Source organism: Ochotona princeps, chromosome 27 (genome assembly GCF_030435755.1).
Source record: "Ochotona princeps isolate mOchPri1 chromosome 27, mOchPri1.hap1, whole genome shotgun sequence".
Taxonomy (NCBI): domain Eukaryota; kingdom Metazoa; phylum Chordata; class Mammalia; order Lagomorpha; family Ochotonidae; genus Ochotona; species Ochotona princeps.
Window position 1 is genome coordinate 22,796,025 of NC_080858.1, and position 250,632 is coordinate 23,046,656.

The following is a 250,632-nucleotide window of genomic DNA, read 5'->3' on the forward strand; positions in this document are numbered from 1 at the left end:
AGGGCCGGGTGTTTGTGATGAGATGTCTCTGTGGGATGCTGCTAACCTGTGCTATCCCACGTCAGATTGGAAATCTGGTTCTGCTGCCAGTTTCAGATTCCTGCCAAAGGGTACCCTGGGGTGCAGCAAGTGGCGGCTCAAGGAGTTGCGTGCCTGCTATCCCTGCGAGAGACCTGGCCTGAGTTTAGGTTTCTGGCTCAGCTACAGCTTGCGTGGGCATTAACAGAGTGAGTGAGCACACAAGACACTTCTGTCTCTATCAGTGGTTTTTTAAGAGTTATTTTTGCTTTTATTGGAAAGGCAGAAGAGAGGAGGAGAGACAGAGAAAAGATCTTCTATTTGCTGATTCATTCCCCAAGCAGCCACAATGACCAGAACTGCGCCAATCCGAAGCCAGGAGCCTCGAGCCTCTTCTGGATCTCCCATGCAGGTGCAGGGTCCCAAGGCTTTGGGCCATCCTTGACTGCTTTCCCAAGGCACAAGCAGGGAGCTGGATGGGAAGTGGGGCTGCCAGAACACAAACTGGAGCCCATATGGGTTCCCAGTGCATATAAGGCGAGGACTTTAGCCACTAGGCTACCATGCTGGGGCCTATCAGTGTTTTAAATAAAACACTTTTTTAAAAAAAGTAAAACAAGTTGGAGCTGGAGTAGTGGCATAGTTGAGAAAGCTGCCATTCGCAATGACAGCATCCCACATGGACACTGGTTCGAGTTCCAACTGCTCCACTTCTGACCCAACTCTCTGCTAATGTATGTGCCTGGGGAAAGCAGCAGAGGCTGGACCGAAGGCTTGGGCTTCTGCACCAACACGGGAGACCCAGATGGAACTTCTGGCTCCTGGTTTCTCTCTCTCTCTCCTTTTCTCACTCTCTACCTCTTTCAGAGTCCAAAGTGCTAACTATTACATAATAGAACCTCTTTGTTGTTTTTCAAATAACAAAATTATCTATTTGGGCCCGGCATGGTGGACTAGCAGCTACAATCCTCCCCTTGCACATGCCGGGATCCCATATGGGTGCTGGTTCCAATCTCAATGGTCTTGCTTGTGGCCTGGGTAAACAGTCTAGGATGACCCAAAGCCATGGGAGACCTGGAGGAGGCTCCTGTCTGCTGGCCCCAGATTGGCTCAGCTCCAGCCAGGCGGCTTGGGGAGTGAACCATCGGACAGAAGATCTTCCTCTCTGTCTCTCCTCCTCTCTGTACATCTGACTTCCTAACAAAAATAAAAACAAGCCTTCAAAAAAACCATTTCAAAAAATAAAAACCAAAGAAAGAGAAAAAAATTCCAGCTGTGACCCATTGGTTGATTACACCACCCATTGCTGGGTGGGATACTACAGGGCTCTCTCCCTGAGTCTCACGGGAAAAGGAAAGAAAGGAGTGATGGTTTTGCGACATGCCTCAAGCAGGGTGGAGTGCTTTAGTCAGGCTGAGGGAGCCAGAAAGTTTGGGCGCTGTCCAGAAGCATCGCAGTCACTCTGCGGTGCTGAGATGACGTCCCACTCTGCGTTTTAGTTTCCCGTAAGGATCTCTGGGCGTTTCTGAGCAAGACGAGCAACATCTGGAGGCAGGTGCAAAAGCAGCAGATGGGCACGGAGGAGGTCTTGTGGGGAAGGGTTCTCATTAGTGCGGATGAAAGTCCAGAAGGTTTTACTGTGTTTCCTAACGTGGTAACACAGCTCTCGCTCTAGGACCGGCTCGTTAACCGCGCTCTCCCGCGTCAGCCCAGCTCAACCCAGCTCAGCCCAGCTCCAGGGATGTACCTACCTCCTCGCTGACCGTTAGCCCCTAGCGGCGTCCAGTCTGTAGTGAAAGAAGCAGAAAAGCGATGTGAGGCATTCCAGCTCCATACCTCAGGACCTTTGAGTGAGGCCAACTAGAAAACAGCAGAAGGGTTGCGTTTTATCTGCGCGTTTCATTCCTAGAGAGCTCAGCTCGGAACTGCTCAGTTCTTCGGCGGGAACAGAAGCAGTCAAGGAACACACGTTCTGAAGGATGAAGACCCTGACTCAGGATATGCCTCTGTTCCCCAGCAAGCAATGGGCTGCTGCTCCACAGGCGGGTCCAGTAGCCTTGTTAGTGGGTTTAGTCCTGCTAACCCACAGGCTAGGCTGCTGAACCAGGCACAAGAATTAGTCTCAGCCTGTACTCTGACGGAGAAATCATCAGGTACAGTCATGTTCGAGTCCAGGGCTCCACTGCTGGGGCCAATATTCACACTAGATTCTATGAATTCTGTGAAGATCGTTTCTCTGTGGCGTGTCCAGAGGTCATCTATTTCTAGCATGCGTGTGAATACAGCGGTGTGCCATGGCTCCTCCCGCTCCACTCCTTGCTCCCTTCTGCTTCCTAGCACATCCCTACACACGCACGCACGCACAGCTGAGGAGCTTGGTATCCAAGGGAGAAAAGAACCAAAGGAGGGACTCACCAGAGCGGATGATGAGAGCGGCGACCAGCAGGAGCACCTTAGGTCCCGAGAGCAGCATGTCTACCGGGGACAGAGGAAGAGCAGAGAGTGGACACCAGAGGACAGCATCCTCACCTCCAGCCTGAGGGTCCCTCGTCTTTCTTTTTCGGGAACGTTCTGAGTTTCCCCTTGTAACTCAAATGCTCTCTCTTTTTCAGCTTTCTCTCGAAGTTTACTGCTTCCCCAAATCTAGTCTTAGTCACTTATTCTCAGTCTTATTATTCCACCCTACCAAGCCAGAGGGAATGAGCCACCCTCAGCCTGGACCGCTTGCCACCCCCCCCAATGTGTCATCTTCCTACCTTGCTATGTCCAGGTCTCAATTATGTTATCTTGATGTCTTCGCTTATTTAAACTGCGCACACAACACAGTAAGAGGTGTGGGTGAAAGGGTTCATCCTGTTCAATTCTAAGTTCACTGACATTCCCGGAGGCCCTCTACAGTTCTTCAGTGCATACACACACACACACACACACACACACGCATGCATGTACATATAATCCTTCTGTCTGATCAATTTTCTGTAATCCAGTAACTCACTGCGATGCTCTGCTTTTTCAGCTCCTCTGTTCAACGTGTCTCTCCTTCTTGCCCTGTTCCACGCTGGCTGGAGAGTAAGCGGAATTAAGCCACTCCCTGGGATGGACTTTGGATTCAGCCTCCTTCGAAACAATGAGATGAGAAAAAGCAAGAGAGAGAGAGAGAGAGCCAGGCGGGAAGTGTAGAATGCAGTGTTCCACTAAGGCTGGAGTGAGCAGGGAGGTGGGGCTTTGCACCACTCACACCCTCATTCCAGAGGTTATGACCACACTGCTGAGAGATGGCGCTGCTCCCTAGAAGGGTTGGCCCAAGTTCACGGATGTCGTCCCACCATCAGCCTATTTTCTCCCTTCTCAGTTTGCCTCTAGACATTTTTTTTTCTCTTGCCTTGGGTTTGCTCTTAACTAAATAGCCTTGTCTCATGCATGCAGTATTTTGCAATAGGTTGCCAGCCTTTCCCCTCTGCCATTCAGACGACGTTTGAATCACTTTCAGTTCCCATTCCCACCTTCTTCCTTTGCAACTATTGATTTCAACACCGACAAATTTCTTTGTCTCTCCACATTTATTTTTCTTCTTTGCCTCTCCTTCGACCTGCACATTTAGATTCTTTTTTTTTCTTCTTCTTCTTCTTCCTGGAATATTGTACTTATTCAAGCAAACACAGACAACAAATAAGTTTTGTCCAAGAGAAAGGCTGGCTGTTTTTGAATTATGAAATGTTGATGTAATCAAAGCTCTCCAAATCCTTTTCAAAGGCAGGGGAGCTCCACGAGAGGAGCTGTCAGCCTTATTTTGTGTCTGTCTTTGTTCAAGTTCATGCTTGGAAACTTTGTTTCTGAAACGTTAGGGACAAAATGTCATCAGAAACCCAAAGAAAATTCAGAGGCAAGTTCATTGCCTTACTTTCTATTAGTACTCTTAGACCATATCATAATGTAGTATATGATTTTTATCTAATTTTGTAGATGACATCATTGATATTTTGAAGAGGTTGTACTGAATTTGTAGATTGCTTTAGGTAGTATAAACATGTTAATGATGTTGGATCATGTAATATGTAAACAGCAATTTCTCTGGTCCAGGAATTTTAGACTTTGTGTTTGTTGTAATTCACAGAGACTCTTGTCATTAGACCACTAAAACATCCTCACTTTGGAGGCAGTGAAATTGAATTACAGTGGCCGGCTCTGTGGCATAGCAAGCAACATCCTGTAAGGGTCTCATTCCAGCCCTGGCTGCTCCATTTCCACTCCAGCTCCCTGTTCGTGGCCTCTTAAAGCAGCGGAGGATGGCCCAAGTGCTTGAGTCCTTGCACTCATATGAGAAACAAGCCAGAAGCCCCTGGCTCCTGGCTTCAAACCTGACCCAGCTTTGGCTGTTGCAACCATTTGGGGAGTGAACTAACAGATGGAAGATCTCTGTCTCCTAAAATTCTTTCAAGTAAATAAATAATAATGAAGAAGTTAGCCTTTTTTTAAGTTGAATTGCACCTGCTGCTGTTGTGGCAGCCTGACCTTCCTGATGCCATCTGCTTCCCTTATTATCCCCAGTTAATAAAGCTTTCTTATGAGCAACTAAAACAAACAAAACAACAAGGTGAACTAAAGAAATCCAAGACTGAGCAATGGCTAACTTTCTACACAATAAGTGTGTACCGTTAGGTCCTTTAGTCTACATTAGATCGAGGGGATTGAATTAGAGAACAGTATGGGTAGACAGAGAGCAGATAATATTAATAAATTATGGGCCTGGCTTAATGACTCAGAGGCTAAATCCTCACCTTGTAACTGCCAGAATCCTACATGGGCTCCAGTTCGTGTCCTGGCTGCTCTACTTCCCATCCATCTCCCAGCTGGTGACCTGGGAAAGCAGTAGAGGACAGCCTAAAGCTTTGGAACCCTGCACCTGTGTGGGAGATCCAGAAGTGGCTCCTGGCTTCAGATCAGCTTAGCTCTTGCCATTGTGGTCATTTAGGGAGTGAACCAGTTGATGAAAGATACCTGTGTGTGTGTGTGTGTGTGTGTGTGTGTGTGTGTGTGTCTTCTTTTCTCTGTAAATCTGCCTTTCCAATGAAAATAAAAATAAAATTTAAAAAAAGTATACACTAGAAGAAATAAAATGTTAATGAGGATGGGATTGGGATTTTGGAACAGGATGGAGTGGGGTGTATGGTTTAAGCTGCTGCTTGGGACAACCACATGCCAGAGGGCATGCTAAGATCATGTCCCATCTCCACCTTTCCTAATGCACCTGGAAGGCCAAGGATTCTGACCCAAGTACTTGCCATACACATGGGACATCCTACGGAGTCCTGGGCCTCTGGCTTTGGCTTGACACAACACTGGTAATGTGGGAACTGGAGGAATAAACCAGCAGATGGAAGATTCCTCTCTTTCTCCTCTGCCTTCCAAATATATTAATGCAGCTCTAAAAAAAAGAAAAGAAAAAGAAAGAGAGAAGGAAGGGAAGAAAAGGAAAGAAAGAAAGAAAGAAAGAAAGAAAGAAAGAAAGAAAGAAAGAAAGAAAGAAAGAAAGAAAGAAAGAAAAATGTCAGAAGGAAAGGGCCTAATTAAGAGCAAGTGACAGCAAGGGATGAAGTCAAACCAAAGCAAATGGCATCCACAGAGGCACCTCTGGGGGCACTGAGATGGCTCAGTCTCTAAGGCACTCAGCTCTCAGCTCTCAGAACAAAAGCGAGAAGCAGAGCCAGCTCCTCCTTAGCCCAGAACTTGCCCTTGTCCTATCTTCTCCTTAGTGAGGGGGTAGAGGCTAGAAAACAGATGTGACTGGTATGGGCAGAGGCAGGGAGAGGCGGGGGGTGGGGGCTGGAGCAGAAGGCAGATGCAAAGCAGAGCTATGGCAGGAGAGGGAACAGAGAGCCTGGAGCAACACTCATGTTTTCCATGAAGCCCAGACAGATGGAGAGACTGAACTCGGGCCAGTCATTTGGCAGGGTCAGCGATGACCTCAACGTGCTGGCCTAGTTTGAGATGATAGCTTAGCAAAGCCTCCCCAGGCGGTAGGAGGTGGCACTCTCTTGGGGCCGCAGGAGGGAGCCTGAAGCTGGGGTAGTGAAAATAGGAACAAAATGTTCGGGGCAAGGTGGAAGGGAGAGAGTCAAGGATGGATGAAGTGCGGCAGAAGAGCAGTGACAATCACAGGGCGGTAAGCTTAGTGGATTGTCAAGGAGGCGACTTCAGATATCTGCATTGTATAGAGACTGCCTAGTCCCGGCCTTGCAGGTGCGTCCACCTCTCCTACTAGACCCACGGCTTCTACTGCAAATACCACCAGATCATGGGTCAGGCCAAGGCGCACCCGAGCAAGATGCTTCGCTGCATGGTTATTGGACAGGAAGTACTGGAGTTACACTACAGGTCATGCATCCAACATTATCCAATCCAGATGTCAGTAGGGACAGAACAAAGTTCTTGGCTGGTGAACATGAGAACCGAGGCGGGCAGTCCAGACCAGGCTAGGATATGATACTCATCGACACACATGTGGGTCAGGTCTAGGGGTGGGCCAGGCTGGGCCAGTTTTCAACATCCACTGGCAGGTGTGAAAATCAGCAGAGGGTGCAAGGACAAGACAGGATGCGATGGAACACCAGCCAGTTTATATTAGGACCAGGACTGGGGGATGGCTGGACTGGACTAGGCTATAGCAGCCACCAGCATGAGCTAGGATTGGGCCAGGCCTGGTGGAACCAGGCTGTAGCACCTACCAGCAAATGCAAAATTGAGACAGGCCATGCCAGACTGGGCAGCAACATTTACCAGCATACACAAGACCCCAGGCTGGGAGTAAGTCTGTTGAAGGAGTTGTGGAAGGAAAGGGAGGAGCCCTGTTGGGCCCCTGTTCTCACGGCGGCGGACATGAGAGCTGAGACTGGCAGTAGTTCAGCTGGGTAGGGCTGCATGCAAGGTGGGTTTGGGGGACAGGCAGGCTAAGTCAGGCCATTGCATCCACTGGCTTATGCAAGTGCCAGGATAAGTGCCAACTGGCCAAGCCTTGCCTGCAGCATCTGCTGGCAAGTGCCAGGACAGGGTGCAAGTCATGTCAAACTGGACTACAACGTCGCCTGGAAACTGCAAGAACCAGAGCCAGAAGTAGTCCTAGCAGGGAAATTGTGGGCACGCCTCTGCTGGGTCATAGTTCTGATTGGTGCATGAGAGCCAGGGCAGAGGGTAGACCAGGCTGGACAAGGTGGCAGCAACTGTTGGCACCTGTGGACTGGGTTGTGGGGTGGGATTGGCAGAGCTAAGCTGCAACACCCATAGGTTCACTGTCCCGCAGCGATGGACTTGGTGCACGGAGCCGATAATAACACGTGTGGACCCTGACTAATGGTCAAAGCCGAAGTTTATTAGTGTCATCAGACTTTATACACTGAGGGTCATATAGGATAAGGGAGCAGGTATTGAGCTTATCAACAAAACCCTTCAACTGTTTCTATGCTTTTGTTTGGAACTCCTTTTGTCTTGTATATTCCACCAAGAGTTCTCATACACATGCTGTCCATTTAACTGTTCTTATACAAATGATATCCAATCAGGTATACAAAATGTTAGTTATTTTAAAAAAGTTGAGAGTTCTAGTTCATACGATATTACAATATTATTACGCGCAGCTAATTCCCACAACCTGGTTCTTTACCGTGAGCTGAAACACACCATTACGCGCAACTAATTCCCACAACCTGGTTCTTTACCGTGAGCTGAAACACACCAGACGCAAGGAGGTATCTTAGGAGGTTTATTCCAACGGAGCAGGAACAGAGTGGAGGGGAAGGGGAAGGGGAGGAGGGAAGGGAGGGCGGAGGAAGACGGGAGAGCAAAGAAGAGCAAGAGAGAGGAGAGAGAGACAGAGACAGAGACCAGAGATGGAGGGATAAGAGAGAGAGCCGCACCTGGGGGGGGGGGGGCTTTTTGTCGGCCAGGTGTAGGGGGTGGGGATTGGGAGGGATTGAGGGTAGGCCCCCAGGGGATTGGCGCCTGCAGGTGAATGCCTAGAGATGATTGGCGAGTGGGCGGAGTTGGGGAGGGGGCTGGAAGATTGGGAGGTGGGATTCAGGTGGAATGCCAGGTTACATCCAATTGGTGGATAGCTAGGCCAGCGCGAACTTCATGAGCTGTGAGGAAGAAGGAATGGCGCACCGGGTCCAGGGAAGGATATTGGAATAACTCCTTACACAAAAGCTAGCCATTCGGTTGTTCTCATGCAAATATTATCCAATCAACTGTAATCCTGTGCTCGCTGACCTTCTAGGGTCAAATGTCCTACACATAGGTGTATAGGAGATCCTGATTGGGATGTGGCATGGGCCAGACTAGTTCATTGCACATACTGGCACACGCAGGAACTGGGACTGGGAGCAGGCTGGGTGGGGTTTATTGGGGATCGCCCAAACTAGGCTGTATTTTCCACTGGTGTGCACAAGGGCCAGATCTGTGACAGGCTGGGTTGAGCTGGGCTGCCACACCCATCGGTTTGCACAAGATGTAGGGCTGAGGATGGAGCTGACCAGGCTACTACACTCACCAGTGTGTGCCTAGGCTGATACGGGTGACAGACTGAAGCAGACCATGTACTAGCTGGCACATCAAGAGTCAGGTCTGGGGTCACCCCACGTGAGGTTTCTTGGGGAACTCTCCAACTGGGCCACTGGACTCAAACTCCGGCCTTAGGTTACAGGGAGAATCATAGAATTAGTGGTCCGATCTTGGAAGGCGTGTATCAGGCCTGGGCCTCCTCCACTGCTAATCCCGGTGCAGTGGACATGTCCAAGTGCATACGGGGGACGAGACAGCCGGTTCATTTAGGGCTGCAGAGGATGTCAAGTGCCATTTCAGAAAACAGAAAGCAGGAGGGGTTGGACAACTCTCCCGGCTGAGCTTTGGCAGCAAGTGTGTGGGTGAGTGGACGCACTAGTGTAGACTGTCTGCTAATGGACCTTGGAAGGATTTTCTCAGCCTTGGAGCAATAAAACCAGCAGCATCTCAGAGCTATTAAAACCGCTCAGCAGGGCCTGGCATTGTGAGAGGAGTTAGACTGGGTAGTAGGCAGTTAGGGTTTTCTGGGTCCCCAAGTCATTTTTTTCTCAAATATAAAGGGGTATTTTCCCCACTATGTCTTGGATTCACCAGAACGCGTCTCTCCCAAGACAAATGCATATCTTATCAGGAGTGCTTCCCAGGAGACAAGGGTGACATTAACATATCTATTCCCCACCTGAAGCCTCCGCCCAATTCTGTCTCCAGCCATTGCCAAGGGGGAGGGCTTCAGACTGGCCTCTTTATCATTAGAAAGGGACCAAGGAAGTTGGCCAGTGACACCTTTCTGGCCTTTTGTCCCAGGGCCGGTACCGTACCATGGAAACCAGGAATTTTCTTTGTTTATGGAGAAACATCCTTGAGGGGAGTCTTTAAAAGATACTTTCCCCACCATTAATACGGGTTTTTCTCTCTTAGCTTTTCCTCCTGCCACTATGGCAGGGGACTAGGGTTTTTCTCTCCTGCTTTTCTTCCTGCCACTATGGCAGAGGATCTCAAGGCCCCCTCCCATCACTAGGATGGGAGTCTACTTTCTCAACTTTTTCTAATAAATCTTACTTTAAAACTAAACTGTGTCAGCATGATAATTCTTCTTTCCTGCGAGACAAGAATTGAGGTTGCTACAGTATTCAGGGTTCAAAAACCCTACAACAGCATGGTAGCCTAGCAGCTAACGTCCTCACCTTGAACGCGCCAGGATCCCATATGGGCTCCCCAAGCGGCTGCAATGGCCAGAGCTGAGCAGATCCAAAACCAGGAACCAGGAGCTTCCTCTGGGTCTCCCATGTGGGTGCAGGGTCCCAAGGCTTTACGCTGTTCTCTATTGCTTTCTCAGGCCACAAGCAGGATTAAAATCAGTGCCCATATGGAATCCTGGCGCATGCAAGGCGTGGACTTTAGCCAGGCCCAAGGTTGGTTTATTCCTGACAGCTGTGGTGGGCCCTTCCTGCTAGCACAGGTTCCCACGTGTTGTCCAGCCCAGACGTGCCTCCCACGCGTGATCCAGACAGCCTCTGCTCTCTTACACTGTCCATTTACCACTTCGCTGCAGGCAAGTTGAGTCCACACAGTGGTGAGAGTGCGCAGAGACCATCCAGGCTGTGAGCCCACTGCGTGCCAAGGTGCTCCCTGTACCGGGAGGGCACTGTCCCACCCAGGCTGGGCCCCAGGTACTGAGCATATTTGTTCCTTGGTGTAGGCAGGACCTAGGGGAAGCATCTCCAACTGACCCAGGCAAATTTTCTGTGGCAGGTGGGTGAAAGTGAACAGAACAGGGAGGCAGGGATGTGTGAGCTACCAAGATGGCTTTATTCATTTATCTATTGGCCTGTAAAGAATGCGTCCATCAGCCAAAGCCTCTGGGCAAATACACAGAAATGTTACTATGTTCAATCCAACCAAATGAAACCCAAGGGCTGGACACCAACAAAAGCCTCCCATAAATAGGAAGGGAGGAGGGTTGTGTGAGACCGGGCGAGAGGCGAAACAGCCGTGAATGCAGGAATGAGGTAGTAAGGGCCAAACACAAGAGACGGCCTTGGAAGCCAGCAGACGCCAGTCCGCAGAAACATGGCCCAGGACAAGCCCCAGCCTGTGAAAGCCCAGCCAAAGCTGCCTTGTCCTCCAAGGAACCCTTCCTGATCCTGGCTGTCTTTGAAGAGTTCATCATTCCCTCTCTGGAGCTGCCACTCTGTTTATTTTTGTAATTATGTCATCAGCTTCATTTAAGCTCTTTTGCATATCTTGAATCTGATTTGGCTGAGGAAGTTCCTTGGTGGCAAGAGGCTCAGTCTGAACTCTTCTCTGGCAGACAGCAGGGATGGCAAGCGCTTCGCTCCAAAGCTGGCTCAACTGGATTAAGTTGACACGGAAACTTCGAACGCTGGAGTAACAGTCCACATCTGACATGAAGTTCAAAAACTTGATCTGATGCGAAGAGGAGAAGGACAATGTTTAAAAGGAGTGCTTAGTTTGACACTAGAAAGAGAATTCAGCAAACGGAGCAAGGAACCAGCACAGTGAAGTAAAAGGAGAGAATTAGAGAAAAGGAAGCGGACTCCTCCCCCACTAAAAAAAATGTAGAGAAATTGTGTAATAGCTTTTCTCGAAGCAATGGAATTTTGGCACAAAAGTTGTAAAATCATTGCATGCAAAAACATACATAATTTCGGAGCTGGAGCTGTAGGGCACAGGGTTAAGTCACTGCTTGCAACATGAACTTTCCCAGTTGGAGCCAGGCTAGTCTGCTTCTGACCTGAACTCTAAGAAGGCAGCAAAGATGCTTCAAGTCCCTGGGGCTCTGTCACTCACGTGGGAGATACAGGAGGAGCTCCTGGCTCCTGGCTCTGACCTGACCCAGCCCTAGCTGTGTCACCTTTTGGGGATTGAAGGAGAAAAGATCTCGCTGACTCTTTTGCCTCAGCTCTGACTCTTACATGAATAAATAATTTTTTGTTGTTCTTTAAAGATTTAATTATTTTTTTAAAAACATTTATTCATTTTATTACAGCCAGATATACACAGAGGAGGAGAGACAGAGAGGAAGATCTTCCGTCTGATGATTCACTCCCCAAGTGAGCCACAACGGCCGGTGCTGTGCCTATCCGAAGCCAGGAACCTGGAACCTCTTCCAGGTCTCCCACACAGGTGCAGGGTCCCAACGCCTTGGGCCGTCCTCCACTGCTTTCCCAGGCCACAAGCAGGGAGCTGGATGGGAAGTGGAGCTGCCGGGATTAGAACCAGCGCCTATATGGGATCCTGGGGCTTTCAAGGCGAGGACTTTAGCCGCTAGGCCACTGGGCCGGGCCCTTTCCACTGTACTTTTAATTTGCTCCACTTTATTCTTAATTTTTATCAGCTTTCATTTGATTCATTTCCTATATGACATGTTCCTTAAATTTCTTGAACTCTTGTTCAAGAAATTATGTGCTTCTCGTTGCTGAAAAAAAGCTTTGAAACAAGTGTTTTGAATTCTGTATTCCCCATTTTCTCTATGTATTCCTCAGTTAATTCTAAGGTTGGCATAGGGTTTTGCTCCTTTGCAGGGGAGTCTTCAGTAATATTCATTGTGCCTCTGTCTCTGCTTTTGCTCTTGGTTATTGTACTTCTGGTTAGCAGAGTTTTCTCCTAGGAGCTGGTTTCTTTTTTTTTTTTTTTAAGATTTATTTATTTTATTACAAAGTCAGATATACAGAGAGGAGGAGAGACAGAGAGGAAGATCTTCCGTCCAATGATTCACTCCCCAAGTGAGCCGCAACGGCCAGTGCGTGCCGATCCGAAGCCGGGAACCAGGAACCTCTTCCGGGTCTCCCACGCGGGTGCAGGGTCCCAAAGCATTGGGCTGTCCTTGACTGCTTTCCCAGGCCACAAGCAGGGAGCTGGATGGGAAGTGGAGCTGCCGGGATTAGAACTGGTGTCCATATGGTATCCCAGGGCATTCAAGGGGAGGACTTTAGCCGCTAGGCCACGCCACCGAGCCCATAGGAGCTGGTTTCTAAGCTGTATCACCTAGAGGTCTACAATTTGATTTTACTTATTGCAATTTGTATACGGCTCTTGGTTTGCAATCACTGGTGCCACCTCAGCGAGTTCCATCTCTGGGTTCTTATGTTAAACTTGCAGCATGGTCTCTGTAGCCCCAGCTCCCATGCTGAGGCTGCACCGCTGTCTGTACAACCTTTCTCCTACTTCCTGTTGCTGCAGTTCCCAGAATTAGGGAGACACCAGGTGACCTATATAACCAGATTGTTGGTGGTGCTGATCTTGCCTGATCCCATTGGCTGTTAGGTCTGTCTGTACAACCTTTCTCCCACTTTCTGTTGCTGCAGTTCCCAGGATTAGGGAGACACCAGGTGACCTATATAACTAGATTGTTGGTGGTGCTGATCTTGCCAGATCCTGTTGGCTGTTAGGTCTGAGAGCTATGCGGACCTATTTTGATCCGTACAATGCCAAAGTTGGTATTATTTTCCCTGTGGGATCAGTGTAATGCACTGAACTCGGCGAGTTCTTGCCGAGCTCAGCACATGAGCAGCTCACTGTTGTCCCTGAAGACCTAAAACTTTTGCCACACTGTACAAAATATCACCTGATGAGCCACTACTAGAGTTCTTGATTTGCTGGCCGTCCCAGGTCTTAGGACTACTCAGACCTATCTTGGGTGGAGCCTATAGGATGTCATGTTATTGTAGTTCACTGAGCCAGAAATGAGTTCACTCCTAGTTCAGTGCATGCCCAGTACTGTCCATAGTCCTTGCCTTCTTAAGCAAAATGGTGCCTGATTTGGTTCTAGGGGGTGGACTGGGTTGCGAAATCCACCCTGTTCCCGTACCACCCATCTGGGACCTTCCACTCTGTCTCTGCTCCTGGTCAAATCAAACAGACCAGCAGGATGGGCAGTTCTTTGTCTGGGTTCACCTCCTGAGCTCCCAGTGAATGCCCCTTCCCACCTGGTTGCTGGTGGAGTTCCTGGTGCCAGTGCAGTTCAGATGGCCACTCACTGAATGCTGCTGGGATATTGATTACTGCACCACCACACCATTGTGTCCGCTTGCTTTCCTGTGTCTGTCAGTCTCCAGGTGCCCCTCTGCTGTTGTCCTGTCCTCTTTGCTGGAATATGCCCTTTCTGCTTCACACTGGCTAATGTTTCTCCGTCTATTTAAATGTGTCCTTACTCTATTCTGCCATCTTGATTCTCTCTGAAATGAGTGCATTTAATAGAAAGCAGAGAGGGACCAGCACGATGATTCAGTGGCTAAATCCTTGTCTTGCAAGTGCTGGAATTCCATATGGGTGCCAATTCATGTCCCGGTTGCTCCACGTCCCATCCAGCTCCCTGCTTGTGGTCTGGGAAAGCAGTCAAGGACGGCCCAAGGCCTTGGGACCCTCCATCCATGTGGGAGACTCGGAAAAGGCTCCTGGCTCCTAATACTGGATCAACTCAGCTCTAGCTGTTGCAACCTTTTGGGGAGTTAACCAGCAGACAAAAGATCTCTCTGTGTGTCTCTTCCTTTCCAGTAAAAACAAACAAATCTTAAGAGACAAACAAACAAACAAGAGCAGGTAGGCATCATGGCAGCAGTAGTCTGAGCCATGGCTTGCAACATCTCATCCTATATCCAAGTGCCTCAAGTTCCAGTTGCTCTGCTTACCAGCTGAAGTGCCCGGGAGGCGGCAGCTGATGAGTCATGCACTCGAGTCACACATGCACGTAGGAGACCCTTGTAACACCTCATCCCATATCCAAGTGCCTGAGTCCCAGCTGCTCTGCTTATGAGTTGAAGTGCCCGGGAGGCAGCAGCTGATGAGTCATGCACTGGAGTCACTGCCATACACGTAGGAAACCCAGAAGGAGTTCGTGGCTCCTGGTTATGGCCTGGTCCAACCCCAGCTGCTGTACTCAGTGGGAAAATGAACCAGTGGATGGAAGCTCTGTCCCTTTCTTTCCTTTTCTCTGTCACTCTGTTCTGCTAACAACAACACTACTACTACTTCTAAAGCTAGATTTGGGTAAAAACAAAAATAGTAATGATAATAAAGCTAGAGCTTATTAAGGCTGCTCAGTGAGTTAAGCTTACAACATTGACCTCAGAGAGCTAGCTCAAGTTTGGCCGTTCAGCTCCCTGCCAAATCACCTGGCAAGGCAGCTGAATCTGGCCCAAGTACCCGAATCTCTGCCACCACGTGGAGACCAAATGGATCCATCTTGGCTCTGGACTTTGGCTGCATCCAGCCCTGGTTGTCACAGCATTTGGGGAGTGAACAGTAGACAGAAGCTTATTCTCTCTCTCTGTCTTACTCTCTTTCCCTCCCTCCCGCCACCAGGTCCACTGGAGCTTCCAGCAACATGGCCATGCTTTGAGAAAGAAAGCTGACAAAAAGCAAAGGGAGAAGCTGCTGATCTCTCAAGGCTTAGACCATGCTTCATGGCTCAAAAGAAGCCTCACCTCATCTCCAGTGCGGAGGGAGACTGGTTCCAGCTCTCCACAGAAGCAGTGACAATGTGCAGTCCTCCTGCGTCCACCACAGTGGCTCCTACCTTAACACTTTTTCACAGATGGGAGTTGTGTGCCAAACAAGGAACACTTGTATTTTCCCCTTTTTTCCCTGAAACCTCACTCACCTCTTTTCACATTTCCCTGACAAGCTGTCTCACAAGGCCCTCTTTGTGGCTCAGCAGGGCAGGTTTCAGTCCCATTGCCCTCAGCTCCTGCCTTTCAAAACGCGTCCACAATCTCGCATTTCCTGCTTTTCTTTCAGTACCTGCCCATGGTCTTTTACATTTCTCTTTTTCTGCTTATTTTTAAACATGATGGGAGGTTGGGCCCAGCACAATGGCCTAGCGGCTAAAGTCCTCGCCTTGAATATATTGGATCCTATATGGGTGTCGGTTCTGATCCCGGCTGCTCCACTTCCCATCCAGCTCCCTGCTTGTGGCCTGGGAATGCAGTGGAGGATGGCCCAAAGCCTTGGGACCCTGCACCCATTGGGTGACCTGGAGGAAGGTCCTGGCTCCTGGCTTTGGATCAGCTCAACTCTGGCTTTTGCCGCCCCTTGGGTTGGATTGGACTGCAACATCCACCAGTCACTTGAAGGCTGGGGTTGGGCCAGGTTGGGCTAGGCTGTAGTACCTGCCGGCGAGAGCTGGGACTGGAGGAGGACTGGGCAGAGATAGGCTGTAGTACCTCCTGGTGAATGCCGAGACTGGGGACAAACCATCTCAGACTGGGCCACAGCACCTGCTGGCGCTCACAAGACCCAGGAATGGGAGTGGGCAGGTTGGGGGACTTCAGTGACTCCCTCGCTGGATTGCTGCTTCCACTGGTGAGCGTGAGGACTGGGGTGCTGGGCTAGACTGTTGTACCCACTGGCATACACAGGAGCCAGAATGGGTGTGGTGGGCCAGCTAGTGAGATATACAGAGAGGAGGAGAGGCAAAGAGGAAGATCTTCCATCCACTGATTCACTCCCCAAGTGGTTGCAATGGCTGGAACTGCACCTATCCAAAGCCAGGAGCCAGGAGCCTCTTCTGGATCTCCCATGCAGGTGCAGTGCCCCAAGGCTTTGGACCTATGCTCGACTGCTTTCCTAGGCCACAAGCAGGGAGGGATTGAGGGCAGGCCCCAGGGAATTGGTGCCTGCAGGTGAAGGCCTAGTGATGATTGGTGAGTGGGTGGGGTTGGGGGATTGGGGTGGGATTCTCAGGTGAAATGCCGGGTTACATCTGACTGGTGGATGGCCAGACCAGCGCGAATTTCGTGAGCTGTGAGGAAGAGGAAATGGCACTGGGTCCAGGGTGGGATATTTGAATAACTCCTTACACATGGGATCCTGGTGCGATCAAGGCAAGGATTTTAGCTGCTAGGCCACTGCGCCGGGCCCATGATGTTATATTTCAAAAGGTAACTTCACTAGGAACCAGGGACCCTAACTTCCTCTTAGCCTGTCTGACTCCTCACACTCTTACTCAGCTTGGGTGTGTTTTAAATTTATGATTTATTTATTTGAAAGACGAAGGGACAGAAAGTGAGAGACCTGCCACCTGCTGGTTGATTCCACAAATGGCTGTAACAGGAGCCAGGAGCCGTCCCTTCCATCCGGGGCTCTCGTGGCAGGGCCAACAGCACTTTGACCATCTTCTGCTGCTTTGCCATGTATGTTATCAGGGAGCTGGACTGGAAGCAGAGCAGTTGGGGCTTGCATCGCTATTTTGCTGTGAAATGCTGGAACTGTAAGGCAAAGGTGTAACCAGTTGTGTCACAATGCCAGGATTTTCTCTTTTCTTTCTCTTCCTTCTTCCCTCTTTCTCTTTATTTATTGGGGATGCTGTGGCATAGCAAGTAAACCCACTGCTTACAGTGCCAGCGTCCCATGTGGGCACTGGTTCAAGTCACTGATGTTTGTTACAAATTTCCGTCACAAACCCAATACGCCAACCTGAGCAAGTCACACAGGAAGACTTTGTTCCAGAGGGAGAGGCAGCCAGCGTGAGGGGCCAGAGAGAGAGAGAGAGAGAGAAGATGGCATCCGAAGGGAGAGAAGACAGAGGAAGAGAGAGAGGTCTCCTGCCATAGTGACAAGAGTGGTTCCAAGGGAGGAACAGAGAGAGAACCCAGAGGGCACACATGTGGGAGTGTGTCCTTATGGTCTGGGGGTGGGTATTGGGAACAGGGGGCCACGAGCAATTGGTGAATGCAGCGCTCAGGTATGGTGCCATGAGGTCAAAGTGGATTGGTGAGAACAGGGTTACGAAGTTATAGCAGATGTCCAGAGAGCGAAATTTGAACATAAAAGGGTGTGAACTTTAAGAAAACCCATAGTAGGGGAAGCAGATTTTTTAAATGGCACCGAATCTAAGCTGGCGATGTTCAAGTCCCTCCTCTGCTCTCCTGACCCAGCCGCCTGCTAACGTGCCCACGAAAGCAGCTCAGGTTCTCGGGCCCCTGCCGCCCGTGTGGGAGACCCAGATGAAGCTCCTGTTCCCTGGAGCCTCCAGGATGCCAGTCAGTGCCCAGATGGGATCGCAAGCAGTTTAACTGATTACAGGATCGCATCGGCCCAAGTGTGCAGTCCTGTAAAACGCAAGCATCAAGACATACTTCATGAAAGTGGTGCAAATGGAAGATGTGTTTGTTCTTTGACCTAATTCCTGGCACACAGCTCCTAAGATACTTGGAATTTTCCGAGCGGCGGGAATTCCTTTTGTTGTTCAGAACAAGCCCTGGGTCTTGAATAGCATCACGAGGGTAGTCTCTGCTGTTGAAAGGCTTTAGGGCGTGGCCTGACAACAGCCTCAGGTGAGGCTTCTTACCTGAAACACCTGCCTCAGTCAACTCCAAGCTCCACCCTCTGACGTGCGGAGGGGGGCTGGAGAGAAAGTCCTATAAAGATCCTCCCAAGGCAACCTGGGGAGTTTGAGGACCGGCGAAGTGCATGCAGGTTCTAGGAAGGTTACTGTGGAGTCCTGCCCTGTTCCTCCAGCATCCAGCATCCAGCATCCAGCATCCAGCATCCCTCCTCCGCCTGAACCTAGTGAGTACCATGTTCCACGGACATCTGTGAGCCTGCCAGGCTAGCCGGGAGGAGGCTTGTAGGAACCTCCAGGTCACAGATAACCAGTTGGGAGCACCAGAAGGCCTGGCCTTTCAGTTAGTATCTGAAGTGGGGGGCCGGTCTTTGTGCAGCTTTTAACTTGTGGGATCCAACCTTAAGAATGTTAATATTAGGATCGGCCAGTAGCCTAGCCACTGAAGTCCTCGCCTTGCACACACCAGGATCCCATATAGGTGCTGGTTTGTGTCCCGGCTGCTCCGCTTCCCATCCAGCTCCCTGCTTGTGGCCTGGGAAAGCAGTGGAGGACGGCCCAAAGCCTTGGGACCCTGCACCCATGTGGGAGACCTGGAAGAGATTGTGGGCTCCTTACTTCGGATTGGCTCAGCTCTGGCCATCGTGGCCGCTTGAGGAGTGAGTCAGCGGACAAAAAAACCTTCCTCTCTGTCTCTCCTGTTTGTGTATCTGATTTTCCAATGAAAGGCTAACGTCCTTGTCTTGTACTTGCTGGGATCCCATATGGGCACCGGTTCTAATCCCGTAGGTCCCGCTTCTCATCCAGCTCTCTGCTTGTGGCCTGGGAAAGCAGTTGAGGATGGCCCAAAGCCGGAAGAAGCTCCTGGCTTCTGATTTCGGCCGTTGCAGCTGCCTGAGGAGTGAATGAGCGGATGGAAAATCCTCCTCTCTGTGTCTCCTTTTCTCTGTATATCTGACTTTTCAATTTTAAAAAAGTCTTTTTAGAGAAGAGTGCCAACACTAAATGGTGGGGCACCAATCGATGGCAGAGCGAGTCAGTTTTAGTGAGAAATCGCCTATTTGACGTCTGGAGTGCTTTGTGTGACGGGTGGGTGTTTGGTTTTAGGATAATCGAATCACACTGGCGCATCTGAGCCCCACTACCTCTGGTTCCGATCCACCTTGCTGCTCCTGGGCCTCTAGGAAGCAAACAATTGGTGGCCTAGGTGCTTGGGAGAGCCGGGTGTCCCTGATGCCTACGTGGGTGGCCTGGATTGAACGTTGGGCTTTTAGCTCCTGTGTCTGGCTGCTGCCGGCATTTGAGAGAGTGAATCACAGTGACAGTGATCTCGCTGTTTGTCAATCCCTACCTTTCGAATAAAGTGAAAGTTCAGTAAGTAAAAATTGAACGAAGTGTTCTGTGAAAGCAGCGCACTTTTCTTTGAAGAGGCCGTAGTTCCCAAAACTAGACACCAGAGGGCAGCAAATTCCTCCTCCAGATCGATCTTGCTTTTGTCTTCTGCTCATTTTTGGTCTTAAGTTGACAGTTTCATGTAGTTTGTCCAGACCTGTGTCGTCACGTTTCCTGCCCAGGGCCAGGTGTGTCATTAAGTACTAGTAGTTTTCAAAGACGCATCTGTCCACGTTCCTTTCACTCCCAGGAGTGACGAACTTAATGGGAAAGAAACGCGTGACTCATTCTGCGTCCCAGACAGCTGTGGAAATGAGTTGTGTAACTTGGGTTTCGCCACTGACAGGGGCAGCTGAGGATGGCGGGCAGGGAGCTCCCAGGTTGGAGTAAAGTTGGCTGTCACGAACAGCATCTCGGGCGTGCTGGGCGTGTGAAGGCCCGTCATCACCAACTTGTGCCCTGGAGGATTCCGGGAAGGTGGAAAACAAATGTTACATCTGAAATCCATTCCCCCCTCCCTTTTTAGATTGACACATTGTAACGCTGTTGTATGTTCACAGCAAGGGGGAAAATGGGGACAGAGGCACCCTCCCTCAGTAGCTAAGTCCTCGCTCAAGTGGCTCATTTGACTGAAGTGTTTGGCTCGTAGGTCAAGGAGGTCAAGCCTGCACCTTGGAGGCCCGCATCCTGTATCCCATTTGGAGACAGATCCTCCATCCACTGGTTCACTCCTCAAATGGCTGCCATGGCCAGAGCTGAGCTGAATCGGAGTTTAGAGCCTCTCTGGGTCTCCCACGCGGGTGCAGGGAGCTGGATGGGAAGTGGGGCTGCCGGGATTAGAATCGGTGTCCATATGGGATCCCAGCGGTGCTATCAAGGTGACGGCTTCAGTCGCTAGGCCACTGCACTGGGCCCCAATGATTTTTTTTAAGTTGTATTTATTATTCAAAGAGTTGCAGAGACATCTTCCATGCACTGGTTCATTCCTTAAATGGCCACAAATGCCCAAGGGTGGACCAGACTGAAGCCAGAGCTTCTTTTGATCTCCCACGCGGGTGCAGGAGCCCAAGGAGTTGGTCCGCTTTCTGTTTTCTGACACATTAGCTTGGGAGCTGGGTTGGAAGACAAGCCACCAGGACTGGAACCAGTGTCTGTATGAAGTGCTCCCACTACAGGCAGAGTCTTGACTTGCTGCACAGCAGCGCCAGGGCCTGCATTAAGAAACGTAACATTATATAGCACGACAGGTGCATATTGGCACGCACACAGCCATGTAGTAGTGGTCCACCCTGAGGTGATTTAGGGAGGACTTCACTGAGGAACTGCCAAGAAATCAAATTTCAGTTACAAAACGGTAGCGCCTGCAGTGTGGATTGTAGTGGAGGACTTTGAACTCCGGGGAATTATAAGTGTAGAGAGGACAAGATTCCACACTTCATGGCCACCTCAAGAGAGACTTGCTCCTGTGCGCCCTGAGAGCCGGCTCTTCAGACTTACAGTAGTAATTCTCAAACCTGATGTATCACAAATCCCCTGTAGACATGATTTCCAGATCTATATAGGAGGGTTGTAAGTTTAATGTGAATTTCAGAGAAACCAAAACATCTTTTTTAAAGAATGATTTTGGGGTCCGGCAAGGTGGCCTAGTGGCTAAAGTCCTCGCCGCCTTGAACGTGCCAGGATGCCATATGGGCACCAGTTCATATCCCGGCAGCTCCATTTCCCATCGAGCTCCCTGCTTGTGGCCTGGGAAAGCAGTTTAGGATGGCCCAAAGCCTTGGGACCCTGCACCCGCGTGGGAGACCCAGAAGAAGCTCTGGGCTCCTGGCTTCGGATTGGCACAGCTCTGGCCATTGCAGCCGCTTGGGGAGTGAATCATTGGATGGAAGATCTTCCTCTGTCTCCTCCTCTCTGTATATCCGACTTTGCAATTAAAATAATTTTTTTTAATTATTTTGTTTCCAATACTGCTATTTGGGACACGTCATCTGCTTAGCTGAAATCCCGAGGCATTTTCCCACCTAGCTGTAGTAAACAAGGTCTGCTCAGCTGCTGGCGATGATGAGTTAGTTCACGTTTTTATCAGCAGGTTCTTCACTCAGCACTGATCCTCCCACTAACTTTTTCTAAGAATCTTATACTCTTTCTGGGGTCCCTTCTGGAACAAAAAACTCAAGAGAACTATTCTAAGTAATCCTTCACCCTTTTAACCCTCTTTTTCCTTTTCCTTTTACAGCTCTGGCTCCCTTTTCTCTGTTCTTCTGAAGAATGTGCTGCTGCTATTTCCCAGTTGCCTCCCACACACACGCACAAAATAATACATTTCTGCTGGAGCTATTTCTCTTCCTTTCTTCTGTTTTCCTCTTTTGTCTCTTCCTCCTTGCCTTCCACTGACAAAAGAAATATCTGCCGAAGCCAAGTCAGGGTCCTGAGGAGACTGGCTCTCCACGTTGTGTTCCAGAAGCAGTCCTTTCTAGCGAGAACAAATTCCCAGTCAGAGCTTCTAGAAGGCATGATCGCTTTGCTTGAGGATCTGACTGGGAAAGTGATGGATGATCCTGCAGACTTGGAGAGGTGCAGGGGAAGGGAGGGGTCATTGCCAGGCAGCAGGAGGGGAGGAAGTGTCTGGCAGAGCAGCCAGTCAGGAGGAGCTTCTGAAAGGGGTGGGCGATCCGTCACCTGCAGAAGGTGCCTTTGTGAGCCGCCTGCGGCAGCGGCCACGTGCGCGCACAATGTATGTGAACCTATGTGTTGCTCGTTTCAAAATCGTGGGTCTGTGTGACCTGCTGACTACTAGCAAAGGGGGGTGGGCTGTCGAAAAGGTTTTGCAGTCAGAGGGCTTGTTTGCGGTCCTGTGGTATGTGCGACTGACTTTGTGCCAAAGGCGCTGGTCTCATTCCAGCTCTGAAAGTTTCGTGGGGCCTCTTGCACACTCAACACAGACACAACAAAGTCAGAATTTAAAAGGAACTATGCGCCGAAGCAACATCAGATGGAAACAAAGAGAAACTGTTGCAATGACAGAGAAGGGACAGAAGCAAATGAGACAACAGGAGAAAACAACAGAAATTCCTTTCTTAGGAGATTGCAGAGGAGGAAAGCGAGACAAAACAACACATTCTTTCAGATAGGGGTTCTGGTCCGCCCTCATCCTCCCGTGCCTCTAGTCGCCCCTGTTTCTGGGCTTGGTTTCCCTTGAAATACACATTTGCAGGCATATATTGGTTCTATCCGGGGATATTTAAATGTTTACCATATTATCGGATGATTTAAAGAAAAACAATCATGTTGTTGTAGGGAGGCAACTGGGCAAAATGGAAAGACTTGGCAGTTTTATTCCTTGCATTAATCGGACAGGATTAGAGAATTACTTTTTCGTTTACAATGTGTGAAGCGCATGAAGTATTTAAAACCAGAGATGTTGAAATACATCCCATTGGTTTTGCTTTATTAGCGAAATAAAGTTCTACGCCTTGAATGAGATATTTAGCGAGACCATGAGCTTTTCGGCTAGGTAAACACACAGACCACTTAATATCTAACTGGGCTGTGAGCTGGGGCTGGAGGATCCTGGCTGAGAGAAACCTGCTTTTGCTTTGTTGCCAAAACACTAGCTACTATATTTTTAAATTCAAATTAAGGCCATTCTGATGTCTTTTCTCCCAGCTTTCCACTGGCTTCTGTTTTAAAACCAAGGTAATCAGGATTTCTATTTCTGAGACTCCTTTTGTTTCATTTAAGCTGCCTTGTCCTTTTTGTTTTTTCTGTCCATATTTGGTTTTTGAATCTGCCTCTCGTTTGTTATTTCTTGCTTCCCATTGCGTGTGCCCGGATGCAATGAAGTCTTCTTCATTTCCCCCTCACCCTTCTCCCTTACATCAGAACTTGCTCCCCTGGGCCCAGCACCATGTCCTAGCAGCTAAAGTCCTCGCCTTGAAAGCACCGGGATCCCATATAGGCGCCAGTTCTAATCCCGGCAGCTCCACTTCCCTTCCTGCTCCCTGCTTGTGCCCTGGGAAAGCAGTCGAGGACGGCCCAATGCTTTGGGACACTGCACCTGCGTGGGAGACCTGGAAGAGGTTCCAGGTTCCCGGCTTCGGATCGGCGCGCATCGGCCCGTTGCGGCTCACTTGGGGAGTGAATCATCGGACGGAAGATCTTCCTCTCTGTCTCTCCTCCTCTGTGTATATCTGGCTGTAATAAAATGAATAAATCTTTAAAAAAAAAAAAAAAAGAACTTGCTCCCCTTGTTTAGCTGGTGTCTCCAGTCCAAGGGATCTAGAGGTGTTGCCAAGGCAGGGAGCTGTGGGCAGCAGTGTGCAGGGGCTGGAGGGAGCTGGGCTTCCACTGTTCGCGCCGTCAGCCTACAAAAGGGGGCCTCAAAATTGCCTCTCTGAATTCTGCCTCTCCCATCTGCGTGCCCGCCCAGCATTCTCCGCCACCTCCCCCACCCTCTTTTCCGGGGGGATATTACCAGCTGTGCCCCTTCAGGACACTGACCTACTTTGGGTCTTGCTGACTTCTTCCCGGAACTTTACAGGTTTTCAGCTAAAACCAATAAGGCAGAAACTTTCCCAAAACCTCAGTCTTCCATTAACAGTCTTCCACAAGATAGGAGTTTTTCATACTTGATTTGAGCTGAACCATGATAATGAATAGCTTGTATGGCTTTGGCAAACCCATGGATGAGTTACAAAGATTTATATTGTATTAATCGTCATTATCTGTATTTGAAGCATCATGCATGTATTGATCTTTTTTGTTGAATCTTACAGGTGATGCTTGGTTAAGAGGGTCCTTTTTTAAAGACTTATTTCATTGGTATTGGAAACATAGATTTACAGAGAAAGGAGAGACAGGAAGATCCTTTAGCTGCTGGTTCACTCCCCAAATGGCTTCAGCAGCCAGAGCTGGAGCTGAGCCAAAGCCAGGAGCCAGGAGCCTCTTCCGGGACTCCCATGTGGGTGCAGGGTCCCAAGGCTTTGGGCTGTCCTCCACTGCTTTCCCAGGCCACAAGCAGGGAGCTGGATGGGAAGTGGGGCTGCCGGGATATGAACTGGCGTCCGTGTGGGATCCTGGCACGTTCAAGGCGAGGACTTTAGACTCAAGGCCACCGTGCTGGGTCCGAGAATTTTTTTTTCCATTTTTAAAAAATATTTAATTTTTAATATTGTTTGTATAGTTGAAGGTCCTAGCCGAGATCCTAGCCCATGTCCAGTCCTTATGTGAACTGGTCATTGCTTCAATTCAACCCTGCCTGGTCTGCATCCTGTCCTGGCTCTCACTCATACGAGTGCGTGCTGTGGACTAACCCCCCTATCATCCCCTCAGACCTCCCTCACATATATACAAGTGGTTGCTGCAGTCCAGCCTGACCTAGCCTGCTCCCAGTCCTGGCTCTTGTTACCAGCAGGAGCTGGGGCCTAGTTCACCAAGTTCCCCTGCCAGGTTCACTCTCAGCAATGGATCTCACATGTGCATGCGGTGTTGCTTGCTCGACTGACATGGTCAGCCGCTAGTCCTGGCACTCACCAGTAGGTACTGCAGCCTAGCTTGACTGGCCTGCATTCACTGGCTCTCACTGATGGCTATTACAGCTCAGCCCAGTGTGACCCACTCCCATGCCTGGCTCTCATGTGCACCAGATGCTGTGACCTGCCCATGCCTGTCATACACCCAATCCGGCTTTCATGATCACCAGTGGGTGCTGTAGCCTTGCCCAGCTTGGTCTGCCCACAGCCGCACCTCTTGTAATCACTGATGGGAGTTGCAGCCCAGTAGGAGAGTCGAGTTCCCAGAGTTCCTCTACCAGGTTTGTTCCCAGCACTGAGTCTTACACATGTTGGCAGGTGCTTCAACCCAGCCTGGCCTGGCCCACCCACAGTCCCAGCTCTTAATGGCAGGTGTTGCAGCCAAGATCAGCTGGGCTCAGTCCACACCCTTGCTCTCCTGGGTGCCAGTGGGTGCTGAGGTCTGGCCCAATCTGGCATGTCCCCAGACCCAGTCCGCACAAACGACACGTGCTGCAGCTTTGACTGGCCTGGCCTACCCACCCCCAGCCCTGGCTCTTGTGCTCCTCAGTGGGAGCTGTGGCCTAGTAGGGGAGTTCCCCAAGCTCCCCTACCAGGACTGCTCCCAGCCCTAGTTCACATGTGTGCGAGTGCAGCTGCCCTGTTTGGCATGATCTGCCCTCAGAACCAGGTTTTGCATGTGCCAACAGATGCAGAGCCTGGCAGCCTAGCCTCCTCCCAGCCCCAGTTCCTGTGAGTGTCATGTGGGTTCCTGTCAGATGAGTTCTGTGGTCCAGCCTGACTTGGCCCATCATCACCCCAGCTCTCCATAAACCGGAGGATGCTGCAGTCCCACAGAGGTGAGCCCATAATTCCCTTATAGAATCTGCCTCCAGATCCAATTCTCTGTTCTGGTAGGTGCTGTGGTCCAGCCTGACATGGCCCACCCCATGCCCCAACACTCTGTAGCCTATCCCAGCCAGGCATGACCCCAGCCCCAGCTTTTGTGTGTGCCAGCAGGCAGTGAGTGACACCATTGATCCCAGGCCCAGATCTCCCACATGGGCGGTTCCTGGCGTGACCCAGGCATATCTTCTGTTTATCCCCTCTAACCCACTCAGTCTCAGCTCTTGTCTACCAGAACTCATTTCTTCTGTGTCAAACATGCCCTTAGCGGCTCCTGCCCTAGTCAGTCCCCCGACCCATTTCCCCAGGCAGTCTGCAGCTGCTCTACCTGCAGACTTGGGTGGCCCAGCCCGGAGTTCCCTGCCTTCCCCAGTTTCCCACATATCTTTCTCTTTTCTTGCTGGCACATTGGTATAGTTAACACGAATTTAGCATTAACCAGATCTAGAATGCTTTTGTCCCAGCAGTGGCTACAGCTGAGGGTGGAGACAGGATATTAGAAGTACTCTAGAACAAAGTGATAAACAGCATGTAACTTGATACTTGGCTTCAAATTAAGTCTCTGTTATTAGCTAGCTGTGTGACCTGGTGCAAAGTGCTTAACCTGTCTGTGCTTTAGCTTGGTTGCATGAAAAGGGTTGTTAAGAAAAATTAATTGGCTTATGATGTAAAATCCCTTGGAGCATTCCATTAAAAAAACAAAAGTAACGAAAGAGCAAGACATTGACAGATCTGTCCTCCTCTGGTTGACTCTCCCAGTGCCTGCAGCAGCTGGGGCCGGGCCAAGTCCAAGCCAGGAGCCAGGAGCTCCGTGTGCTTGCGTCATTGCTGGCTGCCTCCCAGGGTGCAGGCTGGCAGGAGGCTGTGTGGAAAGTAGAGGCACCTGTCATATCCTAGGCACCTGGGTATATGAGACATAGGGCATCCCAAGTGGCAAGTTAACACAGCACCTGCCCCTAACATACTTTAGATTTTTTTTTTTTACGAGTCTGGTGACAGAAATAAGCCAATGTGCCAGTCCCAAGACTGATACACTCTTAGAGTAATCCCCTGGACAGGGCATCAAAGGACCAGGAAATGCATCTGATGATTTAATCAGGCTGTCTCAATTTCCTCTTTTCTTCAGAGGGTTCTAATATTTGCTCAACCTTACAAGGTTGCTTGATGAGTACTAAGGGTTTAAAAAATATTTTACAAGTGATTATTATTTCTGTTTCTTGAACACAATCTCAAACTTTCTGGTGTCTTAAGAATCACTTAGTGTGCTTATTTAAACCTCGGGTGGATTTTAGAAACCTCGACTGGCTCTAGAAATGCAGCCACAGAGGTTTATTCCGAAGGTCAAAAATGGGAACTATGGAATCTGCATTTTTAAAAACATTTTGAGTCTTTTTTTAGGCCTTGTGGTTTTAAAAAATTTATTTAAGAAGCAGAGAGATTCCATCCACTGGGTGACTCCACAAGAGCTAAGAGCTGCAGCAGGCTGTATCCAGGAATCTCCCACTTGGGTGGCAGGGACCTAAGTAGTTTAACCAATTCCTGCTGCTCCACCCCACCCCAGGACGCACATTAATGAGCAGCTGGAGTTGGGAGCAGAGTCCCGGACTCGGAGACCCTGGCAGCACGGTGTGGAATGTGGGTGTCCCAACCAGCTTGACTGCTAGGTCAAATACCTGCCCCAGGAAGGACTCTGCATTTTAAACAAGCTTCTTGGGTGATTCCAAGGCCTTAGAGAAAAAGAATCTGGCAACCAGATACCAGGAGAAAAAGCTACCTCATTCCTCTTTCAAAGACTTTTCTTTCAGCCCTTTCCTCCTCCAAGTCAGCCGGTTCCTGGCCTTTCGCAGCCAAGACTCTCCCTTTGTGTCTGGCATCAGCAATGCTGGCGCAGATGGAGGCACTCTGTTGAATGTGCAGAAATGGAGTGGAGGAAAAGGGAGGAGGGGTGGGGGTGGAGAAAGGCTAGATCGGTGTTTAGCTATTCTAACTGCGAAGACCGTTGTTGTCGGGCTGGTTCTAGCCGGCTGGCTCCGGGAGAGGAAGCAGTGGGGAGATAGATTTACTGCAGCTGCTGTTACTGCTTCTTATTTGCTCATGAAGGTTCTGCTATCCTACGTCCACCTTTTCTCTAGCCACACAAGTTTAGCTGTGATCTCATTAGGTGTTCCGTAAAGAACAGTTTTAGACACTGACAACTAGCCTACATTCCAAGATGAATTCCTGTTTACAATTCTCCTTACTGCTTGGAAAGATTGTAGCTTGGGTGAAATCACAGCTTGTTTCCCTGTCCTGAAACTAACAAGGGAAAAATTTGCAACAGATGGTGTCTACCAGGCACTTAAAGATTTTCGCTTGCAATCTACAAAGAATTTACTTTTGCTCTGTGTGTGACTTCTGTTCTGGTGGAAGTAGACACACACCTTTGCACTGTACCATCAGAAAAATGGGTGAGTTGGACCTAGGGCAGTTTGTATTTTCATTCAACGCTTGCTTTTCTCCTAGTATCTCAACATTCAACAAGAACTTTGAAAAAGTCTTTATCATGCAAATTTAACTGTCATATTCTAACTAGCTAATCTGACTAATTGGCTAAGCAAGATGTGCATTTCAACACAGTCAAATGCACTTAATTTTAACTTCTGTTTAAGTCTGCTTACTGGGGCCAGTGTTGGCACAGTGGATTAAACCACCACTCGAAATTCTTAGGTCCCATGGCGGAGTGAATGGGTTTGCCGCCTGTCTCTGCTTCCTACCTAGGTTCCCACTACACCTGGGTGGCAGAAGAGGACAGTGCAAGCACGCGGATTCTTTATTCTTTTTTTAAGATTTGTTTATTTTTATTGGAAAGGCAGATTGACAGAGTGAAGGAGAGACAAGAAAAGATCCTCTACCCGCTGTTTCACTTCCCAAATCACTACTATGACCACAGTTGAGCTACTGGGAAGCCAGGAGCTGGCTAGGCTACTGCGCTGGGCCCATAAAAACAGGTTTTAAAATTAATTTATAAGACTGCAGAGATGCTAGGTTAGTTATGTTTTCCCAGAGGATTCGGTTGGCCTTTGTATCTCCTAAGGAACATGACCTCAGGGGCTGATACTTGTGACAGGCTAACAATAGAAAAAGGTGACAGTAAGGCTATGTCTTTTGAAACATTTCTGGGACATGCGGGTAACCTGACCTTTGCCATAACCTTGGATTCTTGGAAAGTCCTGAGAGGGGAGAGTGCTTATTACAACATGGTATCTCATTGCAAGATGGGATCTTGCCTTTTCTTTTCAGCTCAGGCAGTAAGCCGGTTGGTCCAAATTGTTTCCTGTCAATAGAATTGGAAGGCCTTGTTTGCCTGGTTCCACTGTTCCCTATCATGTGGAATGCGACTGATTGGATAAAGTGCATGATACTTAAACTGGGTATCTGCTCCAAGCCACTACAATTGATTGGATCCTTTGTATCACACATGGCTGTAAGCTTGGTTGGTTGAATCATTGACATCGTGTGTGAGGACTCTCAGTTGACTGGATGATCATTGCTGAAGGATTCCTCAACACAACTGATCAGGGCTGCTCGCCTCTTCCACAAGAGGTGGAATGGGACAGTCCACCTGTCCGCCGGCTGGTGAACAGACTCTGGAGCTTCTGAGAGTCCTGGCTCATTTCTGGTTTAGATTTATTCAATTCCTAACAATACTGTGGCAGTAGTGGGTAACACCCCCTACATGTGTTACCCACTAGTGCACTCTGGGAAAAGCAGTGCAGGAGGACCCAAGTACTTGGGCTTTTGCACTCACAAGGGAAACATTGAAGAATCCGGACTAGTTCAGTCCCAGCCGTTTTGGCCCTTTGGGGAGTGAACCAGCAGATGGAGGGTCTCTGTACCTCTCCTTTTTTTAACTTTGCCTTTCAAGTAAATAAAACTGATTTAAAAAAAGAACTCACTGATTTAACGTGAGTAGAATATGATTAGGCTAAGACAATTCTTCAGATACTGAACACATGGGGCTACATGTTAGGGCTTGAATATGACTTTGCTCCCCAAAGTCAAGCAGATTGTTTCAAGTGTCAACCCTCAGGAATGGGTTGCTGGATTAAGGAGGGAGAACTGAGTTGGGGAATCAGTAGGGAGTCTTTAGGTCATGGGGCTTGCCCTTTGAAGGAAATGTTTGAGAGTGCCTTGGTTATATAAGCCAAGTGTGCTGCCTGCTCTAGAATAATAACCTTACCACATGACCCTCCCTCCTCAACTGTTCCTCCATCTGATGCCAGATGAATGCAGCTGCCTGCTCTTGGAGTGTGAACCTTCAGATTTCAGCTGAACGAGGCCTTCTCCCTTTATGACATTCCTCAAAAATAGTATTGGAAAACTGGCTGAAGCTAGCTAATACACTATACAAAAATATATGAATCTAAACATGTTAATCATGAAGACTCAAAGATTTTTTTTTTTTCGGTGATTGTCTGTTTGCTCTTTTGGCTGTATCTCATATGTTTTGATGTTTCTATGTCAGTTTGTTTGCTTCCAAATAATCTCTATTCTCTAGTAGAATTCATCAAGTGCTCATGAAGTATATGAGGGCATCACATTTCCCAAAAGACTTCTGTGTTTCCTTTTAGTTAAGCATGTGTTGCATACTCAGTGGCACATTATTTTAGCAGGGTGCTACAACTTGTTGTTGATGTTGTTGTTGTTATTGTGATCGATGTGGCTGTTATGAAATGATGTCAATCTGAAAAACAGTAATATTATCTCAACCCCAAACAGCCTGTATCTCATGCAATAAGAGATTGTGAAGTAACCAACTATATGAGGCAGATTGCTTATGATCTACATCAAAGAATTGTAAAACCTAATGTACTTGTAAGGCCCCATGATACTTGGAAATGGGGAGGGAGAGCAGAGAAATCTTACATCACCCTAGAAGGTGTGAGGAAGACGGGAAATATAACCTAACAGGATCATAACTGGTAACTCATAGACAACAGACTCGAATTAGCAATAGACAATAGCAAAACTACAAAGGCAAATGGGGGAATCAGGAGTAATCCTAACAACCTCTTAACAGGAGGTCATGCGCATAGAGCAGGGAGGGGTCCCCAGAGTGGAGCAGGCAGACAGAAGGAGGCTTTTATCCCAACCCTGAAGACTCCTAGATCCTCACCAAGGACTATCAGTATGAGCACCAAGGACTACACCCCTACTGCCCAGGAGACCACAGGGAAATGGAGTGCCTTCAGAGACCAAGAACTCTGAGGTCACCCACCCCCATTTGGATCTACTACATGGGATGGAAGAAGCCCAAATCCAGCCTTGCAGGATCCAAGGTCATTGGAACAACAACCAGGATCCTTGGGCGGTCCGCAGAAACAGAACAGTAAACTTCCTTCAGGACTAGGGAGAGGAGCTTTCTCTGGTCCTTGTCTGCTTCCAATTTTGGGTCCCCACCCCTTCTCCTAATAACCATTAGGAGCGCTCCAGAAACCCCTCAAAACAAACAAACAAACAAACAAAACTAGAATAGATAGAGAACAACAAGGAAAACTTAGAAACAGACAGGAAACGGTCAGCAGGGATGCACTTATAACTCACTGGATGGGACACAAAGATTAGTTACTCCTCACTGGGGTATGGAAGATTTCTCTACACACCCCTCCTAAACATGCTCACCTAAACAGTTGACATATATCCTGTTAGAATTATAGAGTTAGACCACCTGAAAAACAGCCAGGTTCAGCGAAAACATGCTTCAATGCTATAAACTGCTAAAGACTAAAATTGAAATAGGCATGAGACTGCTGAATAGCAATCTATAGCCATTTCAAAGTGTATAGAACACGGTTGAATATAAACCAAAATTGAAATGTCTATGAAGAAGTCACAGGTTGTGGCTGAGAACCTGCATTTTCCTAGTAACATATTAGTTAATCAATACCATGTCAATTAACGTCACAATGTTGTAAATGGTTGGAAATATTATGTTGGGGCTTTTAATTGATCAGGATGATACTCTGCCGGCTTTACCTTCAGACCAGAGATGGTCTCACCAACAAACCATTGAACTTACCAGGACAATAAGATGCTGGACTTTATGCTTGGTAAATACCTCCAATGAAAGAATGTCAACTGAATTTGAATTATGGAAATGCAACAAGGTGGAGTAATCCGCCGTGGGCGGAGGCTGTGGGGAGGGGCGGGGGGGAATCCCAGTGCATAAAAAATGTATCACATAATGCAATGTAACTAATTTAAAAAAAAAATGAAATGCAATAAAAATATGTTTAAAAAAAGGGTTTCAAGTTCCGTTTATCACAAAATGTTTCTTTTCAATCTTATTCATATTTCCTAAGCAATGAAGTTCAATGACTAAGTAATATAGAAATGATTTAAAAAGCTTATGGGATGGTGGTCTTGTATTCAAGAGGTTCTTAGAATCAGTGCCTCGCAGACTTGGGGGGGGAGAGTGGTTTTAACAGACTCATTTGCACCTTATGATGACTCAATGAAATGAGTAGCTACTCTTGTTCTCACTTTTACAGCTGCGCCGATAAAGATGTCTACAGGTTAGGTTATTGTGGATGATGTAGTGTGGAACCAGAAACCCGACGCAAGCAGTCTGGCTTGAGGAGCTGTCACCCTAGCTTATGTGACATCTCTGAAAGAGGTCAGAAAAAACAAAAGAACTCAGACTCATTGGCACTAGTTAGACAATAGACTGGGAGAGGAGTACTGAGAGCAGGCCACTGCAGCATTGGAGTCCAAGAAGATAAAAGGATCAGGATACTACTGAATCGCAAATCTGGACATTTTTGAACTTACTTAAAATTGGGGCCCAGGGCAATGCCTCAGTGATTAAATCCTCGCCTTGCAAGTGCTTGTCCCAGCTGCTCCACTTCCCTTCCAGCTCCATGCTGTGGCTTGGGAAAGCAGTCAAGGACGGCCACCTGTCCACCCGCATAGGAGACCCGAGGAGGCTCCTGGCTCTTTGCTTCAGATGGGCGCATCTTTGGCCATTGTGGCCACTTGGGAATGAATCGGTAGATGGAAGATGTTTCTCTCATTCTCTCTGTAAATCTGATCTGCCTTTCCAATAAAAATAAATACTTTTTTTTTTAAAGATTTATTCATTTTATTACAGCCAGATATACACAGAGGAGGAGAGACAGAGAGGAAGATCTTCCATCCTATGATTCACTCCCCAAGTGAGCCACAACGGCTGGTGCTGTGCCCATCTGAAGCCGGGAACCTGGAACCTCTTCCGGGTCTCCCACGCGGGTGCAGGGTCCCAATGCATTGGGCAGTCCTCGACTGCTTTCCCAGGCCACAAGCAGGGAGGTGGATGGGAAGTAGAGCTGCCGGGATTAGAACTGGCGCCCATGTGGGATCCCGGCGCGTTCAAGACGAGGACTTTAGCCGCTAGGCCATGCCGCCGGGCCCAATGAATCTTTTAAAAAACGGAAGATATTTGGAATGAATATTGTGTAAAGCCATGTGGTCACCCACTGCCTTTGGTTTAATTTGCAATATGGTGATGTAGCTGAATATACTCTGATTCTTGTCTCCCTTGGACTATATTTTTATTGGAAAGGCAGATTTATAGAGAGAAGGACAGAGAAAGATCTTCCATCCACCGGTTCAGTTCCAAAATGGCCTCAATAGCCAGAGCTGAACCAATCTGAAACCAGGAGTCAGGAGCTTCTTCTGGGTCTCCCACGCGGGTGCAGGGTCCCAAGGCTTGGGCTGTGCTCCTCTGCTTTCCTAGGCCACTAGCAGGGAGCTGGATGGGAAGTGGAGCAGTTCGACATGAACCAGTGTCCTTGTCTTACGACGGACAGAGTATTCAAACCACCCACTCTGAGAACAGCATGTTTTGGGTGTTCCCAGGAAAGGAGAAGTTGGAGCCTCCAGAGACGGCCCCATCTGTGGAGGTGGGTCTGATCTGAAGCTACCAACCATCCTCGCCTCCACTGATAGCCTGGCTCCAGTTCAGTGGCCCAGGATGAGGTCCTGGTCACTCAACCAGTCATGCCACCTCCATTTCATACACCTGCTCACAACCTAAGATGGTTTGCCATTCTGCTAGGTGATTTTCCAACTCTGTTCCCCTGGGTATTTTGATGGCCATTTTCCTCATCTTCGCGCGATTCTGCACCGGCTGGCCTACAGGGTCTAAGGGCTTCAAGAAGGGTGTCTTTCTTTTCCTGGGAGCTGTCTTCCCCCCGAAAAAGCTCCCGAAGCCTCCTGCTTGTCGAGTGGGGTTCGAGGCCTCTCTCCCATCCCGGGCAGGTTCCTGCCAGATGTGGCAGCCTTCAACCCCTGTCCACCGCGGGGCGGACGCTTCCGGTGGACGTTGTAACCGAACTTCTCCCTCAGCTCCTGCCCTTGTCCTCCCACCGTCGCGGGTCATCCCATGCGGTTTTCCAGCGGGAGGCAGAGCTGATGGGGTCACCGTTCCTGTCCTTAAAAAGCCTGCTTTATAAAGCCTAGAGAATTGATGGTGTGTGGCTTGAAATCCGTCTCCAATCCAAAGCCAAGGCTTTGTGTTTCCTCGTTACAGGGGCTGAGGTTAGCAGCATTAAGGCTCTTTGTCTTACTCCATCTTCCCCCCTCCATCCCCCACACGTCCCTTCCGCTCCCAAATCTCTGCCTCCTGGGGAGGAGAGATCTCGGCGAAGGTTCTAGGCGGTGGCCCTCTGGAAGGCCTAGAGACGCGCCGCGCCCGGGGAGGCTCGCAGGCTCGCGTCAGGGTTACAAAGTGCGGAGAGGCGCCTGGTGGTGGAGCCCGCGGAGGGAATGTGAGGCGGCGGGGAGCGTACAGCCGCAGGGTCTCCTCGCGTGGGTTTCTAGAATGGAGCAAACCTCGCCGCCGCCCCCCTCCCCGTATCCCAGTCTCCTGTGAAGACGGTTTGGCGGCGGGGGTGGGGGCTGGTGGGCAAGCGCGTCCTCGGGGGCGCCTGGCGCTCCCTCTTCGCCTCGCGCGCCCCACATCGCCTCTGCGGCCGCGGGAGAGGCCGGCGACGACCATGGCTGCGAGGGCGGGTCTGGAGGCAGGTGTCAGATCCGCTCGGCGGGGTTCGGCGGGGTTCGGCGGAGTTCGGCGAGGCCGGTTCCCCCCCCCCCCGAGGGCGGGGCCGGGGCGCGCGGCTCCCTCAGCGCTCGGAGTGAGTGCGGGGCGGCCTTCGGCGTCGTCGGGCGGTGTGTGTGTGTGTATGTGTGTGTGAGAGAGAGAGAGAGAGAGTGTGTGTGTCTGTGTGAGTGAGAGCGCGAGTGCGCGAGCGCGGGGTCGCGCGTGCGCGCGCTCGCGCGGCAGGCGAGTGAGGGAACGAGGAGCGGCCGGGTGGGAGCGTGTGTGTGTGTGTGCGTGTGTGTGTGAGCGAGTGTGTGAGTGCGTGCGTGTGTGTGTGTGTGTGTGTGTGTGGTGTGTGGTGTGGACGAGGAGGGGGTGAGCGGCGGCGGCGGAGGAGGGGAAAGCAGGCCGACCGCGAGGCAAGTGGGCGATTTTGCGAAGGGCGGCCGAGCGGGCCCGGGGAGCCGCGGTGGGCTGCGGAGAAAGGAGAGGCGGCTGCCGGCATCCCGACCCCCTCCCCCTCCGCTCCTTCCCCGCCTGCCAGCCGGCCCCGCGGGCCCGCGCTCCTTTTTTCCCTGCCTCCCCGAGGCCCCAGCCGGGCTCAGCCGGCCGAGAGCGAGGGAGGAGCCGCCCGCCCGAGCCAGGTACGCGGGGACCGGTCGGCTTTTCTCTCCTTCCCCCGGAGTGGGAGGGAAGGGGCGGAGACGCGCCCCCCGGGAGCGGGCGAGTTAGGCCCAATGGATCCCGCTGCCACTTGGGGGGCTCGGCCAGGCGGCCCGGGCCTGGGGGGTCCCGGGGCTTGTGATGCTGGTGGAGGAGGCCGGCGGGGGGGCGAGGCAGAAGCTAGGCTTGTTGGCCGATTGGGGGGTCGGCGGGGAGGACGGGGTGGCAGGGAGGCGCGACCTGGGCGTGTGGCAGGACCTTGGGTGCCGGGCTGGTATTGGGAAGGCGCCGCCGACTCCACTGTCCTTGCTCCCTTGCCTCAGCACGCCGCCTGTGAGCGAGGGAAGGAAGGAAAGACGGACAATGTGGCGCTCGACCCGCACTCAGCACGTTTTAAAACTCTATTTCTCTCTGTTAAGTGGAGGGGGAGTAGCGTGACAGTCGTCCCCCCCTCCCTTGACAGCCCTCTGAAGAACAAGGGACGACCCCATGATTGCTTATCGTGTTTGATATTCTAAGCAGATGACCATGATCTAAATACTCCTGGGGGGGGGGGGGGCGGGAGTGGAGGGGGTGTGTGGAAGACAAACCCAGACCACATCATGATGACCAGAGCCCTGCCTCCGTCGTGGCTGCGTGGTCGCAGGCGTGCATGGCCACTCTGAGATGCGGCGGGCGTTCATTCGGTGCTGGCAGGAACTTCATGTAAATGCTTCCGATGGGATGCTATTTTCCCGTTAATTACCAATGCCTTCTCGCAGCTGTCTTTGTCCAGTTGGGTTAAATTTTGAATCTGTGGCAAGTATTGAGTGCCTCAATATGGAAGTTTCTTTGATATGTATGAATGTTTTTAATGATTAACTCTAGCCATGAAAATCTACGTCATTTCTATACATATCATTTTTTTCTTTCACAATATTGAATACCTTAAAGGTCACTTTTTTTAAAGATTTATTTATTCTTATTACAAAGTCAGATATACAGAGAGGAGGAGAGACAGAGAGGAAGATCCTCCGTCCGATGTTTCACTCCCCAAGTGAGCCGCAACGGCCGGTGCTGTGCCGATCCGAAGCCGGGAACCTGGAACCTCTTCCAGGTCTCCCATGCCAGAGCAGGGTCCCAAAGCTTTGGGCCGTCCTAGACTGCTTTTCCAGGCCACAAGCAGGGAGCTGGATGGGAAGTGGAGCTGCCGGGACTAGAACCGGTGTCCACATGGGATCCCAGTGCTTTCAAGGCGAGGACCCTAGCCCCTAGGCCATGCCGCCGGGCCCAAAGGTCACTTTTAAAAATTATTTCCTAAGCAGTTTGTGAGCACTTTGTAAAGATACTCAGGAAATAAGACACTGGCATTTTATTAAGGGAGGTGGAACATTGATACCTTACCTTTTAATATGTAAAGTTCTAGTCTTAAAAGCAAATTTCGGGTAGTTTGTGTCACCTGGTTAGTCAATCAGCATTACATTATTTTCTTCCACCATAGTAGTGCTTGGTGCCTTTCATCTTTCATGTCACTGAATTGGCAGCAAGGCTGCTGATTTTCATGGGAGGGTTGCTTTAATTTTTATTATTTTATTGGAAAGTCATATTTACAGGAGAAGGAGAGAGAAGGATCTTCCATTCGCTGGTTCACTCCTCCAGTGGTGGCAGTGGCCAGAGCTGTGCTGATCCGAAGCAAGCAGCCAGGAGCTTCTTCAGGGTCTCTCATGCAGGTTCAAGGTCCCAAGGCTTTGGGCCGTCCTTGACTGCTTTTAAGTCCTTGCCTTGCATGCGCCAGGCTGCTTTATTTTTGATCTTTCTGTCTCCCCTTTTTCTGTCTTTTACCCTTACCAGTACTGGAGTCTGCGAGTCTGGGAGGGGGGCAGCCAGCCTGTGATTCTAAGAGCCAAAAAGGGGAACAGCAAATTCAGTCACATGCCAGACTCTGCTCAATTAAGAGCCCCTTTTCTTTTCCTGCCTTTCCCCCTGCAGGGCCTAAGGAGCTGAGAATGTAACCGTTAGCTCACTGGCTACCAGCTAAAATTCCACTTTTCCAATTTTTTACAGGGGATAGTTTGTCCTAAGTTTCCTTGGAATCCTTGTTGAGTGCATTCACATAAGTGGTAGCATCTGGTTGTTTAATAGGGCCCTTTTTTCTTTCTCCTTCTTATGTGGTTCCTTTTTCCTCTCTAATGGGAAATAACCAGCAAAATCTCTTGATCTTCTATACTCTCTCGGCCATACTGTGAAGAAATAACCAGTGAACATGAACCAGGCCTCAGAGAGTAGCTTGGGATACATGGACAAATATGACTTTTAAAAAGCTCCCTAAATTTCCCACCTACATGCTGTGTACTGGCCTGGGATGAGGTGCTAATATATATCACTCAATTTAGTTCTCACTCCTTGATTTGCTGAAAGACCAATGGCCTGTGAACTTGTAGGGGCTGAGGGAGGAAGATAGAGCAGAGCAGGGTTTCCCAGACCTGGGCAGCAGGAAGGAGAAGCAACAGTTGAGGGAGAAAGAACTTCCACATTGTGCATAGCATGTGTAAAATGAGAGGAAACTAGGCTTAAGTAAGGAGAATGAGTTTTATTGTAAGTTGCTTGCTAATCACTACTGACCTGTAGTTTTAAGGAAGGTTGTGTAGAGAGATTAGGTATAGATGTTGGGAAATTGTCTTTTTTTAAAGATTGTTAAATAATATAGTACCTCAGAAAAGATGTGCATATGATACATTGTGGATTCATGCACGTTGGGTGTCTGCAGCAAAGGACTAATTTTCTGGCTCCAAAGTAACCAATGCCGTGGTGTTATTTTTACTGTTTTAGTGTGGGCTTTTTTTGTTGTTGTTGTTGTTTCCTCCGAATTGGGTTTGAGGACACAGCCACAGAGCTAGCCAGCTCTGCGCCCTTGGTGACTTACCGGATGCATGAATCCGATCTGTTTATCTTTAATGAAATTATTGTTTTCTTTTTCTCCCCTTGTAACTTTAGCAGTTAACAAAGCTAATTATTTCTGGATCATTTGTCTGATGATGATGGAAGGTAGCATTACACTTGCTTCTTAAAGAGAAACTGATTTGCATATTATGGGGCTATATGTTTTGCCTGGTATTTAATATTGAGAATTGTGTTTTGTATGTTTCTTTGTAATTCAGGTTCACGCACATTGCGTACTGGACCTCCCACTGTTGTCATGGGGCTGGCAGTCTGAGCTCCTCCAACTTAATGCTGTTTAACCAGACAGTCATTTCTCCAGACAGTGTCTGGGCACATCCACTAGATTCTGATGAAATGTGACAAAATTGTGAATTACTGAGTTCTCCAAACAGAACTCTGTAGATATTTGTCATTTATAAACTGATTACATTTTACTGCCTCTCCCAGCACACAAGAAGACATGGTAGTACATCAACTTTGACCAGAAATGTCAAGGCTGCTGTGCCCCATGTTCAGATTCTCATTTTCTTTCTTTCTCTTCGCTTGGTGATGCTGGCTTCATGTTCCTGTAAGTTTAAAAATAAGAGAACATGGACTTTCCTTGTTAAGATCAGGCTACTTTTCTACTCTGCTTTCCCATTTTGGGCAACATGCCAATTTTTGACACTTTTTCAGAAAAATTCGTCTTGAAAATTTATGCAGGTTTGCCCAAAGAGCAGTGTTAGAATTCTCTGAATGTCTTGGGGTTTTGAGATGTTAACCTACTCCCTTGACTTGTGATAAAGTTACCAATACCGTTAAGGCTGTGAGCTTGAGGAAATCAATGGCTTTTTCTAACTCCTTTTACAAAGTAGAGTAGTCTGGAAAATAAGTTTGGGCAGAAGGCCTGACATGTGAAATGTGAGGAACTTTAGGCTGTACTATGCTTTTGTATCTCAGGAGGAACTCTTCTTTTTTGTTTGTTCCAAATTTTGTACTGTGCTCACAGATAACTTTGAAATAAGTTTCCTCTGTTAAGTGAAATGATTATAGAACATTTTATTTGGATTCCAGAGAAACTTCTTAAATTTAGTAGGTTTATATATTACAGGTTATTTGGAGAGAATTTTGGTAACTAAATTACAGGTAATTTAGGTAAAAGATACACTTTTTCTTATTCTCTAGTTGGAAGTGTGTGAAAATTTTGTAGTTAGTGCAGTTTTCTTTTTGCTATAGTAAAAAAACTTTTCCATCTTAACCATTTGTTAACTAGACAGGTCAATGGTAATAGTACTTTCATAGTCTTGTGTTCAATTATCATCTGTTTCATCATCTATTTCTAGAACTCTTATAAAAGTAAGATTCTATGACTGTAATTATTAGGATACAGTTCAGTGACCTATGACGGAAAGGATCTCCAAATATCAGTAGTGAGAAGGATAGTCATTCCTTTGGAAAGAAGAGTTAGGTACTTAGTGTGTTTAGGGCAGACAGTTAGGTAGGCCATGGTTCCACACAGTTGGGAATTCAAGTTTTTTGTAACCCATGGCTGTGCTTTTTCAAGGGTTGGGCTGTGTTCTCATAGTCCAGATGGTAGCTACAGCTACAGTGATAACACTCATATTCCGGGTAACAGCATGTTAAAGGGCCAAGGAAGAAGTGTAACTCTTTAAGTGTGGTTTCTGAAAGCCACGTCACAGTACTTGTCAGTCAGATCTCTTTGGAATACTCTTAGCTGCTTGCTGTGATTAGCTCATGGTCCAGTATCTTACTGCTAAGGAAGGTTTAGAAGACGGATCTTGGGAGGCCTGGCAATCTCCAGCATAGAGTGTGGAAAGTCTCTGCCACTTTGCGACTTTGGGTATATTAGCTAACTGTCGCATCTACAGCAGCTTTACTGCCACATGAGAATAACTCAGGGATGGGTGGGAGGGTTAAGTGTAAAAATCAGTTGAGTAGTGTGTTTCATATTATCACAGAGAATTTGAATTTGTTTTCTTGATTCAGCTTGCCTGTGGTGATACCTTTTAGTAGGAAGAGTACAGAGATCAGAAATCTTCTCATTTCTGGCTCATAGTATTTTGGGCAGGTCTTTAGAATGGGAAATAACACACGCCTCTCCACATAACTGTTCTTTGTAAATTGAATGACAAAACTGTAAGAGGAGAGGACTAGTGATTGTCGCGTTCCTGTCACTGTTAAAGTAGTCCATGGTTAACACCCTCCTGTTCTGAACATTCTGTCTTCCTTCAAATACATGAAAGAAAAATTTCGTTTTAAAAACCCAGAACATCTAAACTGAGAATTGTAAGTGACAATAATGTTATATAAGCGTTACCTGAGTTTCTGAGGAACTTGTGTTGGAATCTATTTATTGGTAAACTACCTTTGTAGGTGTTGGGATTGCTGGACCATAATGCCCAATCATTTAGGTGTTTCTGGGACTGATATTTTTGTTACCAGGAGCCAGGAGCTTCTTCAGGTCTCCCACGCAGGTGCAGGGTCCCAAAGCTTTGGGCCATCCTCTGCTGCCTTCCCAGGCCACAAGCAGGGAGCTGGATGGGAAGTGGAGCAGCCGGGACATGAACTGGTGCCCAAATGGGATGCTGGTGCTTGAAGGGAGAAGATTTGCCTGTGGAGCCACAGTGCTGGTTCCAGTGTTAGTATACCTTTAATAAGATTGCCAGAAGTCCTATCCCAGCCTTTATCCTTGTCAGTGCCTTTGTCCCTCTACCACTTATTCTCCTTCTTTCTGATTTTCTAATGATAATTCAGATCTACTAATAATGACTTTTGGGTAAAGAAACATAAAATTTCATGCATATTTCAAATTGTTTTTGTTTTGTGGTTGTAATGAATTGGCAACAAATGAGTCTTTGGCCAAAACCTAAAATGTCAAATATTAAATTTTATTTCTTGGTGAATAAACACATTGTATGGTATGGAGGGATACTATTGGAATTAGAAAGCCAGATGAAATCCAGGTTGTGTGTCTCAATATGAAGGTATTCTTATTAGTTCGTTCCCCAAATGCCTGAAGTCTCAATGACTAGACTAGGCAGCAGCCTGATCTCCATCAAGGCCCCACGTGGGTGGTGGCAACCCAAGCACTGGACACATTAACAGGAAACTGGGTTGAAAACAGGAGCCACAACTTGAATTGGCATTGTGATACAGGGCACAGTAACATAAGTACATGCTTAAGCCGTGGTGCTACCATGCCTGTTCCCTGGTAATACCTGAGGTTGAAATAGGATGATTAGGGCCCGGCCCAGTGGCCTAGCGGCTAAAGTCCTCGCCTTGAAAGCCCCAGGATCCCATATGGGCACCAGTTCTAATCCCGGCAGCTCCACTTCCCATCCAGCTCCTTGCTTGTGGCCTGGGAAGGCAGTTGAGGACGGCCCAATGCATTGGGACCCTGCACCTGCGTGGGAGACCCGGAAGAGGTTCCAGGTTCCCGGCTTCGGATCGGCATAGCACCGGCCCGTTGCGGCTCACTTGGGGAGTGAATCATTGGACGGAAGATCTTCCTCTCTGTCTCTCCTCCTCTCTGTATATCTGGCTGTAATAAAATGAATACATCTTTTAAAAAAAAAATAGGATGATTACAGTTCTGGATTTTCCTGTAAAAGATAAATTGTTTTTGTAGTGAATAGGATGATTTACATGACCATTTACATGAAATTATAAACTTCAGAGTCCAGAGTGCTAACCATTACACCATGGAACCCTCCCTGTAATGAAATTATAAACTTCAAAAGATGGGATCCATGGAGGAAGCTCCTGGCTACTGCTTTGGCCTGCCTCAGCCCTGGGCCTTGGAGCTGCTTGGGGAAGTGAGCTAGCAGATGGAAAATATCCATCTGTCCCTGTCTCTGTAACTCCTTCCAGCAAATAAATAGATCTGAGAAACCTTAGAAAAGAAAAAAAAACATTGAATTACTGTAATGTCTGGAATGTGTATTATAAATCATTGTATTTTTGATAAGCCATTGTTTGCCCTTGTGGTATGTTTTACCTGTTGCTATTTTGTTCTTTCTTCATACTCTGCTTACCCATGCTTCTTTTTTTTTTTTTTAAGATTTATTTACTTTATTACAAAGATATACAGAGAGGAGAAACAGAGAGGAAGATCTTGCGTCCGATGATTCACTCCCCAAGCGGCTGCAATAGCCAGAGCTGTGCTTATCCGAAGCCGGAAACCTGGAACCTCTTCCGGGTCTCCCACGCGGGTGCAGGGTCCCAAAGCTTTGGGCCGTCCTCAACTGCCTTCCCAGGCTACAAGCAGGGAGCTGGATGGGAAGTGGAGCTGCCGGGATTAGAACCGGCGCCCATATGAGATCCCGGGGCGTTCAAGGCGAGGACTTTAGCTGCTAGGCCACGCCGCCGGGCCCGGCCCGTGCTTAAATAATATGTCTGTCCTTGATGGTTTCTATCAGTGGACAGTGAGGGGTCCGTTCTGTGGTATAGTGGGTAAAGCTTCTGCCTGTGGCACTGGCATGGCATGTGGGTGCTGGTTTGAGTCTTGGCTGCTCCATGCTGGTATACCTGGGAAAACAGCAGAGAATGGCCCAAGTGGTGGGCTCCTGCACCCATATGGGATACCTGGAAGAAACTCTGGCCATTGTGGCCATTTAGGGAGTGAACCAGTAGATGGAGGATGGCCCTATGTCCCTCCCTCTCTCTGTAACTGTGCCTTTCAAATAAATAACTTAAAAAAATAGTGGACAATAAGAAATACATAAAGATTTTATACTTTCTGAGCACTTAATTCAGGCATTTATTATCAAACATTTTTATTAATAAAACTCATTACAAATATTCTTTCTCACCAATTCCTTGACCTTTCCTTTATCCTTCCCCTCCATCTCTTCTATGATAATGTAGACACAAGGAGGAAGAAGAAATTCAGCCCTCGAGCATAGTGTCAGTTTATTTAGTCTTCCTTTTAGTGTTGTTTACATAGTTGAGAAGGATGCATGCCCATATGAGCCTCTGGTTAGGGTGGGCAGGATCAGGTATGGAGGAAGGTAGGTGGGCCACATGTTTGTCTTTCTGTTTTTCCTTCTTTGTCCACAGGGGAGGAGGGGGAGAGGACCACTGCTTTCTGTCAGACTGTGTCAGCACCCGGGGATGGGAGATGGTCCTTTGATGACACTTAGAGATTGCAATGTGGGGGAAGAGTATTCTGAGCATGTTACTTGAGTGGTTTTGCTGGCCATGAGACCTTGTCGGTTTCATTGCTCCAGGGTCTAGAAAATCTTTCCAAGGGCTATTGGCTGACTAAGTCAATCTCAGTGCATCCACAGATCCAGACACTTGCTGCGAAACTTGGCCAGGAGAGTTGTCCAACCTGTTCTGCTTTTCATCCTCTGATATGGCAGTTAGCGTCCCCTGCTGGCCTAGATGAGCTGGCCGCCATGTCTTTTGTGTGCAGCTGGACGAGCTATCCACTACACAGGCATCAACAACTGAGGAGGCTCAATCTCCAGGGTTGGACTACACATCCTGTGCTTTCCCCGTGGCTAGGGTCTGAGTCCAGCGTTCTGTTCAGGAAGTCTTTCAAGATGCCTCCTCTGGTGTAACCTCAGATTTGACTCTTAAGTGCTCCAGCTTGTGTAGTGTCAGGTGTGGTGTGCACACGTACTGGTGCAGCTGCCTGGTCAGTTCTGCCTCAGGCCCATACCTCATGGAAACTGAGGTTGAATGGCCTAGTCCAACCAGCCTGCCACAGATCCAATAGTCAGCTATACCAGCAGGTGCCATGACCTAGCTGGGGTGACCTCCAATAACTCCCAGCTCCAGTTTTAACATGTGCCAGCCTCTGCTGATGTCTAGCCTGGCCCAGCCTGGCCCAGCCCACATCCTTTCCAGTTCTTGCATAAACCCATGGGTACTGCAGCTTAGTTCAGCCTGACCTGCCTGTCTGTACCTGGCTTGCATATGTCAACAAGTACTGCAGCCCACCTGGCTTAGCCTGCTCCCAGTCCTCATCAGCACCCTTATTAGCAGATATGCCTAGCAGGGAGTTTCCCAAGTTCCCCTACCAGGCCTGCACCCAGCCCTAGATACCAGATGTCAGATGGGGCAGCAACCCTTCCTAACACAGTCTACCCTCAGTCCTGGTCCTTGCATGCACCGGTGGGTGCTACAGCTTGGCCTCACCTGGCCTTCTCCCAACCCCTGCCCCCAGCCCCAGGAAGGTCAGTTGGGTTCCTGTCAGATGAGGTCTATGGTCTAACCTGGCTAGGCCCATCACTGCCCCAGATCCCCATGTAAACTGGAAGGTGCTGCATACTCACAGTGGTCCTACAGAATCTGCCCTCAGATCTAGTTCTTTTGTGTTCTAATGGGTGTCACAGCTCTGTTTTTATAATGGTAATTCAGGTGCAAGGTGCGGTAACCCCCCCCCCCCATTCTGCCCTTGTTTCCCACCACTGAGATGGGCTGCACGGAATGACAGCTCTCAACATAGAAGCTCTTCAAGCGTGGCTTCACCTGTTAGACAGTCAGCCTCTGGAAGGTGGAAGCATTGGTCCAATTCCATTTCCACAGGTGCAGGTATCCTTCCAAAAGATGCTGAGCATTTATGTCTTAGTTTCCTGTCAGAACTACAAGATTATAGGGAAATGTAGAAAATGAGAGGTGGGTGTTCGGTATGATGGTTAATACTTTACCGCTTCAGATAGCCAGGAGCCCGTATCAGAGCGCCTACGGGGCGAGTCCTGGCTCCACCTCCAGTTCCAGCTTGTGCACCCTGGGAGAGGTCACGTGCTTGGGATCGCTGTCCTCCCTGAGGGAGACCCGGCTGAGTTCCTGACTCCTTGCCTGGCTTTGGCCATTGCGGGCTTTTGGGGAATCAACAGCTTATCTACCCATCTTTCTGTTTGTGTCCGTTTTTCAAGTAAGTAATAAGGGAGATGAGATGGTAATGAGGTCTGAACGAGCAGTTGCTGATTGCAGACTGGTGTGAAGACATGCAGTTGCCCTGAATGTCTGTAATGCAGCGGTGTGTGAACATGAGTCACTGTGCCCTGCCTGCCATTGTCTGACTGGATCAATGAAAGCTGCGATCCTATGAGTGTACCTTACCTAGTGTCCAGGAAAGCACTGCGGTGGACACAGTGTGCTACTGTGGATGCCAGAAATAAGATCCCTCAGAATCAGTCCAGGGTCAGGAAGTTATTTTTGCTATGAAGAAGCAAGTTGAAAGGATTTGCTACAGCTGTCAGACGTTGACAGCAAAGCTTGAGATGTTGATCATGCATACCTTATGTGAAGAGCATCTGGAGTGTAGGAGGCAGTATATAGGATCCTCTCTTTCTTGTCTAGGACTGACCTGGGGGACCACAAGCCTTGGGGCGCGGTGCACCATGGACATCTGCTACTTTGTGACAGTCCAGGGTTAATTTTTCCCTGTACAAAGTAGTTACGACTCATGCACCTGCTGCTTCCAGCCCATGGCTGACTGGAGAGCAGACTGTGTGCTGGACTCCCACATTGTCCCTCAACACTGTGGTTTGTTTGAAGCCTTTTTGTCATTTGTTATTGCAGTTGTGCCTGGCTCAAAAGTTAGACCTAATTCTGTGAACTCAACCTGCATGGATGTGTCTGGAGGGGATGTTGAAAAACAATAAATATGAACTGGATATCTTTTTTTTTTTTTAAAGATTTATTCATTTTATTACAGCCAGATATACACAGAGGAGGAGAGACAGAGAGGAAGATCTTCCGTCTGATGATTCACTCCCTAAGTGAGCCACAACGGGCCAATGCGCGCCGATCCGAAGCCGGGAACCTGGAACCTCTTCCACAAGCAGGGAGCTGGATGGGAAGTGGAGCTGCCGGGATTAGAACTGGCGCCCATATGGGATTCCGGGGCTTTCAAGACGAGGACTTTAGCCACTAGGCCACGCCGCCGGGCCCGAACTAGATATCTTAAAGAATGACCTGAGAGCCAACATTGGCTCAGTGGGTTACAAGCATGATGCCAGCTTTCTGTATGAGTCCTGGTTCCTCCACTTCTCAAGCAGCTCCCTACCAATGTGCCTGAGAAAAGTAGTGGAAGATGGCCCAGGGCCCATGAACCCATGAGGAAGACCTGAATCGAGTTGTAGGTTCCTGACTTTGCCCTAGTACTTGTGACTATATGAGGAGTGAACCAGTGGATAGAATGTAACTCTCTACCTCTGTCTTTGTAACTCTGCCCTTCAAATAGATCTTAAAAGTAATCCTAAGCTATTCTGGGGGCAGGACTTCCCTGGAACCAGTCTCCTGTAGATATTGAGGAATGACTATATTTGAAATTTGTTTTGTTAAAAGAGGTTGTCTTTGCTAGCTTATGCCCAGACTTGTGGCATTTTTAGTTTCTGTCAGGAAGAATTTTTTTTTAAGATTTATTTATTTTTATTGCAAAGTCAGATATACAGAGAGGAGGAAAGACAGAGAGGATCTTCTGACCGATGATTCACTTCCCAATTGACCGCAATAGCTGTTGCTGCGCCAATCCAAAGCCAGGAGCTAGGTCTGCCACGCGGGTGCAGGGTCCCAAGGCTTTGGGCCGTCCTCGACTGCTTTCCCAGGCCACAAGCAAGAACTGCCAGGATTAGAGCCACCGCCCATAAGGGATCCCGGCACATTTTAGGTGAGGACTTTAGCTGCTAGGCCATGGCACCAGGCCCAGCTCAGGAAGAATTTTTATGTAAGAATTTTTAGGGTCAGCGCAGTGGCTCAGTTGGTTAGTCTGCATGCAAGCACCAGCATCCCATATGGGTGCCGGTTCATGTCCTCGCTGTTCCACTTCCCATCCAGCTTCCTACAGGGCCTGAGAAAGCAATAGAGGGTAGTCTAAGGCCTTGGGATCCTGTATTTGTGTAGGAGGCTTGGAAGAGTATTCCTGGCTCCTGGCTTCAGATGGCTCAACCCTGGCCATAATAGCCAGTGGATGGATCTCTTTCTCTTTTTCTCTGTAAATCAGCTTTTCTAATATGGAATTAATTTTTTTCTGGTTTGTTTTTGTTTCAGAGACAGAGTAAGCGTTCCCACCTACTGAGTCACTACTCGAATAAACACAGTAGTCTCTGGCTAGGACAGTGCTAGGAACCTCAAGCCAGGTCTCCTGACATGCGTGGTGTGAACTCCTGAGCCTGTCCTGGGGAAAGACAACTTTGGTCTGTTGTCTTGCTTACAAAGCTCAGAGAAAATTACACTCTGAGAAAAGTTTTCTTTGCATTCTAATATACTGCATTTCAGAAAAATGATAGACCCTAATCAACTAAGTAAGATCATTAAAAAAAATAAATAAAAAATAAAAAAAGAAAGTGAATAGGTTAAGAAGGAAAATAAAATGATAGAAAGAATAAAAATTTAAAGCTCTTGTTCTCCAGTTACTTATCACACACATCTTGTTTACTACACATCTAATTAGTTATTAATGTATAAATGTTTAGTAATACAGATGCTACTATATATTTTTTTACTTAACCGTTAACAAAAAGTCAATATAAAAACACACAATATATGTTTAATTGTGATTTCTAGTGAAGGAAAAACATGGGACTGTGTTGTTTGTTACTAGAATTTCATCTATTTTATATCAAGAAGGAATTGCATTGCATTTTGAGGGAAGGGATAAAACAAAGTAGGTAATCACATGAAAACATATTTGTAGATAGTGTTTATTCTAGGGGATGATATTGAAAGTTTCTGAAGAGGGCCCGGCCCAGTGGCGTGGCCTAGCGGCTAAAGTCCTTGCCTTGAAAGCCCCAGGATCCCATATGGGCGCCGGTTCTAATCCCGGCAGCTCTACTTCCCATCCAGCTCCCTGCTTGTGGCCTGGGAAAGCAGTCGAGGCCGGCCTGATGCATTGGGACCCTGCACCCGTGTGGGAGACCTGGAAGAGGTTCCAGGTTCCCGGCATCGGATCGGCACGCACCGGCCTGTTGCGGCTCACTTGGGGAGTGAATCATCGGACGGAAGATCTTCCTCTCTGTCTCTCCTCCTCTCTCTATATATCTGACTTTGTAATAAAAATAAATCTTCCGAAGAAGGTTCTGAAGGTGAAGAGCCATGCTGGAGTGGGAGGAAGGGGGTGCAGTGTCTGTACCCTTATCTTTACCTGTCGTGTGTAGTATGTAATCACAGCAGTGCGAAAGATTTGTCCTATGTGCATTTTCTCTTTCATCTCCACAGTTTACATTCAAGAGAAAACAGTCAAGGCAGGGGGAACAGATAGAGCAACATGTGTAGCTCCGTGGCCGCCAAGCTGTGGTTTTTGACAGATCGCCGCATCAGGGAAGATTATCCCCAAAAGGAGATTCTCCGAGCACTGAAGGCTAAATGCTGTGAGGAGGAGCTGGACTTCAGGGCTGTGGTGATGGATGAGCTGGTGCTGACAATCGAACAAGGAAATCTGGGTGAGTCTGTACTTAGTGAGCTTTTTGATTTTTACTTAGAATCTACATGTTTTAGAATTAATGTTTTATTTAAAATCTTTTTAAGCTAAAAGATGTATTTAAATTTGAGAGAGAGAGAGAGAGAGAGAGATCTATGATCTGCTGGTTCGCTCTAGATACCTGCAACAGACCAGGTTGGGCTGGGGCAAAGCTAGGAGCCAGGAACTTCACCTGGGTCTCCTGTTGTTGTTGGCAGGAACCAAAACAACTTGGGTCATCTTCCACTGCTTTGTCAGTTTTAAAAAGTTCTGGTTGTGAGCCCAGCATGATGGCTCAAGTAGCCAACCCTTCTCTTGCAAGCACCGAGATCCACTCTGGGCACTGGCTTGTGTTCCAGTTCCACTTCCCTTGCAGCTCCCTGCTTGTGGCCTGAGGAAGCAGGGGACGGCCCAAAGCCTTCCTGCGCTGTCGGAGCCTGCAGGTTGCCTCTCGTGCGGTTGGAGGTCCCGAGGCTGCAGCCAGCCACAGCCGTTGCACACATGCTGCGGCTGTTTTCTGTGGTGTGAGGATTTGCTTTCTCGTGGGGGAAGAGGCCAGGAGGCATGATTTTTCCTGTTACCGGTTGAGATCATTGGTGAGGATTTCTGAGGAACTTGTTTATAGAAACTGGAAGTTTTCAAACAGTGGTTGCCCTGGTATTTTTCATTTGGGTGGTTTGTGGAGTTCTGAGTAATTAGGGCAGTTAAGGGATTCTGGCAGCAGGTGCCCCTACAGAGGAAAGGACAGTTGTTCCCATCTGAAGGTTAGGTCGACTGTGTAGGTTTGTCTGAACGAAACACTGGCCGCTGTGTTATTCCTGCTGAGCCAGAAAAGTGCTGTCTGACATCATTCTAGAAGGATCGCATCTAGAAAAGACCTTGCTATTGATTGTCTTAGTTTGGTCCCACTGTTCAGGGTTCCATACCATCACAGCAGGGATTTGGATTTCAAAAAATGCTGTGTCCTGCCCAGTACTTTTTCTTACAATAAGTAAATCAACAATAACAGGATGAATAACAAGGCTCAACATTTATGTGTATCACGGCATGCACATGGCGCAGTGGCTGGGACTTTGTCAGGCTGAGAGCCAGAGGCTTGCTCACAGTTCCCCGTGTGGGTGCAGGGATTCAAGCACCTGGGCCCCTCTGCTGCGCTCTCGAGTGCATGGGAAGGGAACTGGGTCAGACATAGAGCAGGGATGCTCAGGGATGCAGCAGGCAGCTGATCTGTGCTTCTCTCAAGAGATAGCTGGTTTTGGAGAGTAGAGAAATTTATAATAATTAATGTGGACATTTACCTGCTGATCGTTCAAGTCATATTAGGAAGATTACATGCTGAATTACGTGGAAATATTTCTCCTTGTTTTTTGTGCATCAAGTATTTTAAGATGGGACTTTGGGACATGTGAGCAGAGACATAAAGAAGCAAGTTCCTGTTGTGTAGCTAATAAGATACCAGGCCTTTAGCCTGCCCGCCCTACCAGAGCACTGACATTTGTAACATTTAAGCAGATGTGCTTTAGCTAAGACATCACATACCTGTTCATTGGGTATATCTTACTCCCTTTGCCAAATTCTGGGATATAATTGGTTATCTGGACCTCAGATATGTATTTTTTAAGAAGTGTTTTAAATATGACTGCAGCAGAGCAGCCCTGCTGTGCTCGTCTGCTCGCTTCTTGTTTAGCACAGTTCCAGCGTCGCCGTTGGCCAGTGCTGCATGGTCAGTGTTTAGGCTCCGGTTAGCGATGATGAGCCGGGGCAGGATTCCTTCTGCTTCACTGAGCAAGCATCTGCCACGAGAGTGTGGTTCCTTTGCTTTCTCAAAAGAACACCCTTTAAAGATAAGAATTTTCTTTGAACCTGGAATTTTCTATAAATTTTTATAAATTTGATGTTAGATAGGACTTTGAAACAGCAGATTGCCGAGAGTTTAATGATGCTAACTACAGAATGATATTTTAGTAGAAAACGTAATGTATCTCAGTAGGAAGCTTCTAAGCAAATATGAGAATCTTTTGCATATATACATATATGTAAGATTTATTTTTATTGGACAGTCAGTTATATAGAGAGGAAGATCTTCTGTCTGTTGATTCGCTCCCCAAGTAGCCACAGCGACTAGAGCTGAGCTGATCTGAACTAGAAGCAGGAGCCTCCTCCAGGTCTCCCACACGGGTGCGGGGTCCCCAGGCTTTGGGCCGTCCTTGACTGCTTTCTCAGGCCACAAGGTAGATGGGAAACGGGGCTGCCAGCCTTAGAACTGGTGCCCATTTGGGATCCTGGCATGTTTAAGGCGAGGACTTTAACCACCAGGCTACCGCACCAGGCTCTAAAAACATGTTTCTAAAGATTTGAGTGTTTTACTGTTCAGAATTTTCATCAGTGGTTTTGTGTGGCAAATACAGTTTTAAAATAAACAAAACAAAATAAAACAAAAAATCAGTGTGTTCATTTGAAAGGTACAGAGAAGGACTGTGCTGGATTCCTCTCGAGATGACAATAGCTGCGGCTGGGCCAGGCTGAAGCCACTTGAGGCATCATTTACATGAACCTAGAATGGGAAGCGGAGCCAGGATTCAGCTAGGCACTCTGACAGTGAGTGTGGGTGTCAGGTGTGGCTTCACCGCCGCGTTACACATTGCCCACAGATGTAATTCAAGTGGTGATGAATTTGGTAACTTGGCCAGATAAATAATGGGTCTCAAGAGAGTCCTGAACACGCCCTTAACAACTTGTTTGTGTGAAGAATTTAGGTGAAAGTAGACAGCTCAGAAATCGTGAATATCTCGGTCTCCTTTTTCCAGTTAAAGTTAACAGTGTGGTAAAGTTCAAGCTAGAATTCTAACTAGCTGTGATCAGCTTGTGATAGCAAATGGAAGAGTGAAGAACTGAATATTAAAAAGTAGATTTTGAAATACCGACACCAGTTTTCTTGAGAGAATACACAGGAATTTGATGTGGTGTCTTGGTTTCTCTCTCCCCATCCAATGTTAAGCAAATAGGAAAGCATGAACCAAGTTAGGATCTGTGGGAATGAATGACCACAATTTTTTCGTATTTTTTTTCTGTTGATGTGTGCAATTTGTGTACATATACACAAAGCTTTTGAACGGGTTAGCTCTTTTCAATAAACAGTTGCTGTCTGTGTCCCAGCAGGAGGAGACTGATGTGTATCCTCCGTGTCACTAGCACATCCAGGAAAACTTTAGTGCCATTTGATGGGTGCTCGGCAATCTGACCTTTAGTGTAGATTTCAAAATCCTTTCCAGTAATTTTTTCTCAAATTGACTTTGCAAAGATTTGTTCATTGCATTGTAATATTTACTTCGTCTTTTAAGTCTAGAGCAGTCTTCATGATTACATGGTTGATCAGAAGGATTGAGGTTTAGGGAAAATTGGGTGAATTCATTACTTCCAAATTTGCTATTTGTTGTCATTCCTGGGGGAAGGGGAGAGACAAAGACATAATGCTTCAGGGCTTGGCGGCGTGGCCTAGTGGCTAAGGTCCTCGCCTTGATCCCATATGGCTGCTGGTTCTAATCCCGGCAGCTCCACTTCCTCTCTATCTCTCCTCCTCTCAGTATATCTTTGTAATGAAAGTAAAATAAATCTTTAAAAAAAAAAAAAAAGGCATAATGCTTCACGGTCTGGATTTATTTACTGTTTTTTTTTTTTTAATATCACATGTAGTTTTTTATGAATGTACACGATTGTTGTATCCAGGTTACACATTCTGGGCAACAAAATTGCTTGGCAGGGCTAGGGAGCATGAAGTGTGTGCCACTGTCAGTGATTGGCTTTTATTTAATGTTAATTTACTTAGTATTTGGAAGAGTAATGGATTGGCTTTTATCGACTGGTTCACTTCCTGAATGACCGCAAAAGCCAGACCATTCTCTGTATCCTTGCCTCAAGACCGCGTTCCAGCCAAGTCAGGTTAGAAAGTACAAGGTTGCAGAAATCTGCCGTCTTTGTCTCAAAATGTTCCTAACAGGAAAGTGGGTAATATTGTAAGGAGACTATCTGCAGGTGACAGGACCCATCTGTATGATGACCACACGCCAGGAGACTATTTCTGCTTCCAGCATTGTGTGTGGTATCTTATTGATGTATCGGGGTTTTTCTGCTGGCAGAGACTACATGGGAAATGTTTCAGCCCCTATTATACGGAGGAAGGATTAAGAGATGGAATTGGTGCAGACTAGTAACAGGTGATAAGCAGTACATACCTCCACTTCTCAGGATATCGATCCTTTGGCTGACATGGGCAACCTTGGAGTCTCTATTCACCCCGATACTGTTGATACTGGGCTCGGAGAGTTGTCCAATTTGTTCTGCTTTCCGTCTGCCATGCTGCCAGATGTCCTCTGCAGGCCCCAGTGGACTGCCATATTCTCCATGTGCATCTGAGTATACTGTCCACTGCTCCATCTGAGCCACTGAGGAGGTCCAGCTCTGACACACGTGTTCCACAGTCAGACCATGGAAGCTGCAAGTCTCTGAATTTAAGCTTGTTAACTGGCTATGTGGCGTTTTACATATCTGACACCTTATCTTACTAAACCATATCTTATACCTTACATCAGTAAATGTGACAGTTGATGCACATACTGTTTTTGTTAGTTTTGCCCTGTAACTTCTGCTAGCTGACATTTGAAGTTTCCTTTCTCTTAACTAAACACATCATAACCTCTTGAGGCTTGTGTCCTAACTTTGCTGTTCATGCTACTCCACTGATCTCTCCTGTTGCAGAATTACTACCATGTCTGAAAGCTAATACCTAAGAAGTGAGTTTATATCATGTCTTTACCTACTAGAATAAAATCTTGAGCATAAAGACCTTATTTCTGTGATTTTATAATATACTCAAAACATTAGAAAAGTCTGGCAGTAATTTTAATCAATGAGTGGGAGAATTTTCATCCGCAAGGGATTGAGCTTTAGTATGGCTTTTCATTCAGTCCACCTGAGAAAATTAAAACTGTACGTTTAATGACAAAAAGATGTCTGTGATACAATTTTAAATAATGAGATAAAGTTATCAAGTATCAGATTCCAGTTTTATATCTGTTGCCTATTTTTCTGTTACTGCAATGACAGTGTAAAGTGCATTCTAATAATAATACCTAAAAAAGCTCAAGAAAATTCTTTTGTTATACTAAATCTGTTAGACACTAGTTGAATTCAAAATAAATGTTTAAAAGTTATAAATATTTTTAAAAAATTTTGTTACAGAAATGTGTGTCCTAACTGAAAAAAAATGCTGCAGATGGAGAATTGCATGGAGCACAGAGTTAAACTTGTCACTCAGTCACACTCAGAGCAAGCTGCCTAAATAACTTATCCTTCCAGCTATTTTTTTTACCCATGTGTAAACATAAAGTTATTCTCAGATTTGTCCTTAAAAAATAAGACCAACATTATATGTGGGTTTTTTTTCGTTCTTGAACATGTTTTAATAACATTATTTATGATGAGCATGTAGTAATTTTATGGTATTGGAATGAATTATGACTTGCTTGACTAGCTAATGCAAGATTGTTTAGCCTAACCTAGTATTGACGAAATAATATTTTTAAAGTTGTGATCTGAGGTTTGGTGTAGGTAATTTCACATTTGCTTGTAACCGTTTTGACATCATTCCTGTACATTTCAGGTCTGCGGATCAGTGGAGAACTAATCTCTGCCTACCCACAGGTGGTGGTAGTGAGAGTACCAACCCCTTGGGTGCAAAGCGATAGCGACATCACTGTCTTGCGCCATCTAGAGAAGATGGGGTGCCGACTCGTGAACCGACCTCAAGCCATCCTAAACTGTGTGAATAAATTCTGGACATTTCAGGAGTTGGCTGGCCATGGGGTTCCACTGCCAGATACGTTCTCTTACGGTGAGCTCACTAGTAATGATATATTTATAGCCTAAGTGTCAAAATTACTGATTGTTTTGACAGTTATGCTAGATTAATAGTGTAACTTTCTAGAAATTGCCTCTCAAAAGAGGTAGCATTTTTTTTTAAGATTTAATTATTTTTATTGGAGAATTAGATTTACAAAGCAGACAGAGATCTTCTATCCACTGTTTTACTCCGCAAGTGGCCACAATGGTAAGAGTTGAGCCAATTCAAAGCAAGGAGTTTCTTCTGGATCTCCCACAGGGGCGCAAGGCCTTCCTCACCTCCTTCCTCAGGCCATAAGCCGGGAGCTAGATGGGAAGCAGAGCAGTGAGGACACAAACCGGCACCCACATGGGATTCCAGCAGATGGAAGGTGAAGATGTAACCACTAGGCCATCGCACCTGGCCCACAAGTAGCTTTTAGATTTAGCAAACTGGGCAGCAGAATTGTTGTTAGCCATGTCTGAATACTGATATATGTTATGGGGTGGACCAGATAATAAATATTTTAGACTTTATAAGCCATGAGTTCTGTGGTAACCCTCAGTAGTGTAAGGTGCTACGAATATTTATTTGATTATGTATGAGTAACAAACAAGTCACAAACAGGCATAGGTTATGGGACCACACTTTGAGTGGTACTGTTATACTGCTTAATATATTTCTGTCCATCTGTGCCTGGTTTGAAATACATCAGGATTACGGTAAATCATTACAGCATTTTCCATAAGAACATTTCTTCAATTAAACCGTCACTACAATACCTATAGATATTTTCATGTGGCTTTTTTTTTTTTTTATAAAGTCAGATATACAGAAAGGAGAGACAGAGAGGAAGATCTTCCGTCTGATGATTCACTCCCCAAGTGAGCCACAACGGGCCGATGCACACTGATCCGAAGCCGGGAACCAGGAACCTCTTCTGGGTCTCCCACGCGGGTGCAGTGTCCCAATGCATTGGGCCGTCCTCAACTGCTTTCCCAGGCCACAAGCAGGGAGCTGGATGGGAAGTGGAGCTGCCAGGATTAGAACCAGTGCCCATATGGGGTCCCGGGGCTTTCAAGGCGAGGACTTTAGCCGCTAGGCCACGCCACCGGGCCCAAAAGAAATTTTTGTCTTCTTGCTAATAGTTTATAGAGTCCGCACTCTGCGTGCTCCCAAGCCTGTAAGGCTTTTGAACATTCAGTTGTTCACATTTGGTAACTGCATGAGAAGAGGCAGAATAAGTGAAATGTTTGATTATTCTGTCTTTCCAGTGTATACCACAGTTCTACAATTAAGATTTAATGAGAATGGACCAGGAATAAAAAGTCAGATTGGCAAATATGACGTTTTTAATAGTATTGATGTTTGAAAGTTTTATAAGACTGCTGTCTTAAGTTCTTCCAATTTCAAATTTCTTGTATTATAAATACTAAAAAGGCGTGCTGATTTTTACAGGTGCAGACCACTTTATTATTATAAAAACAGTAAGAAGTAAGATTTCACCTGAGGATGCTGAATGCCTTAGTATAGAAAGAACTCTGATGAATAATGGGACTAAGAAAAATTAATGTGTGAGTTTGGTAATGAAGAGGTGTTTGTGTGTGCACATTTTAGCATCTGTCCAAACTTAGAAATATTTTAAGCAACTAATTCTTCACTCTGTTAATGCTGTTAGGGAATTGGATGTTCAGTCTTAAAGCATCTGAAGTGTTTTAAATTCTAATTTCAGTTTGTTATTAAAGAAAAATGAAAATTAGCCATTTCTACCTCCTTTCTACTATCTTTAGTGTAGGTTAAATTGATCACAATGCTATTATTAAATATCTTTTGCCCAAACCAGGTGGTCATGAAAATTTTGCTAAGATGATTGACGATGCAGAGGTACTGGAGTTTCCAATGGTGGTGAAGAATACACGGGGTCATAGAGGTGTGTATGGGTTATTACTGCTATGGTGTGTAAGTCTGAAATTATTCTCACACAGTAGTAATGATGATTTTGCAATAGGGCTTTGGACGAATAGTTAGAGGGAGATTTGTAGGTATGATATCTCAAGATTATCTACTACTGTGAGTTGTTCAGTTTGGCTCGAAGCTCCTGGCACAGTGGTTACTCTGGAGATTTTAACACATACTTGAATGTCTTCACTCATTAACTTCAGTCATCTACCTCTCAGTTTATGTAGTCTGAGACTTAAATGTTGGGAAACTAATTGAGGAGATTGTTAATCTGGTGTGTTTATCCATTACCTCACTAATTGTTTTTTGAAGATTTGTTTATTTGTTTGAAAGGCAGAGTGGCAGAGAGAACAGCTGTTGGTTCACTTCCCAAATGCCTGCGACAGCCAGGACTGGGCCAGGGTGAAACCAGGAGCCTAGGACCCCGTGCTTGCTTCCACTGGCATGGCGGGAACCAAGCACTTCCCTCCCCAAGCACCTTAGCAGGCAACTGGGTTGGAAAAAAATGGACTCCCATCTCAGACACTGAAACAGTGTCTCAACAGCACCACCCTTACTTCATTAATTATTACAGCTAAATTTCATTGGTTAAGGAAATATAAGAATAAAGTGTAAATGTAATTGATTTGAAAAAAGCATATTGGAACCCAAAAAAGGAACAGCTAGCAGGGTGTAACTTCCCACAGTTGGTGACTGTACATTTATTTTATATATATAGATATATATAATTCTTTCTTAATCACAGGCAAAGCAGTATTCTTGGCCCGAGATAAACATCATCTGGCTGATCTGAGCCATCTTATTCGCCATGAAGCTCCATACCTGTTCCAGAAGTATGTTAAAGAATCTCATGGGCGAGATGTCCGTGTCATTGTTGTGGGAGGCCGTGTAGTTGGCACCATGTTACGTTGTTCAACAGATGGGAGAATGCAAAGCAACTGTTCACTAGGTAAGAACAATGCTTATCTAGTGAGTATTGAAATGTAACTTGATCATTTTACTTAAATTAGAAGACATCTTTCACCTATAAATATGATTTATAAATTCACTACCATTGCAGTATTTGTTTGTGCTGTTCTCATGGAATTGGATTTGACTGAATCATAAATTTGTTTTCGCCTGTTACTCGGTTCACAGAAGTAAGAAACGTCCAACCTGACATTAATGTGGTTGGATTCATTTGCTGCTATTTTGGATTTGCTTAAATATATATTCTCTGAGATGTCTTATCATTAAAGTTCATTAGAACATAACTTTCTTTTAGCTCCATGGAGTAAAGCTATGAGCTTTGATTTTCACATACAGTTCACCATTTTTTGAAATAAAAAAAAGCATGGATGTGGGGGAAGGGGCATAAAGCATCACAAGACCAACACCTTCGGAGCCTTAAGAGAATCCCAAGTCTGTGATGGGAGCCACAAGCAGGGAGCTGGATGGGAAGTGGGGCTGCCGGGATTAGAACCAGTGCCCATATAGGATCCTGGTGCGTTCAAGGCTAGGACTTCAGCTGCTAGGCCACGCTGCTGGACCCATCTCTTTTTTTTTTTTTAAAAAAAAAGATTTATTTATTTTTATTACACCAGATATACAGAGAGGAGGAGAGACAGAGAGGAAGATCTTCCGTCTGATGATTCACTCCCCAAGTAAGCTGCAACGGGCCGGTGCGTGCCGATCCGAAGCCGGGAACCAGGAACCTCTTCCGGGTCTCCCACGCGGGTGCAGGGTCCCAAGGCTTTGGGCCTTCCTCGACTGCTTTCCCAGGCCACAAGCAGGGAGCTGGATGGGAAGTGGAGCTGCCGGGATTAGAACCAGCGCCTATATGGGATCCTGGGGCTTTCAAGGTGAGGACTTTAGCCGCTAGGCCATGGTGCCAGGCCCAATCTGTCTTCTCTTAACTATCCCTGCTGTCTCCTAAGATGCTTACATCCTTGCTGTCTTCCCACAGCAGGGACTTGAGAAGTCCTGTAGTTATTTACCAGTTCTTCTGGTTTTGCTTTTCCTCGTTTTACTTACCTACACTCTGAAAATAGTAAGTAGAAAATTGCAAAAGTAGAAATTCATCAATTTTAATTTACACTCCATAGAATAGTGTGTTGAAATAACATGCTATTCTCTGCAGTCTTCCATCAGGCCCAGGAAATGAATTGTTTCTTTGTCCATCATGTCTGTACTGTATACATTGCCCACTTGTGAAGGTGTCGATTATCAGATACATGTGTTATCACAGTGCTTTTTAAAAATTTCTCATTTTAGTATTGCTTACAGAGTTAGGAGGGATGCACGCCCGTATGGGGCTACAACTAGGGTGGGGGGTTTCGAGGTAAGGTGGAAGGTTGTTTGTCTGATGGTGGTAGGGAGTTGGGGGAAGGGACTGATCCTTGCTATCACCACATCACACCTGGTAATGGGGGACAGGCATTTGACACCATAGAGAGGCCGATACAGTGAGCAGTCTTACAAGGATGGTAGTTGAGTGGTTTTGATAGTTCTGAGACATTGTCGGCCTGGTTGCACCGGGGTGAAGTATTGGCTGGCCAAGTCCACTTAAGTGTACATCCACAGACCCACACTGTTGCTGCAAAGCTTGGCCAGGACAAGTGTCCAAATTGTTCTGTTTCCCAGCCTCTGTTGGGGCAGGTGACATCCCCTTCTGGCCAGCCGGTTCTGTAGCATTGCCCAGCCCAGCCCACCACAGGCCTGGTCCTCTTGCACACCAGCAGGTGCCACAGCCTAGTCAGAGCGTCCCCCCAGTGTCCCTACCAGGCCTGTCCCCAGCCCTGTTTCCATCCCTCCCCTTCTGTGCTGTCATGTGCAGCAGCATAGCCCAACCCATCCTGCATCCCGTCTAGCTCTTGTGCACATCCCTATGTGCTGCAGCTTAGCTCTACCCACACATATACCGATGGGTGCTGTGGCCTTGAGCAGTGTGACTCACCCCCAGCCCTGGCTGTTGTGCTCACCAGCAGGAGTTGCATCCTAGCAGGGGAGTGCCCACGGTTCTCTTCCGAGCCTTGGATCTTGTGTTTGCCATGGGGTGCTGCAATCTAGCCTGACACGATGTGCATCCAATCCTGGCACTTGACTTGCCAGTGGTGCCGCTCTTTCTGGGTTGGGCCTTCCTCCACTGCTTTCCCAGGCCATAGGCAGGGAGGTGGATTAGAAGTAGAGCCGCTGGAATGTGAACTGGTACTCACATGGGATGCCACAGCTATAGGTGGAGGCTTAGCCCACTCTGTCATGGCACTGGCCTCTGTTAACTTTTTTTTTTTTTTTAAGATTTATTCATTTTATTGGAAAGGCAGATTTAGAAAGAGGAGAGATGGAGAGAAAGATCTCCTATCCACTGGTTGAGTCCCCAAGTGGCCGCAATGGCCGGAGCTGAGCCTATCCCAAGCAGGGAGCTTCTTCTGGATCTCTCATGTGGGAATAGGGCCCTAAGGCTTTGGGCCATCCTCCACTGCTTAGCCCAGCCTGGCTCTCCTAACCCAGCTCACATGCAGACGAATGGGTATTATAGTCCTGTATAGTAGGTTCTGTATCTCCTTCACTCTGTATATCTGCCTTTCCAATAAAATAAGTTAAAATTTACTGTGTAGCAAGCACTATGCTGAGTCTTTGTGAATAAAGTGTGTGCAGACACACCCTGCTTTGGCATCCCTCCATTTTGCATGTCTCCAGTCTGTTTGTAGTAATTGCTGTTTTGAGTGTTGTTCCCTTATGTCTCTGTATACACACTTAGGCCCACCATGGGTGTGTTTGTAATGAACACATATTTTTTTCATGCCATTATTCCCTAAACATTTTAGTGTAACAAGTACTTAGATTGCATTTCTGTTATATTAGGCATTGTAAGTCATCTACAACTGACAAAATATGCAAATGCTGTTGGGTTTCATAGAGGAAACTTAGAGGAGCCGCAGATTTTGGTGCCTGTTGTAAGGTCCTGGAAATCCATTCCTCGCTGAATACTGCTTTCCCGCATTACTTCAAGTAAAATAGACTCAAGGGAAAGTTTGATGTCACTCTCAGAAAAATACAAAATAACATTGAAAAAGTACTAAGGTTTCAAATCTTTGAAAATCTGGGTAGGTAAAGGCTTTCTAATGCTGGAGGTCTAGATTTGAAGGTCCTAAATGCCTCTAGACTGGCACACCTTTATATTACTGATTTAGGTAAATGAGTTAGTCACCATTTTTTTTTTCTTCAAAAGTTGATCATCTCAGTAACTTGCTTTTCTTGTTTTTCTTCCAGGCGGCGTGGGGGTGATGTGCTCACTGAGTGAACAAGGGAAACAGCTAGCCATCCAGGTGTCTAACATCCTGGGGATGGATGTGTGTGGCATTGACCTGTTGATGAAGGATGACGGCTCCTTCTGTGTCTGCGAGGCCAATGCAAATGTAGGTTTCATCGCCTTTGATAAGGCTTGTAATCTAGATGTAGCTGGTATCATAGCGGACTATGCCGCCTCCCTTCTGCCCTCTGGCCGGCTCACCCGGCGTATGTCCCTGCTCTCCGTGGTATCCACAGCCAGTGAGACTAGTGAGCCGGAGCTGGGTCCCCCAGCCAGCACTGCTGTCGACAACATGAGCGCAAGTTCCAGCTCTGTCGACAGTGACCCCGAAAGCACCGAGCGCGAGCTGCTCACCAAGCTCCCAGGGGGCCTGTTCAACATGAACCAGCTGCTAGCCAATGAAATCAAACTCCTGGTGGAGTGACTCCACTGGGAAATCATTAACCAACAAAACCCCTGTAAAACTTCTTTTCATTTTCTTTTTTCCCTTTTTTTCCCCTCTTTTTTTCAGTTTTCTATTTTAACCAACTTGCAATGCTGTTCATGGAGTATGTTCAGGAAGATAGAGTTGGAGAGAAGAATAGGTGGGGGAGACCTCTGCTAGTAAGATGTTACGTTCATTTAAAGAGGGAGATAGAAAAATGTCAGGCTCATAGTTATCCTTTTAAATTATTTTTTAAAAAAATGTGCTCTCAGGCCATGAGAAATGTAAATTTGGTCATGGTCCCTTTTGTTTTTGAACAAAAATAGTTTTGATACCAATAATTTCATGTTGTATTGCAAGACTTGTAATGAATAGGAAAATATCTACTAAATTACATAGCTTTTATTTATATTCAAATCTGAAAATTCTACCATTTCCCCATTAACTAGCAGCATTCATTTATAGTTATTTATGAAATCTCAAGGGGCTCTTTCATTGGGATTTCTTATTTTTACTTATGTCTTTTGTTAATTTCTTTAATTGGAGTGGGGGCAAAATGAATAACTCAATAAAGGCTTTTTAATGACACAATTGGCATGTTTGCATGATGAAGGGGAAATGAACAGTATTGCAATGTCTGGTATATGAAGTAACATTTACTCAATGTAGATAAAGTTATTACTAGTTTAAAATGTGTGCATTGGCTTGTATTAGTGTTTTAGTCTTTTTTGAAAGATATATGCTCTGTTAATGTTGCATTTTAAAGTTCATGCTAGTCTAACATTCCTTGCTCTCTGCCTGCATCTTTAACAATGGCCAAAGTGAAGAAAATGCTACCTTTTTTGTTAACAAGACAGTGATTGAGACATGTACATCTAGAGCCTTTTATTTTTTCCTTTTTTCTTTTGGTGTTGGACATTCTGGGAATAAGGAAAAACATTTTTTGGTGGCAAATCAAGGACCTCTAAGTTGTTAAGTATAAAGTTGAAGTGATTTCTAATGCCAGCGTTACTTATTTGCCTCTCCACATTTTATGAAGGAGCATATATGTACGTGTGTGCATGCATGCATGTGTATGTTTTGCTTTTTGTTTACACCAACCAATCAAAAGGGATAGATTCTAGAAGATGGGGCATGGTAGAGAAGGAGTTTTTGACGTTAAAAACAGCCGAGTTGTTTTCATCACTTAGATTCACTAGGACGGAGCTGCTCCCCTAAGGACAAGGACAGTAGGCGCTGCGTAGGCTTCTGTGTATGTGTATGTTTGTTTCGTTTTTGTTTTTGTTTTCTTTGTAGACCGTTCGGTGTGTGGTTTATTCAAGGCTCCATGGTTTTCTTTAATGCTTCTGGCTATGCATTTTTTTTCTTACATATAGAATTTGGGGGTGGCCTGGGCTCTATGTTCGTGTTTGGGGACTTAGCAGTATTGAGCCTCTTATAGCCCTACTCTTAAGCCTGCAATACTGTCCACTCTTGATATTTCTTAATTTATGAAAGCCCTCACACTCCCTAAAATATGAGCCTTTAAAACATGGGAGAATTATCCCAATCATGGGTTTGAAAGGTTTGTTAAAACATGGGAGAATTATCCCAATCACGGGTTTGAAAGGTCTGTTAAGAAATGGAAATGCTGCAGAGCTCAACGTAATTCCTTAAACAGCAAGTTCCATCTGCCTACAAATCCTCTGAAGCTTCCCCGCCCTGTCCTGCCTCTCCAGTGCTCTGTTCCTTCAGACGGACTTGTAACGTAATCTCTCGGACATGATAGCGACACCTCGAGGCAATAATAAAAGCTCAGTAGTAACCAGCTCGACAGAGGTTTTGATCATGCTTACCTGTACAGTTTCTTCCCCATTTCAAAAAGGAATGTAATAAAATTTGCTTTCCATAGAATTAAATAATATTAAAATCAAGTGAAAGGTTGGTTGTGAAAATAGCATAGTACCTCTAATCTGTGCACTATCTCATTTCCCCTCAGAAGAAAGACACACAAGAGTTTTTAACTTATCTTAGAATATTCTAATTCATCTGAAAGAATTTGACTTTCGCACTCACTGGGAGACTCACCCAAGTACCTCTGACTCCTTAGCAGAAAGAAATTCTTGGTACTTCTCTTGCTGAATGAGCACTTTGGAGGGTGCACACTCTTGGGTATAGAGAAAGAAACAAGGAAGGGGTGGGGGGAAACAATTAAATCACAATTCATGTTTGTGAAGAGATTGTCTGGTTGTCAAATGTATTATTATATACAATCCTGAGTAGTTGGAGCTCTCATGTATATAGGTAAATGCTTTTAAAAACACAAATATAACATCCTCTTGATGAAAAATTCAAGGTTTGTGTTGGTGGAGAAAGGAATCAGGAAAAATGTAGTTAGCCTTTTTAAAACATTCTATTAGATTGACAGTATATTAAATGAAATAATCTGAGGTTATAGTTTTTATTCACCTTCTATCTTTAGTGCATTTATAGTACGTTAAGCCTATCTTTATCAGCCTATTTCTGGATTGTACACTCACATGTTAGAATGAAAAGGGCAGGAATGATCATCCTACACTTTCAATTTGAAATATGGATACCTTCTTGAATTTCCTCAGAAATTAAGGTAAAGAATAAGAACAAAAATCATTCTGTAAGAACCCAGAGAAACAGCAGCAGCTAAATTTATTTTCATAATTGTTTAGTAGCATTTATGTAGTCTTCATTGTTGTGAGAGGTGAAAATGTATTTATCAAATATGTATGATCATCATGCCAAATTCTGAATTGTAAACATTTTATATACTGTTAAAATTGTAATTTAAACTGTATTTTAAAAATAATTATTTCTGCTACTGTTTTCATGTCACCCATGTTGAACACTGGACTTTAGTATATACCTATACAGACATAAGTATGGACTATTCCATTTTACATTTTTAATAGTTTTTTCTCTTTTTTTGGTGCCTATAATCAAATGATTGGTCATTTCTGCTGGCTTTTCTCCAATGAACTTTACAGTCTTTCTGTTTATGCTATCAATAAGAAAACTACCCTTGAACATTAGGAAAATCCCACGAGAGAACTTGCTTCGTCAAGCACTTTGTCAGACTTGGAGAAGGTATCGAAGGCATTGAAAGAAATCATTGACTTTCAAAATGATCTCTTCTTTTTCAAAGAGGAAAACAATGGAAAAACGTTCTTCATTCAGTGAATCTGCAGTTTGGGTGGGGGGGCTTAGAGACATTGTGAAATCAAATCTTATGTGATATTTTTCTCCTGGCTCGCTTTTTTTGAGAAGGTTTATGGGCTATTTGGCTGGTGAGACACGATCCCCTCCTAAGAAAATGTAGGTGCTCAGACAGGTAACCGCTGCTGCTACTGTTTTTATGTTTGTTTGTTTGATTTCATTTAAATTTTGTTTTTGTTGTGTCAGGGCTTTTTAAAAATGTAATATATTGCAGGATTTATGACCAGGTTCACTGCTTGCTTGCTTTCTTTTTCTTTTCTTTTCTTTTTTTTTTTTTTCTCCTTAAAACAAACAGAACAAGGATTCATTTAAAAAATACATTTAGGCTCCTTGGAAACTTGGATTTTGGAATGTTTCAGTAGTGGACAGAAATCTGCTGTTGGAATCTTCTAGTCCTCCAGGTTTAATTTGAAATGTTTTCAGGTTTTTTGTTTTGTTTTGTTTTGTTTTCGAGTTTTGTGTGATATTTTATTTCCTTTACACCAGTGTCTTTTTGCCATGCTGTTTTGGGGTGGCTACCTAACTCTAGTGAAAATTCTTTCTACATTAACGAAAGTTTGGCCTTTAAAAAAAATTCCATAATGTTTTGCATTTTTAAGATTGTTTTATAGAAATATTCTAACTGCTTGCACTGTTACTGTTCTTTGCCAGCCTTTTCAGGAGCCAAAAAACCAAAATACAAACAAACAAAAAAATGCCCAGAGAAAAAGCTTTCCTTCTTCCCCCTTCCTGATGATGAGTGAGAAGTATTGAGAACTTTCGGGGTCAGTGCCCTTCTAAACCCCCCTTCCCCCAATAACGCAGCTGTAGAACGTGTGGTAAATGCAGCGGTTCGGATTCAGGCACAGCCCCAGCCTGCTTGCAGGTAATTTGACTCTCTCTCCATCACAAGGCTTCCTTTTTAAAAATGTTCCTTTATGTCCTCTAAAGGCAACCATGGGCTTGTCACAACTCGCTTAAAAACAAGACGCCTGTGTTTATCTAGGAAATGATTCCAGAGGAGAGCTTGGGTGGGGAGCTAGCATGTGAATTGGTTGGGATGGATACAGAACTGGCTGTGGGGATTTCGTTTAGCCAATTAGGTAACCTCCGTTCTCTGCATATATGTGTATAATTAAGTATTGTAGAGTGTGACTTTTTTGGCTTTGTTTTTATTTTGGGTTTGTTTGTTTCTTCCATTGTGCTACTCTGGCTTAAGCTTTTTCAGGGGTTGGTGTTCCGAATACACAGTGAGCTCACAGTATAAAGACATCAATTAGGAGTTGACAGGTATGGAAATCTAGAGTTTGAACAGGTAAAATTAGGCTCTAGGTTATATATTTGGTAAAAACTCATAGCATTCAGTGACTCTCAGCGCTTCTCTTTCTGTGACATCACTGTGAAAGAGAGGGAATGAGGATACAGGTAGTCATGCAGGAGCAAACACTAGCAGAAATGTGATCAAATCTTTAGAAGCTGTAGGTTTGGGTAGACGTGGGAACCTCTCTGAAGCACAGTGTGGGTAAGCAGATTGATGAGGGTTGTCAGCGAAGCTGGTGGCAGGAATGTGAGTGTAACGTGTCCATTTCAGTAAGCCTTATAGCTAAGAAACTATCCCCTCGCCTTATCCCAGTCCACTCCCCTTCCCCCATTCTGCCTAAATACTAACTTGCAGTAAATACTGCTTCAGTGAAAGTAGCCAGAGCTTTCCCTAGATTTTTGTTTATGTGCAGAATTTCACATTATGCCAAACAAGATGTAAATTTAACAAATCACTAGCTAGTGAATAGGGAATCCTGACTTGCAGTGCTATTGCTACAGCTGAAAGATGCATACAAGTCATTAACCTGTCTACTAAACCGGAGTTCCAGCTGCACTCCTGAAGGAATTTAAATATACCCCCAAAAAAGGTCCTTCAGCAGAGCCTTGTTCTCTTGCTGGTAAGAATGCCGTCCTAAGATTATTGACGGTCTGTGATCACACAGGGCGTGGAGAGTTACCTCCTATTCTGTGGCCCTCCTTGAATAAAACTGACTGTTAAGAACAACCTTACTTTAGATTTTATCATATTCAAATGTATTAGGTGAGCCTTATTTAGCATTTATACCTGGCTGCTGCTGCTGTGGGGTTTTGGAACATGAGGGGTGGGGTGAACTGTTGTTGTTTTAGGTTTCAGTCAGACAGACCTCCCTGTGCCCCAGTTCCCAGAAGCACCTCAGGCCTCTAGGAGCATCCGTGGGAACGGCGCAGTCCTGACATCGCCAGCTCTCCTGCTCAGGCTCACCCCATATCCAGAGGTCAAAGGGTGGGGTTTGAGATGGGGGAAGGAATGAGAGGCAGAAACCCTGTCGTTGCAGTGCCAGTGTTGGCCAGCTGTGGGCACCTATTGCTTTATTTCCTGATTTTTTTCCCCCAAGTTGTCAAAACTATGCCTATTGGTGTTTTGGAATGAGGATAGTGGGAGGGTGGGATGGAAACAGGTCCCAGCTGTTGTGATTCCTCCATGACTGGCTGCTGTTCCAAAGGAACCAATTCCCAGTTCTGCCACAACTGCTGCTACATTTTTATTCTGTCTCTCCCTCCACCTGCTCTGTATCTCCTCTGTATAACTTGGAGGAAATGGGTGTTTGTGGGCAGTCCTTTTTAAAGAACGTAAGGAATTTAACACACTTCTGCCAACAACATAACACCCAGTGCTTCTATGGGCATACAAATGCTACCCTATTTTAAATGTAGGTGGGCGTGTGTGTTCGTGTTAAATGTGTTCAGAGCCATTGGGCACAAAGCAGTCGAGAACACTGAAAACCCAAGCAGGTAAATCACTTCACACCCTTAGTTTCTAGAATGACTTTAGAAAACTCTTTTGACATCTTTAGTAATTTTTTGGGTAGTCTCTGAGACTGGAATTTGTTAGTAGTTCTGGACTACCTAAATTAAACTTTTAGGCTTTGTATGTATGCTTTAATTACAGGGTTAGGCGAAGACAGAAGTTAGAACAGAACGTGGGTCCTTGAGATGGCAACTTCTAAATGTCTAATGCTTTCCACTTTTTTTAATTTTCCCGCTTAGCATGAAGAAAAGTCATACATTGTTTTTCTGTGACTGGGATTTTTGTTTTTAATTTTTGGCAGGGAAGTTAGGGAAGATATCAAAGAGTATGATACACATACGAAGATGTGAAATGTTAAATGAAATCCTACTGTTTAATCTGAATAGTAAGCAAGAACTTTTTCTATATACCCTTCTGCTGCAGCAGAGAAATAAACGGGTAGGGGGCAGCAGAGAAAAGAATTCTTCACCATGATGCCTGCTGACAGTCTGCGCAGGAGGAGACCGCGTGACACACCGAGTGAAGGAGGGGGGAAGACAATGGAAGCCAGACTCAGGGTTCGGGATGTTCTACCCTCTGCGGTAAGTTACTGATCACAGTGTTGTAGATGCTATTGATTCTTCACTGTGCTGTGTGTTCGTACATGCATGTGGGTCTCTGCATTAAATTGAACCTGACCTAATGGATTGTCTGTTTCTACTTTGAAAATCAATGGTAATATGTAAAATGAGGGTTTTCTCCTTAGTGTGTTAGTATTTGTTACCTTTAATGGTGGGAAAAATTATTCTGACAACCAGTGTTGTTTTAATCTAAAAGACCGTCCGCCTTCTTAGTGGACACACTGAAAGGACAGCCACCAAATATAATTTGAGGACATTTCAGAACGAGATCTTAACTCATTGTCCCTTTTAGATCTACTTTTATTTCCCAGCCACTCTTTATTTTTTAAAGATTTATTTTATGTTTATTGGAAAGTCAGATGTCCAGCGAGGGGAAGAGACAGAAAGATCTTACGTCCCGATGATTCACTCCCCAAGTGACCGCAACAGCTGTTGCTGCGCCGATCCGAACCCAGGAGCCAGGAACTTCCTCCAGGTCTCCCATGTAGGTGCAGGGTCCCAAGGGTTTGGACTGTCCTCAACTGCTTTCTCAGGCCACAATCAGGGAGCTGGATGGGAAGTGGAGCTGCCAGGATTAAAACTGGTGCCCATATGGGATCCTGGCACATTCAAGGTGAGGACTTTAGCTGCTAGACCACGCGGCTGCTAGCTCTTGTAGTGGAGGATTAGCTGGTAAGCCGTTGCTCAGGCCCTCAGTTTTCAGTCATTATATTAAATGTCTTCATATTCACAAGATAGCTTTAGTTGAGGCCATCAGGGAGAAAGGGGTAAATGAAAATGATTTTGGTCGTCTAGCCAATTTGTAGTATTTTGTGGTCATGTTAGTTGATTTTCTTTATTTTTTTTTCCTCATTGTGTTTCTTGAGGAGATTTGGATCTGTGATTTAAGGGAGCTCTATTTATTTTTCTTTTGTAGGGAAGTGACCTATAATCCTTTGGCTTGCTTCATTAACTGGATGGATGAAGATTTGATTTCTTCCAGTGGTGAATAGAAATGAACAGTGCAAGAAAGCTATAAACTGTTTGCTTCTATTTGTTTTCTAAAATAAAAACACCATGAAGTGGAGATGAAGTCAGTAGTGTGGAGGGTGACTTGTTTTTTCTGGTGCCCATTTCTTCTCACCCGGTCTGCATGACTGCGATGCGTTCCACATGTCTAACTGGAGGTCTGGTTTCACATATGTCATTCTTTTGATGGACATTTACTCCTCACCTTTTTTATTTTGGCACACTGAGACCTTCTGAAACAGTTACTCCTTGGCATTTAGAAAGTCACTCAAGAACGTATTTGATGTTTTAGGTGGATCTCTCTCTGTCCCGCCATGCTGCACTTTTTGAGTCGCTGAAGACACGCAAGCTTTATGCGAGAAGTTTCTCTCCTGACACGGCCCTAGCACAAGCTCCTCACAGCCTTCCACGTTTAATAGTGAAAATAGAGACCATGTCTGCTCTAGTGAGTATATTTGCTGTGGTAGGAGAATTAATGTACAGACGCTGTATTAAAACAAGAGTGGTGCTTTTGGTGTTCCAGAAGGTGGAAGGTGGAAGGTAATTGAATGATACTCAAATGAAAGTTAATCTAACCAGAAAATAAATAAATAATAAAATAAAGTCTATCTAAAAAATAAGTAAAAATATAAAAAAAAGAGTCACCCTTCACACTAACGTAGGACTGTTGTGACCAGAAAGTACTAATACACCAAATCATTCGTTAAAATGTTTATTTAGTAAATGGTGACTGCAATACTACAAGTTTAAAAAATGGGCTTCGGTGAATGTTCCACTTTTTGTGGTGTCCCTCTAGTTAGGTACCAGTTGCACAGGAAGGAACTCTTAAAGGCTTCATGAAGCAAACCTTACAGGAAGGAGCCCGTTGTTAATACACCATGATCTTTTGAACTTAAATGGTGTAGTGGCGCGGATCAGGGCCTGGCACATGTCCTTAAAGGGGTAGAATCGAAAGGAAGGTGACTGAAAACTTCCCCTGCTTGCATGCTGGTTATGGTTTTGTGTTGGTTAAACATACGTGCTGATGTCATGAACCCTGTAGAAGGCCGACACCAAGACACAGATGTACTAGACATGTTGTAAAGGACAGATACCAGGGCAGCATGCAGGAAGAACCGCAGGCCCCGAGGCCACCAAGGGTGAGGCAAGGTGCGCCGATCCGAAGCTGGGAACCTGGAACCTCTTCCAGGTCTCCCACGCGGGTGCAGGGTCCCAAGGCTTTGTGCCGTCCTCGACTGCTTTCCCAGGCCGCAAGGAGGGAGCTGGATGGGAAGTGGAGTTGCCGGGATTAGAACTCGCACCCATATGGGATCCTGGCGCTTTCAAGGCGAGGACTTTAGCCACTAGGCCATGCCGCCGGGCCCCCAAATTGCCATTTTTTAAAGGTTAAGGAAGTAGGGGGCAGGAGGCCATCTTCCGGCAGTTCTTGAAGGTCCCCCGTGACTCTCTCCTCTCCTTCCTTTGCTCATCCAATAGGTAGACCCTAGGGTATGTGCCCTCATGTACCCTCACTTGATACCCTCACAAACAGTGCAAGATAGAGATGTACTGTTCTAATCCAGAGGCTAGAACTGAGGCTCAGAATAGTGAAGTTGCTTCTTTATTGTTCCTTGTTTGCTGGTTGGTTGAGCTGGGGCCTGAATACAGGCGTGTCCCTAATGCACCCTCTTCTGCCTACTGGTTGGGGGAGAGGAAAGGAAGAGGAGGGCTAGGTACCACAGGAGCCTGCCGCCGGTTAGTTTTCCTGCCCCCATTCCCATGAGGCTTTGCAGAAACCCCTTCCCAGAGGACATGTCGAGATGTGCAGGGTGCCTGTGTGTGGGGAGCCTTTGCAGCAACACAGTTTTTCTATCTCTGCCCAGATGCAGTGTGCAGAAAGTTGTCTACTTTCGTAAGTACTTAAGTTCCACTTTCTTTCCATCAGTTTAGTTTCCCCCAACACCATGGTTTTGGTCACCATCCCCTCCCTCCAGCATACATTCTGCTGAGCAGAAAGCCGGCTGTGAAAAGCAGCATGAGCTCACCCAGAACAATGCAGGCTAGCTGGACAGCCCTAGTTCTCTGCCTTCTATAGTCGGGGAGAGCAGTAATACCGCATACCCGACCTTTGCGTAACAACTAGCAGGCCCATGTTAATACTCTGGATATAACTGGAGAAATCAGTTCTTCATAATAATGCACTTGTTTGGATTCAAATGTGGTAGATGACACATGGCAGTGGGTCCAGATTCATTGATGGAGAGTTACACAGTGTGGTCTCTTCTCACTTAGTAAGTCATATATCACAGTCCTGATGATTGAATTGCCATTTCTTAGGAGAAATGAAAGAGGAATCCAGGTGCTAGATGGCAGAGTGGGATTCAGTGGTGGCAGTGGGTAGGGAAAGGCAGAAGGCATTATGGGTTAGCACAAAGATGAAGGGTTCCCCAGGGTAACTGGGATTCTGAAGTCTGCAGTACAGGATGGTGGGGCTGTGACTCAAGCCCACTCAAACAGAGACAGCAGTGTGATGTCACTGCTGCCAATGCCATGCTGCTTTCTGCAGCATCCATAGAATCGGGATGTATGAGGGCAGACCAGACTGGGCCATTCTGTTGCCCGCATGCCACGCCCCTCCATACACACACACCTGCTGTCTGCAAGGATCCACACTCAGGGTGGGTGAGAAGCTGACACCGTGCCTGCAGAGGGAGAACTTGGATTGTTTGCATGAAGAGCTCTCGGGGAGGACACAAGGATGTTTTCTGGAGTGCATGTGCAGCAGCACCCAGCACTCTATGGTCCCAGAGGGGGCAAGATGGTACGGAAGGTAGGGTCTCAGGAAGAGGTAGGGATGCATAGCTCTTAGGTGAGGGAAGACCAAAGGATGGGCTGCGAGCCATGCAGCAGGTGACATTGGCCACAACGAAGTCCTGCTCTGCTGCTCCTGCTCCTCTGGGCCCTGTGCCAGTCCCAGCCCCGCTGGTCAGTGTGGCTGGGTATGGTTCCGCATTGCAGCTTCATCAATGCCCACTGCTGCCACATGGGCCCAAGCCCAGCTGGGCTTGTCTCCTACACAGGTCTCTGCCACACGGAGGCTCCTGGAACTCTGCAGATGCTGGATTTTAGCATGGAGTGGATTCAAAATGGCAGAGGTCTCAGAGAAAGCCACTTGGTGAGCTCCGTCTCCCTGCCAGGCAGATGCATGCTCCTTGGCCTCTTTTTAAAAGCTGGATAGGACCCCATTCCTGGACTGCTTGTCTTGCATGCTGACAGCTTCTCTCTTCCTGGTTCCTAACCCTCATCACTCTGAAAGAAGACAAGAGAAAGAGTAGAAAATAGGGCTTTGCATCAGAAATGTCTACACCTGTATCTTGGCTTTGCTCTTTGCTGGCCATGTGACCTGGGCCAGTTCAGGCACATGGAGGTAGTTCTAGTTCTTCGTTCCAACTCCTTCTTCCTTCAAATACCCTTTCATTCAAATTTTCTATCAAAGTAAGGGTATTGTTTCAAATATTTTCCCATAAACTTGCTCATGCCAAGGTAAAACAGATACTATCACATTGGTAAGCTCTGCATGAGCTGTTTACTGTCAAATGTTACCATTTTCGTTGAATTTGTATAAAACCAAATTTAGGGCCTGGTGCTGTGGACTAGTGGCTAAAGTCCTCGCCTTGAATGCGCTGGGATCTATATGGGCGCCAATTCTAATCCCGGCAGCACTGCTTCCCATCCAGCTCCCTGCTTGTGGCCTGGGAAAGCAGTCAAGGATGGCCCAAAGCCTTGGGACCCTGTACCCATGTGGGAGACCTGGAAGAAGATCTAGGTTCCTGGCTTCAGATTAGCACAACTCCGGCTGTTGTGGTCACTTGGGGAGTGAATCATCGGACGAAGGATCTGCCTGTCTCTTCTCTTTTCTGTATATATGTGACTTTGCAACAGCAATAAATAAATCTTTTAAAACAATTTAAACTTGGGCTTTTTCAGTAGAATTAATAGTGATTACTATATGTTTAAAATCAACTTTACATGAATAGTTCTCTTAATTCTGAGTCCTTAATTAGAAAATAAAATCATGGGCTCGGCAACGTGGCCTAGTGGCTAAGGTCCTTGCCTTGATCCCATATAGCCGCTGGTTCTAATCCCGGCAGCTCCACTTCCTCTCCATCTCTCCTCCTCTCAGTATATCTGACTTTGTAATAAAAATAAAATAAATCTTAAAAAAAAAAGAAAAGAAAAGAAAAGAAAATCATGTTACTAAATGTTTTTGTTAGAGGAGCAGTGATATTACATTCTATGCCCAGGTAAGTGCCATGCACAGTTAATAAATATCAAAGATGAAATACAAGCCAGATGATAAAATCTTACCTATTTAAAGTATGTTCAGTTATTTCCAGTGAAAAATTCTATAATTCTCAGCAGGTACAAGGATAAGGCTGACTTTACTGTTACTATTATTGCTGAATTTTGTGATTTTTGACTGCACACATGAACTCAGGCTAAGGGTGTCTTTGAAAATATGCTTTCTGGGCCTGGCGGCGTGGCCTAGCGGCTAAAGTCCTCACCTTGAAAGCCCCGGATCCCATATGGGTGCCGGTTCTAATCCCAGCAGCTCCACTTCCCATCTAGCTCCCTGCTTGTGGCCTGGGAAAGCAGTCGAGGACGGCCCAATGCATTGGGACCCTGCACCTGCGTGGGAGACCCGGAAGAGGTTCCAGGTTCCCGGCTTCGGATCGGCGTGCATCGGCCCGTTGCGGCTCACTTGGGGAGTGAATCATCGGATGGAGGATCTTCCTCTCTGTCTCTCCTCCTCTGTGTATATCTGGCTATAATAAAATGAATAAAAAAAATTGAAAATATGCTTTCGCAGGCACCTGGCTGTTTGGACTGGACAAGGGCAACCTGTCGGCATCCGTAACACATCATGTCCTCTTGTGATCAGAATGGTTGATGGGAAAAGCAAGATTTTCCAAGATGCTCCTTGGAAATATGTTTTATTGGATGTTGACTATTCCAAAGTCCATGTTTGAATATGTGGTGTCCGTGCCATTTCCCTTCTGTACTCTGACATGCATGGCTTACATCTCGGTGGGCTCTATGCGCAGTGCATGGCATCAGAACCCTGGGAGTGAGGAGTGGGCACTGTGGCACAGCAGGTTAGGCCACAACTGAGGTGTCTGCGTTTCCCATCACAGTGTGGGTTCCAGTCCCAGCTACTCTGCTTCCAAACCAGCTCCCTGCTCACACGACCGAGCAGCTGTGGAGAGTGGCTTAAGTGCTTGTTTTTGCCACTTCCCAAATGGCTGCAATGGTTAGAGCTAGCCCAATATGAAGCCAGGAGCCAGGAGCTTCCTCTGGGTATCCCATGTGGATGCAGGGTCCAAGCACCTGGGTCATCCTCTGCTGTTTTCCCAGGTATATCAACAGGAAACTGGGTCAGAAGTGGGGCAGCTGGGACTCAAACCAGCATCCATATTGAGATAAATGCTGGGCAGGTGGAGGCTTAGCTTAGCTACACCACACCACTTGTGCCCAACCTCGTGTTATTCTATGGTGAACATTAAATAAGATCCAGTGAGCTCCATGTGTGGATATCTGTTTTCGTGTTCTCTCAGTAATAATGCTGCCTGTGACCAAAGCACACTGTTCCCCTATAAGCAGTCTTCTACTGCCAACTCATAAGGCTGTCAGCACATGAATATTACTTAGCCACATCTACATATCTCAATGGAATCTCAACTCCTGCATGATCAACCAGTCAAGAAAAATCACACCAAATACCAAGCACAGGAAACTGGAATATGTGTTGGGTGATGCATTGTCTGGGCACTTGCCATTCTTAATTGATCAATACTTATATTTCCACAGGGGGCTGTCAGGACACTCACACTCAGCCTCAGGGGACACACCCCGGAACTGCTGACTGAGTCTATTTTCAGGTGGAAAAACTGCCTGAGGTATTGAACAGATTATTCAAGAACCATGTGTTAAATACCCTCTAGATCAGCCGAGACGTGGTGAGAATTGATGATCACACCAGTGAGGTGGTGGGGGTGGTGTCAGCGTTATGACTTGAGGATGCTGTGAGCAGCACAGCCTTACTCTGGCAGAGCTCACACAGGCTCTTGATCAGTAGTCCCCTCTTTCCTGAAGCCACAAAGTGTGGGAAACACCTGCTGTGTTCCAAAAAGAAGCCATCATTTGGGCGCAAGTGTTCTATATTAGACTCCCCTATCAGGTTGGAATCCTGCTTCTGCTGCAGTCCTGTCTCCTAATACAAATCCTGGGAGGCCTCCAGTGATGAGTCAGATAGATGGTTGGGGTCCTGCCGTCCACACGGGAGACCTGGGTTGAGCCTGTGGGCAGCTGGAGGGGTGGTGTTTGCTTCAGTGGATGGGGTGTTGTCTCTGGCACGCAGGTTCTCCCTCCCTCCCCCTCTCTGCCTGTGTTCCTGTCAGGGAGTGACTCTCCACACTAACTCACCTTCAGGCCTCCCCTCCTTCGGACTTGTGCGTAGTTCCTCCTGATTCACGTTGGTCATCCTCTAGGCTCTGCAGCTTTAGGTACGAGGCCAGACTGTTCGCTTTAGAAACGAAATACTTCCTTTCCAGTCCCCAAATGATTTTTAGAAGATATTGATCAACCACTTCCTTTTCCGAGGCAATAGTGGCCAATTTCAGTACAAGGTCAGACCTGTACCATGGCAGTCTCAGGTGACACCTGACATTTATGCAAAGCCTCTGGGAGGGGTTTCTGTATCCACATGGCCAAACCAATGAGGGGGTCTTCAAAAAGGACATGGGAATGTATCTTATGAAGAAACTGCATGGATTTCAAGTCATTTCTGCACAAAATAAACATCTAGTTTACCCTTGCATAAAGTTGCATGCGCACACACACACACACGAACTAGATATTTCAGTTTTTGCCAGCTGAGAATATCCTACAGTTTTCTGAGTTCCTGTTAAAAGAAAGGCACTGGGGGCCCAGCGGCGTGGCCTAGCGGCTAAGGTCCTCACCTTGAAAGCCCCGGGATCCCATATGGGTGCCAGTTCTAATCCCGGCAGCTCCACTTCCCATCCAGCTCCCTGCTTGTGGCCTGGGAAAGCAGTCCAGGACGGCCCAAGGACACTGGGACCCTGCACCTGCGTGGGAGACCTGGAAGAGGTTCCAGGTTCCCGGCATCGGTTCGGCGCGCATCGGCCCGTTGCGGCTCACTTAGGGAGTGAATCATCGGATTGAAGATCTTCCTCTCTGTCTCACCTCCTCTGTGTATATTTGACTGTAATAAAATGAATAAATCTTTAAAAAAAAAAAAAAAAGAAAGGCACAGGGCCCGGTGGCATGGCCTAGCGGCTAAAGTCCTAGCCTTGAATGCCCCGGGATCCCATATGGGTGCCGGTTCTAATCCCGGCAGCTCCACTTCCCATCCAGCTCCCTGCTTGTGGCCTGGGAAAGCAGTCCAGGACGGCCCAATGCATTGGGACCCTGCACCCACGTGGGAGACCCGGAGGAGGTTTCAGGTTCCTGGCTTCGTATTAGCGCGCATCGGCCTGTTGCGGCTCACTTGGGGAGTGAATCATCGGACGGAAGATCTTCCTCTCTGTCTTTCCTCCTCTGTATATATCTGGCTGTAATAAAAAAATGAATAAATCTTAAAAAAAAAAAAAGGCACCATTTTCCTTAATTAGGATTTAAGATGTCACCTGTGTGTCCACCCCCTGTGCTGCCAACACAGCATGATTCACTCTTTGCACTGGCCTTAATTACTTTGATAACGTTTCTTTAAATTCCTATCCAGTGATGCATCAGAGCGAGTAACTAAAAGATTTATCATTAATTTTCTGAGTACATGTTTGAAATGTTTATGAATTTTACTTAAAGGCAGAATAGCAGAAATGAAAAGATATGGCTCAATTCCCAAATGTCCACAACAGCCAAGACTGAGCAGGGCTGAAGTCAGGTGCCTGGAACCCCAGCCAAGTCTCCCACAGGCAGCAGGGCCCCAGGCATGGGCCATCATGTACTCCTTCCTAGAATGCATTAGCAGGAAGCTAGATGGGAAGTAGAAGAGCCAAAACTTAAAGTGGTAGGTATCCCAAGGGGTGATTTAACTTACTTTGCCACAATAAGTGATGTATTATTTCATTTTTCTCTTCTAAGATTCTAAGATTAAGTGGGTGTTTGGCCTAGTGTTTCAGGAATCTGAGTCACTTTCTCATTTCAAGGTGAAAAATTAAAATGTGGATCGTGAGAGTGGTCAAAAGCAAAGGGTGTAATGAGTAACCAATATGGTAAAAGTAAATGCGAGTTCTTAACCACCTTCTGTGACCACCTCATTGACATTTCAATTTTAGTTTATACACAACATATAACATACCTAACATAACATGTTATACATAACATCATGTCATCTTAAATTAAGGCAAACATGTATTTAATTAATTCCATAATGATGTAAATTTTTGCTGATGGTATGTTGGAGCTTTTAATTGATTGGGATGATACTCTGCTGGCTCTGTCTTCAGACCAGAGAGGGTATACCTAAGAAGCCGTTGAACTTGACTGGACAATAAGATGCTGGACTCTATGTTTGGTATATGCTTGCAACGGGGGAATCTCAACTGAACTTGAACTGTGGTTATGCAACAAGGTGGAGGAATCCACCATGGTGGGAGGGTTTGGGGAGGGGTGGGGAGAATCCAAGTGCCTATGAAACTGTGTCACATAATACAATGTAATTAATGAATTAAAAATAATAAATAAATTTTAAAAAAAGCAAAGGCTGTATCTAAGACTTTATGGAGAACCAGAGAACTGAGAAAGTGGGACTCCTGCTACCCTGGAGTCCCCCCAGGCAAGGGATCCCTGTGGGTCTGGTATTGGGTGCTCACAGAGGGCACATCAATAGATCACTTTTCTATAGTTCCCATTAATCATGGGGCTTTGTTTCTGTCTCATAGTAGTCGTGGTTACTGGGTGTTAACAAACATTCCCTTGCAGACCACTGTGAGGGATGTGACAGTTGAGCAATATCACAGACCTGGCCATTTATGGCCGGTGATGGCTGCCTCACCAGGTGCTCAGCGCTGGGGCATCCAGCTTTGCAGTGTGTCCTGGGCTGGTGTTGGCGAGAGGGGGACTTTTTTTTTAATGTTTTAAATGATGTTTACATAGTTGATCAGGGTGGGGAAGATCGAGGGTTAAGGAAAAGTGGGTGTGATCATTGTTTCCAAATTTTCTATTTCTTCTTCCTGTATCTGGGAGGAAGGGGAAGATAAAGTGAAAGTCACACCCAGCCTTCCATCCGACCCAGCACCCAGGGTTGGGGAACAGCCACCCAATATTGACCCCGGGTCCCAATATGATGCATGCTCTAAGGGTTCTGCCCAGGTAGTTTCAATAGTTCTGAGATGTTGTCAATCTCCCTGATCCAAGGATGAGGGAACCCTTTCAGTGCCCTGTTTGTGTCCTGGCTACTCCATTTCTGTTCCAGCTTCCTGCTAATGCCTTCAGAAAGCAGTGGGGGAAGACCCAAGTACTTGTATCCTATTCTGTTTTGGGAGACCTGGAGGAAACTCCTGGTTCTTGGCTTTAGGTCAGCTCAGTTCCTGCCATTGCAGCCATTTGGAGAGTAAACCAGTGGATAAGAGGGTCTTTGTCTCTCTTCTCTCTGCCTTTCAAATAAAAATAAGTCAAAACAAAACCACATGTATGAAAACAATTTCCCATGCATTCTTCCCAGATGATTTTTATGTCCATTACTGAGGAAATGGGTGATTCTGGGCTCACAGCTCCGCCCTGTGTGTGGAAGGCAGTTCTGGCCAGTGCGGAACTCTAGACCCCACCGCCCGACCTCCCCTAGCCCTGTGGTGCTTCACGAGGCAGGCAGAGAGGTTCACTGTATCGGTGCCAGGCTGGGGCAGAGGGAGAACAGGCCACTGCTGGCCATACCAGTTTTTTAAAATTATTTTTTAATATTCTTACTTAGTTGATTAAGATACAAAGGGTCAGGGGTACAGGGTGAAAGTGGGTAATACCATTGTTTCCACACTAATATTATTTTTTTCCTGTGTCTGGGGTCAGGGGAGAAACAAAGGGAAAAGCCCCACTCAGCCTTCCACCCACCCCAGATCCCCAACGTGAGGCGCGCTCCGAGGGTCCTGCTCAAGCGGATTTGATAGTTCAACAGTTCTGGATTGCTGCCAATCTCACCGTTCCAATTGCAATGAAACCTATTCAGAATCCACTGGCTGACATAGTCTTTTCATGGTTGGGATTCTGAGATCAGCATTTCAGTTGAAGGGATCTCCAAAGAAACTTCATCTGAGATGTTCCCAGATCTGATTCTTGCATGAGTTTGCTAGTACAGGGTCCAACACTGTCTGTTGCACCAAACAGCTTATGCACATGCTGGTCGTTGCTATTGCTGGGTCAGTTCTGTTTCCAGCCCTGTCTTCCTTGTGAACCAACAGGTGTTGTAGTCCAGCCCGATCCTACCCACTTTATACTCGGTCTTCACACAAACCAGTGGGAGCTGAAGCCTAGTTGGGGCGACTCCTCATAACCCCCACCAAACCTGCCCCCATGCTTGCCAATGTGTACTGCAGGCTCGTCCAGTATGTCGCACATCCCATTTAGCTCTTGTACATGTCAATGGGCATTGAAGCCTAGTTCAACCCAACCAACCTACTATTCAGCCCACACACTTACTAGCAGGTGCCTTTCTGTCTAGCCATGCCTGCCCCTGTCCTGGTTTTTGTGCTGTCCAGTGGGAGTGGTAACTGTGAGGCAGGTGCCCACTATATCCCTACTAGGCCACTCCCACGCCCAGATTATGTACTCTCCAGGTGGTTCTGGCATTTGACTTTTCAGAGTTAGCTCCCAGTGCCAGCCTCTGCCAGCTGATGCTGCGGCTAAGCCCAACCAACCCTCACCCACTCTAATTTTTGCTTGCTCCAGTCAGGACAGTCAGCCCACTGCTGGCCATGACATTTTTTTTTTTTTTAAGATTTATTTATTTTATTACAAAGCCAGATATACACAGAGGAGGAGAGACAGAGAGGAAGATCTTCCATCCGATGTTTCACTCCCCAAGTGAGCCGCAACGGGCCGATGCGCGCCGATCCGAAGCCAGGAACCAGGAACCTCTTCCAGGTCTCCCACACGGGTGCAGGGTCCCAATGCATTGGGCCGTCCTCAACTGCTTTCCCAGGCCACAAGCAGGGAGCTGGATGGGAAGTGGAGCTGCTGGGATTAGAACCGGCGCCCATATGGGATCCCGGGGCTTTCAAGGCGAGGACTTTAGCCGCTAGGCCATGCCACCGGGCCCGACCATGACATTTTGATCAGAATTCAGTTGCTTATCTGCAAAGGGAGGCTCAACTACAGCGTCCTTGTGTGCCTCAGGGAAAGATGCAGGGTTTGGTTAGCACTTAGCATTGTGTCAGTCAGAGACAGGGTGATCCTGCACTCAGCATCCTATGCTGGGACCCTGCCCACTGTTCACTGAAAATGTATTGACAAATTAGTGGCATATCTGATAAACAAAATGCAGAGTAGGTCAAGACCATGTCCGAGATGATATTCAGCAGTTTATTCCCTAACCTATAGTAAGTTGAAATTTTATGAATAAAGTTCTGTTGACTGGATTTATGGAGCGTTGTGGAACAAAGCTGCCAAATGCGAAGTCCATTGGAAATGCGTTCTTTGGGAAGGCAATCAGCAGCAGTAACAAGGAGAAGAGTAATGTCAGACGAGACACACGTGTGACTGTATTCCATCTGAGAATAGGCACATCCACTGATGTGTCTTAATACAGTGTCACGCAAAGTGCACAGCTTGAAGAAGCAGGAATATGTAGAAAAGAAGTCAAATGTTAATACATCTAATAAAATGAAGAAATTATAAATCTGTTTCTATTTAAAATAAAATTCAAAGAGGCAGAAAATCTACTGCCCCAAACACCTGCAGTGAGACATCCTTTTGCCCTTTATCAGATTCCTAAGTGCAGCTGGAGTTTGGCACCAATGTCGACACCACTCAGAACACCTGTAACCCATATCGGAATGCCTGAGTCCGAGGAGCCAGGGCCACTTCCGAGGACCGTGGGAGGCAGCTGCCCATATTTTACTTAAAACGCTATTGTCTTGAAGCTTATTGTGTTAACACTATTGCAGCCAGTGTTAAAAATACACGACGACCTGCCAATGGGAAAGAAGTCCAAAATGCATCCCTAACAAAATCGTGAGGGAGGAGGGCTTTTTGTTCACCCACGCAAGCTCCTCTGAGTCCCTGTGCCCTGCAGGACCGTGGACGCCTGCGGACGAGCGCAGAGCCCGTGGACGACTCAGGTGAGACGCCCCACTCCTCATCCGAGACGGCTAACAACGGAGTTCCAGGACGCGCAAAGGCCCGAGACCCACGAGCGTATCTCGCACCTGCTTCACCTTCCCGAGCCCAGGGCGTGGCTGCCGTCCTCGGTGCGGCAGGTGAGCAGCCGCAGGTGCGCACCGCGCGGCTCCGCTCGACCAATGGGAGGGCCCGCCGCGCGGCGGGGCGGAGTCTCCGGGCGAGCCTGCTGGGAGTCGGGCGGTTTGCTGGGCGGTTTGCTGAGCGCTTGGCTGGGCACCGCGCGTCCCGGGTGGCCTCTCCACGCTGAAAGCTGGCCTGAGGCGCCCGGCTCGGGCAGGGCTGGCTGCGGCAGGAGGAGTGGGAGCCGAACTGCCCGAACCCCGCTCTCGAGCCGCGCTCCCCTTCCACGGGCATGCAGGCAACGGCTCCCGGAGACCGATCACTGCGGAGTAGCCCGCCAAGCGCTCTGCCGAGGCCGGAGGACGGCGGGCGATCCTGCGGCGACGGCTCAGCGATCGGCGAGGGAGGCTACAACTTCAGGCGCGTGGCGATCCGGAGGAAGTCGAACCCCGCCTATCTGCTGCCCGGGACCCCTCGGCCATGGAGCAGACCCTCACCACACCTGGGACGCCCCGTGACGGCTATCTTCCCGGCCTTGGCGCCCGGAGACGCCACTGGTAAGTGCCTGGGTGGGGGAAGGGCTGGGCGGGCGCGCGCGGCAGGTGCGGGGAGGAAGACGGCCGGACCCCTCACCTGTTTGGTCCTTCAAGGCGCTCGCTGTTGAGGTCACGTTGCAGGGAATTCCGGAAGTTGAGGTGGAACTTTGTTTCTGTTTGGAATGAACAAAACCGAAGTTACAGCTTGCCTTCATTTCTGCTTTTCTGGCCGCGAGTGTGGTAACTGGTCCCGCAGCTTTGCTCTTGGCTGTGACCTTGGGGTCCGGACGTCCCGGATCCCCCGGCTCCTGGAGGAAAAGGAGCTGTCTCACGGAAGACGGGCCCCTGCGGTCGGGAAGCAGAGCTAGGAGCGCAGCGGTGGGGCGCATCAGCTTGATTCGCAGACGGGCGTCTCAGCGCCGGGAGAAACCGCGGGGCTGAACTCCCCAGGGCTCCATGTTATCCTCCCTCCGGAAACACTTTTGTTTGTCCCGAGCGAAATTTCTGAAACGCCAGGGATTTTTGTTTGATTTGATTTGCAAAGTTGTACTTTGTTGGAGTCACCGCCCACTTCTCTGGAATGGCCGGAGATTTTGGGTAGAGAAACTGGCTTTTGAGGTTCGTCCCTCGGGGAGGGCCCAGCTATGGCTTATCTTTTTGTTCAGCCAAGCTTTGGTGGTGATTTCAATAGGATCAGTGTTGGAGCTTTTAGCCGTTCCCTTTGGCTCTGGGCTACAGCTGTGGCGGGGACAGAAGCGCGGTGTGTTATGGGCGAGGAATCTCTGGTGTGAGGAGAGAACTGAATTACTGCGATTCATTTTCCTCCCCTGCGCAATGCGGGCGCCCGCGGGTGAAGTTACTCTGAAATCTTCCGGTCTTAGGTGTGATGCATTTGAAAATGAGTACAAGAGTCGTTTCTCCTTGTGAAGCAAGATTGATGGTTTGTGGTATGATATATTTTTTTAAGATTCTTACAAATTATTTTTAACTTATTTAAGCTGTACAGTTCTTTCCTCATCAGCTGTTTTCAAATTTAAGGTCCCAGTTTCGCAGTTTCTTAGCTTGTCTTTGTACTGAAGATTTTGCTTCATTTCCAACCTTTGACTGAGGGCAGGACTGACATACGCTCTTTAGGAACGTGGGTGAGTGCACGTGCTGGAATAATTTCTGCCGGACAGCTGTGCCTACAGAAGGCGTTTCCTTTCTCTCTCTCTCTCTCTCTCTCTCTCTCTCTCTTTTTAAGAAACAGAATTTAACCTCACTTTTGTGGATGTGCTACATTGTCTCAATATGTTGCATTGCCTGGAGCTCAAGATCTGGGCTGAGAAGTAATTACTAATTGACTAATTGGCTTTTCCAAGCATCTGCCTGTGGCCGCTGTAGAATGGTCTAGTGGTCTTGTCAAACACCCATGTGAGATGCCGCCTGAGCGGCGCTGGTGCAGGCTGCAGCACTCAGATGACCCAGTGCAGAGGCACTGCCGGGCAGTCATTGCTCAGCTCCACTCAAATGTGACTTTCCCTCTTCCAAGGAACAAAAGCTGAGAGGTCAAGAACTTGGCAGGGGATGCGGGGCAGCGGCATTGTGCTGTGTTCTGTGGTTATGAAACCCACTATTTTTAGAGTTCTGTGCTTTGGGACCAAAAATAATGAACATAGAGTCTGCAGGCTGCACCCTCTGTGCACACCTAAATGCAAAGCCCCTCCTGAGACCGCGGAAGGGCTTGAGATGCAGCGTGCCAACCCTGGTTCCTGGGCCCTGCCTGTGCAGGCGGGTGTGTCTCTGGTTTTAAGACAATTTTATTGGCAGATCTCAGCCTCTTTGCCTTTCCTGACATCTACTGCCTCATTTCCTGGTTGCTCACGGTAGCCAGGGCCTAAGCCAGGGGACGGGAATTCCATCCTACCCTTGCACATGCGTGGCAGGAACCCAGACACTGGCGCCTTTGCCCGCTCATCCTCCAGGTGCACATTAGCGGGAAGCTGGGATCAAGCACAGCTGGAACCTGAACCCAGGCACTCGGGTATGAGACGAGCATCCCAAGGGCACGTTAACCATTGCACCTAGCAGCTGCCCCAGACCAAGTCTTAATTTCTGAGTTTTTCAGTACAATGAAGTCAACTCCTTGGTAAAACTCTTAGGAAAACTCAGTAAAAATTATATAGGTGGTACAGAAGAAACGTGCTAGGCAATAATAAGGAGGTGTTAGGTCTCTCTGCGGCCCGGAAAAGTCTGGCCCTAGCGCAGGTGTGTAGGAAGTACGCAACAAACACATACATCGAGTTGATGCTCTCCTGTGAGGCTTGTTTAGGCTATTCTGTGCTGAATGCATTTTCTTTTTTGACAAGAGCAATTGATTTGAAAGGCAAGTTAACATGGAGGAATGGGAATTATCTTGTAGCCACTGGCTCACTTTAAGTGGCTTCAATCGCCAGGGCTGGACCAGGCTGAAGCCAGGAATTTCATCCTTGTCTTCCGTGTGAGTGCAGAGGCCGCAGTGCTTGGGCCACCTTGTGCTGCTTTTCCAGGCACATGAGCAGGGCGCCAGCTGGGCAAGTGGGGCAGCGGGGAATCGAGATACAGGGTGCTGGTATTGAAGGCAGCAGCTTCATATGCAGTACCACAATTGCTGTTCCGTGAAGGAATACATTCTCTGGTGTAAAAATGCACACAGACACATGCAGATTGATTTCACCAGAGCCAGACATCATGGTTCTTGTCGTGGCTGACGAACTTGGGGCAGAGACCTTGCTGAAGTGGACTGGAATCACTGAGCGGTGATTGGTTAGTGGGTCTGAAGGCAGTGTTCGCTCGCCTCGTAGCCCCGCAGAGATGGGGGTTAAGAGGCACCCACTGGTCCCCGGGCGTGGAGGGCAGTGTGCCCCAGAGATCACTTGGGCCCGTTTTTTCCATCATGGACAGTTTCTATTCCAGAGAGCAAGAACAAGCGGTGAAGAGACTTTGTGGCCCATTCTCCCATTCAACCTGAGGCTGTTCCTGTGACTTCCAGGCCTGCATGTGCCATACCCCCCCCCCCCCAATGGCCTCCCAGGGCTCTGTGGCCCCGGGCCAAGCAGTGACAGGGTGACGCGTTGCTGTGTGTCAGGGCTGATGGTATTTGTAATATGGGTGCATGTGGTCGCTATGTGTGTTGATTGATTTCTGTCTTGTCAGGCTTCTCACACTCACACATTCTTTAGAATGACAGCCAGGCAAGCCCAGAGAGAATTCCCGTTTGGGGGGTCACTGTCCACATGCTGGCAGCAGCAGGGACCAGGCCCAGCTCCGGTCCTGCACATGCCTCATCGGGGAGGGAATCCGGGCCCTCTGGCTTGCCCAGCGCCTGCCCTCTGGTTGATGCTTAACCACACTTGCTGCACCTGCCTGCCACGGCCCTTTAGACTTTGCTGCAGTGCCTGGAGCCCACCCTGTCCACCCCCAGTGGGCCGCAGTTCATCGGCACTCCTGCTCTCTGGGCTTTGTGTTGCTTTCCTGGGACAACAACCCGCAGCTTCCTCTGCCTGTGCCCCTTAACGCTTCTGCTTCTTCCCCTTCCTAGACTGGAAGTCCTGGTATCCCAGACTGCCTCCCCTCTTCCCTGCCCTTCCTTCTGGCCAGGCTGGCTGGCCACCCCTGGGGGGAGCCCGGTGGTCGCTGCCTTGCCTGCTGAGATCGGTGCCTCCTAGTGCTTCCCTGACCTCCATCCACCTCCGACCTCCGACTCTTTAGCTCCCTCTGCTCTGCCTACTTCTCTCTTCTTCCCTTCCCCCCCTTCCTTCCCTGCCTCCCCATCTTGGTTCCCCTTGGTTTCCTGCCTGCCTTGAGGACTCATCCAGCCTTCAGCAGGCTCCAGGCTCCTGGTTGGCTTAGGGAACCTAGCCATAGCCGTGTGTTTGCATAAGGGGCCTCTAGGCTGTCCCGCTGTGCGTTCTCCACCTGTGCTGTTTGAAGCCTGCTTCCCTCAGCACTGGCCTGGAATGCATACTGTATCTCCTCCCCTCCCATGGTTTGGCATCACATCCCTCCCATTCCAATACCTCTCATGGCTCCCAGCTCCCCATTACTGATTTTATTTTGGATGCTCTATATCCCCAAACATTGACCTTAGCATTGGTTCAGTCTTGACCAGTAACTTCTTAGGGCTGCACCTTCGAAATTCATGTAGATATTTCACATGCAGTTTGGAAGGCAGAATTAACAGGGAGCGTGAGAGAGAGCTTCCATCTGCTGGGTCAGTTCCCAGATGGTACTGACAGCCAGGGCTGGGCCTGGCAGGAGCAAGGAGCTCTATCCAAGTCTTCCACATACCTACCAGTGTCTACACTTTTGGGCCATCTTTTTCTGTCACAGGCTCATCAGCAGGGGAACTGGGTTGGAAATGGAGCAATGGAGACTTGAAGTGCACTTGTAAGGAATAGTGGCTTGACCCATCATGCAACACGGCCAGCCCCAAAAGTTCTGTAACCTTCCTTGACCAGTTAAAGCTGGTCTGGTCAGATGTGGCTCACACTGGAGGAACTGTGGGTGTGTTGTCAGGGAGCTGAGGAGGGAGTGTTGAGTGGTGCTCACACCTCACTCCAGTCCCGGCCTGCAGAAGGCATCCCTGGGCTGGGGGGAAGGGAGCTGTCACAGAGCTGTGTTGGGAAGGCGAGTTCTGCTTGGAGGGGCGCAGAGTCAGGCCTGCATCATGCAGCCACGGTGTCTAAGTGTCTAACACTTGTGAGAAAGCTGCAACTTTAAAAATATCTGATTAAACCTGTTGTTAAAGTGCAATATGCAGGAACTTGCAGAAGAACGAGGAAGCATAACAGATTTTTTCCTCTGCATGGGGGAGTCGGGTCAAAAGGTCAGGTGGTCTGCCATCAGTGTGTGGTATGGCAGGGTGTGTAAGGTGCAGCTGGCAATCCCGCATCCCATGTTGGAGAATCCAGGTTTAAGTCCCTGCTCTCACTTCTGACCCTGCTTCCCGCTGCTGCATACCTCTGGGAAGTGGCATGTGATACCTGGGGAACTTGGGTCCCTGTCCCCGCTGTGGGAAGCCCAGGTTGTTCCTGTATCTTAGCTTTGACTGGGCCTAGCCCCTGCTGCTCTGGGCACTTGTAGGCATGAATCACTGGATGGCAGACCTTTGTCTCACTGTCTATCTCTGCCTTTCAAAGAACAGAAAGTGAGTGAAAGTCAGTTATGTGTTGTTGGGAACCCAAAGATGAATGAACCCCGTGCTTGGCCTTCAGGAATTCCTGGGCCAGGAGGAGAAGTTGAATGTGTAATCATTGAAAAAAAAAGCATTGTTTTGTGTAAAGAGGAAGGCACAATTTGTGCTGGGCCCAGTCCTGAGGAAACCTGGGCGTGTGACTTGAGCCTTCAAGGTCATCCCAGCCTGTGCCTGCTGGTCGGAGCAGTGTCCTGCTGACGCGTTCAGGAAATCCATGCCAGGCTGGACAACAATCTCCCTCCAATTTCTGTTCTTGAGCCCTGCTCCAAGTCCTTCCGCAGTGTCTCTGGGCTCTCCAAGGCAGAGCTCACCGCTTACATGTTTCAAAACTGTGTGTGTTTCAAAGGCATGGAGCCAGTGTTCTCCCGCCCACTGCCTCACTCCCCGGTAGCTGGGCTCTCAGTTTGGGTCTCCCCAGTCGATGACGGGGACTCGGGAGCTTAAACTATACCCTGCTGTTTCTCAGGGTCATTGCAGGAAGCGAAGGTGGAACTGGAACTAGGCGTAGGGATAAGTGATGCTGGCCTCTTAAGCAGTGGCATAGCCCACTGTGCCCTGATGTCTCTGCAATTGGGATGATTCTTGAAGCTGATGATAAGCCGTCACCTGCAGCACAGTATCGCCCTTGGGTGCTGGTCCAGTCCCAACTCCCAGCTGCTGTGTTTCTGATCCAGCTCCCTAGTCTGATGCTTGAGAAAACAGCAAAAGAAGGTGGCTGAGTACTTGTGTCCCTTGCCACCCCCATCTGGCCCTTGGATGGAGTTCGAGGCTCCTGGCTTCAGCCCAGGTCAGCCCTGGCTGCTGGCAGCCATTTGGGGAGTGAACCAGAAGATCGCTCCTCCTGCCCCACCCTCATCTCTGCCTTATAAGTGGCCACCTGCCCGTGATCACGTCTGGAGTATGTTGTTGAATGGGCTAAAAGCTTGCTTGTCCCCTTTCTCGAGATCCTGCACACACCATGTGGAAAGGGCCTTTCCTTGTCGCGTGTTGCTGCTTTGAAGTCATTGTAGCAGCGACTGTCACTCATTGGGCACTCACCGTGTTGGACCCTGGAGGTTCCCAGGGCTGGACGTATGTGACGCTGGTGTTTTATCTAAAGTTGATACAGCAGAACAACCTGTGTTTACAGCTCACGAGCTCTCTCCAACATGACAGGATGCTCAGGAAAGATTCTGGGGGTGGAAACCAGAAAGGGGCCCAGTGCCCGGGCCTCCCCCACCTGAGCCTTCTGTTTGGTTCCGGCTGCTGGGCCGACTGCTTGGAGCCATCCGGCCTGGGCAGGGTGGTAGTTTACCAAGTGCACTCTGGAGTTAGGTGAGTATTGTGTGTCTCCAGGAATCCTGTTAATTTCAGGTGTCCTGCGAGGACCAGATGACTTTGCGTTTTCCGTTTTGTCTGATCCAGCACCCTGGGTGTACAAATGTGTGATTGTGTGTGCGTGCGGGTCCTTCTGGTGTGTGTGGACAAAGGTTGATGCGGCACTCTTAGAGTAATGACACTTGGGGGAGAACACGCCCAGCAGGCATCTGTCCCAGGGGAAGTTGGCTGCAACCGGAGACTGAGCAGGGTGCTGATGAGAGGCCTCACTGGAAAGTCGGTCACTGCCTCTGAAAGCGATGAAAAGGGAAGGGAAGAGGAGGGACCGCAGGGAGCCCCGGGGACACTACCAGTGCTGCCAGGGCTTGTTCCGGCCCAGTGGGGCACAATGTCCCAGATCCGGAACTGTGAGACCGGCTGCTCAGAGCTTGTAAGGACCCTGACCTGGCCCTGTTGCAGTGGGCTGCTGTCCTGTGAGGCCATGGGAGGCTCTGCCGGGCTGGGCTGGTGGAGGTGGTGCTGCTGCTCTGCCTCCATCACGTGCGTTATTAGAGATCTTAAGTGAGCAGTTGAGATCCCATCTGCTGAATCATGTGCTCCCTGAACGCTCCTAGGCTTGGAGTGGAGCCAAGAACCCAGACGAGGAGTCCCATGTGGGTGATGTGAGCCCAGTTCCCTGCTGCTCCCTGGAGGGGACTTAGAACCAGGACCCTCTTCCACTGTGGGCGGCCTCACCCAGGGCCTGCCCCTGCAATTTGTGTCCACGGTTGCGTGCGGGTGTCGGGAAGCCCGTTGCCATCTGCCTGACTCACTCATGCTGTCATCACCGTCACCTCACTTCTGTGTCGGACACTTGTCCATTTCTGGTGTCTCCTGGGTCCGGGTGCAGTCTAGACCTTGTCATCTGGGAGGGAACTTGGCCATTCTCACTCGTGATCACCAGCCAGAGACATCGCCTTCCGGCCACTCCCTGCAAATATGTTACAGTGCCTCCCTCGCAGATTAGCTGGTGAATGGGCTGTGGGAAGAGTTTGCCTCTCTTCCCGAGAGGGATCTCCGGGTAGATGAAGAACACAACTTGCTTGTTTATTTTTTTCCCTTTGGTTTCTTTTTTTTTTTTTCCGTCCTCTTGTTGAGATGTAAAATTTCAGGTACTTTAAGTTTTTAACAAGTACTTATTGTATTCATCTGTGAGTCTACTTACATGTTGTTCTGATCTTTTCCAGCCAACATATTTATTTTTTAGGATTCTTAATTTTTACCTTATTTGCAAGGCAGAATTAGAGAGAGAGACAAGGTTTTTGCATGTGCTGGTCAATCTCTGACTGGCCACAAAAGCCATGGCTGAGCCAGGCCAAAGCCCGGAGCGTCTTCAGGTCTCTCACATGGGTGCAGGGACCCAAGGGTTTGGACCATCCTCCACTGCATTCCCAGACCATAACCAGGGAGCTGGATCAGAAGTGGAGCAGCTGGGACTTGAACCTGCATTCAGATAGGATGCTGGTGCTGAAGACAGCAGGTTCACATGCTGGCCCCGAGCCACTGGATTTGAAATTCAGCCCTGCTCCTGGATGCCTCTCCTTAGTCTATTTCTCCACAGTACTTCCCCAAATGCAGTATGATACACAGGGTGTTCAAAGTAGGGTTCGTGGGTAGCATGCGATGTCTTTTAGTTCCATCTTTTCCATGGTTTCTTGGAAATACCCTGTGTTTGTCTTACGTTCTGTTCTCTGCCCACCCCAGCATACACACTGACCCCTGTGGGAGCGTGCCTTCGGTTTCTCTGTTCCAAAGGCTGGCTTCATTGAGTCCTGTTGCAGAAACTGCCCAGCCCCCTGCACCAGCTGCTTTGACGTGACACTGGGTGTTAGGGGCAGGCGCTGCCCCTCAAAGCACCATTAGCTAAAGCCACTGTGAACTGCTATTTTGATAGGGAGCCATGTAGAAATAGCCAAAAAGCAGCTCACTGAAGGGTAAGGAGATGACAGTGTGGTATTCCCAGGGCGGGGGCCCAGGGGCTTGGGATTAGTTTTTTAAATTTGGGAATATTTGAGTGTAACGTATGGGGATGAGATCCAAGAGTAAACACAGATTCGTCATACTCATGTGCATGTGTTTTGAATATTTATTCCTTTGAAAGGGAAGGAGGGAGGGGGGAAGGATGGCGCTCTTCTGCCTGCTGTGGGAGTCCTCCAGTGCCTACAGCAGCTGGAGCTCCACAAGGCTGAAACCAGAGACTCTGAACTCCACTGTCTCCCACCTCAATGGCAGGGACCTAAGCCCTGGGGCCGCCATCCCTGCCTCCCAGGCAGCTGAAAGCTGGATTAGAAGCATGTGGGAGCCGGGACTGGAACCAGAACTCCAGTGTGAAATGTGGGTTCCAACGGGGACAGCAGTGCCCGCCCCCTATGTGGTGTGTGGGAGTAAATTGTGAAGGTGAAACATAAGTCTTGTGACTGGAACGTTCCCCGTGCGCTGTCACGTCACACGCAGAGCGCTTTGGATTTCGGGTCATTGCGGCTTCTCTGAAGGATGCTCAGCCTTCCATCTGACTTGCTGCTGCGGTGACTCAGTGTGCCGTCCTAACCAGACAGGGAACCCTTATGGCATGCCGGGGCTTCACCTGCTCACTCACTGCTCTTGGCTCAGACACCTTGAAGAGTCCCTGGCTTGTCAAGTGTGTTAAACTCTAGCCGAGTAGGTGGGATCCTGTGAGGTACTGTGTTTTTTTGTAAGGATTAACTGAAGAGGCTGAGAGAGAAATCAAGAGATTTTTTTTTTTTTTTTGCCAGAGTTTGCTCCCCAGATGGGACAGTGGCCAGGACTGGGCCAGGGGGAAGCCTGGAGGCAGAAACAGTGAGGTCTGGGCTGCAGGTGGCAGGAAGCCAACTGCTTGAGTCATCCCTGTTGTTTCCCAAGGCCTGCACTAGCAGGAACTGGAATCATGAATTCCAGCCCGGAAGTGGACCTGGGCACTCTACCACAGCAAGCAGGCACCTCGACTTAGGCTGGCAGCCCACCCTTGGATGCCGCGTTCTAACAGCACGTATTTAATGCCAACGCAGTGCGCCAACACCAAGTTTACACAGAAGTATTAGGACTTGTTCTGTTTTTCTTTTGTTACCTGAATTCTTTGTTTCTCCAAAAGAGGATGCCTTTCAGGAAATTTCCTGGGTCCATTTGAGAGATGATGCTACTTGTAATTGCCTTAAGTATACTAGAATGACACAGCACTTTTAACTTGTAGCTGGTGAAGCTCGCCAGCAGTTAATTGTTCTTTGGACCTGAGGTGACATCTTTAAGTTTTCTCCCATGGCTTGGGGGTGCAATATGATACAAGCAAAGCGCCCTTGGTCGGGCTCGGCTCTCTGAGCCCACATTGAAGCCGGACTCTGGGCACGGTGGTATGGGCCTTTCACCTACTTCTCTCAGTCCCTCCCACCCCCATGTCTCCCCATCAGGGTGCTTTTCTGGAACTTTGTCGGCCCTTGCACTGGGGGCTTCTAACCTGTGGAAAAGTGGATTATCTGTAACTGAAAACAAGGAAAAGGGGAAGAAGGAAGCTCAGATGAACCATGATGTTTGAAATTTAGCAGCTTTTCCCAGCTAGGGTCTTGCTAGGTTCTTTGCCGTTTCCAGAAGGCTGCCTTTCATGTACTTGAAAATGATTTTAAATTTGTAGCCAACTTTATTCCTTAACTCCTGAGAAACAGTGTGGCCTTTTCAAAGAATGAGCTGTTCATTTCTCTTTCATCCTTGGCAGGTCATTTTCTCCCTGTGCTTGCTGACTGGCGCATCTGGGTGCACTCTGTACCCCCTCCTCCCCACCGCCCCGTGTCATTAATTTAATGACCTTCTCTGTGCTCTGTGCCAGCAAAACAGGAAGCTGCTTCAGGCTTCATAGATATGCCTAACACAACTCATGGCCACGGTCTCTGGTGTTTTTGGCTGAGTGTTGTGGGTGAGCTGTTCAGGGATGGGAAACCTTTTCTCTTCCAAGGGTACTTGGATAGCTGTAGCATCATTGTGGGCTGTTTAGAATTGCAGGTTATGTGAGGGCAGGCTGTGGCCGGAGCCTGGAGCCCAGAGCACTTACTGCGTGAGCTTGTAGAATTGCAGGTTAAACATTAGCCTGCCGCAGGGTGATGGAATTTCAAGACTTCCTGCAGCTGCACTGGCAGGGCGAGGCCGATGGCTTTGTGGGCTGGTAAGACCAGTGGGCTGGCTGTTCTTCATCACTACAAGTGATCAAGACTTCTTATTTTTTTTCAAATGATGGAGACAGTACATACTTACTGCACATAGCATGATGTTTTAAAGTATGTATTTGTATAATGGCTCATTACAGATAATTCATTGTGCGTCCCCTCACATACTTCATTTTTTCCCTGAAGGTTTGTTTATTGTTTAAAAGGCAGGAGTTACAGAGACAAATCCTCCATCCACTGGTCACACATCCAGGGCTGGGCTAGGCAGAAGCTGGGGGCTTCATCCGGCTTTTTCACAGGTGCTTCTGCTAGGAGATGGATTGGAAATAGAGCAGATGGGATTCGAACTGGCGTCCTCATGGGATGCTCACGCTGCAGGCAGTGGCTTAACCAGCCATACTGTTCTGGCCCCACTTCCCATTTTTTTGTGATGAGACTATGTAAATTATACTCATTTAGTGATTTACAAAATATGTCACCATGTTGGAACGCAGATCGCTCACACTTCATCCTTTGTAACTGGAGTTTCGTGTGCTTTGGCACACATCTGAACGTCCCGCCTGCCTCAGCCCAGGCACCCGCCACCCTGCTGCATGAGTTCGTGGTTCCTATGGAGGAAGCTGACCTTGTGGTGTTTGTCTGTGCCTGGTTTATTTCATTTTGCGTATTGCCTTTCAGATTCATCCATATTGTGACAAATAGCACGATTTCCTTTTTTTCCCCCTTAAGACTGGGTGTTTATTCCTCTGTGAGCAGACCACAGTTTGCTGTTCCATTCTTCGGGATACCCAGCTTGATTCCACATCTTAGCCAGTGGAATGATGTTGCAGCGAAAGTGGGAGCGAGGCACACACACAAGCTTTGCGGGAGACATGCGCGCTCCACAGCTTCTCCTTGAATTTCAGGAAAAGGTTTGCCCAAATCAGCAGATGTTTCCATTTAGTTTGGCATATTGATTTCAGTTCCTTTGGCCGTGCAGGCCAGTAGTGGAATCGCTGGATTTGCAGTAGTGTTTGTCACAGTGATTCCATCCGTACCGACAGTGAGCAGGGCTCTCCTCCACACCCTTGCCAGCACGTGGCGTTTGTGCTGTAGCCGCTGTGGTTTAATTTGCATTGTTCTGATGATTCATGAAATGCACCGTTTCTTCATATGTAACTTTTGGTTAGTTCTGAGGTTGATCTTGGTCTTCTGTCCGTCTTTCAGCCACATTATTTTTCTTGCTAGTTGGTAGTATGGATTCCTTCAAGTATTTTTCGGTCTCCTTCACACACCTGACCGAGCGTATGCTGCACCGTAGGTGGGAACAGGGCTCCGGATGATCAGATCTCCGCTTGTGTAAATGTCTCTCTTGGCTTCTGGCTCCGTGGTTTGTGGTTCACACCAACAGACAGCCGCAGTCTTCCTCTGAGATCTTAGTGAAATCAGAGGAATGCAGCTAGAAAAGGAACCTTGAGACTCAGCTGGAAAGCGATTGGTAAACAAAGGGGTTCCTACAACAACACATGTGCAGGGCATCGGAGCTGCCCATCAGAGCACCAGGTCATGGGCTGTGCTGCAGGCACTTCTTTGCACCTGACAGTTTAGAAGCTGCCTCTCTCCCCGCTCTGTGCAGGTGCGTTCCCGTTTCTGATCTTTCCATCACAGGACTTTCTTGCTAAGTGACCCCTGGATTTGGGTAATCATAGAGCATTTACGTGAATTCAAGAGTTCAAAGGAGAATTTGAGTTTAATTTTGTGAAATTGGTAAAGATTTATTTATTTTTACTGCAAAGTCAGATATATATAGAGGAAAATCTTCCCGATGATTCACTCCCCAAGTGATGGCAACAGCCAGAGCTGCTCCGATCCGAAGCCAGGAGCCAGGAGCCAGGAGCCGGGAACTTCCTCCAGGTCTCCCATGTGGGTGCAGGTTCTCAAGGCTTTGGGCCGTCCTCCACTGCTTTGCCAGGCCACAAGCAGGGAGCTGGATGGGAAGTGGAGCTGCCAGGATTAGAACCAGCGCTCATATGGGATCCCAGCATGTTCAAGGCGAGGACTTTAGCTGCTAGACCACTACTCTGGGCCCGAGTTTAAACTTTTGAGAGACAAAGGTGAAGGTGATCAAGGGAGGTGGGGGGAGAAACAGAGGCCCTCTCCGTGGGTCACCGCCCAGATGCACCTGTGGCTGGGCTGGACCAGGCAGAACGGGGAGCTGGATTCCTCCAGGTCTCTGCTGAGTGGCAGGGCTGACACTGGCAGCCACTAAGGTGCACCTCACCGGGAAGCTGGACTCAGGGATGACACTCTTATCATTCAAAATAAATGTGGGTGTCTGACCTGGTGGTTCAACTCCTCGGCCAAATGCCTGCCCCGAGAGCGGTGGAGTGTGGATTGAGCATGTTGGAGAAAACATGTTCCAATTCTCTGGCAAGGATTTAACCACATCTACTAGAAAAGGCATAGGTGTCCAGCTGTGTGAGAGCCCCTCTGTCAGGTGCTCTAAAATCATGATGCACAGTTTGACTATTGCTTTCCAAAGTGGCTGTCACTCTCCTCCTGTTCCATGGGATGCTACTCCAAGGCTCTCCCCTGCCTCGCTTGCTTAGGATGCGCTAGCCCGTGGTGTCAGTGCACATCCATCGGCCTGGGTACCACATGCAAGGTCTTAGAAAACAGGCACCAAACAGGGAGGCGATGGGGTGCGAACTCACAACCAGAGTGGATTTATTCAAGGGAAATAGTCACAGAGGTGGTCAGCTCCGGCATGGCTAGGGAGCAAGCATGTGGCAGGGGACGGAGTGTAGTTCTGAGCCAAGTGGACAGAACCTAAGGCAGGTGAGAGGCGAGGCGGGGCTGAGCTCACTGTTGACAGGCGTGGAACACAGTAGGTGGGGTACGGAACCTTCTGGGACGTGGACTTGAGCTGATTTCTGGGGTGTAGGGGCAGGAGACTGGGTGTGCTCTGAGGTGGGGAAGTTGTGATCACTGTGGGACTGAAGTGGTTGAGGCTTGTGTTGCTGCTCCGAGAAGGGGCTTGACTGGAGTTAGTCGATAGCGGTGTCTTCCCTGTCGTGTGCGTGGTCACGCTGTGGGGTTCAGTGTTTGTTCAGATGCTTAGCGTCTTTCCAGGAGCAGCGTCAGTCACCTTGGCACCGAAGGCCTTCTCCAGCACGGAGGTGGACGCTGCTTCAGTCATCTCAGCTCCTCACTACTTCAGAGAACACTTTAGAACTCTGTGTCACTTCACCCAGAAGGCAGGAAAAATAAAGCCATCATGCTGTCAGAAGCCAACCTAGGATAACAAGGGAAACTCATTTGAAGTTTATGACTTTTATGTTAGGAGATTTGTATTTTTTTATTTGAAAGGCAAGGTGACGTTGCTTTAGAACTGTCCCATCTGCTCCCGGACACCTGTCACTGGTCAGAGGTCCTCTGGCACAGGCGCACTGACCCAGCAGGCAGCCAGGGAGAAGGGAGCAAGATGGCCTTGCCTGCTTGTTTGGCGGGTGCTTGGCGTAATGACGCCACTAGAGGGCAGCACGGTATAGCGCAAGGTGTCTGGTTCGCCTTGCCTTCCCTCTGCTTGTTTGGCGGGTGCTTGGCGTAATGACGCCACTAGAGGGCAGCACGGTATAGCGCAAGGTGTCTGGCTCGCCTTGCCTTCCCTCTCTGCTTGTTTGGCGGGTGCTTGGTGTAATGACGCCACTAGAGGGCAGCACGGTATAGCGCAAGGTGTCTGGCTCGCAAAGAAGCAAACTGTAATCTTCAGTTTACTGTGAGAAACTTTTGGATCCATGGATTGTCCCATCCCTGGGAAGGAACAGAATGGCAACGGTAGAATGTTCTGGAGCAGGATATCTGTGATGGTGGTGTCCACTCTGAGTTACCGTTTTTGCCCTAATGGTGTGTTATGTGTTTCAATATACCTTCAATAAAGTCTTAGCAGATGTTGTAGCTCCTAAAGCTGTTAGAGCGATGTAACCTTGTTGGGATCTGTGCAGTGTGCCAGCTGTCCTGTGGTAGGTGTGTGCTTTGGCGCTGTGGTAGGAATGTTGCCGTGTGGCTGTTGCCACCCCCATGGTATCAGTGCATCCTGCAAATGCGTTGAGGGGAGCGTGGCTGCACGGCCATCCTGCTCCTGTGTTGAAAGCATCTGCATCATTGCCGGCTGGTGGCTCCCGTCAGTGCTTTGTGGGGAAGGGATAGCGGTGCCTGGTGTTCCTGGAGTGGCCAGTTCTAGGAGGAGTGTGTGAATGACTTCTTCGGTTCCAGACACTCCCGAGTCAGGCGAGCACACGGTAGGGTTGAGTGCTAAGGCTTCTGTCGATTCATTTGGCTCGCTCCTGGTTGTGACTTTTTTTTTCCTGACTAGTCTGGCTGCAGTGGGTCTGGGAGGCGTGGCTGCAGTGGGTCTGGGAGGCGTGGCTGCAGTGGGTCGGGGAGGCGTGGCTGCAGTGGGTCTGGGAGGCGTGGCTCGCCCAGGAGGCAGATCCCGGAAGCCTGCCTGGGGACCCCTCTCTAAAGGAAGGAGCTGCTGTGCGCTGCTGTCCTCAGCCTGCAACAGTTGGCTTCTCTCTCTTTGCCATCGGCCAGGCCTGAGCTGGGACCATTTAGGTGCTGAGCTTAGCTGGGTGCCCACAGCAGACGGGGTATTTTGTTGGCAGGGAAATGATGTTTCCATTCCCCGTGTGGCAGCCCTGGGCTGCCAGAGCTTGTTCTGGGTTTGCCTTTTCTGGCAGGTGTCACATGCAGTGATGCCTGCAGCAGTGTTGACCCCACGGCCCGGTTGCAGGACTAACTACTGTGTGCTGCAGGACTAAATACTCCCAGCTCTGCTTTGTTGCGGGCAGTAGCAGAACATAGATAGGAATTGTAGGTTGGCGAGGCCGCTGTGTGAGGGGATGGCAAGCCGGCAGGTCAGCCAGCAGCTGGCGAGGTGCAGCGGGCAGGGTGGATCCGAGGCCAACTCGGCACGTGGGGGCCTCTGCCTCCTCGGTGCTCCCAGGAACTTGGTCTGCATGCCGGGCCATTCTCTCCAGGGCTGGCTTGGCTCTCCCATCCTGGCCTTCTGGAGCCTTCTGTGTGCTTGTCTTGTGTTCTCCCATTGAAAACTCCGCATAGATTTTGTCCAAATAAGTAGCCACACATTTCTAAGAATAGCCAGCAGCAGGAGGCAATTTCTAAGTTCAGAGATGCTTGGGATCCGACCCTAAGCTGCCTGTCCCCAAAGTTGTTGCAGGAAAGTGGGACCCCGTGACAGCAGAGGAGGACCTGCCACCATACTTGCCAGGTTTAGGGTCCAGGTGTGAAGTTGGCATCACGGAGTGTCAGTATTAGCCCCGCTTGTGGGCTTGGAGAACCTGAGCCTTCGAGCAGCCAGCAAGGTGAGGGCAGCTCCACTCCCTGCATGGCCTCTGCCTCCGGCGCCGGCTCTGTCACTCTCCGTCCCCTTGAAAGACAGCAGACCCAAATATGGAAGGGCCAGCTGAGCATCCATCACAGGGCAGGTGTTGAGTAAGCATGAATTTCCCTTTTTCTAATTCTTCCTCTCCATGAAGCATGTAAATCAAACGCAAGAGATAGAGGGGGGTTGGACAGTGATGTGAAGTTTGAAGGAAGGAACACATTGGGGTGAGAGTTGGGGAACCCTGTGTCTCCTTGGGGGCCACTCATAGGGAGTGCTGGTGGCAGGAGAGACCTTGTCATAGGGGTTGTGAAGAGTGGTGTTGAAAGGTATATTTAAAACAACAACAAAAAATCATCTTGTGGTGTTTAAAGAAGCTAGCCTTCCGGGAGCTCAGGTTTGGGTGAGCTGGGAGGGCGAGTTGTGTCACACTAGGTGTAGTTAGGCCGCCCTGGGCGTCCCCATGGGGCACCGCGCCCGTGTACTGGGCTATGAGCAACCCCTTCGATATCTGCCCCCCAGTGCTGTGTAGCACAGTGTGGTCCTGAGTCATCCACAGGTGACATGAATCCCATGGAAGGGGGCTTCCCTCCCTCATGCCCACCCGTGTTCTTGGCTGCCTTGGACCTGTGGGTCATCCTGCCACTAGGGGGCAGGAGAGAGGCAGGAATTCCAGGGTGGTTAACAATGGCGGGGTATGGCCAGTGGCACCTGCGGCACCAGGAATCGGTTGTGGCCCATGAAGGCCACCCAGAAGGAAATTGTTTCTTGGGCTGTGTCATCCCAGAGTTGTGAGTCCTGAGAGCTTAGCGATGGAAGTGTGGCCATGCTCTGCCCTCACTGTTGGACAGGTGCGTCTCCCCCAGGCTCTCACCACTGGCTGCTGCCTGGCCTTGTCCTCTCCGTTCCAGGTGGGCACCAGCTACACTGTTGCTTTAGATGTGAGCTGTTTATGGGGGAATGGAACATTCAGAGAGTGGAGATGTCTTAGCCTTCACTCTGCGATCACCCCTAGGCTAGTCTGCGTAGCTGAAACCAGGCTGTGCTGCCCTACAAACGCTGCAGGCCGTCCTTGCCGTCGGTGCAAAGTGTGAAGGCACACCCAGTCATCGCGCTGGACTGAAGGCCAGAGCTTCCGCCTGTGCCTGGCGTGCGCTCCCACGCCGTTCCTGGAACCAGGAAATGCTTTTCTCTCTGCACCTGCCGCTTCCCCACGGCACTTCTGCCTGTGTCCCTCCCCTTGACAGTGTCCTAGTTAGTGGTCTGCGTTTGCTGGGGACCAAATGAGGACGTCGGAGGGGAAGGGTCCTCCCCGTGACCAGGCTTCTCAGCGTCTTTCTTCTGTTCACCACAGCAGTGGGCCTTTGCCACGCTGTGTTGCCATGGAAACCGACTGGAGTTTTTTCCACTGATTTTCCAGCACAGTAGTAGAATTGTGGCTTGTGGATTTTTTCATCATGGCCTGGTACAGCGGTGTGTGTGTGTGTGTATGTGTGAGAGAGAGAGAGAGAGAGAGAGGACTGTGGTTTGTGTAGGGATATGTGTGTGGAGATTTACTGTAAGGAGTTGGCTCACATGACTGGGGGGCTGGCAAAGCCAGTACGCAGGGTGGTCCTGCCAGCTCAAACCCAGGGGTCTCGATGGTGAAATTAAACAGAAAAGGTGCAGAGGTGGTTAGGAAGAGGCTGCGTGTCCTGGAGGCCGTTCCCTGGCTCTGTCCAAGCCTTCAAGTGCTGGCCGAGACCTGCCCGGGTTCGAGAGGCCAGCCCGCCCCACTGCAAGTTCCTTCAAAGTTGACATGAGAAATGAAGCGTGGCAGCCTGTGTGGCCTGTGCTGCAGGCAGCAGGCAAGCTATGAGGGTGCCAGCCAGAACCCCCCACAGAGCGCACACTGCACAGAGAGGGTTGTCAGGAGTCCTGGTGGGCAGCTGCTGAAGGGTTGTGACGCCTTCCTGAGCACGAGGGATTTCGGGCCAGGGTGAGGCGGGAGAGAGGGGTGGAGCTCGGTGTCACCCCGAGATTGTGTGGGTTGCCACCTGCCAGGGTGACAATCGTTGCTGTTCCTATCCTCTGGGCCTGCGCCGCAGCCCGTATGCTGGGGACTCCTCTCTGCTAGGCCCGTAGGCTTCAGGGAGATGCTGTCTGCTGCCTTCAGCGTCTGGGCCTTAGTTCCAGCGTGTTCGCTCCTCCTCCTTCCATCCTGTGCTGACTTCAGACAGGGTTATAACCCATCGGCTGAAGGCCTGAGCCACAGGACACCCATAGCTCAAGTTCCCGTGCAGGTGGACTTGGGACTCATCCAGTCGGTGGAGGGGCAGTGAGGGTGAGGGCTCCTAAACACTTGGCGTGAATGAATCTTGATACATTGTTCTCTTTTTATTGCTTACTGCCTGTGAGTATTACCCAAGTTGGTGTTTCTTGCTGTATGAAAAATGTTACATATAATGCTGTGCTTCCTGTCATGCTTTCTTAAAGTCATGTTTCTCTACTTGAGACTGCCTGTGTGTGTGTACATACCTGTATGCGGTTTTACTCCCCACTTGCCCTCCAAGACCAGGGATGAGCCAGGACAAAAAGCAGGAGCAGTAGCGCAATCCTGGTCTTCCACCCGGTGGCGGTGGCCCAGTGCTGCTGCCTGCCAAGGTGCGCGTTGGGATCCAGAGCTGGAACTGAACATCAGACCCAGGCCCTCTGATGGGGAGGTGGGTGTCTTACCCACGAGGCCCAGCACCTGCTGCTCGTACGCAGAATGCGGAGCTGCTCCTTGAGGGACTGTGGAGGGAAACGGGCTTCCTACGAAATGCCATCGGTGCCTCTTCCAAGAACGTAGGTTTTCATTGTTCCACGGCGCAAGCCTTTGTGTTTGTCTAACTTGCACAAAGAGGTGGTGTTCTCTTTCTCAGTGATCTCGAATGGCAAGATGTTCATTCAGTAAAAATAGATGCCTGGGAGGGAAGGCTCATCTGGAGCTTCCAATGCTGTTCTGAAAATGGCGCAGGGCCGCTGGGGGGTGGGGAGGCCGTGCACTGGGCTGGGGACAGGTTCAGGTGGCTGTGTTCTGTGCTCAGGTAGGCACCAGCACCTGTCCCTGAGTGCTTCCATGGAGGCTGCGTGCTTGCCTGTAGGGGCGGGTATCACGTGGGAGGCGAAATTCTCACATGGTGTCTGCAGAACCCACCAGGTGGTTTTCTAGGCGTGTGCAATCGGTTACTTTCAACTGGTTCACTGCCCCCCAAATGGCTGCAATGGCCAGAGCTGAGCCAATCCAAAGCCAGGAGCTTTCTCCGGGTCTCCCACATGGCTGCAGGGTCCCAAACACTTGGGTCGACCTCTGCAGCTTACCCAGGCCACAAGCAGGGAGCTGGATGAGTAGTGGAGCTTTCAGGATTTGAACTGGTGCCCACATAGGGTGCTGGTACCGTAGATGGAAACCTAGTGTGCGCCCTGCTGCTTCCTTTTTAATAGGTGTACGGTTTGGTACTCTTGTTTGAGAAGTTTTTTTTTTAGACTATTTGCTATTTTAACCCATTGATCTTAATGCGTACGTGTATATGCATGTATTTGAAGAGGAGATCAGTGTAGAGAGGAGAGGGAGGGCGGGAGCTTCCATCCCCCAAAGCCCCCAACAGCCAGAGGTGAGCCAGGCCAGAGGCAGGAGCTCCATCTGTGTCTCCCAGATGGATAGCAGGTGCCCAAATGCTTCAGCTGCCATTCATGGCCTCCCAAGTGTATTTGTGGGAAGCGGGGGTGGGAGAGGAGGCCACACTCATGCCAGGTACTCCAGCATGGTGCCAGCCCAGCTGCACACACCTGCCCTGGGGTTGCTACCTTCAGCATACACACACTTGTCATTGCACACACACCCGTTAAGAGTGCCATGTGTCAAGATGACCTTTTCTCAGACTGTGCTGTTCTCTGGTCCCGTGAGGGTGTGGCTGTGGATTCACCTGCTGTCCAGATGCAGGAAGCTTGCCTGCTCTCTGGGTGCCATCTGGACTGTCCCCAGGACAGAGCCACCATGAGCAACTGGCTTGTGGGAGGGCCCCTGGAGTCCAGAGGGTCCACAGGAGCTGGCCCAGCGTGGGCCGACCGAGTCACCGTCAGGGACCTTGCTGTTGGCGTTAAGGACACTCAGGTGACGTCGGTGTATCCCTGCCTGTGGAGGTGCCTTGTCCCGTCCCTGTCCCGTCCCTGTCCGACCCAGGCCCTGACCTTTTCCACTCTGAGCAGTGTGTGTTCTGCAGCCAGGCCAGCGGCCGGCTGATGGCGTGCTGCTCCCAACCTGGCCTGTGTTGTCGCCCTGTGGATGGGACTCCTGTGGAAACTTCCAAGGGAGCTGTGCTTGCCAGGCTGAAAGTGACATTGAAATGAACAAGCGTCATTGGAATCATCCTGGATTTGCAAATCTGGAGCTTGATGGGCGTAACACCTTATGGCTTTCCCCGTGGCTCTCTTTGGGGACTGGTGACATTGGATGTGTAGTGCCGTAAGGTGTCTCTGCGTGGCCTCCAGGTCAGTACCCAGGCATCTCGGACACTCGGCTGTGTCTTGTGCACGATTTCTGTCCGCAGGGCTTTCTGGCCTGGTTCTGGGGTTCTCTGCGCATGCTGCAGCCTCGCTGCCAAGTCATGAACCAGGAATGGTGAGGCCCTGGTATGGCAGTGTGGGCTTCTGCGGACGTCCCAGCTGAGTGTGACACACACAAATTATGGAACTTTGTGTCTGAAACTCCCACCAGAGCCCTGTAGTTCATGCTGTGCGGCTGTGCCTGGCTAGCAGCCACTTGGGACACTCGCCTGGTGTGTGAGTCCACTGGGTGCCCTTTCTGCTGCCCACGTCACTGCTTCTGTTGCTGGCTTCCTCAGACTTGCCAGTTACTCTTAGGTGCTCATTTCTGCAGCCTCAAACAGCAGTTCTCTCTAGTTTTTTTTTTCCTGCTTTAACTAACGGTTGCCTCAAGACTCGTCCACCTTTATCTACCACATGGCTGCAGAGTCGGCTCTTACTCGGGGTTTTTTGGTAACGCCTGAATCCCCACTTCTGGGTCCCTGTGAGTTTAGGATCCTTGTCGCCAGCTGGCCAGTCACCCCCACCCTTGGCAGCTTCCGACCCGGTGTTTGCTCTTGATTGGACAGTTTGGACAGCGTTTGGTGAGGCAGAGTGGTCTGTGGCCCTGTGTGCCATCAGCTCGGGTCTTCACTACTGGAGATGTGACTGGCCTGGGGACTCAGTGGGGCCTTGATGGTCTCCCACGTGTGCCTCTGTGCAGCCTGGGGCTGCTTGGACCTTATTTAGTTATTTAAAAAATTTATGTATTACTTCAATGGCAGAGTTAGAGGAAGGGAGGTATAGGGAGACCTGCTCTTTGACTCCAAATGGCAGTGAGAAGGGCTGGGCCAGGCCAAAGCCAGGATCCTCTTCCAGGTCTCCCACATGCGTGCAGGGCCCCAAGGACTTGGGCCATCTCTGCTGCTTTGCCAGGCCAGCAGCAAGGAGCTGCATTGGAAGTGGAACAGCCTGGAGCTGAAGTGGTGTTCTTGTGGGCTGCTGGTGCCCTAGGGGCTGGATTTACTCACTAGGCCACATTGCTGGCCTCTGTTTGGACCCTGTCGCAAGCCAACTGCGCTTCACAAGTGGGAAGCAGAAGTTATCAGGTGGCGGACTTGCATACTGAGCTCAAAGTTGGCATTGCTGCTCTGGTTGGTTGGCCAAAGCAGTCATAGGCCCAACACAGAGTCAAGGAAGTGAAGAAAGGGAACTTGCTTATCAGTGGGCACATTGACAAAGAGGCGTTGATGTGCTGCCATCTGCTGGCTTCCTTTGGACAGTGCTGAAAAGATGTTTGAGTTAAGGTTGTGTGTTGTTGGCGCTGGTGTTGCGCTGCATTTCCTGCGTCCCCTGTGGAAGTGCTGGTTCCAGACTACTCCGCTCCCTACGAACGCACCTGGGAAGCCAGCTGATGATGGCTGAAGTACGTGAGCTCTTGACATCCATGTGGGAGATCAGGATAGAGTGCCAGACTTCTGGCTCTGGCCTGGGCCAGCTCCAGCCATTGTTGCTATTTGGGGAGTGAACCAGGGGAGGGTTCTTTCTCAGTCTCTCTTTTAAATTAATTTTATGTGCAAAGCAGATTTACAGAGAAAAAGAGAGATCTGCTGTCCACTGGTTCACTCCCCCAAATGGCCAGGAACCTCTTCCAGGTCTCCCACGCAGTGCAGGGTCCCAAGGCTTTGGGCCTCCTCCACTGCTTTCTCAGGCCACAAGCAGGGAGCTGGATGGGAAGTGGAGCTGCCGGGATACAAACTGGTGCCCATATCTACTGGTACTGCAAAGCAGATCAACCTGTTCAGCTTTCCTGTTGGCCCTGTTGGTACCTGTCTCACTGTCACTCTGCCTTGCAAATAACAGATTGATCGTAAAGAAGGTTGAATTGTTCAGAAGTGATTGCTCACTGCTTAAAAGAAGTTTTGAGATCTGGAAAGAGTTTAAAAGAGATAAGAAAACTTTTGAAAACTTTTAGAAATTTTAGCTGATATTTTTGCCGATAAACCAAAGTCAGTTTGGGAGGGAATTGCATATTAAAATCCCTCATCTGTGGAACAATACTCATTTGTGGTTGTCAAGATTTGTATGTGTCAGCAAAGTGCAAATGAATGCATTTCTTTGTCTTAGCGGATCTTAACACTATTTCTAGAAGGAATGTCTTGTGTACCATGGCATGGGGAGGAATTGTGCTGTTCATCTACTGCCCACTAAGCACTGCTGGCCAGGTACAGGTGGTGGCAGGTAGAGGGCTACGTTGTGGGCGCGGTGGCACCAGCAGCCGCCTGTGCGATGAAGGATGCCCTGCGTTCTGGCCGAGGAGGGCCTTCTGGTGCAGCTGTTTCCAGACTGGCACCCGGAGGAACAGGTGGCAACAGACGTTAGGTCTGCTTTTGCTCCTTCACCCACATCATCTGGTAGGTTTTCCCCTTAAGTGACTTCCTGCATTTGTTTCAGTTAGTAAAAATTTTCCCTGTCCAATGTGGAGTTCTGCCTTTTTTTTTTTTTAAATCATCATTGTTGTTTTTCAACAATAGTGATTTAATAGAGTTTATACCCATCTTGTAATTTCAAAATACACAGAATTTGACCTTCAGTTCCTCCTTGTTTATTGTGCGTTTGATTTAATGCTATTGGCTGAGTGGGCATTTTTTGATAGAACCCATGTGTTAAATATTGCAATAACCTGAAACTTTCTGAAGTTTAATTTATAACGATGTTGGTGTGGCATCAATTTCTTTTGTGTGTGGTTGCTTTTATTTAATATGAGGGTCAGAGAGATACGCACAGAGTGCGCCCACCTGCCAGGTCACTCCCAAAATGCACACAGTAGTCAGGGCATGATTGAGACTGGGCTGGAGCCAAAACAAGGAACTCAGTCCATCTGCCATGTGGGCTGCCAAGACCCGGGTAAGTCAGCTCCTATTGCTGCCTGCTGTGGCGTGTGTAGGCAGGAAGGCGGGATGTGCAGCGGAGTGAAGACGTGCACCCAGCTCCCAGGTACGCAAGGTCAGCATTGCAGGTGGCCTTTTTTGTTTTTGTTTTAAAGATTTGCTTATTTATGTGGAAGGCACGGTGAGGGAGGCTCCTCTGTCTCACTGCCCATGTGGCCACACAAGCAGGGCTTGGACAGGGGCCCACAGGAGCAGCGAGCTGGATCAGGACTTGAACGATGTCCTGTTATGGGATGCTGGCATTACAGGTGGCAGCATCGCCCACTTTGCGCCAACATGGACCCCGCCAGGCAGCTTCCTAACTGTCAGGTCAAGCCCTGCCCCTCACCGCTTGAGTTTAGCTCCCAGCCCTGACTAGTTGCTGGGTGTAACTGATGGTTGCCTGTCTCTGTGTGTTCTTGGTTGGTCTTTGTGTTTTTCTTTTCCCTTCCGCCTGTACAGCCTGCTGAGTCTGGGGGAGCGATGGGTGTGTGCGGAACCTGATGACACTTCTGTCTAGGGGACCCCTTGTCCCCCCTGCAGTGCTCTCTGTCCATCCTGGTGTCGAACCTGGTGCTGTGTCTTTACCAACAGTTTCCCAACAATTCTTGATTGTTTAAAAACAAAAAAGTCCTCCTGCATCACCACAAATTGCAACTCCATTTTTTGGGAGATACACCCAGTGCGTGAAGTAGTTTGATAGGCCCAGTCAGGGAAGAAATGGCCAGCTGTTGGCTCCTTGGGCCCCAGTCTGCTTGCTCACATGGGGTTCCGAAGGCTTTGCTGGTAAACCTGGGATGGTTGGCATCTCTGCGTGTTTGGTGCCCTCTGCCAGGGCAGCTAACCTGCAGTCATTGTCAGGATTTTGCTTCTGGCCTTGGAGGGTCGACTGTGCCCTCCCTATTTTAATATATCCTTCCTGGGTTCCTGAATTGTGCAGAAATTCCACTGGGACCAGCCTTGTGGCATTCGGGCGCAGTCTGCTGGACCCCAATACCAGCCTTGTGGCATTAGGATGCAGTCTGCTGGATCCCAATACCAGCCTTGTGGCATTAGGGCACAGTCTGCTGCTGGGGACCCCGCTGGACTTGCGTGCTCCTGGCGTCACTCTGTCCCAGTTGCTGCTATTATAGCCATTTGGGGAGTGGACCAGAAGGTGCAAGTATTTCTGTCTCTGTCTCTATTTCCTATCCTCTTCCCTCCTTCCCTTTGTTCTGTTCCAACTCTGCATTTCAAATGAAATCAACGCATAATTTTTTAAAAGTTATCCTTGGTTTCCCTTGGGCAGGTACATAATTTCTTGATTACCTTCAAGGTAGTTTCACAGAATTTTCATTTCTGGGTGAATGATTCTAATCCCCTGAAGAGTTCCTTGTTCGTCTTATGATCCCCTAGAGCTTTAGTACATTGTGCAAATAGTTGCATACATTCATTATTCAACAGAATTATTTTTTCCTGGTGTCTTGTTTCTGTACAGACCTAAGCAGCAAAATTCATTAAAAAAAAATTATGTGCTAGCTCTAACTCTTTCAAAATTAACATTCCTGGAATAAGGTGAATGTTGCAAGGGATCTTTGAAACTTTTTTCTCTTCCGGGGATTAGTTTGCACTCAGATCACACCTGCTATTGCACGAGGTGGATCCATGGAGGGTTCCGTACGGTCCAGACAGAGCACAGGGTGACCTGCCAGTGGGGAAGGTTGTGCGCTGGCCTGCCTCCTGCTGTGTGCCCTGCATCCCATGGGATGACAAAATTCCCTGTTAGAACCAGAGAATTTCTTTATAATTTCCGTAAAGCCCATCTTTCAGTGTAATTTATGTACACCAATATGTGCATTTCTTGATTTTTTTGTTATTGAGGTGATTTTTAAATTTTGGTAGCACTTAAACATCTTTCTGATTCCTAATGAATGCTTCCTTTTGGGGGTATATTTATGCTTTGTGCTTTTTACTCTGTTGTGAGTGTTTATGTATTTTCATCTACTTGAAAAGGCAGGGAAAAAGAAGTATGTAACTCTCATCCTTCAGTTGACGCCACAGATGCTGACACCAGACAGGGCTGAGCTGTAGCCAGGAGCCCAAACTGCATCGGATCTGCCGGGCAGCTGGCAAAGGCCCAGGCGTGCTTTTCTTTTTTAAGATACATTTGTTTGAAAGAGGGAGAGAGGGGAGACACAGAGAAATATCTTGTACCTGCTGGTTCCAGATGGTGGCAACAGCCAGGGTTAGGCCAGTGTGGCAATGGTCCAAAGACTTGGCCGTCTTGTTCTGCTCTCTCAAGTCATTAGTAGGGTGCTGAACTTGAAGTAGAATAGCTAGGACTCCAACAGGTGCCCACATTGGATGCTGACATCACAGCTGGTGGCTTTACTCACTATACCACAGCGCTGGCCCCTTCATATTGCTTTTTTTTTTCCCTCAGCCTTTACAGAGATTGACTTATGTATTTGAAAGGAAAGAGAGAGAGAGGTCTTCCATCCACTGGTTCATTCCCAACGGCTGCTATGGCCAGAGCTGGGCCAGGTTGAAGCCAAGAACTACCTTTTTCCAAATCTGCCCTGTGTGTGCAAGAGCCCAAGCACTAGGGCCCACCTCTGCTTTCCTAGGCCTTCAGCAGGAAGCTGGATCAGAAGTGGAACTGAAGGACTTCAACTAGTACTCATATGGGATGCTGACACTGCAGGCAGTGGTTTGACTGCACTCAGCCACAGCACTGAGCCTTAGTTTATATTTTTGAAAGAGTATTGGGAGAAAAATCTCTCTTACACTTGCTCTCTTTTTAAATTTTATTTTTATTGGAAAGGCAGATTTATAGAGAGGGAGAGACAGAAAGATCTGGTCACTGATTACTCCTCCAGTGGCTTCAATAGATGGAACTGAGCCAATCTGAAGCCAGGGGCCAGGAGCTCCTCCAGGTCTCCCACACGGGTGCAGGGTCCCAAGGCTTTGGGCCGTCTTCTACTGTTTTCCCAGGACACAAGTGGAGAGCAAGATTGGAAGTGAAGTAGCCAGGACACAGGCGCCTGCAGGCAGAGATGAGCCAGTGAGCTGTCATGCCAGCCTCCCTCTCTGCTTTGTATTTAAGGCTGAAGCAGTCAGGATCATCAAGACTGATATTGGAAGAGGGACAGACAAGCAAAGCAGGAGGAGAGAATGTAGAATTCTCTCGTGTGTAAGAAGGATGACCGCAAAGTGAACTGCAAACCACAGCTTAAGATAGAGCATGTCTTTAATGTAAAGCATAAAGACTGTCTAGAAAAAAGACCTTTGGGCCCGGCACACTAGCCTAGTGGCCAAATCCTCACCTTGCATATGCTGGAATCCCACATGGGCACCGGTTTGTGTCCCGGCTGCTCCACTTCCCATTCAGCTCTCTGCTTGTGGCCTGGGAAGGCAACTGGGGATGGCCCCAAAGCCTTGGGACTCCACACCCGCGTGGGAGACTTGGACGAAGCTTCTGGCTCCTGGCTGTGGGGCTCAGCTCTGGCCATTGTGGTCACCTGGGGAGTGAACCTTTGGATGGAAGATCTTTCTGTAAACTTGACTTTCCAATAAAAATAAATACATCTTTCATGAAAAAAAAAAAAGACCTTAAGGATGTATGATTTGGAAAAAAAAAAGTTCAGCAATCACACCAAGAGCACATAAGAGACATACGTATTTACGTAATTCCATCAAAATATAAAACTCAGATTGACAAAGAATTCTATCTAGAATGCATAAATAAATGTCAAAATTCACCAGTAAGATAAAAACGAACAATTAGAAAATAAACAAGAGAAAGATACATTTCACCCTAAAGGGTATAGGTAAGCACTTACTACTGGATAACAATTGTGCTTTCTAGAGGAACGGGATGCCCGAGAAACACACTGCTCGTATGGGAGTGGTCGTTCTGGTTTTACCGGGATTATAAGCAATCAGATGTTCTTCAAAACATGAATGACTAAATCCGATAACCATGGTGTGTCTACAAAATGAGATCCTTCACCATAGGTGGAGGAATACCAAGAGATGAGTGGCCCTCAAGGTCACCATGCTGGCAGAAGAAGCAGGCTGACACACTGGTGTGGCAGCACAGCCACTAGGCTGTCGCATGTGGCACCGGAGTCCCTGTGGACGCCGGCTTGGATCTTGGCTGCTCCACTTCAGATCCAGTTCCCAGCTAATGGGCTCAGGAAAGCAGTGGAAGATGGCCAGGCACTTGAGCCCCTGCGCCCACATGGGAGACCCAGATGAGGCTCCTGGCTTCAGCGTGGGTTCTGGCTGTTGTGGCAGCCAGCAGGGAGTGGATCAGCAGATGGAAGGTTTCTCTGTCTCTCCTCATCTCTGGAACTCTCTCCTGTAGACAAACCTCACGAAGCCAGTGGTGTTTGGGATTCCTCTTGTAGGTCCTTCTGTAAATGCGAAAGCGATAGGGGCTGGAAATGAGTAATTGGCAAGGCATTGGTATGACTGCAGGGTTCATACGAGGGAGTGGCTTGATGGTAATGGTGTTGGCACAAATCTGTACATGCAGTAAAGCAGTGTGAACGCCCGGTACCATGGCCAGGGCCCCGGCTGTGATATTGTCTACAGCAAAAGCTGTGCTGTCAGAGGAGCCTCGTTAGGTGTGCTCCGGACTTCTCTACTCGTTGCAACTTCCTGTGAATCTGTAATTATTGCAACATAAAAAGTTGAAACAGAAACACCCAGACCCTTTCTGGTCACTTGCTTCAAATTGCTTTTTCTCTGTTTTTTAAAGATTTATTTTTATTGAAAGGCAGGTGTACAGAGAGGATCTTCTGTCCACCACTCCCCAAATGGCCACAGTGGCTAGAGTTGAGCCCATCTGAGATCCAGGAGCCTCCTCGGGGGATCCCATGTGGTAAAGAGAAGCCGTCCTTCACTGCCTTCCTGGGCTACAAGCAGGGATCCGGGTTGGGAAGTACAGCAGTTGGCACATGAACCCATGCCCATATGGAATGCCAGTGCTGGCACAAGATTAGCCTGTTGAACCACTGTGCCAGTCCTTCTAGTTTCTTATAAAATTCAGGTACAGGGTTGAGCCTTTGGCACAAGAATGTGGGTGCTGTATGGGGTGCTCACACTGTGTATGCAAGTGACTGAATTTGGGTCCCAGTTGAGCTCCTGGTTGTAGCTGCCTGCTGACCCTGGGAGGCACAGAGCATGGCTCAGTACTTGGCTCCTGCCCTCCCCCTGGGAGAGGTAGGTTGAGTTTTTGCCTCTTAGCTTTGGTCTGGCCCTGTCTGCGTTGCCGTGGGCATTTGGGGAGTGAACTAGTGGAAGGGGCATCTCTCTTTGTCTAAGTAAATAAAAGAAATTTTTGGAAACTTACTTGAATGAGCTAAAATAAAATAAACATTTAGTTCCCCAGCCACGCATGCTAGCCTGATCCAAGTGGTCCCAAGGGGGCTTTGTGGCCTGGACAGGGCCCGGTTGTTTCCGTCACATGGCCAGTCCAGCCGGGCAGCCTGGCAGTCATCACATGTGTGGGTTGGTGCTTATTTCCCAGCAAAGGGTTCCACATTTGTGCGTCAAACAATCATAGTCTAAGCCAGAAGGAACAGACTTAATGTACGTTTATACGTATTATGACTTTCTTGGTAGGTTGCTCACACACGTTAGTAAGAAAAGGACATGGAACTTTAGCCTCAGGTTTGCTGTGGAAGTGGCTTTCTCTGATTGCCAAGGCACCTGCAGTGTTTTCCAGGACTCCAGGGTGGTGGGCGCGGGAGGTAGGGGGGTCGAGGCCCTGGGTGGAGGGGTGCCGGCAGCCGGCAGCAGAGGCGTTGCGGGCACCCACCTGCTCCTGTTCCGTGTCACCAGCTTAGCAGTGGTCGCTCACCATTGCACATCACAGAGGAAGCGTGGGCTGGGAGTCAGGCCTGCAACCAGTTCTATTTCTGGTACAAAGTGACCTTGAGGAAGTAGCAAATTTACTCTTCTTGTTCTTTCTCACAGTCAGCCAGCAAATTCAGATAGGAGCAGCTGTTGCTGGGTGGACTCCAGGCTTGCAGGACATGGTATTCTAGAATGTTCCTGCTATCCCAGGCTTGTATGTGAGACAGTGCTCTAGCGGCCAGAGTGCAGTATTTGGGGGAATCTCATTACGAAAGTGACCACATGAAGTAGCAAGAGGAAGTTTGTCAGGCCTTAGCAGCCTGAGGTCCTGCTGTACCCTCAGACGCTGGGCTGGAAGTGACCAGCCAGTGCGGCCCCAGCTTCACCATTTGCATAGTGTTGGATTCACAGTGTGGGCATCATAACCCCGCACCTGCAAACCCTGACTGTTTAAGCAAGGTGTGGATTCTAGCGCAGCTGGTGATATGGAGCTTTGCTAACTCTCTTTATGAGGGTTTTTGTTCAGCCAGATGATGTGTTGGGGGTGGGGAGGGAAATGGCAAATTTTCATTTCACCACAGAGGTGAAAATCATGGTTCCTGAAGACATTCTGAAATTTAAAGTGCATTCAGCTAAATTAGCTAAAGCAGGTAGATCTGTTCCAATGAAATCTAGCCAGCCAAGATAGAAACAGTGGGTTTAGAAAAACAGCACTCGTTGATGAGGTAAAATGAAAAATAAAAGGTTTTTTTTTTGTTTTTATTTGAAAGAGTGACTGAGAGAGGCAGAGAGAAAGAGGCCTTCCGTCCATTGGTTCACTGGCTGGAGTTGGGCCCGGCTGAAGGCAGGAGCCAGGTACTGCAGCCTAGGGTCATGTGAGTGGCACGAGCCAAGCCCTGGGGCCACACTTGCTACTTGCCCAGGTACACTGGGGAGCTGGGTCTGAAGTAGAACAGCCAGGAGTTGAATGTGTGTGCCTGCATGGGGTGCTGGCATCGCTGGCGGGAGTTGAATGTGTGTGCCTGCATGGGGTGCTGGCATCGCTGGCGGGAGTTGAATGTGTGTGCCTGCATGGGGTGCTGGCATCGCTGGCGGGAGTTGAATGTGTGTGCCTGCATGGGGTGCTGGCATCGCTGGCGGGAGTTGAATGTGTGTGCCTGCATGGGGTGCTGGCATCGCTGGCAGCAGCTTGGCCTGCCATACCACAGCGCTGCAGCCCCTACTGATACTTTTTCTCTTTTGAAAAGATTTGTTGTTGTTGTTGTTAGAAAGGCAGATTTGCATAGGAAAGGGAAGATAGAGACAAAGCACTTTCATCCACTGGTTCAATCCCCAAGTGGCCAGTTGAGCTAATCTGTAAGCCAAGAGCTTCTGGGTTTCCCCACAGGTGCAGAGTTCCAAGGACTTGGGCCATCTGTTGCTTTCCAAAGTCATAAGCAGGGAGCTAAATGGGAAGTGGAGTAGCCGGGCACAAGCTGATGCCCGTATAGGATGCCAGCACTTGAAAGTGGAGAATGAGCCTGCTGAGCCACTGTGCCGGCCCCACTGCTACCTTCCTGTAGCTACATTCATAGAATACCGGCCAGCGTGAAAGGTTAGTGGATTGTAAAGGTGCATTAGCACGGGCTCGGCGGCGTGGCCTAGCGGCTAAAGTCCTCGCCTTGAACGCCCCGGGATCCCATATGGGCGCCGGTTCTAATCCCGGAAGCTCCACTTCCCATCCACCTCCCTGCTTGTGGCCTGGGAAAGCAGTCGAGGACGGCCCAAAGCTTTGGGACCCTGCACCCTCGTGGGAGACCCGGAAGAGGTTCCTGGTTCCTGGCATCGGATCGGTGCGTATCGGCCCATTGCGGCTCACTTGGGGAGTGAAACATCAGATGGAAGATCTTCCTCTCTGTCTCTCCTCCTCTCTGTATATCCGGCTTTCCAATAATAATAAAATCTTAAAAAAAAAAAAAGGTGCATTAGCACCTATGTATAATTTGGTCCTACAACTGGAAGACATTGCACCCATGTTTTTTTTTTTTTTTTAAAGATTTATTTTTATTACAAAGTCAGATATACTGAGAGGAGGAGAGATAAAGAGGAAGTGGAGCTGCTGGGATTAGAACCAGCAGCCATATGGGATCAACGCGAGGACCTTAGCCACTAGGCCATGCTGCCGAGCCCGCACCCATGTTTTCTTTCTGTTTGCCTCTCAAGTGCTCCAACGTTGAAGTCCAGAGCGAGATCCTGCAGGCCTCTGTGGCTCCCTTCGCCCCAGGGCGCACAGCAGCAGGGCGGGGTCGTTCCAGTTTCAGCCCCAGCTCCTGGTGTGCAGTCAGTTTGACGTTTCCTCTACATCAGAGAGAGAACCAAAAACGTTGACTCCCGCCTCCGAGCTCACTGCTGGGCACTCAGCTCCCTGCGGTTCCTGCACAGACTCCTCCCTGGCTGGGCACGGTTGCCCCCAGTGCTCAGCTAAGCTGGGCGAGGGCCTCGATTGGTGCGTGTGGACAGCATCAGCTGTCAGCCTGTGTACTTGGCATCTCACTACTGAACCTTGCTCAGAGATCAGCTTCATAATGTTCCCGGCCAGGAAGCACTTGTTTCAGACAGGGAACTAGAGCTCAAAGTCACGACCCTCGAAAGTGTTCCACTGGCTGGTGGTTTAGAGGAGCAGTGTGAGGGGGCTCTCCCTACTGGAGTCCCTGGTTCGAGACCTTCCTCTCCTGCTTCCAATCCAGCTCCCTGCTGATGCTCCTGGGAAGCACAAATGCTGGCCAGATGGGAGAATCCGGTTGGGGCTTCCGGGCTTGGACCTGGCCTGTGCCTGGCGGAAGTGGGCTGTTGGACTGTGAACCAGCAGGTGGAAGCGCTCTGTCTCTGTCTTTCTAACTTTCAAACCAACCAGTCAGGATTTCTTTTTTCTTTTTTTCTCTCATGTGTTCTTGTTAGGGGGGCGGCCATTGGATCTGTTCAGTTTATCACATCCCCTTGGTGTGATAACCTGCTCTATTCCTGGCTCCAGTTCCCCACTAATGCAGACCCTGCGAGGCAGTGTTGATGATTCAGGCAGTTGGGGAGGGTCACCCTGAGAGTATGGAGACAAACCTACCTTAACTCTCTTGACCTCCACCTCCTTACCCGGCTAATGTGTAGAGGTCCAGATTTCAAGACTCTGCTGTGAGTGTGACTTTCCCCACACAGTTCCTCCTACACTCCCACTGCTTGGTTCGTATGCCACATTAGAATTTTTTTTAATTGTACAGGTGTATCTACAGAGAGAAGGGATGATTGCCATCCACTGGTTCACTCCCCAAGTGGCCCCCGTGGCTGGAGCTGAGCCAATCTGAAGCCTGTAGCTTCTTCTGGATCTCCCATGCAAGGGTCACAAGCTTTGGGCCATCCTCTACTACTTTCCCAGGCCACAAGCAGGGAGCTGAATGGGAAGCGGAGCAGCCGGGACATAAACTGACACCCATATGTGATTTTGGCGCTTGCAAGGTGAGGGTTTAGCCACTGAGCCATCACTCCTGGCCCCACATTACAAGTTTATTTTGCTGTACTTCATGCCATTTCCTCAGGAGACTGAAAATAGTTTTAGTTTTGAGTTTATTATTCTTCCCAAAACAGAGAATTTGAAGAAGTGATATCTGAGTGTTGAACCAAGTGTCAAAGCGTCATATGCGAAGGGGAATTAGAGCCTGGTGCTTGTGAACGCCGAGTCTTCATGGTGATCGACGCTGAGGTGCTTGGGAAAATTTGTCATGTGATCTGTTCACAGAATGCTCCGTGACCAGCAAGGCCCGCCGTTTGCCTGCTGGTACATTTCTTCCTTTGAAGTTCTGTGTTCTGATGAACATGATAGGCCGGGCTGCTGTAGCACCTGCTGCCTGTTCCTGGCAAGGATGTGGATGGTCCGTTCCTTCTTGATGGAGACCTGATGGGCGGTTTTACTGTCACTGCTTTCTGGAGCTTTCCAAATGACAGGAGGTCCTAAGATCCTTCGAGACCTGTTTCTCAGGGCTGGTTTGCTACACCTCTGAGTATTGTAAGTGCCACTTGATCGTGTTGCTGCTGTGTCTGTACCGTTCCACCCACAGCACTCTTGAGCCCTCTCATTCTGTGTTGAAATCTCTTCGTGGCATGTTGAAAGGCGTCGCTTGCGTAGCCTTTGGAGGTCTCATCACGGCTGAAGCGGGAGTTGGGAAACAGTTCTGCAGTTCCCACTAGTTCGTGCTTGGCCATGTTGGGCACTAGTTGTGCAGACAGCTGGACTCTGGGTGCAGGATGCCCGTAGACACGCCTGCACGGCCCTGGGCCCCATTCCCCACTCTGGAAGTGGGAGATCAACTCAGCAGAAAGGGGCGAAGGCACAGCCTGGCTCTGTGCTGCAGGAGCCTCTTATGGGGAGCTGTGAGTATGGCTTTTCTTCCCTTACTCTTTCTGATGTACCTCGGAGGAATTCATTTGGATTTGTTGAGTGTAGAGAGGATGCCAGGGGATGAAGTGGCTGTTTACTCCTTTGCTGTTCAGTGATGGTGCTCGTTGGCACCAGCTGTTATGGAGAGTGTTGCAGGCTGCGGGAGTGTGTCGTGGCAGGTGAAGTCAACGCGTCTTCGCAGGCAGTTCCTGCTGGCCTCTTACCCAAGTTGTTTCTACCATAGTTGGTTTCTTCCTGTTAGTAGTGGCGGTGACCCCACAGTTTGTAGCATACAAGCTCTGTACCTTCGCTTTCACAGGAATTATCTGTGCCTCGGATATTCTTTGGAAGATCAGTTAGTCGGAAATCATCTTTTCTCTACTTCTAAAACAGCAGCAAGGCACCTCGGGAATGCACCAGTTTAGAAATTGCCGAAGTGACATATCGGTGAGTGTGATCTCTGGCTCCGACACGCAGTTGGCTTGACCGAGTCCCTGTCTTGGGGCTGTCGTGGTCTCCCAGTATTCTCTACCTGCAGAAGCGCTTGGGCTGAATGTGCTTGTTGGATTAAACATTTTTAGACAGGTGCCTTTGGTGGTTAAGAAAGAGACAGTGCCCGGGCGTGAGCTGCTGCCGGCATCCGCCCTGCTTGGCCTCCGTGTAGCTTCTGTTCTGTCAGACGAGCCCTGTTGTCCGGAGGTTTGTTCCACGCTCTTCCCATGTGCCCATTGCTTAAGTTGAATGATTTCAGGATTTCAGGTTACCCGATTTTCTTAGCAGGTGTTTGTTTTTTGTTGTTTTGTTTTGTTTTGTTTTGTTTTCTTGGAAACACAGACACACAGAGAGGAGAGGCAGAGAGGAAGATCCTCCATCCGATAATTCACTCCCCATGTGGTCGCAATGGCTGGAGCTGAGCCAGTCCAAAGCCAGGAGCCAGGAGCTCTTCTGGATCCCCCATGCGGGCGCAGGGTCCCAAGGCTTTGGGCCGTCCTCGACTGCTTTCCCAGATCACAGGCAGGGAGCTGGATGGGAAGCAGGGCCGCCGGGATTAGAACTGGCGCCCATATGGGATCCTGGCACGCCCAAGGCGAGGACTTTAACCACTATGCTATCGCACTGGGCCCAGGTGTTCATTTTTTATTGTTATTTGACACTCTCGTGTGTCCACTAATGTTAGTTCTTTAAAAGCTTTAAGATTTTGGTTTATAACCCATGTGTGAGAAAAGCACCATTTTTGAGAGTTATCTTGTACAATGTGCCTTGGGGTAAAATCCCACTGTACTCATACCTCTTTTGTTACTGTTTTTTTTTTTTAAATGCTCTTTTAAAAAGTCATTAATTTGCTTATTTGAAAGGCAGAGTGGCAGACAGGGAGAGCTATTGATTTGCTTTGCTGGGTTACTTCCAAAAGCCAGTAGTAGCAGCCAGGAGCTCCCTCCAGGTCTCCCACATGGGTAGCAAGGACCCACACTCCGGGACCATCTGCCACTGCTTTCCTGGGCGCGTGAACAGGCAGCTGGGTTGGAACTGGTACTCGGACATGGGACCCAAGCATCACAAGCTGTGACCCTAGGGTTTTTTGTTTTTTTTTTTTTTTAAGGTTTATCTATTTTACTTGAAGGTCAGAGTTAGCGAGAGGGAGAGAGAGACAGAGGTCTTCTATCCTTTGGTTCACTCTACAAATGGCTACAATGGCAGAGCTGGGCCAGTCCGAGTCCACCCACAAACTTCCTCGAGGTCTCCCACGTGGGTGAGGAGCCCCAAGCACTTGGGCCATTGTTTGCTGCCTTCCCAGGCCATGGGCTGGGAGCTGGATCAGAAGTAGAGCAGCCAGGGACTCAAGCCAGTACCCATATGGGGTACCATCACAGCAGCCCATGGCAGCCCCAGACCTTAGCTTTTTAAGGCCATCTGTTGAAACAATTGTTTTAATAGGCATGTTGTGAACATTGATTGAAATGGAAGGATCTCTTGTCATTCGTGTCTGGCACAGTCTCTGATTTCCTCATTGACACACAGTGGGACTTCACAGAGAGCTGGGCCATTGAGGAAGACCAGAGGACAGAGCAGGCCCTTCTGCCCCAGTCTCCCTGGATCCCTGCATCTAGTGAAGCACTAGCACACGAGGCTGGCCCGTTCTCCTGGGTTTGACAGGGTTGGAAATGGCCTGTGCTCCTCCCAGGGATTGCGCCCCAGGGCTGAGAGAAGGCTTGCTGTTCTTTCTGGCCGGTGTCACAGCTGCGCACCAGGGCCTCGCTGAATGAATGCTGTGGAGTGAGGCACTTTGTGCGGCTCCTACGCTCCTGAGTGCTTCTCGGGTGTAAAACCTGCCACTTGGGCACGGATTGAGATCCCACAGAAATAAGCAGGGCGTGTGATGATGGTAGCAAAGTGTGTGCATCAGCAGCCGTCCAGTGACTTCGGAGGGGAGTTGAGCAGGGAGTTGTGTTTATTTGATGTCAGCATCTCAGAGGAATGTATGTTTTTCTTTTCTGTCCCTCAGCCTCATGACTAGCTTAGTAAGGCTGTAGCCTGGTTTTTGCATAGTAATGAATGCAGTCTTCCTGGATACGGGCTATGCTTAGAGATTGTAAAAATTTCCCCTTGTTAATTGTGATTTGAAAATGCAGGATCTGGTTCCTGTGAAATCCCAGATATTTGCATTTTGCAAACATTTTAAGAAGTTAAAGCAGGGTTTATTGTGGGAGCTGTGTGTTCTGTTCTCTGGTGACAGGTAAAGTGTTTATTTGGCCCGCTGAAAGTCACCCAAGAACCACCTGATACCTGCAGTGTTTCAGCTTGTTCCTGGTTGGTTGCCCTTTTCCTTTCTCTTGTCTCCCAGGCGCCTCAGCCTATCCCTGGGCACGCATACCGTGCGTGGCTGTGTGAAGGACAACTCTGTGACTGAGTGTGGTGGATACTGTCCAGCAATTCATACACTGCTGGTCTGCCTCCTGCCCACCGGTCGCTCCCCCTGGCGTTAGAGCTGCTTTGCATACAGATATTGCATTGTGCCTGACGTGCATTGCATATGCAGTATACGTTGCAGCTGCATTGCAGTGCCAGGATGTGTTCCTGTGCTGTGTCATGGGTGACTCAGTTGGCAACTCTTCTCGGAAGGCGTGTGATCAACAGTTCTAAGTTCCCCAGGAGGTCTCCTGGAATGGAGGGGCTGTTTCTGCTTCCTCTGTCCTTTCATAGCAGAAGCGCTGCAGACAGGGCAGGCAGAATGCTATTTGGGGGAAGAGAGCTTTTATGTGACAGTAAATAGAAAAGGAGTTGATCTTTGAGCCTGTATGATACTTGCTATCTTGGGAATTCCCCCCTCACCCCCGCTTTTTTTTAAAGATTTATTTTTATTTTTATTGGAAAGTCGGATGTACAGAGAGGAAGATCTTCAGTCCATTGATTGATTCCCCAAGTAGCTGCAATGGCCAGAGCTGAGCCAGTCAGAAACCAGGAGCCTGGAGCTTCTTCCGGGTCTCCCACGTGGGTGCAGGGTCCTAAGGCTTTGGGCCACCCTTGACTGCCTTACCAGGCCACAAGCAGGGAGCTGAATGGGAAGTGGGGCTACCGGGATTAGAACTGCTGGTCATATGAGATCCCGGCACACATGCAAGGTGAGGACTTTAGCTGCTAGGCTTCTGCTGCAGGCCCCAGAATCCCATTCTTAGTCTCTGTGCAGTTGCTGTTGGTGCTTTTGTGCCACGTGTATGAACATGCGTTTTTCTATCCTGAGAGCGCTTTTGTGAAGTGACCTGGGGCAGGCATTTGGCCTTCGGATCCAGGTACCTGCATCTTACGGTAGAGTGCCTGGGTTTGGTTCCTGCTTCCAGCCTCTGATGGCAGGCTCCTACTGATGTAGACCCTGGAATGCAAAAGGCGATAGCCCACGCAGTACTGCCATCCTCGTGCAATATGTAGGTTCAAGTCCCAGCTCCTGGGTCTGGCCCCAGCCATTATGCCTGGGAAATCTGAACTTGGTTATTTCCAAAGTGTAAGTCATCCCAAACAGGGACCAAGCTTACTGTTTAGTCTCGTCTCGCCTAGTGTAGTGCTCTGATGAGTTGCAGGAACAAAACAGTGTATCAGTCCTGGGAAGGTTTGTGTCTGAGTCAGGTTCTTTCCGTGTCTGTTGCGGGATTGCGATGACCGATGAGTGTCCTCCCTGTGCGCTGGGAACAAGCATCACAGTGGTCATACGCGTAAAACAGGTCTTCCCCGACACAGACTGTGAGAGGCAGTGACAGAAACAGAGAGCTCCGTCTGTTGGCCCACTGCCCACATGCCAGGTCACAGTTGGAAAGTCCTGTGGAGTGCAGGGACTCACCTACCTGCCCCGTCAGGGCCGTGCTGGCTGCAAGCTGGAGCCAGTGTGGACAGCCCGGGGCATCCCTACCAGTGTCCCAGCGGCGGCACCAAGCACCTGCCACTGCTTCTGTCCCACACCTGCCCAAGGCTGTTTGTATAAAGTTCCTCACAGCGAGGGCCCCCTCGCTTGTTTCATTGATTCTTCTCACTAGTTAATTTGATATTTTAAGAAAGGCTTATTCATTTGAAAGGCCGAATTACAAAGAATGAAGAATTGTCCATCTGCTGCTTCACTCCCCAAATGGCTGCAGCAGCCAGGATGGGACAGGCCAAAGCCAGGAGCTGGGAACTCCTTCTGGATCTGCCTTGGGGGTGGCACGAGCCTCAGCCCTTGGGCCATCTTTACTGGTTGGCATTAGCAAGGAGCTGCCTCAGAAGCAGAGCAGCTGGGATTTGAACTGGCGCCCTGACCCAGGAGCTGATGTTACACACAGCAGTTTAAGGTGCTATGTCCTGAGACCACCCAGCCAGTGCTGTGCACTTTAAAGACAAAAACCAAATTATAGTGTCCCCATTACATGTTTTTTTTTTTTTAAAGATTTATTCATTTTATTACAGCCAGATATACACAGAGGAGGAGAGACAGAGAGGAAGATCTTCCGTCCGATGATTCATTCCCCAAGTGAGCCGCAACGGGCCGATGCACGCTGATCCGAAGCTGGGAACCAGGAACGTCTTCTGGGTCTCCCACGCGGGTGCAGTGTCCCAATGCATTGGGCCGTCCTCAACTGCTTTCCCAGGCCACAAGCAGGGAGGTGGATGGGAAGTGGAGCTGCCGGGATTAGAACCGGCGCCCATATGGGATCCCGGGGCTTTGAAGGCGAGGACTTTAGCTGCTAGGCCACGCCGCCGGGCCCCAGGCTTTACATGTTAAAGTGCGTCTTCCATCCGGGCTCAAATCACGCAAGAGCTTCCAAGGAGTACTAAGTTGCCCACTGGAAACAGATCTTTGGTGGTTGAGCCTGGCGACTCCGTAAATGGAGGTTTTAGCACTTGCTGTTGACCTGAGGATGGTATGGAAAGTTACAGATGCTGAGGACCCCGTGACTGGAAGTTTGCGAACTTCTGGTTCCACCTATCCTCCTGGATTGGATCTGGAACTAAGGAAAAGAGCCAGAGGGAGCCAGGGCAGGAGAGCTGGGCTACCAGAGGGCAGCTGGCATGGTGGCAGTGGCCACAGCCACAGTGGGTATCATCGCCGGGCTGTGCCCAGGTGTTTGAAGAAGATAAAGCACTGGGCTGTTCCACGTTCAGCACCCTTTATCTGGAAAACCTTTGTGGGTGGTGTTGGTTCTTTGTCAGATACCCTCCCAGTGCACAGGGGTCACCTTTAATGGGCTCAGGGCCGTGTAGCTTGTGGCCCTGCTGTGGTGACCGTGTGTGGACCCATGGGCCTGGTGCTCGGGGACACAGCTCCCTGCTTCCCTTGCTTCAGTCGGCTGGGTTTTTTCCTCCTCTCTGAATCATGTCCATGGAATCAGTTTTGTAAAAACTGTGCCACATTCTTTAGGCTTTATTTCCCCTTGCGAGTTAATGGCTCCAAGAACACAGTGGAGTGAACATTGAACACTATGCGTGTGAGGAGTAAATGTTATTAGAGAATTATAATCTGTAACATAAAGGATTGTGGAAAACAGGAAAACATCACCAGCATATCCTGCTTGTAGCTGCTCCTAAAATTCTGAAGGGCAGGTAAGCCTGGGCTTTTGTTCTTTCCTTTTTTAAAGCAGTATTTGTGTGAGAAGCAGCGAGAACATGCCAGAGCGCCTTCCCATCCGCTTGTTGCTCTGCAGACACCCAGGCCGAGGTTGGGTGCAGGGCCACCCGGGCACCGGAGCTCAGTCCTGGTGGGGTGGGGCTTGAACTGCCTTAGCAGGGATCTGGGGGTTCATCCCAAGTACTTTGCCTCCAGGTTAAACAGCCACCCCTTTTCCGGATTTCATCACCCATCTGTATTTTCCTAGTGAGTATTCACTTCTTTTGCTTTTTCCTCCTGTGTTTGGAAATGGGTCTAGTAAAGTGATTGAAATCCGATCTTTGTTCTTAGAGTGGGTTCTCTGCCAAGCCCAAGACCTTTTGCAAAGAGATGGCTGTCTGCTCTGCATCCGTTGCCAGAATACCCGAGTTCTAGCTGACTTCTCTGCTTCCTGCTAACGTGCATCCTGGAAGGGAGCAAATGTGAGCTCAAGATACAGGATCTTGGCCACTCACGTGGCAGACCCAGCTGAGTTCCAGGCTCCTGGCTTCAGTGCAGTCCAGCCCTGGCTGTTGTTGGCATTTGGGGAGTGAACCAACGGATGAGAATGAATCATCTTTCTCATTCCATTCCACCCAACTTTCAGGTAAAATGAAAAAGAGTGCGTCCTGGTTTCCATACCCAAAGTCTGCAGGTGACAGCCACAACCTTATACTCCCTGCATTGTTTAAATAAGGCAATCGGAAGGGTTTATTCTGGGGTCAGGCATGTACTAGGCACTCCTAAGCAGTATGTTTATTAACTTCACCCTGTCTACACATGAACTTTTTTTGAAAGAGTGATGCAGAGCAATGTTACTGTACTTCCCAAATGCCCGTAGCAGCCGGGACCGGCCAGGATAACGCCAGGAACTTGAACCGATCTCTAACATGGGCAGTAGGAATCCAGGTACTTGGGCCATTGCCCACTGTCTTCCCAGGCGTGTTAGCAGGGAGCTGGCCGGCCAGTAGAGCACCTGGGACTCTCACCCAGCACCCAGTGGGCATTCCCACTGGCAGTTTATCTGGCTGTGCCACAACTCAGCCCCTGTGACCATAACTTAGCAACTGTCGGGTGCTTGGTCAGGTGGCATACATAGTTATTGGCGTAGCCATGCACCGGATAGCCCATGTTGTGATTTCCTGTGAATTCTCACAGGGTAGGATGCTGTGCAGCGTGTCCTTTTGTCCCACAGATGCATCCGCATGAAGAGCCTTCCCCAAGTTCACGGGGAATGTGTACTATGGAAACAACTCTGCGTGGATCTTGCAATATTTGCTCTGAAATGCACAGCCTGCCTGTGTGTTCATGCGTGCCCTGTTCGCAGTGACAAGACTGGGGCCTCAGGGCACAAATTGGCATGTCTTCATGTACTTTTCCTTGGTTTCTGTCCGTAAGAGTCCATTCTGCCCAGAGTAGTTCACAGGTTTCTTGATATTTCTTGGTGTTCTTTGTTTTCCATTCCCATTGTTACTACACCCATTTTTTTGAAGATCCATTTATTTTTATTATAAAGTCATATACACAGAGAGGAGGAGAGACAGAGAGGAAGATCTTCCGTCCGATGATTTACTCCCCAAGTGAGCTGCAACAGCCGGTGCTGTGCCAATCCGGAGCCAGGAGCTTCTTCCGAGTCTCCCACGCGGGTGCAGGGTCCCAAGGATTTGGGTCGTCCTCGACTGTCTTCCCAGGCCACAAGCAGGGAGCTGGACGGGAAGTGGAGCTGCCGGGATTAGAACCGGCGCCCATATGGAATCCTGGCGCGTCAAGGCGAGACTTTAGCTGCTAGGCCATCACGCCAGGTCCTACTACACCCATTCTTTTGATAGTTCTTTTGTAGAGAAGTCAGATATTTGCTTGCTTCTCTATGCTTGTTGTACCATAAATAATATCCCATTTGATTCTGCGATTGTTTCTTGTAGGGTTCAGATCGTTTGCGAGGCACGATTTCGTATTTTCTCTTTCAATATTTGCGTTCCCTCTGGTTCCTGCTGCCAATGGCTCGGGTTGGAGGCTGGGGTGGTCGTAGAGTCAGCAGGCAGCACCTGGACTCTAGTCCCAAAACCGAGCTGTTGTTTTCCTTGCAGGCTCGTGTGCTGTGTTGCCCTTCCTGGATTTACAGGCGTTGATTTCTGATGGGCATTTTTGCCTGTAGCCCGTGTGTTTTAGAATTGTGGTTTACCTCTGCAAGGTGTTCCGTCTTGGTCGCCTTCCGAAGATGAATTCTCTTCTTCCCTGCTGAGCCCCCAGGAGGGTGAGGGCGGCCAGCAGGACCTATTCTCCTGCTGAGTCAGCACTTCACTCCTAGGCCCCTAGCACCTCGCCCAACAGATTTGTCGAGCTCAAAACTGAGCAAAGCTGAGGCGCTCGACAATCATGTTATGTGCAGCAGTCCGCCCTCCCTAATTCAGCAGACGCTAGAAATGCCTTGGTATGCGCTTCCCCCACAGTGGTTAATTTAAAAAATCATTGCTTTTTGAGTACTTTATTTTCAAACTCAGGTTTGTGTAAAAAAGGGGGAAAAGAGGGAACAGACGTGTAAATACTTGTTTAGGAATCTTTGCAAACAAAATCAGTTTTCAGTGGGCTGCAAATCATTGGTGTGGCTGAGATTTCTAGAATGTCTTATCTTGACTTTCCAAGTTAACTTTCCAATTTTTTTTCCCCTTCCTGTTTGTCCAGTTGAGCCTCTTATGACCTTTGTCCTATCTGACGCGTTAGGACTCGATGCCACCAGAGTAAATCTGTGGAAAGCTTTTTGCTGGCCTGCCTTGCCTTGTTTTAAGTAGCCAAGCACCTGCTAAACAAGCCCTGCACATGTGAGTGGCTATATATGTTCTTTCCTCCAGGATTTGCCAGGCTGGAGTACAAAGAGAGCGATTGTTACCCAATAAGCAGTAGTCACACACTCCTACCAATCGCCTTAGGAGGGCCGGTTGCCATGGAGTCCGCCATCTGTTCACTCCCTGCCTCCGGGATGTGATTAGGCTGGCTGGGCTGGTGACTGGGCGGTGGTGGGAGCCGATGTGTGATGGACTGGGCTGGCAGGGGGCTTCGAGGGACTCACTGGAAGAACAAGTGAGGGGGTTTCGCTTCCGCTGCTCCTGACTGCTGGCTGCGAGGAGTACCTTCCGCTTTGAAAGGTAGGTGCCCCGGCTGCTAATGCCCCGGCTCCTTACTACGTTTGGCATGGACGTGAGCGCCATGTGGTACCGGGAATGGCTGCTGGAGGCTCTTCAGGCAGAACCCGGCAGCATTACACGCTTGCCTGGGCTGGATTTCAGGCAGCCGGGTAAAGCTCATGCCATTACCTGCTGCCGTGGGAAAATGCAAGCATTCTTCCTTACCCTTTAAAAATGCTCCTGCCTGGGAGATTAGGTTAGGACCTCCTCCCACTAGGGGTCCTTCCCCCCCCCCGCCCCCCCAAAAAAAGACAGTGGCTTTTAAAGATTTCTGACCAAATTGCACCGATATTCTTTCTGACAACCACCCGGGCCATGACCTACTCCGCGTCCGAGCTCACTCTTTGCAGCGCGTCCTGGGTCAGGGACGTCTGTAGGTTATGGTTTTGTTAACGATTGTTTGGACCCACATGACCGAGCCCAGCAAGGTGATCTTTCTGCAAGGCTTCGGCCCAAGTTTAAAGGGCCTGAACATGTGGAGACAATGTGACGTTAGTCTCCAAGGGCAGGCTGCAGGCTCGGGGACGCAGGAGAGGGACACGGCTCGGAAGGTCAGCTTCTGTTGCAAGGGCTGCCTTTGTGTTTCTTCTATTTCGGCAGCTCCTTAAAATGTTTGCTGCACATTGTGAGCATCCGGGAGAGATTTTCGTCCTAACAAATGGATGACTGACATTTTTCTGGGTGGCTAAGAGGTTGGTAACTCAAACAAGGGACTCCTCTGTCTTTTGTAAAGCGGCATTGTGTCCCCTTCCCCAAAACTCTGCCCTGAAATAGAACAGGGAGAGACAGAAGGAGCGCTGTCCGCATGCTGGGACTTGTGTGCTGCAAGTTTTTCTGGCATTTCAACCACAGCACCCAGCTCCCAGGGACTAGCCAGGTCCTCCATTTTTATGTGAGCCAGGGAGGGCAGCGAGGAGAGGCTTGGCTCGGGCTGTTCTGTTGCCTCTGCCCGTGCCTTCTGCCGCTGTCCTGGTCTTTGTCGGGGTCGGTGGCTACCCTGAGAGCCAGCTAAGGTCATTGGTTTGATTTTCCCTTGTTAATGACTGGGTAAAATTAGATCACCTCACCTTGGTAGAAGACTTCATGCTCCCCATTCAGGTTTTTGGGCCTGAGTCGTGGCTTCTCAGATAAATTGTCCTTACTTTAAAAGGCCTACTGCCTTTTGCAGTCACTGGTCTATGTGTGCTATTATTTAAGTGGTTTTTAAAAATTTTTCCTTAATAGCCACTATCAGATTAGGCACCTGTCAGCTCTCAAAGCACCTTCTATTCAGTAATAATATACATCTTACTGCCGAAAATTTTCTTAGTATCTTCTGTAGAGATTGCCAGACTGATCTTACATTACCAGGTTAAAATTTTTGTCTGCAATAATCAGTCATTTGTAAGCAATAGGAGGTTTGGGCAGAGATGATTTAAAAGCATCGTGCACATGGAGGGCATTCCTGTAGCTTTAATTACTGTGTAGCTTAGCAACCTGAAGAAGCCTCCGAGAGCCTGGGTGGGATCTGTGTGGCATGTGATGCCTAGGAAGTGGTGAGCAGCCAGGGAGCTGGGCTGGCCAGCCGGCTGTGAACACCCCCCGGTCTCTGTTGCTGCTGAAATGCTTGCTATTTTTACTAGAGTGGAAGCTAGAAGGTCGTGTTTTGTGAGTGTGTTTGATGTTCAAATGTACCCCAGCCTTTTGCACGCATTGGTAGGCACTCGGCCACTTGTTTTTACTTGAAAGTATGTTTATCCACACATTCCTCGGCTGAGGAATGGGTAATGAATATAACCACCAGGTCTTCAGGACTAGGTCAGGAAGCTGTGTCTGTTAGTCACTTGCAAGGAAAGGTTGCCCTTTCCTGAAATAGTGAAGAGAGGGCACCAGGAGCAGCCTCCAGGAGTCCTGTGCAGACAGCCGGGGCCCCTGATTTCAGAGGTGAGAAGTCGCCTCTACCTTGTGAGTGCACAGCTCCCTGTGGAAATGAGCTTACAGCACCTGGCTTGGAGGGGCTAGTTGAGCAGTTCTCACTGGCCCCACGTCAGGGAGTGGGTGCTGGCTCGAATTCCGTGGCTGAGAGCTGCCTCCAACTTCTCCAACTCTTGCTGTAGATTGTATTTTTATGTGAAATAGAGAACGAGAGAGGGGCTATCTTCCGTCTACTAGTTCAGTTCCCCAGATTTCCATTACAACCAGGGCTGGGCCAGGCTGAAGCCAGGAGCCATTGAAGTCTCCCATGTGAGTGGCAGGTCCCCAGACAGCTGGGGCATCACCCGCAGCACCCGCAGCCTCCCAGGCAAGTCAGCGGGAAATGGGAATTGGAGCGGGAGCTGGGACTTGACCCAGGCCCTGCACCGTGGAATATGGGCGTCCCAAGCGACATCTTCAACTGCCCCAAGCTCGCCTCAGCTTTACAACTCTTGTCAATCATGAGAAATCTTGAGATTTTACTGAACGGTGAGTTTGTGTTCATGTAATGTGTATCTAGCCTTGTTCCAAGGCATTTCTTAAAGTATTACATAGATGACAAACTTGAAATGGTGGTTGACATTCTGATTGAGCCCTTAATGGGCTGAGTAGATGGCACATCAGCCTATACCAGCTTTTGGAGTGCTTCCTGACTTAAGTTACATTCAGGGCAGGAGGCCAGAGAGCTAACCCACAGTGATCAATTTCTTGAATTTCTTCTTTCTTTTTTTTTTTTTTTTTAAAGATTTATTCATTTTATTACAGCCAGATATACACAGAGGAGGAGAGACAGAGAGGAAGATCTTCCGTCCAATGATTCACTCCCCAAGTGAGCCGCAATGGGCTGATGCGCGCCTATCCAAAGCCGGGAACCTGGAACCTCTTCCAGGTCTCCCGTGCGGGTGCAGGGTCCCAAAGCATTGGGCCGTCCTCGACTGCTTTCCCAGGCCACAAGCAGGGAGGTGGATGGGAAGTGGAGCTGCTGGGATTAGAACCGGCACCCATATGGGATCCCGGGGCGTTCAAGGCGAGGCCTTTAGCTGCTAGGCCACGCCGCCGGGCCCACAATTTCTTGAATTTCTGCACACAACGTTTGCCCAAGTCCTAAATTGAGGTACTCTGTTTCTTTGCTTTTGAGTACAGATTTCTAACGCTGTTTTTGAAGCTGAACTATCTGGGGCTTTGGTAGTCTGCTTGGTCTTGTGCTGTCTGATTCACTGGAATAGCAGGGTTTGCGGAGCCCGCAGCAGCTGTTCACATGGCCTTGGCATTGTGTCTGTTGGCAGTTCTCATGACTTTGAAGGCTAGAGGTAGGTGGTTGGTGTAGTAATATGGCATCCCATATTGGAGTTCCCCCGCTTGGAGTTCCAGGTCTACTTCCCATCCAGTTTCCTGCTAATCACGTGCACCCTGGGAGAACTCTGGCTATTGTGGACAGGTAGTAGCGAAGTGTAGTAGCAAGAGAAGTGTTCCCTCTGACTTTCAAACAAATGAACAAATTGTTGGGCCCGGCGGCGTGGCCTAGCGGCTAAAGTCCTCACCTTGAAAGCCCCGGGATCCCATATGGGCGCCGGTTCTAATCCCGGCAGCTCCACTTCCCATCCAGCTCCCTGCTTGTGGCCTGGGAAAGCAGTTGAGGATGGCCCAAAGCTTTGGGACCCTGCACCCATATGGGAGACCTGGAAGAGGTTCCTGGTTCCTGGCTTCGGATCGGCGCACATCGGCCTGGCATCGGTTCGGCGCGCATCGGCCTGTTGCGGCTCACTTGGGGAGTGAAACATCGGATGGAAGATCTTCCTCTCTGTCTCTCCTCCTCTCTGTATATCTGGCTGTAATAAAATGAATAAATCTTTAAAAAAAAAATGAACAGATTGCTTAAAAAAAAGGGGGGAGAGGTACTGAAAATGGGTCTCTTCTGCCCTTTGCCACAGTCTGCTGTGAAATGGCAGGAATGAGGTGCCAGCCACACCAGCTGCGTTTGCACTGCTGCCGTCGATGGAACAGCACAGCTTGGGAAGCCGGGAAGCAGGCCTGAACGGAGTGTGAGCTGGCGCAAGCCCTGTGCGTGCCGCTGGGTTACTCACCCTGGAGGAGCCTGTGTCGGGAGCGTGCCGTGGGCATGGGTCCCAGCAGCTGTCCTGCGCTGTCCTGGCTGGTTTCGCTTGCTACTCCTGGGTGTCTGGGGAATAAAAGGCAAACTTGCCATCAGTTGGCAATAAAGGGGATTTGAACAGTCCGTGGATGGCATTCTGAGCTGTCTCACTCTGTGGCCAGGGTTCGAACCCCACGAAGAGCTTGCCGGAGTCGCCCGTGAGTGTCGAGCAAGACCTTATTCTTAGAAAAGTTCCCTATGTTACTGGCAACATTCACCCTGTGGTATGTGGTTCTTTTGTAACAATGATTTTTGAATAACTGACTTCTCCTGCCTGTAATTGTCCCTTCCTTCCTTTTACTTCCTCCTTGTCTGCCTAAATCCCACTTTCTGCTTTGTTTAATTCATTTGCTGCGACAGGGGGTGTTCTCTCAGGCAGGAGAGATTGTTGCTATTTTTAGCTCCTCTTGGATGTTGTACTTGAGTATTTTCCCCTGGTGTAAGGATCCCCATCCAAGCATGCTCCTGCAGGCTGACGGCGTCTTTCCTTGTGGTGAAGAAGCTGAGGCCTTCTAGAACCAGTTGCTTGCCAAGCCCAGGTGGATGCAGAGCCAGCGGCCAAGGACAGCCGGCCCCGTGAATGGTGCCCGCGTGGGCAGGGCAGCTTGGGTGTCTCTGCAGACCCACCACGTGCTTAGAGTTTGCACAGGTCTGAAAGAATCGAAATTCCGAAGTGACAAGAATGAGGTTCAGCACCCCTGAACCTGACTTTGCTGCTGAGGCAGCAGCGGAACCAGCAGGATGCTTGTACGCCCCGTGCCTCGCGGCTGTGTCCACGGGGGCAGTGTTGAGTGGGGAGGGAGGGGCCTGCAGGACTGTGTCTTCCCTACAGGGCTCACACTGGTCACCTGCACATGCGCCCCTCTCGGGGCCAGCAGCTAGACTGCTGCTGCCCAGCTTCCTTCCGCTCTCCTCTGCTCCCTGTAGCTGGGACTCCCTGCTCAGCCTCTGCGCAGTGGGTTTCCCTCTAGTTGCATAGCTGTCACCTGCGTTAATCCTTTGGGGATTTACTGAACATTAGCTCCGCACTGTCACACATGCCAAAAGGAAAGGAAGCACTTGGATGAAGTAAGAAAGCAGTGAGTAGATGGTATAGCTTCCCGTCGTATCAGCTATGTGAAGATGCTGCGTTGTGGGTATGCTCAGGTTGCGTTTGAGGGCAACGGGCCTGAGCTTGGCCGGTGGGGAGATGCCTGTGGGCTCAGGCACTAATGATGGGGAGCTGGCCAGGCCTATGGGTACCACTCTTGCTTCACACAGGTGGAAATGGAGGAAAGCCCATCTCGGGGTCGTATGATCATGATATGATCATGCCATGGGCACTGCTTCCAGCACCTCCCATCTTTAGCGGCTTGACAGGAAAGATGGAGCACTTCTCATAGGCAGGGCTTGAGGGGTGAGCCTGGGAGGACTTGGCAGGATGGGTCCGAGACCTCAGCAGCCCTGGGTTGGGGCATGTCTGGGCACTTGGTCCCCCTGGGTGTTGAGGCCAGACCCTTAACCCCTCTATGCCTTAGTTTCCCCATTTGTTCTAGCTAGAGGAATGTTACAGAAGTTCAAGTCCCAAAAGGTTGTAGGTAGCCCCAAAGCCTGGGGAGGTCACAGTCCTCCCTAAGGGGTCTCGGAGATGAATGTTCGCTGCTCTTGTTGCTGAAAACCTGACTGCTCACCTTCAATTATTCAGCAAATTCTTTTTAAAACATTTATTTGAAAGATAGAGTTACAGAGAGAGGAGGGGAGACAGAAATCTTCCATCCACAGGTTTGCTTCCTGCATGGCTACAGCATCCAGGGCTGGGCCAGGTGAAAACCAAGAGCCAGGAGATTGTTCCAGGTCTCCGATGTGGGTGCAGGGGCCCAAACACTTGGGCTACCTTCTATTGGTTTCCTAGGCACATAAGAGGGAGCTGAATGGGAAATGGAGCAGCTGGGAATTGAACTGGTGCTCACGTGGGAAACTTGTTCCAGTTAGGGGTTGAACCGGATATGTCACCATGCTGGTCCCAGTAGATGCTTTCTTAAGTGTGTCAGTTTATTTGAGCAGCAGAGCAAGAGCTCTCCCATCTGCTCTTTAGTTCCCCAAATGATCAGAACGGGGACCAAAGCCAGGAGCTGGAACCTGAGTCCAGCCCTCCTAGGTGGGCCGGAGGAACCAAGCTGTGTGAGCCATTCCCACTGCCTTCTGGGTTCCCCAGTGGCCGGAAGTCAGTCAGGATATTTATCCAGGCACCCTTGTGGGATGTGCTGGCCTGATAGCTAAGACAAATGGCTTCCCCAGGAATCACCTTCCCAGGTTCCCTGTGCCCTTGCTGAACTCTGGCTGAAGAAGTGACAGCAAGCTGCTTACCTGGGCTCAGCCGGTGTGAGTGATGACATAGTGGAGATAGGAGGCTATCCCGTGTGCGATCAGCTGGACTGGGGAGTGCGGGTCTGCCTTGTAACAGCAGGGAGGCGTGGTGGGCCTGGGTATGCTGTAACCAAGGGCCGGATTTGAGCTGGGGCCGGCCCAAGAATGGAGACATCACCTCATGCAAGTGTTGGGTGTACCCCAGAAAGAGCGTGGGAGTAGTCTTCAGTTCAGGGACGGGCAACATTGGAGGGAACAGGGGCTGGGCAGTTGGAGCCCACCTTCCTGCCCTTGCTCCTCCTCGGTGGCAGGCAGACCCTGTCTCCCGTCATCACAGGCACCGCGCGTTTCAGCCGGCCATACCATAAGCATCAAGCTTGTGGAGGTGGAGTTCAGGTCAAGACAGGAAAGGTCTGAGCTTGAGTGCCGGGGCTCAGAGCCCGAGTCTCACACGTAGTGGTTCTGTAGTGCTGCATGGGTTATTGCTGCCTCAGTGTGTGTGAGGTCAAGTGGTGACCGACTTGCCTTGAGGGACCGCACTGCACACACCATGGGTGTAACAGCAGCTCGCACCTGGAGAGTGGGCTAGCCCGGGCGCCCTAGGGGGTTGGGGTAGGTTGGTAGTATCCAACTGTCTGCTTCCCTCTGCAGGGCTTGGGCCCTGGCACGTGCAGCGTCTGTGTGTGTGTGTGTGTGTGTGTGTGTGTGTACACATGTGTGCACACAGCTGTTGGCTTTGTTGACAGAGTGCATGTTCAGCAAATTTTAAGTGCAGCTGTTGTAATTGCAACATACATCAACTTGATAGGATTTTTTTGTACATAAGACACTGCAAAGCATGCTCCTTATCTAATCTCTCATAAACACTCGAGGGGAGATTTTTCCTCATTCAACAGATAAAACTGTTGCTAGGAGATGTTATTTGTAGGTTCACTATTAAGTGAAAGACTAGGGTAAAAAGTCGGCTATGATCTGACTTCCGTCCTCTATGCTGAGCTTTATGTTCCATGGTCTGTCTTCAGAAAGCGATTTGTGCTGCTTTCACTTTGTGAGATTTTATTTGAAAGGCAGAATTATGGGGGTAAGGGAGTGGGGGATAGCAGGAAGGGGAGGGGAAAGGTGAAGGAAAAGAGAGACAGTGCCCATCTGCTAACTCACTCCCCAAGTGGCTCTAAGGGTGGCAGTTGTGCCAGGGTGAAGCCAGAAGCCAGGGCCTCCGGTCGGGTCTCCCACAGGAGTGACAGAACATTGTCTGCTGCCTCCCAGGCGCCTCAGCAGGAGCTGCACTGGAGGTGCATGTGTGGGATGCAAGTGTCCCAACCCACTGTGCCACATGGCTCACCCCCTGCTTCAGCATTTAATCTAAGCAAAGAGTAACAAAGTTTAACTATTGTAGCAGCAGGGTCTGAGGGGCAGAGATGACTCAATGTCTTCAAAAAGCCCTCAGGTGGTGAGTAATCGGCAGAGAACACACACAGTTCAAAAAGACACACGGTGACTAGTACGTGAGACGGTTTTTAAATAGAAATACTCAAGTATTTTTACTTTACAACTGGAACTTTCTAAATGCTTACATTGTGAGTTAGTGCGTTTGCTTATTTCAGGTGACAGAGCAAATTAAACCTTCTGGAGAATGATTTGGTTGAATAATCTTTAGAAGATTTACTTATTGAAATCAGAGTTGCACAGAGAGGGAGTCTGAGGGAGACAAGAGACAGAGAAAAGAGAGAGAGATCAATCTTGCATCCACTGGTTCACTCCCCAGATGTCCACAATGAGCAGTCCTGAACCGTACCAAAGTCAGCATTCAGAGATTGATCCTGGTCCCCCATGATATGGCAGGAGCCCAAATTCCTGGCCATCCTCTGCTGCTTTCCTAAGCTATGAGCAGGGAGCTGGATCAGAAGTGGAGCATCTGGGACAAATTGAGATGCCAGCATTGCAGGAGGCAGCCTTATGCGTTCTGCCACACACTGGCCCGGTTGAATAGGACTCAGCAAGTTACAAGGGGTGAGATCTCCCTGTACCTTTAGAGCAGAAGAATGTACAGGGATGGAAACCACACTAGAGTTTCCTGGGGAGCATTGAAGTCCCCCACGCCTCCCCAGAGGCTGGCATCAGCACCGCCGCCCAGTATCTCTGAGCACGTCATCTCGTCCTCACTGTGTTGCTGGTCTGTCCTTGCCCTTCATGCCAACCTTTTCCACGTCTTGCTGTGGATGAGAGTGGGAGCACCCTCTTGTCAGGTTCCACCGCGCCCTGGTGCCAGGCCCCGTGGAATGAAATGTGCAGCTGTGTTTCAGTGACCAGTGTCTCAGAGCGAGGCAGCGGGGGTCTGCGCTTTGGTCAGGGATCACCCTTGGTCCTGGTGGCCGTGGCCATGGCACACATGTATTCGCAGCTTTCAGGAGGTTCCCATCCTTCTCTGAGTGCTGCCATGCTTTTGTGCGAGTGTATGTTGGCAACAGCTGTTGGTAAACATGTCTTCCCATCGTGCAAGACAGAGCTCATGGTGAAATGCCGAGTGTAAGAGCTCACCCCGGGTGTTCATGGGAGACGAGACTGAACAGTGCTGCACTTCACGGAACTTCCCGAAGCCTCGCTGTGTGCTGCCTTGTTCACATTCTTTATAACCTGTAAACACAGCAGAATTACTGAAGGGCTGAAAGGAGTTCTCTAAAATGTTGAGATCACTTTGGTGTTTGTTTTTCGTGTTCATTTAAAAATGATCAGACACAGTGACCAGCAGGAACTGTATACTCACAGAAAGTTAGGCTGTTATAAAATGCTCAGAAAAGCCATAGAATGATTCAGCAGGGAAAATAAATGTGTCTTAAGTAGTGATCAGTACAGGCTAACAGGTATGTGCGACATAAATAGCTTGGAGAGAACTCAAGAAGGACCTTCCTAATGCTGAGACTACTTCAGGTGCAGCGTGGTCTGCTCAAGAATTGTTTTCCTGTTGATATTGAAACAAATGAGAAAAACAGCAGTAAGAGATTGTAAGACATACTTCAGAGAAAAGTCACCTGTCACGTGTGTGGAGCTAACCGAATTTCTTTTCCTACTCGAGTTCTGCTGGGTAGGGACTAGAGTGTGCGTGGGAGGTCCTCGTCACGTGCCAAGAATGGTGGCTGTTGAAGTGGGTGTCAGGGTTTGCATGAGAGAGCGCAGCCTTATTGCTTGACTGGTAGAAGTGTTTCCCTGATTCCCTCTAGTTTAAATACCCCGGTCCCAAGTTGGCCCCCTCCCCAATCCCATCCCCTGCGCCGTGCACAGACTGTCATGTTTCAAACAGAACAAAAGTGTTTGCTTTCTAATTTTGGAAAGCTGTATTTGTTTGAAAATCGTGGAGAGAGAGATGGGTGGAGATCTGATCTGGTTTGCTCCCCACAGGCCTGTTTGTCCAGGAGCCTGGAATTCAGCCCAGGGCTCCCCCTGTAGCGGCAGGGACCCCACCGCTTCAGTCAGCACTGCTGCTGCTTCCCAGAGTGCCATTGGCAGGAAGCAGGGGTCGGGGGCGGAGCTGGGACTCCAACCCAGTCTCCTCCTCGGGAGATTGTGACCATGCCAAGCTGTGGCCTGACCACTGCCCACCCCTAGGATGAAGTGTATGTTGGTAGAATGAAAGTCTTTCATTGTAAACCCCAGGGAGATTATTAGGTAGTTTGTGTATGCAAATGATAACATTGAAATTTATTTTTCTAATAAAATGCCACTGGTTCATGAAAATACCAAACAAATTCATTATTCAAGTAAAATAAGTGCACAGCTGAGTGCTTTAAGATGGCAATTTAATGCGGTCAAGACAACTGCAATGTAGCAGTGGAAATGCTGGTGCCTCATTGATAGCAGGTCTCTGACAGTGAGTGCAGAGAGGCCCTGCCAGGTCTCTGGTTTTGATGAGGACCCAGCCAGCTCCAAGCTCCAGCGCTAAGCTTCTTCATGGACACATTCCAGTCAGCAGCTCCCGTGTGCCTTCCGCACGTGTGGGGCTGACCCGGCCTGGGAGGAACGCGTGCGGTCACAGCTGTCGGGGGGTCCTACCTTCTCCCCGTTCTGAGCACCATGACCTTCCCCTTCCCCTGAGTGGTGAAGGTGACACGGGAAAGGCGGGGTGCGGGGTTCTGATGACAGGTGTTCAGCCTGAGGTCGCGCTGGAGATTGCTGCCGGAGCGTGTGTGCTGACAGCACACGCCCCTCATGCCGGCTGCCGTCTGCTCCCACCGTCGGCATAGGCCGTCACCCCGGCAGACGCATCACTACCCGGCGGAACCCACGTCGCAATGAACACCTTGTTTTTTTTTTCTTTTTCATTTGAAAGGCAGGGAATGAGAGAGACTGGGAGAGCACTTTATTCATGGACTCATTCCCAAAAGCCTGCAGATCCCAGGGCTGGTTGTGGCCAAAGCCAGGAGCCTGGAGCCCCATCTGGGTGAGTGTTCATGCCGTCTTTGCTTTCTCAGACACACTAGCAGGAATTGCAGGTGGAGCAGCTGGGACTGGAGCCAGTGCTACCCTGTGGGGTTGCTAGCCTTGCAGGCGGCAGCTTAGTGCACAGTGCCACACCATCACCCCTTCCACACTGTGTTGGTTCCTGGGAGGAATTCTGAGAGAGGAGCAGAAGAGGGCAGCACCACCTCTCAGCTCTTTTGTGTACTTGGTGCTTTAGGCACAGCTGGTCCGCTGGCCGAGATTCCGTTACCCCAGGTGGTGGAATTCCGGCAGTCCTTGGTCAGAACTCACGGTTGACATCATAGGTTATGTAATGGCACTTAAATGAGCTGTCAGACTGAAAGTCCTAAATCGTAGGTTTTTTGTTTTGTTTTACCAAAACACACAAGCTCCCTGTATGCCAATCTTTCCGTGTCAGGTACTTAGCAGATTCTTACCTGGCAAATCAGCTTGAAAAAATCAGCACAATGTTTGTCTTTGGAATAAAGGTGACATTTGAATGAGTTAATAAGTAGCCGCAGTTGGGAGTTTGGAGCAAAGTGCTGCAGACAGAGGAATTTTGAAAGGATTATTTGAAAATGATTCCAGTAATACTATGTGGATTCTTTTCCTCTACTAAAGCTGATGCGAGTCTTTCATTTTTAGAGAAATTTTAAAAATTTTATATAAAGGGGACAAATCTGTCTTTCATGTAATATAGTTTTTTTTTTTAAAGATTTATTTTTATTGCAAAGTCAGATATACAGAGAGGAGGAGAGACAGTGAGAAAGATCTTCCGTGCGATGATTCACTCCCCAAGTGAGCACAATGGCCGATGCTATGCTGATCCGAAGCCGGGAGCCAGGAACTTCTTCCAGATCTCCCACGCGGGTGCAGAGTCCCAAGGCTTTGGGCCATCCTCGACTGCTTTCCCAGGCCGCAAGCAGGGAGCTGGATGGGAAGCTGGGCCGCCAGGATTAGAACCGCTAGGCCATATGGGGTCCCGGGGCGTTCAAGGCGAGGACTTTAGCCGCTAGGCCACACCACCGGGCCCGTATAATATAGTTTCAACAGCATAATATTTCCCTCTGTCCCCACCCTCCCTCCTCCTTCCTTATTTAATTTTGTACAATGACATACTTTGTTTTGCTTTACAATCGTAAGTTTAACGTTCTGCTAAATAAAGGATTCAGCAAGCAGTAAGAAGGAAAGCCGCTGCTGTTCTCTTACAGCTGAGTAATAGGAAATGTGTGTGTATACCCCATCCTATCCATTCATCAGATGGTGGACGTCTTGGTGGCTTGCCCTGTTGGGAGGTGGGCTGCTGTAAACAGAGTTACAGATAACTCTTTGTATACTGACTTTATTTTCTTTCAGTAAATTTCCAGGAATGGAAGGGCTGGGTCCTACAGTGGGCTTTATTGTATGATAGGGAATTTTAAAATCTCATTTCACCATGTATATTCAAATACAGATCTTTTTTTTTTCTTAGAAGATTAGGCTTTTTAAGAGATTTATTTATTTTAATTGGAAAGGCAGATTTACAGAAAGAGGAAGAAGGACCTTCCATCCTCTGATTCACTCCCCAAATGGCCTCAATGGCCAGAACCAAAGCTGATCTGAAGACTGGAACCTGGAACTTCTTCCCAGTCTCCCATGTGGGTACAGGGTCCCAAGGCTTTGGACTATCTTCTGCTTTCCCAGGCACATTGACAAGGAGTTGGATGGGAAATGGAGTGTCCAGGGTTAAGAGTAGTGCCCATATGGGATGTAGGCACTTGCAAGTAGAGGATTAACTAGTTAAGCCATTGTGCTGGTCCCTCTAATACAGATATTTTAAACTATGTTTTGGGGCCTAGTGTGGTAGCCTAGTGGCTAAAGTCCTTGTCTTGCACACACTGGGATCCCATATGGTCGCCTGTTCTAATCCCAGCAGCTCCACTTCCCATCCAGCTTCCTGCCTGTGGCCTAGGAAAGCAATCGAGGATGTCCCAAAACCTTGGGACCCTGCGTCCATGTGGGAGACCTGGTGGAAGAAGCTCCTGGCTCCTGGCTTCAGGTCGGCTCAGCTCTGGCCGTGGCGACCGTCTAGGGAGTGAACCAGCAAAGATCTTTCTCTCTGTCTCTCCTCCTCTCTATATCTGTCTTTCCAAGAAAAATAATTTTCAAAAATAAATAAAATCCCCTATAAAAATCTTTTTAAAACCATGTTTTAAAATCTTTGTAATACTCCTAATAGGTTTTAGACCATTTTCTCAGCAAATTGGGGGGAAGTGTCACTCTCCAAGAGGCGCAAGGCTCATGGAATATCCTTTATATGGTGGGTGGATGGGATTAAAAAGTGTGCTGGCTGACTGTTCGGGTTTGGCCCTTGCACCTTGTATATGTTTTTGCAGCATCCCACTTGTGTGTCAGGGTTTAGCAGGTGCAGCCTGCAGCGAGCTTCGTCCCCTCAGCATGATGAGTGCTTGTCATTTAGGACACTCCTGGAGCCATGGGTGTCAATGCACCAATGCAGGCCACCTTCTCAAACTACAGTACTGCGAACTAGGCCACCACGATGTTACAGAAATGAAGAGGCGGATTGGGTCATGTTGATGGCTCAGACGGGGCTGTGCCTGTACCTTGTCTTGGTGTCAGCAGTATCTGGGGCTGAGTCAAACACAGGTCACGGGTGTGTGTCCACGTGTGGGGGAACACACCCCATCTCCACACAGAGCAGGCTGTGCCCGCAGGCTTTGGAGCTTACTGTCACTGAGAGCCTCCCTCCCCCACTCCACCTACAGCAGTGAAGGGCCTCGTCAATCGCATTGTTAGCTCACCTGCTCTCCCCTGAGTGCCTTGAGAAGGCACCATTTAGTGAGGATGTGTCGAGTCTAAAGCAGTGTGCATAGGGCTGCTACCAGTGAGGGGGGCTCTACTGGCCTCCAGGCATAACGTCATGCGCTCACATACTGACAGGATCCTATTTGGAGACCTTGTAACAGGAACGGGGCAATCTGGGGATGGGTTTACAGAGCGGGCATCTGGCACAATGGTTAATTTCCTGCCCACATCACTATGTGGTTTGAGTCCACATTTCTCTGCTTTCCTTAGAGCTTCCTGCACATGTGTCCCCTGGGAAGTGGCATCCCTGCCACCAGTGTGAGCAATGCAGGTGGAGCTCTAGCCTTCTGCCTTCTCTGGCGCTGGCTGGCTGGCTGGCTGGCTGGGGCTTGTGGGCATCTCTCTCCGTCTCTCTGTCTCTGTCTCTGAACCTTTCAAGTAAAATAGAGCTAACGAGTTCATTAATTTAATAAGAAAAGGTTTCAAATGTTCTTTTGACATTTAATGTGAAATTTGAAAATCTTTTTTTTTCTTGTTTGCCTTGAGCTTTTTATGACTTAAATGTTAAATGTGTTTGCCTGTGCTGCGCAGAGGATGAGGACTAGCAGTATTCCGTGCACAGGGAGCTTTTGACCGGTACTTTTGTCTTAAATTCCACCAGGGATTAGTTCACAGAGTAAAGTGTCTTCAATTGTGCAATGTATTTTATAATCCTTAGCATAGTACTGAAAACTGGTTCCTTTTACTGGTTGACAATACAGATTGCCAGGGTGAGACTCCGGAATTTTCAAGCATGTAAAGGTATCATTGATGTGGCACCCCCTCGTCAGTTCCAACCCAGGTGATGGCGCAGGGCTGCTTGCCTCTGCCTCCTTGGTTGCCTCTATCTTTAACCTTACTTCTTAACACAGAGTCCGTAAACGTTATCTAAAAGGCCACTGAAATCTAGATCTGCTTATCTATGTATCATCCTTGGGGATTTTCTGCATTATTGTAATGGTCTTTGGAGAGGGCATCAGGTTATGTGGGTGTGGAAGAAATAAGTAGAGGCGATAATTTACAAGTATGGGATGGTGTTGATTTTATATAGGTGAGTTCTCTTTCCACATTCTGACCTTGGCCTTGAAGAGTACCTGGCCAACACCAGAGTCCTAGGCATTTTCCCTTCCCCAGTGCACTGTGACCTAGGGAGTCAAGGCTGGGGGATGGAAGACAGAAGTTAGGGGCGATTAAATGGAGAAACCAGTGCCTTCCCGCTTTCCCTGCTCCGTAGCAAGTCACTGGCCGTTCTTTCCCCTTTGTGTGACCCGGCCAGCCCTGGTTTTATTTCCCTAAGGTCTCAGAGGAGCCTTTTCTGGAAGCTATGTGGTTATTTTGAAGATGGAAAAAATAATTGTTGGGTTCCTGTGGAACTTTATGAAAAGGAAACATTTTTCTTGCCTGCCTTCTTGGTCGGGTGATTGCTAGAGGGACTGTGGTTTGGAAACACTCTTTGAAGGGTGCAGGGCTAGGGATGAGGCTGGGGAGGTGGTGGGGGTGGCAGAACGTGCAGGCCTTGTCCAAGTGGTTGTTGTTCTGGGGGCTAGCATAGCCACAGGGGCTGGAGGCTGCCGGCCACTACCGAGAACCATAGGCGGGTTTGCCGGTGGGCTGTAGGGCCCTCCCGGCAGCCTCTGCGCGGCCTGGGCTTCCGTGCAGCTGCTGCCCAGCAGATTGCTGTTTATCCCTCAAGATTAAGGGTATCAGGGCTTGTGTTGTGGCACTGCAAGTTAAGCTGACACCTGCAACGCTGACATCCTAATATGGGAGCTCAAGTTCCAGTCCTGGCTACACTATTGGAATCCAGCTCCCTTCTGATGCATCTAGGAAAACAGTGAGAGATGGCCAGAGTACTTGGGTAGCTGCCGTCCCTGTGGGGATCTAAACGGAGTTCCAGGCTCCAGGTTGTCACCAGGAGCTCTTTCTAAGTTTCCCTGGTGGTACATGGAACAGTTGGGACTTGAACCAGCACCCATGTGGGATGCCAGCGTCTCAGATGGTGGCCCAGTCCACTATACAACATTGCCAGTCCCGCTTCCTTTTAGAGTTTTTCTTTTTAAGGAATGATAATATTTGTAAACATACACATTGTTGTTCAGGAATGTATGATTCACTTACATATTTTTGAAGCTTATTTGAGACACAGAGTCAATATATAGAGAGATACCCTGCCTAGCGGTTCAGATTCCTGCATCAGCCTGTACTGGGCCCAGCTGGAGCCGAGATCCAGAATTTTATCCAGGGGCCGAGTTCCCAGGACACAAGCCATCAGCAGGTGCCTCCGGGTGCACATTGGCAGGAAGCAGAGAGTGACAGGGATGGGTTCCCAGGCACAGCAGCATGAGGTCTGGGCAACCCCACGGATGGCCTAACTGTGAAACCAAAACCACTGTGTAGGACATAGAAATTGAAATGCTGAGTTGCTGGGTTTTGCTTTAGTGAAATAGGTACAGGCGAGTTCGAGGATGTATGTGTGTGTGTCACCCGAAGATTGTCCCACGAGTGACACAAATCCTCCCCGGCGTGGGGGAGCTTAGCAGCCCCCTTGAAATCCGCTGTGTTGGTTCTGCCCTCAGGCCTGCTCGACAGAGGTGGCTGCCCTCTGCAGATCTGGTCATCTTCCCTTGAGTGGAATGTACCACCTATGGCTTCCCAGCAGGCAACAGCAGGCTCTGGAATGTTCTTAACTGTCTGTAACTGGAACCATGCTGTTCTGTGTGACCCTTGTTATACCTTGCTTTTTGTGAAATGGGCTGTGTGGACGTGTGGTTGTGTGTGTGTTTAACTTTTGCATAGTGCATACTAGATCTTAGGAAGGTATTCCAACCTTGCTAAGGTGTTCTTGGCATTCTCATATTAAGTTGGCGCAGATCTTTAAGTCATCCAGAGGTGACCATGTGTTGTATTGGTTGATAAGGAGCCCCGCCCGCGACCCCCCACACTGCTGCAGCTTCCTCCCTGACACAGTCTGGCTGGTGGTGGTGATGGCTCAGATGTGCAGATGTTTGATGGCCAGCTAAGAGACCCAGATGGAGTCCTCAGCTTCGGCTCTGGCCTGGTCTTGGCCTGGCCCAGTGCTGGTGCTCAAGTCACTTGAGGACTGAACCAGTGGGTGGAAGATTCTCTATTCCTCTCTCTCAGTCTTTCAATGAAGATGAATATTCAAGCAATTTAAAAACCTGGTAAAACAATAGCAAAGAAGAGGGAGGGAGGGAAGGGGTAAGGGGGAGAGGGAGGGAGGGAAGGGGTAAGGGGGAGAGAGGGAGAGAGTGTGTGTGTGTGAAAGAGAGTGAGTGCGAGAGGGAGAACTCAGGAGGTAAAGTTTTCAGCCAATTGTCATGTTTTAACTTTGTGCCTTGGAGTCAGCAAGTCCACGTCGAGTAAGCTCTCCAAGAAACATTTGTGCAGGTGGAGAAAATGGAGGTGAAATGCAAGGGCCGAGCAGCTAGTGTTGACTGTGACTTGTCAGTGACAGTGCTGTGTTTACATAGTGACAGACATGGGCAGATGCGTGGGAGGATGGCCACAGAGGCCCTGGGCCAGGGCCCCCAGCAAGTGGCAGGAGCTAGCCCACAGCCCCTGTGTGGGCTCCCAGGCACGCTGACAAGGGGTCCAGGCATGTCAGCGCGTTGACCCCTGCACCAAATGCCCACCCCCACAAATGGTTTGCAGTAAAAGAATAGTGGCTCAGGAGTTACGGCTCGGTTTGAACATCTGCACAAAAGCTGTTGACTAGAAAAAAATGTTCTGGCCACAGGATATGCCTGGCGTTGGTTCAGGAATTTCATTAAGGCTCACAGGCAGGCAGAATGGAGATGCTGCATCCATTGGGGTTGTTTTGTTTTCATGTTTGAAGCTCATGAGGGAGTTGTTCGAACACCACAGTGTTACTTGATTTCTAAAGATTGTTATTAGAACACTAATAAGTGCGAAATTGATTTCCAGTGCAGATGAGGGTCACTCTGTGGGTGGGGGGGAACCCTGGAGACCCAAGGCTTTTCTTGGCAATTGGTGACTCGGAGTTCCTTATTCAAGGACATTTTTGGGGCCCGGCGGCGTGGCCTAGTGGCTAAACTCCTCGCCTTGAACGCCCCGGGATCCCATATGGGCGCCGGTTCTAATCCCGGCAGCTCCACTTCCCATCCAGCTCCCTGCTTGTGGCCTGGGAAAGCAGTCAAGGACGGCCCAATGCATTGGGACCCTGCACCCGCATGGGAGACCCGGAAGAGGTTCCAGGTTCCCAGCTTCGGTTCGGCGCGCACCGGCCATTGCGGCTCACTTGGGGAGTGAATCATTGGACGGAAGATCTTCCTCTCTGTCTCTCCTCCTCTCTATATATCTCACTTTGTAATAAAAATAAATCTTTAAAAAAAAAAATTCAAGGACATTTTTGCAGAAATAAGATCTCTACAAAGTAGAGGAGAGACGGAGAAATAGAGTGGCAGCTTCAAGTCCTGAGGCCCTGGCATTTTCTGAATAGCTGTGGCTATTCAGTTGGATTTTAGGTAATTTCCAGGATTGATATCTGTAACAAAAAAAATCTTTAAAGACTTAATTTGTTTTCATATTATTACAAAGGCAGAAAAACACAGCATGGTTTTTCATCTTTTCTCCAACTGCCCACAGCAGCCAGGGCTGGAGCAGCTTGGAGCTGGGAGCCTAGAACACAAGCCAGGCCCCCTGCTCTGGTGGTAGGGGCTCACGTCTGCACTGCCACCTGCTCCTCTCCCAGGATGCTGCCGCAGAAGCAGAGGAGCTGTACTGTAACCTGCAACTCCACAGTGGGATGCAGGCACCTGAAGGTGTGTGCCAAACGCCACCCTGCCTCATGACGACTATCTGAAATGAACGGAGCTATCTAAATACACTTATTCCAAAGGTCCTTCCCAATAGGCTCTCACAAATTCACTATTCACTTGTAAGCCTTTATTTTTTCAAGACTTTTTTTTTTTAATGTGAAAGGCAGGTTTATAGAAAGAAGAGCCAGAGAAAAATCTTCCATCTGCTGAGCCAATCCAAAGCCAGGAGTAGGGAGTGTCCTCCAGATCTCCCACGCGGGTGCAGCGTCCCAAGGCTTTGGGCCGTCCTCATCTGCTTTCTCAGGCCACAAGCAGGGAGCTGGATGGGAAGTGGAGTAGCTAGGACATAAACCAGCACCCATGTGGGTTGTTGGCACTTGAAGGTAGAGGATTAGCCTGTTGAGCCATAGTGCTCATGCCCACAAATAGGCTTTTATGGAGAATTATCTAGGCCATATGGAAAATTTGTCAAAAAAAAAAAAAAAAAAAATAGATGCAGGCAACTAGTGATTTTTCTCCGCTGTTGAAGTTCAGAAAAGCGATGGCTGCATGACAAATCCTTTACCTTTGAGTTTAGAGCATCCAGGACAGACCATCAGTCTTCTAACTTCTTGCTATTTTTTTTTTAAGATCTATTTTTATCTTCACTACAAAGTCAGATATACAGAGAGGAAGATCTTCCATCCGATGATTCACTCCCCAAGTGAGCTGCAATGGCCGGTGCTGTGCCGATCTGAAGCCAGGGGCCAGGAGCTCCTCCAGGTCTCCCACACGGGTGCAGGGTCCCAAGGCCTTGAGCCGTCCTCGACTGCTTTGCCAGGCCACAAGCAGGGAGGCGGACAGGAAGTGGAGCTGCCGGGATTAGAACCGGCGCCCATATGGGATCCCGGGGCGTTCAAGGCGAGGAGTTTAGCCACTAGGCCACGCCGCTGCGCCCTAACTTCTTGCTATTTTTAAAGAACAGACTGCCTGGGCCTGTCTTGTGGCTGTGATACAGTGGTTAAAATCGCCCCCTGCAATGCTTGCGTTCTGTGTGCACACCAGTGTGAGACATGGCCGCTCCACTTGCCATCCAGCTCCCTGCTGATGTGCCTGGGGAGACCGCGGAGCATGGCCCACATCCTTGGACCACCGATGTGGGAGACCTGGGTGAAGCTCCCGCCCCAGCCACTGCAGTCACTGGAGCCAAGTTAGGAGCAAGCCAGGGAGTGGATGAGTCTTTTTCTCTTTGTAACTCTGCCTTTCAAACGCAAAAAATAAGCTTTTTTTTTTTTAAAGAAAGAACTGGCACCATTCTCTTAAAGGATGGAGCCTTAAAAGAACCAACCAACCAAGAGATTTTATGTGCTCAGTAATTTTTAGAAAATTAGGGAGTAACTTATCTGGCGTAAGAATGTGATAAAATGGGGCCCGGCGGCATGGCCTAGCGGCTAAAGTCCTCGCCTTGAACGCCCCGGGATCCCATATGGGCGCCGGTTCTAATCCCGGCAGCTCCACTTCCCATCCACCTCCCTGCTTGTGGCCTGGGAAAGCAGTTGAGGACGGCGCAAAGCTTTGGGACCCTGCACCTGCATGGGAGACCCGGAAGAGGTTCCAGGTTCCCGGCATCGGTTCGGCGCACGCCGGCCCGTTGCGGCTCACTTGGGGAGTGAATCATCAGACAGAAGATCTTCCTCTCTGTCTCTCCTCCTCTCTGTATATCCGGCTTTCCAATAATAATAAAATCTTTAAAAAAAAATGTGATAAAATTCTGAGAGTTGATGGATGCTTATGGTCATGTGACCAGTGGCACGAGGAAGATCTGTTACAATCACCTTGGCTTCCGAAATTCAGTCGAGCACTCGGTGGTCCCTGGCCTGAGGATCTCACACCTCGAGCCCTGGCAGCCCCGGTCCTGCTTCCCTTTATGGGGCTACCTGTTGTAGAACGTTGTATAGACTCTCACGTGAACATGGATTTGGGGTTAGCTTCTTTCTGCTGCTGTGGTGTTCTAGTTCATTTGCTACTTTATTATGATCTATTTTATTTATTTGGAAGTCAGAGAGCTGGCAGTGGGGAGAAGCTGGGAGGAGAGGGATTTTCCTCTGCTGGTTCACTCCCGCCAAGGCCTCAGCTGCCAGGGCTGGGTCAGGCAGGAGTCAGGATGTCATCCAGGTCTCCTACCTAAGTGGTAGGAGCTGAAGCGCCTGAGCCACCGTCTGCTTGCTTGCAAGGCACTTTAACAAGAGGCTCCATCGGTGTGAAGTGGCTGTGAGCTGATATGGGATAGTGGCTTAACACACCGTGCCACACCAGCCCCATTGTTTGTTATTGCTGAGGGAAGGGCCACAATGTGGGTATAGATGCTTGTTAGCTGATCCACTAACTAAAGAAGCAATGCATGTTTCTGGGTCAGGGTAATTTCCAAGTATATTTTGTTGGCCAGGCAGTTGTATGAATGCACATATTTGTGGCTCTTGGTATGGGCCTTGGAATCAAGACTGTGCCTCTAAGTGGTACAAGTACGCGGCCAGCCATGTCAGACACTGCAAGCCTGAAGGGTCTAGGAAGAGTCCATGGAAATGTGTGTCATGCCAAAGCAACACATGCATTTCAAAGCACTTCTGCACCAAACAAACTTCTCTTGGAATTCCATTTTCTGCGGTCCCTGTGTACGGGGCAGCCTAGCAGTTACTTCCAGTTTCGTGGTAGATGCTGCCACAGCAGAGAGCTGATTATGCACGTTGGGACAGCTGAGATGGAGCTGTAACGTTAGGTCTGATTTATTAAAGTGTATACAGAGAGAGCGAGAGAATACACAAGTACACTCCCCGCAGATGCCCATGGTGGTCAGCGCTGGCATGGGCCAGTCAGCGCTGGCATGGGCTGGGCCAGACAGGCCGAAACTGGGGGGACAGAAGGCTGGAGCTCAATCTAGGCCTCCCTTGTTGATGGCAGGAGCCCAGCCACTTTTGAACCGTTAGTGCTAACTGCCAGGGGGTGTGCACACGCTAGAGCAGAACAGCAAAGCATTGTGATGGGGCAGGGCTCCCCGAAGGGTGTCCCGCTGGCCGGGCAGGCACCCTCCCCTCCCTCATCGCCCTTCAGCTACAAACTATTGTGATTTTACTGTTTTGGCTTTCATCGATAAAGATTCAAAAATGAATACCATTAAAGTGCACCTTTTGTGAACCTGATTTCCTACTGTAAATCTATGTTTTCTAAGGCAAAATAGTGATGCGTTCTTACTACTACTGAGTGGTTTTCTTGTATAATGGTGACACACTATTATTCCCTCACACTGCTTGGAAGCCACTTCACGTAGCACTGGGCACCAGGTAAACAGGAACCCTAGACCAGGCAAAGTGTGTGTTTGAAAACCAAAAACTTAGTTTGTAATTTTAAGATTGCTCTCCTGGCTCCAGAAACAGGAGCTAGGGTGTTTTCGTGAAAAGAAAAATGTTCTGGTTTTCACTTTACTGAAACCTGCTAAATCCCCGCTGTTTCCATGCCAGGGTGGACTCTGCAGACAGATCGGTGGCTTTGCGAAGGAAGTGAGATGCAATCCAGGGATTCTTCTGGATTTCTTTGCCCCATAGTCTCGTTTGCTCTGTGAGACTCATTGCAGAATCACTTCGATATTGCAAACAGACTTATGAGGAAATGCAATTTTGATGGAAAACGTAGATGTGCTTTGTGTCCTGCTGGGCGGGGCTGCTCCTCAGAGCCCCCATGCCGACGTCGTGGCAGGCGTGTGACTGAGTGGAGGCCCTGACCTGGTCACTGCTGGCCCTGCATAGCAGTGTGGGCAGACACCTTGAAGCTTGTCAGCCCTGGGGGCAGGGTGGCACCTGACCTAGGGGGAGGGTCCTGTGGTGTGTGTGCCCTGGAGCTTGAGGAGGGTGTGGGCTGGAGGCACTGCTCCGTACCCCCCCGCCCCCGCTCCACAGACAGAAGGTGCCTCCAGCCGTGACCTCAGTCAGAGCTTACAAATATTTTCATCCTGACCTTTTCTACGGTTTGGTTATGTAAGCTCGCAGAAGGAAGTTACAAACTGGGCTGTGAAAGTTTTCCCGGCTAAACGATGTCCCAGTTAAACAATGTCCTGGAGTAACTTCTCAGACTTGGCTTCTGGGGAGAGGTATATGATGCATGGTGCTGCCTCAGCCTGCTCCTTTCTCCAGCTTGGCCAGCAAACTCTGAGCTCAGACATATATAGTGGGCACTTGGTCTGCAGCCTGGCACTCCTGAAGCTGGACTCCAGGCGGAAGGCAGTCAACAATTCTGATGTGACAGCATTAGTAATGGTTGAGGCATTAGTAATGGTTGAGGCAGCTTATAACCAGTCCTACTCCCTGCAGTGCTTCTCCCTGCGTCTCAGGGCTTGTCTGCCCCGGTGGTGGTGGTGGTGTTGGTGTTGGTGGTGGTGTTGGTGGTGGTGGTGGTGGAGGAGGATTCGACACTAAATAGAAGCAGCCCGAGCCCCAGGGGGTGTGGCAAATGTGTATGGGACGTCCTTGTGCCGTGAAGCCCCAGTGTGCTGGCCAGGGCTCCTGCTGGCTTGGGCTCAGCCAGGCTGCCCCGGCTGCTAAAACAGCAAGAAAGTGTGTGACATGAACTTGAGCAGAGCATTGCTGCTTAGGAAGCCGAGTGACAGATGAGTGACGGATGATCAGTGTCCCACAGTCATGTCCGCCGATCCAGGTAGGTGGTTTCAGTTTCTATAGTTGTTCCTCCTGGCTTTTCCAGCCTTTGGGCAAAGGATGGTGGGAGTTTATTTGGGTTTTAAAGACCGAGATTCCACCCAGATTCCTGATGTGGAGTGTTTGGGGAGGAGTTAGTAAGCTTTCGAAATGCGCTCCTTGAGGGAAGCAGGCTGAAAAGGGAGGCGAGGTGCCCTTTCTTGCCATCTCAGCCCGTTTCTCCTTCTGGACCAGCTGCCATTCGCCAGCTGCCAAGGGCAGTGTTGAGTCGAAGCCAACAGAATTACCCATTCTTGCTGTGTTTGTTGCTGGCACGCGGGTGTAGGGGGTGTTACTCACCTTTCCATATAAGATAGCATGGTGCACACTGGCCAGCAGCCGGCTCCCGCCACTGCGCACTGCCGGCTCCTTGAATGTTGCAGACGGTGGATTCATGAGAATGGAGTCGGCTTTGTTGCACAAATGTGGTCATGTGACAGGAAACGCCTCCTGCAAATATTTTTAAGAGCTGAAATGGGTTTGCTTTGTGGAGCTATTTCCCTGTTGTTCCTGATTGCAAGCAGGGTGTGGGCTGCCCAGCCGGAGCCTGGTAACCCGAGCGGAGCCTGCCTGCCGGGGTGAATCTGCCTTCCTGAGCCCCGGGACAGGTGCAGGGTGGGAATGCGGGTGGGGGAGGGAGGCTTGGCTGCTCCGGCTGGCCCTGCTCTAGCTCCAGCAGTTGCTGAGGGGTGGGGTGGCTCCTGCCCCCCTCCAGACAGAAGCTGGGGTTCCCTTGCAGAAGTTCCACTCCTCAAGAGGTGATGCCTGCACAGGGCCTCCCTGTGGCTCCTCCTGGTACTGTGTGCCCTGAACCGGAGGGTGGGGAGGAGCTTGGTGTGAAGAAGTGTAGGTTTGTCCCCTCTGGTCCTTCTCTTCATTGAGAGGTGATGGTATGTGGGGGGAGGGAGGGGGATGGGTGGGCGCGGGAACTGGTGGCTCCGCTCCCCTCCCCCTCTCCCCCTTCCCTTAAGAGGGTCCTCTTCCAGGGGAGGGGAGCCTTTCTGGGTTCCCTTTGGCGTTTGCAATCTGGAAAGACAGGGAGCCCTTCCTGCCCGCAGCCTGGCAGGTTCAGCCTCAGCAGTGCCAGCTCCTGCTTTCTGGGACTGTCACATCCTTTTTACATGACTTGGAAAATACTTTGCTCATTTAACCCTTTTTTTTTTTTTTTTTGGACAATTTATTGACTTATGTATTTGAAAAGTGGCGATGGGATGAGAGCAAGACAGAGATTTCTTGTCTGAGTTCACTTCCCCAAATGACCACAACATCAGAGGCTAATCCGGGGGGAGCCAGGAGCCTGGAGCGCCATCCACATCTCCCACTTGGGTGCAGAGTCCAAGCGTTTGGGTAATCTGTTGCTGCTTTCTCAGGCACATCAGAAGTGGAGCATCAAGGACTCAGACTGGACAGCATATGGCATCCCAGGTGTGCCAGGTGGTGGCTGAACCCACTGCACCACAACCCTGGCCCCTTACTTTAGTTAGGCAGATTTTTCACATGAAAAATGAAATAGTTGGTCTTCATTTCATCTGTGTTCAAATGTGTATGTCACTTAAATGATCGTATAGGGTTAAGATTTAAGTTGAACCAACTCTTGTTAGATAATGGAATAATAGGCCACAGGGCAGTAGAAAGAAATCCAGGGGCTAGAGGAGGCTACTGGGTGATCCAGGGGAGACTGTGCTGGCTCGTTCCTAGCACTGAAGGCCTTTCTTGGGTGCTCTGAAGTTCCAGCCGTCCCTCCTGCTCTGACCACCCCGTGGTCATCGCCAGCATCACCTCTGTGCACAGTGAAGGTGAGAGTGTTTGCAAGGAGGAGGAGAGACACAGAGAGCTAGATCTCCACCCACTGGTTCACTCCCCCAGTGGCTGTAGTGGCCGGAGCTGGACTGTTCCAAAGCCAGGAGCCAGGGGCTGCTTCTGGATCTCCCACATGCATGCAAGGGCCAAGCACCTGGGCCATCCTCTGCTACCTTCCTAGGAGAAATAGATCAGAAGTGGAGTAGACAGAGGCTTAATTTGCTGCCTCACAGGACCAGCCACTCCAGTTCTTTGGTTCTGATAAAATAAGGAGCTGGTTTTTCTAAATGAGAGCCAAAGCTCCCATCTAATCATTTATTACAGAGCCATGATAGTCAGCCATAGGCCAAATGAAAATCCAGAGGCAGGAACTCAATCTAATCCTCCTATGTGGGTGCCAGGCACTCCCCTCCACACACCCCGAACTACCCTGCCCTCCCCTTCACCCCTTGCTCCCCTACCCCACTCGCATCCCCACACAGGGGAACCAGCGTTTGAACCAGCGTTTGAACCAGCGTTTGAACCAGCGTTTGAACCAGTGTTTGAACCAGCGTCAGCAGCTGTCTGCTGCGGTGGTTGGGGAGCTAGAACCAGGAGGAGATGTAGGCATCTCAACCGAGGTCTTAACCCTGAGGCCAAATACCCACCTTGGAGCCAATTTCCGTCAGTTGAAAGCTATCTATGTGAGGTGTTCATCTGGCTTAGGTGTACCCACTGGCCTCACCATGGCCCAAGCCCCTGCCAAACTCTGTGTGGCTCCAGTCCTCTATGTATTCCCCTGCCAGTTGGCTCTGGACCTGAGAGACAGGTCACGTGTTGAAGCAGGCAGGGGGAGAATGGATATGAACAGAGGAAAGTGCCAACTTTCCTGTTGGATCCAGGCTCCTCCGTGCCACCACAAAGCAACTTTTTTTTTTTTAAAGATTTATTTTATTTTTATTACAAAGTCAGATACACGAGAGGAGGAGAGACAGAGAGGAAGTGGAGCTGCCGGGATTAGAACCAGCGGCCACATGGAATCAAGGCGAGGACCTTAGCCACTAGGCCACACCGCCGGGCCCCACAAAGCAACTTTTGATGTTCATGTTCAGGCTGGAAACCTGCATCTTCCTCAAGTGTAATTCTTCTTGCCCCATCCTGGGTGCCCGCAAACCCTGCTTCCGGATGTCAGCAGCAGCCCACACTGCTGCTGCCCTGGCTCCGGGCTCCTGGGATTAGCCCAGCAGCCCCCTCTCCATCGTGGACCGAATGCCCCCTCATAGAGGGAGACAGACAGTGGTCGCCCCTCCGCTCACCATCCTCGATGTGTTCCCCGGCTCGGAGCATAGTGCCTCTGCCCTCTCCGCCGTGGTTGCCGCCTTCCTGGTCTGCCCATGTTGTCCTCCTCCTCTCTGCTCCCTACACACATCAGCAGCGCCTGGGACTTCTGCACCTCTGAGCATTCAGCAGGTTCAGACCACGCGTTGTTGCCGCTTCCACTGCCATTTCTCTGGGCTCTAGGAGGGTTCCACTGGTTGATTGTGGGAGTGCATTGCTAATACCCATGTGCCTTTTTTCTGTTTGGAGAATTCAAGAGATCCGAGCAGACAATTAGAGATGCGAACTGATTCAGCGAAGGTTCGCTGAGCCATTCAGGAGCTCCCTGAGCTTTTGAAGCCCGCCTGCCTTGGAGCCGTGGTGGCCTCAGTCTCTCCGCTTCGATCCGCTTCACTGAGTGGGTGTTCTTGCTCACTTGTGTCTGGGCTTTCCTCCACTTGGAAATCTGAGAGGGCAAGCTGGCTGGCAGAACAGTGAAGAACGTGGTCAGAAAGAGCCATACAAGCTTGGGGAATGGGGTGGGGTGGTGACTTAATGCGCTGTGTGAGACAGAGATGAGGCACACTTTTGGGGGTCTGAAAGCCAGAGACTGGGGGATCATATTGTTCACTTGGGAAGCACATAGGCCGTAGGGAGAAAACGTGGCAAGGTGAAGCTAGTTTGGCTCAGTTGCTGTGTTCTTTGTAGGATGTTTTGCTGTGCCGAGGATGTAAGTCCCCTCTTTTTTGTTTTCTGTTTTATCCTCCTGCATGTAAATCATTTTACTCTTCGAAACTCTTCTACAGAAGGAATTTAGGACAAGTGAGAAAATAAAGGAGCAAAGTAGAAATGACCCCTTTTGATAGTTTTGTAAAGTCTGAAGCAAAGGGTGTGGAAGTCCAGGACGTGTATTGGTGTGTGGGCTTATGTGTGCATTTGTGTGGCAAGCATTTCTCTTCCAGATTTCTGAGTCTGGATAATTAGAACCTGCATTTTTGTTTATTGATTTGTGTTTATTTGGCACACAGAGACAAGGAGTAAGTGAGCAAGCTTCCGGATGCTGACTGATTGCCTGGATGCTTTCAATGGCCTGACAGCTGGAAACTCAGCCCAGGTCTTCCATGAGGGTGGCAGGGACCCTCACTGCTTCCTCCCAGACTTGGAGTGACGGGATACTGGGTCAGGGTTAGGATATTCAGACACTCTGATGTGGGGCACAGGTGTCTGGATTGGCATCCTATTTTTTTTTCTAGGGTTTGTCTGTTAATTTGAAAGACAGAAATGGTAGAAAGAGAAGCAAGTCTTCTATCTGCTCACCACTTTACTTGCCAAGTGCTCACAATGGGCGGGCTGGGCCAGGCTGGAGCCAGGAGCCAGGAGTTCCATCAGGGTCTCCCTCATGAGTGGCCGGGAGCCAAGTCCTTGGGCCGTCATCTGCTGCCTCCCCAGCGTGTTAGCAGGTAACTGGATCGAAAGTGGGGGAGCTGGGACTCCAGTATGAGGTACTGGCATGCCGAATGGCATGCTCCCACACACCCGCCCCTTAACTGATGTTAACTTGCTTGACTAAATACCCACTCATGACCTACGTCTTAAAATCCTACAGCCCACAGTTGCAATTTATGAATTGTTGCTTGATGGGAGCAATGATTCGTGGCTTCTGGGGTCTGCCGTGTGGCTTGCTGAGGCATTGGCATCCCTTACTGGCATAAGTTTAAGTCCCAGCCGCTCCACTTCCAATCCAGCTCCCTACTAATGCACCTGAAAAAGGAACAGCTGAGGACTCAGTTGCTTGGGCTCCTACACCCACGTGGAAGACCTGGAGGAAGCTCTTGCTCCTGGCTCCTGGCATCAGACTGGCCCAGCAGCCATTTGGAGAGTATATGAGGGGATGAGAGATCTAATTCTGCTTTTTAAGTAAATCTTTAAATAAAATATGAAATTTATTTTTGACTACAGTAAATTAATACATAAGCCTGCTAATGACTATGGAACTGGTGAAATTAAAAATTTGTGAGGTAATTTTTTTTCTCTCTTTAATGTTACCCAGTAATTTTTGTCTTAATCTCTTTCCATCAGAGTTGCTAATTTAGGGTGTAAAACAATAACAAGCCAAGAAGATAGTCTTGGTACTTCTTCTGTCCTAAGTAGACTGTCTAGATATGGCGTGATAATAGGACCTGCTTAGTGGACAGGAGGAATAACTGTGTTGACTGGTCTTCTCTTGTTTAATACCTTCATCTTCGAGGACCTGTTAAACAGTCCAAGTTGAGGTGTTAAGTACGAGCTTAGAAAACAGAAAAGGAAGAATGAAATGGAAACAGAAGAAGGCAGACTATTGAGTTTATCTGAGGGGATTTGCTCAATAAAGGGTGGCATTGGGACTAGAGCTTGATGAATGGGCTCATTACAGAAGGCTGGTCAAGCCAAGGGAACTCTGCTATTGGCAGACATGAAGTGACAGGTGTGAAGGTTGCTGCCCTGGGGGAGAAAGGAAGACAGTCCTGTTAAAATGTTTCCAAGAAGGGAATAATAAGGTGAGTCTCATCAGTGGATGGGTAAGTTAGTTAAATTCTTGATTTATAGGGGCACAATTAGACTAGAGTCGTGCCAAGCTCTGGCTCAGGCATGTGGCTTTAGAATTCAGAATTGCAGAAGTGGTTATTTTTGATGATCTGGCTCATTTTTTCTTCCTCATTTCCTCCTCCTGACAGCCAGGGGGAAATTTTTTTTAAAATGTGTGTGTATATATATATATGTATGTATACACACATGCAGTATATGTATATATTTATACACATATAGAAAGAGAAAATAAAAAATAAGCTAGATGTGACATTTGCTTTTCAAGTAGAGTATGACTGGGACAATTGTCTGCACTGTCAGAACGCAGTGCTGCTGTGCACCTGCCCTCAAGTCCAGCCAGGGGGTGAGGGACAGGTCCACCTGCTGGTCGGATCCCACAGCAGGGTGTAAGGGAAGCAAACACCTAGCCTACTAAACTGCTGGGTGCTCAGTGTTGGGGAAGAATGCACTGTTGATGTTTCTCTTTGGAGAAAGTCATGATGAAGAGCAGATGGTGAAGGGAGACAGTAAAAGTTGTTGAAACTTTCACAAGCCATCCAGTTGGCCGAAAGTATTTTCAGAAACCTGCCACTAGTCAGCGGCCCGAGGGAAGAGTTCTGAAGGCTCTAGGCTTTTACATGTGCCCAGTGCCCAAACTGTCACTGGAGCCAGGGAAAAGGGGGCTCTTGATTTTTAAGGAAGCTAAGTAACTTTCCCATGGTGACTAAGTAAATAACCGGGCCAAAAGTTTGACCTTTGAACCTCTAGTTTTACTAATCCACCCTGTTTTCTCCTGGGGGAACCAGAGGTACTTCCCATCTACCCACAGCCTCACTTCTCCCAGCAGGTCAGCCTGCTCCGTCACTGGTCACATACCTGGGCTGCAGTAGGGGAACAGGTGGTGGCTTTCAGGCTTTGGGCTCAGAAACTCTGCATGGCTCATCGGAAACTTCCTGTGTGGGGCAAGTTCATTGTACCCACTATTGCCACCAAGCTGAATTTAGGTTGACCAAGTGAAGGAAGCGTGACAGGCGCAGTAAGGTGCAGTGCTGGATAGGACGGGGGCAGGAGAAGCCAGCCAGACACTTCAAGTATGCAGAGCTGTGGGGTGCTCCGGCTGAGAGAAAGCAAGTTCCAAAAAAAAACCAAGCTAGGAAAGCCAGCTCAGAGGCGAGTGAGCAAGAGTCAGCTTATGAGAGTTGATGCATTATGTCTTCTGAGACAGCCAGCCCTGCCGGCTTCCTGACTGCAGCAGCGAGAAAGTTTCATTTTGTTGCAGCAGCATCCTCATAAAAAAAGTTGATGTGTTGGCAGTTAGGCTTTCCTTTCATCCCTGGACGCGTGGGGAGATTTGCTGCAAATCAGTGGACGATAGTTTGGGGGTGCGCAGAAGCTGGTGAGAAGCGGAGGTTTGTGTTACTTGGTAGCCCAGATGGCTGGAGCAAGTGGCTCGGCTCTAGTTTGTCAATAAAGACCAAGTTTTGCCCTACGAGTTCTTTTCTGCCTGTCTGGTATTTCTTCAGCGCTTGATGAGGTCAGTGGGAGTTTGCATGTCACTGTTTCAGGATTCTCTCCATTCAGGGTCTCTGGCAGCCTTGGCTCGCCTCCACCTGGGGTTTCACAGCGTCTCCTTGGTGTTTGGTTTTTTAAATGTTTAAAAATTTCATTTCATTTACTTGAAAGGCTGAGTTAGAGATCTGCCATCTGCCATAAATGGCTACAAGGGCTGGGGCTGGGCCTGGCCCAGCCCAGGAGTAAAGAGCTTTTTCTGGCTCTCACAAGGGGGTGCAGGGGTCCAGGCACTTGGGCCATCTTCTACTGATTTCCCAAGACATCAGCAGGGAACTGGATAAAAGTGGAGCAGCCAGGACTCAAACTGGCACCCTTATGGGATGTTAGCATCATAGAAACCAGGGGGTTGTGTGTTGTTAATGGGCCTGTGATCTCATTGTCTACATGACATTTCTAGTGCCAAATGTGTGGGACTTTTTTTTCTCACATAATTTTTTGCACACCTACTGGGTATCCTAAGGACCTGACTCGGTTCTGACCCTGCCCCACAGGGAGTGGCACATCCCATCTGATGAGCACTCTGGCCCCCAGGACTGACATGAGGTACCAGTCATGAGCCTGGGCATCTCCTCTTGCCAACTGACAGGAAGTAATTCGAAGACGCAGCCTTCCTGGGCTCAGCTCTGTTCTGAAGTGCTGACAGAACCCCGAGAAGGTGCTGTGTGGGACCTTGTGAGGAGTACAGCTGGGCGCCTCGCCTTTGGGTGAGGTCTGTAACTCCCTGGCAGGGGAGCTTCTGTCTGCTGGTGTTGGGTGCCCCATCTGTTTGTGTGCGCATGTCCTCCAACTTGGAAGCCCCACACCTTGTCTTCAGGGGCTTTGACCCCATGACCTCCGGCTCCACTCCTTCCACAGGGAAGGTTCCAGGCTTGGGCTTCCTGCCACACAGCCTCTTGCTGAAGTTGTCTACTGGATGCCATGAGACTTCTCATTCCCAACAGAGTGGTTCCTACTGACCACAAATTCCCAAGACGCCTCGGAGTAATCTGTTAGGAGCCACAAGGAGTGCTGTGCCCATGACTGTCATAAAGTTCCAGGAATTTTAGGGTCTGCTTGTGGCCAGCGACAGGGCACAGAGCTCACTGACATCTTGATTAGTGTGACCTAGATAATTGACCTTTCACCTGCTACAAGGGGGCTTCACGCCTGCATGCCAAACGTTGCCTGTGCCCTAAGCTAGAGGCATGTGATGTTGTGAACCCCAAAAACCAGAGAAACATCTCCAGGGGGGTCCCCAACTTTATAATTCTGGTGGAACTTTAGCTTCACAGCTTAAATGATGGAGTTCATTTCAGGCAGCCTCTGTTGTGAATTCTGGCTTGGCCCAAGCTTGGAGCAACACGAAGTGTGTGTTTCCAGCCTGGGCTGCACATGGAGATACCCTGGAAGCTGTAGCACGAACTGGGGTGCTATGCCAGCACCAGGCCTTCTGGGTCACTGCTGTTATGTGCAGGCCAGGGATTACCAGTCTGTTCTGAAGTTCTATGGTGATTCTAACAATAGTCATGGTTGAAAATCACTGACCAGAAGGCATCATTTTAGCGGGGGTGGTTAAAGCCTTCTCATCAGCCAACTGGCTCTCGTGTAGCAGAGATGGGGAGGAAACAGTTTCTGCTAAAAATATTAGTAAGGCAGCTGACCCAATAGCACGCTGCACCTGCAGAGTTAAGGACTATCAGAAACTCAAGATGATTCCCCGTGGCAAGGTGAATTTACTGAATCCACCCCAGAGTGGGTTGCAAACCAAGAAGTGCTGGATCAGATGTGTCGGGGAGCCAGTAACGAGCTCCTTGAAATCCAGTAAGTTTTACTTCGCCAAGCCTGCACTGCTGGCTGGAGGAGGAAATGGGGGCTGGAAAATTACAGTGCTAATTCCGTCTGTTGCCTTGTTGAGGTCAGGGTCTGTAGACTTTTTCTATAAAGGGCTATATCGTACATATTTCGGGCTCTGTGAGTCCTCTGCTGTGCCAGAGTAATCGGTAGCATTGTGCACAGCACAGGTGAGCTAGTGTGCCTGAGTTCCAGAAGAATGATACTTGCATAAACAGGCAGCCAGCAGGAATTGCCCTGTGACCTGTTGATTGCAGGAGCCTGATGGGAAGGAGTTAGGTGTGCTCACCCTTGGGAGGAGGGCTTACTCGTGCATGGCACTTCCTGCCCTCAGCTGCAAGGGGTGAAACAGCTGTTGAATTACAAGGACACGCAACTCATCCTTGCTGCTTTTCTGCTGTCCACGATGGTGAAAGGTGACTCATGTTCCCCCGATGCACAGGGAATGTTGTGGTTCTTGAAGGGAGATCTGAGTTGGCTGTGTGCACATCATTATCTTAATTTCTTAGGGCTGAATCCAAGGCTGATTTTATAGTATTCCATCAACTTGGTTTTTGTGACATATGATGGGGGCTTTAGTGGATTTCTGTGAATACTCTCAGTTTTCATGGGAAGTGGAATCTTTTTGTTTTAAAGATTTATCTTTTTAAATATTTATTTTATTTTTATTTGAAAGTCAGATGCGCAAAGAGGAGTGACAGGAATATCTGACATCCATTGATTCATTCCCCAAGCGGCCACAATGGCTCGAGCTGCACTGATTCAAAGCCAGGGGCCAGGAACTTCCTCCAGGTCTCCCATGTGGGTGCAGGGTCCCAAGGCTTTGGGCCGTCCTCGACTGCTTTCCCAGGCCACAGCCAGGGAGCTGGATGGGAAGCAGGGCCTCCGAGATTAGAACCAGCACCCATATGGGATTCCAGTGCATGCAAGGTGAAGACTTTAGCTGCTAGACTACCACACTGGGCCCTTAAAGATTTGTTTTATTTTTATTGGAAAGGCAGATCAAGTTTATAGAGAGGAGAATCAGATCTTCCAGCCACTGGTTTACTCCCCAAATGGCTTCAATGGCTGAAGCTGAGCTGACCAGCATGCAAGAGTCAGGAGCTTCTTCCAAGTCTCCTGCATGGACACAGGGTCCCAAGGCTTTAGGCTGTCCTTGACTGCTTTCCCAAGCCACAAGCAAGGGGGTGGATGGGAAGTGAGACCGCTGGGATTAGAACCGGCACCCATATGGGATCCTGGCATTTGCAAGATGAGGACTAAGCCATTGCACTGGGCCCAGGAAGTGGAATCTTTGGCAATTGAGCACATACTAATAGATCCTCGCAGGCCCCCACTCCCATACTGGAAACGCAGCCCCAAATTTTGAACCCATTTATTTGTATGATCATTTATTATTTACCAGAGAAGGAGAGAGCGCGCCAGGCCAGACTGGGAGTTCGCTGTGGGTCTCCCGCATGGACCACAGGGAACCAACCACTTGTCCCATCCCTGCTGCCTCCCAGGTTCTGCAACGATGGAAAGCTGGAGTCAGCCATCAAAACCAGGCACTCGAGTAAGGCACTGGCACCCTGAGTGGGTCCTCACTGCCGGCCAAGATGCCGCCCCATTTCTAACGCAGCAAGCAGAGCCCATGGTTGTGGTGGAAGAGCAATGGGCAGTCACAAGGCCTGCCGTGTGTCCTGGCTGTGCTGATGTGACCCAATCTTAGTTTCTTCAGCTGCAAGAAGCAGGTGGTTCAGTGATCTGTCCTCCATTCGTTAGCAGTGGCTGAAGGTGAGATGGTGTGCGCGCGCGCGCGTGTGTGTGTGTGTGTGTGTGTGTGTGATGGACGACATGAGAAAGCCTCAGGGTGTTTCTGTGACCCTTCTTGGAGGAGCCTGGGTCAGTTCTGGCAGGAGCCACATCCCAGGGCCCAACACAAGCCCGAGTCAGGCTGGAGGAATGCACTCCCTGGTGTCCGAGAATGTCTGTGTCTGATGGGAGGTGGGCGCCACCGGCGGCCTGCCTTGTTAGTCAAGCTTCTGGGCAGATGCAGTGTCTGCTTGGTCTTGGGGTTTAAGCCCTTGGGGAGTGAAGTCACGAGGCAAAGGACCTGTGCAGCTCTTTGCCATATTGAAGGGCAGGCTGGGAAGTGCTGCTGTGTGTGGGAGTGTCCGTCCTGCACCAGGCTGCCTCTGCACCCGGGGCTGATCTCTGTGCTGTGGGCTCGCAGAGGCTTTCCCTCCTGGGCAGAAGGCAGCGTGGGGATGAAGCAGAGCTTCCTCTGAAGTGTTCCTGTCGTTACTCGTGTGCATCCCCACAGCGTGGGCAGTGGGGAGAACTAGGAGAAAGCCAAGTGCAGGACCGCTGTCCACCTGTGGTTCCCTCTGGGGTTTGGCTCCAAGGCTCCTATGTGCGGTGCTCAGGCGTCCTGGGTCCCTTGCCTGGTGCTGCTTCTGTGACCAGGACTTCGTGGGTTTGTGCAGCCTCAGGGCTGAGAGGCTCCAGGTGGCGGCCAGGAGGTCGGAGTTTCAGTTCACAGTTTCAGGGTGAGGTCAGGAGGGCAGCCAGGGGGCTGGGTGGGAAGGCAGGAGCAGGTCCAGCTGTGGGGGTGTCAACAGCCAAGACCGTGCTGCCAGACCATGGGGTAGCTTTTCCCACAACACGCTCTGGGGTGCACCTGCTCCTCGGGGTGTTGGCTTGCAGGGCATGTCTTTGTGTACCCTGTAATCAGCTGCGTCCTTGGCAGTTTGAAATAGGGAGTTATCAGTACATTGAACAGGGGGTAAGGGGGAAGCAAAGGGTGGAATTTGGGAGGAACTTGATGGTTTTGTTAGGCTCTTGCAGTTGGCTGTGATTATTCTCAAGTATTTTGTGCTTGGGATGGATAAAGATGAGATCTGTTAACCACATATATTGAGGCTGTGATTACAGGCACTTCAGTGTGCTTTTCAGAAAATGGCTCAGTATGAAAAGCAAGCAATTTTGTTAATAACAAATGAAGAGATATCCAACGGAGGTAAAATTTAAACAATTTATGTCACGCAGGGCACCCATTTCCAGTCATGAACACTATGAAGATAAGATGAATACTGCTTTTGTGTTGTAAATCCACTTCGTGTCTACTGCCAGACACTTGATCATTACTAATACCATAACCTTTATTGAATAAGAGGCTGATGTTTTGTGTGTGAGGTCTTTACACTTACAATTTATTATTGTGTTTATTTGCACACATCATGGTTGTGCCGGAATTTACTCCAAATGGACTCCTGGCAATCCCAGAGCCGTCAGAGGGAACAGTCGCGGAAGCCAATGACAGGTGCTGAGGGTAAGCCACATGGCAGGCGCAGGATGGTGAGGGTACATTTCAGGCTGCAGTGAGGAGAGAGACGGGGCTGTGGAGGGTGCAGGGAGGAAGCACATAGCGCCTGGTTCCTTCCCTGAGCACAGCCCTGGCATCGTGTGATGTCTGAGCTGCTGCTTGGATCTTGGCGAGCAGCTCACGCCAGTTATTCACCCTCTGCCCAGTAAAATGCTTATGTTGTCATGGTACATTCGTTATGTCAAAACTTGATGCCGTTGAGCATCTGAGGTTCTGGGGCTGGCGTGGAGGCGTGGTGGGTTAAACCCCGCGTGCAGTTCCATGAGTCCTGTAACTGGGTGTCAGTTTGATTTATATCTGCTATACTTCTGATCCAGCTGCTAGGATGGCCCAAGTGCTTGGTACCCACCATGGGAGACCTGGATGGAGTTTGTTCTGGCCACGCCTCTGCTTCTGCAGCCATTTGGGAAGTGAAGCTTTGAGTAGATCTCTTTCTTTCTCTGTGTGTCTGTTTCTCTTTCTGCCTTTCAAATAAATTTTAAAAATTTAGGGAGTGTCTGGTGTTGTCTAGTGGGTACATCCTCTATTGGCATTGGCTTGAATCCTGGCTGCTCCACTTCCGATCCAGCTCCCTGCTGATGCACTTGGGAAAGCAACAGAAGATAGCTGATGTGCCTGGGCCCCTGCACCCAACCGGGAGACCTAGATGAGTCTTCTGCTTCCTGGTTTCAGTCTGGCTCAGCCATTGCAGCCATTTTGGAAATGAGCCAGTGGGTGAAAGATCTCTTGTTGTCTCTTTCTTTCTCTGTCTAAAAAATAAAAAATAACTTAAAAATGTATTTTTAAAGCAGTCTTAGATTTGGGCAAATAATGACTATTTCAACTCAGCATTTACCTGGTTTTGTGTATTGTACCCGTTTCTTATCCAGTGTAGCAAGAATATAGGGTATTTTGATAAATCTGTGTGTGAGTCTATTCTTGGAGCTGGTGTAGGGGCACTGTGGGTTAACCTGCCACCTGCAATCCTGGCATACTACACGGTGCAGATTCAAGTCCCTGCTTCCAATCGTGTTCCCAGCCAGTATGCCTGGAAGGGCAGCGGGGGTGCTTAGGACTGTACCGCCTACGTGAGATCCCATGATGGAGCTGTGGGCCTGCACCTGGCTTCAGCCTGGCCCAGCCTTGGCAAGGTGTGATGGCCATTTGGGAAATGAGTCATGGATGGAAGACATCTCTCTGGCTCTCACTCTCTGTAACTCTGCCAATCAAAAGAAAAAAAATAGGCAGGATTGGGGGAGCCAGAAATAGTGAAGCTGCATTCAGACACAGCACAGGGGCCTGTGAACCTGGCGCTTGGACTGGTGTCATGGGGAGTGACTGCCTGCAGTGCCCACCCGTGCTTCTCTTGACTTCACCTTGGGCTGCAGAGGCAGTTCTGTGTGTGCCCAGTCATAGGAGTGGACTATTCCGTGGCTGAACGCAACCAAGAGGGTATCTTCCACGCGTGCCTGTGGTGGAAAGTGGGGCTCTAAGAAAGTAGCATGCCATGTCATGTCACTCACTGGCCAAGCCCAGCCCCCCGACCCAGGGCAGCAGTCTGCATGACCTTGCACCCATGGCTCGTGTTGGCCCACAGATGTGTGTGACTGCAGTGTCGCTGTGACTCTCTGGAGCCCACAGGTAAGATGCAGTGTGTCACAGTCGGCCGCATGTCAGGCACTTGAAACTGGGTGGACCGGCGTAGAGGATGTCTCACTTTAACAGAAGCCTGACTTGGAAGGGCCCACACACAGTGGCAGTCTTTGGAGATGTTGTTTATCCTTTTCATCCTCTCAGGGTAGAAAAAAGGCAAAACAAAAGTGGGTGGACGTGTGGCACGGCAGTCAGGCTTTCCTTGGGGTACTGCACCCTGCGACTGCGCGTCTGGGGTTGAGCCACAATTCTCGTGGTTCCAGCCCCCAGCTGATGCGGACCCGGCAGGCAGTGGCGGAGGCGCTAGCAGGTGCATCCCTAGTCTTCATGTGGGAGACCTGGATTTTGCGCCAGGCTCCTGACTTCCACTTGGTTGGGCCAGCCCCAGCTTTGTGGCTATTTGAAAAGTGAACCAGCAGATGGAATATTTCTCCTCCTTTCACATAGACAAGAATATACCCAAACCAGTTAGTAAGTGGAGCATGTCTGGGGGAAATTAAATATTCCTAGTCTGAAAAGTCCTTGTTTAAAAAAAATTCAGTTTTTTAGCATCTGCTAAAAGCATCTTGGATGCCTGTATGCATCGTTGTGAATGTTAAAAAAGGAGCAGTTGTAACAGTTGCATTTCTATTCTTAGGGTTCATCCAACTGGGAAACTGGTGAAAATCTGAAGTATCTGCAGCCACCTGCCTTCTCGGCTTGTCTGAAATTCATATTGCTGCTTCACTTCAAGCCCTTTGCTTTACTTTGCAGGATAATGTTCTTTAATTTTAGGAAACATGAGACAATGAGTTTGAATTATTGGGAACCTGTAGTGCACAGTAGTTTGAAAGTCTATTGAATTGCAATTACAGATGATAATACATGGAAATGTGCAGTTGATTGCTGTTTTTTTTCTTTATTTTTTGCTATTGCTCTTTTTAGTCAAACATCTGCTTGGATCCATAATTCCAGATGTTTACAAATCTATTTACAGTTTTGCTTATGCTTTGATGAAAATTATTTGGGTAAAAGCAATTTATCTCCCATCCTTAACCGCCTTGCTGCATATTTCTGGCTTGAATAGAAATAACATTGAACATTTCAATTTAAAAAAAATATTTTTGTTTACTTGAAAATCAGTTATAGAGAAGGAGGGAGAGTCAGAGATGTTTCATCTGCTGGTTCAGTCCCCAAATGAGCACAGTGGCCAGAACTGGCCAGCCTGAAGCCAGGAGCCTGAAATGCCCCCGTGGGTGCAGAGTCCCAGGCACTTGGGTCATCTTCCTCTGCCTTCCCAGGAATATTAGTTGGGAGCTAAATTGGGATGTTGTTGTACATGGCAGCTGAACCCACTGTACCACAGTGCTGGCCTCAAATTTTCAAAAATTTTTTAATATATAAAAGGAAATATTTGAAAATCTATGTAGATTGGGCTGTAAAATAGCTACATATGTACTTATTTTCAGAATTTAAGACACATCTCTCATGAAACAGAAAATAAAAACATAAGCCCATGAGTTTACCTAAGATGCCCAGAACTCATTTGTCCAGCAAGTGTTTGTTGACCATCTACTTACATGTCAGGTGGTGCTCCTGGCATATGAAAAAATCTTCAAAGTATTCCTAGAGGGGAGAAAAAAATGCATGAGTGTCACTTTTGTGTGTGTGTGTGTGTGCCAAAATAAAGTTTTCATTCATTTGCCAAGAACTTTTTAAAGAGCTTGATAGCTTTCCTGGAGCTTAGTTTCCTAACAGGGAAGTAAAAAAAGCCAACAGTGCAGCTGGCGGGGAGGGGAGGGATGCTTGGAGAGTGGCACCTGCAGCATGCCTGGAGTGGCTCGTTGTCATGCCAAGTGGGTGGGCAGAGGGTTGCACGTGGACCAGGAGGCACTGGAGCCCAGACCTGGGAAGATAACTCAAGTAGCCAGGCCTCTGGGGGAGGCCTTAAGGTGGGCCTGAGGCAAGTAAGGAGCCAGAAGGAGGTGGTGTGGCTGGAGCAGAAAGGACAGGGGCTGGTGGTAAGGTCAGGGGGTGTGGGGTCACGGAGAGCCTGCAGGACCTGAGGTTTTACTCTGAGGGAAGTACAGAGCCCGTGGGGAATTGAAACACAGAAGCTGGCCTTGGGCTTCAAACAGTCTTACTGAACCTGCTTGGGAACTATGCACTGTCGCGTGGACGAGGGAAGGCACAGGTTGGCTGTCACCCAGTGCAGGGGCCAGCGGTGTGGGCCAGGATGGTGATAGGTGGGCAGCACCTAGAAATGCCTTGAAGCTGCAGTCAGCGTGGTTACTGACAGACACAGAGTACCCCCAGGAGAGAGGCCCTCGAGGCTTTCAACCTCAGCAGGAGTGGCAAGCAAAGGTCCAGGTTTGAGCCTGTGGCTTGGGACAGCTCTTAGACACATGATGGAGACACTGGCAGAGCATCCTGAGTCTGAAGCAGCAGGTGGGGGTGGGCGTCTAGAGAAGGCAGAAGGTTGGTTGAGGCTGTCCGCGAGTGTGAGCACAGGTGGAAGGAGGAGAGAATGGTGGGATGTGGGTGTTCAGGAGGTTTTAATAGGATTTCCTGCCTTGCTGGAGGTAAAAAGAGATTAATATTTTTGGACGTTTCTTCATTGAACAAGAGATAAGCTTTCGTATTCACAACATTTCTTTTCCGCAGTGGGCATTTGGCCGCTGCATCCCCTGTGGGAGTACCTGGGTTCGGGGCTCGTCCTGCCAATGCCCACGGAAGTCGGGTTTCTGCCACCCCAGCACCAGAGACCTGAATTAGCTTTCTGGCGAATAATGTCCTCAGAGCTGGTCCATGTTGTGGTTTGTCCACATCTACTTGCCCTTCCTGTAAGTAGCCCATAAATATGGTTTTCATTATAAAACATTTAAACAGTGTGCTTACATAGGAAGGAAGACGTGAAAATGCTTGTTCTGCTACCCTCGTTTCCTCAAGTTAGGCTTGCAGTGTTACCTCTGTTGCTTTTGAGACACTGCATCTGTATTTGCATTTATCCTGTGTTGTAAATGATGCCAGATCGTACAGTACTAATGCGTGGTTTTCTGTCTTGTGTCTTGAAGTGCTTGCACTCTGCTGCCAGTGTTTTATACTTCGAACAGGAAGCTGCGTGTGCGAGGGCTCTTTCCGCATTGGAGATGCCTTAGAAGTGTAATTGTGGGGTCTAAAGGACTCCCGTAAACTCACCATCAGATCTTTGCTGAGGTTCATGTGGTTTGATGGTCATTGTAGGGAATTCACTCAGCTCAAGCAGTGCGGGGGAACTGTTTGAAATGATGCTGCACTCAGCTCTTGCTCCAGGCCCACAGTCCTGTCCTAGGCTTCAGAACACATCAGAGGAACATACAGAACACATACAGAACACATACAGCACACCGTGCATCAGCAACATGGGGAGCCCACGTAGCTCTCAGGAGGAGGGGACCATGAAAATGGTGTTGTTTAAAGGTTGATTTATGTATTTGAAAGGGCAGTAAGAGAAATTTTTCCATAGTTTAGTTCATTGCCCAAATGGCTGTGACAGCCAGCTGGGAGCTGGGAGCTGCTTCCTGACCTCCTACATGAGTGGCAGGAACCAGGGACTTGGACTGTCGTCCACTGCTCTCCCAGGCACATTAACTAGAAGCTGGATCCAAAGTGGAGCAGATGGGGACTTGAACCAAGGCCCGTATCCAGAGCCAGCGTTACAGGCAGTAGCTTAACTCACTGTGCTATAATGCCGGCCCCTCCTCCGTGAAGTTCAAATTATTTCAAATTAATTATTTTTTTTAAAGTGCATCTCTGTACTGCTTGACAATGTGCTGCTTAGAAAATCATCTCCCAAGCCCAGCGCCGTGGCCTAGCAGCTAAAGTCCTCACCTTGTATGTGCTGGGATCCCACATGGGCGCCGGTTCTAATCCCGGTGGTCCCTCTTCCCATCCAGCTGTGGCCTGGGAAAGCAGTTGAGGACGGCCCAAAGCCTTGGGACCCTGCATCCATGTGGGAGACCCGGAAGAGGCTCCAGGCCCCTGGCTTCGGATCAGGACAGCTTTGCGGGTACTTAGAGAGTGAATCGTCGGATGGAAGATCTTACTTTCTGTGTCTCCTCCTCTGTGTGTGTGCCTTTCCATTAAAAATAAATAATCTTTAAAAAAGAAAGAAAATCATCTCCCTTTCGGAAACCACTTTTGCCTTCTTCGAGAGATGCTCCTGCCCTGAGGGTTGGCATCTGTCAATCTGTGCCAGCCTGGGAATTTGGTGTAGCTGAGAACAAGGTGCCAGCCTGGGAATTTGGTGTAGCTGAGAACAAGGTTATGGACGGGCAAGGCTGCATAATCAGGTCCATGAATGAGATTATAAAGACGAGATCTGGGTGTCTGGGAAGAATGAAACCAGAGTGGCCTCTCCTTTTGAACAGGAGGCCAAAAAGAGGGTGCAAGTTTAGCATGTGAAAAGTTGGTCAAGAATGATTTCTGGCACAAAGTTTGGTGAATCAGCAGAGTCACCTTCCCCAGCCGGGAGGATTACTTACCATTCAGAAGTGGGACAGGAGGTGTGATTGCCAAGATGCAAGGTCCTGGGAAGAAAGGTGAGCCCTACAGCGCCCCTTGCAGTTAGAACAGAGAGGTTTCTGAATTTCGGGGGTGAGACTGGATTCCCTGAAGTTAACTCATGTCTAGCCATTCCCCTAAAGGCAGCACCAGCAAACACAGTTGAATCACCCAAAGAGAAACTACAAAATTGCCTAGACCCAGTGACTACAAAGTATTTAAATACTAACCGTGTGGGGCTGGGTCCATGGCCTGAGATGGCAGAACCCCACATGGTGCCGGCTTGAAACCCAGCTCCCCTACCTCTAATCCAGCTCCTTGCTGCTACCTCTGGGAAAGCAGCAGAAGATGGCCCAAGTACTTGGGCCCCTGAACCCACATAAGAAAGCTCAGAGAAGCTCCTGGCTCCCGACTCTGGTCTGACCCAGCTCTGGCAATTTTGGCCACTGGAGAGTGAATCACTGGATAAAAGATCTGTCTCCATCTTCCTTTCTCAACTCTACCTTTTAAATAATTGTTTTAAAAGATCTCAGAGGGTGGGGGTAGGGGAAGTGTTTAAACACTGGTTCATTCTGTGACCCAAAAGTCTGTTTAATTACAAATCACTCCTCCTAGTTCCCATTTATAGTTGGAATTGTAGCGCCCCTGTCGTCGTGTATTTGTGACAGGTGACCCAGCTGGCTGCATTCGGGGCCTCGGCGAGTGTAAGTGGGCTGAGCCCAGCTCCACAGGCAGCCCTGACTCTGCTTGTCTCTGAGACGCCAGCCGGCCAGCTCATCACGAAATGCTCATTGTCAACGGACAGCCTTCACCCTGACAGGTTTGTCCTACGCTTGTGGTCAGTGTGCTTTTCCTGTAATGGGCCGGAGAAGTGAATATTTTTGGCCTTGTAACCACATGGGGTCTCTGTTGTATATTGCTCATTGCTTAAAAAAAAAAAGAAAGAAAGAAAAACCAACAGCCAGTTAAAGCTAGACGTGTTCTCTGTATCCCTCCCTCTCCACGGGTTTGGAAGCTTGCTTGAAACAGTCATGTGGAAATGAATCTGGCTGTGGGTTTATTGGCACATCCATAAATCTATCATCATGGCTTTGATGGGATTATAAGAAGGTGGGCGTGGGGTTGATTTTCTCCCCCCCCCCCCCCCCGCTTCCTCGCCCCTCCTTTGATTGAAAGGCAGAATTGTAAAGCCTTGCATCTCTGCCCACATGGCTGCAGGGACCAGGCTGAAGCAGGGCGCCAGGCTCTGCATACAGGCCTTCCCCCCCGCTGGCAGGAGCCCAAACACTTACTTGAGTCTTGCTTTGCTGCTCTCTCAGGTACATTAGCAGGGACTAGAAGTAGAGCAGCCAAGACTCAAACTAGTGTGCATGTGGGATACTGGTGTTGCAAGCCGTGTGGTCCCTTGATGCCTCTTCTTGTGTGTCAGGTGCTGGTCCGTGTTCTGAAGCCTCGGCTTGGTCTCCTTGAATCCCCTCCCCCCGCTGCGCCCCCTGGAGTTGGGTCGCTGCTCGGTCATGTGGTTGTACTCGTGGCTTTCGGTAGCTGCCTGAAGTCTGTCCTCCCTTGGACCCCAGCAGGTGGCCTAAGCCGTCCGGCAGTTCCTGCAGGCAGTGTCCACAGGCCCTGAGGGGCCAAGTGGTGGCATGATGGGGCGTTAGGAGTGTGTGAGTTCACACTTGAAGATGTGAACGTCTGCCTCCTGTTTACATTGTAATACTCTGCCGAGGGTTCTTCAGTCAGTGCTTCAGTTGCGCAGCACTTCCTCCAGCTGGCACATAAACCGCGTTGGCGGAAGGCTGTCTAATGCAAACCCTGTTGCCCGGGGTCTAAGTGCTGGCTTTCTGACGACATCGCAGACAAGAGCTGCTGCAAGCGACAATATTTTCTAAAATCTGTTCCAAGGTGAATTTTAGGGGAGCACAACAAATCGGGTAGAAGCGTCCTTTTATTAATTGCTTGGATTAACAGAGGATTTTTTTAAATTCAAAATAATGCTTTTAAAAATTTTGGCAAGTCCTATTTTTAGATATTTGAATTCTGCAAAAAGTGATGTGCTTTGTTTCTTAACAAAACAGTAGTCTCTTAAGTGGCAAACTTTGACTCCTTGCAGTGATTTCCTGGTGAAGATTTTACTTTTTGTTTTTACACAATTCTTTTAGAAGATTTTTAAAAATGATTTGAAAGGCAGCGTTAGAGAGGCAACGACAGAGGTCTTCTTCATTTCCTTCCTTCCTTCACTCGCGGGAGCCTGCATCTCCATGCAGCTGTCCCCCGTGGGTACAGGGATCCAGGACGTGGGCCATCCTCTGCCACCTTCAAAGATGCACAGGTGGGAGGCACCACGAGGACCTGAATCCAGCGCTCTGATACCAGAGGCCAGCATCACCTATGGCCACTTAACCCACACTGCCACCATGCCGACCCCAAACTTTTTTCTCTTAAGCCAAGTTCAGTTCTGTTGTTAATATCACCACATCAACCAGAAGGGAAGGAAATGTGTTACATGTGTGAGAGAAAATGCTGATATATGACTTCTTGCCGCAGGCCGATCTCTCCCCTTTTAGTCTGTGTCACATGGTGTATTTCAGAGTTGCTTTAAAGAGCATTTTGGGGGTTCTGTGTTCTAAGCGCTTATGGCAATATTATCCACATAATGTCACCATTCTTCCCTTGGAAAGCGCGGGTCACTCTTAGCCTGTTGTGGTGGTCACGTGGAACCGAGTCAGGCCTGGTTGAGGGGGTGTGTGCACATGTGGGCGTGTGTCCGCGGCTAATGGAGCCGTTCTTGCAGCGCCCCCTGGTCAGCTGTCATGTCTGCTTACGCTTTTGTTCTGTTGAGTCGCTGAATGACTAGGGGCTGACTGGACAGGCAAAGGAATGCTTTTGACGGATTAGTGCCGGGCCTCCCTGCATCCTGCCCTGCCCGTGGCCCTGGGAGGAAAGGCCCAACGGGTGTGCGGCAGGCGCCTGTCAGCATGCGCCGTGAGGTCTCTAAAACAGATGGCATGAGATCTTCCCCAGGAAACCCCTGTGTCAAGGCCAACACACGTCGGGAGAGCCTGGCCAGGCCCAGGCCTGGAACAGAGCCTGGGTTTGTTTCCCGGGCTCGGCAGATGCCTCCCTTAGCAGCCAGTGGTGTGCCCAGCCTCCACGCTGACCCGCCCTCTCCTGTCCTCTCTTGCGCTCCTGCAGGTACCAGCACCTATCCAAAGATCGCCATAGCCCTGCCTGGTTTGACAAGCAGCACTGCCACTCTGGTTGATGGCCGCCTACGTGATGACGAGGTCTGGGGGATAAATGGGAGGACACCAGCGAAGCGCACGGCCCCAAGTCCAAAGCCACAAGGTAGGACTGCTGCTTCCGAGATGGGTGGTGGGCAGTGGCAAGTGGTTGGCTGGCAGAACACCGACCACGGGGAGCGGGGAAAGGGAAGGGTTAGATGTCGTGTTTTTCAGGGTCTTAGCTGTGAGCCCTCACCGGCTCTGCTCCTAGCAGTGGCCACATTCCTCCCTCAAGGTCCTTGTTCTGTGGCTGACACGTGGGATATGGCTGCAGGTGCTGAAGGCGAGGCCCTTTGATGGGTCCCAGGGCCACTCGGGCTCACTCTGGCTGCGGGCTGAGTTTCTTCCTCGTAGATTTCCATTCATAATGGATGCTAAGCCCCCAGCCAAGAGACAATCGCTGGGCATGTTCAGTGTTGCTGCACTTCGGAAGAACGAATCTGTTTCAGTTGGGGTGTTTTTCGTCTCTTCCTGGTTCTTGCAAGGAAAAACGTGTGATCAGAACATACTCTGAAAGAGCTGGTGCTATTTAGAGTTCTCTGTTGCAAGGATTCCTGGAAGAATCCTTTTATTGAACACGTTTTAAATGGCACATTCGTGTGTATGGCTGCTGGACTTTGGTTCCTGCTATCTTAGCTGTTTTCGTGGAATACAGCGTGTGGCTCTCGAGAGATACCAACCGACTTGGGCTTCAGGAAGACTGGTCACTTCCCCTGAGCGGACTGTCCCCCTCTGGGCCCTACCTCTTCCTGTAACTTGCTGTGTAAATAGAAGTATCAAACTCATTTCAGCCCTATATTAAGCCACTAATGTTGGCAAAATGCAGAATTCTGGCTTGTTGGGCCTCAGCTGCCCGAGAGCCTGTAGGAGGTTGGAGGTTCTGCCACATGACTGCCAGGAGCGGATGCCATCCTGGGGGGCACAGCCCAGGCTTCCTTCTGTCATTCATGGGCTGAATGTGGAAGCCGGCACCTCAGTGTGCTTACCGAGCCAGGGACCCGCAGGGATCACACTTGACTTTAATGTGGATTGTCAACCCTGTATTGGAATTCAAACCTATATTCCCTTCCTACCCTAAAAAAGAGTTCATTTATACGTAATTTTCTGTAACTATAAGGAATATTTCCAGATATTAAAGGAGTCACAAAGAACTTTGCTCTTTTTCCTGCTCCTGCCCTGGCACCATCATTCATTGTTCAGCCTATCCGTGGCACCTGTCGTACAACTTCGTCCTTGCCTGAGATGTTTTACGTTCCTCTGTCTCCATGCATTTGCACTTCTATAACAAAATCCATATAATGGGTAGCTGCTAAAAATAGACATTTATTTCTCACAGTTCTGGAGGCTAAATAGCCCACGGGCAAGTCCACAGGCAGGTTTAGCGTCCAGGGCCTCTCTGGCCATCTCGGCGCTCAGGCTCATTGCTGGCAGGTGCAGGTCTCGTGGGCCTTTAATAAAGCCGTTTATCCCATGACCTGGTGCTCTCCCTCAGCCCCCATCACTTCGTACCATCATCTTGGGATGAGGATGTCCCAGCTTTATTTCCTTTTCCTCATTCACTACAATCTGACCCACTCTAGAATTGGCACTTTGTTTTGTCCTGTATTTTCCATTACTGTGTCCTTTCCCATACCACCTAGCAGATCTTCAATTACTGTGACCTACTGCCACCTTTATTGCAACCCTTTTCTATTGTTGAAAATATTGTTATTATTTGACAGTTAGAGAGGGAAGGAGAGAGATCGTGCACCTGTTGGTTCACTCCCCAGATGGCCACAGTAGCCAAGACTGAGCCAGGCCACAGCCAGGCACCAGGAATTCCATCTGGATCTCCCATGTGAGTGGAAGAAACCCATATGCTTGGGACATCTCCCACTGCTTTCCCAGGCTAGTGCAGGGAGCTGGATCAGAAGTGGAGCAGCCACAACACAAGCAGGGTGCAGGTTATAAGCAGTGGCTTTATCCTCTATGCCACAGTGCCAACCCCTCTGCTTTTCTTTAAAAATTTTTGAATATTTATTTTTTTATTGCAAATTCAGATATATGATTCACTCCCAAAGTGACCACCATGGCTGGTGCTGCACTGATCCAAAGCCAGGAGCCAGGAACTTCCTCCAGGTCTCCCACACGGATGCAGGGTCCCAAGGCTTTGGGCCGTCCTTGACTGCTTTCCCAGGTCACAAGCAGGGAGCTGGATGGGAAGTGGGACCACCGGGATTAGAACCGGCGCCCATATGGGATCCTGGTGCATTCAAGGCGAGGACTTTAGCTGCTAGGCCACAGCGCCGGGCCCTGTTCTTTAAAATTTAACATGGTGCCAGGCAGCAGTAGTCATCCTAGACACAAAGCTCTTAGTATTGTAAGGTTAGCTTCTGAGTAGATTAGACACTGTGTCAGCTGAAGTTTTTCTTATTTTCATTTTTGTATGAAAGGCAAGGGCAGATTAAGATCCTCCGTCCTCTGATTCACTTCCCAATACATCAGCCTGAGCTGGACCAGGTCAAAGCCAGGAGCCTGGAACTCCGTCTGGCTCCCCACATGGTTGGCTGGCCCCGAAGTACCCCAGCAGTCAGCTGCCACCTCCCGGGATGCACTTAAGCAAGAAGCTGGATTGGCAGTGGAATGAATGGGACTCAGACCCAGACACTCTGAAATGGAACACAGAATCCCAAGCAGTGATTAAACTGCTGCCGCACACACCTGCTGATGTTTAGTGATTCAGGGACCAGTGACAAGTGTTCCTCACATATTGGTTGGGAGAAGGTTTCTTTAATTTCTGCATGCATAGGAAGCTTGGAGCTTTGTCCAGGTCTCTGTGAACTAGATGCAGGGTTCCAGGGACTTGGGCCATAAGTTGGTGAGAAGTGGTGCAGCCAGGACATGAACCAGCACCCAAATGGCTTGCCAGAACTTGCAGGTGGAGGATTAGCCTGTTGAACCACTGCACCAGCCACTAAATGAATCTTGAAAAAACAAAATTATAAACTTTGCAGAAATACCTATTATGACAAAACTATGCACAGAATCTGATGCTTTGTGTGCCAGTGCAAGTTTTTCAGCCGTATTTCCCGTGATCTCAAGCTTGCCAGTATACCCAGTTCCTGCCTGTCAACATCTTTGTACCCTTTGATGTAACATTAATTAGTTCCTCTTTGTATTTCAAAAATTTACCATCCTGCAAATATTTCCTGTAAATATGATTGTGATCAAAGAAGCTCCAGCCTTGTGGAGGTAAAAGCCTTGTAAGTCTGTAATAAATTTCATGTTTTGATCTTTTTTATTACTACTAACTATTCTTATTACTACTAACTACTACTATTGCATAACACATTACTAGATTCTCTTTGGAGAAAGCAAGCATAATTTAGATTGGGCAAGACAGTCACTTGTGTTTTTTGGGTATCTCCCACTGACTGGTGTGTCCTAACTAAGGGATGTTTGGTGAACAAACTCTAGAGAGAGTTGAATTGAGCGCAAAGCATTATAATGAACAAAATCAGTGTTCCAGTTTGCAGCATTAAAGTTATTCCTAATGTGATTTTTATTTTTTAATGGAAATTTTTTTTTTAGGTTTTGTTTATTTCTCACAAGAGTTTTTTGCTGTAAAATTTACAAGTATCACACTGACTTAAACCGGAAGCATATGATATCATTTCCTGCTGACCCTATCTTAAACACGCCGTTGATGTAGAATGAGACATCCCATTTTCTGTTCATACTTTCCTGTGTGCATTGTACTGAGACACAAAAGTGGATTCACTGCTCCCCTCCTCGCAAACTGAAATGGGCCTCTCTCCTTGTCTGTGGTCAAACGGGAGCTGGCACTGAGGGCATCTAGACCAGCGAGCATCTGGCTACTGCATGCCCAAGGGAGAGAGTGGACCACCAGGCTGATCTCCAGCTGGGGAAGGGGGCGTGTGAGTGCAGGGACCCATGGTGCCTCTCCCTTCTTCCAAAATGTGGGATCAGGGTGTGAACTACGAGAGATGACTGTGGAGGGATTCCAGTGTAGATGGCACACTCGCGCTCTGTTTCCTCATCAGCCATCAGCTTTGGAAACGGTGCAGAGTACAGTATTTGGCACGGGAAGGGGTCACTGTGAGTGGAGTGGAAGCCTTGCTGGCTGGCATGTGGTTTGTGGCACATTGATGCGAGCCAGCTGGGAGCATGCGGCCGCAGCAGAACTCTCCCCCAGCTCAGCTCTCCTTGCTTCGTTGGTGCTGGGCAGCAGGAGGAGCCCTGTGCGGGTCACAGCCCCAATGGCCCCATCAGGCCCTTCATCTTTCCCACTCAGCCTTTATCCACGTCACATGCAAATGATGACGCCTCCTACAAGGACTGTCAAGTGCAAACTTTTATGCAAAATCAGATGAAATGAAATGATTCTAGTAAATGGGATGAGGCTGGAAAATATACTTTTGAAACATTTATTTGAAAGAGTTACAGAGAGGGATCTTCTGTGCACTGTTTACCACCCCTCCCCCAGATGCCCACAACAGCCAGGGCTGTCTGGGTCTCCCACGTGGGTGCAGGGGCCCAGATGCTTGGGCCATCTTCCACTGCTTTTCCCATGTCTTAGCAGGGAGCTGACTGGAAAGTGGAACAGCCGGTGCTCCATCCAATGCTCATATGGGATGCTGGCCTCACAGGCAGTGGCTTTACCCACTATGCCACAATGCCAGACCTGGAAAGATAGTATATTAACATTATATTCCTGCATTTTGTTGCTTTATTGGCTTATATGTTGTTTCAATAGTAATTCTGGGTCCTGCTGTATCTGTTACTGCTGTTGGGGGAACAGTTTGTGACAAACAGTGTCTCTGGGTCCAGTTTAGCCATTCTCTATGTGGGTGACTTCTGTGTTATTCCAATAGCATTTGATTCGTTGATGTTCAATCATCTTATGTGTAATGACTGAAATTGAAAGAACGCTTTAATTTGGAAATGAGATCTCCACAGAACATGCAGCAAATGTCCCAGACAAGTCAGAATTGGCAGGTTAGGGTTCCGTTTCCATTCCCAGTAGTTGGGTGCAGCTGCAGGTGCGTGCGCCCGGCTCGGAGGGGTCTGTCAGTGACATCTCGCATGCTCTTCTGTTTCTGCAGTGCCTCCAAAGCCGTTACACCTGCAGAGGTTTCCTTCGCCTAATAGACCCCAAATCCCCAGGCAGAAGGCTTTATCTAGTGCACAGCCGAGGATGGACGACGTGAAACCTGCCTCAGCTTCGTGCGTCTCGAAAGAAAAGCCCAGCAAGGTGTCCGACCTCATCAGTCGCTTTGAAGGAGGCAGGTAAGAGCGACTCCTCCGTGGGAGAAGGCGGAGGGAGGATGCATGGAGTGTTCAGAGATCAGCTGCTAGAATCCCAGGGGCTGCACTCTGCAGGCATTCCCCTTCTGCCTTGTGTGTGACAGGCCTTGAGAAAGAGTGTGCCTTTGCAATAGGTTCCTGTCTATGTTGCACTGCCCCCCTCCCCAGGCCACCAGCCTGTGCTCTCCTGCTGATTCTTTGTGTGTCACTCTGTGGATGTCCCTCCTCGGGGGCCATCTGTTGACCACTGAATGTCTGGGGAAAGGGACGGAAGTTCCTCTCTTTGTCTCTTCCTCAATGGCTTTGTGACTGTGGCTGCTGTGTTCTGCCTGGGGCCCTCTCTTCTTCCTAACTTATTTGATCTCCTGTGGGCGTCCGTACCCATTCCATGCCTGCGTCCCTCCTCAGCGCATCCTCACCTGATGGTGGGCTTTGCCATGAGATACTGTCAGTAAACAGACGTGGGTGAAGTGACATGTAGTTCTCCCTGGAATGTAAAAGCAAACCCACAGATGCTGCTTTCCCACTTGGAAGTCCTTCACCGGCTGGCGGGGGGGATGTCCCGGGGCCATGGTTTTAGCTGCTGCTTGAGCTGCCTGAATCCTGTGTCACAGTGCTTGGGGCTGAGTGTCCACTTCTGACGAGCCCCTCTAATGCTCCTGGGCGCCTCCCAGCCGCAGGGCTTCGGTTCCTGTCACTCCTGTGGCAGGTCTGCATGGAATGTCTGGCTTCAGCCTGGCCCAGCCCTGAATGTGTTGGGCGTTTGGGGAGTTAACCAGTGGATGGGAGAGCTCGCTCTCCTCTGTGTGGTCTGCTTTTCAAATATATTTAAATGGGCCCGGCAGCGTGGCCTAGCGGCTAAAGTCCTCGCCTTGAACGCCCCGGGATCCCATATGGGTGCCGGTTCTAATCCCGGCAGCTCCACTTCCCATCCAGCTCCCTGCTGGTGGCCTGGGAAGGCAGTTGAGGACGGCCCAATGCTTTGGGACACTGCACCCGCGTGGGAGACCCGGAAGAGGTTCCTGGTTCCTGGCATCGGATCAGCACGTATTGGCCCGTTGTGGCTCACTTGGGGAGTGAATCATCAGACGGAAGATCTTCCTCTCTGTCTCTCCTCCTCTCTCTGTATATCTGACTTTGTAATAAAGAAAAAATAAATAAATAATAAATTAAAAAAACCAAATATATTTAAATATTTTTTTTCTTAAACACCCTCATTTGTGTTTCTAGAAGCTTTGGATATATCTGCCATCACTGGCTTAGTAAAAAAAATTATCTGAAGGATTTTGCTTCTAGTTCTCACCAAGAGATGGTGCTTAACTGCACAGACCCCTCCTCCATCACAGAGGGCAAGTCTCTCTATGAATATTCGGCAGCATTTGGTGATCGTATTTGTTTATAAAATTTATAATGAAATCATATTTTGGAAATACGTTCAGAGCACCCGGGACTTGTGACCCAGCACAGATCTGCAGTGTCCCTGATTTAAAATGAAGCTAAATGTAGTTCCATCTTCTAGAACAATGTGATTTAGAAGACTGTCTTCATTTTTCACTCCCAATCAATTGCAGGAACTTCGGTCATAAATATTTAAGCTCCAGCATCTCCCCTCTCAAGGAGGTTTATGAAATGCTTTGACTGTCTTACATCTTAGCCATCTCCACTAGAGTCATTGAATCTCATTATAAATGCTTTCTGGCTGCTTGGCTCAGTTGATGCACTAGGGGCAGAGGCAAGCTCCTGCTATCGGTGGGTTGCACGGGCCGTGCCCTGTGTGTGCAGAGACCCGAGCCCAGGACCCTGTGCTGTGCTGCCCAGCATCCTCGGCTCCCCGGTGCTGTGTGAAGGGCTCAGGACTGCAAGGCCTGGCTGTCTGTGCGTATGGCCTTGGGGTCTCCGCTGCAGGGGAGAGGTGCCTGTGTGGGCACGGCTGCTAACAGAGCATTGTCTGCAGCAGCGTGACAGGTGACAGTGGCTCTTGACAAGCTGCCACCGGAACGGCCCGGCCCCGAGAGCAGGTGGATTGATGAGTGCTGTCTTCGGTCTGTCAGACTTGTCAGGGAAACTTGTGTTGACTTTTCAGTGACGTCCAGGTGTCTGCAGGATGGTGTTTTCCCGGCTTCACCTGGCACTTTTGTGGAAAGGTGGCAGAGCACCTGGCTGCATGCTCACAGGACCCCAACAGACCAGGCGGCCGGGGCCTTACCTGCACGTAGGAGCTTTGCTCTGAGCTGCATTATTTGATTAAGATTGATGATTTGAAGCAAGTAGATTTGTTTTGTTTTGTTTTTACTGTGGTTTCCATGCCCTCCCCACCCCGGCCCTTTCGGTCTGAGGATTCCAGCTGTAACACTGCTCTGTGGACCCGGGCGTTGATTTTTCCCAGGATCACAGAGGAGCCGACAGCTTCACTCCCCAGTTACAGCTCCCAGGGTCTCTAGGCTCTGCTTCAGCTGCTGCTTTGTCCAACCCCTGATCCACCTGTCCATTCCCGGCACTGCCCCTCCATGATACCAGAGAGAGCACCAGATCTTGCAGCACCTGGGGCCGGGCCACGCCCAAGCTGGGAGCTGGAAACTCAGTCCTGGTCTAGCACGTGGCCGCCAGAGCCTGCCGCTGGGCTACCCCTGCTGTTCTCCAAGTTCTGACCTGCGGAGTTTTGATCACTGTCTCACTGGTGAAGAGATTGGCAAAGGTCAGAGGGCACACTAGGACACTGTTGCAATGTTTGAATACAGTGTTTGAGAATATATTCTGCTTTCCAAATAAAAGTAAGCTTTTGCTTTCTAGCCTGTTCATCGCTTGAGGGCTGGTTAGAATTGTTTTCAAAATGTTGAAGTTAAAATCTCAGGGAAAGATTTTAATACACATGAGTGTGTCTTGACTAACTAGTCACACATCTTGCACAGCCCAAGGAAATGTTCCAGGCCCACTGGGCGAGGTTCAGGCACATCGTTAACTGTGGACAGCTTTCCAGGAGGGATACTTGAGTCAAACTTGGGGGTGGGGAGGGAACCATGAAATGTCCCATTGAACTGGAATAAGCATGTCTTCATTCAAGAACTTTCCCATGCTGATATTTTCATGATGCTTTTCTGTTTTATCTTGTAGCGCCTTATCAAATTGTACTGATGTGAAGAAAGATGCTGCTGTGACCCCGAATGCTCCCCGAACCCCAGCACGACACGGGCTGACGGCCTCCCCTCCACAACAGCAGCTCTCCCGGCTCCCACTCCACCCACAGGGCAGCGGTGCGGCTTACACTCAGGCTGCCCAGACCTGTGTGCCTAATGGCGTGATGGCAGTGCAGAGCCAGATGGAGGGCGAGGAGGACAAGGCAGTCCCCCTCAGCCCCGACGCACCTGCCCAGCCTTCCCAGCCCTCGCTTGACACGCACATGGTGAACGGAGAGGGAGCCTGTGCAGCCCTGGGCCCCGCGTCACCTGCACCCGACGACTGTGACGGGAATGCTTCGGAAGGCAATGGCGGGACTCCGGGCAACGGCCCCCAGCTCCCCGTGGCCGGAGGGGCGGAGCTGGAAGCCAAGGCACAGGAGAGGGAAAACGAAGACAGCCCTGTTGAGCCGGAGCAGCTGGAGCAGCCCCCCGAGCTGAAGGTAAAGCCTGGGGCTAGACGGGCGCTGTGCACTGTGCCGGGCACTGGGGTAGGCACGGAGCCTGATGCCACTGGCATTTCCCCTCCTCCTCAGGGAGCTCTTTCTCTTGGGTAGCTTCTGTCGATGTCTTTGTTGGCATTTCAGGAATCAGAACAGTAAAGGCTTGGTGGTAGGGGAAACAGACATGTGTGGTTGTCTTGTGGGAAGAGAACGTTCCTGGCTGGGGCAGGGGCGGTGCTGCACACCCCACATGTAAGGTGTGAGAGCATGTTTCAGCAGCTTATCCGGTTAAAGGAATAGCACACTTGGAAGCCACATTTGCCACCTGCTACTTGCACGGCGGCACCAGGAAGCGTTCTCCAGCGGCTCGGCAGCTCATGCTGATGGCTCTCGGCTTTTCGTTTGTCCTGTTTCCCAGCTGCTTCCCCGTCTCCTTTACATGGTGTAGTCAAGGCGTGAGAAGGGTACTTGAAGATCATCCGAGCTTAGCAGCTTTACAGGAGGAGGAAGGCTCCTCTTCTGTGGTCTCACTCACAGGCCCGGGACTGACCCCAGGCCTCTGCTGGGTCCCTGATGGCGACAAGTCACAAAACAAATGGACGAGAGGCAGGAAACTGTGCGTGTATGCACCAGCCCCAGATAGAACTCCCGAGAGCGGCTTGACTGGCAAACTCCCCGGTTCACATCCTGTCTAAGGAGGACGTGGACCTGGGAGAGGTGCACGAGCAGAGTCTCAGCTCAAGGCTGACTGGCAACGTACGTCGGGGCACCACAGAGGCCACAGAAAAGGGGAAGTAAACATTGGCACTTATTTTGCTGCAAAATTATTTTGAAATTCACGTGGATTTCTCTTTTTTCATAATATGCATTTTGCACATATTATGGAAAAGGTGGAGGTGGGAACCAATGTTGGCACAGTAGATTAAGCCACTGCCTGGCGACACTAGTTGGAGTTCCAGCTACTCCACTTTCATTGCTGCTTTCTGCTATGACCTCTGGGAAAACAGCAGAAGACGGCCCCAAGGAGCCTGGGCCTGTGCCTCGCACACGGGCGACCAGGGTGAGCTCCAGGCGCCTGGCTCTGTCCACGGAGCTCCGGCTGCCACGGTTACTGGGACATAGACCAAGAGCTGCACCATCTCACTCTCTGTTTCTCCCTGTAACTGTGCCTTTCAAATAAGAATAAATATTTGAGGGGGAAAAATGCACCATAACAAACTCACAGTTTTAAATTCCTTTTTTCCACAGATTTTTAAAAAATTCCTTTCATGTTCGTAATTATGTCACAGCAAAAACCTGAAACAGTCATGGCAGGTTTGTCAGGAGAGTGCTTTGGGATTACTGATATGGTTTTCACAAAACCCTTGGGATTTCTTGGATCCGAGTCGCAACGGAAGTCCCATCATGAATTTTCCTTAAAATAGGTGCGTGTTTTTACAAGTATGACTGAAGTGAAATCAGCCTTATGATGCAATTTTCACTAACCCTTAAAAAAAAAAAAATGCCAGGTGAAAAGGAGTCTGTAGTTTTCTTCCAGCTCGTGAGTTAATTTTAACTGCTGACTGTTCAGCAGGGAAAGTTTAAATACGGAAGTGGGTTGGAGAGAATGAGTCACCCTTGGTAACATGATCTAAAGCGGTTAGGAAACAGCCCAGTGGCAGAAGGAGCTCGCTGTGTCTGGTCACTCTGCTGCAGGGTCCGGGCTCTGTACTCGAACCATGGTGAAAGGAGGAGAACATTAGGACCGAGAAGCCAGCCTGCGCTTGGGATGATGCCACCAGCCAGCGAGTATAGACCAGTAAGGGCTGCTACTGTTTCCAAGGGCACTGTCCTGACTGCAGTCACGGGGTGGTGCTGGACGTGTGTCTCGTTGTCTGTTTTCAATGTCTGTCTGTTCTCCTTGAGTCTGGCTTGGTTTGGAAGAGATACAGTAGGACTCGGCTGGGAAACACAGAAGGGCCAGCGGGCTCAGCAGTGGATGGTGTAGGAGGGAGAATGTGCTCTTTGCGAAGTGTTGGTGTGAACCCCACATCCTTGGCAGCTGCAGGGGTGTTTACTGTTGGTCTGCGCTGCCCGTGTGCCCCCCCCCTTGCTGGGCTGAGCCCGGGTGCGTGTCCCTCCCTTATTGCAAAGGCTGACCAAACGTGAGCGATGAGTGCGTTAGTGAGCCTCTTCACTGATTCAGCTAAAGGATGTGAGCTGCGCACAAGCCTGGGGGCAGCAGGTTTCTGCTGCCCTGTGCAGGGGTATTTCCTTGTTGGCATGGCCCTTCCCGCCATCAGCCGCTTCTGAGCCTGCCCAGCATGGTGCGTGTCACAGGCAGAATGGAATATTTTGAGGCTCACTGTGCAGAAAATTGCCAAAGTTGTTCCAGTCATCACAGAACTGGGTGCAGATTTGCATGCGGAAAATCAAATAAGTATTATTTAAACCAGTATTAAATTTAACAGGCATTTCCCTCAGGCCCAGTAGGAGTCACATGATCAAAGAATGAGGGAAAGGAGGTGACCAGTAGAATTATAGCGACGACTGGGGTCTCATGTATAACTGTTATTAATTATTTGGAAACTGACTGGAAAATGAATCTCAACTTGTGAATTTTTCACTGATGATCTGGGAGACTTTTATGAATTGCTTTCATTGGCAATTCTGGGACTCCTGACTCCTTGAAATGGTCTACTTAGCACACTCTGGTAACACTGCACTTTCCCAGGGACCTAGAATATAGTAAGACAGCTCTGTGTACATATATATAGCTCTGTGTGACCTTGAGCTGTTAACTTCAAGGTGAGAACAGTGTCTTTAAACTGAGTTTAATCTTTTGTGTCAGCAGATTAAAAGACTGAAATCTGCAAAAAGGGGAGATATTACAAAGAAATATGTTACAGCAAACATAGTGCAAGGTAATGTTGCTGTATGTGTGTGTATTCCTGTTTGCCTTTGGGGATTACAGGACTAACAGTATCAGAATCCGTGACTGGCTTGCTGAATTGGGGACATCATTAATAACTTAAGCTATATTCAGTGTATTGTTTATGAGACAGGGGAATGGGTCAGTGCATTTGGAATAAATTTTGTTAGAAATGGTTTCACCTTTTCTTGAATTTATAGACCTCAGCAGGTAAGCTTCAGTTGTATAGAAACCCGCTAATGAGCAATGATGCATTGGTAAGGCTGTGTAATGAAAACCTACCTTTATGGTTTCCCAAGCCTTTCATATCTGGAATACATTTTTTTAAAGATTTATTTATTTTATTGGAAAGGCAGATGTACAGAGAGGAGGAGAGACAGAAAGGAAGATCTTCCATCTGATGATTTACTCTCCAAGTGGTCAGAATGGCTGGTGCTGCACCAATCCGAAGCCAGGAGCCAGGAACTTCTTTCTGGGTCTCCCACGCAGGTGCAGGGTCCCAAGGCTTTGGGCCGTCCTCGACTACTTTCCCAAGCCACAAGCAGGGAGCTGGATGGGAAGTGGAGCTGCCGGGATTAGAACCGGCGACCATATGTGATCCTGGTGTGTTCAAGGCGAGTACCTTAACCATTACGCTATCGTGCAGGGCCCTAATACATTTTAACAAGTTTGGTTGCTTGGTTTTTCTCAGATTGAGTCAATGTTTCCTTTTTCTGTATCTCCTGTGGTTAACCATGTAGAAATGCATGGGGCAGGTGTCTGATGGATGCGCAGGTCGGAGGCCTGGGGCAGGTGTTGGATGGATGCGCAGGCCGGAGGCCTGGGGCAGGTGTTGGATACACAGGTCGGAGGCCTGGGGCAGGTGTTGGATACACAGGTCAGAGGCCTGGGGCAGGTGTTGGATACACAGGTCGGAGGCATGGGGCAGGTGTCGGATGCGGCTGGGAATACCCTCGTCCTTCAGAGAGTTGCTGGCTCTGAGTCCTTGCTGCATTTCTGGTCCAGCTGCCACGATGCTCATCCTGGAGGGATGTACTTGGCCATGGCGGAGGCCAGGATGGAGTCTTGGGCTCATGGCTTTGGCCTGGTTGGTCTGGCCTCGCTGCTGTTGGCAATTATGGAATGAGCCAACAGGTGAGAGATGTCACTCTTCATGGTTTTCAGATAGGTTAGTTACTACATGGAACAAATTCATGGAAAATGTTATGAAATATGAATGTGGAAGTGAACTTGAGACTAAAGTTTGTGTAGATAACATCTCTCCGTTTTGGCAACATAAGCTCAAAGTAGTAATGTGTTAAAAGTCAGATAACAATTTTATCAAGATTGTAACGATCACATGAAAAAGATGACCCTTCATGTGACCTAAAATGATAGGAATGAAGAATGAGGGGTGCATGCAGGTGTGACTTAGGGGAACATTAAATGTTCATTTCCTGGTTATGGGTTATTGTTCGTTTTTAATTATTAATTTGCTTATCTGTACGTAAACCATGAGGGATTATAACTGTTATGTGGAAATAAAAATCTTGTCCTGCAGGCAAGAGTCAAATCCAGAAGTAAATTGCCAATAGAAAATTAAGAGCTGTGTGCCAAATTAACTCACTTTTCTTCCTTTCATTTCTGCTCACTGTTCAATTTTCTAAAAAGATTCATTTTATTTGAAAGAATTACTGAGAGACCGAGATCTCCTATCTGCTGGTTCACTCCCTAAATGGCCACAACAGCTGGAGCTGAGCTGATCTGAAGTTACAATCCAGAAACTTCTTCTGGGTTTCCCACGTGGGTGGAGGGCACAAGGTCTTGAGCCATTCATTCCCTTCTGGTTTTCCAGGCCACAGGCAGGGAGCCTGGGTGGGGAAGTGGACAGCTGGGACATGAACCAGTACCCATAGCAAATACTTATGCTGCAGGTCGAGGATTAGTGCACTACATCACCACACCCTCACTCTGCAATTTTTAAGTATTAAAATTGCTGATTAACCTTACTGGCTATACAGTGAGGGGTCAGGTCATCTTAGAGTTAGAACATTTAGTGGTGTACTTCTTTATGCTGGGCAACAAGTTCTGTTTTTTTTAAGTTTTATTTAGGGGTTGGTAACTGTATTCAGTTGGCTAATCCTTAAAGAGACAGAAAGGGAGTGGGAGAAATACCTCCCATCTGCCCACTACTCACATGGCAGCTGTAGCAGTGTCTGGGCCAGGCCTTTGCCAGGAGCCTGAATTCCCTCAAGGTCCCCCATGTTACTGGCGGGGTCAAGTACTTGAACTGTGTTTCCTCTAGAGCTTCAGCAGGGAGCTGGGGCATAGTGGAGCAGCCAGGACTGGGACTGGTGCTCCTATATGGAACACCAGGACCAGCAAGTGGCAGCTACCATGACTGCCCCCACAGCAAGCTTCTGTCTTTTTTTTTTTTTTTTTAAGATTTATTTTTATTACAAAGTCAGATATACACAGAGGAGGAGAGACAGAGGAAGATCTTCCGTCCGATGATTCACTCCCCAAGTGAGCCGCAATGGCCGGTGCGCGCAGAACCGAAGCCGGGAACCTGGAACCTCTTCCGGGTCTCCCACGCGGGTGCAGTGTCCCAATGCATTGGGCCGTCCTCGACTGCTTTCCCAGGCCACAAGCAGGGAGGTGGATGGGAAGTGGAGCTGCTGGGATTAGAACCGGCGCCCATATGGGATCCCGGGGCGTTCAAGGCGAGGACTTTTAGCCGCTAGGCCACCGTGCCGGGCCCCAGCTTCTGTCTTTTTCTGGGCCTGGCACGGTGACCTAGCGGCTAAAGTCCTCGCCTTGAAAGCCCCAGGATCCCATATGGGCGCCGGTTCTAATCCCAGCAGCTCCACTTCCCATCCAGCTCCCTGCTTGTGGCCTGGGAAAGCAGTCGAGGACGGCCCAAGGCTTTGGGACCCTGCACCCACGTGGGGGCCCGGAGGAGGTTCCAGTTTCCCGGCTTCAGATCGGCGCAGCACCGGCCATTGCGGCCACTTGGGGAGTGAATCATCAGACGGAAGATCTTCCTCTCTGTCTCTCCTCTCTGTATATCTGACTTTGTAATAAAAATAAATAAATCTTTTAAAAAAATAAAATAAACAAACTTCAAATTTCTGTCAGTGAACAAACATGTTGGATAACTGTTAAAACTGTGTTAGACAGAGAATTCCTCTTTGGCTGTTCCTTCTCTTGCAAAAGTCAAAGAAAAGGCAGAGGCACAGAAATTGTCCCACCACTCATCCGTGTGACCGATACTGTGAATGCACCAAGTGTAGGAGTTGTCCTCAGACTAATGGGAAAGGTACAGGTGCCACATGCTTCACAGATCCAACCTGCTGCACACCTGTGGGCCTGGCTCATGGCCATCATGGCCATCCAAGGCTGCTTCCTTTGTCCCTTAGAAGTCAGCAGTTTAGCCGCTGCTCTGTTCCGTGTGTTGGAGAAGTAAAGGAGGGCCCAGATCTGCACGTCCGCCTCCTGCTGCATCTCACAGTTCTGTGTGCATGGCCCACTCTGTGGGGGAGGACACGGACAGGAACTGGGCCTTCCGGCCCCAGTTGCAGTGGCATAACATCTATGCCTGGTACGAGCTGTGCAGGCCCGGATGGAGAACAGGAGCATCCGGCCACTGAGAGACAGCTGCAGAGCGCTTGAAGGAACTGTGGGTGATCACTTGGTGGGCAGGGATCACCTGGGCTGGGCGCCGAGGTGGGGCCTGGGAATCAGAGGTCCAAGGGGCTGGGGAAGTGAGTGAGAGTTGGGGTGTGGTGGGGAGGTGGGGAGAGGGCTGGGCTTAAAAAAGAGGAAGCCAGAGATGAATTGCAAGGGCTTTGTGCACTGAAGTTCTATTGTCCTGAAAATAACCCCAGAGATGTTTTGAAAAGGGAGTTATTTTTAATAGAAGAAAAGAAAGTAAGTCTCGCTGGAAAACAAGTGAATGCAGCGAAGCCTAGAAAGTTGACAACACGTTGACTCCACCCAGGGCACCATCAGACACTCGCTGTCGCGACTTGCCGGTCTGCACTACTGTTGGAAAGCTGTATTCAGTAGCACAGTGTGCGGCCCCTCCAGATCCTGGGGCGTGGGATTAAATGTGGGGCTTTCCCCTGTTAACTCAGACTTTCCATAAACCAAGTCCTGTGGCCTTGAGTACTTAATTAGCGCATGGAAGGGCCACGATGACACATACGTAGGTTTTAGAAGAATAGGCCACATACAAGGAAGGACAGCTGAGTGAAAGGCTGCAGTAGCCCAGATGTCGGGTAGCGAGGCCCGGCAGGCGTGAACGTGGAAGAGAACTGCGTGTGGGCGCTTGAAAAGGCGTCTGGCGAGTAGAATTAAAAGATCAAGCTTTATTGTTTTATTTGAAAGTCAGAATTACGGGGGAGTGGGGGGGGAGAATGATGACTCTCTCATCTGCTGGTTCACTCTCCAAATGGCTGCAATGACCAGAGCTGGGCTGATCTGAAGCCAGGAGCCTGGAGCTTTTTCCCACATGTGTACAAAGGCTTAACACTTTGAGCCATCCTCTGCAACTTTCCCAGGCCACAGCGGGGTGCTGGATCGGGAGTGGAGCAGCTGAGACTCCAACCAGTGCCCACGTGGGATGCCAGCACTACAGGTGAACAATTAGCACGCTCCAGCACCATTCCGGCCTCGGCTTACTTTTGTTTAAGAATTTTTCTTGACTCTGTGCCTCATGAGACGTCTTCAGAAAGTTGGGGGAAGGCAAACATTAGAAGCACTGAATTTAAAGAGCTTATAGGGAGACTAGATGAAGGCATCAACTACTAAAATGGAATCTTCTGGAGGCATTGTGCCTTGTGGGTTAGGCATGAAGGCTTGAGTCCAGCTTACAGCTTTATGGGCTGCCAGCCTGATGGCCTGGGACATGTCACTGTAACACCACTTGGCCATTCATGATGGGAAGGAAAGTGAGGAGCCTGTGGATGCAAGGGTGCTAATGAGCTTGCATTCCTGGCATGGGAGTGGCATCCCTTGGATGATGGTAATTATGGCTCTGGAGCCAGGGAAGCGGATGTAGGAGGTGGTGCAGATGGGCAGGGGAGCTGCTGCCAGAGGATGCTGTGTAGGAACAGGGAGTGGGCTGGAGCGCGAGAACACACATCACGGAACGGGAACATCATGGGCTGGCCAAAAGGAAAAAGAGCACAGTGTTTTGGAAACAGGGCCTGGAGGGGGTGGGAAGCTCAGGCCAACTAGTGACTCTGGAGAGAACAAAGCATGGGAGCCATTTAGAATGCAGAACCAAGAGTTGACCTGGAGACCCAGGCCTTCCGTGGACTTGAACTAGCTCAGTGCACCTGAGCAACTGAATTCAACTGAGTCGCCAGACACTGCTCATGTACCATGGCCAAGGCACCAAAGTGACTGCCAAAAGACTTGTCCTTGAGGCCGAGGGTCTGGCTACGTGCACAACCATTACTGAGAACATCGGGAGGCAAGGAGAACTGCATGAGGAGGCCAAGGTTCAGGCGGGAGTCGCAGAGGGATGAAGACACTGAGGACCACAGTGTGGGGACTGCCTGGCCTGACACCCAGTATGGTGCCTGGCCTGTGCATGTGAGCGGTGTATCCTGGAGGACCATGGGATGCTTGAGGAAAGTGGAGATGGGGATTTGTAACAGGAGGACCTTGTCTGTTCTCCCAGGTGCATAATGGGAGTGAGGGAAGCAGAGGATTCATTGAAATGTACCTCCTGTTGGAGCACTCAGGGGCTCCTGAGAGGAGCTGTGGGGGCAGCTTGCACATGCTGGTTGCTTTATCGCACAGAGTGGTGCCCCAAAGGGCATGTTGCTCTTTGACTGGCTAGTTTAAGGGATTGAGTTTTCCCGTCAGCAGGGCAGGGAGGATTCTAGAGATAACAGTGTTGAGTGGACAGTAAAAAGGATGGCAGCAGTGGAGAGAGGAATTGAAACCATGACCAGTCAGCAAGTGAGGCCATTTTGCTGATGCCTGGCTCAAGGGGGGCGTTGGTGGGCGGAGTGTAGCAACATCCTGGTTCTAAACTCATCCTTGATGAAACAAGTGATGCCTCCAGAGTGAAGTAAGGCCACCACTAATGGGCCTTACTTAACTGCCATTAACTCATCTCACTCTTCGCTACGATGCTGACTGTGCATACAACACCAGGTGACTCAAGTGGGTGTCGCTGGCGCACCAGGAGCAGTTTCCTGTGAGCACAGTCGTTGTCCCTTTAGCAGCTGAAGCCATGCAGGAGACTTGGATGATGATCAAATGACTTAGCAAAGTGTTGCTGTGTCTCATGCACTATGTAACATGACCTGCGTGGGCCCAGCACGGTGACCTAGTGGCTAGTCCTTGCCTTGCATGCGCCAGGATCCCATATGGGCTCCTGGTTGCAGCTCCCTGCTGCTGCACATCCTGGAGGCAGAGGTGATGGCTCCCATGATTGGGTCCCTGCTAGCCATGTAGAAATCCCAGATTGAGTTCTGATTTCCATGCTTCCCACTGGGCCCAGTCTTATTGTGAACATTTTGGGAAGGAGTCAGTGAATGGAAGATACGTTTCTCCCTCTGACGTCCTCTTCTCCCTCCCTCCCGTCATCCCTCCATGTCCCTGTTTTTCTTTCTTTTAAGAGTATGATTAATTGGCCCGGCACGGTGGCCTAGTGGCTTAAGTTCTCACCTTGAACGCCCCGGGATCCCATATGGGCACCGGTTCTAATCCCGGCAGCTCCACTTCCCATCCAGCTCCCTGCTTGTGGCCTGGGAAAGCAGTTGAGGACGGCCCAAGGCTTTGGGACCCTGCACCCGCATGGGAGACCTGGAGAAGGTTCCTGGTTTCCAGCTTCGGATCAGCGCAGCACTGGCCGTTGCGGCTCACTTGGGGAGTGAGTCATTGGACGGAAGATCTTCCTTTCTATCTCTCCTCCTGTGTATCTGACTTTGTAATAAAAATAAATAAAATCTTAAAAAATAAAAATTTAAAAAAGAGTATGATTAAGTAAATACATCGCCATCACTAGGACAAAAGAAAAGCTTAGAACGAACTAGGGATGCTAATACGGTAGAGATGTATCTCCAGCATTCTCAAGTTGTATGGCAGGGCTGGCTGGATGTCAGACTAGGGCACTTCAAGAAAAGCTAGTGGAGCTTTCATAGAAAATGGGATGGGGGACAGACTGGTCTTCTGCTACACATACTGGCAAACCAGGGGCGGGCCGGGTGAGGGTTATCGTGGGTCGCCCCAACTAGGCTGCAGCTCCCACTGGTTAGTGTGAGGGCCGAGTATGTGCTGGGCAGAACCAGACTGGACTGCAACACCCATTGGTTCCAGTTCTGAAAACAGAACCAACCCAGCAATTGCAACCACCAGCTGATCGTGGTGATGGACTGTGCCAGGCCCTGTGCTTGCTAGAACATACAAGAATCTAGTCTGGGAATACCTCAAAGTTTCTTTGGAGATCTCCCCAATCGAACTGCTGGACTCAGAACTCTAATCAAGAAAAGACAGAAGACAGAGCAGATCAATCATTCATCTCAGCTATATGTTAGCAGCGAAAAATGGGGCAAATGGAGACTTTATGATGGACCATATCAATCAGTGGACAACCTCATCGAGCGAAACTGGCAGCGATTCATAACTGGAGAACTATTAACACCACTCGAGCACATATCTCAGAGCATGCCCCACATCCGGGACTCGGGGTGGGCGGGAAACTGGGTGGGGCTTCTCCCTCAATATCCTCCTTTACCTCAGATACAAGATGGAAACAATATGGACATAATAGTATTGCCCACTTCCCTATCCCCCTGAACCTTTTTTTTTTCTTTTTCTTTCTTTAACTGTAATTAACTATGAAAAGATTGTCAACAACAACACAATAAAATAGATTATATAAAAAAAAAAAAGATGCAGCTCCAATTGTTGCACGATTTGGCGAGTGAACAGTGGGAAGTTTGCTCTTCTCTCTCTCTCTCTCTCTCTCTCTCTCTCTCTCTCTTTTCTTCTCTCTCTCCCAAATAAGTAAAATAAAAGCAACAATGACAAAACACACACACACACACAAAAAAAAAAAAGAAAATAGGCATTTTGTCTCAGGCTTTTGGCATGTCTGAGGAGTAACACAGACTTAGCTATAGTGGAGTATGGCGGCCGCGGTTCCCTCCTTCCTTGAGTCAGTACACGTATGTTAAATGCCAGGGTTTTACTGACCGGTTGCAGTTGACACAGGAGGTAGAGCAGCCAGTAAAAAAGATGACCCTATCATTGCAGAACTGGCCAGGTGCACACATGTGTTGAAAGTCTGAATAAATGCATACTATGGAGATAATAAGGTAGGATTTAAGTCAAAGTCCAGGCAGTGAGCAGTGGGGACACAAGATGAATGGTGAGTTGATCCGAGTGATGGATACATGGGACTCATCTTACTGCTTCCTGTGCTAGTTAGAATCTTCCATGATAAAATGTGTTTCTAAGGGCAAAAAGGTATATGCATAGAATGAATAATTACACAAGATGTTGAGAGGGTGACAAAAATTTCCAAAGGGTGGCTTGGAAGAGGAAAATGTACAGCCTTAGCTGTGGGATCTGAAAAACAACAAGTTGCAGGAAGCGAGCTGGTGTGCTTGGAGCACAGGAAAGGTTCCCCAGGGCAGCCAGGGCTCACCTGCACAGGCTTCCTGTTTCCAGCTTCCTGCACTTCTGGTCGGTGGCCCCTTTGTGGCTTGAAGGAGTTGGGGTGCCAGAAAGCTCCAGAGGTAGTTGCCTCAAAATGTTAGGCGACGGGGCTCCCACGCCCCGGAGCAGCAGTGTACCATCTTTCTAATGTGGGAATATCTGTTCTATTTTTAGGAGACAAATGAAGAGAAACTGCACAAAATAGCCAACGAGCTGTTGCTCACAGAGAGAGCTTACGTCAGCCGGCTTGAACTCTTAGATCAGGTAATGTTTCCCACTCAGAATTGTTTTATGCTTGGCCATTGCTTGAGAAACTGCTTGGTACAAGGTCAGCTTTCTCAGTGAATTCCCTCTAGTTATTAATATTTTGTTCATCATGACAATGGAGATTTCTCTGGCACGAAGTGCCATTGTCTGGGTCCCCTGAGGACGGCCCTCATCTACTGCTGTCTTGTTGGCTGTGGAGTGCTGGGTGAGTGATCTGGGCTGCGGTCATTAGACCCAGAAGGGATTCTGCATGCTCAGCCTTGCGTGAGCAATGTAATAGAGTGCCTACTGTCAACGTTTTCATTCAATAGTTCGTGAATGCAGACAGGAGTACTTCAGAACATTTGTGGAAAATGCAAAAGACAAGCTTATGACAAGATTAACATAGCTGATCAAGTGCTGGCTAAGGCACTTGTGTCCCAGTTGGGACTGTCTGCGCTGGAGCCCGGCTCCTGCTCCCGGCTCCTGCTCCCGGCTCCTGCTCCCTGCCAGTGCTGCCCTTGCACAGCACCAGGGGATGGTTCTCTCCTGCCTCCAGGCGGGAGACCGGGATTGAGGGGCCACCTCCTGACTCCAGCGCAGCCACTGAGGGCACTGGGCAGATGACCAGGCAGATGGGAGCTTTCTCTGCCTCTATTGAGCAGAAAACAAAACAAAGCAAAAAACAGGCACATATATTTTGAAATTCGTGCATATAAACGGTCTTCAAAAAATGTATACAAACAGCATATTATGAAAAAAAAACCAGTTCATGGATTTCAAAGTGTTTTTGCACAAAACAGCTTGTACTTTTTCTGATCCGTTTTTCCATGAACTTTCAACACTCCAGTATTTGAATCAGTCTGCTCTGCACATCTTGTACTTAATGGTGTCGCCTTGAGCATCCTTTCAGATCTGCTTCAGGGAAGGAAGGGTTTTTGACCACTGCAAAATGTTTGCAGTGCATTGTGAAAACAGCTGTTGGACACTAAGGCATCCGAAAACTGTCTCAGCAATGAAGAGCAAAAGCTGCCTGCTAATGCACATCGCTCCTGGCGGAAGAGCAGGCTACCATGTTTGGGTGTCAGCCTTATGAACTGCCTTAAGGAGCTGAATTCCACGGAAACAGGCAGGCGTGGGCGATGTGGTTCCAAAAGCCAGAGCCCGGTGGGGAGACTTGGGGAGCTTTTGTAGGACGTATGTGCTTGTCAGAAGACTTGCAGCTTACGCCTTTGACACGACTTCTCCCAACTTCTTCACTGGTCCCAGAGCACATTCTTCTCCCTCTTATTACGCTGCGTTTTGCGTTTGCTTTTTAAGCCAGACTAACATATTGGCCACTCCTGCTGACCTTTTGGAGTTTTTAGAGTCTAATTGCTATACACAGCCTCCAAGGACCTAATTTTGTGTTCTTTTTGCTGCTGAAGAAAATGCAGTGGAGGTGAGTTTAGGAAATGAACAGCCATCTGGCCATGCAGAAGGAACTGGGCTCCTTCGGCTAACCTTTAGCGGAAGGTCAGTAAAGGGGGGAGCAGCCTGAGTGCAGGGGGCTCAGACTGCACAAGGTGTTTATTGCTGTTCTGCATGGTCTTCCAGGTGCCCGGCGGTGTGTGGGGGAGGGGATCCCTCTGCCTGCAGTGCTGTCTCAAGTTGTCTTTCGTGAGAATTTCCTGATAAACATCTCGGAACTGAAATGGACTTCTTTTCGTTCATTGGTTACATATGAAGTAGCTGTTACTCGGAAATAAATCCTGGCATTGTCTCCTTCGCAAGGAACACGAGGAAATAATAGGGAAACCAAGATTCACACCAGCAAGCTAGGAAAGGGCAATAACGAATGTCATAAAAGTCATTCACAATGTAAAGATTTTTTTTTTAAAGCCTGAAGTACACATAGTATGTTTTCACATCTTTTAATTCGAGCTGTAGACAGGAAGTATAAATCCTTTTTACCTCAACTGGAAATTCCCTGGCACAGAACAGCTAAGATGCTTGCCCTAAGCGCCCCCGCAGAGGGGCACACCCTAGGTTAGAACCATGCGGAAGCGCTTCTTCTATGTGTCTAAACTGAGGCGCACTCCTGCGTTTCAGAAGAAGATCATCTTCTTCAGCCATGATTTTTTTCCCAGAAGTTATTATGAGCCCACCGTGTGCCTAATCCAGTGCTGCTCGGGGGAAGCCATCACTTCTAAGTCATGTCTGCTTTGTTCTCTGTTGCAGGTGTTCTACTGCAAGCTCTTAGAAGAAGCAAACCAAGGCTCATTTCCAGCAGAGATGGTGAATAAAATCTTTTCCAATATTTCATCAATAAATGCCTTCCATAGTAAATTCCTATTACCAGAGCTGGAGAAACGAATGCAAGAATGGTAAGAGAAGTAGACAGAAACTATTATCTCAGGCAGTCACATAGAGGCTGTGTCAGCTTCTAAAACTGAAAGAGAAATGCCACGCACGGCTCTAGGTAGACAGGGTCCGTTTTCACATTCCAGATCATGGGGAGAAGCCGGGTACAGTGCCAGCGGAGGTTGGGAAGCTTGTCCTCTCTGCTCTCCTAGCCGTCTTTGACAAGTGGATAGCGAGTGACAGGGAGCTGCCCAACCCGCTGCAACATCTCGCTCTCCTGCTGTCCCATTCTGTACCAGTCTCCCTGCAGACAGGAACTGAAAAGGCGTGAGGGTGTGCGTGGGAGATGACTCCATGTGCAGTCCTGTCAGCTCACTCACGCATATGACGTCTGGATGACCTGTTTGCACACTCCCTGCAGGGAAACGACCCCCCGCATTGGGGACATCCTTCAGAAGCTGGCGCCGTTCCTCAAGATGTACGGAGAATATGTGAAGGGATTTGACAACGCAATGGAATTGGTTAAAAACATGACAGAACGCACTCCTCAGTTCAAAGCAGTGATTGAAGAGATCCAGGTAACATGACTGCTGTCCAAGGACCCCCTTTCCTTCCCCAGGTCAAGCACTTGGGCTTCTACACATGAGATGGCTACAGACAGAGGTCAGACACTCGGCCAAAATCCCTCTGGGTCTGAATCAGAGATAAAGCCCCTCGGAGCCTCTGCCGGGCAGGGGATTCTCCATTTGCTTTGGAGAACAGCAGAACCTTACTTTTTAAGCATCTTCCTAGATTTGCAAATTGAATTTCCATACTGGTCTGCTTTGTACGCTTAAAGAGGTCAAAATGGAACTGAATATATAGAAAATTTGCTAGAGTGGATGATGCTATCATATAGCAGGCAAAGCCTCTGTCTGTGGCACCAGCATCCCATGTGGGTGCTGGTTCGAATCCTGGCTGTTCCACTTCTGATCAAACTCCCTGTGAATGCACCTGAGAAAGCAGTGGATCTTTAGAAGAAAAAGAAATTATGCGTCCAGTTTTGTTTTGTTTTTAATACTAGAAACCTGAGATGTGAGAGTTACTTATTTTGAAAGAGTGAAGCAGAGATCCTGCATTCACTAGTTCACTCCCCAAATGGCTGCCAACAGCCATGCTGGGTCAGACCACTTCCAGGAGCCAGGAACTCAGTCTGGGTCACCTCCGTGGGTGCTGAAGTAGCTGAGGCACTATTCGCTTCCAGGTGTGTTAGCAGGGAGCTAGATTAGAAGCAGAGCATCTGGCCTTGGAATTGGCACTATTCCAATAGAGCTATATGATGTGGGCATTCCAAGTTGTGGCTCAACCCACTGAGCCATAATGTCTGTCCCCCAGACTATTTTTGTTTCTAATTACTTTTCTTGAAATTCTCTCGGTTCAAGTTCTGTTTGTGCCTCTGATCCAGCCTCTTGACGGTGTGTACTCTGGGAGGCAGCAGCTGATGGCTTAAAGAACTTAAGTCCCTGGGGCCTAGCGGTAGCCTAGCGGTTAAAGTCCTCGTGATGCATGCACTGGGATCCCATATGGGTGCCAGTTCGTATCCCGGCTGCTCCACTTCACATATAGCTCCCTGCTTGTGGCCTGAGAAAGCAGTGGAAGATGGCCCAAGACCTTGGGACTCTGCATCTGCATGGGAGACCCAGAAGAAACTCCTGGCTCCTGGCTTTGAATAGGCTACGCTCCAGCTGTTGCGGCCACTTACGGTGTGAACTGACAGGAGAGTCTTCTGGCCGAGAGAAAGGGATCTTTCACCAATCAGTTCACTAAAGTTGAATCCAAGGAGTCTGGAATTCTGTTCTTGTCTGCTATGTGGACAGTAGGGACCCAAGCACGAGGGTTGTTCTGGGGTGCCCTCCCAAGTGCATTAGGGAGACGGACTGGGGTGGAGCAGCCGGAACCACATTTACAGGGGATGACACTGTCACCGGCAGAGGCTTAATGTGCTGGGCCACGATGCTGGCACCTGGCAGATTTGTCTCACCAGAGCTCAGATGCAGTATCGTCACTCCTTTACACCTGCATGGATGAAACAAGGGCGACCTCAGCTCAGCTCCAAGGGGCTTGGCATTCTTCACTTGTTACCATCCCTTCTCCATTACATTTCTCTGTGTTTATCTTGTTTGCCAAGCAAACCCATCTGCTCCCAAACACATTTCCCAGCGCCTGCCTTCGGCCCTTTTCTTGCACATACATCCTTGTCTCGCTTCCCCACCCCCAATGCCTGGGCGGAGCAGAGCTCATGCTAAACTTTCCCTTCTCTCTGTACCCTTTATCATGTTTGCTTTGAATGCGAAAACCTAATGCCTCTTTTATGTCTTGCGGTACTTACTCATAGTGTGAGTTCAGTTACTCTTTTAACAGGACTTCTGCTTTAATATGAACATAAATACATCTTGGTTATCCCCCCTCTTATGTTAACAGCTGTTTGAAAAAGCAAGTAATGCAAGTTTAACTTTGCCTGAAGGAAACGATCTGCTTGTAGAGCTTGATTCTAATGAAAAAGAATGTGTTGGACATTGAAAAGTTAAAATTTTCTGACAGATAATAAGACACCCGGGCCTTTTCATTCTTATGGTGAATCTTTTAAGTTCAGAAGAAATTATATTTATGACAGCCTTATTATGAAATAATTTCTGAAAAGTCCAGTCATTTATTTTATTTTTTTAAAGATATTTTTCTTGGAAAGGCAGATAGATATATAGAGAGGAGGAGAGACAGAAAGGAAGATCTTCTGTCCAATGGTTCACTCTCCAAGTGGCTGCAACGACTGAAGCTAAGCCAATCCGAAGCCAGGAGCTTGTTTTGGGTCTCCCACGTGGGTGCAGGGTCACAAAGCTTTTGGCCATCCTCAACTGCTTTCCCAGGCCACAAGCAGGGAGCTGGATGGGAAGTGGAGCTGCCGGGATTAGAGCCGGCGCCTATATGGGATCCCGGGGCGTTCAAGGAGAGGACTTTAACCACTGCACTATCACGCCGGGCCCCAGAGTCATTTAAGGTCATATGTTTAGTAGACCTCATGTAACAAGTGCATGCCTTAGTAATGTAACTTCTTAATCCTTGGTAATGACTAATTGAAGTGGTTGCCAGTGATCTGGAATATTCTTGCTTAAAATTTTGCTTGATCTTTCCTGTGTGTTCTTATAGGGTATTCATGTAAACCTTTATTGTTATAGGATACAGGGATGTCCTCAATCTCTGTCCCCAAAGACTGTGATTTCATGGCTTGGGGTGGCCCATTTCCGGTCCATCTCTGCTCATGTGCTTGGGGGGGCAGCAGCAGCAGAGTTTGGCCCCTGGTGGAAGTTAATACCTCCTGGTGTTTCTAGACTGCTGTGTGGACTCTTTCCTCAACCCTTTCTCCATGCAGAAGCAGAAGGTCTGCGGGAACCTGACGCTGCAGCATCACATGCTGGAACCCGTGCAGCGGATCCCCCGCTACGAGCTGCTCCTGAAGGACTACCTCAGGAAGCTGCCCCCAGACTCGCCCGACTGGAACGATGCGAAAAGTAACGCTTTCTCTTTCCTCCCCATTGTGGAGCCGTCCAGCGGCCCCAGGTGGCTCCCTGCTACCTTAGCCAGTGACTGCTCCCAGAAAACAATCCTGGGAATGGTTGTCAACACCCCAATTAGGCAAGTCTCTTTGGAGGCCAAATCACAAGTTTAGAGCATTGCCGGCTGCGTTTCTCCGGTGGGTTTCATGTTAATCACTAGCTCTGAAGTATGCAGAGTTCAGGGACATCTGGAATAGCAGGACGCAATGACCTTCTCCCGGGAGACCAGAGCCATTCAGAATTACTGGGGCTACTGTTGCATCAGACGGTTGATGAATACCTAGACGACAAAGGGACACTTACTCTCTTAAAATAACCTGAGTGGAGTGGGCCTCAGCCGCCCTACAGCAAAACAGGAAGTGGTGCTTTTTTTAAATTGTCCAACAACATTTTCCCCAAGAAAACCTTCCTCCAGTTTTCTTAATTGTCTGTTACTTTTTTATTTCAATGTAAGTTCCGCTTTTCATGCACTTTAAAGAACTAGGAATGGCTTGATATGCCACAAGTACTGATCATACTGCTGTGCACTCCTAAGAACCTGCCCCTTCCTTGTGTTCTTACCTTCCCGTCTAAGCCAACACTTGATGAGAGACATGAGGAACATAAACCGTTTCTTTCAAGACCTGAGTCTTGAACATATGCTGTCTCCACTGGATTTCTGACACCGTGCAGGTGTCTCCCGGGCCACAGAAACTTCACTTGTCCCCAGCCGCCTTCCACAGGGAGAGGAAACCAGATTCACCATCATCCCCTGGCCCCCAGCTTCCTTGAAGTTTCCACATCCCCACTTTCTGCCCATCTGGCCCAAGTTCCTGCTTTTGTTTTTAATTTATGGTGGGGGTGGGGAGGAAGAGAGACAGAGTCCATAGCTGTCAGTTCACTCTCCGCCTGAGTGTACTGGCCAGGGCTGGAAGCTCCACTGCTCAGGCCGTTAGCACTGCCTGCCAGGGTACACAGCAGCACACAGGGGGAGTGTGCAGCCCGGCTGCTTCTCCAGGCCAGGCACAGACGGCGGGCGTCTCGCTGCCCTTGTCACGAGGCCAAGCGCCTGCCCTGGGTGCTTTTCTTAATGGCAGAACTAGGCCTTGCAAACAGAAGACCTACTGCTCTTCCTCAAACTTGTTTCCCAAGCAGTTCCCCAACCCATCCTGTCTCCTTCCTCTATCCTGAATTGAATGTATAATGTTGGCCAAGTCAACACGCTTTAACAAGTTTGTTTACTCAAAGCCTTTGGCTCACTAAAGATACCCTGTCAGGAACAAGAAAGTTGGTAGCATAGTAGAGTATGCCGCTACTCTTTCTGGTATTGCATCACTATTTAAACAAGGAAATCAGTGAAGTAGAGCTCACTGAACAAACCTAAAAGTAGAAGGAAAAGCAAGAACAGTGCGTTCTGTTCAGCAGTGCCAAGAAGACAGAGTGAAGTCTGGAAGTGATTGAGTTACTGTGGTAATGCAATGAAGCACACCAGTATTCACGAGAGAGAAAGGAAGGGAAGAAAACAGGACATGATTTAGGTCTGTAAGAGAGTCCCTGGGGTGATCCCGCCTGCGGCCCCAGCTTCCACAGCTTCTCACCAGCTGTTCCCAGCGCAGCTACAGTGTCCACACTGAACACTCCCCTTCCCCATCTGTCACCCCTGCCTGCCCAGCAGTAACACACTCCCAACGCTGGCACCAGAGCAGTCCCCCGCCCAGCAGTAACACACTCCCAACGCTGGCACCAGAACAGTCACCCGCCCAGCAGTAACACACTCCCAACACTGGCACCAGAGCAGTCCCCCTCCTCCCATCCACGCTAGAACTGAGTGCTTTTTCCCAAGGAAAACTGCCTATGTGTCATGGTTAGTTTGCTTTTAAAACTAGTAGGATAACTTAGAACCACTGGGATGTCTTAGAATTTGGAGTTAGAAACAGGATTCACATCTGGCCCTGGAATAACTTGGCTGTTTTCTTACTCAAATCATATCACCTCTTCATTTTTTTTTTTTTTCCATCTGCCAAAAGGAGCTAACATACTTATTATCCAAGGCTGGGTAAGAGTTCACTACTGTGGAGCAAAGCACCCGGCAAAGTACCTGCTTTCAAGTTAGGGTACACCATAAGAGGTTGTTGGTTTTGAAGGTCTGACATGGAGTAAATACTTATGAGCCTCATCATTTCACTTTTTGTAGGGAACTGCATTTCAGGTTCCACATAATCAGCTTACAATTAGGCTTGGAAAAAATCCAGCTTATGAATGGAAGTTGCCACTACTTACGTGGTGGATTTGGTCCCAGAGTTCTTGTTTCAGTGTGTAAGTCACTCAGCTCCCTATTAGCCTAGGAAGGACAAAGCATAATTATTTGCTTTGCTTTTTTTTTTCCCCATTTAGAATCACTTGAAATTATATCGACAGCAGCAAGCCATTCTAATAGTGCAATAAGAAAAATGGTAAGTGGTTTTTAGCGGAGATGGGAACCTTTTGGTTAGAAAATTGTCAATTATAGAAGCTAATACCATCTGTAGGATTGAACCAAAGTTAACTGAGGTGAACAACAGAGAACATTCATGAAATGTGTTATCTGGAACAATCCTCTGTCCCCTCTCTAATCAGGTTTGAGTCTACGGATAACTGGGACCTGCCAGACCAAAACAAACTTACTCCCAACCCCTTCTCAATTATCCTGATTTTAGTTAAGGTCATAGTTGTATTAAAGCTACTCTACTAAGTTGCAAACTCCTTTTAGCTGATCTTGTTTTGTTTTAACTTATTAGGAAAACCTAAAGAAACTCTTAGAGATTTATGAAATGTTGGGAGAAGAAGAAGATATTGTAAATCCTTCAAATGAACTCATAAAAGAAGGACAGATCCTCAAGTTAGCTGCTCGGAACACATCAGCACAAGAACGCTACCTTTTCTTGGTGAGTGTGGGAGAGGCAGCCGTGACCAGTATGCATCGTTGTACATGTCATGGAGGAGGAGGGTGGCTGCTGGCTATGCAGTGACGTTCAGCCTGTTATTCAGTACCATCAAGAGTCTATGTAACAGACCATGTTAAGCAATCGAACCTTTCCTGTGTTCCTGTGCTGTGTGCATGGGCGCAGCACACGTGGAGACAGTCTGGCTGTTCAGAGTGGGTCTCCGCCGGCAGTGTTCAAGCGTGGGGTATGACACACTTCCTGACTTCCTCTTGCTAGTTGCAGATTTCAGCTTTCCTTTCATTCTGTAGGACAATATGCACCATTTCCTGGACATTCTGTCGATTTACTATTTCCTGGTCACTGTTCTTTGAATCCCCTGTCACTGCTATGTATAGACTTTCCAGGTCAAAAAACATGCATGCCCAGTTGCCTGGCTTGTATCTAAAGTAGTCATGGCGGAGGTTCGTGTGCTGGCTACATTGTTCCATTATACTGTGGGCAGTCCTTGTCCCTGCCTTCACTTCAGTCTGGGATTTTTCTTCCACATAAAAAGCCCTTCCTATGGTATCAGGATGACTGGTTTTGTCTCTGTGCACCTGGCCTTCATTCTTTGTTTCTCTAATGTATTCCAGTTCCCTCCTATGTCTGAGGGGGGTACTAGCAGTGAGCACTGACAAAGAGCGAGAGAACACTGAACGTCCAACGTGAGCTATGGTCACAATTACTCAAGTCAAATGTAGGAAAGCATGCAGAGGCCGCTGGGGCCTGTGTTTGTGCCATCTCGCCAGGCTGCACTACGTGACCAACTGCGGCTGAGCGGTTTCTGTTGTCTGTTTCCAGCCTTCCCTTAAAGACAACATAGAGGGACTGTCAGGTGAAAGGATGCCCTGGAACAAGTCATCTTACACACACACACATTCAGTGGCAAGGCCCAGCAGCTAGCATGTTCCTTGGGACACGTGTGCCTCCCATCCTAGTGCTGAGGCTCTAGCCCCACCTCCCCTCCCAATCGCAGCTGCCTGGGACGGCAGCAGGGGATGGTCCCAGCTGAAGCCCTGTGTGGGAGCTCCGGGCTGAGTCCCTGGGTTACAGCTGCATGTGGAGCATGAACTAGGGGTGCAAGGTGTCTGTCCTCTGCTGCTCAAATGAAATACAAAGGATATCTGGCTGTGATAGTACCCAGCTGCTTCACACCAAATTTCTTGAGCTCATGAACATCATAAAAGTAAAAACAGCTCCATAAAATCTTGGACATCAATATCCATATCAGCATTACTTGTAACAGCCAAAGAGTGGAAGCTGATGAGTGGTTGACACAATGTCATGTATCTGTGTGTTGGGATATTGCATGTCTGTGAAAGGGTGTGTGATACCAGCACATGCTCTAAGAATCCAGGCAGAGGTAGGGCTGCCTCTGGCATGCTCAATTCCAGACATCACATCTGACAACTCTGAAAGATGACAAACACATCACCTAGTCATCCCTGGCAGGACTCGAGTGCTCTTGTTCCTGGCCCCCCAGAGTCTTTCTGATCTGCACAGAGCTTGAGAAACCCAGGTCTTTCCCTGCATTCAAATTCTGAACAAAGTGAAAGTTCTAGAAATTTTTTCCAGCAGTATACTATGACCTTTTAAGACAGACTAATGAAATTGTTACTGATCAGAACATAAAATGTAATTAAGTCAAATGAGAAACTTGAAATAATATTTGAACAGTTAAGAAAAGGGTGCCTCCCTGCATTCTTGTTAAACTCTTTCCTATTCTTACTATATTGTATCCAGGAATCTTTTCAAAAAGTATGTATCTGAAAGGCAGAATGTCAGGGAGACACAGAGAAAGAGATCTTCTGTCTGCTGGTTTGCTACCCAACTGGCCCCAACAGCTGAGACCAAGCCATGGTGAAGGGCAGAGCCAGGAGCCACATCCGGCGGCAGGGTCCCAAGCTATTGCAGCATCCTCTGCTGTTTCTCCAGTAGCATTAGCAGGAAGCTGAATTGGAAAGAAAGCAACTGAGACATGACCCAGTGCTCAGAAGGAAAGCTGCTATTTCAGGCAATGGCTTCACTTGCTACACTGTAACACCAACCCCAGCTCCAGCCCCAGCACAGGACCCTTGTGCATACCGTCATTCTGAACCCTGCCAGGACTGGCTGCAAGTTTGTTTTTATCAGACTCTGCCAGTAGACTGCCTTCCTTTCTTCCCCATATATTTAGCAATGTTTGGCTTTTTTCTTTCTCCCATCTTCTGGTTCACTCCCCAAATGGCTGTAACAGCCAGTGCTGGCCTGGCTGAGGTCAAGGACCAAGAACTCCATCTGGGTCTCCAGTGTGAGTGACAGAGATTCAAATACTTGGGCCATCTTCTGCTGCTTTCCCACGCACACTAACAAGCAGCTGGGTCAGAAGCAGAGAAGCCAGGGTTTGAAGCTGTACACCAGTAAGGGAATCCGGGGGGTCATAGGTTGAGGCTTAATGTGCTGTGCCACAGTGCCGGCCCCACGCCTTCGGTTCTTGGTAATATGTAGACTTGCTTCTAGGTTTCATAACAACCTAGGACTTAGAGATTGCTCCACTGATCATGACTTCAGTCACCTACCATGACAGATGAAGTCTGTGTACCATGAGCTCTGTAACTGCTGGGACTTCTTCTTCTTAATACTGGGGAAACCCAGAGACCAACAACTCCGTGAAAGGTGATGGTGGCTTATGCCATAGGAGCAAAGTGCATGGAGGGAGCAGGCTCCTTGTCTGCCTTCTTTACATAATGGCATTCTGCTGTGTCCTTACTGTAAGAGCTCTCGCCTGTTTACAAGAGTAGCCATAAAAGGCAGAGCCTAAGAACCCCCATACTTGTGTTTCTGTGTACCTGTAGACAAGATGTGACTGAACTACTTACACACGCTTAAATACAGGAATCTGATAATACAGCAGCTGGACTCCCTTACATGGAAGAAGGAATGTGGTGAGTGTTGCTGGTGAAGGATAATTCTCTTCCTTGAGGATGTGCTGTGGCACTTGCAGCAGCCACACCCTGAACCAAACTGCCTCTGGAGGCGGCCTTGGCAGCATAGGGAAAGATGACCATGGAGAGTGAGGCAGCCAGCTGTTGCCTTATTTATGCTGTAACAGGGACAGTGATGGGAACCCCTGGGTGGTTTTTCCAGATCTGCCACTGGAACACAGTGATCATTTCGTGATAAAGGCGCAAGTCTCCAACCAGCAGTGTGACATATCGGCCTACTGGGATGTATCTAAAATGTGCTCTCCTAGTTCTGCATCCTCCAGTGCAGAACTGAAATTTAGGGTTGTAGTTGCAGGCAGTTACCTAAGGATACAGGAGAAACAAGTGGTGAGGAGTTTGCTTCCAGAGTGAGTACAACAGTACATGCACATAATGGGCAGTGTGGGTCAGAGAAGAGGGCCTGGCAAGTCTAGACGGACTCCCAGAAGACTGGACAACTAGAATTGCTGGGCTTGAGCACTTAGTCTGTGTACAACAGTGCGATCTTCTCGGCAACTTGTGACTTCTCCAGATCATGGTCCTGTAGCCCTGGAGAGGCAGGGTGGGGACGGTAATGCCCTTCTCTGAGCCCCACTGTACACTGACAGATGCCTAGCAATGTAACATCTTAGAGAAAACCTAATAACAAACCAAGTATAGTAATCATGTTAAATTTAGCGTAGTGCTGTTAGAAAGGTTAAGTTTTAAAGATCTTTTTTTTAAGTTGACAGTTACTCTAGAAAAAATATAAAGAACATTAAAAACAATCTGAGAAATCACGGGGGTTAGGCCTTGTGGTACAGCTCATGAAGTTGCCTCTTGAGACACCCACAGCCCCTATCAGAGTTCCTCTTGGAGTCCCAGCTCCTCCTCTTTTGATCCCGCCTCCTGCTAACCTGCCTGAGAGGCAGCACATGTCAGTCAAGTTTCTGGACCCCTGCAGTCCATGTGGGAGACCTGGATGGAGTTTCTGGCTTCTGCCTGGCACAGACTTGGTAATATAACATTTTTAACTATTCTGGTTCACAGGGGCTATTTGTTACTAAGAATGAGGCCCAGACCCTTGCAGGCAGCAATGATGGTGCCAGGAGTTGGGTTGCAGCTGCCCACGTGGAAAACCTGGATTATATTCCTAGCCCCCTTGGCTAGAGTCTGGCCTCCTGTGAGCCATTGTGGCAGTGCAGGAAGTGAACTAGCAGTTCAGTGATCATGTATGTGCTTGCTCTCGCTGTCTCTTGCTCGCTCGCTCTCTGTGCCTCTCAACACAGAAAACACAGACATTACAGATAATCTGATTCAATTTCAAAATAAAGTCCTTCATTTTCAAAGTAGACCTTATTAGAAATAAATCCCTATCTTTAAAAACCTTTTGAATAAGACATTTGGCTTTTCTTCCAATTCAGAATGTATGTGGTAAGGCCCAGTGCGATGGCTCAACAGCTAAATTCTGGCCTTGTATGCACCAGAATCCCATATGGGTACCGATTCATGTCCTGGTTACTCCACTTCCCATCCAGCTCCTTGATTGTGGCCTGGGAAAGCAGTGGAGGATAGCCCAAAGCCTTGGGATCCTGCACCTGTGTGGGAGACCTGGAAGAAGCCCTTGACTCCTGTCTTCAGCTCAGCTCAGCTCCAGCTGTTGAGACGACCTGGGGAGTAAACCAGTAGATAGATGGAACCTTCTTGTCTCTCCTCTCTGTAGATCTGCATTCCCAATAAAAATAAATAAATATTTAAATATGTGGTAAATTCTCAAGCAAGATATATTCATCATTCTTCAGTCTGTGATCCAGTTTGCCATAGTAATTTAAGGGATGTTGGCTCACTTCTTCCATCAGGTCCAGTGTGCCAACTCTACAGGTTCTAATGATGTTTAGAACTACTAAAATGGGTATTTTAAGAAAACTTCAGATTAAACCCAGTGGTTAAAAAGTAGTTGCTAATTTTTTCCCCTAGCAGCTATTTTTGATTGGCCCTAAAGACACATGGAAATTCTGGAGTGTAATAACTTTAAGAACTTTCAGGGTTCAGAACATCAAAGGTCCTTAATAAGCTAAAATCACTGGACTAATTTCCCTAAAACATTAGTACAAAATCATGACTGGTTTTAAATAAATTTCCATAAAATATTTGAACTATGGAAGGGAAGTACAGCTTTAAAAATTTAAGGAAGTGATGCTTTTCAATATAACTGTAAAATCTCCGTGCGGCAGTCGGGGTTTGTGCACACCTGCACGGCACGGCAGCCCTGCAGTGCTGTGGCCCATGGTCGGGGCGCAGGCTGGCTTTGGGTGGTGGTACCTGCCTGCTTTCCCTCCTCCTCCTGGCTGCGAATACACATTCTGCTTCCTTGCAGTTCAACAACATGCTGCTCTACTGCGTGCCCAGATTCAGCCTGGTAGGCTCCAAATTCACAGTCCGAACCAGGGTCGGCATTGACGGGATGAAAATCGTGGAGACGCACAACGAAGAATACCCACACACGTTCCAGGTGTCCGGGAAGGAGCGCACACTGGAACTTCAGGCCAGGTGAGGGGTGTCCCCGTCACAGAGCTCTCTGCAAACATGGAGGCTTCTCGTAGGACAATTTATGGCGGCCTTAACCCTGTGTGCAACAAGGCAGGCCCCAGGAATTGTTTTGGTAAAGTTTTATTTGAAAGGCAGAGCAACAGATGTGCGTACCCAGGGAGATTTCTCCTATCAATTGACTCCCCAAAGGCCTGCAACGGTTGGAGCTGGGCCAGGCTGCAGCAGGAGTCAGGAACTCCATCCTTCCAGGCACCCCATGTGGGTAGCAGGGACCCAAGTACAAGTTCTGAAGCCCTGCTGCCTCACAGGGCACCAGTTAGCAGGACCCTGCATCTGCAGTGGAGATGGGACTTGGCTTCAGGTACTTTGACACAGGATATACGCTCCTTCTGGAGCAGTTTCAACTCTGTCCCATTTGCTAGCAGGAGCTTGGTGAAGTACAGGCAGCAATCAAATGATAATGTGCCAGTGTAATGGATCAGAATGACTCACGTTAGTGTTGGGGACACGGTCTTTCTCACATCACTTGCTGTGCTAACGAGCTGCTGTGAGCCACTGCTCTCCACGGAGTCCCCCGTGGCCCTGCCAAGAAGGGAAGCACGTCTGGAAGGTGCAGGGATGACTCAGGCCCAGAGCCCAGAGGCTCTGTACAGAGCTGACACTCGACTGTCTTTTGGAGATATTTAAAGAGAATTTGCTTTGGGAGCCAGATGTGGCCTGGGTCAGGAGTCAGCCTCAGAAATGACCTCTTCATGTGTTTCCTCTTTCACATTCAGAAGGAAGAAAAGTGTGGCATGTTCGTTTTTTATAGTTCGTATTCAATGGTTTTCATTACTAAATGGAAATTAAAATTTGGTTGAAAGAGCTAGAGAGAGGGAAAGGCAGAGAGAAAGCTCTTCCATCAGCTGGTTCACCCCCCAGATGCCTGCCATGGCCAGTGCTGGGCCGATCCACAGCCTGGAGCCAGGGACTTCCTCTGGTTCTCCCATATGGGTGCAGGAACCCAAGGACTTGAGCCATCCTCCACTGTTTCCCAGACCATTAGAAGGGAGCTAGATTGCAAGTAGTTCAGCCAGGACTTAAACCAGCATCTACATAATGGTGGATGAGGAGAGGACTTGGTACAGTCATCAACTGGGATAACCCCATCACCGGGCCTCATTTGAGTCTTGGTTTTTCGTTTCCTGCCAACATGCACCATGCAAGGTAGATGATGGCTCACCTGCTTGGGTCCACGCCAAACATCTGAGAACCCTAGATAGTACAACTCCTGGCTTCAGCCCTGGTTGTTGTAGGTACTGCAGCAGGTAGGAGGTCTGGCTTTTAGAGAAATGTCTTCAAAAACCTGTGGGGGATCAGGCAGGGGACATGCCTACCAGGCCTCCAGCTTATCTCTGGGTGACAGAACATGCCAACAGACCCCAGCTGAGGGCCAGGACAGCCTGTGACAGGAAGGAGCTGCTGGAGTCCTCTACCAGGAGGACAATGGAGAAACCTGCCCTAAGGAGACAAAGGGGCTTGGCTGCACTCAGTGCCCCAAGCAGAACCATACACGTGGACCTTTAAAACTGTTGTGTCTTGCTTTACCTGTAATGGGTTAGGAATGGCACTGCTTTGCACCCTCCAGGAGTAAGAAAAGTTATCCATCACAGGAAATGTTAAGGCTCCCTAAGGCCTTACATGCATATTTTAGTTTTCAAGAATACTTAGAATCTTTTTTAAGACAGGCTATAACTAGTAGCCTTTAATAACTTTCATTTCTTTCCAGAATTTGGAAGGTTCTGTATTTATACCTGCAAGATGCAGAGCCTCTGGTGGTTAACCAGCGTGAGGGGCAGTATGTAGTAACGAACACCAGACTTAAGTCTTCCCAGGAAAATGTGTGTGTGCCAAGCAGTTAGTCCAGAACAGATCAGTTGCCAGAAACTTTTTAATTGGAAAGGCACAGTTACAGTGAGAGAGGGAGTGACAAAGATATCTTTCATCACTACTTCACACAGCTGTGGCTGGGCCAGGCTGAGCCAGGGGCCCAGAATTCCACCTGGGTCTCCCATGTGGGCTGCAAAGGCCCAGGCACGGGGCCATCTTCCTCCTCGCTCGAGTGAATGAGTGGGCAGCTGGACCAGAACCCCGAGGAGAACCCAGCATGGTGGGCAGCAGCAACCCACTGTGCCACAGCTCTGGCTCCAGAGATTTTTTCTGGTTCAGGCTGTACTAACTTTTAGGGCATTAAATTTTCTGGGAAGTAGGAACAATTTGAAAGTGTCGTTTTATTTATCAGTTATAATTCATTACTATCGTCTGCACTCAACTGAATTTTGTTTTGTTTTAGTTCTGAGCAAGACAAAGAAGAATGGATCAAGGTAAGCCTTATTTCTATTGATTTTTTTTTTCAGCATCAGCTATATGTTGTACATACTTATGTTTTTGCTTTCTATGCAGTCACCAGAGCAAGTTGAATTAATTTAAGGGATTTTCATCAGATCTTTAGTACTTCATCAATTTGCATGGGATATGGTAAGGTGTCCTCTGAATTTCATTTGTATTTCAGGCCCTGCAGGAGACTATTGATGCTTTTCATCAAAGGAACGAAACCTTCAGAAATGCAATTGCAAAGGATAATGATATGCAATCGGAGGTTTCTGTAAGTTGAATTAAATACTTCTAAATTCTTTTTTCTCTTTGCAGTTGGAGGAAATCGATGTAAGCATTTTGTTATCAGCTTTCTCCTTTTGCATGAGGCAGAACTAGCTAAGCAGAAGTCCTACAGTGGCTTGGCACGCATATGCTAATGAATGCCTTAAACTATTTTTAACATTTTTTTCTTACATGTATTCGAAACTAAAGAACCTGCAAATGTAGTTTTTTTCTGTTACAACTCTTTTTTCCCCCCTGTAGACTGCCGAGCTGGGGAAGAGAGCGCCCAGATGGATCCGAGATAATGAAGTAACCATGTGTATGAAATGCAAAGAGTCATTCAATGCGCTGACGAGGCGGCGCCATCACTGTCGAGCCTGCGGACACGTGAGTGAGCTTTCTGGGTTGGGCAGGCCGCGAGTAACTGTGCAATATAACCATCAGCTTAGGTTCACATGACTGCAGATGAAGAAAGAGCAATCAAAGGAGCAGAGGAAGACTTCGAACCAATTTTAATTAGAAAAAGGGGGACCCATGTGAAGGGTGAGCATTTAAGATGATGCAGAAGAGGTGAGAAAGAACAGATCCTTAAAAAAAGTGCCAGGGAGGAAAGGGCCTCGGGCACAGTGAGTTCAGCTGCTGCTTACATCAGCATCCCTTTACTGAAGCACCCGTGTGCGTCCTGGCTGCTCTACCTGCAGCCCAGCGAATACACCAGGAAATGCAGCTGAAGGCTGGCCAGGTACCTGGGCCCTTGCCACCCACAGGAGACCTGGATTGCATACCTGGCACCCAGTTTAGCCTAGGCTGTTGTGGCCACTTGGGGAGTGAACCAATAGAGGGACAATCTAATCTGCCACTCTGCAATAAAAGCAATCCTAAATAAACCAGTTACAACATACCTAATAAAAGGGAGGCACAAAGTACATTCCAGACAGTGGTTGGTCTGTTCTGAGTCTGCCAAAAAAGGTCCTGGGCAGGAGTGAGATAAGTAAGGGGAAATGTGGCACTAGCAAGTTGATAAGCGAACCAACAAAGAAGTCAGCATCCTTGAGACGACAGAGAGAGAACTGCCTCAGGGAGTAAGGGCAGGCTAGATGAGGCGGAAGAAAGTGTGTCGGTTAATGAAAAAATGGTTGTTTCTCTAAGTTCAAAGATATGTGGCCCTGTTTATCTTGCTACAAGAGAACTATAAATGTCAATGATGTTTGAACTTAGACTGCCAGATGTGATTCACTTTCTGGCAGTCTTAAGAGTCCAGTGGGTGTCCAGAGGAATGGACAACTAAGGGTGACTGCCTGAGATGTCAGGGGCACGTGTGTGTTGGTGTCACCAAGCACAGCAGAGAACCATGGTCCATTATACAAAGTCCCCAGTGCATGCCTAGGAGCGGGGTAGGTGACGACACGATAGTTACGGTGTTTGGTGCTGCCCAGTTCTAGCCCGTCCCCAGAGGCTTCTGAAGGCAAGTGAAGGCTGGAAGGCTCCACTGGCAGCTCCTAAAGGTGAGGTGAGAGGAAAAGGAACATCAGGCCCTGAGAAGAGATGAACTGGATTAAGGCATAGACACAGCCCTCTCTGTGGCAAAGAGGCGAGGCTACCTCCTGCAAACCAAGGCGCGATGGATGGATGGTGGGGTAAAGTTCACTTGCCATGTCACCTCACAGCATCTTCTCTTTACTGTAAGAAAGTAAAGCTTTATACTGAGCATCTATCAGTATCTAGTAAGAAGACTCAAAAACATGTTCAATAATAGCTGTGTGTTTCAAGGTCCCGATTCCTGGTTCATTCACTATTACTGTCATAGCTAACATTTAACAGTATTGATGCTACCTTTAAGATTTATTTATTTTTATTGGAATGTCAGATTTACAGAGAAGATAGACAGATTTCCCATCTGCAGGTTCACTCCCCAAGTAGCCGCAATGGCTGGAGCCTCTTCCAGGTGTCTCATGCAGGTGCAGGGTCCCAAGGCCCCGGGCCATCCTCAATTGCTTTCCTAGGCCACAAGCAGGGAGCTGGAAGGGAAATGAAGCACCTGGAACACAAACCGGTGCCCATATGGGATCCTGGTGCATGCAAGGCGAGGACTTTAGCCACTAGGCTACCGTGCCAAACCCAATAATGCTACTTCTGAACATAAGCTGCCCAAGGTGGGACCAGTCCTTAAACTGAATCACATGTGACAGGGAGGAGGAGCGAGGCATGTGGCCAGGCTGAGACAGGCACCAAATCAACCATTATGCCTTTTCTCCTAAAGGAACCATAGGCACTATCTTGTTCTGACTGAATGAATATACAAGAGTACCTCAAGTTCTTGGGAAATGGCATTAAAAGATGCTTGTTTTAGGAAGCATGGTGTGGTGCTGCATGTTAAGCCCCCACTTGGAATGCTAGCATCCTGCAGAAAAACCAAGTCCTAACAGCTCCACTTTCTGTCCAGCTCCCTGCTACTGCACCTGGGAAAGCAGTGGAATATGGCCCAATATTTGGGTCCCTGCCAGCCCTGCAGGAGACCAAGATGCACATGGAGTCCCTGACTCTGGCACGGTCTGCCCTTAGCTATAGCAGCCATCCGGGAAGTGAATCAGCAAATCGAAGGTTTATCGCTGTCATTCTGACTTTAAATAAGTAAGTCCTAAAGCAGGTTCATAAAACATGCTACTGAAGTGTGATACAGTTTCATTTTTAAAAAAGTTTTGGTACAAAGATTTTTAAACCGTTGTACTTTTTAAAAAAGCATTTGCCATGAACTCTCCCTTCCCTATTTTTTTGTAAATCTTTCAGTTAAATTTCACCTGAACTAAACATTTTTAAGATTTATTTGAAAGGCAGAGTTACAGAAAGGGAGGGAGATAGAATCTTCCATCTAGTGGTCCACTCCCCAAATAACGGGAGTGTCCAAGGCTGGACCAGGCCAAAGTCAGGAGCTTCTTGCAGGTTTTTCATGTGGGTAGACCTGGGGGTTAGAGTGGGAGCCTAGGATTTGGACTATCTTCCACAGTTTTTCCCAAGGCCATAAGCAGAGAGCTGGATCAGAAATGGAGCAGTCAATACTCAAACCCTGCCCATATGGGATACCAGAATTTCAGGCAGTAGCTTTATCCACTGTACCATAGCCCTGGCCCCTGAAGATTTATTATTCAGCTTTCAAATCAAAATGAAATGGGTAGTATACAAAATTTATCACCGGGTTTGCTTGAAATGCTTTCAGGTATTTACAAAGTGGCCTTCCATAAAAAACATTCTATGAAATCAGCTCACCTGGGTTTACACAGATATGACTAGTAAATCCCACAGTAATTTCATTGTGATCATGAGGGGGAAAAATGGACTGTTTTTTATCCTGGATCTTAAATACTGTGAACTGAAACCAAAAGTTGGAAATGCCATGCACGTTATTGCATGGTGGGTGAGCTGAACTCAGGGACAGTCAGACTTACAGCCTCGGGTGGGAGACCAACAATCCAGGCATCACATGAGTGTATCAGACACCATGCCATCAGGGCTCCAGCTTCTACCGTGTGCCCTGCAGGCGGCCGGGGATGGCTCCGGTACTTGGGTCCCTCACTGCTGCCCAGTCTTCACAGGAGACTTGTATTGAATTTGTGGCTTCTCCCTTAAGCCTAACTCTAATAGTAGATGGGAGATCTGTGGATCTGTTATCTGCAGTTCTTAAAAGGCACGCTCTTCTGGAAGTTAAAGTTTCCTGAAAACAAAAAAAACGTTTGAAGGCTGAGGCAGGCTGCTTATTCGAGGGGCACGGCCAGGGAATGGCTGTGAAGAGCAGCAGGGGAAACAAGCTTTGCCAGTCACACTGGAATTAGCAAGGCTGTGATTACAAATCTCCCCCGACCTCACTCCAAGAACAAAGGAAAAAGTAAAGGGTTTTAAATAGGGGAGGAACATACCAGATTCACTTGGAAGAGTTACACCAAGGGAGAAATTTCTGTCTGTTGGTTGACCCAGCAAATGGCTGCAATGGCCAGAGCTGGAGCCGCCTCTGTGTCTCCCATATGAGTGCAGGGGCCCCAGGCCTTAAGCCTTCTGTTACTGCCTGCCCAGATGCATTAGCAGGGAGCTGGATTAAGAGTGGAGCAGCCAAGACTCAAATTGGCACCTTACATGGAGGCGTAGAATGCTATGCCATGCGGGTCCGGCAGCGTGGCCTAGCAGCTAAAGTCCTCGCCTTGAACGTCCCGGGATCCCATATGGGCGCCAGTTCTAATCCCGGCAGCTCCACTTCCCATCCAGCTCCCTGCTTGTGGCCTGGGAAAGCAGTCGAGGACGACCCGAAGCTTTGGGACCCTGCACCCACGTGGGAGACCTGGAAGAGGTTCCTGGTCCCGGCATCAGATTGGCGCGTACCGACCCGTTGCGGCTCCGTTGGGGAGTGAATCATCGGACGGAAGATCTTCCTCTCTGTCTCTCCTCCTCTCTGTATATCCAGCTTTCCAATAACAATAAAATCTAAAAAAAAAAAAAAAAAAAAAAAGAATGCTATGCCATGGCACTGACCCTACAAGCAAACATTTTTAAAAGAGCATAGGACACGGGGCCCAGCGGCTAAAGTCCTCACCCTGAATGCACCGGGATCCCATAAGGGCACCGGTTCTAATCCCAGCTGCTCCATTTCTCATCCAGCTCCCTGCTTGTAGCCTGGGAAGGCAGTTGAGGATGGCCCAAAGCCTTGGGACCCTGCACCGCATGGGAGACCTGGAAGTCATTGGCTCCTGGCTTCGGATCGGCGCAGCACTGGCCGTTGTGGTCACTTGGGGAGTGAATCGGACAGAAGATCTTCCCCTCCTCTCTGTATATCTGACTTTGCAATATAAAAAAATAAATCTTAAAAAAAAAAAAAAAAAAGAGCCTAGGACAGGCAGGAAGCCACAGCAGTGATCCAAAGCAGGACACAAGTGTTTAGATGACACTCTCTGTGGGATTCTGTCCTATTACAAGCAGTGCAGTAGAGGCGTTGAGAATCACTGTGGGGTGGCTGAGGTCTGTACTCACTGTGGAGGATGCTGACGGTCCATGGAGAAGGACGCAGGGCGGAGGTCGGGCTGCAGTCTCAGATGGTGCCCTTCCTGCAGGGGCTGGGGCGGGGGGACGGGAGCCCCTCACAGCAGCACCTACCCTGTGGTGGAGATGGCTCAGTCCAAGTAAAAGCTGCCTTTTCCCTTCATGAGAGGAAAAGCCAGTGCCTGGGTCAGTGTTGCTATCACATCCACTCGTTATCCTTTTCCGTTTCAGGTGGTTTGTTGGAAGTGCTCCGATTACAAAGCTCAGCTTGAGTACGACGGTGGGAAACTGAGCAAAGTCTGTAAAGACTGCTACCTCATAATAAGCGGGTTCACAGACAGTGAGGAAAAGAAGAGGAAAGGAATCCTAGAGGTGTGAAGTACTTCCTATTTGCTGTGTATCAGATTTTTAGAGAATGCTGAGATTACTACGAAGAGTACCAATCTATTCTGTTATCTCTCTTAACATTTGTACTTTGGGGTCCTGACCGTACATAACATTAAACCAACAGCATCTGAGAGTGAACTGCATTAATTTTGTGGTTGCAGCCCTCAGCAAGTGTCGGACTATTCATTGACATCTCTAAGGCTAAAACGCTTTTCAGATTTCTCTCCATTATAAACCATTGCATGTTTTTCAAATTTGAGGTACTGTCTTATTACCTGATGAATTCATTATGAATCTCCGTTATTATGGTCATTTAACAGTGACAGTAATCTAACTGAAATATTTTCAAGTGCCTCAAGTGAATTTCACTTTCCCATGCCAAGGGAGTCATACAACATCTTACAGCTGAAATGAGTTTAAAGTCCAAAGATACTAACAGTGTAAGGAATTACCTTAGATAATGAGGCTTTTGTAAAGAGCCAGTGGATGCTATGGACCAGGTGCATGGTTTGAGGGCACAATGGCCCACAGTGAAAAGGTCCATTCCAAATGCGCCCCTGGGGTGTGGATGTCACCTGGAAAGCAGCCCCTCGTGGGCTCCCCCAGGAACACAGATGGGTACAACACAGCAAGTCATATAACTTGTTGAGTTTCAGGTTGTTTCTGAAATAAAAATCTCCAGCTAGCTTTTTAACCAATTACTTCTTGGGGTATGCCACAAAGTTCCTGCAATGTGGAATTAAAAGTAATTTTGCACCAAAAATAAGCTTTTGAAATGCATGCATTTTTTTATCACATGCATTTCTCATGAAGTTTTTGAGGACTTACTGCTTGTATTCTTGGACTTCAAAAAGTTTTTGAATCAAAGTACTTAGTTTTCAACTGAATTTTCCATGAAGTTTTGGATCTGTTCTGCTATTTAAACCATGGTCCTCAGAGATAATGGAATTATGATTTTTTTAGTGTTGGCATGGGAATTGAATGGGGTAACACAGATACTGAGCTGGGAAATGCCCACACCATAAGTAGTGAGTAAATTTTGTAGCTATTTAGATTCAAGAACTGGTAGTGATAGAGGACTTACACAGTTGCACGTGGGTCTTTTTGGACAGCATCAACTGGCCCGTGCACTGTGGAAGCGTTTGTTGGAAGGTGAATCACTTCTGCTTGTGGTCCACTGTGTTCCTTCGTCTCCTCTTCTGATTCTTCCAGATTGAATCTGCTGAAGTGTCAGGAAACAGCGTCGTGTGCAGCTTTCTTCAATACATGGAGAAGTCAAAACCCTGGCAGAAAGCCTGGTGTGTCATCCCCAAGCAAGACCCTCTTGTGCTGTATATGTACGGCGCCCCTCAGGTATCTAACCCACACGCACCTGGTAGGTTAGAGGGAGGCAGGACAGTCCAGCCTCTGCCATCACCCCCGCAGAGAACACGGGCAGCTTCACTGAGTTGCACAGACTGGGAAATAGAGGAAGGGCCAAGTTAGTTCAAGCTGATTGACTCTAACGACTCTAGGATTTGTTGATTTCTAGTTGAAAGGCAGATTTACAGAGAGGAGCAGAGAGATATCTTCCATCCACTGGGTCACTCTCCAAATGGCACCCAAGGAGCTGGACTCACCTGAAGGCAGGAACATCCTCTGAGTGCCTCACATGGATCCAGTGCATTCTGATAGGAAATGTTGGCATCGAAAGCAGTGGCTTAACCTGTTGTCTGAGCACCCATCCTTGAACGCTTGACTTATAAATGACTCTTTGGAGATGGCTCCGTGACTTACTAGGTTAGGCTACTGTGTGATACCCAGCATCCCATATGAGCACTGGTTCGAGACCCAGCTCCCTGCTAATATAGCTGGAAAAGCAGCACGGATGCCCTGAGTGGAGTTACTGGCTCCAGCTTTTGACTTGGCACAGATCTGCTATTGCAGACATTCGGGGGGTGTGAACATGCAAATGCAAGACCTCTGTCTCTGAAACCGCCTTTCTAGTGAGTAAGTCTTTAAATAGATGATTCTCACAGATTACCATTTAAAGTATTATAGTGTCACATTAGACAGTTGGCACCTATATACTGCAATAGTAGGAAACATTTTGGCACCATCAAGATTCCAATTATAAATCTTAAAAAGAAAAATGATTTTGTGTTTGGCTCAGTTAGCTAATCCTTTACCTCCAAGTTCATGTCCTGGCTTCTCTACTTTCAGTCAGCTCCCCGCTTATGGCCTGGGAAAGCAGCAGAGGATACCTAAAGCCTTGGCACTCTGCACTCATGTGGGAGACCTGGAAAAAACTTCTGGCTTCAGATCAGCTCTGACCATTGCAGCCATTTGGAGAGTGAACCAGCCTTTTTGGAAATCTGCCTTTCCAATACAAATAAGTAAATCTTTCCAAACACAATTTTTTTTAAAGATTTACTTATTCGATTACAAAGTCAGATGTACAGAGACGAGGAGAGACAGAGGAAGATCTTCCGTCTGATGATTCACTCCCCAAGTGAGCCGCAACGGCCGGTGTGCGCCGATCCGAAGCCGGTAACCAGGAACCTCTTCCGGGTCTCCCACGTGGGTGCAGGAACCCAAAGCATCGGGCCGTCCTCGACTGCTTTCCCAGGCCACAATCAGGGAGCTGGATGGGAAGTGGAGCTGCCGGGATTAGAACGGGCACCCATATGGGATCCCGGGGCTTTCAAGGCGAGGACTTTAGCCGCTAGGCCACGCTGCCAGACCCTCCGAACACAATTTTTTAAAGGCAGATTCATCCACTGGTTCACTCTCCAAATAGTTGCAGTGGTTGGAAGTGGCCCAGTCCAAACCTTAGATCCAGGAGCTTGCTTCCCATCTCCATGAATGCAGCAGCCCAAGGCTTTGGGCCATCCTCTGCTGCTTTCCTAGGCCAGAAGCAAGAAGCTGAATCAGAAGTAAAGCAGCTGGGATTCGAACCAACATCCATATTGCAAGCTGAGGCTTAACTCTATGCCACAGCACTGGCCCCCGGAGTACACTGGTCCTCTTTTCTCTTATTCCTGTTCTGAGAAAATGTGAGTCGGATCAGAAAGGAACCCAGGGAGGAAGGAGGAGGAAAGACTGGGGAGTTGGGGACACAGTGGCTCAGCAGGTTAAGTTCCACCTACCAGTATGGAGCAGCAGTTTGAGCCCTCGCACCTCTGCTTTCGCTCCAGCTCCCTGCTAGTGTCCCTGGGAGGCAGCAGGTGATGGCTAAGTGCCGGAATCCCCGAGATGCACTTCAGCGATCTGGATGGAATCCTTGCTCCCCCTTTCAAATGAAAACAAAGATTTAGGGGATTTTGCTTTTTACTCTCTAGGACAAGTAAAGGGGAGAGAGAATTTAAATCAATGTTCCATTTACATTGTTCAGTAGTTTTGACAATGGAATGCATGGTTCTGAGGTCAATCCACAGGAATAACTGATAGCGTTTAGATACACGGAGCAGCACCAGGTACTGAATCCATGCAACTCTTGTTTAAGAACAGCATAATTATGAAAATACTTTCTGTGTACCTGTAGCATTTTTAGCCTGTGTCTACATTAACAGCTAGTAACATTTTTATTTTATTCAACTTCTGTTTTCCCGATGTCTTTTTCCTTGCCACTGAATAACTCAGCAAACTCAACTACTTTTGATGCTGGGATCCCACTTAACACTTGCTAGTTTTAGATACTGAGATGGCTCTTGCTCTCTTCCCTTCTGAGCAAGCCCATTCGGTGAAGAAGGAAGACTCCAAGCTGACTTAGATGTCAGCTGTCCTACTTCATGCAGCCAGGGTCACTGTTGCCCACACGTGCAGGCATGGAGCTACTCACCAGAGTATTCTCCAGGCCCGTGGACAGCCACAGGGAGGCTCTGCCTAGGGGACAGAGATCTGCCCACAGTTTCTCTCTCCAGACACCTGTGGGACTGGGCCCTGGCAAAGCCTGGCCACTCTCAGTTGAGGTCTCCCACATGCTGGCAGGGTTACAACTCCTTGAGCCATCTACTACTGCCACCCAGTGTGCACACCAGGAGGAAGCTGGGATCATGAGCAGATGCAGGCTGCAGGGGTCCCAAGCAGCACAGCCATAAGCCCACCCCAGGAGCAGGGGCATGCAGGGCCACTTCACGCGCATCACGCTCCATGTTCTTCCCTCAGGATGTCCGAGCACAGACCACCATCCCCCTGCTGGGCTACACTGTGGATGACATGCCGAGGAGCGCAGACCTGCCACACAGCTTCAAGCTGACCCAGTCCAAGTCTGTGCACAGTTTTGCTGCTGATAGTGAGGAACTGAAACAGAAGTGGCTAAAAATCATCCTCTTAGCTGTCACAGGTGAGACTGCCGATGGTCCCAGTGAGCACGTGGCCACCATGGACGATCATCCTGAGCCTAAGAGAAAGTCTGAGTGCTGAACTCCAGACCAGCCCCGGCGTGCAGAGGCTGAAGACATTCCCAGCTCTCCTTCCTCACCTCCTAGCACTTTATGTTGAAAATACAGGCTCCTCAATGCACCTTCGGGCAACTATTTTCCTATATTGATGTATTCTTGGTGAAGTTACAGTGTAGAGCCATTGTCCTGATAAAGTTTTGAAATAATGTGAAAATGGAATTTTTATGAGCTATCTCTTGATTATGTCCTTTTGTCTTGAAGGAAATGGTATCAATAGATTACACCACTACCAAGTTAGAATGACCCACTTTCACGTTGTCTTTCACACATAGGACCTATGAGAAAGATATACCTCTATGTTGCCAAAATAGATCTATGATGAAAAATACAGGAACAGTTTAGGCTGTTGTATTAACTTATTTAATTTATGAATCTCAAGCTGCCTAGAAGATACGTTAAAGCAAAAAAAGGACAAGCTGTTGGTACTCAAACTTTCAAGTTAGTAGCATAAGATATTGTCTTAGTATTTCTAGAAAAACACGTGAAGTACATAGTTTTGTGTAAATAGCATTAAATCAGCATATATATGTATATCATACATGCTGTTCTCAGCTTTAGGTCACAATTATCTATATATTTTTTAATATAAAGCATGTTTTATCTTGAGACTGGGCAGTGTTCCAAATTGAAATGTTCTTGGTGATGGGCGTTGAATGATGGTGACCTTTTCATAAGAAAAAGCAGTAACTTACATGACATGGGATATTTCACTGAACTCCAACAGTATTTTCAGGGTGCTGTATGTCTATTATATGTCTAAAAACAGTGCCTCTCTTAGAAGGTGCTATGAACACCTGATAAAATAATTTCACATGCGGGTCTAATACCGCTTCAGTCTGGATTATTCTTAACAGCAGTTGCATTTTGGCTACTGGGATGCTCAGAGTCCATGGATTTTGTTATCTGTCACAATCCTGTAATCATTGCAGTACTTACCAGCATGAACAGAAATTTTCACCAAAACCTGAACTCTAATTCCGACTAGACACATTGCCTATCTGCGTGTGTGGCAAGGGTTCCCATTTCCAGGAACCACCCGAGCCTGGTGTGTGAGGACTGCTTGTCATGAACATTCAATGTGGAAAGCTGAACGAGAGCCACGCGTGTCAACTGTGCTTAAGAGTTTGGCAGGCAGTGTAGATAGCAAAGGAAAGAGACGTTCCTCCACCTCCTTCCGGGCAGCCTTCTGAGATGTCTGTGGGCCTAAAGACAATGTTTTCTCCTTTTAACCTCGGGGGCATTTTCCTGTACACAGTCTACTGTTGTCATGAGGGCTGCTCTTCACATTGTACTTGGGCTACAGTGCCACATTAGGCCAACAATCTGACTTAATCCTTTGCTCACATCTGTCCCTACGCATTATCCCAGTCAGCTGGAAATCCACAAGAATGACCCTGCTCTTATACCTGAAACGTCGATTTATCCAGCATTACACAGTGCCACACATTTCATTAGCATCTATTGCGTGAACACTTACTGCTTTTTTTCCACTCCAGAAAAAGCAAGTGGACCAATGACTGCAGACAACAGTAGTGTCCTGTTGTCCAGAAAGGCATATCAACATTAAACCAAATACCTTGAGCCAAAAGGAAATAGAGGTGGTTCTGTCAAATTGAGCAGACTTAGAGAAGCCTTACACTGCTTCTCTTTTCAACTCGCCAACCTTATTGTGTATGTCTGTGTGGGCACTTGTGTGAGACACTCCTGTGTTCAGAATGCTTATGAGAAAGCTAAAGTGTAGCTACCCATAATGGTTTGGTTTTCTTAATGTCAAGAAAGGAGAAGCAACAAAAATGTAAAATGATTATCAGAGAAGATAAAATTTGGAAATATGTGGGCTAACTAAGATTTATGAGTGATCACTTTTTAAAACTATTTGAACATCAAAAATATACTTTTCTTACCATTAATAGAACTAGTATGGACAGGCTCACATTTTGGCTCAACAAATACGTGATTTAACTTAGTAAATATTCAAATAAAGATGGTATTTATTATTGTACTCTTAACATTACTTTTTCTTAAAAAAAAAAAAAAAGACATATTTGAAAGGCAGAGAGGGAGGGAGGAAGTGGTCCTTCATTAGTTTATTCCCCACAAGGCTACCTGAGGTGGGGGCTGTGCCAGGGAGAAGCCAGGCACTGCCCCACAAGCTCCTTCCCCCACTACTTCCCAAGCACATAGCAGGAAACGACCAGCAGGAGCAGCAGCCAGGACTCTGCCTTGCTCTTCAGTATGGGTGTGAGTATCCAAGTAGCAGCTTCACTTGCTGCACTATAATTTCCACTTTGTAACTTTTTTATAAAAGAGAAATAATAGTACTAGAACAGAGTGTCAAGTTCCCCAGTCAGCATGTTCATTTTCCAGCCCACAACCTCAGCCAAGTACCATGAGCAAGGAGCTGCCTTCTCCACTTCCCTTTGTGAATTGCTAATACCTTCACGTGGACAGAGGTAACAAAACACTCAACCCAAAGAACAGCCAATCAGGATAGAAGGCAGTACCTTTGCTTTCTAAGATACCTGAGCAGTCACGGCAACTTGAACCTTGAAAAAGACCATCAGTTGCTCTCCTGCCAAAATCAGCATTCCCAGCGATTCTCCCTAATGTGGTGCCCAGTCACGTTTTCTTTGAAGTCCCATTCCTCCATACTCGAAAAATATTTTTGCTATTTACAAAACAATGCAATTTTCTAAACTTTGCTTTCATGGAAAAATCAACCATTTGTGCAAACTTTTATTTCACAATTTCCAGTGGGATTCAACTATGAAAAATGCCACCAGCCACTTTGGTAATCGTGAAATTGTCAATACCACTGTACATGCAAGCAATAAGACTATTCAGGGCATGGTTTACACTGAACCCTAGCCACACAAATATACAGAATTTCCTCATAGTATAATTCAGTTGCTGAGTACAGGGGAGGCAACTGGAAGGCAGGAGGGTATCAAATAATTGTCAACAGCATTTTACTTCTGCAAAGTCTTTGAAGACAGAAGCAAAGCATACTAGAACCTTCTCATCAAGCTACCTGTGGTTTAAATAGACACACAGCTTGGTCCTGAATTGTTACTACGTTACCCCCATTTTTTAAAGTAACCTTTTTATAGCAACCAGCCTTTTAAAGGTACCTTGTCTCTACACACACACACACACACACACACACGTACTCTTCTTCAAAAGAGCAGTAGTACTTCAGGGTTATTGAAGATTTATTGATGCCTTCCAAAAAATCTATCAAAACCACTTTGCAAGCTCACAGTTCTGTTCTCTTTTTTCTCTCTATGGAAACAGGGTATGGGATATGTTTTGGTTTTCCTTCACATTCCCCCCCCCCCCCATTTCTAAGCCTGAGTTCTTATTCTGAGCCTACTGTCTGTGATGTATCTCTGATGAACCTCTTTCTGAACAATGTTTCCTAAGAAACATGTACCAACAGGAGCAAGAAAGCTTTCAGGGAAGAAGCCTGGTTTTTGTTCAAGTTCCTTGCTTTAATGCAGAATAGAAGATGTAAAAGTCCTGCATGACATGAGGTTCCTGTTAGCAGGTCTAAGACTAAGCACATGGTATTTATAAACTAAGAGTAACTCAGAATACAAGGATGTTTTAGTGTTTAAATTTTGTCTTATCCAAGAGTATATTCATGTAAGAACTATGGCTGATCAATTCCCATACTTAGAATTGTATTGGCATCTAGAGACCATTATGTTATTTATTCTTACTCAATTTTTATTCATACAACTCTGTATTTTCATACTACTATGTGCTATGGGTTCTATATCTGGAAATTATGATTGTTATAATACCATAGTAGACACTAGTAAGTCTACTTCAAAAACCTTGTGTATTTGGGTGTGTATATATGTAGAAATACTTTTCAATTCTTTCCATAGGAATGAAAATTTTATAGAATTTTTTTAAACTTAAATATTTTACCAGAATTTACCAGAACTTGAAATATGTAATCCTTCTCTCTGCCACTTACATGTACTCAGTCATAAAGCAATGGCTTGGATTTTCTTTTCCTGTCTCATGCCTCTCTATCTGCCAGAGAGGGGGACACAATGCTGATGTCCGGGGCAGAGCAAAACAAGAGCAAGGTAAGACCCTCAGATGCAAAAAGCAAGTGCGCTCTAAGCAGAAATCTATGGAGCTTTAAGCTAATTGAGACATCGTGGCCTTTTATTATAGAATACAGTATCTGACATTACCTTCCTCTCCTACTTTGGGTTTAAGAAAATTTCATTCTCTTGTACCATATTCTATTCTGTCATTTGACAGAAGCAGAAAAACTTCTCTGAAGTGAGTTCTTGGTCAGTTACCGACTAGGCATTTGAGGGCACTGCCTGTCTGTGTATACAATAGCACAGGGCGTCTTCAAGATTGTTTCTGACTTGTTGGAGTCGCTGACAGTTATGGGGAGGTTTGCCCCTTTCCCTATTGTCGTGGTAGAAGTAGTAAAAAGATCAAGACATCTTACAGGGTATTTTACTAAGAGAATACTAAATATATAGAGTGAAATCGTTTGGGGAAGAATTGGTGTGTGGGGATTATTAGCATCACCGGACTGCATTATGCATTACTCTGTCTGTGGATCCTGGGATTTATAATTCATTAGGGGGTTCTTCACTAGCAAAACAATTGTATCTGTGAAATATCCAACTTCATAACCAAATTAGCATTTCATGTTGTGACAATTGACTGGTAAGTTACCAGATTTTTACAGTTGACTCAAATGTGAAGCAGTGTAAATGACTAGTACTTTTTCTTTTCTAGCTGTATGAATGTAAAATACTTGCAGATAGTGTATATATTGTGTAACATATGTATATTTGGTCATAAGGCAAAGATTAGAAACATTGTAAAATTAAGCACTTTAATTCCTATTAAACATTTTTATCTTATAAATAAATATGTCCTTAAATCAATTCTGATGCCTTAAATATTATTTCATCTAAAATTGTGTGTGAGAGCACTTCTAAAAGTTCATGGGGAATATGAAATTTATGCACAGATTAAGGTTTCTTGCATAAAAATAAACCTGTCTCTTGATTCCATTTTCCATTAACTTTTCTTTTATGCACAGAAACACATATATAGACATCTCCCATTTGCTAGTTCATTCTGCAAATATCCACAGCCATGGTTGGGTGGAAAGGACATGTCAGCAAGCCGGAAGGAACCCCATCAGGGACTCCCGCATCAGAGCCAAGACCCAACAGCGTGAGCTCTCATCTGCTGCCTCTCGGGACACACAGCAGGAATTCAGATTCTATAGTGAGGCTGGCACATGCAGCCTGGCACGTGTATAGGGATGAGTTGGGCTGTGCAACTGCCAATGCCCACCTCTCCTTTGATGAACTTTTTAGAAGGTTATGTTTTTCTTCTGGTAAATGTTTATTCTTAGGGCTCGGCCGTGTGGCCTGGCAGCTAAGGTTCTCGCCTTGAACGTGCCAGGATCCCATGTGGGTGCCAGTTCTAATCCCGGCAGCCCCGCTTCCCATCCAGCTCCCTGCTTGTGGCCTGGGAAGGCAGTAGAGGATGGCCCAATGCCTTGGGACCCTGCACCCGCATGGGAGACCTGGAGGAGGTTCCTGGCTCCTGGCTTCAGATCGGCGCAGCACCAGCCATCCTGGTCACTTGGGGAGTGAATCATCAGATGGAGGATCTTCCTCTCTGTCTCTCCTCCTCTCTGTATATCTGACTTTGCAATTAAAAAAAAATGATTTGTTTGTACTTAAAGTCAATTACAATCTGGCTGGCACCATCAGCATTGTAGACTTAGCTTCTGTTGGTGGCACTGGCGTCCCCTTTATGTGCTGGTTTGTGTCTTGGCTGCTCCACTTCACATCCCATTCCTTGTTTATGGCCTGGGAAAGCAGCAAAAGAAGGCCCAAGTCTTTGGGCCCCCGTACCCATGCGGGAGACCCGGAAGAAGCTCCTGGCTTCCAGTAGCTCAGCTCCAGCTATTGTGGGCCTCTGAAGGAGTGAATCAGCAGAGGAAGATGTTCCTCATATTCTGTCTCCTTTCTGTTTCTTCCCTTGGAGGGGGTGGGGAAGAAGGCAGGCACTTAGAAAGCTTCTCACCACTAGTTCATTCTGCAACAGCAAACCCTGGGCCAGGCTGATGTCAGGGTACTTCAAATACTAGGGCCATCTTCCACTACTTTTCCAGGCATACTGGAAAGATGGGATGCCAGCATCGCGGGGAAGTGCTATTGCCTATTGCCCCACAACGCAAATTCCCTAAAAAGTGTGTGTATTTGAAAGGCAGAATGACAGAAAAAGACCCTCGTTTACTGGTTCACTCCCCCAAATGCCCATAATAGCCAGGGCTGGGGCAGACGAAGCAAGGAGTGTACGACTCTGTCTCCCATGTGAGTGGGCGGGAACCCAGCGCTCTGCTCATCAGCCCCTGTATCCCTAGGCCCCAAAGGAGAAAGCTGAAGGAGACGCACAGGTGGAGCTAGAACTGGCCCCACAAGGGATGGAGGCATTTGCCACACCCCTTGAAGGACTGTTTTGAATTAACATTTATAGTCAGTTCAGAACTCTACCCATCTACGTGGCCACAAAAATTACTCCAGCAGAGTACCAGTGCTCCTCACCTGCCCCTCCCCCCCAAACAAAACTAAACAAATGGAAAAAAACGTATTTAACAGACTCCAGAGTGCTTAAGTGTAGAGCTGAGGTTAACCACCAGAACCAATCAACTCCTCCTCTCTGGGAACCAATACCCCAGTGCTGTGTACCCCAGAAAATAATTGGCCCTCCTTCTGTTTACGGTGTTGGTCTAGATTCCGTAGTCTCATATGGTGAAAAACATGGAAATCAAGCTAAAGGAACTGCATTTAAATCAGTCCTGCCAGTACTGGTTATTGGACAGTGAATGAATTACCTGAATCCCAGAAATAAACTTTTATGGTCATTCCAAGAAACCAGGGGAGAGCAGGACATGGTGACGGTGAAGCCCTGTACTAACCCTATTTCATGGAGCGCTACACTGAGGTTTACACAGTACTTATGGCCCGTAAGCTCTATAAAGGAATCTTAAGCAGCTTTCAATGTTTCAGAACGAAAACATTTCCACAGTGTTTACAAGTTTAGTTTTTTTAAAAACCTACAATAAATTATCCAGAATTCACATCCAGACTGCCAAAAGTTCTGTCAGCTTCTCACCAAAACACACCCAGAATCAGATTTTCTGGCCAGCTCCCCTGCTACCACCCTAACCTAAACCACCATCGCATCTTGGCCTATCCATGTGGTTCCTCCACCACCATGTGATGGTGCTGGCATCCCATATGGGAGTGCCAGTTTGCATCCCGGCTGCCCCTCTTCCCATCCAGCTCCCTGCTTGTGGCCTGGGAAAGCAGCAGAGGACGGCCCAAAGCTTTGGGACCCTGTACCCACAAGGGAGACCAGGAAGAAGCTCCTGGCTCCTTGGCTTCCGATTAGTGCAGCTCCGGCCATTGCTTCCATTTGGGGAGTGAACCAGAGGATAAAAGACCTCTGTCTTTCCTTCTCTCTCTAAAAGATGCCTTTCAAATAAAAATTGTTTTTTGAAAAAGAGTTTATTTGAAAGACAAAACTATAGAAGTTTCATTTGCTGCTTCACTACCCAAATGCCTGCAACAGCCAGGACTGGGCGAGGCCCAAGCAGGGAGCCAGAAATTCCAACCATGCCTCCCAGTGGGGGTCAGGGACCCACGCACTGGAGCCATCCACAGCTGCTCTCTGCAGACAATAGCAGGCAGTGGAACGGAAGCGGAGACTTGGGATGCAGTGCCCCAAGCGGCAGCTTAAGTGACTGCACCCCAAAACCCACCCTGGCCTCACTTCCAATGCGTTGCTGGTTCACTATTTCCTGCCTCTTTCCCAACTTGGGCCATCTCCTCAGTCACTGGTCATAACTGATGTGACCTTCCCTATTCACTGAGAAGACTGAAGCAGGGACAGGCACGTGTCACGGCACTGGGACATGGCATCCCATGGTGGATGCCTGGTTTGAATGATCCTGGCACGATCTACCTTTCTGCGGATGCACCCCAAGATGCCTCAAGTGCCTGGGTCCCTCCAAACCATGTGGGAGGCCCACATGGACTGCGTCTCCCACATCCACAAGCTGATACAGGCTTATGTGCACTCCTGTCTCAATCCTATCCCTGTCACCATCTAAAGACAGGACACAGACCATAATCCCTGTGTATCACTGGGTGTTATCCGTCAGCCATTACAGCATGTCCTAACTTAACCATTCTACTCCACTTCCCCTTCCAGGACTTTAGGTTTCTTCCAATTCCTTTGGACACTTACTCTCCTTTGCCATCTTCTCCGCTTCTTAGGAGTCTTTGGCAGTGAGCATGCCCTGGTCACTGGTCACCACGTATGGTATTAGGCTATGAGCTCTCCATTTTATATCTGCCATTTCACGCTCACTCTGGACAGCAGGGACAGTTCTCAAGCCCTCCCAGCAACATCTCCACCTGATGTACGATAAACAAGCATGCTTGATGCACCCTGATTGAACTAACCTTTCAAAAACCCCCATCCCAGCCGAGAACAATTCTCGGTACTATGGTACTTGTGCAAAAACACTCCATCTTTGCTTCTCAGACTTCACATCAGACTGCCAGAAATTTCCATCAGCTTCTCACCAAAACACATCCAGAGTCATTCTCTGGCAAGCTCCATTGATGCCACCCCAGCCTAAAGCACCATCACATCTTGCCCTATCCAAGAGCTTACTCAGCACTTCCACACTTCCACCTTGGCTGCCCCCTCCCTCCCTTCCTCCTCAGTCCATTCCATGCTGCTCTAACAGAATACCCCCAAGTGGACAACTCCTAGTGAATGCAAATATGCTGGCTTACAGTTACAGGAACTTCTTGCTTCTTAAAAGCAAACAGGGCCTGGCGCGATAGCATAGTGGTTAAAGTCCTTGCCTTGCACATGCCGGGATGCCATATGGGTGCCAGTTCTAATCCCGGCAGCCCTGCTTCCCATCCAGCTCCCTGCTTGTGGCCTGGGAAAGCAGTTGAGCATGACCCAAAGCCTTGGGACCCTGCACCCACGTGGGAGACCCGGAAGAAGCTCCTAGCTTCAGATTGGCTCAGCTCCAGTCGTTGCGGTCACTTGGGGAGTGAACCATCAGACGAAAGATCTTCCTCTCTGTCTCTCCTCCTCTCTGTATATCTGACTTTCCAATAAAAATAAATCTTAAAAAAAAAGTAGACAAACAATTGAACTCTTTTTATAATGGGAACCAAACCTACCCACAAGGTGGAGCCCTCCCTCCTGGCTTAGATCAGCACAGCTCCAGTCATTGCGACAATTTTGGGAGTAAACCAGTAGATGGAAGATCTTTCTTTATCTCCTTCTCTCTGTATATCTGCCTTTCCAATAAAAATAAATAAATTATTTAAAATATATATATATGTATATATTTTAAAGACCTCAATTCTTACTACTATTAACATTGGCAACTAAATTTAAAAATGTGTTTCCAGAATCAGCACTGTATAAAAGCTGCCACCTTTAACACCAGCATCCCACCTGTATGGCACTTCTGATCCAGTGCCTTACCAATGTGCCTAGGAAAGCAGTAGAGGGCTGCCCAAGTCCTTGGGTCTCCACATTCACATGGGACAGCCAAAAGAAACTCCTGGCTCCTGGCTTCAGACCAGCCCAGGCCTGGCTGTTGTGGACACTTGAGAAATCAAACAGCAGATGGCAGACCTCTCTTTCTCTCTAAAACTCTAAAAATAAATCTTAACAACAACAACAAAAAGATCCTTTTGGAGGGGACAATGTTGAGACGGCAGCACACATACTCACCAACATGCAGCCCAAGGAGGCTGTGAAGGCACAACTCGCATGACTTCCCCTTTCCAGCCCACCTCTCGGGGCCCCCATTTCACTGGATCCAGGCTGTCTCCCCACCCCTCGGGGCCCCCATTTCACTGGATCCAGGCTGTCTCCCCACCCCTCGGGGCCCCCATTTCACTGGATCTAGGCTGTCTCCCCACCCCTCGGGGCCCCCATTTCACTGGACACAGGCTGTCTCCCCACCCCTCGGGGCCCCCATTTCACTGGATCCAGGCTGTCTCCCCACCCCTCGGGGCCCCCATTTCACTGGACACAGGCTGTCTCCCCACCCCTCGGGGCCCCCATTTCACTGGACACAGGCTGTCTCCCCAGGCCTAGGCTTCACTTCCTTCCAACCAGGCACACCGCAGTCTTCTGCCTTGCCACAGTGCACCCTCCCCAGACAGCTGTGTAGTTAATGCTTGCACCACCTGAAGGCTTGCCTTCAAGAGAATCAGCTCAACCTGCTGGTTTCATAACAGCCATCTGCACTGCCAATGCTGCACAGTGGGAGACTGCTTCTAATACAGTCTGAGATGCTCGAGTCCTTGCGTAAAATGGCCGAGGGTTTGCACAGAGCCTGTGCATGCCCTCCTACAGATTCTAAATCAGCCCTAGCTTAGTTATGACACCTGATACACTATGAGTACTTCGTAAAAATTTGTTATCCTGTGCTGCTTAGAGAATGCTGACCAGACAAAAAATTAGTAGAGGTTTTTTTTTTTTTTTTTTTTTTTTTTTTTTTTTTTTGCTGAGTGTTAAAAATCTAGTTGATGGGGCCTGGCGGCGTGGCCTAGCAGCTAAAGTCCTCACCTTGAACATGCCAGGATCCCATAAGGGCGCCGGTTCTAATCCCAGCAGCTCCACTTCCCATCCAGCTCCCTGCTTGTGGCCTGGGAAAGCAGTTGAGGACAGCCCAATGCATTGGGACCCTGCACCCGCGTGGGAGACCTGGAAGAGGTTCCAGGTTCCCGGCTTCGGATCGGCGCAGCACTGGCCCTTTGCGGCGCACTTGGGGAGTGAATCATCGGATGGAAGATCTTTCTCTCTGTCTCTCCTCCTCTGTGTATATCTGGCTGTAATAAAATGAATAAATCTTTTAAAAAAAAATCTAGTTGATGGAATACTTGGATGCAAAACCAGCGGGTCACAGTCAGTCAGGTTTACCACCTGTTTTTTTTTTCTAAAGTACTTAACTCTTTATAATGTACCAAATAATTTAACTACTTAAAATGCATTTGAGGGGCCAGCATGATGGCATAGTAGGCTAATCATCTTTCTGTGGTGCAGGCACTCCATATATACATCAGTTCAAAATTCAAGCTGCTCCACTTCTGATCCAGCTCCCTACTGAAGGCCTGGGAAAGCAGTAGAAGATGACCCAAGTCTTCAGGCCCTGCACCATGTGGGACATCCAGCAGAAGCTCCTCTCTCCTAGCTTCAGCTCAGTTCTGGTTATTGCAGGCATTTGAAGAGTGAACCAGTGGATGGAAGCTCTCTGTCTCTCTGTAAAATATGCCTTTCAGATCAAAATAAGTAAATCCTTTTTAAAAGAAATATATTTCAGAGAGAGATGTATTCAGAGTGTCCATGTGCTGATGACTTCTCAAAAGCCGTTGACAGATGAAGCGACAGCAGGCCAAAGCACGAATTGTGAACTCAACCTGTATCTGCTCCATGGGGGATTCACAAGCCAGTTGCAGGACCCATCACTGCTGCCTCCACGGGGCACACTGGCAGGAAGGTGAAGCCAGGAGCGGCAGCTCGAGCCAGGCATTGAAGCCAGGTCCTCCAGTGTGGCTGCAGTTATCTTAGCCACTGGCTTAACCATGACGCTAATTGGGCATTTTGACTGAGCCCTTATTAGATCTCTTTTCTACTATTTGTCTACAACTACCAGAGCTTCCATAAGGGCAAGAATTTTTTTTCAGTCAAGTTTGATCACTGATGTTTCCAATCCCTGGTAAAGTGCTCAGGACACTGCACACTCAGTAAACACTCATTATGAAGGTGTAAGGAAAAGAAAAACACAACAGAATTTTCTTTCAAAGGATCAGATGGTTAAAGTATAGACCTATGGAGAAGAGTCTAAGAAGCAAAGAAATAATTCAACCTCTTATGAAATTCATTTCCATCCTAATATCAAAGTTCAGTTCCTGATGACAAGCTGAAGAATATTATAGATGACTTCAAAATATAATGGTAAAAACCTCATCAACATTTGCACAGTGGATTCTTGCTTTCAGATATCAGTCACTGGGTGTGTGTTTGGCCCACTGGTTAACATGCCGAATTAAGGCATCCACACTTCATACTGGGGTGCCTGGTTCAATCCTTGGCTCTGGATCCCAAGTCCAGCCTTGATCAAGGTGAATCCTTGAAGCCATAGTTAGGGCTCTCAAAGCTGGATCTCTGCTACCCACACAAGAAATCCAGATTGGGTTCCTGGCCATTGCTGGCATCCGGGAAGTGAACAAGTGTATGGGTGCTCTTTCTCCACCTTTGGAAAAAGAAAGTCTCAACTGCCCATCACCATCACCCAACAGGACTGTGAGAAAATGACAGGCAACTGGTCACTGTTCCAGGAAGATTAACAAGTGCAGAGACATATACATCCTGAGGAAACAGAGCTGGCAGGATGAACCTAGCCCACAGTTTACTTAGTTAATAAGGAAATGACTTATGTGTTTTTTGCCATGCGACTAAGTAAAAATAAAACAAGGGGGGTTGGGTTTAGTAAAGAAAATTTCCAGATTCTGCACACCGACACTGAACCTCCTAGCATATAAGGACATTTTTACAAGAACTGGAATTTTATAGTTAGTAGTTTATATGAAATGTAGCGTGACAAGAGAAAGAGACACTCTCCAACTGGCTGCAATGGCCTGGACTGAAACCACAGCCTCCAACTCCCTCGGGCTCTCCCTCATGGCTGGGATCCAGGCACTCGAGCGGTCATCCTGTTTTCCCAGGTGTGTCAGCAGGAAACTGGATCGGGAGCTGAGCAGCTGGGGCTTGGATAGCATTCGGATATGGGGTGTGACACTAGGGGCAGCTTAACCAGCTGTGATGCAATACTGATTCCTGCTTTTTGCATTTTTAAAGTTTTCTACTTCATTTATTTACTTGAAAGGCAGAGTGACACAGAGAAAAGGAGAGATGCAGGGATCTTCAGGCTGCTGGTTCATTTCCCAGATGCCTAGAACAGCTGGGATGGGACTAGGCTGAATGAGCAGCAGAGCAATCCCATTCGAATTTCCCACATGGGTACCAGACACTCAGGTGTTTGGGCAAGCACCCGATACCTCCAAGGAGCATAGCACAAAGCTGATCTCAGGCACTCTGATAGAGCTGTGAGAGCCTCCCGGGGCAGCTTAGTCTGTGCACCACAACACCAGTGTTTAAGAAATGACATTTTGGGTCCTCAGGACTTGGACGGATGGACCTCCTGGCAGTGTGGCGACTACTGGGGGCATCTGAGTCAGGCTGGACTCAGTGCTTGGGGCCCTAGCCCTAGCCACCACTGCCAAGCGGTGGGCGAATCCGGGGCTTGCCTGGGTCAGAATTTTCTCCCTTCACAAGCAAATACACTGTGAGGGGAACTCAGCAGCCCAGATGCCCAGCTCTGCCCACTGCTGCCATCTTGGGGGGCAGATTAGTCCATCTTTGGGCTTGGATGGATGACCTCACAGCAGCGTTACTGCATTGAGATTACAAATATCCTCAGGAACTTTTGCTTTAGCTACCTACCTACGTACAGACAACTACTCATACAGATACATACATTCACAGACATAATGGAGGTTCTATATATGTGTGACTATAAACATATTTGTTAGTATTATGCTATAAGAGTCTATAAGAAATGACGTTCTAGTCTGAGTCCTGGGAGCAGGGGGCCCAGTTGGTCCCGGGTCGCCTGGTCCAGGTCCTTGAGCCTGCCTGCATGGTGGGTGTTGGATCTGTGAAACCCAAGGGCAGAGGGTCAGGGCGGTATGGGGGGAGGGCTGAGGGACCGGGGTCACCTGGCCTGTGTCTTTAAGATTTTTATTTTTATTGGAAAGTCAGATATACAGAGAGGAGGAGAGACAGAAAGATCTTCCATCCAATGGTTCACTCCCCAAGCGGCTGCAACGGCTGGAGCTGAGCCAATCCGAAGCCAGCTGCCAGGAGCCAGGAGCTCTTCCAGGTCTCCCACGTGGATGCAGGGTCCCAAGGCATTGAGCCATCCTCAACTGCTTTCCCAGGCCACAAGCAGGGAGGTGGATGGGAAGTGGGGCTACTGGGATTAGAACCAGCACCCATATGGGATCCCGGTGCGTGCAAGGCGAGAACTTTAACCACTAGGCTATTGCACCGGGCCCTGGCCTGTGTCTTTGAGCCTGCCTGTGCCATGGGTGTCATGTCCTTGAGCACCTGGGGGGGGGGGGGTGTCTGGTGGAATCTGGGTCACCAGGCTCAGGTCCTTCGGCTCGCCTGTGCAAACTGGTCCTCCTCAGTGGAAAAGATAAAGTAGTTGATGGCAGGCCCAGATCCACATAGAGGGTATGGCAGCCCATTGGGGCCTGCAGAGGACATCTGTTACCATAGCAGAGTAAGAAGAGCAGAACAGATTGGACAGCTACCCCAGCCCAAATATGACAGCAAGTATCTGGGCAAATGGAGACCCTTAGGTCGACTATGTCAGCCATGGACACTGAACGTCTTCTCTCATCTTTGGATCAGCGAGATTGACAACATTTCAGAACTATCCAAACCACCTGGGCAGAAGCCTCGGGGCGTACACCACTTGAGGACCCTGGGCCGATACTGGGTGGCTGTTCTCCATCCCTGGATGCTGAGGCAGTTGGAGGCTGGTGTGGCTTCTCCCCTCATCTCCTCCCTTCCCCCAGAAACAGGAAAAAGAAATGAAACACTTGGAAATAATGATCATACCCACTTGTCCCTGACCCTCAATACTTTCCACTCTGATCAGTTACATAAACATCATCTAAAATAAACTTTTAAAAAGAAACATATTAGGATCCGTGTGTATAGCCAATGCCCATATTTTATTTCTACATAGCATTTTTTCAGCAAAAGGGAACCAGAAGCCTTAGAGAAATGGCTGACCTGAAGGCTAGGATAGAAATGTTCAGATAAACCTGTAATATTACTTTGTGATCAAAGACAAGACCGTGCCCAAGGATCCATGGACACATAACAGAAGGATCTGGAATAAGCTGACAGAAGAACATGAAGATCAAAGATGACAGCATTGTGGAGCAGCAAGTTAAGCTGCTGCCTGTAATGCTGGCACCCACGTGAACACTGGTTTAATTTCTGCCTGCTTCTCTTCTGATCCAGCTCACTGCTAATGCAACTGGAAAGTAGCAGAAGATGGCCCAAGTCCCCAGGCACCTGGCACACATGTGGAAGACTACGTGGTGTTCAGTCTCCTGCTTTGGCCTGGTCCTATCCTAGCCATTTCAAACACTTGAGGAGTGAACCAGCTATCTCTTTCCCAACTCTCTATCTCTCTACCTCTATCAGTAACTCTGCCTTTCAAATAAATAAATCTTTTTAAATATAAGTGACAGTTGAGATCAAGATGGTTGGCTACGGCTGGGACATGCAGATCTGGGCAGGGAAGGATTAGCAAGGGAGAGGTCCAAGGAGCGGGCTCCAGGGTGAGGGGTGTTGTCAGAGTGGTGGAGCAGAGCTTGCTGAAGACCTGAAAAAATCAGAAAGTGGTGGAGACAGCAGGACTGTGAAGTGATGACCAGAATTCTTGCCTGCAAGCCAAGGTTTCTGAGACACAGGGTACAGGGTGTTTGCTGGGGCAGTGGGTGACATGTCTAGTTGTTGACGTATGGGATCTGCTGATCCTAGGTTTGCACATGTGTAGACAGAGCACTGGGGCGCCAGCAGGTGGATTGCAGTGTGCACCCCCATCTACCTTGTCACTGCACAGTGGTTTGATCCGAGGACACCATTGTGGCCAAAGCCTAGGCTACACCATAAGGAAACTGAGGAAGGCCCTGGGAGCAGCAGTGATCTGGGCATGCGCCAGGCTCAGGGATACCACACACCTGGATCCCTGCAAGCTGTCCATGTAATCTGGTACCACAAATACACAACAGTAAGAACCAGACTGGACTGAAGGCCAGTCAGGAAAAGCCACTGTTCCTGCTAGCACAGCAGGTGGACTGAGTAGGGCTGGCTCATGGACCCACCGATATGCACGAAATCTGGCACTGGGAGAGGTTCTGATGGAGGAGCCTGGACAACTCCTCTGGCAAGACACAGTCCCTGCAGGTAAGCGCAAAATGCACGTTAGGGAACAGCCCAGAAGGCCATAGAAACATACCCACTGGCATACATTTGGCACAGGTCGGAGGCAGACCAGGCTGAACCAGTTCACATCAGCTGCTGGCGAATCTGAGTACCAGAACAGAGTGTGGGTCGGGCCAGGTTTGGTCGCGACAAAAACCAGTGCACATTACAGAATGCCAAGATGAGGTGACCCGTACCAGATGTGGCCGCAGCGCCCTAACAGCACATGTGAGAACCAGGGAGGGAGCGGGCGGGGCCAGGAGGGGTAATGTGGGTTCCCCTACTGGACAACCACTCCCACTGGGAGAGCATGAGCTGGATGGAGGCAGACCAGACCAGGCAGAGCTACAACACCTGTAGGCCTCATGTGAACTAGATCAGGGAAAAGCCAGGTTGGGTTAACTGTTTTGACTGGTGCAAGCAAAAATTAGAGTGGGTGAGGGTTGGTTGGGCTTTGCCGCAGCATCAGCTGGTAGAGGCTGGCACTGGAGGTTAAATCTGTCAAAGTTAAATTCCAGAATCACCTGGAGAGTCCATAATCCGGGAGTGGGAGTGGCCTAGAAGGGAACTCCTTCTAGGGTTACCACTCCCACTGGAGAGCACAAAAACCAGCACAGGGGCAGGGATGGCTAGACAGAAAGGCACCCAACACCATGTGTGCGGGCTGGACAGTGGAGTTGGTTAGGTTGAACTAGGCTTCAATGCCCATTGACATGTAGGAGAGCTGAATGGGATGTGGGCCAGACTGGACTAGTCTGCTGCTCATACTGGCAAGCACAGGAATCAGGGCAGGGGGCGAGCCTGGTGGGGGTTATTGTGGGTCGCTCCGACTAGGCTGCAGCTCCCACTGGTTTATGTCAGGGCCGAGTGTGTGCTGGGCAGAATCAGGCTGGACTGCAACACCCATTGGTTCCAGTGGAAGACAGGGCTGGAAACAGAACCGATCCAGCAATTACAACCACCAGTTGATTGGGGCGATGGACTGTACTGGGCCCTGTACTTGCAAGTACACACAAGAATCTGGTCTGGGATCACCTCGGACAAAGTTTCTTTGGGGATCTCCCCAGTCAAACTGCCGGACTCAGAACCCCAACCATGAAGAGGAGTGCAGGTTCCAAGGTCTGCCATGGAGTGCAAGTGTCAGAGCCGAGCCTCCTCAGAGGCTCAGACAGAGCAGTGGAGAGCATAACCAGGTGCACATGGAGGATATGGCAGTCTATCAGAACCTGCAGAGGACACCTGGCACCACAACAGAGGACAGAAAGAATCAATCAACTACCTGAGCTATGTGCTGGCAGTGAAAAACTGGGCAAATGGAGACCCTAAGGTGGACTATGTCAATCAGTGGATTCTGCAGCACCTCATCGTGCTTGGAATGGTGAGATTGGCAGCAATTCATAACTATTGAACTATCAAAATCACTTGAGCAAGATTCTCAGAGCATGCCCCACATCAAGGACCTGGGATGGGTGGGAGACTGGGTGGGGCTTCTCCCTTTATCTCCCCCTTTACCCCAGATACAGGGAAAAAATGTGGAAATAACAGTCTTACCCACTTTCCTGTAGCCCTTGAACATTTGTGCCCTAATTAACTATGTAAAGATTGTCAAAAATAAAGAAAAAAGGAAAAAAAAGGAAATAGAAGATCTTGAAAAATGGAGAAACTTATGATGTTCCTGGATTGGCAGGATAATCATCATCAAAATGTCTATATTACGAAAAGAAATATACAGAGTCAATGCAATCCCAATCAAAATCCCAACAACATTCTTCTCAGAAATAGCAAAGAAGATACAAAAGTTCATCTGGAAACACAAGACCACAGATAGCCAAAACTATCATAAAGAATAAAAATCAATCTGAAGGAATCACAATTCCAGGCCTCAAGACATACTACACAGCAATGGTCATCAAAACAGTCTGGTACTGGCGCAGAAATAGAGAAGAAGATCAATGGAACAGAATAAAAATCAATCTGAAGGAATCACAATTCCAGGCCTCAAGACATATTACACAGCAATGGTCATCAAAACAGTCTGGTACTGGCGCAGAAATAGAGAAGAAGATCAATGGAACAGAATAGAAACACCAGAAGGGAGCCCACACATATACAATCTTTGACAAGAAAAGTGAAAACAATCCAGGGAAAAAGCCTAGGTCTATTCAACAAATGCTGTTGGGACAAGTGGATAGCAGCCTGCAGAATCAAGATGCAAGACCCACACCTGTCACATTATACAAAAGTCAGCTCTAAATGGTTCAAGGACCTAAATCTATACCCAGAAACTATCAAACCATTAAAGGAAAACATAGCAAGCACTCCCCAGCATATAGGAACATGGAAAGGCTTCTTAGAAAAGATGCCGGGCCCAGTGCGTGGCCTAGCGGCTAAAGTCCTTACCTTGAATGCCCCGGGATCCCATATGGGCGCCGGTTCTAATCCCGGCAGCTCCACTTCCCATCCAGCTCCCTGCTTATGGCCTGGGAAAGCAGTCGAGGACGGCCCAATGCATTGGGACACTGCACCCATGTGGGAGACCTGGAAGAGATTCCAGGTTCCTGGCATCGGATCAGCATAGCACCAGCCCGTTGCAGCTCACTTGGGGAGTGATTCATCGGACGGAAGATCTTTCTGTCTCTCCTCCTCTCTCTGTATATCTGACTTTGTAATAAAAATAAATCTTAAAAAGAAAAGAAAAAAGAAAAGATGCCAAAAGCACAGTCGAAGACAAAATAAACAAATGGTACTACATCAAACTAAAAGCTTCTGTACAACAAAGGAAACAATTAACAAAGTGAAGCAGCAACCAACAGAATGGGAGAAAATTTTTGTAAACTACATAAGTGATAGGGGACTAATATCCAAGATTTACAAAGAGTTTCAGAAACCCAGGGACAGTAAACAAAACAAAACAACCTCTGAAAAAAATGGACAAAGGAAATGAACAGACATTCTTCAAAAGAACAGATTCAAATAGCTGACAGATATATGAAAAGATGCTAAGGCTCCCCAGCCATTAGGGAGATACAAATGAAAACCACGGGCCCGGCGGCGTGGCCTAGCAGCTAAAGTCCTCGCCTTGAAAGCCCCGGGATCCCATATGGGTGCCGGTTCTAATCCCGGCAGCTCCACTTCCCATCCAGCTCCCTGCTTGTGGCCTGGGAAAGCAGTTGAGGACGGCCCAAGGCCTTGGGACCCTGTACCCATGTGGGAGACCCGGAAGAGGTTCCAGGTTCCCGGCTTTGGATTAGTGCAGCACTGGCCCATTGCGGCTCACTTGGGGAGTGAGTCATCGGACGAAAGATCTTTCTCTCTGTCTCTCCTCCTCTCTCTGTATATCTGACTTTGTAATAAAAATAAATAAATCTTTAAAAAAAAAAAATGAAAACCACACCTAACTCCAGTCAGATTGGCCTACATTCAGAACTCAAATAACACCTGCTGGCGTGGATGTGGGTAGAAAGCTACCCTTCTTCACTGCTGGTGGGAATGCAGGCTAGTACAACCACTATGGAAATCTCTATGGAGAGTGCTTAGAGAATTGCAAATAAACCTGTCATATGACAGTTATCCCACTCCTACGAATATACCCAGAAGTTAAAACTGCATATGAGGGCTCGGCGGCGTGGCCTAGCGGCTAAAGTCCTCGCCTTTAACGCCCCGGGATCCCATATGGGCACCGGTTCTAATCCCGGCAGCTCCACTTCCCATCCACCTCCCTGCTTGTGGCCTGGGAAAGCAGTCAAGGACGGACCAAGGCATTGGGACCCTGCACCCGCGTGGGAGACCCGGAAGAGGTTCCTGGTTCCCGGCTTCGGATCGGCACGCATCGGCCCGTTGCAGCTCACTTGGGGAGTGAATCATCGGACGGAAGATCTTCCTCTCTGTCTCTCCTCCTCTCTCTGTATATCTGACTTTGTAATAAAAAATAAATAAATCTTTAAAAAAAAACTGCATATGAGAAGGTTATCTGTAATCCTATATTTACAGCAGCCCAATCTACAATAGCAAAGACAAAGAAACAACCCAGATGCCCTTCCAAAGAGTGGTTAAAGAAACTGTGGTAAATCTATTTTGTGGAATATTATTCAGCCATTAAAAAGAATGAAATTATACCATTTGCAACTAGATGGTCCCAACTAGAGACCATTATGCTCAGTGAAACAAGTCAATCCCAAAAGGACAAACACCATATGTTCTCTCTGATACAAGGCATGCTTCAAGCAAATTATAGAGGTGACCTGTGGTTTTTACAGCCAGGTTAAGAATTACAGCTGAGGGACTTCCATAGATAAGTCTGTGACATGTGTATGTGAGTAGGGGACTGACACCAAATTGGTTTGGAGGGGAGAACAAGAGTGAGAGAAGTAGTCTGATAGCAGAATCTGTGGCGGGCAACGTAGGCTCATCCCTGTGGAACTGCAATCTCTGCTGGCTCGCCCAAGTACAGACGAAGGGGTTAGGCCTTGCTGCGGAACTTAAGGGGGCACCCTGGCTGGGATGGTGTTCCCATTGGTGAGAACGAGAATAGGATTGAGGGCAGCAGGTGTGGCGCACCTGGCTAGACGACACCAGCGCAGGTGAGCACTGTGACTGTAGAGTGACAGATTGGGCTTGACTCCAGCCCTCACTGGTACTCATGAGAGCCTGGTTGGGTGTAGAATAGGCCAGACTAGGTCTTGATTCCCACTGAATCATGTGAAAGCTGTGTCTGGGCGCAGACCAGTTATCACTGGGCTGCAACACCCAACAAGAACCAGAATGGATATGGCCAGCTGAGCAAGACCACTGTTCTTATCAGGACAGGAAATGGACAAAATCAACCTGGGCCAACAATCCACTGGTGTGTATGAGAACTGTCACTGGGAGGAGACTCGATGGAGGAGCTTGGGAAACTCCTTCATTGGGATGCAGTTCCTGCAGGTGGATGCAAGAAGCAATGAGCAGCCCAGATAATGCCAGGTTACAGTACCCATCAGCATTCATGAGGTTCAGGTCTAGGGACAGACCAGTCTGGGCCAGCACATAACATCCACTGGCAGATCTGAGAACCAGGTATGTACAGCTGATCAGGGCACGGGCAGGAGGAATCAGATCGGGTCACAACCCCAGCCAGTTCACATTAGGACTGGGACAGCAATCAAGCTGGGCTGGGATAGACTGCAGCACCCACCAACAGGAGCTGGAACAGGGGGCACACTAGACTAGTCAGGCTGCACAGTAACATTGCAAACACTGAGGTAAGGCGAGTCATGCCAGTCTGGGCCCAACAGGGGCCCGGTATGTGAGTCCCGGGAATGGGGCATCTGACAGGGTTCAGGTAGCTTGGCTCACCATCTGTTTGGTGAGGGTTGGGCTCCCGAGCCCCGGGGACAGGTGAATTGATGGAGTTTGGGTCGCTTGGCCCAGATCCTAGGGCCCGCCTTCTAGCTGGGTGTTCGTTTTGTGAACCTCAGGAGTGCAGGATATGGTGGGGCTTGGTCAACTGACCCAGGTCTGGAGGCCCACCTTCTAGGTAAGTGTTGGGTCCATGAGCCCCAAGAGTGGGGGATTTGGCGGGGCTCAGGTTGCCTGGCCTGGGTCCTGGGTCCTGAGGCCTACCTGTGAGGTGGGTGCCGGGTTTATCAGTCCCAGGGATGGGGGATCCAGCAGGGCCTGGGTCTCCTGCTCTGGGTTCTGGGGGGGCTGCTTACTAGATGGATATCAGATTTGTGAGACGCAGGGGTGGGGGATCAGACGGCCTTGAGTTGCCTGGCCTGGGTACTTAGACCCGCCTGCAAGAACATGTCCTACTTAATGAAAAACGTGGAGCAGTGGACACAGGCCCTACTGAAAAAGGAGAATATGGCAGCTCATTTGGTGCCATATCAGGAGAAGGAGAACAGAACAAACTGGACAACTACCCCAAGCAAACGATGCCAGCAAAAAATCTCGGTGAATGGAGCCAATGGACATTGGGAGGGTGACATCATCTTTGAACTGGTGAAAATGGCAGCATTGCAGAACTATCCAAACCATTGGACAGAACCCTCAGAATATGTACACATGAGACTCTGGGTTGATATGAAGTGGTGGTTTCTCATCCCTGGGTTCTGGGACATGAGTAGTTTCCCCTTTGTCTTTCCCCTTCCCTCAGAAACAACAAGAAATAGCAAATTTTGAAGCAATGAGTACACCCAATCTTCCCTAAACCTCGATCCTTGCCACCCTGATCAAGCATGCAATTATTAAAAGATAAAAATAAAAATAGAGATGTTCAACATCATTAGCTATTAATGTACCTTCTAGTAGGATACCACTACATAGCTCTCAAGCTGACTCAAGAAAACCACAATGACATCAGAGCTGGAGAGAATATAGAATAGCACAGATATTCTGGAATATAGCACAGCAGTTTTTTATACAACTAAACATTCACTTGGACATATGATTCAGAAACTGCACTCTTTTTCATTTATTCCATGCAGATGAAAGCTTTTTTTTTTAAATAAAGTGTATGGAACTTAAATAGCAGTTTTATTCATAATATTCCAAAATGGAAACAGCTCAGATATTCTTCACTGTATAAATAAAACAAATGTGTATATACCATGGACTACTACCTAGGAATTAAGAGAATCTACTAATACACATATACACACACAAGACATTGCATAATGATTAAGGGATCAATTCAACAAGTGACTATAATAAATGCATAGGTAACCAATGCCACAGCAGCTGGCTACTTAAAACAATTGCTAATAGATTTAAAAGGAGACTCCAATATAATAATGATAATGGGAGATTCCAACACCCTGCTTTTAGCAATGCAGAGATCTACTAGAAAGAAAATCAACACAGAAATGACAGAGCTAATCTATGCCTTGGACCTAATTGATATTTACAGAACATTGCATCCCATAGACGCAGAATACACATGAAATCTACTCTAGGACAGATCACGTGCTAGGTCATAAAACAGAACTTATAAAATTCTAAAGAATTGAACTTGCACCATGTGTCTTGTCTGATTACCAGGGAATGAAACTGGATATCAACAACTCAAACTTTAGAAAACACGCAAACTAATTGGAGACTGAACAACACACGAATGAATGCACAGTAAGTCATAGAAGAAATCAAAAGGGAAATAAAGATGTTTCTGAAAATGAATGAAGTTGACAGCATGACATATCCAAGCTATGGGATACAGCAAAAGCAGTGTTAAGAGGTACAATCATTGCAATTAAAGCCTATATCAATAAATCAGAACAGTAACAGATGATTTATCAATGCATCTCAAAGACGTGGGGACAAAACAAATCAAACTCAAAATCAGCATAACTAATTAAAATGAGAAAATAAACAAAATCGCTACCACAAAATTAATACATAAAATTAAGGAGCCAATCTTCGGAGGAAGAAATACAATCAATACCACTGACTCAAGTTTTTAAAAAAGGAGAAAAATCAGCAAAATCAGACATGAAAAACAACATATAAGGGACATAACTGTTATACAAAGAATCATCAGAATTACTACAAACAGCTATATGTCACTAAATTGAAAAGTCTAAAACAAATGGCTGGGCTTCCAGACACACACATCTGTTTCAACTGAGTAATGACAACATAGAAAAGCTAAGTAGACCAAAAACTCAGATTTAATCATTAATAAAGACTCTTCCAACAAAGGAAAATCCAAGCCTGAGGGCTGCAGTGCTGAATTCTACAAAACCTTTCATGAGGAACTAATTCCAAATCTTCCAATCTATCCAAAGCAATGAGGGAGAGAATCCCCAAACTCTTCTGTGAGGCCAGCGTCACCTAAACTCCAAAACCAGAAAAAGAGAACTCTAGACCAATATCCCCAATGAGCACAGATGGGAAAATCCTCGACAGAATACTAGCTTATCAAATCCAACAACGCATCGAAAGATCATTCACCTGGAACAAGTATGCTTTATACCTGGCATGCAGGGACGGTTCCACATATGCAAATCAATACACATGATACATCACACCAACAAACTGTAGAATAAAATTCATGATTCTCTTAACAGACACAGAGACAGCAGCTGATAAAATACAACACCCCTTCATGATCTAAAAAAAAAAAAAAAAAAAAAAAAAAAAAAAAACCCTTAGTAAACTAGATACAGAAGGAACCTTTCGGAATACAATCAAGGCAACGCGTTCAAACCCCACACCAGCTCGTGCTTAATGGAGCAAAGCTGGAGGCATCCCCACTAAGATTAAGAACCAGAAAGGGATGCCTACTCCCAGCACTACTGTTCCAGAGTCCTGGAATTTCTAGCCACATCCATTAGCCAGGAAAAAGAAATACAAGGGATACAATCGGAAAGGAGGAAGCTAAGCTAGTCTCATTTGCAGATAACACGATTCTGCATAGAGGGGAACCAAAGCTATAAGAAAATATTGAAACGTGAAAACCTGCCATGTTCATGGACTGGAAGAATTAATATCAAAACATCCATATTACTAAATGCAAGTCTGACTCAACCTGATCCCAAACAAAAAAATATTATAGCATTCTTCTCAGATCCAGAAAAAAAATGCTAAAATTCATATCAAAACACAAGAGACTCTGAATAGCTAAGGCAATCTTAAATCTAGAGACATCACAATACCAGACATATTACAGGCAATTGTAATCAAAACAGCCGAACCAACATGAAGATCAATGGTACAGATATTCTATAAATGAACCCACACATCTACAGACAACCAATTTTTGACAAGTAAATCAAAATCAATCCAGGGAGAAAGGTGCTGGAAAAATTGAATCTATTAGTACAGAACAAACAATATCCCTACAATATACCTTACACAAAATCAACTCTAAATGGAGCCAAAATCCAAGTCTATAATATGATGCCATCAAATTGCTATAGAAACTATCAGAAACTCTCTGAAACACGTAAGTGCAGTCAATAAAAAGACCCAGACACACAGGCAGTGGGAAAAAAAATCAAATGAGATTCTATCAAGGTTAAGAAATTTCTGCACTGCAAAGGAAACCGGAAATAAGGTGAAGAGGCAGGGCCTAGTGGCAAACGACCTTACCTTGCACGTGTTGGCATCCTACATGGGCGCCGGTTCATGTCCTGGCTGCTGCGCTCCTCATCCAGCTCCCTGCTTGTGGCCTGGGAAAGCAGTCGAGGACAGCCCAGGGCCTTGGGACCCTGCACCCGCGTGGGAGACCCAGAAGAAGCTCCTGGCTTCGGATTGGCTCAGCTCCGGCCATTGCAGCCACTTGGGGAGTGAACCAGCAGATGGATAATCTTTGTCTCTCCTTCTTTCTGTATATCTGACTTTCCAATAAAAATTTAAAACTCTGGTTTTTTTAAAGATTTATTTATTTTTATTACAGTCAGATATACACAGAGGAGGAGAGACAGGAAGATCTTCCGTCCGATGATTCACTCCCCAAGTGAGCCGCAACAGCCGATGCTGTGCCGATCCGAAGCCAGGAACCAGGAGCCTCTTCCGGGTCTCCCATGTGGGTGCAGGGTCCCAAGTCTTTGGACCGTTCTTGACTGCTTTCCCAGGCCACAAACAGGGAGCTGGATGGGAAGTGGAGCTGCCGGGATTAGAACCGGCGCCCATATGGGATCCCGGCATGTTCAAGGCGAGGACTTTAGCCACTAGGCCACCGTGCCGGGCCCAAAATTTAAAACTCTTTAAAAAAAAAAAATAAAGTGAGGAGGCAGCCACAGAATGGGAGAAAATATTTGTGAATGATACAACTGATAGACAATATCCAGGATTTGTAAAGAACCTCAGAAATCCAATAACAGCAAAACCAACACTCCAGTAAAGTACTGAACAAAGGGGCCCAGGGCAATGGCTCAATTAGCTAATCCTCCTCTTCAAGTACCAGGACCCTATACGAGTGCTAGTTCATGTCCTGGCTGTGCACTTCCCATCCAGCTCCATGCCTGTGGCCTGGGAAAGTAGCAGAGGATGGCCCAAAGCCTTGAGGCCCTGCACCCATGTGAGACCCAGAAGAAGCTCCTGGCTCCTGGCTTTGTTCAGCTCAGCTTCAGCTATTGCAACCATTTTTGGGAGTGAACCAGCACAATGAAGACCTATCTTTCCTTCTCCCTGTACATCTGCCTTTCCACATATGTAATACATATACATTTTGGAGTACTCATCAGCCATATAAAAGAATGAAATCTTATTTTCCACAACTAAATGGGCCAGCTGGGAACCATTATACTTAGCAAAATAAACCAGTCCCAAAAAGATGAATTCCACATGTTTTCTGTTTTTTTACAATATCCAGTGTGCATGAGTGTACACACAGAGAAAGCTTTATGAAGATTAACATCCTGAGCTTTAATTGCTGTTTATACACTGTGTCTATACTTCTGAGTAATAGCAGGATTCCATTTCCAATTTATCTATTTCCATGATATCTTTATCTGTTGGACTATCAAATTTGTGATTGCCAAGGGAAGAAAAAATATGCCATTGTAATAATTTGGGGGGAAAATAGGGAAAGAGATAGGGGATGAGGTTCAGGGGAGGGAGGGGCCCAAATGCTTTAAATCTAGATTGTGAATTATGTTGAAATCTTGGACTGCTACTATGGCATAGTATGCCAAGCCTCTACCTATAGTGTCGGCATTGCATATTGGTACTACTTTCTGTCCTGGCAACTCTACCTCCCAGCTGGCTCCCTGCTTATGGCCTGGAAAAGCAGCAGAGGATGCTCGAGTCCCTGGACCCTGGCACCCACATGGGAGACCTGTAAGAAGTTCCTGGCTTCAGATCAGCTCAGCTCCAGATGTTCAAGGACATATGAGGCCCAGCTCCAAGCATCATGAGCATTTCAGGAGTAAAACTTATTTATTTGAAAGTTTAACAGAGACAAAGAGGCATTCACTAGTTCTATTTTTCTATCACTCTTTCCAACACACAAACTTAAAAAAAGTTCTATTTCAATGTTTGCTCAACTATTTTGAGAAAAGAATAAAGAATGAAGAAATACCCCTGCAGGCAGCTGGCAGCCTCTCCTATCTCATTCTTGTCTCTTCTGTTGGGCAAAGGGAATTGCACATACTCATCTGTTGATGAACCAAAAGGATATGGAACCACTGGACCCATTTTCATGCAAAATCCATCAGGTCATTTACTGCTGCTCAGTCATGTTCCTCAGGAATCCCAAATCATGACAGATGATAAACTGTCTTCTCACTTAAGAAAATGACTGAGGAGAGTATCCTCTTTCCACATCAGACTTTCCAAAGTGACCTGCATGCTATCCCATTCACCATCTCCTGGACGATGGGATGGCAGCGTGGAGGCTTCCTGGCTGGCCCACCCCTCAGCTGGCTCTACCAGTAGTTTCCTCTCTAGTCCCCCCAGCTGTGTTTGCTCCTTGAACATGCTGGTTAATCCTCCTACCATCAGAGCAGGTGCAGGCATTTGGTAAAGTGCTTAGGATTCTGCCTGGGGTCCCATGTCATTGTGCTGGCGTCACTCTGCATTCTGGTCCCCTGCCTCTGTGCAGCCTGGGCAGCAGCAGGCTCTGGCTGAAGAAGGTGGGTCCCCACCCCACGGCAAGACACACAGATAGAGTTTCTGGCTTCTGGTTTTTTTTTTTCCCTTCGTGTTGTGGGAACGTGGGAAGTGAACTAGTGGGTGAGAGACATCTTTCACTCTTAAATTCATGACTGAACCTTGAGGGATGGATGGTCATAGCTCATCCTTGAGCTGAGATCAAAAATATTAGGGTTTATCAGAACATTCATGGAAAAATGAAATTAAAGTATGAGAATAATTTGGTGCAAAAAATTGAAATCCATGCATAGCTTTTTTCCTAATGCATATTTTCTATGAGCTTTCTGAAGATCCTTCATGAAGGCCTCTCAAAGATTGCAGATTTGTAGTCTAAAGTCCTACTGATTTTATTTCAGGTTGCCCCTAAGCGCTTCCCCATCTTCAAAAACTTTTTCATGGCAATGGCAAAAAGGTATGGGTTTTATATGTCCTAGACACTATTCAGAGAAATTTTATATGGCTAGTTTCATTCGTATTCTACTATTTAAAAACATGTTCATCTCCCAGCTTTCATGATTTCCAGCAGTGCCCCAAGGAACATCTGAATTTTGTTAAGAGTTCCACATGTGCTTGAGGTTAGGGTCCATACAAAGCCCCTCTGGCAGGTAATCCAACTGAGGGGAGACATCATGAGGAGGCCAACACCTGGCACCCACAGGAGGACTATCTGGAACATACACACACTTGTCCCACCCCCACTGTACCTGTAATGCTCCTGGGGCTGCACACCAGTAGGAGAGCAGGGATGCAAATTTTTTCTCCCAAATGATTCTGATGCAATCATTTCGTCTTCTACCTCCTGAGTCCTTCCCTATGAGCCACTACGAGAGCTAATGGAGACGCTCAGTCTTCCAAGTGTATCACATGCCCTGTCCTCACGTGACTCCTGATCTGGCCTGCTCCCGGTCCCGGCAGGCTCTCCTGCTTTCTACACTGCTGCCCCAGGGCTTCACTGAGGGTCTTGTCCCAATGCTGACTGCAATGAAAACAGAGATAGCTACCTGGCTGAGCAAGAGGAAGAAATGGAAAATTCCATAAAAATTCTTTGTCAAACATCAAGCTGTTGACACAGAGAAAGCAACTGTGGGGTGGACAGTATGAATTGCTGTTTCTCGCCTCTTCACATTCCAGACAGTTCTCAAACTGTGTCTGACCTCTGCTTTCTTCTTTTCCCAGGGACATTTGGCAAACCCTGGTAATACTTCCGGTTTCACACTTGGGGCAGGGGTGCAGTGCTAGCTACTGGCATCTTGTGGGTAGCAGCTACGAATGCTGATAAACCTCCTGTGATACAAACGACGACCCCTTACCCCAACCACCAGAGATCACTGGTTCCAAATGGCAATGGTGTGGCCACTGACAAGCCCTGCTTTGGAGTCTGTGCTTCTCCAGCTGCCCTCCCTGCCCCTCCAAGGTGGATAAAACAAAGCCAAGAAGGTCACCTCTGAGCTTTCTACAACCCTCTCCTCCTCTGTACCACCTCCTTGGCAATGCTCTACTTCTTTCAGCTCCAAACGGAGAGGCAATGACATCTAACCAGAAAGTTTTAGGGCCTTAAGTAAGCTCCTTGACTCTCTGTCTGGTAAACCTTTAGTAGCAAGGTCTCGAACAAAATGACTCCTTATCTCTTGCATGACATCTGGGGAATTGGGCAGAGATAACAGACTAAATCCCGCTGGACTAGAAACATGCTCTGTGCTCTGGGAATCACTGTCCTTAAACAGTCTTACACCACAGCTATTGAATTTCTTTTAGAGTCATCTCCATTTCTCCAGATTAACTTATTGTCTTAGAATACTTCCTCCACTTTGTCATTGTGATTCAGACTCTGACAATTGCTCCTCAACCCGGTATGTCATTACAATTAGCACTCCTTTTGAATTTATACCAAAAAAAAAAAAAAAAAAAAAAAACAAAAAACCACACCAACAACCAAGAACTGGTCTTAGTTGTTATTTGGTAACGTAGGAAGCTTAAGAGAATGTATGCCATGAAAGAGTCTTATACTGCCTCCCCAACCCACAGTGTTCCACCATGTCAGCATGCCTGTGTGCGTCGTCTACCAAACTGCACCTTGCCCTACACCACAAGCAATGCTATTCCCTCTTGCAGGCAGAATACTATGTCCAAAACCACACTCCTTCCAGCATTCGCAAATCATGTTAAGAAATGTCTACGGGGCCTGGTGTGGCTAAAGTTCTTGCCTTGCATCCACCGAGCTCCCACATGGGTGCTGGTTTGTGTCCAGGCAGCCCTACTTTCCATCCAGTTTCCTGCCTGTGGCCTGGGAAAGCAGTCAAGGATGGCCCAGGCTCTTGGGACTCTGCACCCACGTGAGACCCAGGGGAAGCCCTTGACTTCAGATCAGCTTAGCTCTGGCCGTTGTGGTCACTTGAGGAGTAGGCCAGAGAATGGAGAATCTTTCTATCTCCTTCTCTCTGTTTACCTGCCTTTCCAATAAAAATAAATTTTAAACAACAGAAAAAGAAATGTTTACTACACCCATTCTACAATCATTTTAAGTAGCAATATCACAGCTGCAAAAGACAAACTAAATCATGAATAGTGCCTCATATCAGCAAGCACACGTTTAGATGGTAAAGAATGAGATGAGAGGCGGCCACAGCACATTCAGCTGCGGCTTGGAACACGTGCACTGCACATCACAGCGCAGTCCAGGCCCCAGCTCTGGATGCAGCTTTGCCTTGCAAGGCAGCAGATAGTGGATGGGAGACCCAGATGGAGTTCGAGGTTTCTAGCTTCAGCGGGACCAGGTCCCGATTGTTGTGGGCATTTGGATGCAGTACTGATCTCTGCCACTCTACTGGTCAAATCTTTTTCAAAAACATTTTATTTTAATTTGAAGGGCAGAGTAGGAAAGAGAAACGCTATCCATCTGCTGTTTACTCGTTAAAAGGCTGCAGTGGCCAGAACTGGGCTGGTTTGAAGCCACGAGCTTCTTCCAGGTCTTCCATATGGGTGCAGGGGCCCAAGGACTTCAGCCACCCTCTGCTGCTTTCCCAAACCATAAGCTCAGAACTGGATCAGAAGTGGAGCAGCTGGGACCCATATGGGATACCAGCAGTGCAGGCGGAAGGTTAGCCTACCACACTGGCCCCCAAATGCATCGTATAAAAAAAATTCCTCTTACAGAATTCAGAAGGAACGAACCCTACTGACAACCGTGACTTTCAGCCTCTGGAATTGCAAGACAACAAATTTCTGTTTATCTAAACCAGCCAATGTGGTGTCTTACAGAGGCCCTATGAAACAAACAAAGCCCTTTTCAAAGTTTGCGTATGAAAGACTTAAGAGAAGGAATGAAATGCTACTAACCTGCTGGGAAGGCTGGGTCGACCCAGGAACACGCGAGCGATGCCGCCACTGTGGCCCACTGAGAGCGAAGGACACATTCACGCTTCCACAGCCTGGAGCCCCTGCTTCTGGTCTCTTCGTCTGAATCACGTCTGAGATTTAGGAAAACAGTAATTCCGGAGCCACATTATGCTTCGCCAAGATCCACACAGGCAAAGCCGGTGCCTCGGAGAACTTCTTCGGCCTCTCACATTTTTTTTTCACGGCGCGGGCGCGCTGCCCCGCACGGGTGGCCACAGCCTCTCACATTTTTTTAAGTAAGAAAAAAAAAATTAGTATGTGTTTGTTAGAGAGGCAGAGGGACAGAGAAGAAGCTTCCACCTCTGCAGGCGTCCTCCTGAAATGCTGGCAAGGGTCGGGGCTGGGCCTGTGGAAGCCGGGCGAGCAATCCACGTTCCCTCACGTGGCTCCAATTACTTGAGTGGGAACAGCTGCCTCCAAGGGTCAGCTCAACGGGCTTGAAGCTTGAGTCTTCCCCATAAACCATGGGCAAACGAAGCTGTACGGGAGACAAAGCCTGGAAAACAGGATGCAGGGGGACTTAGGGCCACAGGTGTAAAGAGGCTTAGAGGAGCCCTTAGATAAAGGGCGGGTGAAGTAGTTTAAGGACAGGGCTGCTGGCTGCTGGCTTTGCTGTGATACAAAATGTGCCCCAGCTCTTGGGGGTTCCAGGATTGAAAGAAATGCCAATTTCTTTTGCCCATTTTGAGGAACAAAGGGAGGGAAATGCCAAGGACTTTGTGATAGGACTGGGTCTCTTTCACTGCTTTTGTGCTGTCATACTGCCCTCTAATGGGGCGTCATTCTGCCAGGTTCATTTTTTGGCTTCCTTACTATCTGGCCCACTGCACCATATACAATTTCCTGCACCTGCTAAAAAGTATGTGTTAAGCGTGAAGCCTCAAGAATCATGCAAATGGATTGAAGCTGCTTATCATCTTTGCAAATTACTAGCAGTTTCCAAAATACGACAGAGGCTTCCCACCAGAGTTGTGTAATTTTATGTTAACACTGAATCCTCACCCAGCGTTGGATTTGGAGGCATGGAGGCTGGCTCTGATGCATGATCAAACGCTGGCTTAAAATGACACTAGGCACATGCTACAAAAATAACCTCAATGGCCTTCCCAAGAGCTAGTCATTGCCAGTTATTAATTTAATTCAAAATTAACTTCCTCTTGTTAGGGATTTTAACTTAGAACAAAAGACAGCCAGCTCTATAGCTAAGTAACTTGGCAACTATTTTGATGAGGAAAACGTGCCAAACCAGCCTTGTGTGTGTTGGCAGGGTTTAATCGCAAATTCTGGTTGTAGTTGTACTGATTCTGAGCCGATTAAGTCTTTGTGATTCGAAACTCCATTTTTCAAGTTAAAAGAAAATGCAGCCCAAGTCAACTATGCTGATGTTATAAAATCACCAAAAAATTAGGTAATGGAGAAAACCAGTGAAATAAGATTATCTTGGTCCCTATTGGGCTCATAATTAGTGAATGTGTGTGGGGTGGGGAAAATGTTACCATCATGTCCACAACATAGTGGTATGTCCTACAGTAAAATGCAGTGCTTGGCTAAGGTCCATGTATGTAGGAGGTGACTTCAAGAAAATTCACAGAAAAATGGGATTAATACGTTTGTACTTATGCAAAATAAAAATTTTAATCCATGCATGATTTAGAAATGTTTTAAATAT

The 250,632-nt window shown here is 48.5% G+C and overlaps 2 protein-coding genes and 1 long non-coding RNA gene across 10 annotated transcripts; all 3 read left to right on the plus strand.

The window, feature by feature from the left end:
* Positions 1 to 34,800: 34,800 nt before the first annotated feature.
* Positions 34,801 to 69,015, plus strand: RIMKLB (ribosomal modification protein rimK like family member B). Of its 6 annotated transcripts, XR_009244328.1 has the most exons (11): positions 35,048 to 35,385; positions 48,494 to 48,717; positions 54,394 to 54,624; positions 56,456 to 56,542; positions 57,317 to 57,520; positions 60,823 to 60,968; positions 63,748 to 63,891; positions 65,166 to 65,379; positions 65,713 to 65,783; positions 67,747 to 67,904; positions 68,860 to 69,015. XR_009244328.1 is itself a non-coding variant. In XM_058656072.1 (6 exons), the coding sequence occupies exons 2-6, from the start codon at positions 48,543 to 48,545 to the stop codon at positions 61,284 to 61,286; spliced, it is 1,161 nt and encodes a 386-aa protein (XP_058512055.1). In that variant the 5' UTR covers positions 34,801 to 34,869; positions 48,494 to 48,542; the 3' UTR covers positions 61,287 to 61,526. The 6 variants fall into 6 exon arrangements, 2 of the variants coding, with proteins under 2 accessions (XP_058512055.1, XP_058512054.1); XR_009244327.1 differs by lacking the exon at positions 65,713 to 65,783; XR_009244329.1 differs by lacking the exon at positions 65,713 to 65,783 and having other exon boundaries at positions 67,750 to 67,904.
* LOC131478142 (uncharacterized) lies at positions 61,550 to 63,091 on the plus strand. Its single transcript, XR_009244331.1, has 2 exons — positions 61,550 to 62,850; positions 62,896 to 63,091. It is a non-coding gene; the product is annotated as an uncharacterized LOC131478142 (long non-coding RNA).
* Positions 69,016 to 81,559: 12,544 nt separating the features above from the next.
* FGD4 (FYVE, RhoGEF and PH domain containing 4) lies at positions 81,560 to 217,965 on the plus strand. 3 transcript variants are annotated; one of them, XM_058655653.1, is made up of 17 exons: positions 81,560 to 81,961; positions 170,127 to 170,279; positions 175,321 to 175,504; positions 178,634 to 179,138; positions 190,885 to 190,974; positions 193,177 to 193,322; positions 193,721 to 193,877; positions 196,706 to 196,844; positions 199,263 to 199,321; positions 199,646 to 199,792; positions 205,151 to 205,323; positions 207,656 to 207,686; positions 207,875 to 207,967; positions 208,222 to 208,347; positions 213,214 to 213,354; positions 214,582 to 214,722; positions 217,516 to 217,965. In XM_058655653.1, the coding sequence occupies exons 1-17, from the start codon at positions 81,697 to 81,699 to the stop codon at positions 217,771 to 217,773; spliced, it is 2,808 nt and encodes a 935-aa protein (XP_058511636.1). In that variant the 5' UTR covers positions 81,560 to 81,696; the 3' UTR covers positions 217,774 to 217,965. The 3 variants fall into 3 exon arrangements, with proteins under 3 accessions (XP_058511636.1, XP_058511635.1, XP_058511634.1); XM_058655652.1 differs by lacking the exons at positions 81,560 to 81,961; positions 170,127 to 170,279; positions 175,321 to 175,504; positions 178,634 to 179,138 and adding an exon at positions 180,330 to 180,562; XM_058655651.1 differs by lacking the exons at positions 81,560 to 81,961; positions 170,127 to 170,279; positions 175,321 to 175,504; positions 178,634 to 179,138 and adding an exon at positions 180,665 to 180,936.
* Positions 217,966 to 250,632: the final 32,667 nt, after the last annotated feature.

What these genes read in the sequence shown, in the direction of transcription:
- RIMKLB (XM_058656072.1), top strand. Translation starts at nt 48,543, where the DNA reads ATGTGTAGCTCCGTGGCCGCCAAGCTGTGGTTTTTGACAGATCGCCGC. An exon ending in AATCGAACAAGGAAATCTGG is followed by an intron (nt 48,718 to 54,393) that starts GTGAGTCTGTAC and finishes TGTACATTTCAG; the next exon opens with GTCTGCGGATCAGTGGAGAA. An exon ending in GAATACACGGGGTCATAGAG is followed by an intron (nt 56,543 to 57,316) that starts GTGTGTATGGGT and finishes TCTTAATCACAG; the next exon opens with GCAAAGCAGTATTCTTGGCC.
- FGD4 (XM_058655653.1), top strand. Translation starts at nt 81,697, where the DNA reads ATGCAGGCAACGGCTCCCGGAGACCGATCACTGCGGAGTAGCCCGCCA. An exon ending in AGCAGCCCCCCGAGCTGAAG is followed by an intron (nt 179,139 to 190,884) that starts GTAAAGCCTGGG and finishes TTCTATTTTTAG; the next exon opens with GAGACAAATGAAGAGAAACT. An exon ending in ACTGTCGAGCCTGCGGACAC is followed by an intron (nt 208,348 to 213,213) that starts GTGAGTGAGCTT and finishes TTTCCGTTTCAG; the next exon opens with GTGGTTTGTTGGAAGTGCTC.